This window comes from Hypanus sabinus, chromosome 5 (genome assembly GCF_030144855.1).
Source record: "Hypanus sabinus isolate sHypSab1 chromosome 5, sHypSab1.hap1, whole genome shotgun sequence".
NCBI lineage: Eukaryota > Metazoa > Chordata > Chondrichthyes > Myliobatiformes > Dasyatidae > Hypanus > Hypanus sabinus.
Window position 1 is genome coordinate 25,093,269 of NC_082710.1, and position 243,793 is coordinate 25,337,061.

General features: G+C 40.9%; 4 protein-coding genes across 7 annotated transcripts; 1 reads left to right on the forward strand and 3 right to left on the reverse strand.

Annotated features, from left to right (window-relative positions):
* Nucleotides 1–2,455: 2,455 nt before the first annotated feature.
* On the reverse strand, nt 2,456–12,917 carry fem1c (fem-1 homolog c). The gene is made up of 2 exons (XM_059969595.1): nt 10,270–12,917; nt 2,456–6,122 (listed from the first exon to the last, which is right to left on the reverse strand). The coding sequence occupies exons 1-2, from the start codon at nt 10,811–10,813 to the stop codon at nt 4,813–4,815; spliced, it is 1,854 nt and encodes a 617-aa protein (XP_059825578.1). The 5' UTR covers nt 10,814–12,917; the 3' UTR covers nt 2,456–4,812.
* A 10,617-nt stretch (nt 12,918–23,534) lies between these two features.
* On the reverse strand, nt 23,535–35,286 carry tmed7 (transmembrane p24 trafficking protein 7). The gene is made up of 3 exons (XM_059969596.1): nt 34,935–35,286; nt 28,170–28,415; nt 23,535–25,350 (listed from the first exon to the last, which is right to left on the reverse strand). The coding sequence occupies exons 1-3, from the start codon at nt 35,085–35,087 to the stop codon at nt 25,120–25,122; spliced, it is 630 nt and encodes a 209-aa protein (XP_059825579.1). The 5' UTR covers nt 35,088–35,286; the 3' UTR covers nt 23,535–25,119.
* A 42,472-nt stretch (nt 35,287–77,758) lies between these two features.
* On the reverse strand, nt 77,759–149,353 carry cdo1 (cysteine dioxygenase, type I). 4 transcript variants are annotated; one of them, XM_059969598.1, is made up of 5 exons: nt 149,293–149,353; nt 86,796–86,873; nt 85,577–85,731; nt 80,898–81,067; nt 77,759–78,359 (listed from the first exon to the last, which is right to left on the reverse strand). In XM_059969598.1, exons 1-5 carry the CDS (start codon nt 149,322–149,324, stop codon nt 78,330–78,332), a joined length of 465 nt encoding a protein of 154 aa, XP_059825581.1. In that variant the 5' UTR covers nt 149,325–149,353; the 3' UTR covers nt 77,759–78,329. The 4 variants fall into 4 exon arrangements, with proteins under 4 accessions (XP_059825581.1, XP_059825580.1, XP_059825583.1 ...); XM_059969597.1 differs by lacking the exon at nt 149,293–149,353 and adding an exon at nt 95,387–95,620; XM_059969600.1 differs by lacking the exon at nt 149,293–149,353 and adding an exon at nt 95,281–95,352.
* A 48-nt stretch (nt 149,354–149,401) lies between these two features.
* Nucleotides 149,402–242,518, forward strand: LOC132394007 (AP-3 complex subunit sigma-1). The gene is made up of 6 exons (XM_059969602.1): nt 149,402–149,535; nt 167,783–167,874; nt 184,371–184,482; nt 208,563–208,634; nt 221,149–221,256; nt 241,150–242,518. Exons 1-6 carry the CDS (start codon nt 149,467–149,469, stop codon nt 241,276–241,278), a joined length of 582 nt encoding a protein of 193 aa, XP_059825585.1. The 5' UTR covers nt 149,402–149,466; the 3' UTR covers nt 241,279–242,518.
* Nucleotides 242,519–243,793: the final 1,275 nt, after the last annotated feature.

Here is a 243,793-nt window from a genome sequence, read left to right on the forward strand (position 1 = left end):
TAGCAAAACGTTAGTTGATTAAATCAATTAGCAAATTGATCGACCAATTAGCTGACAGCAGCCAATAAAAGTTAGGGTCAAGCAGAGCAGCTATTGCTGGAGTGAGATGGTGTTATAGTGGATAATGGAGGCATTGGTATCAAGAGACATGCAAATAGCTCAGGTGTAGAAAGTGAGAACAACTCTTCTAAATAAAAGGGCTTCAATGAGAAGGCACAGGTAAGAGGGAATGTTTGGCTTTGTGGCCTGTAAATCTTTAATCCTGATTCAGTGCAGGAAGGATGGTAGATAGGTGGTGGAGTGGCCCTTCTGCAAGATGTGGCATGTCAAGGGAGTCTCATGGTCTCCCTGATGCATGATATGCACCAGGTGCAGCTCCTGACAGACTGGTTCCAGGAACTGGAGCTGGATGTACTCAAGATCATCCAAGAAATGGGCAACTTCACGGATCAGATTTTTACTGAGATGGTCACACCCAAGGTACAGGCTTCAGGCAGATGGGCCAACACCAGGAGAGTTATGGCAAGATAGGTAGTCTTGATGACCAGTGTTCACAAAAATCTTATGCTGTGCAATTTTTCCACCCAGTGACATGTGTACTAAATAATTTCTTCAATAAAAAGTATAAATAAAACCAGTTCTAAAATCTGCAAATAACACAAACTCCACATCATCAACATAGTTTCAGAGATCGGAAAAGGAAATGTGATTGCTTATGATTATGAAATATTCTTCACATGCCAATGAGGTAGAGGGTGACAACCATTTGTATGCAGTTAAGTTCCTTTGTGTGCTAGTACCAAAAGATGAGTGCATGCACACACCTCAGATCTGGGGAACACTGAGTGCAAGCTTCTCCTGTGGTCACTTCCCTCAAACAAGTATATCCATTTGGACACTGTTTGGTTGGTTTGGGGGGGGGGAGGGGGTGAGGTGGAGAAAGCAACTTATCAGACACTGCCAACTCAATAACACTGTGGCAAGCTCTGAGGTGCAGCAGGTAAAAGTCAGACAGAGCAATAGTAATTCAACAGACTGATTAGTCAAGAGACATACATTGTGGCCACAGAAGAGATGCAATGAAGTGTAGTCTCAGAGATGCTAGGAAAGGCCAGGCAACTTTAGGTTGGTGACCTTGACTTCAGTTGTAGGGAAGTTACTGAAGGGAACTGAGGGACAAGATCAAGAATCACTTAGATAGTCAAGGCCTGATCAGGAACAGTCAGCATGGGTTTTTGCATGGGAGGTCATGTCTGACAAATCTTTTGGAGATCTGAACAGGTAAATAAGGGGAGAGATGAAGGTAGGGCGGAGGATAAGATTCAAGATTGCTTTGTCATTCTTTAGTATGTATGTAAAGAAGAATGAAATTATTGTTAAATTCTGATCCAATGTAGCATTAAAAACCTAAGTATAAAAACAAATATAAAAATAAAAGCACATTGACTTGCTTGTTGCTATGACCATCTTTAATAAGATTCACCATGGCTGATTGATATGGAATAGTGGAAGCTAGAAAAGCATTTTCAGAATTGGCTTGATGCTGGAAATGGAGGGCAATAGCTGAAAATTAATTCTGATTAGCATCCTATGACTAACAAGGCACACCTGCATTCACCAACTCTTGATTCCTCTCAGCTCATTTTTGAAGCACACAAGAAACCGCTGTTCCAGCAGAGCACAGAGAAACCACTGTGAAGCTTAAAGCATAGGAAAAGACGAATCAAATTGCAGAGACAATAGTAAAGCAGCATTCCCAATTGTGTTTTAATGTCATGGTCCAATGTCATTAAGCAAGAGGTCAGTGGACCCCTGTACTAAAGGAATTTCATTAGGCACATACAACTGGATAGTTACCAAATAACCAAAAACAGAAAAATGGTGTTCACTTGAACATTTAGACTCTTAAACTTCAACTGATTTGCTCCAGAGAGCAAGTCAACTACTAGGAGTGTCAGCCAAACACAAGTTTCACAATAGTTTTCACTATTGAGAACTACTCAAACATGAGCCTTCATGGCATCTATCAAACAGTAATGACACCATCTTAATTATGGTACGCAACAGTCAACAACTTAACATATTACCTTTCACACCACTGAAGAAAAAATTTTTAAGCATCAGTTTGCACAAAACAGCAAATCAAGTACTGCAGTTACTTGCCATGCTTTGATGAGTTAATTGAGGGGACAGCTGTTGATTAGGATATAATCTGTTTCAAAGCAAAAAAAGATAAAACATCTAGCTGATGACCAAACTCTTGCTGAATCATTTTATCAGAACCAAAAGCGATATTAGGAGAATTAACACTGAAGATGAAAATTACTCTTTCATACTACTATCCAAAGATCAAACTAGTCCCCAAAACCTCCCACCATCAATTGCTTGAAGACAGTTGTGCCAAGATTGCATATAAAGGAAATTTAACACAATGCACATTTGTATGCTCTAAATCTTCACACCAAATTATAGAAATTTTATTTTTATTTAGAGATACAGCACGGTAACAGGCCCTTCCAGCCCAACGAGCCTACTAACCCATATGTCTTTGGAATGTGGGAGGAAAGCAAAGCACCCAGAGGAACCCCACACAGTCAGGGGAAAAACATACAAACTCCTTACACTTACAGGTAGCAGCTTGACAAATATAAATACTAATAATTTAGCATGTACTATGCAGTTTTAGTTATAAATTGAGCAAAAACACTTGGGCGACAGTTTTGTAAATGTGTTTCAATGGAAAAGTATGTCTTTAAGGTGTAAGGTGCAAGTGCATTGTAATAATTACAACCTTGTAGCAAAATTTTCTATCTACTATACTTACAAATTCTGATGTGAAAGCATGCAAGAATTGGTTTCAGAACCAAGACCTTGATATCCCAAGGCACTGCTAAAAACCATGAAGAAAAAAGTGCATAGAAGATGACAGTTAAAACAATGTTGCTTTCAGAGGAATTTTGCAAGTCTGGGAGGAAGTTAACGTGCAAAAATACAGCAAAATTAAACAAGATTAAGACAATATAGATCAGCAAGGTCATACAGAAGCATTACATAAGTGATAAGCTCGAAATTCAACACAACCCACAAACAAGTCCCTTAATGAAAAGGACTCAATACTGGATACCCCATAAAGCCACACAAAACCAATAGTTTTGGCAATGATAGTTGCCAAGACTCTTCTCACAGTCATCTGTTTCAAATAGGAGTTTGATCATTAATAATGTTAGAAGCTAATCTTAAGAATAGTAATCAATGCATCTGTAGAAAATTCAATAAAATGCCAAAGGTGTACCCAACACAGGGCTTGGTTTGAAAAAAAAAAGGGTCGAGATTAATGACCACAGAAAATGATAAAGATAATGCATTCAACCAAAGCAAATTATGGAGAAAAATTATGTAATTCAAACATAACTCATAAATGTTACTTTAAGTTTATTTCAGCACAGAGCTGAGACAAGTGAAGAACTCAAAGCTCCAGAGTGCCAATACCCGTCCTTAGTTTAGGGAAGCTTCAAATAAACTAAAGCGCTGAAATCAACAAATGTACACAATTTTCTCCCACTTGTACTGAATATCTTACTGTTAGTCAATACAAGTAAATGAATTCCAGTTGTGTTCAAGACATCTATAGATTAAATGATGCTACTAGTAAATCAAAACAGCAATACTTTAAATCTCTGCACCCACAGACATCAGCTGGCTGAACAATTTGACACTAGCATAGGCAAGTGCAGAGTTTTGCATTTTATTGTGAACGCTTCTTTTAAGACATACGTGGCCAATGTGCCATTCTTATTTCTATCAGTAAAGTGCAGAAATACAGTGACTATCTGAATCCAACAACTTTCAAAAAAGTAATCCTTTCTGTTTGACAGTAAAGTGGATGCTATTTATCAGACAAATTTCTGATGCAGAGGTGGCAATTATAAATACCCCACAGGAGGCAGGCTGACTTCAAAATAAAGAAAATAAATTTTAAGCTTCCCATAAAAAGCCATCAAAAGAACTGGATCTTAAGATGGGGATGCATTAACTTGAGTTGCAGACTCCTTTGATGGCAGCTTATAACCCCCCTGATAATAGACATTTTAATAAGTCAAATGCAGCAATTTAAGGGTGAAAGCCCTATTTATATACAAAGAGCCCCTAGGTACTTCCAACAGCAAAGTGTCTGAAATGCCTTAAGCAGTTTGATTTAATAAAAAACTTTTTAAACTAAGTGAATACACACTACGAGCATGAGAAATATATCCAACATCCAATCAAGTTCCAGGTTCTGCATAGTGGCGTGTTAACAGAGCAGTCCTTTCTCCAAGTCACTTCACTGGAAACTTAAAAGCACTTAAGGTATTAACAATGTTAAAGCTAGCTGTGACAGTGTGCAGAACAAAATGGTCCACAATATGCAGTATCAAAACAAAATGACATACCTGATTTTGTTTTAAGAAACTGAACATTGCATAACACACCAGTAGAGATACTTATAGACAGGTTGAAAGTACAATTCCACTAGTATAACAAAGTTTAGAGTTTGTTAAAACTGCAAACTAATCAATCCAAAGTATAACCAAAAGCAAAGCAGCATACATTTTTATCTATTAAAATACGTATGAACAGATACAATATACTTTCCATACATGCATTATCACTGTGCATGAACTGGGTGCAAGGTGACCAAGGCAGCAAAAATAACATGCAGCCATAATTCACTAAAAGCTGCTGAATCCATTCAACATCCTTTAGCATACAGATGAACTAAAGCACATGACTAATTTCTTACAAATATTTACAGATTTCCAAATAATGTGTGAATCATCTGTGAAGTAAAATGAAAGCCTCTAGTTTTTCTGGAATCTGACCTTCATAAACTAATCGGTATTTTACAATGGCACGGGCAGCAAGACATTGCAAAGTTGTGTGGTTGATTGGCTGGATCAAGTTTTTCCCCATTTCCTTCTCATTCAGTAAATCACAGGCTGTCTGCTTATGGCAGTTTGTGGTGTCGAAGTGTGCACCTGCTTTAATGAGAAGATTCATTATTTCTGGGTGATTGTTACGTGCTGCAATGTGCAGTGGACTGTTGTTTTCAAAGTCTCTTGCATTGAAATCTGCTCCACACTCCAGCAACATGGCAGTCACCTGCAGAGATGGAAACTTACAAACCGGATAACGACCTACAGAAGTAGTATCTTTATCAACAGCCAGATGAAGGGGTGAAAACCCAGTCTTTCCTCGAGAGTTCAGTTTTAGAAATCTGTAGATAGTTTGCCGCTTGAGATATTCTTGTTCAGAGGTACATTTCACCTTCTCTAACAAACAGATTAGATGCAAGATTATTGACAGGGCTTTGCTCAACTGGGTCAAGTCAGACGGGGCTTGCTCCTGCTTCATGGCTCTGTCTATTTCAAAGACACTTTTGCTCAATATCCCCATCAAATCATTAAAAGATACTGAGGTTCCCAAGACTCCTTTTGTCCGGTCTTGCAGCATAAAAGAAAAAAGCTCAGCGAAAGACAGCAAACTGCTTGCTGTCATTGGACTCAGAGGATCGAGATTATTCTGTTGCATATCCAATGCATACTTCCACAAGTTGATGCACCGCTCAAAATTGCCAGAATCAGCATAAACAGCACCTCTGTATCTTATGTAGTAAGATGTATCTGGATGTGAAGGACCCAGTATCCTTTCTCTGATTAACAATGCCTGCATTCTCATCTCATCTGGATCAGCAATCAATGCTTCCAGTTCTTCTACTGATATCACTTCTTTGGCATAATCATAAGCCATTATCAACTGCTGTGGCTCTGGCTTAGCAAGGATATTAGCCCCATCACTATATCGCATGTCCATGGCTTTCTTCCAGTATTTCATTGCTCCTAACAAATCTCTCTTCTTGTCGACAAATGTGGCTCCTAGTAGCTCCAGGGCATCAATGCGTTCAGTTTTACTTGTTTGCGGGTGCTGGGTTAGAAAGTCCACAATGTTGGTATGACCAGTTACACTAGCAGAAAGCAGCGGAGTCATCCCATAACCATCCTTCTCCATTCTGGCTTCATATTTAAGCAACATCTTCATGATCTCCAGGCTCCCAGACTCAGCACAGTCATGCAAAGCTGTATTCCCTTTTTAAAAAAAAGAAAAATAGAAGTCAAATTCACTGGATTTTGCTGTTAACATGCAAATGTAAAAATGGAGATTGAAAATAACACCTTCTATTTGAAACAGAATTGAAGCATATAGCATTTTAAAATCAGTAAACCTTGCACCTGGATTTCAATAAATGCGAGCAATCAAGTAAATCAACCCAAGGGTTAATATTCACAGAGTTGATGAAAGTCTTGTATACAGAGGAAAAATAAAGACCACAATGCTCCCAAAATGCTGGTGGAATGCAGCAGGCCAGGCAGCATCTATAGGAAGAAGCACTGTCGACGTTTTGGGCCAAGACGCTTTGCCAGGATGAAGGGTCTCGGCCCAAAACGTTGACAGTGCTTCTCCCTATGCTGCCTGGCCTGCTGTGTTCCACCAGCATTTTGTGTGTGTTGCTTGAATTTCCAGCACCTGCAGATATCCTCATGTAAGACCACAATGCTGTTGATTTTATAAAAATTATAGAAACAAACAACGTGGCCTCCAGCAGATTAAGCCTGATTCAAGGCTCTACCTTTCCTACCACTTCCCCCTTATAGCTTTTCCATTCATCTTCTCCTGATTTCTCAACACTTCCATGTTCATTCTTCCAAACATTCCACATGGTAGCAAGTTGCACAATCTCAACAAGGAACCAAGTTTACTTTTTTGGAAGACATGAAAAATATCTAAACAAATTAACTAAATTAATTAGAAAGATTTTATAAAAATGTTGCTAAACATTCATAGGATCCTAAAATTCAATGTCTCTCCACCCGCCCAGTATTAATACAGAATGCTACTTCAGCCACCTAAGTTGTCAATAATGAATTTTTGTTGCATGCCCATGACTGCCAAGAAATGGATAGCAAAACTTGTACACAAATCTCACAGCTGAACCGAAATTCCAAAATATAAATTGTCTTTTCTACTGAATCAGTGAAAAAATGCTTTGATTTTAAGTCAGGGCTTTAGAGTTGCATGCATTTCATTGGTGCTTATGATTATAATCCAATTACCTCAATATATGTCTTGACTATGACATTTTATTTGTTTCTATCGTTATATAGTAAACGTTGGTTCCAAGATTGTCAAGCTGAGGAGTGGTAGTGGGGACAAGCTCCCACTACCTAAAAGTGCTCCTCACGGCATGCACCTCAAATAGCCTCTGACAACCAAGTCCAACTCCTGGCCTTCTCGTGTAGCTTGGCAGAACAGTTTCTACTGAGAGGAGAAGGGGCAAAGGCGGGTCCTAGCACCTTAAAACCAGTGTTTCGGGTAGATGGAGCTCATCAGCCTAGGAAGGCAGTCCGTCTAAGAGAGAGAAAACTCTGATCTCAAACCTCCACTGCCTTGTGGCCATACCCACTTAAGGGAAAGGCTTTGGGAGTAAACCCTGAGGACAAGTCCAGAGCTGGAGTCCCTAAGACAGTCCAACATTGCTTTCAACCTCACTCTGGCAACTCCTGCGACGTCACTGGTGCCAAGCTGCATCGGCCCTTGCCCTTCCCTTGGACATCAGTGGAAAGACTTTCCACACACAGATCAATGGTCTCACGAGACTAACAGATGCCATCCATAGTAAATGCATACCTTTGGCATATTGTCAAATCCCAACATGTCTAACCCACAGAAGGCAGAGGGTGGTAGCTGAGAGTGTATTCTGCCTGGAGATCTGACTAGTGGTGTTCCACAGGGATCTCTTCTGTGCCCCTGCTCTTTACTTTCTTTATAAGTGACTTACAGATGAGGAAGTGAAAAAGTGGGTTATAAGTTTGCAGATGTCTTGGTTGGTGGCGTCGTGGACAGTGTAGAAGACTGTTAGATGTACAGCTGGGCTGAGAAGTGACAGATGGAATCCAATCTGGAAAAATGAAATGCTGCAGCTTGAAAGGTCACACTTGAAGGCAGAGTAAAGTCAGTGGCAGGATTCTTAGCAGTGTGAAAGAACAGGGAGTCTTGGAGTACATGCCCATAGATTCCACAAAGTTTATAAGGTGGTTAAGACATATAGTGTGTTGGGCTTCATTAGTTGGGCAAATGAGTTCAAGAAACACAAGGTTTTACAGCTCTGTAAAACTCTGATTAGACCACACTTGGAACGCTCTGGTCACCTCAGTACAAGGATGTGGAAGCTTTAGGAAATTTATCAGAAATCTGACTGGAACAGAAAGCATGCAAGAGTCATAGATAGGTGGACAGCTAGCTCCTTTTCCCCAGGGTAGCAATGGGACCAGTCTATTTTAAGGAGACTGGCAGAATATACGCATGCCGGAGTTAGAAGACACACACACAAAGTGGTAATTACATGGAACATTCCAGTGATAGTGGTAAAGGCAGATACATTATGGACACTTAAGAGATTTAGATGAATGAAAGAAAAATAGAGGAGTATGTGGGAGGAAAGGGTTAGATTGATCCAAGTAGGTTTAAAGGTCAGTACAACATCATGGGCCAAAAAGGCTTATACAGTGCTGTCATGCTCTACATTCTATGTACTCATTCCACCAAGTTATCCTTTCCTCCATCTTCTAAGCGAAGACTTCACATCTCAAATTAAGTTGCCAACAGAATAAATGGAGTAGTTTTGGCAAGTTTTTGAATTCTAATGCAGAGCCTTTTTTTAAATGTACAACTGCCAAAAGGCAAATTAAACAGATTGATTTAACTGATTAATTCAAATGGCTTTTTAACTACATTAGATTTCAAATCATATTACTGCAATGGCCTCAGTGGGGATATCACATTTGGAGAGAAATATCTGCTACAGTATAAACAACGCTTATAACATACAGAAATCCCTACACCCATTTATACTGCTCATACCAAGTTTAATGCCACAACAGAGAGCAATCAAACCTTGGGTATTCATGGAGCTTAATCACTTTTCATAGAAGAGCAACAGAATTAATAGTTGATACGTTCTCATAAGTGTAACCAACATTACCTGTACCTGTGTAATTAAAAGACTTTGAGACAAGCATTTTCACAGAGGCTTGAACAAATATTTGAATACAACTTTCACAGGAAGTTTCACACAGCTTTCTTAAGCCCTACTCTGAAAGTGGAAGTTGCGTAGATTAAAGTATCTGGAGTTATCTACATTTGGCACTTAGAGGAAAAGACTCACCATTAAAGAAGGTGTGCTACAGATGTTCACTTTGTGATACTCATACCCCAATTCAAAACCTGTGATTTAAAGCCAAATCAAGTGCCTCCCCCCAACAAAGGAACTACATGTGGTAACAGAAACTTTGCCTAGAGTAACTATAAACAACTCTGAAAATTTACACAACGACATTTACAAATCACACTGTTCAAGCACTGGAGGATTTTAATACAAAGTCTATAATGAACCATTGTTTGTCTATAAACTATCATACCAAGCAGAGAAACTACTCCTAGTTAAGTCCAAGCTCCTGCCATGGAAGATGACACAAAACAATAGTGAGGTTTTAAATACAAGAACTTTGACATTCCACTTTCCTGATTCACTGGTATTCCACTTTTTATTGGGGTGGGGTGGGGTATGGAAAACATTTCTTCCATCAGCAATGTAATATCTGTATACACTACAGTGGTTCTTTTAGTCTTCCAAATGTGGGAACTTAAAATAATAGGAAAGATAGCAAACATTCAGCCATAATTATGTTGCCAACCTATGAAGTACCACTCAAGTATTAAAAACTAACTGGAAAATCTCGAGACATTGGAAATTCCTAAATAAAAAGAACTGAAGAACTCAGCAATTTAATATTTTTGAAATCTACTTATGGGAAGGCAACCTAAGCTACAAAAACACAAACCAAATATGGAACTGAAGTGACCTACTACTTTTCAAGACGACAGTTCTATACATTTAAACCTTTAACATTTGCGGTTCCTCGAGTAATCGTTGGAACATTCGATACACGGCGAGACGAGAGAAAAAAAATAAATGTGATTTTTAAAAAAAAATTCGACCACAAGCGGAAAATCCCACTCTACGTAGTTTCGTTACCCCTTTGTGCTTAGAGAAACAGCACGACTCGGCACGAACAGCATTCCTTGTATGGGCGGCAGATGGAGTGAGGGCCGCAGTGGGAGGGGAGAGAAAGGGAGGGGGAGGGTAGGGCTACGGCCCTTCTTTCTCGTCGGTACCTTTGACACTTTTCCTATTGACATCAGCCCCTTTCTCCAGCAGGTACTTGGCGATGTCGCGGTGGCCCTTATAGCAGGAGATCATGAGACAGGTGTGTCCGTGCCGGTTCGCCACCTCCATGTCGGCGTGATGTTCGATCAGGTACTTGACGATGTCCAGGTGGCCATCGAAGCAGGCGGCCCTGAGCGGCGTCGAGTTGGTCAGGGTGGTGTTGTTGACCGACGCGCCGTGCTCCAGCAGCGACTTCACCACCGGCAAGTGGCCGGCGGCCGAGGCGGCCCAGAGCGGCGGCGCCCCTTCGATCGTCTCGCCGTCGAAGTTGACGGAGCCGCCGAGCTCCACGTTGGCGCCGCACTCCTCCAGCAGGTACACCACCACGTCCAGGTGGCCGTAGCGGGCCGCCATCAAGAGCGCGGTGGCGCCGTTGGTCTTCTCGGCCGCCAGCACCGACACCTCGTCGGGGCTCTTGGCCGTCAGCAGCTTCTGCAACAGCCGCAGCTTGCCGTCGCGGGCCGCGTTGAACACCGCCGTCTTGAAGTCCATGGTGACCGCTCCGCTCTGCTGCCGAGCCTCGGCCTGGCCTCCGAGCGAGCGCCCGCCCGCCCGCCTCAACCGCCGCCTTCCTCCGGCTCCGACCGGCGCTTCACTCGCCCAACTTTTTCCTCGAGTTTCACTTCTCACGCTCTCCCCGTCGGCCGGCTCATGGTGGCTCAGAAAAGGCGGGTACGAGCTGATTCGTTTTGTGTAATTGCCCCTCAGCAACCGCCCGGGACACTTTTCACGGAGCAAACTCAGTTCCCAACCGACAGAGGCGAACGCCGAGCCCGTCGCGCGAACTTTATGAGCGGAAGTTGAACCGCTGCCTGATTGAAAGGCTGTGCGGCCAATGACTGAGGGCCCCACCGTAAACCCGGCGAACGTGGCTCATTAATGACGGGGAGAGATCCGGTTTCCATGGTGTTCAGGAGCCAATCAGAAAGGGGGGCGGAGCGCTGGCGGAAAAGTCCTTGAACGCCTTGGGCAGGAAAGTGATGACATTGAGCGCCACCTAGCGTACCGCTCCGCATCGATTCTGACCAAACTTCTCAGAAACTTTGTCCTGAAGAAATCTCGGCCCGCAACCTCGGCTCTTTGTTCTCCATAGACGCTGCCTGACCTGCCGAGTTCCGTCAGCTTTCTTGTGTTGCTCAAGATTCCTACAGAATCGTCTTCCCCTGAAATTGCTTCTCATGACGCCCATCCAAATGTCATTTCCTCGGATTCAGCTGATAACGTGTAAAAGTTTCCGTCTTTTTAACCCCTGTGATGCATTTAAACACATGATCATGATGAATTGTCCCCTGACATCTAAGAGTTTCACATGCCTCTGCCGGGTTTCTATTTACCTAATATGGAATATACATTTTCTGTAACGTAGAGATATTTATAAAATGTGCAGGCAGTGGCCGCTGCAGAGACTCCCCGAGCCCGACACTAATGTACGTGACGTGTACCCACAGCAAATTATCTGGTTCGTGTCTCACTGCCCCATATCAGCAAGACAAAGAGGCCACAAAGATACCGTAAACTCAGACAGCAGCTCTTGAAAAACGAACCAGAGTTAATGTGGCGGTGTTTAGGACTTTCCGTCAGCTGAACTTGTTGCAAGAAACGTTCAGAATATTGACAAGATCAAACTGTTGTCGATTGCTAGTTCCCCCGCCCCCTAGAATCCGATTAAGAATCAGCTTTATTAACAAGTTCAAGTTCAGTTTATTGTCATTCAACTGTTCACGTGTTTACCGCTAAATTAAATATTTCTCCAGGCGACCTGCACCACTCGGTACATATAATTCACACACAAGTAATATTACCACAAATAATTAGGTGAAATTATGATACAGGTTAAAAAAGTATAACAGTAATGGTGTTTCAAACATGATGAGAACTGGGTGGTGGCAGGATACCTGGTGTGAAATTTGAACCAGGGAGGCGAATAGTAGAAGAGGTAAAGGGCTGGAGAAGAAGGGATCTGTTGGGGAGGAGAATGGACCTTGGGAGAAATAGAAGGAGGGGCAGCAGGGGGAGGTAGGTGATAGGCAGGTTGGAAGGGAAGAGGTAAGAGGGGGCCAGAATGGGGAATTGGACCAAGAGTTGAGGGGAAAATTAGCATAAGTTAGAGAAACCGATTTTCATGCCATCAGGTTGAAGGCTACCCAGACAGAATCTGAGGTGTTGCTCATCCAACCTGACACTGGCCTCGTCATGGCAGTAGAGGAAGCCATGAACCATCATGTCAGAGTGGGGGTTGGAATTAAAACAGGAAATCTTGCTTCTTATGGATGGAGCAAAGGAGTCGACAAAGCCGTCCCCCAATTTATGTCGGGTCTCACCAATGTAGAGGAAGCTGCATCAGGGGCACCAGATACAGTAGACGACTTCAACAGATTCACAGCTGAAGTGTTGCCTTGCCTGGAAGGGCTGTCTGGGGTCCTGAGTGGAGGTGAATGGACACTTCTTCCACCTGCTGGAATAAGTGTCAGGAAGATCGGTGGGGAGGGACGAAGGGGCCAGTGAATCATGGATCCCTGTGGAAGGCGGAGAGTGCGGGGGGAGGTAAAGATGTGTTTGGTGGTAGGGCCCCTTTGAAGATGACAGAGGTTGCAGAGAATGATATGCTGGATGGAGAGACTCATAGATGGTAGGCGAGGACAAGAGGGAAACTACCTCTGTTAAGGTGGAGGGAAGATGGGGTGGGGTGCATGTCTGTCTGCAGGGTGGGGTGGACAGGATGTGGGTGAAGGCAGCATCAATGATGGCAGAAGGAAATCCCCATTCTTTGAAGGAGAACATCTCTGATGTCCTGGAAAGGAACAGGAGATGAACAGACTGAGCAAAAGGAATGGCATTGCCTACTGTATCTGGTGCTCCCAATGCAGTTTCCTTTACATTAGTGACCCCTGACATAGGCTTGGGGACCGCTTTGTTGAGCACATTAGCTCCATCTGCAAAATGCAGGATTTCCCAGTGGCAAACCATTTTAATTCCAATATGCCCATCAATGGCCTCCTCTACTGCAGTGTTGAGGCCACTCTCAGGTTGTAAGAACTACATATTCCATCTGGGTAGCCTCCAACCTGATGACATGAATGTCGATTTCTCCATCTTCTGGTAATATTTCCCCCTCCTCCTTCCCTTTTCTTCAATTCTCCATTCTGCTCCACCCCTCTTATTGCTTCTCTTTTCCTCATTTGCATATCACCTCCCCATAGTGCCTCTCCTTCCCTTTCTCCATGGTCCATTCTCCTTCATTGTTAGATTCCTTCTTCTCCAGCACTTTGCCTTTTCAGTCTATCACCTTTTTATTCTGGCTTCTTCCCCCATCCTTTCCTTTCCTGATGAAGGGTCTTGGCCTGACACATTGACCATTTTTTTTCATTTCCAAAGATGTTGCCTGACTTGCTGAATTTCTCCAGCATTTTGTGTGTGTGTGTTGCTCTGGATTTCCAACGTCAGCACAATCTCGTGTTTATATCATGAAATTTGTTGTTTTGCGACATTAAAAATAAATTCATAAAAATTAAAAATAAATAACGCAAAAAACTCAAAGTAGTGAGGTAGTGTTCGTTGACCTTTTTGAAAATTGATGGCAGAGGGGAAGAAGCTGTTTCTAAAATGTTGAGTGTGTCTCTTCAGGCTCCTGTACCTCCTCCTCCATGGTAGTAATGAGAAAAGGGCTTATTAGTCTTTTAGACTGGTCTTAAGTTTCCCTTACACATTTTATAGCACTTGGAACATATAGAATGAAATATGACAATCTGGTACTACTGAACTTGAACAATGATGGGATTTCCCTTTTCTTCAATGGGACACCATTGAAGATTAATATGACTGAATAGGAAATATGAGGGAAACTCTAGGATTCCTTATGGTTCATATATTGATTTCTAAATTGCATTTTAGACACATTAGTTGCACGAGCTAAATGGGTCCAATAAATAAATGTTACGGAGCTCAAATAAAATATCGACATGATTTATAAAGTTACTAGAAAGAGCAACTTTGATTGAGGACAGAAGGCAGAATTGCACAAGCCTTCAGAGCCATGGAAAGTTTGTGAAATTCATTAAATTTAGAGACTTCCACATGATCAGCCCCAATGATAGAGCAAATAGAGTAACTCGGTCATCAGCTCTCGACCATGCATTTTAAGGTTTTAAATATATGAGATACTTTTAATGTGTTTTAATGCATAGTTTGTTGTTTGTAATGACTCCCTATGGATGGGTTGAATACAGTATTACCTTTCATTCTGTTTAAAGGGTCTTGACCCAAAACATCGACTTCCATTTTCCACCGCAGATGCTGCCTGACCCGCTGGGTTCTTCCAGCATGTTGTTTATATTTCTTATCCTGTAATCGTCACTATGTTTGGCTCATATTCATTTGTACTGTTTTCATTTATAAGCACTGTAATGTTCTCCTAATTAACCTCCTGAATGTCTTCTGATGTATTAATCTAGACTATTATAATTGTTATTACTTGCGTGTTGGATCAATAATATTTCCCATCAATAATATGTTTTTCTGCTAATCTAAACTTCGTTCCTGCTTGTTTTAATAATGCATGAAAAAACTTTTTTCTGATCAGTACGCACCTGGAAGATTAACAATGAACTAATTAACAGTATCTATTGCTATAATATCAAAATGAAATTCATTAAATGCTTTCCATTAATTCATCTCGCCTGAGTTGCAGTGTTTGCTTACGTTGTGCCACATATTTTAATATTGTTCTCAAAATAGTGGTGAGCTTAATTGTCCTTACCACTATGTGTAAATTCTCCAGCAAAGTCTATAAGAGGAACACTGTGAGATGCAAACTGCCATCAGTTATTAGTGTTACAAAAACAACAGCTTGCCTTCAGCCTCCTCAGCACAAGATTTGTCAAGTTAGCTTATATAATAATAAATTTCACATTAAACTTGCAACTGAAAATTTGTATCAGTAATTAACAAAAAAAAAGCCTTCTAATGAGATTTATGTACCTCTAAAATTATGAACCTTCCTGGACCATAAATTGTTCATATACAAAGTATATATTTTTAAATGTTTTAAACTTCAATTTAAAAATAAACTTCTCTAGCTGATTTTGCATTCTTATTTAATCCAGTCAAATCCCCCCTCATTTTCTAGTCCTCACTAGACCCTCTTTAATTCAAGCTCTGCCTTGTTCTTCAGGCTAGGTTCTCATTGATGGCCTGCTCACATGACTAGGAAACAACACTGATGTGCACTAATCTGGCTAGAATTAAAACTTCAAATTCACTGACTGAGAGCAAACTGGAGTTGATGGCTGAGGCCCTCATCAGCATTCTGGCCCTGCAAAATGTATTTGTCATGTTGCCTAACCAGAAAAAGGACCAGCCACAAAATTGCTAAGAAAACCTTTCATAACAGTAATGCAGAGCACCTAACTTTACCACAGACAATACCTGATGGAGAATCTCACCTGGTCCCTCAACACCAGCTCCATAGCAAAGAAAGCCCAGCAGTGTCTCTACTTTTTGCAAAGGCTGAGGGAAGTCCATCTCCCACCCCCCATCCTCATCACATTCTACAGGGGTTGTATTCAGAGCATCCTGAGCAGCTGAATCACTGCCTGGTTCGGAAATTGCACCATCTCGGATCACAAGTCCCTGCAGCGGATAGTGAGGTCATCTGAGAAAATCATCTGAGGGGGTCTCTCTTCCCGCCATCATGGACATTTACACTACACGCTGCATCCGCAAAGGAAACAGCATTATGAAGGACGCCATGCACCCCTCATACAATCTCTTCTCCCTCCTGCCATCTGGGAAAAGGCTCCGAAGCATTCGGGCTCTCACGACCAGACTATGTAACAGTTTCTTCCCCCAAGCTATCAGACTCCTCAATACCCGAAGCCTGGAATGACATCTTGCTCTATTGTCCTGTTTATTATTTATTGTAGCGCCTGCACTGTTTTTGTGCACTTTATGCAGTCCTGTGTAGGTCTGTAGTCTAGTGTAGCTTTCTCTGTGTTGTTTTTCCTTACATAGTTCAGTTTAGTTTTTGTACTGTCATGTAACACCATGGTCCTGAAAAACGTTGCCTCATTTTTACTATGTACTGTACCAGCAGTTATGGTCAAAATGACAATAATGTGACTTGACTTGACTGTCAAGCTGTTGGGACACTTACAAATTTTATAACATGTTAAAAATGATTAAAAATAAATTTACCCAATACCACTTATAATACTTTTAAATGGTTAAAAATAGCAAAAAACAAATAATAAAAATGAAAGTAACTTATCTCATCTTATCTTTTTTTTCTATGCATCTATTAAATCTCCACTGAAGTTAATGGGTTTATGGATTTCAAATCAAATGGAACCTTCCACAGCCAATGCGCTATGAAATTTCAGAAAATTATTACTCCAACAGTAGAGAATATCGAAAGATTCACTAGCAAGAATCTGTCAGCAGGTTCAGGCCTTTCAAACTTAGAAGCACAGGGGTGAAGTTTAAAACTTGCTTGCTTGTATATGGGGAAATTCTCTTGGTTCACCATGAATTGTCATTTACCAGAAAGATTCAGCACTGTTTTTTTCTTTAATCTTGTTGGTTATGAAGGTACATTTTTGTTGATACCATTGACAAAAATCGCAGTTGACCAATTACCTTGATTAAATTTTTATAGATTGTACATGTTAGCACTTAAGGAGCAAAATTAATTGAGGTAGAGTGTAACCATCCGGGTAAATAATGACAGAAGATTCCTTGAAAAGATACTGTCTAGGATAAATCATGTAATGATGACTTCTTACATCTTTTTTTATAAATAAAAAGCAAGTAGTTTTCAAAATGTACTGATTGGAAACATGTGAAGAAGCCATTGTTTATTAGTTTGTTCTTAATTCCATGTACACCTATGTTTTTTAAAATCAGTATCTAAACATGGGTCATTGAATGTATTTCCTTGCCGGATTCTGGCATTTTGTGTAGTTTTAATTCTTTACAGCACTGGCAATCAACAGATTGGGATTCCCCCCCACCCCCCGCTGCTGTAAGTAGTTTGTACATTCTGTCTGTGACCATGTAGGTTTCCTCCAGATGTTCTGGTTTCTTCCTACATTCCAAAAAATGAATGAGTTAGGGTTAGTAATTTATGGGTATGTTGGCGCCAGAAGCATGGGTGACACTTGTGGACTGCTCCAAGTGTGTTTCGATGTGCCTGTGACAAATAAAGCTAATCTTTTTATTTAACGAGATGTGTGTGGCACCCTAGAAAATACAAGATGCATCAAGCAACCCATTACCCAGCTTTTTCAGCTGTCTCTACTATATAACTACCCTATCTTTCTATAGCTGATGAAAAGGATCCCTCTATTCACTTTCTATTAGTGTTTCCTTGTTTGGTTTTAAATAGCCTTTCAGACACCTCTTTTGCTTGTTATTATTCGATTCAAATACCCAGGGACCAGACTGTGAAGTTGGAATACCAGTGTTCCACTTAGTACTTCAACAGAACAGCTGGCCTCACAAACCCACACTCTGTTCTGAATGTCAGAGGATGTTCTTGATATAGTTAGACATACAGTACTGTGCAAAAGTCTTACGCACACTTACATATAGCTAGGATACCGAAGACTTTTGCATAGGTATTTTTCCAATGTGGAGCAGAGAATGAGCTTGTAAATCTGGTGAGAGCAAACGATGTTGGGAATGGCCAGGTTAGAGCGCCACAGAAGGGGTGAGGGACAGATGGAAGGAGTGCCAGGAGTGGGGTTGGCGCAGGTGCACTCACTCAGCCCTGAAACACCGGGCAAGGTAATTCAATTCCAAACAATTTGTTTATCGATCAATACGGAACATTTCTCTGGTGCTTCCCACCCTCTCCCTTCCCTTTTCCCAAACATGATTCCCCTCTCCCTGCCCGCTTACCACTCTCAGTCCAGAATAGAGACCCGTATCAGGTTTATCACCACTCAGTGTCATGAATTTTGTTTTGTTTGTTCTTGTGGCAGTAGTGCAATATATAGAATTAAAAAGTACTGTGCAAAAGTCTTAGGCACCCCAGCTGTATCTCAGACCTTTGCACGATGCTGTATAATTCAATGCAATTGGATGAATTTCTGTAATATCACTCCACTAATTACATCATATCTCAGGAATCTTGGTTTCTAAGTTGTTCTATGTGAAATGTTGGGAGAGGATCTTGATTGCATGATTAACAGGGGTGATATAACTAACTTTCACAAGGAATGTGAAACAAACTGCTGATTCACTCTTCCAAAAGTCAAGATCTACACCATCATTTTTATTACATTATTTCTGTGCTTAATTTTCAGTCAGAATTGGTTAATAGTACTGCAGTAGTGTTTATTTGTAAATATAATTTTGTTAGTAAATGACATTTGGCAGTTTGCCTCATAAAATTGGATGCTTTTCAGCTTCAGTGATAGTAGGTCTAAATGAGATTATATCTGCTCATCAGATGGCATAAATAGGGGTTTCAATCTTGGTACCCCTTATCACTTAATCAGATACCAAAGACATGGAACTTAACGTATCTCAAAATAACTCTACAGCTTCTTAGCTGGTTTATTTTATCTCACAGTATCCAAAAAGTGATGAATACCATATGCTTCTCCACTTTATCAAATTACCTCATTTGAATTAATCAGATTTTTAATACTCCTGCTGTTTAATCTTATACCTTCTCACACCTATAATGATCCTATGAAATAACTATCTCTACCTTTTACTCTTCAGATACAGAAAACTAAAGATTCAAAGTTTCCAAATCCTTTCTGATGAAAAATATGGAAATGGTTTCTAAACATCTGCAGTACTTGCAGTTTTCATGGAGGGTCTTGGCCCAAAACATCAACTGTTCATTTCCCTCTGTAGGTGTTGCCTGGAGGTCACCTCCAACATTTTGTGTGTGTATGTGTTTCAGTACTTACCTATCAGCTGCCATTACATTCTCAACCAAGGGTAGTCCACCTTGAGAAATGCAATTGTTTAAAGTGGATGTGAAGGACTGAATCGGAGAGATCGGTGCTTTGGAAGGGAGGACAACTTCCTCCAATCTAAACCAGCTATCCCTGTAAACTCTTCTATCTACACAATAATACACTTCTACAACCAACCAGACATCAGTAGACCCCTGACCATCTAGAGTCAGGGACTTTGAACATCCATTTTCTTTTCTTGATGATGTATCTGCTCTTCATTTGAACCATCTGTTTGAAGGCCTGTTATTCATACAAGGTTCCTTAAAAATATATTGTAAAGTTTTAAATAGAAAGGTTTACATAACATTTCTGAAACAACTGGTGTTTTAATCATTACTGTTCCAAAGCAATATTTCAATGTTATTAAAGCTACAATATGTTACAATTTGAATTTCATATGCATGTCATTTTAGCTCTACCATGTGCCCTCTAACCTCCTACCCTGCTCCAATAATAATATCAAACATAAAACTTGATGCTTAACAGTTCAGCCTCCACTGGGAGCTGATATCAAATTTAACACTTTCAGATAAACAACATTTTCTTCTCTCAACAGATATTGCCAGCTTTTCAAGTTTCAATTTGTTCTCTTGTTGATAATTTTAAAGCAATTGTTATCTTGACAACTGCAACATTAATTCTATCTCATATACTCCCCATTTCTACATGCGTAATTTTCCTACTTTTCAATTTTGATGAAGGGTTGTTGGCCTGAAATGGTGCCGTCATAACTCTGCCCACAGACATTGCCCACCGTCTCCTATTTTGATTATATTATGAATTAAACTGGTGTAGCATGGTCAATAAAATGAAAATTATACTAATTACTGAGAATACTGAAAAGGAGTGTGTTTAATACTTCCAAATGTAAATGTAAAATATGCAAGAATGTAATGCTAAGGCTTTTTAAGGCATTAGCCAGGCAACACTAGGAGTATCGTGAGCAGGTTTGGGCCACTTATCTATGAAAAGATCTTCTGGCACTGGAGAGGGTCCAGAGGAAATTCATGAGAATGATTCCTGGAATGAAAGCATAAACAGGTAGGAGCAAATGATAGCTCCCTGGGCACGTATTTGCAGGAGTTTAGAATGATGAGATGGCGGGGGGGGGGGGGGGGGGGGGGAGTGGATCTCAGAGGCTGATCAGTTCTAGATTAGTCAGGACATCAAAAGTTACAGAAGGCAGGAGAATGAGGTTCAGAAGGGTAATAAATCAGCCATGATGGAATGTCAGAGCAGACTTGATGGGCTGAAGACTTAATTCCACTTCTATATCTTATGGTCTAAATGTAAATATCAGGGCCGGGGGAAAGGGGGGGGGGGGGGGGGGAGGGTGCACAATGACCTGAAACGGCATTAAGTTTGAGATAGGGAGATTACTTGAGTTAAATTACTCATCATTGTATCTGCAAGATATATCAAAACAGAATATTGATTAATCATCACTAATACTAATGAGAAACAATTATCAAAAGTCCTTGGGGATAGAAAACAGGAGTTGAAACATCCAAAGGGTTTCATCATTGGAACAAGGTCATCAGTGACAAATCACAAGACTGGTTATGAGAAGGTCCCAACTCAAGGAGTAGCTTAGTCTGTCAAGAGGAGGAACTGGTCTGAACACATGGTTCAGTTGTACTGTTGACTCAACGGTTAATATAGCATCATATCACCATACAAGATAATCCAAATGTACAAAATATAAATGAGAGCATAACCAGCAGTAAGGGAGGCTGCAGTTAGGCTACACCTGGAATTCTGCACAATTTCATTTCCCTTAATGGAAACATCAGCATTTGAGGCAGTCCAGAAAAAAAATCAATGGGCTAATTTCTGAGACAAGATTGTTATCTTATCATGAATTGAAGTAACTGGACTTGCATTCTTTGAAATCAAGAATGAGGGATGATCTTGTTGAAATATTTCAGGTCCTAGTATGCATTGCAGTACAGATGTTGAAAGTTTGGGCAAATAGTGGGGGAAGTTTCGAAAATGAGGACATATGTAAAAGTGGCTGATCACTTAAAACTGTAGTGCATTGGAATGTCTTCCAGAGGGTGGTATTCTCAGGAATTCCCTCTCAAGAGCTGCAGAGACTAAATCATTAAAATTAAAGATGTAAATCATCTTTAATCCTGAGGCACTGCCCAAAAAGAGACTGCCTTCTGCTAGATAGTTATAGCCACAGGATCCTCTGCTCCTTCTGCTTTACATCTGCACATAACTTTTGAGTATTGGTAAGAACAATTGGCCGCTGACTTTTTCCCTCTCCAGTCTAATCAACCCGCAGTTGTTAAGATTACGGTAAACCTCTTGCTTTGATCTCTGCAAATTCACTACCATCTCAAATTGTTCTTAGTCCTGTTTGACCTGCAAATCCTATCATCCTTTCCATCACAGAGCAAGAAAACCTGCTTTCACAATTAGATCCTCTCTCAGCTTGTGGGCATGCTATGTTGGCACTGGAATGAGCAGCGACACTCGCAGCCTGCCACCAGCACCTCCATGGGTACGTACTGTGTTAACAAACAACATTTCACTATGTTTTGATATACATGTGATTAAGGAATCTGAATCTAATATGCACATATTCATAATACACTGCTCTACTATCTCCATGTGTTTTTTTTTCTGGATAATTTCCTTTCCTACAATTCATTAACCTAGTATCTCCCATTTAAAATGTTTGTTCACAAGTTCATATACTTTTATCATTTTGTCTGATGTCATAATTTTGAATAGACCACATCCTCAACATGTAGGAAGTGTGCCCTCTCACTCCTTGCTCCCTTTGATGCCTATTCAGCTTTCCTTTGACCAAGTCTGAAATCTTCTTTCTAGATCTCAGTACCCCTCTTCCATCAGAGTCCTTTTGAAAATCAACCATGTACCTAGCTTTTGGTAACCTGCTCAACTCTGAGAAGTATAGAGAACTTGAGAAATGCAATTTGTCCAGTCTTGTGTGGAAAGTATTTAAACATTGCCTTGTTCTCTATAGCAGTTAGTCTTTGGTCATATTGTCTCAAATTGATTAACTTTTCATATAGTAGGAACTCTTAACGAAAATCTTGTTGTGGTTTCATATCTTCCAGTGGGGCAACCCATAATTTTCATTGTCTATGAAATCCAGGAAAAGCACTGAGAACCAGACACTTACCTTTTTGAGCTCACTGATTCTAAGTTGTGTGTACAAGTTTTAGATGCAAATGGGACCAAGAGCAGACAACAGGTTTCACATAGCCACAGCAAAAGTACATTCACCATTCAAAAGAAAACCCTGCTCCAAGGAAGCTAGGAACAGACAATAAAGATGAGCCGGGCCATCTTTATCATTTATATCTGTTGAGAACACAGATACAAATGTCAGTATGTGATACAAATAATTTTTATATATTAAAATACTGAATTTAAAATATTCTCATTAACCTACAGGATCTGTTCATACAAGTGCATGAATTAAAATGCAAGGACCATACTGAAGAACACATTTTCAGAGATAGCAATCTATTCCCTTTATTGCTAAATTTCAAATTTTTGCTATGGTTGATATACAAGCACACTTCTTATGAAAGGAAATGTTTCCCCAGCTGACTATATAACTAGTTTTTATGTTGATGCTAATATTTAATCAATGCAAATGATGATTTAGGAAATAACAAAAAGGGGGGAAAGATCAAATAAATTGGTACAGCATGTTACCAATTAGAGGATGAAGAGACAAACATAGAATGAAGTAAATCTCTCTTTTCCAATTAAAATATACACTAGAACGAAGAGATTTAGATGTGTGTTATTCAAAAAGTAGCTTTGACTCCATTCTACATGCTAGAGACTGGATTTTGCATTTCAGCAAGATAATAATCAAAGCAGAAATGTTTCTTATTCAAAGTACAATTCAGGGCTAACCACGTGTTATACATTTCATAGGATATTTATTTGTATTTTAAATTTTAAAATTTTAAACCTAATTGTGTGCAGATTAAGAAAAGTCTGACACTTATCAACTCAATACATGTGAGTTTTCATTTATTTTTGTCTTGCATTACAATTCTAAACAACTTACAATAAATTCACTTGTATGTTTAAATTTTTTTTTAGAACTGGAGTCAGATGCACATATTTTCATTGTCCAAATTCTGAGTCTGTTTCGTACATTTACCAATAAACTTACAATACAGGTTTACATTCTGAGATCTGAAAATTGAGTGAAGAATTTAGTCAGGGGTCCTTTTGGTTAGTGGTTTAAGCTACAAGATTTAATGCAAACAATGGTTATCAATACAATGTCTCGTACTTCAATAATTTATGCATTTGTAACAAATCCTGTGTTTTCATCCATACAAAGTAAAACTAAGTTCTCATTGCTTCAGCATTTACAGTGCAATGTGAACATTTTTTATTAAATTGAACAGACTACGATGTTTAACACAAGAATTTAACCTAAGTATATATTTTAAACAGTTACTATTCAATTAGAAGTACTGATCTGGTTTGTAATTCTGGCAAATGTACTGCCACAATAGGTCAATAGGTGAGCTTGCACAATTTATAGCATACAGATGTCCATAGGTATAGTCAAACTGGATGAATAATGTGCAAGAAAAATTCTATTAAATTAACCAAATGAGGAATCACATAGCTGTCAGGTATTGTGAGATTCCAAAAGACAAAATCAAATCAGTGCACCAAACTTACAAGAAAAAAAAGACAAAACCTAATTAAAGCTCTTGGTTGCCCAATTAAAACAAGGCTATTTATCATAGACCTGCCACCAGTTAGTGAAACCATCAATACTTCTGTAATTGATTTAGTTAATTTTGTTTTCTGGCCTTTATAAGACCTGTGTTTTCTTTTAAAGATGTGACTTAAAGTTTCACTACCACTGAACCAATGTGAAACTTGTCACAAACAATTTACTGTTATCCCCTTTACAAAAAAAAACAAAAAAATTTACACCCTGGTATATGTAATAGTCCCAAATTTCACTTTTAATCCTTACAGCTTTGATTTACTCAACACCTGGCAATTTCATATGAGACATAGACAAAGCAAATGAGTTTTCACAAAGCAAAAGCAGTAACTGGAAAGTTTATTATAAAATAATTTCTTCCCTCAACTTCTTTTTCAAGTCACCAACCTTTTATAGATGGCTGTTCCATTGAAAATATAGTTACATTTGAAAACTTAAAGGGCAGCTTAATAGTTTACATGATGTAACCTGACTAGATTTCAAAATACTGTCATGTCGCATACCCAATGAAAAAAAGTACAAAAAATTGCTTCTCAATGCAAAGAAAAGCAAGTTTAAGAAATGCCATAGTATTTCCACTGTTACATCACAAACCAAATCACATGAAAAATCAATTAAATTGCAGTTGGTAGTTTAAGATCTCAAACAGTTTTTGCCTAACAGATTGCAGCTGTGATAATTGATCCTCTCTAAACTTTATATTAGCTAGGATGTTTTGAAAACTCCACAAATCATAATTTCACAAAATTGATTTCAAGGGGATCTGACACATTACTTCACTACGCTCCAGATGTGTGAACAATGAATCACTAATCCGAACAAAGTTTAATGTCAATGGCTTTGCCATCTAGTGGACACAACCAGTGATGTCTGTAACTGTTAGACATCCGGCTAATTAAGCTGCAGTAGCATTACAATATTTCAGTCAGAATACTTACTCTAGTGAACAGTCCAAAGTGAAGAGAAAATCATTTCAATAAGGAATTAAATCTTAACAGCAATTCTGGACCTAGTAATCAAACAAGTCAGTGAACCAATAACTTTTGGGTACTGCAAATGTGCCTCGTGGCTACCCGTTATGAACGCGAGTAAGTGCTTCTTTTATCTGAGAAGAAGCTCCTGAGGAGAACCACTTGCCCAAGACTCACAACCAACAAGATGAGAGCTTCTCCTATGGACCAAAAAGCAACTCTTGAATTCAGGTCCTCAGCACGACTTCGCCCCTGTGCTTCCCGTAGGCGGAAATGGGTTTGATAATCAATGACCGATTTCATGGCTTCATGCATCGTGACACAAGCAGACTCCATCTGATTTATCATTGAAAGGACAAATATTTTGAAATGTTAATTCCAATGTAATTAACACGCAGCAAATTTTATCAAATACATCATTTCAATCTTCAGATTCCTGAAGTAACGCTCACATGAAAAAGTAGTAAAGGCAATGCACTAAGCTTATCCATTTTCATGGTCACAAACAGTAGCAAAATGTAAATATGATAGATGTGAACAATAGTATTTTTTTCTAATATTTATAATTAGTAATTAAAATGAAAGCATTTTGGTAGGGCAATTAGTGCTACTACCCTCTTCCTCAGAACTCTAGTAACCCCAATCTGATCCTAACATCTAATGATCCTCCCTGGGCCATAGGGGCTTCTATTTCTTCCCAGATCCCATCGATGAACTGATGCGTTAACCTGATGTAGGCAATTGGCATGTAAAACAGAACAAGGTACAAGCGAAAAGACAGAAGAATGGTACTGTTGCGCTGAAAGCTGGTATACTCAATGGGCTGAATGGCCTCCTTGTTCTATGCTGAGTACGTACACGTCAGTTCCATATGATCTCAGCAGTATTTGAAGTTGTTTTCACCAAATTTTATCTCCCCTGCTCAGAGGGCTTTGACTGTATATTATTCAGGAGGTTGCAGGGAATTACTGTTAAGTATAAACAAACTTTTCATTACAGCTGAACCACTGGGCAAGAACATACACTTAGTGGCCACTTCATTCGAGAGCCTGATGCATTAAAACAAATTCTGCCCAATGGGAAACACTTACTTTCCTCAGGCCATTAGACTTCTGAACTCCCTGCCACATTGCATTCGAAGTGTCAACTGTTAATTTGTTCTGTACCTTACAGTATTTATGCACTTCTATAGTTTTGCATAATTCATTTGTAGATTATATTCTTACTTTTCTAAGTTATGGTTTTATGTGTACTTCTGTGCTGAACATTTCTCCGGACCAGAGTGTAGTCTCATTTGGCGGTAAACATGTATATATTTAAAAGACAATAAACTTGGCTTGACTTGGTCCTCTGTACCTAATAAAGCAGCCTCTGAGTATATGTCTGTGGTTTTTATTTACTTATTGAAACACAACACAGAATAAGCCTTTCGGGCCCTTGGAACCGTGCTGCACCCCAATATAACCCAGGCCTAATCACATGACAATTTACAATGACTGAATAACCAATACATCTTTGGACTGTGTGAGGAAACTGGAGCACCCAGAGGAGACCCATGTGGCCATGGGGAGAACGTACGACCTCCTTACAGGCAGTGGTGGGAACTGAACCCCGGTCGCTGCTGGTGTAAAGTGTTGTGCTAACCAAACACTACACTATCATGCCTTCTGCTGCAGCAGCTATCCACTTCAAGGTTTGATGTGTTGTGTGTTCAGAGATGCTCTTCTGCACACCGATGTTGTAACATGTGGTTATTTGAGTTACTGTCACCTTCCTGTCAGCTTGAAATATTCTGGCCATTTTCCTCTGAGCTCTTTCATTAATAAAGTGTTTTTGTCCACCAAACTGCTGCTCACTAGATGCTTTTGTCTTGTTTTTCACCATTCTCTGTAAATTCTAGTGACTGTTATGCATGAAAATTCCAGAAGATCAGCAGTTTGAGATACTCAAACCACCCCATCTGACACTTAATTACTTTTGTTCTCCATTCTGGTGTTCGGTCTGAAAAATAATTGCATCTCTTGACCATATTTGCATGTTTTTATGCATTGAGTTGCTGCCACGATTGGCTGATTAGATATCTGTGTTAACGAGCAGATGTACAAATGGCCACTGAGGGTACACATAACATTCCCAGCAGATAATGCAGAGCATTCCCACAGGTAAAATAAATTGAGAAACGAAGCTTCCAATTTTAACTTTACATGATAACCTTACCAATTCAAAAAGAGTGCAAGTATTACAGCTAACAATTCTAGTATTCCCATTCTAGAATTATTTCTCAGCTAACTTATTTCTTATTTTTGTCCCATTCCCTTTACCTTGTACCACAATTCTTCTAATCATTAACATTCCCTTCCTCTACATCTTAAAAATGTTCTCCATCTCTTTCCCCAATCCAATGAAAAGTCGTTGACCTTAAATCAACATGTCTGCTTCGTGTTCTTTAAATAATGCATTAAACGAATAGATTGCTTCTCACCCTTTTTCTGCTAAACTTTCTGGTATCTAGGAAATCAAGGGAATATGAATTCAAAATAGAAGCTCTGTTAAAGCTAAAACACAAGTCACTTTTCATAAGAGAAAAAGATCTCATTGACCAACGTCACCTGAAAGAGGATTACTCGGCGTCTGGAGGCAGATACGAGTTCCAACTTCTAATTAGTACATTAAAATTTCAACTTAACCAAACTCAACTAGAGGTTGAAAGTTACCCTTAGGATTTTATCAGGGAAGGTAAATTCTTAGAGGAGCAGTATTGGCTTAGATTGAATGCATAAAAACATTCAGATATGGTCAAGAGTTTCAACTATTTTTCAGACCAAACACGAGAATGGAGAACAAAAGTAATTAAGTGCCAGATGGGGTGGTTTGTATCTCAAACTGCTGACTTCCTGGGATTTTCATGCATAACGGTCTCTAGATTTACAGAGAATGGTGAAAAACAAAACAAAAACATCTAGCGTGCAGCAGTTCTGTGGAACAGGTCGAAGTAGATCATTCAATTTGCTGAGTCAAAGTTTCAAAATTTTTATTTCCAAAATTTTAATCTATGAATATTTTTGTATCTAGTAAATCAAGTTGAAAGCACTAAACATCACTGTATTGAACCTAATAAATTGACTAAGTACCCAACAAAAATCCCATTTTCATACCTGAGTCAGTGGTGCCATCTTGTTTTCATTGGGGAACAAGGGAGAGTCATCCCCAACTTGGAAATCAAAGTACACGGTTTTGTGTGTGAAAGTGGAAAATTCATTGCTGAAACAGAACTTATAAGTTCCATTTTTTGAAGCTGTGAATGTGAAACTATCATATTGTTTCTTCATCTCCTTGTACAAAACAGCACCATCAGCATCTTCTAACCGACAGTCTACATCATAATGGCCACCAGTGATGACCTGTTAATTTAGATCAAGATTGGTTAGGCAAGGTCAAAGGTTAGCAACACAAAATAATATATTTCCATAAAAAAAAAAAAATTCAGTGACAGGTTAAATTTCAGCTTCAGTTAACAATTTCTGTTAAGCCAGATTACTATACAACTAAATGCAAAATCAAAACTCTGGAGATACTGGAAGTCTGAAAATAAAAACAAATGCTGGAGAGATTCACTAAGTCAGGTAAACCAGCACAAAGATAAACTGAGTGTTTCGGGTTGAATGCTTTGTCAGAATCGGGAAAGGGACTGCCCAATTATGAGTGATATATATGGTAATGGAAATACCAGAGTCTAAAGATACTGATGTGCTGTCTGATACAAAAATTGGGAAATGTTCCACATCTGTACCAGCTACAAACACAACAAAATGGCCAATTCTAAAGTGTCATGCAAATACACAGGGACTGAAGTAAGCTCATGTCCCACAAAGTGGATCATCTCAATCTTCGTCACATGTAAAACACTTAAAATTTGTGCACTAAATTTCAAAGATGTGACAATAAAGGAATAATAACCTGCATATTAAGCCAAAGAAAAACTTAACGGAAAGTGCCTTATTGCTGCCTGCTGCTTGATAAACAATGAAAAGACCCGAGATGCTTCAAGATCTTTCATATACGTTGACTGGTTAAGAATTCAGTTAGCTAAAAGCCGTAACCAAAACCATCACATTTATGTTGAAGTATGGTCTTATTTCTCAATTCCACTATGGTACAAATCTGGTGAACAAGAGTTGCTTCATTTTCTAAAGGCTGTGATTCAATTATAATAATATTCTTTGTGTCAAATTTCAGCTGACAACATAAAAGGCACAAATGAGAAATTCTGCAGACGCTGGAAATCCAGGCAACACACACAAAATGCTGGAGAAACTCAGCAGGCCAGGCAGCAACCCTGGAAGAGAGTACAGTTGATGTTTTAGGCTGAGATCCTTCAGCAGGACTGAAGAAAAAATTTTTTAAAAAAAATAAAAGGCACCTTGTCTCTTCAGAATGAATTTTGTAAATTTCCCCCGTACACAAGTAGCTAATATTCACAATAAAAAGGATTTGATTAGTAATCTAAATGTGCATTTAATAGCAGAATGTAAATTCTACTGTGAGTAAGGGATAACATCAATACAGTGGCTGGAATGATCTTTGCTCTGCAGAACTGATTGATATTTCCTCCTTAGGTGAGACAACCCAACAAATTTAGATTTACTTTCCAACCAACCCCCTCCCTTGCTTATTCCCTATAACTCTTAACATATCCATCAACCATCCCTAATAATCTTACCAGCCATATACAATAGAGGTCATTTGCAGTCACCTAATCACACATCTTTGGGAAGTGGGAAACAAAAGCATCCAAGAAAAACATGTAGTTACAGAGCAAACACGAGGAAATCTGCAGATGCTGGAAATTCAAACAACACACACAAAATGCTGGTGGAACGCAGTAGGCCAGGCAGCATCTATAGGGAGAAGCGCTGTCGACGTTTTGGGCCGAGACCCTTCGTCAGGACTAACTGAAAGGAGAGATACTAAGAGATTTGAAAGTAGTGGGGGGAGGTGGAAAATGCGAAATGATAGAAGACCAGAGGGGGTGGGATGAAACGAACAGCTGGAAAGCTGATTGCTAAAAGTGATACCGAGCTGAAGAAGGGAAAGGATCATGGGACGGGAGGCCGGAAGAAAGAAAGGGGGAGGGGGGAGCACCAGAGAGAGATGGGGAGGGAGGGGGAGGGGGAGAGGGAGAGAGAAACAAAGAACTAAATATGAGGGATGGGGTAAGAAGGGGAGGAGGGACATCAACAGAAGTTAGAGAAGTCAATGTTCATGCCATCAGGTTGGAGGCTACCCAGCCGGTACATAAGGTATTGTTCCTCCAACCTAAGTATGGATTCAGCTTGACAGTAGAGGAGACCATGGATAGACATATCAGAATGGGAATTACTGAGCAGGAAGACAGCAAAGGTTGGCATCAATCCCAGAGTAGCGCCATGCTGCCATTCAGCCCATCAAGGCCCTGTTGACTCATTGACAAATCCCAAGTAGCTAAAGATCTACATATCAGAGTTTTGAAAGAGGCAGCTTTGAACACAAGCTTTGATTATCACCTTCTGAATTTCTTTACTTTCTGAAATGACTCCTACCAATTAGTCAGCAATTAATTACTAACACATTACCCTAGCATCTGTGGGAAATTGCTCGAATCCTTAAAGAAACAACCAAAAATAGTTAAGATGGCGCAAAGTCAGCAAATGTGATAAGAAAATCACATTTGCTTAATCTATTTGAGCTCTTTCAAGGCATGACAGTTGGAATAAATAGGGTGAAAACCAATGTAGGGAGCTTTTGAGCCCTGCACAGGAAGTTGGCCAACAAACTTGAGAGCATACAGAAATGAGGAAGGTGGTTGTAAAATACTACACATATCAGAAAACAGTGACTTGGGGAAAAAAGGTCTATCTCAGGGGCCAGGCATTACTACTGGGTTAACATAAAACACTTTCTCCAATCTACAACATATCAAATATTACATAGCCATGCTTGGAGTTGATACAAAACTAGGCGGGATTGTGGGGGCGGGGGGAGGGGGAGGATGTAAAGAGACATCCAGGGACACAGAAAGCTCAGAGAGTAGGAAAGGACATGAATACAGAGTGGACAAATGCAAAGTCATCCACTTTGGTGCACAAGACAGAAAAGTAGATTATGTTGCAAATTGTGTTCAATATTACAGGAGAGTGCAGAGCACACAGGAGGCCAGCCTGCAGGATCTTCAACTGAACTTTACTGATAACGTCGTGAGTACGTGAGCTTCCATGTGGGAGTAGCTGAGTGACAGGGATAGCCTTATTTAACTACCACTACATAAATGGAGTCAAACCGGCGACATCCCCATATATACATGTCACTGTGAGAATGTGAAGAGGGTAAAAGGTACGTGTAGAGGGGGTGGGCGAGGGGTAAGTATATGCATGTCACTGGAAGCTAACATACAGGTTCACCAAGTAGTTGGGAATGCAACCGCCATGTCTGCCTTTATTACAAGAAAATGATCTGGATAAAGACATCAAGCTGCAATTTTATAGAGATTGATTACCATGCTAAAATTGAGTTGACAAAAAAATGGGTTCCATTGAGGAACTGCAACAAACATTCACTGGGACTCGATGCCAGATGATGTATTTTCACCTGAAAGCGGTTACAACAACCAGACTATACTCCCAAGTTGAAGAATGAGAGAAAATCCCATTGAAACTTACAAATGTCTTCCGGAGTCTGACAAAATAGGTGCAGAAAAGCTACTTCATCTGGCTGAGGAGTCTAGAACAAGGGCACAGTCTCAGAATTAGGAATGGGCTTTTTAAGACCAAAATTGTTTACTCAAGAGGTGAATCTTTGGAACTTCCCACCAAAAAGAGCTGTAATATCTCAGCTATTGAATTCTATCAAAACAGATGGATAGAGTGGGGATAGTCCAAAAAAATGGCATGGTGGTAGAAGCCAGGATCATGGTGAATACTTGGAGGGCCACATAATCTAACACTCCTTCCACTTCTTGCACGCCTATCTTGCCACAACTCAAACTTAGAGGTGAACAAAAGTGCTGAAAGTCAAACAACAGCTTTTTTTTTTGTTTTACAGTGCTGGACCTATTAGGTTATGTCAGTTTAGCAGTGGCAAAATAAAAATATGTTCACAGTTTGACACTTCATTGGAAGTATCAAAACTAACACTTCCTTTCTATTTTTGCAAGACCACACTAAGTTCCACTGCGCAATGCAGATCCTGTTGAATGTGTGCCTTCAAACACCTGTACCTTCTCCCTGATGATAGTACTGAGATGAGGGCATGGTCCACATGGTGAGAATCCTCAATGACAGGTGCCACCTTTATGAGGCACCACCTTCTGAGGATATCCCCTATGATGGGAAAGCCTGTACCCACGAAGCAGCTGGCTGACTCTATAACCCCCCCCCCCCCCCCCGCATCCTGTGCTTTGGAACCTCCATACTAGCAACACACACAAAATGCTGGAGGAATTCAGCAGGCCAGGCAGCATCAATGGAGAAAAGCAGATACAACGTTTCAGGCCGAGACCTTTTGGCAGGACTGGAGAAAAAAGCTGAGGAGTAGATTTGAAAGGTGGGAGGAGGGAAGAGAGAACCAACCAGGTGATGGGTGAAATTTGCAAGGGGGAGGGATGAAGCAAAGAGCTAGGAAATTGATTACTGAAAGAGACAGAAAGCCATGGAAGAAAGAAAAAAGGGAAGGGGGATGAGCACCAAAGAGAGACAATAGGCGGGCAAGGAGAGGGAAAAAGGGATGGGAAATGGTGAAGTGGGGGGGGGGGGGAGGCAATACTGTAAGTTTAAGAAATCGATGTTCATGCCATCAGGTTGCAGGCTACCCAAATGGAATACAAGTTGTTCCTCCAACTTTAAGTGTGGCCTTTTCATGGCAGTGGAGGAGGCCATGGATGGACATATCAGAATGGGAAAGGGAAATGGAATTAAAATAGGTGGCCACCAGAAGATCCCACTTGTTCTAGCAGAGCATAGATGCTTGGTGAACTGGTCTCCCAGTCTTCCTGGCTCTTTGTGTTATCTGCCCCTCCCCATCAAGTTTCACCCTCCCATCCCCCCACCTTTCAAATCTACTCCACAACTCTTTTTTCCTCCAATCCTGCCGAAGTGCTTCAGCCCGAAACGTCAACTATGCCTTTTTCCATAGAGGCTGCCTGGCCTGCTGAGTTCCTCCAGCATTTTGTAAATGTTGCTTGGATTTCCAGCATCTGCAGATTTTCTCTTGTTTGTGATCTCCATACTAGGCTGTTAAGCAATCAGTTCTACAGTGTTCTTCACTGCAGTCAAGGTAACACATAACATTAACTTGACCACCAAAAAAGTTTCTTCTATGCTGTATTCAATATCCAGGTTGACACACACTAGACACAAAGTTGGGACCACAACCCTCTTCCTCCTAGCAGCAAATTGTTCTTTTGAAAAATAGAAACTTCCCAGGTTACACAGGGTGTCCAAGAATTACCAGTAACCCAAACTTTCAGTAAGACAGAGAAGCCATTGGCTGAATCTACAGAAGCTCAACTAACAGGTTAATTAGCTACAGATTAGATAAAAAATATAAATGTTCACTACTGATTCAAAGCATTCCAGGTGACCGAGTGCCTGACTAGAGTTTCAACTTGCATTTAGCGATGCACATTTAAGCCTTGCACTCTGCAATCTCTCAGTTATTAGAGAACAAGCACCAAACTGAGAAATCCAGGTACCTATGAGAGAATGCCAAATCTCAACTAACACGAATACAGGAAAAAAATACTATTCTCCATTGGAATCTCATGTTTTACACACTATACCCAAAAATGGTGTCACACCTCAGACGTATCACCTTGAACAACCAGCATGCCCCCTTTCCTCTGCTCCAGTTTCTCCTCAAAAATACATCTTTTCTTGCTTACCACTCCCTTCCATTACCCCTGCTTCTCCCCTTCCCCAAGGGAACCATTATCCTCTCTGCAATTTCTCTCTTCATCCTCATCAAACCAATCACTCCACATTCTTCATACTTCACTTCCACCCACCACTCCCCCAGCCTTGCTCTCTGCTGACCCGTTGTATAAACCTTTATGCAGCCCCCCAAAACATCCTGCTGCCTCACTTTCAGTTGACCCCCTCACTGTCTGCAGTCTTCTAAACCCGCTCCCCTCACCAACTTGCTTCAAGCAACCCAGCTGACTCAAAACCCCGAAGACCACCTGCACCCTGGTCGCCTCGCTCCCTGCACCCCAGCTGCCTACTTCCCCCCAGAACCCCAGCTGTTTGTCTCCCCCCAGATTCCCCCCCAACACCCCAGCCATCTGCCTCCTTCCAGATCCCTGTACCCCAGCCGTCTCCCTCCCCCCTCCCATGGCCATCTGCCTCCCTCCAGACCCCCTGCACCCCGGCCGTCTGCCTCCCTCCAGACCCCCTGCACCCCGGCAGTCTTCCTCCCTCCAGACCCCCTACACCCTGGCCGTCTGCCTCCTTCCAGATCCCCGTACCCCAGCTGTCTGCCTCCCTCCCAACCCCACCCACACCCCGGTCGTCTACCTCTCCCCAGACCAATCCCCGCACATCTGCCTCCTTCCAGACCCCCTGCACCCCGGCCGTCTGCCTCCCCCAGACTCCATGTACCCAGGCCGTCTGCCTCTCTAGAGTCCACCCCCCCCCCCCCGCATCCTACTGTCTAGCTCTCCCCAGCCCCCACCATCAACACGTCCATTATCTCAGCCTTGTGGAGTTACTCACTGCAATCCCCCACCCCTGCGACCATCTTACTTTGAAACCCCACTATCCTTCATCGCTCTCTATACCCCAAATCCCTTTTATCACACAGCCCCCCTGCAACTCACTCCCTGCAGTTTCTCTTCCCTTCCCGACAACCTCCATTCATTCCTCAGCCTCCACTCTCCCAGACAACCTCACCTGGAACTCCAGCGTGCACTTGGTGCCCTGTATGATGTCCTCGTAGAAGCACTGCTTGGCGTTGTCCGGGAGCTCGAAGGTGAGCTCGGAGCCTCGGACCAGCGGCCACAGGAGCTGGGCCCACAGCAGCTGCAGCAACAGGCTGGCCCACATACCGGCTCGGATAGGCCTTCGGTATCTCGCGAGCCGGTGCCGTCTGGAAAGGAGAGAGTGGCTGGGGAAACGGGGGCCGCAGGTCGAACAGAAACCGCCCGTTTGCACCGTAACCGGCAGCGGCGGCGGCTCCCGGATGTCAAGGCACAGGAACCAGACGTGGCAGCGCGGCCTCACCCGGATGTGTGACCTCTCACCCCTCGGCCGGAAAGGAACACAACACCTGCGCAGTCGAGTGTGGAGCCGGGAGCCGGCAGGTGGCAGCAAGGCCGGTCTGTGAACGGTCCGGTAACAGTTCACGTGTTCCTGTCAACGGTCCGGTAACAGTTCGTGTGTTCCTGTCAACGGTCCGGTCACGGTTCGTGTGTTCCTGTCAACGGTCCGGTAACAGTTCGTGTGTTCCTGTCAACGGTCCGGTCACGGTTCGTGTGTTCCTGTCAACGGTCCGGTAACAGTTCGTGTGTTCCTGTCAACGGTCCGGTAACAGTTCGTGTGTTCCTGTCAACGGTCCGGTAACAGTTCGTGTGTTCCTGTCAACGGTCCGGTAACAGTTCGTGTGTTCCTGTCAACGGTCCGGTAACAGTTCGTGTGTTCCTGTCAACGGTCCGGTAACAGTTCGTGTGTTCCTGTCAACGGTCCGGTAACAGTTCGTGTGTTCCTGTCAACGGTCCGGTCACGGTTCGTGTGTTCCTGCGAACGGTCCGGTAACGGTTCGTGTGTTCCTGTCAACGGTCCGGTAACGGTTCGTGTGTTCCTGTCAACGGTCCGGTAACGGTTCGTGTGTTCCTGCGAACGGTCCGGTAACGGTTCGTGTGTTCCTGTGAACGGTCCGGTAACAGTTCGTGTGTTCCTGTCAATGGTCCGGTAACGGTTCGTGTGTTCCTGCGAACGGTCCGGTAACGGTTCGTGTGTTCCTGTCAACGGTCCGGTAACGGTTCGTGTGTTCCTGTGAACGGTCCGGTAACAGTTCGTGTGTTCCTGTCAACGGTCCGGTCACGGTTCGTGTGTTCCTGCGAACGGTCCGGTCACGGTTCGTGTGTTCCTGTCAACGGTCCGGTAACGGTTCGTGTGTTCCTGTCAATGGTCCGGTAACGGTTCGTGTGTTCCTGTCAACGGTCCGGTAACAGTTCGTGTGTTCCTGTGAACGGTCCGGTAACAGTTCGTGTGTTCCTGTCAACGGTCCGGTAACGGTTCGTGTGTTCCTGTCAACGGTCCGGTAACGGTTCGTGTGTTCCTGTCAACGGTCCGGTAACAGTTCGTGTGTTCCTGTCAACGGTCCGGTCACGGTTCGTGTGTTCCTGCGAACGGTCCGGTAACGGTTCGTGTGTTCCTGTCAACGGTGCGGTAACGGTTCGTGTGTTCCTGCCAACGGTGCGGTCACGGTTCGTGTGTTCCTGCCAACGGTGCGGTCACGGTTCGTGTGTTCCTGTCAACGGTCCGGTACCGGTTCGTGTGTTCCTGCCAACGGTCCGGTACCGGTTCGTGTGTTCCTGCCAACGGTGCGGTCGCAGTTCGTGTGTTCCTGCCAACGGTGCGGTCGCAGTTGGTGTGTTCCTGCGAACGGTGCGGTCGCAGTTGGTGTGTTCCTGCGAACGGTCGGATAACAGTTGGTGTGTTCCTGCGAACGGTGCGGTCGCAGTTGGTGTGTTCCTGCGAACGGTGCGGTCGCAGTTGGTGTGTTCCTGCGAACGGTGCGGTCGCAGTTCGTGTGTTCCTGCGAACGGTGCGGTCGCGGTTCGTGTGTTCCTGCGAACGGTCCGGTCGTGGTTCGTGTGTTCCTGCCAACGGTCCGGTAGCGGTTCGTGTGTTCCTGCCAACGGTCCGGTCACGGTTCGCGTGTTCCTGCCAACGGTCCGGTAACGGTTCGCGTGTTCCTGCCAACGGTCCGGTAACGGTTCGCGTGTTCCTGTCAACGGTCCGGTCACGGTTCGCGTGTTCCTGTCAACGGTCCGGTCACGGTTCGCGTGTTCCTGTCAACGGTCCGGTCACGGTTCGCGTGTTCCTGTCAACGGTCCGGTCACGGTTCGCGTGTTCCTGTCAACGGTCCGGTCACGGTTCGCGTGTTCCTGCCAACGGTCCGGTCACGGTTCGCGTGTTCCTGCCAACGGTCCGGTAACGGTTCGCGTGTTCCTGCCAACGGTCCGGTCGCAGTTCGTGTGTTCCTGCCAACGGTCCGGTCGCAGTTCGTGTGTTCCTGCCAACGGTCCGGTCGCAGTTCGTGTGTTCCTGCCAACGGTCCGGTCGCAGTTCGTGTGTTCCTGCCAACGGTCCGGTCGCAGTTCGTGTGTTCCTGCCAACGGTCCGGTCGCAGTTCGTGTGTTCCTGCGAACGGTCCGGTAACGGTTCGTGTGTTCCTGCGAACGGTCCGGTAACGGTTCGTGTGTTCCTGCGAACGGTCCGGTAACGGTTCGTGTGTTCCTGCGAACGGTCCGGTAACGGTTCGTGTGTTCCTGCGAACGGTCCGGTAACGGTTCGTGTGTTCCTGCGAACGGTCCGGTAACGGTTCGTGTGTTCCTGTCAACGGTCCGGTAACGGTTCGTGTGTTCCTGTCAACGGTCCGGTCACGGTTCGTGTGTTCCTGTCAACGGTCCGGTAACGGTTGGTGTGTTCCTGCCAACGGTCCGGTACCGGTTGGTGTGTTCCTGCCAACGGTGCGGTCGCAGTTGGTGTGTTCCTGCGAACGGTGCGGTCGCAGTTGGTGTGTTCCTGCGAACGGTCGGATAACAGTTGGTGTGTTCCTGCGAACGGTGCGGTCGCAGTTGGTGTGTTCCTGCGAACGGTGCGGTCGCAGTTCGTGTGTTCCTGCGAACGGTGCGGTCGCAGTTCGTGTGTTCCTGCGAACGGTGCGGTCGCAGTTCGTGTGTTCCTGCGAACGGTGCGGTCGCAGTTCGTGTGTTCCTGAGAACGGTCCGGTAGCAGTTCGTGTGTTCCCGCCAACGGTCCGGTAGCAGTTCGTGTGTTCCCGCCAACGGTCCGGTCACAGTTCGTGTGTTCCCGCCAACGGTCCGGTAACAGTTCGTGTGTTCCCGCCAACGGTCCGGTCACAGTTCGTGTGTTCCCGCCAACGGTCCGGTCACAGTTCGTGTGTTCCCGCGAACGTTCTGGTAACAGTTCGTGTGTTCCCGTGAACGGTGCGGTCGCAGTTCGTGTGTTCCCGTGAACGGTGCGGTCGCAGTTCGTGTGTTCCTGCCAACGGTGCGGTCGCAGTTCGTGTGTTCCTGCCAACGGTCCGGTCGCAGTTCGTGTGTTCCCGCCAACGGTCCGGTCACAGTTCGTGTGTTCCCGCCAACGGTCCGGTCACAGTTCGTGTGTTCCCGCCAACGGTCCGGTCACCAGTTCGTGTGTTCCCGCCAACGGTCCGGTCACAGTTCGTGTGTTCCCGCGAACGTTCTGGTAACAGTTCGTGTGTTCCCGTGAACGGTGCGGTCGCAGTTCGTGTGTTCCCGTGAACGGTGCGGTCGCAGTTCGTGTGTTCCTGTAAACAGTCCGGTCACAGTTCATATGGTCCTGTGAATGGTCAGGTAACCAGTTCATGTGTTCCTGTGAACGGTCCGGTAACCAGTTCTAGATCCCCTTGTGTTCTTATGAATGGCCTAGTAATCAGAGAGAGAGCCCCCCCTACACACACATTGCTTGAGGAACTCAACGGGTCAGGCAGCATGTGTGGAGGGAAATAAGTAGTCGATTTTTTCCGACCAACGCCCTTCATCAGGACTGGAAATTCTCCCTTCTGCTTGACTGTATAGATGCTGCCTACCTTGCTGAGACTTTGTCTGTTACTCAAGGTTTCCAGCATTTGCAGAATATCTAGCGAGTAAGAAGAGCCTTGTACTTATGGGAGTAGAACTGAGACTAGACAGAATCAGGTTTAATATCATTGGCACATGTCATGAAGTTTGTTGCTATGCGGCAGTGGTGTATTGTAATACAAAATAATAATAAACACTATAAATTATAATTATCATAAATGTTCATGTGTTCATTGTCCATTCAGAAATCTGATGGCAGAGGGGAAGAAGCTGTTCCTGAGGCACTTATTGTGTGTCTTCAGGTTCCTGTATCTCTTTGTTGATGGTAACAATGAGAAGAGTTCAAGTCAAGTTTAACTATTATTCAACCGTACATGAATTCAGCCAAACCAGCCGGGTCCAAGGTGCAAAACATACACAGCACATTCAAGATAGGAAGCAAAACATATAGCCACACTATATATATGTGTGTGTGTGTGTGTGTGTGTGTGTAGATATATATAAAACGCCCAAGTCACTGAGTGATTATGTCCCACAAATTGATGGTGCATTTTCATCAGTCCACGGAGTCGCAGATGAACACGCGCTATGCAACTTGTCATTCCACCGATTGAACACTTGAGGGCAGCCCCAACCCAACGTAGGCACTGCACTACACCACCTCCTGGACTGAAGCAGCAGGCAGTTCATAGACATCGTGTAACTTGGAGGAGAACTAGAAATAGAGAAACTGAAATTATGGCCAATCTGTAGTAAAGACTGAAGTCACTTCAAGTTTTTGGCCATTCAACAATTTTACTTTAATTTCAGAGAACATTTGGTATTCAAAGTATATCCATCATTGTTCCTGGTCACATGAAGTGTGCTTTTGGATTGTTATTGAGATTTAAATGATTTGGCACAGACTAGATAGGCCAAAGAACCTGTTTCTGTGTTTTGCTTTTCCATGACTCTTATTTACTTTGGGATATCTAAGTTCAACCTAAATTTATCATTGAAGTATGAATATGTCACCATAAACCTCATTGAGATTCATTTCATTTTCTTGAAGGCATTTACAGGACGATACAATAGAATTTATGAAAAGCTTTACAATAAAGACTGGCAACATCCCAAGTGCAGAAGAGGTCAAATTGAGCAAATTATAAGTAAAAAAGAAGTAAGTAAATGATAGTGAGTTGTTTTGAAGGCGCGTCCATCAGTTGTGGAATCAGTTCAGTGCTGAGGTGAGTGAGGTTATCCACGTTGTTTCAGGAGCTGATTTCATGTGGCATTGCTCCTTGTAAATGTGCTCAGTAATGGGGAGGGATTTTTCTGCGACAGACCGGGCTGAATCCACCAATGGTAAATGTTCTCAGTAATGGGGAGGACTTTTTCTGTGACGGACTGGGCTGAATCCACCAATGGTAAATGTGCTCAGTAATGGGGAGGGCTTTTTCTGTGACGGACTGGGCTGAATCCACCAATGGTAAATGTGCTTAGTAATAGGGAGGGCTTTTTCTTTGACGGACTGGGCTGAATCCACCACTTGTTGACTTTTCCATTCCTGGGTATTGATGTTTCAACACCAGGCCATGAGGCCACCAGTCAAGATACTCTGCACCGTGCAGTTACATTGGGTCTCACCAATGTAGAAAAAGCCGCATTGGAGTCACCGCACGCAATAGACAACACCAACAGACTTGCAGGTGAAATGTTACCACAGTTGGAAGGACTGTCAGGGGCCCTGAATGAGCCGAGGGAATAGTTGGAAGGGCAGGTGTCGCTCTTCTTCCACTTTCAGGGGTTAGTGCCAAGAGGGGAATTAGTGGAGAGCATCAAATAGACAAGGGAATCACAGATCAAGGGAATTCCAGTGGAAAGTGAAGAGTGCGGGGGGGGGGGGGGGTAAAAATTTGTTTGGTGTTAGGACCCAATTGAAGATGGCAGAAGTTGTGGAGGAAAACGAGTTGGGGGTCCACTTTATTGAGCACCTTTGCTCCATCCGCAAAAAGCAGTACTTCCCTATGGCCAACCATTTTAATTTCAATCCCTGATCCCATTCTGGCATGTCAATCCATGGCCTCCTCTACTGTCACTATGAAGCCACTCTCAGGTTGGAGGAGCAACACCTCATATTCCTTCTGGGTAGCCTCCAACCAAATGACATGAACTTCTATTTCCACTTCCCCTTTCCCTCTTCTTCCATTCCCCACTCTAGCTGCCCTTTTACCTCTTCTCTCCTCCTCACCTTCCCCAGGGCCCTTCCTCCCCTTTCTCCCTCGGTCCATTCTATTTCTATCACATTCCTCCTTCTTCAGCCCTTCACCTTTTCCACTTTTCACCTCCCAGCTTCTAACATCATCCTTCCCCTCCCACACCCACCTAGCTTCACCTGTCACCTTCCAGCTTGTACTTCTTCCTCTGCCTGATCTTGTTATTCTGCCTTCTTCCCCCTTCCTTTCCAGTTCTGAAGAAGAGGCTTGGCCTGTAACATCAATTGTTTAATCCTTTCCATAGATGCTGTCTGGCCTGCATTTTGTATGTGCTACTCAAAATTGTCTTTATTGTTATTTGCTCAAGTTCATGTATGCGCAGCTACAGTGAAAAACTGGCTTGCAGCAGCATCACAAGCACACAGTGTCCTATGAGCAGTATTCACAAGAAAAACATAAATTATGCATATTATACACAATTTTTTTACAAAAATACAATGTGAATTCTTAAAAACAACAAAATCCATCTTAGTGCAAAGTGGTCATAGTGTTGCTAAGCTATACTGATTAGTGTTTAGCCCATTGGTTTAAGAACATAATGGTTGGAGGGAAGTAGCTATTCCTGACCCTGGTGGTGTAGGATGTCAGGCTTCCACATCTCCTGCATTAGGGTTTAGCCCATCGGTTTAAGAACTGAATGGTTGGAGGGAAGTAGCTGTTCTGAAACCTGATGATGTGGGACTTCAGGCTTTTTCATCTTCTTGCCCAATGGTAGCTGTGAGAAACTGGCATGGCCCAAATGGTAGGGATCTTGATGGCTATTGGTGAGCTTTGGTGATGAAGTAATCTTCCAGATGATGTTGAACAGGGAACCATCCCCATAGTGCTCACAGAGCCCCTGACCCACAATGTCCAAGATGTTCTGTGCTATCCACTGCCTGATGGACTAGGTTTCCTCCATACAGTGCCAAGATGCTCTCCTGCACACACCTCAAAAGCTCTACCCCATCTGAGCTTTTAACACTGTTAATGTTTTGGAAATATGATACTACATCTCACTAATATCTGCCTGAATATCTGTTCCTCTATCTTCTGTTGACAGTGAGGAGGTCTGTATTTACGTCACCAGCAAAGTGACAACTCCTCACCTGGTCTCACCAGGACTACTTAGCACCAGATTACTTCAGCCATGTTTCAAATATGGTCATGAGGCGGTATGGTAGCACAGCAGTTAGCATAAGACTTGCAGCGTCAGCAACTTGTGCTGCTGTCTGTAAGGAATGTGTACGTTCTCCCCAGGACCATGTTGGTTTCCTCAGTGTGTTCCAGCTTCCTCCCACAGTCCAAAGATGAATGGGTTGGCAGGTTAATTGGTCGCATGAGTGTAATTCGGTGACATGGGCTCATTGAGCCTGAGAGCCTTTATCTCCTATTACAAATAAACAAAATAAGAGCTCATTTCTAGAGGTGAGGTGATGATGATTGGTTTACATGAAGTCATGAAGCTCCAAGCAGTCAGAAAAAAAAATGAAGTCAGAAGATTTACCCTCTGTGGATAGTGGATAGGAAGATAGTTGTGTTGTTGAAAGTCAGCATTTCAGCTCAAAGACATCACTTCAAAAGCTCCATAGTGAATGAACTAGGCCCAACTACCTTCAGCTGTTTCATCAACAGTTTACTCCTGTTTAATAGAGGGGGTGTATATTGTTGGTTATGCAAGAGTTCTGGTCTACTGTTCTTCATGTAATAAGGTATCAACCCCTACATTACTTTTAAGTGGAAAATAACATTCTTCCCACATAAGTGTCAAGAAAGAATCTCCGACAACAGAGTGAATAACTTGCTCACGTTGACTTTATGCAACATTACCTTCATTCAATGTGGCACCAATATCCTGGAGACAGGATGTGACAGTCACCATTTACTGAAACTTAGCTAGACCTGCCAAGGAAATGTTTTGTTGTAATGTCAGATCAAAGGCTACATATGCAAAGTAAATGACCAATAAGATGGCAGCACTCTTGGATGTTTTAGCCTCTCTGGATTCAAACAAAGGTGTAATTGTTCGTCTTTTATGGCTTTCTAAGACACTGCTGGGTGTTAAGAGCATCGGGTACCTCAGATCTACCCCACTAGCGAGTTGGACTATAGTGGTGGAGATGGTCTATAGTGGTGGCCTGCATCAGCAACCTGGGGAAGGAGGTGTCAGGTAGTGGGCAGAGGTAATGTGTGATCCAACACGCAAGAGAAATGATTGGCTTGGATATTGGTAATGTGGAATACTGCAAGTCCGATTCACTGGTTCATCGATGAGACTGATGGCAAAGGAGCTGCTTGGCCTCGGTTATGGCGTGGACCAGGCTCTTGTGCCCTGTGGTCACCTGTTGCGGCTACCGGGGAAGGAGAAGCTGGAGCCAGCTGCGTGTTGCTGGATTCCCTGCTGGGTTGGGATCTGGCCTCTCCTTTCATTGCTGCCCTCCCGTGTTCAATCGATGGAAGAGAAGCTGGATTGCGCTCATCTGCGGCAGCATTTGTGCAAGATGAGGAACTGCTGTGGGCTTGCTCTTGTGGAAATGTGGCTTCAGGGCAATATCTATGCACCATCAACCTTCAAGCCATGATGCTCAGAGACTTGGGCTATATTATTATTACTTTTGAATATTCTTGTATGTTTTCCTGCTATCATAATTAAATGTGCTGTGTGCAGTGTGTGACTGTTGGTAGTGTATTTTCACCTTGACCCTAGAGGAAAGCTCTTCTGTTTGTCTGTATTCAGGTGTATGTTTTAAACTTGAGCTTGACTCACCACTTGATCTCCAAAACCTTTCACCATCTACAGGACTCGCAGTGATTCTCCGCTTGTTTGCATGAATGGAGTTCCAACAGCAACCAAGAAGTTTCAAGGCTAAGCAGCTAGATTTTCACCCCATTCAGAACCCTAGATCACACAAGGACAGTGCAACCTCAGTGGTACTGTCAAAAAGTAGCAACAATTGGTAGTCTTTTGGTTCATTATTGTCACATGTATCGAGATACAATGAAAAGCATTTGCATGTGATCCGGACAGATCATGGCCATACATAATTAAAATGAGGTGGTAAAATGAAATAGAATGCAGAATGAACAGGAGAAAATCTGCAGTTGCTGGCAATCTGATCAATGCACATAAAATGCTGGAGGAACTCAGCAGGCCAGGCAGCATCTAGGAAAAGAGTACAGTCGATATTTCGGGCTGAAAACCTTCGGCAGCACTGGAAGAATATGAGAGTGTGGAATATAATGTTACAGATTGAGGAAGGTGCAGCACAGGGCAAATGAAATCCAAGGGCCACCATGAGATAGAATGGGAGATCAAGAGTTCAAGAGCTCATCCTTTAGCACGGCAAGATTTCTTCGATTGCACCTTCTATTGGCAATCTGGAAGGACTGTGGTAACAAGCGGGCGGGAACAACACAACCCCTCTTCTCCTTCAACTGATGCACCAGCTCAGCTGGAAAATATCTCGTCATTTTTTCCATAAGCCATAGGAGCAGAATTAGGCCATTTGGCCCATCAAGTCTGCTCACCATTCTATCACTGCTGATTTATTATCTCTCAACCCCATTCTCCTGCCTTCTCCCTTTTGACACCCTGATTAACCAAGAACCTTTCAACCTCCGATTTAAATATACTCAATAACTTAGCCTCCACAGTGACAATGAATTCCACAGATTCACCACCCTTTGGCTAAAGAAATTCCTTTTCATCTCTGTTCTAAATGAGCACTCCTCAATTCTGAGGCTGGGCCTAACAATGGACAATTTTCATTGTTGCTGACTGGACATTGTGGACACCCTCCCCTGCAACCCTTATCGGACAGCTCTGTGGGTGAACCTCCACCACATTGCAGAATCTCAAGGAGAGGGCTTACCACCAACCATGCTAGGGTCATAAATGTTGATCTTACCAGTGACGTTCACAGACCGGGAATGAAGTGTGCATTTCATCACCGCAATGGTACATTATGTTACTGCAATTCATTGTGTCCACGATCATTGGCTCAGATTATACCTTTCCAGCATAGACAACAACCTCAATTTTCACTGCTGTTTGATGCCAACTGAAACTAGGATTTTTGCTGTGCTGGAAATTCCCAGGTGCTATCAGCAGTTCACCTCTCCTCCACAGGTGGCAGTGTTTATAGCCTTTTCCACCACAAATCAAATACGTAGTTCATCAAGTTGCGACATAGTCTTACGGTAAAATTCTCTGAATGATGCACTTTATTGCATTAGTTCTAAATGAATTTACAAGGCTGTATACTTAATCATTATCACTATTAGCAAATTCTTTGGCCATAAAAACATCTATTTCGTATAAATAGTTTGTACTTCCTCACGAAAACGTTTTGAAATGTAATGGATTTTAAAATAATAAAAACATGTTCTAATTTACATTTTAAGAACTATGTTTATGATATTTAAGCTTCTCCCTAAATTAATGTATATTTTCTTATCTGTATTAAGTGCACTGCAAAATCTTAAAATAGTTACCTAAATATTATAGTCTTCGAGTGGTACTGCACAGAAACAGGCCCTAAACAGCAGGAATTCTGTTGAGGCTGGAAATCCAGAATAACTCTCTCACACACACACACACACACACACACACACACACACACACACACACACACACACACACACACACACACACACACACACACCCCTTCCCCCCCCCACCCCGAAGGAACTTAGCATGTCAGGCAGCATCTATGGAAAGGAACAAACAGTTGATGTTTTGGTGAGATCTTTCATCAGGACAAACCAGGCCCTTCAGCCCACCACTCCCATGGCAACCCTTTTGCCCATCTACACAAATCTCATTTGCCTTCTCTTTGCCTATTTAAGTGCCTTTCTAACTATCTCAGCATTGTAGCTAATTCCACTACCTCCTCTGGCTGCACGTTCCAAATATCAACCACACTGCAAAAAGACCTTGCGGCTCAAAATGCCTTTGAAACAATTCCCTCTCATCCTAAACCTATGCCCTTTAGTCTTTGATGTCTTTATCATGGAAAAAACTTCTAACAACCCTGTCTTGTATTTTGACAAACCTTTATCAGGTTACCCTTCAGCCTCTCTAGCTTTGGAGAAAACCTAATAAGATCAGCCTGTTCAATCTCTTTCCAAAACTAAATACTTCAAATCCAGGCAAGTTCCCGTTGAATCTTCTCTGCACTCATTCCAAAGTCACTACTTCCTTCCTTTAGGCTTTAGGTTAGGCTGCACACACTGCTCCAATTGCAGCCTAACCAATGTTTTATCAAGTTCCTATATACAGTATATTTATGTTCTAAATGTAAAGGTTTACTGTTTGTAAATGTACTTCATTGTGATTGGCTGCTCAGTCAGCTTGTTGACGTCATAAATGCTGTTATGCTGTTCACCAGTGATCCCCTGAAACTGCAACTTAATAACAGCTCTTGCATTCTGACACAAGCACGTCTTTATCCCATTTTTAACTCCCTGAGGCCTTCATGGACATCAACACTTCACTCAACCAGGCCTTTGTCCCCACCTGCTTCAAATCAGCCACCATCATCCCTGTTCCAAAGAACTCTGCACCTTCAGGACTAAATGGCTACCTTCCAATGGCATTGAAGCCAATCGTCATGAAGCACTTTGAACAACTGATAATGGCACATATCAAAATTCTATTCATACCTCTCTGGACACTCATCAATATGCTTACCAACAAAACTGCTCTGCAGCAGATGCCATAAGATCTGTCATTCATCTGGCCCTGACACACCTGGAAAGCTCGGACACTTATATCAGAATGCTGTTAATGAATTTCAGTTTGGCATTCAACACTATTGTCCCACAGTCCTTTGTCCCACTCCTGCTCCTCAGTCTAAGTAACCATTGTACAAACAAATGTTGGACTTCCTAACCAACAGAGCTCAGATAGTCAAGATGCACAACCACTCCTCCCTCCCCATTATCCTCAACACAGGTGCCCCCCCCATTGAGCCCATTGCTGTACACTCTTGTTTACACATGACAGCACGATCAAGCACCCGAGTAACCTTCGTGTTGAGTTTGCCGATGGCGCAACACTGGTGAGGCTCATCACCAATAATGACCTACAGAGAGGAGATGAAAGAGCTTGAGGCCAGGTGCCAGGAAAATAACCTCTCCCTCAATGTCAAGAAGACCTAAAACATTGAATTTCTATTCATTTCCATTAATGCTGCCTGACTTACTGAGTTCCTCCAGCATTTTGTTAAAGACAAAAGAATTGGCTATCGACTAATGGAAAACCCAACTACTCACACCCCTCTTTACATCAGTGGCATGGCAGTGGAAACTGCAAACTGTTTCAAATTCTTGGGACTGCATGACCTCACGTAGTCAAAGAACACATCCAACACATTCAGGAAAGCTCACCAATGCCTCTACTTTCTGAGGAGGCTGAAGAGAGCTGGACTTTGCACATCAATATTCACTTTGTTCTGCAGACACGCAGCGGACAGCATCCTAACATCCACACTGCACTGTGTGGACAGGAAGGCTCCACACGGGTAGTCAAAACCTTCAAACCATACCCACCATAAAGGACATGTAAACAGAAAAGGGCTAGTCACGTCATGAAGGATCCCACCAACCTTGCTCATAGACTATCCCATTCCCATCAGGGAGGAAACTATGTGGCATCCATGTCAAGACCACAGGACTCAAAAACAATTACTTTCCTCAAGCAGTAAGGCTAATCAACACCTCCATCCACTAACCCACCCCTCGACACCCCCAACCACCACTACTTTTTCATTTCCTGTCAGAGTCACATTGTGTATAGACACTCTTGTGTCTAGCATCACTTTGTACACAATCTGTCTACGTATATAAGCTAGCATGTATTTACGAGGGGTGATTGATAAGTTCGTGGCCTAAGGTAGAAGGAGATCAGTTATACAGTTCTCATTACATGCACATGCAGTTCAACTCTTTGAGTGATAATGCAAAATGTTTGAAGTTAATAACTCATCTCCTTCTACCTTAGTCCACAAACTTATCAATCACCTATGCTGTGGACCACTTCTGGAGGACCAAGACGCTGACTTCTACAAAGAAGGGATCCATATGCTCCACGACTGCTGCACTCATTGTGTAAATGTAGGAAAAATAAATGTGCTAGGTTTTCTAAAATTGACTCCTTCTACCTTTGGCCGTGAACTTATCGATCACCCCTCATATATTTATAGTGTTTTTTAAATTATTGTATTCTTAATCTTATTGTGTCTTTTATGTGCTGCATCGGATCCGGAGGAATGATCATTTTGTTCTTCTTTACACTGGTGTACCAGAAATGACATTAAACAATCCAGGATTTGGAATCCCAATAACACACACAAAATACTGGAGGAACTCAACAGGTCAGGCTGCATTTATGGAAAAGAGTATAGTCGACATTTTGGGCCAAGACCCTTCAGCAGGACTGGAGAAAAATGCTGAGGAGTAGATTTAAAAGGTGGGGGGGGAAAGGGGAGAGGAACACAAGGTTATTTAATTATGCATATATATTTGCATTGAATGCTTAATATCACCTCCTTGAATGCTTCCTCCTATCCTGACAATGAAGACTATCAAGTTGGTCCTCAGATAACATCTGTCTGTTAAAATTTGCTGGGCCTCAAACAATGTGGTAAGTAAGACCTTACATTTACTTTTGCTCTAAAGAACTTATGGAATATAGAAACAGGTTATAGAATATTTGAAAAGAAAAATGCAATATTTTCACATAAGAAGGACTAAATTGCATTTCCAGTAGAAGTTCTAGATATAATGGAATCTCTCTGTGTAAATTGAAGGATATGGATGATTCTGGCTTCTGCCCCCTTCCTTTCCAGTCCCGACGAAGGGTCTCGGCCCGAAACGTCAACAGTGCTTCTCCCTATAGATGCTGCTTGGCCTGCTGTGTTCCACCAGCATTTTGTATATGTTGTCTGATGAAGAGTGTCAGCCTGAAACTCGAGTGTTTATTCCATTGATGCTGCTGCTGTGTTCCTCCAGCACTTTGAGGTAAGTACAAAGTGACCTATGCATAGATAGAGTAGCTGTCACATCTAAATTTTCATCTTTGCATTGCAGTGCCAGTATTACTTAAGAACTTCAACGTTCAAGAAAACTTATGCTTTTCCAATATGAAATTAAGTTTGGAGGATGTGGAGGCAAAGTATTATATGCAAATAAAGACAACTTCAAATGGGCTATTAAGTTTAATGTGATCTTGTCATGCCTTAATTATGTTCTGCCTTCTAATCTTTCTTCTGAACAAAACCTGAAGATAATGTGTGCAGTAGTTCTGTGTATCAGCTAAGTATGTTTAAGTTGTTTCAATTAGTATCTCAACCAATTGAACAAATCTGCTGATGTCATTTCCATCAGAGGTTCCCTCTTAAATATTTGGGGATCTTTTTTGTTTTATTTTGCAATAACCAACATTTATATAGTCTAGTTAGTGTATTAAATTCAAAACTATGGTGCTGTACATATATTATTTAACAAGCTGTTGCTATGAAATCATTATAATTTTTAAACAAATATTAAAACAAATAAGTGATGGCATTTATAACAAGCTGATTTCCTGAAATATATTAGTGGGGGGTTTTTTGTTATGTTTGACACAAAGTTATATGCAAAAATGCTATTTTTTTACCCCTGCTCTGTTCTCCCAATGTTCTAATGGGCAGGGCAGAATAGATAATACAGGAGATGTACAGTACACTCTGTGGTACCCTGCTTGTTTATGCAAGTATCTAATCAGACAGTCATGTGGCAGCAACTCAATGCATAAAAGCATGATAGACATGATCAAGAGGTTCAGTGATTGTTCAAACCAAACATCAGATCTAAGTGACTTTGACCCTGGAATGATTGTTGATGTTAGACGGGGTGGTTTGAGTATCTCAGAAACTGCTGATCTTATGGGATTTTTTACACACAATAGTCTCTAGAATTTGCAGAGAATGGTGCAAAAGTCAATAAGAAATCCAGGAAGTGGCAGTTTTGTGTGAGAATGAGAGAGGTCAGAGGAGAATGGCCAGACACCGGTTCAAGTTGACAGGAAGGCAACAGCAATCCACCGTTACAACAGTATCTGAAGAGCATTGCTGAATGCACACCAAGTCGAACTTTGAAGTGGATGGGCTACATCAGCAGAAGACCAGACCAGGTTCCACTCTTGTGTCCTATAAAGTGGCCTCTGTGTGTAATGTACTTTCAAATTAGTTTCACAATTATTTTTCTTATGAGCAATGATATTTGATTGTGGTGCCAGAGCATTGCACAGAATAGGGAACAGCCTGTTATTCAAAGAGAAACTAGAGAATCGGGATTAAAGGTAATTTCTCAGACTAGAAAATTTTGGGCGTAGAATAATTCTTCACATAAAGAATCTGCACCAATGCTGGTAAGTGGGAAGTGGGATACCAAGGATCAATTTTATACACCAAATACAATTATATGTATTAGAAATTTGTTGTGGTATGTTGTGCTACACACCCAACAACTGTAAGAATAAAGACTTATGTAAATATAAGCTTAGGGGTTAAAGAACTGATAAGGAATAAAATGTACATAATTAACAGTATTAGAATGTAAACATTATCAAAAGTGGTTTAAAGTGCTTACAATGCAGTGCAGTGATAGATGGGTGAGGATGGCTATCAAGAATGACTGATCAGATTAACTGCCTGGGGGAAGAAATATTGGCAGTATAACTCATTAATACATGCATATTTTTTCTTTTCAAATCTTTTTTTTATTATTATTGTCCAAAATAACAAGAGTACATCGAAGCAAGTAACAATTACAATGTCTCAAAAGAGGAAAGAAAAACAATATTTAGGATTGAAAAATATGGTGACTCAAAAAAGAGAAGAGAATTTTAAAAAACCTACTGGAGCAAGAAAAAAATGAGAAAAAAAGAACCCATTAGGTGTTCTGCCCTGGAGCCATGCATCATACAAAAATGCAGGAGTTATATTTACATGTACAGAACCTTGGCAGATCTGAATTCTGCACTGTGATATGAACAGTTCTAGCTACTAAAGAGCAAAGGAGATTTAAACAGATCGGAAAGTTCATAACATAATTAAGATCATAAAGCAGGGACAAAACTAAAAGTGAGATAATCTATTTTCCTTGTTAGACTGAACAGGTTGATGCTTCTTTCTCTAGAACAGAGAAAACCAAATGCTCAGAAACAATATGAAACACTGGATATGACTTAATACAAAGCATACATTTGGGAAACTCGACACAGAAAACATTTACAATTAACAGTAAGGATGTGAAAGTAAAATACTCACCATTAAATTCGGTTAAAAGCTCAGAAGAAAATCCTTTATGGTTATGGAACTCACAGAACAATGCCCACATGAAGAATGGAGACACTAGCAGGCTGCCCCCAGAATTCCTTGGACTGTGTTAGTTGTTGGTGCTGACAACACATTTCACTGTATGTTTGATGCACAGGTGACAAATAAAGGTAATCTTTAAAGGATGGAGCAAGAGTTGTCAAGTGACAGGTGAGGAGGCAGGCTGGGGTGATAGATAGACCATAAAACATAGGATCAGAATTAGGCCATTTGGTCCATGGAGTCTGCTCCAACATTTCGTCATGGCTGATCCACTTTTGCTCTCAGCCCCAATCTCCTTACTTTTCCCTGTATCCCTTCATGCCCTGACTAATCAAGAACCTATCAATCTCCGCCTTAAATACACCCAATGACCTGGCCTCCACAGCCACCTGTGCCAATGAATACAACACATTCGCCACTCTCTGGCTAAAGAAATTCCTCCTCATCTCCGATCTAAAAGGACATCCCTCTATTCTGAGCCTGTGTCATCTGGTCTTAGAAACTCCCACCATAGGAAATATCCTCTACACATTCACTTAGTCAAGGCTTTTCAACACTTGATGGGTTTCAATTAGGTCATCCCTCATATTTCTGAATTCCAGTGAGTAGAAGCCCAGAGCCATCGAACACTCCTCTTATGACAAGCCTATCAATCCTGAAATCATTTTTGTGAACTTGCTTTGAACCCTCTTCAATGTTACCACACCCTTTCTTAGCTAAGGGGTTCAAACCTGCTCACAATACTCGGTGAAACCTCATCAGTGCTTTATAAAGCCTCGATATTACAACCTTGCTTTTATATTCAAGTCCTCTTGAAATGAATGCTAATATTGTATTTGCCTTCCTTACCACCGACACAATTTGCAAATTAACCTTTAGGGAATCTTGTACGAGGACTTCCAGATCCCTTTGCAGCTCAGATTTTTGAATTTTCTCTCCATTTCGAAAATAGTCTGTGCTTTTATTTCTTTTATCAAAGTGCATGACCATATACTTCCCAACACTGCATTCCATCTGCCACATCTTTACCCATTCTCCCAATCTGTCTAAGTCCTTCTGTGGCCTTTCTGCCTCCTCAGAACTACCTGTCCCTCCACCTATCTTTGTATCTTCCCCAAACTTGGTCATCAATTCCATCATCCAGATCATTGATATATGACGTAAAAGAACCAGTCCCAACCACAGACCCCTGTAGAACACCTCTAGTCATTGGCAACCAACCAAAAAAGGCTCCCTTTATTTCCAGTCTTTGCCTCCTGCCAATCAGCCAATGCTCTGTCCATGCTAGTATCTGCCCTGTAATACCATAGGCTCTTAACTTGTTAAGCAGCCTCACGTGCAGCACCTTGTCAAAGGCCTTCTGAAAATCTAAGTACACAACATCAACTGATTCTCCTTTGTTTATTCTGCGTGTTATTTCTTCAAAGGATTCCAACAGATTTCTCAGGCAAGATTTTCCCTTAAGGAAACCATAGCCTATTTTGGCTTATTTTATCATGTGTCTCCAAGACTTCAAAACCACATCCTTTACAATCGACTCCCAACATCTTCCCAACCACTGAAGTCAGACTAACTATCTTCTGCCTCTCTCCATTCGTGAAGAGTGGAGTGACATTTGCAATTTTCCAGTTACCCAAAACTATGCCAGAATCAATTGATTCTTGAAAGATCATTACTATTGCCTCCAAAATCTTGTCAGCCATCTCTTTCAGGTGCTCTTTCTGGTCTGGATGACGTATCTGCCTTCAAACCCTTCAGTTTCCCAAAAACCTTCTTGCTAGTAATGGCAACTTCACACACTTCTGCGCCCTGACACTCTTGACCAGGCATGGGCAAACTACGGCCCGCGGGCCATATGCGGCCCATTAAGCTTTTTAATCCGGCCCGCAGAACTTGATGAAATTATATTAATAAACCTTGTTAACGTTTTTTCCCCGCAATTCTGGCGTTTTCCCAATAGATGACGCACTCTATATACATTGACCTTTGTTGAGGTGCAGCGTATTACTCCACATTTGCGCTTTACTCTTTGTTCGGCTCGACCTATTTGCGTGAACAGGCGTTCAGCGTCATGAACATCAACAAAGCCAGCCACAGATCCAAGTTAACTGACCAACACCTCAGATCCATCCTGAGAATCGCCACAACAAAACTAAATCTAGACTTTGATGCGCTGGCTAAAAAGGGAGACCAACAACACTCTTCCCATTGAAATTAAAAATAAGTTTCTTCATTGTGTTATGTAAAAAATGCATTTGAAAATATTTTTTTCAATAAGCCTTACATGTTGCATGTCATTTCTGTTAAGTGATGGAGATGAGTAGTGCGCAGGTGCACGTACGTTCTCAAAATAAAAACTGCGCTCCAGATCAAATAACGCGCTCCGCATACTGGCGTGCTGTCATTGTTCTGTATTTGTGCTGGTCGTTGTTGAGTTTTGGCACAGGGGACAATTGAATAAGAAGGAGCAGAACAAGTAGACCTGCATCTCCTACCATTTTTGAAATAAAGACAGTCAGGAGGAGAGTGATGATGATAATATCTTGAAGGATAACAGAATTTTCAGTGCTTTAAAATAATAACTGTTACTATTAAAAAAAGCTGTATTTTATTCATTTAATTTTCAGTGTTTTAAAAGTCATTTCAATAAATAGCTAAATACCATGGGACTTCAAAGACAGAGATTTTGTTGTAATGCATTTGTTCATTTTCAATTGAAATTAAAGCACATGTTTTCTACATATCCCATGATATTTTATTTTCTCTTATGAGGTGTATTACCAAAACACTCCGTCCATCTGCTCCTGGTCCGGCCCCCCTGTCAAATTTTAGAACCCTTTGTGGCCCACAAGTCAAAAAGTTTGCCCACCCCTGCTCTTGACTGTCCAGCATACTGCTAGTGTCTTCCACAGTGAAGACCAATGTGAAATATTTATTCAACTCGGCTGTCATTTCCTTGTACTCCATTATTACTTCTCCAGTATCATTTTCCAGTGGTCCAATATCTATTCTCACCTCTTTTACACTTTATATATCAGAAGAAACTTTTGATATCCTCTTTAATATTACTGGCTAGCTTATCTTTGAATTCCATCTTTTTCTTCTTTTTGACATTATTAGTGGCATTCTGTTGGTTTTTAAAAGCTTTCCAATCCTCTAACTTCCTACTAATTTTTACTTTATTATATGCCCTCTGCAAGTTTCAGCTATCGCCTGGTGTTTCTCTCTCCCCTACCCCCACCTTTCTAATCTACTCAGCTTTTATTTCTCCAGTCTTGCCAAAGGGTTTCGGCCCAAAATGTCGACTGTGCTTTTTCCCTTTGAAGCTGTCTGGCCTGCTGAGTTCCTCCAGCATTTTGTGTGTGCGTTGCTCGGATTTCCAGCATCTGCAGATTTTCCCTAGTTTGCCATTTATCACCACTTATCAGCTTGTGCTCCGTGGCCTCTCTTTACCTCTATACATCGGATATCTCTCCCCTATCTTTCACTCCAGACGAAGCGTCTCAACCTGGAACATCAGCTGCCCACTTCTCCCGATAGACGTTATCTGACTTGCTGAATTCCTCCAGTGTTTTCAATGTGGTCCCAGATAAAGAACATTCATAGAAATAAAATGTGACATAACCATTGCATTCAAATAGAAGAGAAGATTAGCTTTATTCATCACACGTATATCAAAACATACAGTGAAATGCGTCGATTACGTCAATAACCAACACGGTCCGAGGATGTTCTGGGGCAGCCCACAAGTGCCACCATGCTTCTGGCAATAATATAGTATAAACACGACTTACTAACCCTAACTGGTACATCTTCGGAGTGTGGAAGGAAATCAGGGCACCCAGAGGAAGCCCATGCTGATACGGGGAAGGCGTACAAACCCCTTACAGACAGCAAATCTGTCATTGAGCTACATCCCAGATGCAAAAGCTCCAGTAAAACAATTAATTAAAACAATTTACACTGCCCTGAGAGAAATGCAGTGAGCCCTGCCCAATTTGAAGGCAATTAGCTGGGCTCAAATGACCAAAAAAAGACATATCCTGGCTGAGAAAATCACAAGACAGAATCTGTTGGAGCCAGATAGCTAATTGTTTACCACATTAACAATGAAAATAAAGTATGGGGAACAACTTGAAGAAGATAAAGGGTAGAATGAAAAAAATTATTTTAACTATCTATGAACAATTTGCTATTAAACAAGATTCAGATTTTAGCTTTCTCTGCATTTTGGCATGGTATTACAGGAAAGGAAATTCACTAATGAAAATAGTACACGCACTACTAAGTGTCAGCATTAGCTTAATCTTCAATTGTTTGAAAATCAGATGGCATTGTCTGCAGGTTCTTGTATAAGGTCTTGCAGACAATACCAATTGATATTCAATAAATTGTGGCAGTTTGAACTAGACTAAACCTTGATCACATTGCTGGGTTATTAATGCACTGTTATCCGAGTGCCTTTATTTTGGCAACAAATTTTGGCCTAATAACTTTTGCCTCAGCACTGGCTAACCTTCAACCCCTAATAAAGAAACAGAGGAAAACAACCACGCACAGCAGACTGAAGTTCAAGTTAGCAAATCAGGAACTTGCATATTAGCAGGAAGTACAGTGAACTTCAAAGTTCAAAGTAAAAAATAAAATTTATTATTAGAATGCAACCCTGAGGTTCTTTCTCCTGTGGACATACTCAACAGATCTATAGAATAGTAACTGTAAATAGAGGCAAGGAAAGAGCAAGAGTATAGAAGAAAACAACCTGTTGAAATGCCACAATAAGGAAATAGCAGTAAATAACGAGAGCATAAAATAACAAGATAAAGAGTCCTTAAAGTGAGATTATTGGTTGTGAGAATGTCTCAATAGTTAGTGAAGTTGTCCTCTTTTGTTCAAGAGCCTGATGGTTGAGGGGTAGTAAACATTCTTCAACCTGGTGGTGCAAATCCAGGGGCCCTTGTACCTTCTGCCTGATGGCAGCAGCAAGAAAAGAGCATGGCCTGGGTGGGGAGGATCTTTGATGATAGATGCTGCTTTCCTATGACAGCGTTTCATGTAGATGTGCTCAATGTTGTAACATTGTCCTTTTCTATCTCTCGTAACTTGTAGACCACATCCTTACTTCTGTTTAGGGGTCTGTATACAACTCCCATCAGGATCTTTTTACCCTTGCAGTTTCTTAGATCTGTCCACAATGACAACGCCTCCAGTCCTATGTCTTCTCTTTTTAATGATTTCATTTCATTTTTTGCCAACAGAGCCACACCACACTCTCTGCCTTCCTGCCTGTCCTTTAGATATGTACAATGTGAATCCTTGGACATTAAATTCCCAGTTATAATCTCCATTCAGCAGTGATTCAGTGTTGCTACAACATAGTATTGCCAATCTAACTGTGCTATAAGTTCATCAACCTTATACCATACACTGTGCACATTCAAATATAAAACCTTTAGTCCTGTGTTCTCCCTTTTTGATTTTGTCCACTTTTTACGTTGCAACTCAACCTGTTGACTGCAATTTTGCCGTACCATCAGCTTCTCCTTGCTAGGAGTCCCACTACACTTCGCCTCTGTTTGTAAACTAACTACCACATCTTCAGCGCAGTCTCTCTGGTTCCCATCCCCCTGCCAAGTTAGTTCAAACCCACCTGAATAACTCTAACCAACTTGCCCACAAGGGTATTGGACCCCCTCTGGTTCAGGTGTGACCCATCCTGTTTGTATAGGTCATACCTTCTCCAGAAGAGATCTCAGTGATCCATAAATCTGACCCCGTTCCTACATTGGCTGTGAATCTTCCCTCCTTCTCCTGATGGTCACCCAGTTACCTGTCTCCTGCAACCTAGGGGTGAGTACCTCCCTGTAGCTCCTGTCTATCACTCCTCATTCTCTCCTGTGAGTCAAATGTCATCAAGTTGCTGCTCCAGTTCCTTAATATGTTGTCTCAGGAGCTGTAGCTCAATGCACCTGGTGCAGATGTGTCTATCTGTGAGACTGGAGGTCTCCCAGACTACCCACATCCCCCACACAGTGCAAAACACTGCCCTGGAGCCGTTCAGAAGGCACAGGATATACATCCCAAAGAGGAAGAAGTATTCTCACTACACTATGCACTAATACATGAGAATGAACAAATAAGAATAGAAAGAGTAACTAACAAGGCAATCTACCTGACCCAAATCTGATCTTGCCAAAGTCAGGAACACTCCAAAAGAATGACTGCTCTGCTTTTGCCTGTGCTATTTTTATTGGCTCTTTCTAATGAATGCCTCTTGCTGATTGTTCACTCCACAACTCAGAGAAGCTGCCACGAAACTCTGCCTTTGATATCTCGTTCACTGCCCTGATTAAGAAGTAACGCTTTTTACACAGCCCTGGTGTGGATTGTCCAACTTAGAGAAAACTGGCTCAAAGTTCTGCTTTTAAAATCTTGAACACTGCATCACCAAGAAGACTAAAGTTACAAGCATATTCAACTCCACCATCTACCAGTTTCTCTATGCCACACACATTCTCCTTTGTCACCAATGTGTCTAAATCCTACAGTCTCTACATGTTTCTCTCTCAAATAAGGGCATTATTGTGGTGAACTACATATACCTGTCTGGACACGCCCCCTGCTGACTGCTCCTGTGGCTCCTCCCACAGACCCCGGTATAAAGGCGATTGAGGCCTGGGCCCGGCCTCTCAGTCTCCGGGATGTAGTATGGTGGTTAACCACTGCTTGTTCATTCTTCCAGTCAATAAAAGCTGATATCTCGCCTTTACATCTCAGAGTGAGTTGTTGATGGTGCATCAATTATATTGGCAGTTTCTGAATCCATTGAGCTTTTTTTAACCAAAGTTAAGCAACCAATGTGCTTTATACCAATAAAGCACATTGATATATGTGCTATATGAATAGCACATATCAAAGTTTACTGATGACCTGAAAATAAGGCATACTTCTGTGAGGATAGATGGAGTATGAAACAGAATGTACAGACGTTGACCGAGAGCAAAACTTAGAAAGCGGAATTTAATGAAGAAAAATGTGAGATTATTAGCATTGCTAAGAGCAAACAAAAGGCAGATGATTATCCAGGTGGAGAGAGATTACAGATGAGTGGAGCACAGAGGGACTGGATGTTCTTATGCATGAGACATAATATATTAGCAGGCAGGTGCAGTAAGTAACTAAGAAGGCAAATTGTGTATTTACTTTTTATCACCAGGAGAATGGAGTTTAACAATAGAGTATTGTGACGCTTGTACAGGATATAATAAAGGCTGCAAGTTACTCTCATGTGTTGGCTCTGACTTTTAATTATAATTGAAATAATTTGTCTTCTACTATGAGAATAAATGAGTAGTCACTTTTTAGAATTCCCATTTTTAAATCTGGTTAATCTGTCTTGTTTCTAGAAGCTCATACTGTGTGCTACTCTGGTAAGTGGCCACTTCATTAGGTACAGTACACCTGCTCATTAATGCAAATACCTAATCAGCCAATCATGTGGCAGCAACTCCGTGCATAAAAGCATGCAGATGTAGTCAAGAGGTTCTGTTGTTGTTCAAAGCAAACATCAGAATGGAGAAGCAATATGATCGAGGTGAGCAAACACGTGGAAATCTGCAGATGCTGGAAATTCAAACAACACACACAAAATGATGGTGGAACACAGCAGGCCAGGCAGCATCTATAGGGAGAAGCACTGTCAACGTTTCGGGCTGAGACCCTTCGTCAGGACTAACTGAAATGCATTTCCCCCCTCCCCTCACTACTTTCAAATCTCTTACTATCTTTCCTTTCAGTTAGTCCTGATTCATAAGTCCATAAGTCCTTTCAGTTAGTCCATAGTCATAATTCCTCAGTGAAATAGTCTCTCATAAGAACAATGAAGAGTCTCTTTAATTGCAGTGGTCCTCCCCAGCTAACAGTTCAGTGTTTACTTAACCCACTGCCTTCATTTCTTTATAACTGTATTTATTTACTTTCAGATATAAATTTTCTCATTTTAAAACTGAAAATAAAGTTTAAACACACACACACACAAAATGCAGGAGGAACTCAGCAAGACAGGCAGCATCAATGGAAAAGAGTAAACAGTCGACGTTTCAGGTTGAGACTCTTCTTCAGGAACTGGAAAGGCCTCAAAATGTCGACTGCTTACTCTTTTCCATAGATGCTGCCTGACCTGCTGAGTTCCTCCAGCATTTTATGTGTGTTGCTTTGGATTTCTAGTATCTGCAAATTTTTTCACGTTAATGAAATTTAATTGTTTTATGATCACTCTTTCTCCCAAAGAATTTATTTCCACAAGATCATTAATTAATCCTACACATGACTGGATCTAAATGAGCCTATTCCCAGTTTGGTTTTTCAATGCATGTTTTCAGAAACTGTCCCAAATGCAATGCATGACTCTCCTTAAAACTGCTTTTCCAGTGTGATTTGTCCATTCCCCATGAACTAATAAACTTGACCAGGATTGTTGTATACCTTTCTTACAGGTTCTCATTATATCTTGACCTTAATGCTGTGGCACTGGGGGGGGGGGGGGGCGGGGGGGGAGGGTGTGTGTGTGTGTGTGTGTGTGTGGTGGTGCAGGGACTGAGAGATTATTCCACTGAATGTTTTCCCTTTCTGTTTCTTCTCTCCATTCAAACCGATTCTACAAACATTTTTCTGAATCAAGGACATTTCTGAAACTATACTAATCTCATCCTTCATTAACAGAATCAGCTCAGCTCTTTGTCCTTTCTGGTCCATGGCTTAAAGAGTCGTGTACCTCAGAATATTCAGCTCCCAACCTTGGACACCTTGCAGCTATATCTCCGTAATGGTTGTGAGATCCGACCTTTCTATTTCCACGTGAGCTATCAATGGGAATCAAGATTGAAGCTTCAAGGTTGTTTATTGTTGTACTTTAGTAAGCAAGAGTAAAGGAGAACAAAATCCTCCAGGATCGAAGGCAGCCAAGAAAAAACATATTAAGTATAAAGAACACAAAGACACAATAAATATTAGTACATAAGATTAGTTTATATACATAGACTGATTGTATGCGCTGTGCATTAAATGGCGCTAAGTGCTGGAGTGTCTGTACATCAGATGACTCTGACAGGAAATTATGAAGTCGTGGTGGTAGGGGGTAAGGTGGGGTGTGCTAATGAGTGGAGGTATTGATCAGCCTACCAGCTTGAAGGAAGTAGCTGATTTTGAGTCTGGTGGTCCTGGTGTGGATGCTACATAGCCTCTTCCCTGATGGGAGTGGGACAGTCCATGAGCAGGGTGTGTGGGATCCTTCAAAGTGTCATAGAACAGCACAGAAACAGGTCCATGCCAAACTATAAATTCTACTAGTCCCATCAACCTGCACCTGAGCCATAGTCCTCCTTATCCACACCATCCATGTGTGTATACAAATTTCTCTTAACTGTTGAAATTGAACCCAGATCCACCATTTCTGCTGGCAGCTCGTTCCAATTTCTTTGAATATTTTTGGTTATCAAATTACTTTATGAGCAGTTGCCTGTGGCTCGTTGTCAAATGATAGCCGGCACTGATCCTGTGAGGCATTGTTCTATGGTTCAGTAGGTAGAGGCTATTGTTGTTTTGAACAATTTGGAGAACAATGGAGGTGATGACACTGAGATTTCAATCTCTGAGGGCAATGTAAGAGCATCCTTCAGGAGGGTGAACCCCAAGAAAGCATCTGGCCAGGGTGGAGTATCTGACCCAGTACTAAAGACCTGTGCTGATTGACTGGCTGGAGTGTTCACCGATATCTTTAACCTAGTAACAAAGCTTTCACCAGCAACCAATCTCACATCAGAAGTTTGAGAGGAGGGGATTTCACTCAGGTCCACTGCCCCAGTAGAAAAGTGAGTAGCAGGTCGCAGCACAGTAATAAAGCTTTGACCAGCGACCAATCTGTGAGATTGATTAAAAGAGCAAATTAAAGGAAGGCAGTGGCTGTCATTGGAGTGGGCAGAGTCAGAGTGGTGATCTTGAAGCTTTAGCTCTTCAAGCCCAGTTAGAGAAAGCAAAGAAAAGAAAAGCTCTAGGTTAAATTGGTTTTTTCCTTCCCTTCTTTATATCTGCTCAGTTAAGATGGTAGAGATGCCAGGCAGGATAGTGGAATGCTCCTCTTTCAGAACAGGGAAACGCAGGGAGACCGCCAGTGTCCCTGACCACTTCAACTGTGAAGTGCATTCTAACCATCTGCATTAAGGAGCTGGATGAACTTCTGATCATTCGGAAGGCAGGTATATGACAAATAGGACATATAGAGAGGTAGTTACACCCATGGTGCAGGACACAGGAAAATAGGTGACAGTCAAGAAGGGAAAAGGGGTGAAGGAGCAGAGTACCCATGTGGCCATCCCCTGAACAACAGGTATATCACTTTGGATAGTTGGTGGGGGGAGAGGTTGACCTAACAGTGGTTGTTCTCTGTCACTGAGTCAGCCTCAGAGACTCAGAAGGGAAAGGGGGAGAGGAGGAATGCAGTGGTGATAGGGGATTCATTACTTAGGGAAACAGACAGGAGGTTCTGCGGGTGAGAATGAGATTCCCAAACGGTATGTTGCCTCCAGAGTGCCAGGGCCTGAGACATCTTTGATCGAACCCTCATTATTCTTAAGTGGGAGGGCAAACAGCCAGACATTGTGCTCCACAATGACATGGGTATGATGGGCGACAAAGTTCTGCAGAGGGAGTTTGTGCATGAATCACAAAAGGTTGGTTTGCAGGTGCAGCAGGCTATCAAGAAGGCAAATAGAATGTTGGCTTGCATTGCCGGAGGATTTGAATTTCAGAGCAGCTGCAACTGTTTAGGGTAATGATGAGGCCGCATTCAGAAGAATGAGAGGGGATCTTCTTGGAACATATAAAATTATGAAAAGAATAAATAAGATAGAGGCAAGAAGGTTGTTTTCACTGGTAGGTGAGAGTAGAACTAGGGCACATAACCTCAAGATTTGGGGGAGTAAATTTGGGATGGAGATAAGGAGGAACTGCTTTTCCCAGGAAGTGGTGAATCTGTGGAATTCTCTGCCCAATGAAACAGTGGAGGCTACCTCAGTAAATATATTTAAGACAAGGTTGGATAGATTTTTGTATAGTAGGGTAATTAAGAGTTATGGAGAAAAGGCAGGTAGGTGGAGATGAGTCCATGGCTACATCAGCCATGAACTTATTGAATGGCGGAGCAGGCTCGACAGGCCAGATGGCCGACTCTTTCTCCTATTTTTTATGTTCTTACTAGTTCAGGGAGTTAACTGCTAAGTTAAAGGGCAGGATCTCCAGGATTGTGATCTCAGGATTGCTACCTGTGCCACATGTTAGTGAGGCCAGAATTAGGAAGATTATACAATTTAATACATGGCTATGGAGTTGATGTATGACAAAGGGCACAAGATTTTTGGATCATTGGGCTTCCTTCCATGGAAGTGCATGGCAGGTATAGGCAAGGAGGAACAAATGAGATGCTAATGGAGTACAAGAAAACACTTAAACAAAGAAATCAGGAAGGGTAAAAGAAGGCATGAAGTTACTCTTGCAGACAAAGTAAAGGAGAATCCTAAGGTATTCGACAGGTATGTTAAGAGCAAAAGGGTTGCTAGGGACAAAATTTGTCCTCTGGAAGACCCGAATGGTAATCCGTGTGTGGAACCAAAACAGATGGGAGAAATCTTAAAAGCATTCTTTGCATCTGTATTTATTTGGGAGATAGAAACAGAGTCTATAGAAGAGAGGCAAAGCAGCAAAAACCTCATAGATCCTGTAAAGGTTACAGAGGAGGAGGTGTTTGCTACCCTGAGGCAAATTATGGTGGTTAAATCCCCAGGGCCTGAGCAGCTGTTCCTTCGGTCGCTATGGGAGGCAAGTGCAGAAATTGTTGGGGTACTAGCAGAGGTATTTAAAACATCCTTACTGACTGGAGAGGTACCAGAGGATTGGAGGATAGCTAATGATGCTCTGCTGTTCAAAAAGGGCTCTAAACAGAAACCAGGAAATTATAGACCGGTGAGTCTGACATCAGTAGTGGGAAAGTTATTGGAAGGTATTATACGGGGCTGGATATATAAGTATTTGGATAGACATGGGATGATTAACGATAGCATTGCTTTGTGTGTAACAGGTCATGTCTAACCAATCTTACAGATTTTTCAAAGAAGTTGTCAGGAAAGTGGATGAAGGCAAGGCAGTAGATGTTGTCTACCTGGACTTTAGTCAGGCATTTGACAAAGTCCTGCATGGGAGGCTGGTCAAGCAGGTTCAGTCATTTGGCATTCAGCATGAGGTAGTAAACTGGATTAGACATTGCCTTTGTGGGAGAAGCCAGAGAGTGGTAGTAGATGGTTGCCTTTCTGAATGGAGACCTGTGACTAGTGGAGTGCCACGAAGATTGGTGTTGGGTCCTTTGTTGTTTGTCATCTATATGAATGATCTGGATGATAATGTGGTTAACTGGATCAGCAAATTTGTGGATGATACCAAGATTGGGGGTGTAGTGGAGAGTGAGGAAGGCTATCATGACTTGCAGAGGGATCTGCATCAGTTGGAAAAACGAGCTGAGAATTGGCAGATGGAAATTAATACAGACAAGTGCAAGGTTTTGCTCTTCGGTAGGACCAGTCAGGGTGAACGTTAGGGCATGGGAAGTGTGGTAGAACAAAGGGATCTGGGAATACATTGAAAGTGGCATCACAGATAGGATCATAAAGAAAACTTTTGGCACATTGACATTCATAAATGAGTACAGAAGATGGGGTGTTATGTTGAAATTGTATAAGGCATTGCTGAGGCCTAATATGGAGTATTGTGTGCAGTTTTGGTCACCCACCTACAGGAAAGATATAAGCAAGGTTGAAAGAGTACAGAGGAAATTTACAAGGATGTTGCTGTGTTTGGAGGACCTGAGTTAAAAGGAAAGATTGAATAGGTTAGGACTGTATTATTTAGAACGTAGAAGATTGAGGGGAGATTTGATCGAGGTGTATAAAATTATGAGGGCTCTAGATAGGGTAAAGTGCAAGCAGGCTTTATCCACTGTGATTGGGTGGGACTACAACCAGAGGTCATGACTTAACTGTGAAAGGTGAGAAGTTTAAAAGTAATACGAGGGAAAACTTCTTTCTTCAGAGGGTTGTGAGAGTGTGGAATGAGCTGCCAGCACAAATGGTGCATGCAAGCTCAATTTCAATGTTTAGGAGAAGTCTGGTTTGGTGGTACATAGATAGTAGAGATATGGAGGGCTATGGTCCTGGTGCAGGTTGTTAGCAGTTGGCAGTTTAAATAGCTTTTGGCATGGACTAGTTAGGCCCAAAGTCCTGTCCTCTGCTATACTTCTCTATGACTCTGTGACCTTTCCCTTCAGCAGTCTGAATTACCCACATGCTTCAAGCAAGCTTCAATCATACCGGTTCCTAAGAAGAACATGGTAACCTGCCTCAATGACTATCGTCCAGTAGCACTTGCATCCAAGATGATGATGTGCTTTGAGAAGTTGGTAATGAAACATATCAACTCCTGCCTGAGACACAACTTGGATCCACTCCAATTTGCCTACTGTCACCGCAGTTCAACAGCAGATGTCGGCTTATTCACTCTTCACTCTACCCTGGACCATCTGGACAGTGAAGGTGCATACATCAGGATGCTTTTCATTGACTACAGTTCGCCATTTGATACCATCATCCCCTCAAACTAATCATTAAGCTTCAACACCTGGACCTCAAAACCTCCATATGCAACTCGATCCTCACTTTCCTCACTTGCAGACCCCAGTCAGTTCGGATTGGCAACAACATCTCCTCCACAGTCCCCATCAGCACAGATGCACCACAAGGCTGTGTGCTTAGTCCTTCTCTACTTACTTTACACTTATGACTGTGAGGCTAAGCAAATTCCAAGTGCCATATTTAAGTCTAACTTAAATAAACAAACGCCACTGAATCAAAGATAGTGACGAATCATCAAGTAGGTAAGAGACTAAAAATTTGTTTTACTCAAAATGTCAGCAAGACCAAGGAGCTGATTATTGACTTCAGAAGAAAGAAACATCCAGGACATCCTGACATCCAGGAGGTACAGGAGCTTCGAGACCCACACCACCAGGTTCCGGAACACTTATTACCCCTCAACCAGTGGGATAACTTCACTCACCCCAACACTGAACGGTTCCCACAATTCAAGGACTCACTTTCAAGGACTCTTCATCTCATGTTCTCGATATTTATTGCTTATTTATTTATTTATTTGTTCATTTATTCATTATTTCATTTCCTTTTCCTTGCTTTTTGTGTTTGCGTAGTTTGTTGTCCTTTGTAAATTAATTGTTTCAGGCCGAAACCCTTCATCAGGAGTTTTGATGAAGAGTTCTGATGAAAACCTCCTGATGAAGGGTTTCGGCCCGAAACGTCGTCACTACCTCCTCCCATAGATGCTGTCTGGCCTGCTGAGTTCTGCCAGCATTTTGTGTTTTTAATGTTTAAATGCTCCATCCTTCCTTCAGCTAATATTACTCGGATGCATAAGCCTTTTGCTTTTTTATTTCTTAATTACCCTCACTTTAACCTTCCTTTACTATTTACTATTTACTTCAAATATTTAGTTGAAAACCCTAATTATAGCTCTGGTTATTCAATTCAGCAAAACACAAATCCCAGCTGGCTTCCAATGATGGCTGCTCCCTTTCCTCAGTACTTGCACCTATAAATTTCCCAATGAATTGAAACATTTCTCCCACTCTATGCTTGGAGCTATATATTCAGCTGTTTTTATCTTTTTTTGAACTATGCTAATTTGCACATGAATCAGGTGCTATAAATGTGGTTTGTACCTATGGGGAGCATGGCCCCTGGATTTTTCTGCCCCCATTCCTGGTTACTCGACAGCCCCATGATGTCCTTAACCTTAGCACTTGACAGGCAACACGACCTTCTAGACTCACACTTGCGATTATGGAAAACAATAACTATTCCTCTTACTATATGTCCCTAGCCACTACTCCATTCCTTTGTATTGTACTTCATATGTACGAAAATTATGTAGTAAATGCCAGGACACAGCAGGACATCGATAGGATGCAGAACTGGGCTGAAAAGTGGCAGATGGAATTCAATCCAGATAAGTGTGAAGTGGTTCATTTCAGTAGATTAAATTTGAAGATGGAATATAATATTAACGGTAAGATTCTTGGCAGTGTGGAAGATTGGAGAGATCTTGGGGTCTGTGTCCATAATACACTCAAAGCTGCTGCGCAGGTTGTTAAGAAGGTGTACAGTGTGATGGCTTTCATCAACCGTGGGACTCATTTCAAGAGCCATGAGGTAATGTTACAGCTATATAAGACCTTGGTCAGACCCTGCTTGGAGTACTGTGTTCAGTTCTGGTCACCTCACTACAGGAAGGATGTGGATACTATAGAGAGGGTGCAGAGGAGATTTACAAGGATATCACCTGGGCATGCCTTATGAGAAAAGATTGAAGTGAAATTGGCCTTTTCTCCTTGGAGCGATGGACGATGAGAGGTGACCTGATATAGCTGTATAAGATTATGAGAGGCATTGATTGTGTGGATAGCCAGAGGCTTTTTCCCAGGGCTGAAATGGCTAACATGAGGGGCATAGTTTTAAGGTTCTTGGAAGTAGGTACAAGGGGGAGGTCAGAAGTAAGTTTTTCACACAGAGAGTGATGGGTATGTGGAATGCACTGTAGCCAGTGGTGGTGGTGGAAGAAGATACAACAGGGTCTTTTAAGAGACTCTTAGATAGGTACATGGAGCTTAGAAAAATAGAGAGCTATGTGCTAGGGAAATTCTAGGTAGTTTCTAGAGTAACCATATAACCATATAACAATCACAGCACGGAAACAGGCCATCTCGGCCCTCCTAGTCCGTGCCGAACTCTTAATCTCACCTAGTCCCACCTACCTGCACTCAGCCCATAACCCTCCACTCCTTTCCTGTCCATATACCTATCCAATTTTACCTTAAATGACACATCTGAACTGGCCTCTACTACTTCTACAGGAAGCTCATTCCACACAGCTATCACTCTCTGAGTAAAGAAATACCCTCTCGTGTTTCCCTTAAACTTCTGCCCCCTAACTCTCAAATCATGTCCTCTCGTTTGAATCTCCCCTACTCTCAATGGAAACAGCCTATTCACGTCAACTCTATCTATCCCTCTCAAAATTTTAATTACCTCGATCAATTCCCCACTCAACCTTCTACGCTCCAATGAATAGAGACCTAACTTGTTCAACCTTTCTCTGTAACTTAAGTGCTGAAACCCAGGTAACATCCTAGTAAATTGTCTCTGCACTCTCTCTAATTTATTGATATCTTTCCTATAATTCGGTGACCAGAACTGTACACAATATTCCAAATATGGCCTTACCAATGCCTTGTACAATTTTAACATTACATAGTTACACAGTAGGTAACATAGTTGGTTTAACATTGTGGGCCAAAGGGCCTGTAATGTGCTGTAGATTTCTATGATTCGATGACACTTAGAAGCATTGGTGAGAGCCAGTATCTCTCTAAAACTGGCAACACATGTACAACAGGTGGTAAGGATGGCATATGGCATGCTTGCCTTACCAGTCAGAGCACTGAGAATAAATACTGGGAAATCAGGTTGCAGCTGGGCCACATTTGGAGTACTGTGTGCATTTCTGGTCGTTACATTATTGGAAGGATTTGGAGGCTTTGGGGAGCATGCAGAAGAGTTTCTGCAAAACATCGTCTGTGTTAGAGAATATTAAATACAGGAGGTGGACAAATCAGAATCGTTTTCTCTGGAGGCTGATGACATGACCTGAACGGAGTCTATAAAATTATGAGGCACAAGTAACATAGATAGTCTTTGAAAATGTCAAATGCTAGTTTCAAGGAGCATATGTGTGTGTTTTTTGGGGGATGTGGGGGTGTGGTGGAGTTTAAAGGAGACTTATGAGGTGATTTTTTAGCATGAAGTGTTGTAGATACAGCTAATTGTCGGGTGAAGGGCCTGTTCTTGTTTTGTACTGTTCCAGGTTCTGTTTGAACTATTCTAGAGTCAGTTTGCTCCTCCTTGCCAATCTGCACAGGCTGCAAAACGTGGGTTTGATGTCCCTCCAAATCTACCTTTGAGAGTCATCCCGGATTATCACTGTCCATCCATTAAATCGGCAGTACCTAAAATAAGCAAGGTGATTGGGTACAGGGGATCATCTTCTTCCTCCTTGATACATCACAGTACAGTATCTGAACGGTGACTCCTGTAAATCAATTCTGAGCCCATTACTGTGAAGTCAAAAGTGCTCAGTCAAGCTCTGCTTCTGTTCTGATGTTGGGTCTTACTTTTATAGATTTCAGCCCTGCTGTCACCAACTAAAAGCTGCACAAATAGTTAAATTCCCATATTAGGCAACAAAATGGTGTAGAAGAATAACATTGTTATAAAAATATAATATTCTTAGACTATGAGATCATCCATCTGTTTTGCCAAGTTGCATTTAGTTTAGTTGTATTACGTTGCAGTTTAAACTGCTAATTTTCATTGTTAAGCAAGTATTGTTACCATTGGGAATTCTAATGCTTTATTTAACAACAAAAATATACAAAAAAAATCTTTACTAACAGCAAATGCCTTTAAGATTACGCACTGCTTTGAAATCATTCCCCTCACTTCAATGCAACACAAAAGACAGCCTCTGCAGTGTTGCTCCTTTCCCATGAAACCACAATGTCTGCTTCAAAGAATCTTTCATAAACAGGGGCTCACATGGGGAGATGATCTTGTGGTGGGGCAGAGTGGAGAGGCTGGAAAACAAAGGGGCTGGTGAGAGAAGGACACCAAGGGCCAGAATACAAGGGAAAGGGTGAGAGTTAAGATTATTGGAAGGGTCAGAGAGTGTGGGGAAGGGACAGAGGTAGAACTGAAACAAGAGATTCAAGAACAGTAATGATGAAGGATGAGAAGGTTAACATGGAGGGTGAGGGAATGACATTTCAGAGTCCTATGCATATATGTGTTTGTGTCTGATAATGTCTAATCGCCATTCACCTTGGATCGTCAGTCAGAAGATTCCACCTGCTTCAAAAGGGCAACAATTATACCAATGCTGGAGAAGAGTAGTGTGAGCTGCCTCAACGACTATCGTCCACTAGCACTCATATCTACAGTGATGAAGTGCTTTGAGAGGTTGGTCATGGCTAGAATCAACTCCTGCCTCAGCAAGGACCTGGACCCACTGCAATTTGCCTATTGCCACAATCAATCTACGGTGGATGCGATCTCGCTGACTCTCCACGTGGCCTTGGATCATCTGGACAATACATATAACTATGTTAGGATGCTGTTTATTGACTACAGCTCAGAGTTTAACACCATCATTCCTACAGTCCTGATCGATAAGCTACAGAACCAGGGCCTCTGTATCTCCCTCTATAATTGGATCCTCACTTCCTCACCAGAAGACCACTATCTGTGCAGATTGGAAATAACATCTCCACCTCACTGACAATCAACAGTGGTACATCTCAGGGATGTATGTGTAGCCAGCCCACTGCTCTGCTCTCTCTACACCTATGACTGTGTGGCTAGGCACTGCTGAAGTGCCATCTATATATTTGCTGATGATACAACCATTGTTGGCAGAATCTCAGATGGAGATGAGAGGGCGTAAAGGAAGATCTATACCAGCTAGTTGAGTTGTGTCACAGCAACAACCTTGCACTCAATACCAGAAAGACTAAAGATCTTCAGAAATGGTAGGATGTGGGAACACACACCAGTCCTCATAGAGGGATCAGAAGTGGAGAGAATGAACAATTTCAAGTTCCTGGGTGTTAATGTCTCCAAGGACTTAATCATCAGATAACATAACGATGGAGCCATAAAGAAGGCAAGACTGACTGTATTTCATGAGGAGTTTGAGAAGATTTGGTGTGTCACCTAAAACACTCACAAATTTCTACAGACTGGCTGTATCACCGTCCGGTTTGGGGGGAGGGGGGTCACAGGATCAAAGTAAGCAGCAGAGAGTCATAAAGTTAGTCTCCATCATGGGCACTAGCCTCCATAATATCCAAAACATCTTCAAGGTGCGGTGCCTTAAGAAAGTGGCACAATCATTAAGGATCTCCACCATCCAGGACATGCCCTCTTCACATTGTTACCATCAGGAGGGAGGTATAGATGCCTGAAGGCACGCACTCAGCGATTCAGGAACAGCTTCTTCCCCTCTGCCATCTGATTTCTGAATGGACATTGAACCCATGAACTCTACCTTGCTACATTTTTTTAAATTTCTGTTTTTGCCCTATTTATTTAATTTAACTATTTATTATATATATACTTTTTAGGTTTTTCCTATATTACCATGTATTGCATTGTACTGCTACCACAAAGTTAACAACTTAACATGCCAGTGAGTGATATTAAATCTGATTCTGATTCTGATCTCCTTCCTACTGGGTAAAGTCCTTCAAGCCCTTGATAACTGGTGTGTTATGTGTAATCTGTGTAATGGACATGCCACGTGCAATTCTCACTCCAAACTTCCTGCTTGCGTTTTGAATATCATGGAGAGCCAGTGCCGGAGCTGGATTTGCCTGGGGACTCTGGCGCTGTGGCATGAACTGGTGATGCCAATAGGTGGAGATGGCCGGATCCGTTGTCAAGGTGGCAGGTACAGTTCCTTCTAGAAGAGTCATAAAGAAGGAAGAGACGGAATACAAAGGTAAGCTATCCAATAACATTAAAGAGGATAGCAAACGTTTCTTCAGATATATAAGGTGTATAAGAGAGGTGAGAGTGGATATTGGACCGCTGGAAAATTATGCTGCAGAGGCAGTAATGGGGCACAAGTAAATGGCGGACAAACTGAATCACTGTGGAAGACACTAGCAGTATGGCGGAAGTTCCAGGTGTTAGGGAGCATGAAGTGTGTGAAGTTCCCATTACTAGGGAGAAGGTTCTTGGGAAACTGAAAGATCTAAAGGTTGACATGTCACCTGGAGCAGATAGTGTACTTGCCAGGGTTCTGAACAAGGTGGCTGAAGAGATCACGGAGGCATTAGTAATGATCATTCAAGAATCACTAGATTCTGGCATGGTTCCAGAGAACTGGAAAATTGCAAATGTCATTCCACTCTTCAAGAAGGGAGAGAGGCAGAAGAAAGGTAATTACAGGCCAGTTAGTCTGATCTCAGTGGTTTGGAAGATGTTGTAAGGTTGTTAAGGATGTGGTTTCGGGGTATTTGGAGGTACATGATAAAATAGGCTGAAATCAGCATGGTTTCATTAAAGGAATGTCTTGCCTGACTAATCTGCTGGAATCCTTTTGGTTTACAGTGGCGCTGCTGAAGTTATCTGACAGCTCACTGGTAGTTCAGAAGGCAAGAAGTACGACCAAAGCATTACTAATAGCACTTTTTCTGAAGTAAATTGTGGTCAACTATCACCGCAAATAATGCAGAAACAAGCAGAGGCGAAGCTGATTCAAAGGATGGGCCATGTTGGTGGATCACAAAGCCGAGGAGCAATGTGTTCAAGATGGGGTTGCAGATGGAGTTTGTGTTGCTGTTGTTGGAGTGATCGAGTTGGAGAAGAATCGATTCGGAAGAATTTCGATGCCCATCCACCTAATTCAGGTGCGAGGCTGCATTGCTCCAAGCGCTCAGCTGATTTGGTGAGATCAAGATCAGCTTTGAGCTTTGCGGCTCAAACATGTCGCGGCACTGGGGTCCAGGTTCTGGAGTGACGCACTACCTGATGCTTTGACAATTTAAACATCGGGCCAGATAGACTGGATAGCCCGAATATCGGGGCTGAGGCAAAGTTTGAGCTGATTTCACTTTCCATCCTGCGACCCTCATTCCTCTTTCCGACAGCTGTCATCTCTGAGTTTTGCGAAGTTTTTGTCTCACTAATATGACGATCTGAGATGACTACTATGAGTCGGCTTTGGTCTACTCTGGCTGCTCCGGGGAGTGGATCTAAGGACTCAGTCTGGTTTGGAATGAACTAAATAAGTATTTTGCATCAGTCTTCATGATGGAAGACACTACCCAGTGTGCCAGATGTTGAAGGGTGTGAGGGAAGAGAAGTGAGTGCAGTTACTATTACAAGGGAGAAGGTGCTCAAAAAGCTGAAAGATCTAAGGGCACATAAGTCACTTGAGCCAGATGAACTGCACCCTAGGGTTCTGAAAGAGGTAGCCGAGCAGATTGTGGAGAATTTAGTAATGATCTTGCAGAAATTTATTGAACTCTGGCATGGTGCCAGAGGGCTGGAAAATTGCAATGTCACTCCACTCTTTAAGAAAGGAAGAAGGCAGCAGACAGGAAATGGGAGACCAGTTAGCCTGACCTCAGTGGGTGGGATAAAGGAGATGCAGAGGATGATGTATATTTGGACTTTCAGAAGGCCTTTGACAAGGTGCCACACATGAGGCTGCAGACCAAGTTAAGAGCCCATGGTATTATGGGAAAGTTACTGGCATGGTTAGAGTACTGGCTGATTGGTAGAAGGCAACAAGTGGAAAGAAAATCCTTTTTTGGTTTGCTGCCAGTGACTAACTGGTGTTCTACAGGGGTTGGTGTTGGGACCACTTCTTTTTATGCTCCGTACCAATGATTTAGATGATGGACTAAATGGTTTTGTTGCCGAGTTTGCAGATGATATGAGGATTGTTGGAGGGACAGGTGGTGCTGAGGAAACAGGTAGGCTACAGAAGGACTTAGACGGATTAGGCCAGAGAGTGGCAAATGAAATACAATGTTGGAAAATGCAAGGTCATGCACTTCGGTAGTAGAAATAAATATGCTGACTATTTTCTAAACAAGGAGAAAATCCAAAAATCTGTGATGCAAAGGGACTTGGGAGTCCTTGTGCCGGATTCCCTATAGTCTAACTTGCAGGTAGAGTGGGTGGTGAGGAAGGCAAATGCAATGTTAGCATTCAATCCAAGAGGCCTAGAATACAAAGGCAGGGATGTGATGGTGAATCTTTGTAAGTTACTGGTGAGGCCTCACCTTGAGCAGTTTTGTGCTCCTCATCTCAGAAAAGATGTTGTGGCAGTGGAGAGGCTTCAGAGGAGGTTCACAAGGATGATTCTGGGTATGAAAGGGTTATCATACAAGGAATGATTGCTGGTCCTGGGCACAGCCTCGGGATAGAGGGGCATCCATTCAAAACAGATGTGGAGAAATTTCTTTAGCCAGAGGGTGGTGTATTTGTGGAATTTGTTAATTTATTACCAAGACAGCTGTGGAGGCCAGGTCGTTGGGTGTATTTAAGGCAGAGCTTGATAGGTTCTTGATTGGACATGGCATTAAAGGTTACAGGGCAGAAGGCCGGGGAGTGGGGCTGAGGAGGGGAAAAAATGGATGAGCCATGATTGAATGGTGAAGCAGACTTGATGGGCCAAATGGCCTAATTTTGCTCCTATACCCTATGGTCTTACGGAACACTGTCACTTGCTTCTATTGTTTGCATGATGTGTGTGTGTTTTTTTCCCTCTTTTATGGTCTTTTTTAAAATTGAGTTCTTTGACACTTATAACTTGTTTTTAACTGACATGTGGCTGTTGTGTTTTACTATTTATTGTTATGTTTATTATTTAGTGTTGCGTTTGTTATGTTATGATTGCACTGCTCCTGGGAAACGCTGTCTCATTCTGCCCTGCAGAGCTGATGTACGGTTAGAATGACAATAAAGTTTTTGAATCTTGAATCTTGAATGAATCTTGGGTTTTGTGATTTGTGGGTGTCTGTAAGCAAGGTGTATAATTTATACATTCTTTGACAATAATGAAATAACAAGCAGGATAGACAAAGGAAAATCAGCAGATGTTGCATACTTGGATTTTCAGAAGGCCTTTGACAAGGTGCCACACATGAAGCTGCTTATCAAGTCAAGAGCCCATGATATCACAGGAAAGATGCCAGCATGGATAAAGCAACAACTGATTGACAGGAAACAAAGAGTGGGAATAAAGGGTGCCTTTTCTGGTTGGCTGCTAGTAACCAATAGTGTTACATAGGGATCTATGTTGGACCAGTTATTTTATATTATCTGTCAATGATTTGGAGAAGGAATAGATGGCTTTGTAGCCAAGTTTGTGGACAATACGAAGATAGGTGGATGGGCAGGTAGTGTTGAGGAAGCAGAGTGAGTACAAAAAGACTTAAAGATTGGGAGAAAGGGCAAAGAAGTGACATATGGAATACAGTGTTGGGAAGAGTATGGTCATGCACTTTGGTAGAAGAAATAAAAGTGTAGACTATTTTCTAATTACAAAAATTCAAAAAATATGAGGTGCAAGGAGACTCGGAAGTCCTTGTACAGGATTCTCTAAAGATTAATTTGCAGATTGAGTCGGTGATCAGGAAGGCAAATGCATTCATTTTGAGAGGATTAGAATATAAAAGCAAGAATGTAAAGGTTTTATGAGGTGCTGGTGAGGCCTCATTTGGAGTATTGTGAGCAGTTGTGGGCTCCTTATTTAAGGAAGGATGTGCTGATTTTGGAGAGGGTTCAAAGGAGGTTTGTGAAAATGATTCCAAGATTGAAAGGCTTATCATATGAGGAGATGGCTCTGGGCCTGTACTCACTGGAATTCAGAAGAATAAAGAGGAATCTCATTGAAACCTATTGAATGTTGTTAAGTCTGAACTTGTAGGTTAGCACCACTATCGTGGAAAATATGCTGGAGGCAAGTTGCAGCATTGCAATTGGAAAAATCACTGGGTTGAAGATGCATCCTTGCTTGGACATTACCCTAGCAGGTGTAAGATGGAAATAATTCTGAGGCCACCTGTGCTAACTAATGGCAGGCACTTCCGCAACTTTTGGAGTTGATGTGTGTGGAAAATCTTGCCCATTAGGCCTTGAAATGAAACCAATCCACAGTGAAATGGAGTTTAACTCCTTAGTCAATCACTCTTCAGTTATCAAGTTGACTCCTAAACACGTGGTCAGAGTCTGAATTTCAAATCATTGTCAACTTGTCACTGAAACAGGAGAGAATGGCCCTTTTTACCTTACATATACAAAGGTCCTCTTAGAACTAATGCCCGATTCTGACAATAACAGGTCTAAGAGAGCCTGGGAAATGTGGAGCTCATAGGGAACGGTCACTTGCTGCTCCGCTCCAAGTCGCTCAACATTCTGGCTTACAGATACGTCATAATCCCTTGATTTTCACTGCATCCAAATCCTGGGACCCTTTCCTGAGCTTCACTAAAAGGATTACAGCAGCTCAAGACACAGCTTCAAGTCCTTGCCAATAATGTTGTGATTAAGAAAAAATAGATGTTTTTATATCTCAGCAGTCAGATCTCAAAAAAGCCAGCTGTTGGATTGTTAGGGAGACAGCATAGCATTCTGCATGGTAGGTCATGTTTTATGTACTTGATTTTTGAGGTGGTGCTGAAGAGGGTAGGCAATGGATGTAGTCTACTGGGACTTTAGTAACATATTAAATGAGATTTCTTCTCCATGGTAGACTAAAATGTGGGATCCATGGTAGCTTGATAGTCCAGATACAAAAAATTTTTTTTGTGATGAATGACTGAGGATGGTGATGGGGGGCATTTCTCTGACTGCAGGTCTGTGATCAGTGGTGTTCCTCAGGGATCAGTATTGGGACCTCTTGTTTGTGATATATGATTTGGGCAAAAGTGTAGATGGGTTGATTATCAAGTATAAAGCGACACAAACATTGGAGGAGCTGTGGATAGTGAAGAATGTAGTCAAAAGATACAGCAGATTAGGGCAGAGAAATGGCAGATAGAGTTTCACCTGGAGAAGTAGAAGATGTGGCACTGTGAAGTTAACTGTAGAGGAAAGATATATAATAAAGGCAGGATCTTTCAGATCACTTAAGTACAGAAGAATGCTGGGGTATGACTCGAGAGCTCCACAAAAGTGGTAACACATATAGATGGGGTAGTCAACAGAATACTTCCCTTCAACCAGTCATAACTTTGAAAATAAAAATCATTAAGGACCCTCACCATCTGGGACCTGCCGTCTTTTTGTTTTACCATCAAGGAGGAATCACAGCAATGTGAACACACACACTCAACATTTTGGAAGCACTTCTGCCATCAGATTTCTGAATGGTCCATGAACACTACCTTGCTATTTTCTCTTTCTCACCATCTATTTATAGTGTAACTTGTACTGTTTTTGTCTTTCACTCTACTGCTGTCACAAGACAAATGTCACAACATACAACAGTAATAATCTGATTCTGAGGATGTAATTTTGTAGCATTGATTGTGTGTAGGTAATGAAGGGATAGAGACCTCATGTAGTTGACATTATTTAATTTGGCACCATGATCTGCACAGATGTCATGAATGGAAGGGCAAGCTCCCATGCTGCCCTGCTCTACATTCGGACATTCTCCAAGGCCTTCAGCAGCACATTCTATAGGTACCTGGAAAAGTGTTGAAAGATTGAGGCCTCAGACCAAGCACGAAGCTCCTCGTCTACCCTGCTTTCCCCTGTGCTGCTGAACCAACATCAGCAGGCACCTCAAAAGAGAGATAACCACCAACACATTACTAAATTCTTCTCCCAGAGAGTTGTGGGGGTCTGGAATGCACTGCCTTGGAAGGTAGTGGAGGCCAATTCTCTGGATGCTTTCAAGAAGGAGCTAGATAGATATCTTATGGATAAGGGAATCAAGGGATATGGGGACAAGGCAGGAACCAGGTATTGATAGTAGATGATCAGCCATCATCTCAAAATGGTGGTGCAGGCTCAAAGGGCCGAATGGTCTACTTCTGCACCTATTGTCTAAAATTATTCAAATCCACTGGATTTCTGTTGAAGGATAACATTCCCAGCATTGTCCCCAATGATACTCAAGTCCACACCAATGGGCAAATCACAAAACTGCCACTGGATTCCAAAACAGTGGTTTTATACTTCACTCAATTACAATAAGCCTTCATGAAAACTAACATTGGACCAACTTGCAGGAATTCTTGGCCCATAGTGATTCAAATGAAGGAGCATCTGTGACGGCATTGAGAACACCATAGTCCTTCCTGAAATGAACACAAAATCCCAGGATAATGGTAGTAGACACAAACCATATCCTTAATTATGCTTCCAATGAAACATCTGCCCTATTTTAACAATGCCTACATCTCCCACATTGGCTTTAGCCACATCAGAATTCACAGAATTGGAGTGGAAGCAGGTCATTCCTTAATCTCGCTCAATGAAGTGTACTGACCTATGTTAATTCTGTTACTCTTTCATAAGTTGCACCAATGAACATTGTATTCATTAGATGTGTAAAAATGAATATACTTTGCATACAGTCATTTCATAAATTCAGTTTATTGAAGCAATATCTAAAAGGAAGTTCTAATACATATGTACAGACATTAAGATCATTTCAGACTAATAAAATCATTAAAATTTACACCTTATCTTGTTACAGGAAAATATATTGTTTACATTTTTTTCATTTCACATTACAATATGCCAGTATCTATACTGTCTTCAAATGCTAAAGAATGATTATGGCAATTTATTTTAAAACTGAAGAATACACTAGTAAATACTGATACTCAGCATCAAGAGCACAATCTTCACATAAAATGCACATTTTGTTACCAGTGAAAAGATTTATTTAAACACTCAAATCATGTTAACTGGAAATTAAAAACCCAAAGTGGAACAATTAACTGCTTTTGTTAAGAATTTATATTTGCATAACCAGCCAATCTAAAAATCTTTAATCTCATAATTAAGTAATTAATTCTGCATTATCAAAATGACATTTATTTTTATTTTCCCCTTGAAAGCACGTGGATATCCAAAGTTTCATGCCAGTATTATTATTGGCATCTCAGAAGTTCCAGTAATCTTGTTATTGAATGAATTAGTTGTTTTCTTGAGAAACAGCATTTTCCTGGAAAGTCAACAATAAAAATCAGAAACTTAAAGCACTAATAAACAAGTTATTCTTTTCATTTACACTAGTGTGAACTGCATTGATTGTCAGTGGTTACAATTGGCCAATAACATGTTAGGGAGCCTTGATGTTATGCAACCCAAGATGTTCCAAATATTGTAACTACTCCATCATTAGAGTCAACAGTGCCACGACTCCGCAAAGAGAGTCCCACTGCATTTTGCCACATGTAAAACTGTAGGGCAAATGTAAAGTGGTAGCCTTATTCAAGTAAATGGGACTTTTGGCCCAGAAGGAAAAGACCAATGCCTTACTTATTTTACTTAATTTTAGAGCACATACATTTTGTATTTTTAATTTAATTTTAGAGTAAACCCATGAGCTTTGATTCCCTCTGAAAAGTCTCCAACAATTATGTTGAAAAACGTCAGCCTTTTGCAGTTGGGACATGAGAATGGTGGACATCTCATCTGACTCTTGTATCTTGAAAGCCAGGTGTTTAAAAACTAGATCACAGTCCAAATTCAGCATAATACAAACCACTTTCAGCTCATTCTCTTATAAAATATATATAGTTTAAATGTGGGAGGAAAGTCCTTTCAGGAAGTTTAGAACTCAAGAGATATCTGATAGGCACACAAGTTACATTATTGATTAATCCAATTTTTAGAGGTTTGGCCAGACCAGAAGGCAGTTTGACATAAGGCAGGATACAAACAATAAACAAAAAAATTCCACAGTCCTAATGTGGCAAATGTAGGCCCCTTAAAATCAATTCACTGTCAGTCTATGTTCAGCCCTGAAGTTTGTAGGAACACCATCTTTGGAAAAGTTAAATCATGTGAACTTATCTGTAGAAACACTTTTTTTAAAAAGATGAACAGCCCTGGTGAAAAAAGCCATAAGGGGCCTTGTGACATTGATGCAGAATAGTTGATTAACCAAATACTAATTAACATGTGCAGACTTTTAAAAGTACTGTGGACCTTTGGTGGGTAAAGATAATTTTCATCTCCCTCTAGCACATTTTCCAATTACTCATTCACAACTGCAGAGAAAAAGTGAGCATAATGTACAGTTGCAGATCTTATAGCAAATAAAGATCTGCTAACCACAGGGACAAATGAAATTCACAGTGAACAATTCACCGCTAGTCATGGATATTGCTTTATTCTATATATAAAAATACAACATCACTCAACTGCCTTTTGAAAAGGCCATACCAAAATACTTATTTGATGAAGTTAGGTTGTCCAAGAGACTTCAGAGAGTGACACATTTTAAGCAGAGCTTAAATACAGCTTTCCTTAGTCCAAGTTGGTAACTAACAAGAACAGATTCAAATGGTAACAGGATTTCAAATTAATAAAAAAAAGATTGTTATAGCTGTGTTTTTTTTATAGTCCCTCACTGTTTGATGAGCAAATAAAACTTCTGGTATAAATACAAGAGATTCTGCAGATGCTGAAATATAGAACAACACACACAAACTGTTGGAGAAACTCAACAGGTCAGGTTGCATTTACAAAACTTAATTCCCCTTGATAATACCTGATTTTCTGCGTTACTCTAGCATTTTGTGAGAGAAAATTCTGGTAGATTACTTCAAACTGAAATAGAGAACTGGCAGTTATTCTTACACAGTTCTACAAAAAAAAAGTAGAACTGTTATTCCCCGTCAATACAATCTCCACAAATTAATGGAAACAAAGTCAGCTCATCCATAGACATCAATGGGCCAAGATTATACAACACTGCCTCTTACAAAAGACTTAAATAACCCCGTTCCTTTTTAATTAAATTACCAGGATCTTGTATTGAAAATTATCATAATTTATGAAGAAAAATGCAACTGGCTGAAGTTACTGCTATATCTTCAAACTCCAGATTACCACTAGATAACAGGGATACTATGAATGGGAGTAGGAGAGGAGGAAGAAATGTTGGATAAAAAGAGATACAATTCACAAAAACAATGCAAATCAACTAACTAAATTTGCAATAAATTAGGTTTTCTTGTTTTTCTGTGAACATCAAATCTATTGTCATCTCTTATCACAATTGTCCTTAACTAGCGAGTATGTTTCCATACAAAACCTTCACACAAAAAAAACTTCAAAGCCAACTCCTTTAGAAAAAAATGCTCAGTAAGGGAACAGATCTCCACAAACTCAAAAGCACTTTTTTTTAAGGATACTGTGCAAATCTCAGTGAGATCTAACACAAAATGTTTTTTTTGTAGAATCCAAAGCTTGGGTCTTAATTTTAAATTTGTATAATGCACACATTTCAATGTAAAACTCATTAGCTCAGGAGACCATTATATATGTGATATGATCAGCATTATCAATATAACTAAAAAATGTAAGGAAATTCCAACAAATAAACATTCATCCAAGCTTTTGTTTTTAAAATAATGTATTGCTTTATGTCAGAGTTGCTTGTTATCACAGTGCAAGAGATTCTATTCAAAATTGCATTTTATACTGGGTACAAGTTTTATTCAATTAAATGAAAAATAATATTTTTACTTACAGGATGAACAATCTTCCCATATTTGCTTGTGAAATTAACTGTCACTTTCTGTTTATGGCCACTTCTTTCATCGAAGGTGTGGCAACTATCAAAGGGAGGAATGTACAAGTGGAGGCTAACAGCCTTCTCCGTGTGACTCACATTTTCAACTCTGTGCACCCCAATTGAATCTATTTTCAAAAAGCAAAGTATTTGGTCAGACACATTCCCAATGGAAATCACGATTTACTTCAGATTCTGAAAACACAGTTTATCTGTTTGTTTCGAGTACATCACAATATTTTCAAATCTTTCCACTTTATAATAAAACTCAAGACATGATTTTCTCCAAGCATCTCATGTTGAGTAAAAAGCCAAAATGGCTAAATTGCACCTTTGTTTATATTATTCTGTGAAAAACACTCAAGATCCCAAACAACTACAGGCAGTCCCCGGGTTACGAACGAGTTCCGTTCCTGAGTCCGTCTTTAAGTCGGATTTGTATACAAGTTGGAACAGATACATCCGGTATTACTTAGAGTCAGTTAGTCAAATGTTTGTCTTAGTATATAGTATATATTTTACCCATATATGCATACAAAACTTAAGAAACGTATATATTTCAATAAGTAAACCACTGTGTTGCTTGGTAATAATTGTAGCTTTCATTGGGGCAGGGCCTTTCACATGCCCCATTATTCTCACTTTATCCTTTACCTGTACCCTTTAAAATTGTTCTGATCGTTGACCAACTTTTCCAATGACTGATGGCATTTCACCTCTGATCGCTTTATTATTTCCACTTTATTTTCAATTATGATCATTTTCCATCAAGGGAACAGAAAACTGCAGATTCAGCAGCAGCCATGAGCCGCAGGTCCTCTGCTCCCCTGGGTCCTAAACTCCACCAGCACTAAGCCAGGTTAAATGGGACAAGTAGAGGCAGTGCTGACTGGAAGTGGGGGGGGGGGGTCAGGGTGGATCTTACCAAGAAATATTTAAGCCACATCCAAAGTTACACACTCAACACAGTGTTAATGGCAACGACTTAAGATGGTGGATGGCATTCTTCTCCCTCCGTTCGTAAGTACGAGTTGTTCATAAGTCGGACGTTTGTAACTTGGGGACTGCCTGTAAATAGGCTCTCATGTGTCTATTTGAGACAGCAACAAAAGATTTCCCAATTTGCTCATCTTGTGTATCTCATATACATTAACCAATTGTTTGAGCTATTTTTAGGTTTAGCACATTTAGCAGATAGCCTCAGGCGCCAATCCTCAGATTCGAATATGCATTGTGGATTTACTTTGAAATGCAGCTCTGAACAATAAGTTCCTAAAGGCCTTGAATTACAGGCCAGTCAACGCTGATTAAAATTCATTTTGATGTCTTTGGTGTGGGTGCGAATTGGGAGGAGTGAAGTTCCTGTGTAGTTTCAAAGAAAGCATTGTGGAAGAATTCTAAATATGGAATTGTCCTTTGATGTTTAGCACACAGAATAATCGGGTAGCATGGGCCAGCCAGGCTTTTCCACTAAAAGCATCTCAATATGATGCCTGCTGTATCATGTTTTGTCAAATAAAGAAACTGCTTCATATCTACTAGTAATTTTCTCTGGTGTCTTCTTTCACGAAATAAACACCCCCCCCCCAAATGTTCCAGTTCCTTCATTTCACAGGTGAATTGGAAGAATTCATACTAAATGCATGCAGCAAGATTATTGGAACTTTTACTCAATGGTGAGCCAAGCCAAAACTAGAAAGACATTGTCATTAATGGTGCTGACTTTACATCAAAGTTGAGAGGGTCGAAAGCTTTAAGTTCCCAACAGTGAACATCACCAACCCCTGTCCTGGTCTAAACACAAATGCCACAGCAAACAAAGCACATCAGTGCTGCTTCTTCAGCAGGCAAAAATAAATAAAATCAGCATATCCCCATGATCCTTACTAATTGTTATTGATGCATGATAACAAGCAGTCTGTCTGGTATAGCAACTTTTCTGCCTGAGATTACAACACATTACAGAGTTATGGACACATCTCAACACATAATGGAATGAGCCTACCCTGTGTAGACTCTGTCTGTATTTCTTCTTGCCTCAGCAGAGCAGCCAAAATAATCAGATACCACCCACCTTCTCTCTTCTTCCCCCTCCCTTCAATGGTCAGAAGACCTGAAAGCATATACCAACCACCACGCTCACCAATTTCTATCTTGCCATTTTAAGACTATTGAACTGTACACAGCATGTACAACAAAATCAATTCAACTCCACTTGAGCACAAAATCCAGGCTGATAATCAGATGTGCCTTGTTAAACAGAGGTCCTCGCTTCAGTGAACAGAAGTTACCCCATCACTACTATTTCACAGGGAAAGGGAATTATCAGTAGTGTCCAGATCAATATTTATCTTAGTAAACATCACTAAAGTAATAGATGTGAAAGCCTGGCCTGCACATTTCTGGCTTTACAATACAGTTGCAAGTGTTTGTGTTCAAAAATAAGTGATTTTTGTCACTGATAGTTGGTGAGAAATAAGCAGTAAGACAATTCTCAACTGCTTACTCACTGTGGATTCAAACATTCAGGCTTAGAGATGCAAGAAATGGCGAGGAGTGAAAATGAAATGATTTGAATTTGAAGGTATCAACAATCATCTTGAATAATACAAAGAAAAATTAAGATTGGAGTATGCAACAGTTTGTAATCATTAGTCACATGGACTTGTGTGGCCATTAGACACGACACCATACCTAAATAGAAGTTTTTTGTGTTATGTTATTCATTTAGGCTGACCTAAGTCAAATTAAAAAGCAGTGATTTTTGGCACTACACCATGCAGGAAGGCAATTAAGGCAGTCTGTTATCTGCTGATTCAGTTCATTTATGAATTCCTCCATCAATGATTAATACCCAGATTTATAGTACTGTAGTAGTACTGATGGTGTTCTAATTTGTTCAGTAATTTACCGTAAATTCTGGTGTGCAAGCTGAGAATTTGGCCCTAAATTTTGGTCCTAAAGTTAGGGGTTGGCTTACACAGAGGGTGGCAACTTTGGAAAAATGAATGCAAGGAAGAAAATCGCGTGCCATTCTTCGGCAGTCACCGTACCATTGTAAGGATTGTCAATTTCTGTTTCGGCATCGTCATTTGCAACTTCATTGTCGACGCATGAATTCTTTGAATGGTTCGTTTAAACTCACATCTCGTGGCTGGATCACGGACGTCAAACCACCGGGGATGACTGCAATGTCGACATTTTCAGCTTTCAATGCTGCTTTTGTCTCGCCTGACAAGTGTGCTTTGAATGTGTCCTAGACAAGTAGCGACTTTTCCCTCTGATTGATACTTTGGTTGCCAGCAATATCAAAGAACATTGGTGTCTTGTCCATGTTACCAATTAGTGAGAGCGGGTAAGAATGTGCCTTTCAATACTTGATTACAAACGATTGGAAGGCCGCAATCTTATTCACAAGGTCGCTCGGCAACTTCTGAGCAATCATTGTTTTTTGTCTCAACACAAGATCACGTCTATTCATAAATCGGGTGCACCAACTTCACATAGCTTTGAAATTTTCGCTGACCTCACAGTGTTTTTCAGCCCATTTCAACACTTGAACTTGAATCATTTCTCTGGTAACAATGTATCCAGACGATTGCTGGCGATTCACCCACTCTAAAACTTTTTCTTCCAGTTCTGGCCACTGGCATGTTTTCCCACGGTTTTCACATTTCACCTTTGGTATTTCTCTCAGTGTGTCCTCTGCCTTTCTCCACTCTCTCATTTGTTTCTCATTTACACTAAACTTCTTAGCAGCTGCAGAATTATTTGTTCCTTTAACAAAATCAATAACCTTCAGCTTGAAGCCAGCATCATACTGTGTTCATTTAAATCTTTTGTACGTGGTGGTCACAAACTCAATACAGAGTACACGTACTGATCCCGCCACCCCATGTTATGTTTCAACAAGATTGTGATGGGCGCTAAATGGTTTCACGGGGGTTACATTTCAGAGGATTCTTTACCATTGGGAACCTAATCCAAAAAGTCCCTCCCTGATTTATTTATTAAGAATTCACTCATAATGCTCTACAATATGTAAGCCTATTTTCTTAGCAGGTACTGGTTCACAAAATTTCCAGGTTCAGGATCCGGCAAAGCTGAGTACTGGCATGTGAGATCTTGTGATCTTTTCTGGTTAAATCAAAAATGTCTACAAAAGGGGTCGGCTTATACAAAGGTAACATGAAAAAGTCACTTTTTTAACCTTGAAAATGAGGGGGTCGGCTTATACGCCGGATCAGCTTATACACTGGAATTTACGGTAAATACATGATTTATTACTCAGTTAAACAGTAGCTTGTCTTTTTTAAAAAATCTATTTCCAGGAAACTTCAGCTAATTGGGACTGCTTATTAATTGAGTCAACATGTTCTGTTGCCAATTAAACAGATTCCACTGTAACAACGAATTCAAAGCACTTTAATGGCTCCAGAACAATTTGGAATGTCCCACACTTAAAGGCACTAAAATTGCATATGCGCCTTTCAAAAAATTAGAATTGCACTGATTAATTTCCATCGGCATACTAAATGAAATTTACCAAGTTTTGTCACAGGAAACTTGGTAAACATGTAATATTAACTGAAAATTAATTCTAAGGAAGCATTGAATTTACAACATCGAAACCTCACCACTCATGTAAGCACACTGGTTGTCTTGAAGAATGGTCTCCTTTTTCTTGGAAAGTTCTTTTACTTCTTCATCAGGCATATTGAAGATTGTTTCCTTTAACTGTCCCTGAAGTATTTTTAAGAAGCAGTGGGAATCAGAATGATCATGGATGCTGCTACATTGTGGAAAAACCAGAAAAAAAGTCAGCAACACGAGTAAAAACACTAGCCAACACCATGAAAGAGTCAGATCATCCACCTAAAATCAAAGACATAACACGTTAAGATCAATGAGAACAGTTTCCTGGAACCATACTTCCTTCATCTTTTGTCTATTTGAAATTATAAAAAGGGTCCACAATTTTGAAATCCGAAAAGCTTCGAAACCCGAAGTTTTTTTCGCCAACGGCTGACGTCGCTCAGGTGTGATGTGGCAGCACTAGCAGAGGCCGCCAGACGTCAGTTGTGGCTCAGCGCTCGTACTGGTTACGGACATTTGCTGTTCACTGGTATTTTGTGTTTAATTTCACTGTGAAAATGTTAAAAAGAGCTGCAGATACCCCTATGGGTAACAGTGAGAAAAAGAGAAGGAAGCATCTATTATCAATAACGCAGAAAGTGGAGTTATTGCAGAAGCTTGATCATGGTGTGTTTGTATGGCATCTTACTGAAGAATATGGTGTCAGATCTACCACTATATATGATTTAAAGAAACAGAAAGACAAGTTACTGAAGTTTTATAGTGACAGTGACATTCTACATTTATTCCAATAAGTTATTTACCATGTGTTTGATTCAGTTCATTTGAAGCTGTATATTTTTATGTTTTATTCAAGGTTTTTGTTGGAAATAAATTTTTTTCTTGTCATTATTCCCTAAACAATACAGTATAACAACTATTTACATAGCATCTACACTGTATTAGGTATTATAAGTAATCTAGAGATGATTTAAAGTATACGGGATGTGCGTAGGTCCGGAGCTCTGACGGGTCCTAAAGTCCACCTGCACTGAGACAGGTTAAATAAGGGACTTGAGCATATGCGTTTTTTGGTATCCACATGGGGTCCCAGAACCAATAAGGAGGGATTCTGAAATCCGAAAAATTCTGAATTCGAAAATGCAACTGGCCCCAAGGATTTTGGATAAGGGATTGTGGACCTGTAGTACCAAAGCCATAACTAATGTAACATTAATACTATTGGTATAGGGAAAGTCTTGGATAAATTAATCATCTTACCTGCCATGGCCTTCACCCCAGCAGAGTATCATCAAATTGAACTTTCCATTTCCTTCATCAACAAGATTTCTCGTGTATCTGCAAAAAGAGGAACCATAAGTCCAATAATGGTGCATGATCCAAAGAATCAAATCAGAAAAATAAATGTACTTACACACCAGAAGCTAAACAGACAACCATAGAAGATTACCATAATCTGTTAAGCACAACAATCATAATTGTATGCATAGTATAAATGATCAAGAAACTAGATTAGACATGATCTTGGCATTAAAATATGAAATCTGAAAATGTAAATGAGACAAATTTCAATTAAAAATAGAAGCATTGAGATGAATTTGAAATACTGGAAAAATATGCTGACATAATTTCTCATAATAGCACTTTAAGGTGCTTCACAAGGGAAAGTGCACTGATCTTCATTTCAATATGGACAATTGATCTGGTATATTTTCAAAAGGAGGAATAAGGAGAAAATAAATCTGCATGAGGCAGACAGAAAAGGGATAAACGACTTACCAAACAAATAGGGGAAATTAAGACTGAATTTTGTAAAGGAACATTCAATTTCACTCCTAAAAGTATTGAATTTAAATTTTGGGATGTTCTACATATTGTTCAATACAAATTATCACAAAAATCAAAAGACACTATGTTAATCTAACGTAATTTACATGGATGACACTGTGAAAGGTTATCATAAAGAAAGCCTAATATATTGTAGAAGCTTGTCTCACCCCTAAAGGGTCTCCACTCAGCAATTCAGGGAATGTTAACAATGTAGAATTTGCTACCACAGCACTAGCAGTGGCAAATCAAGTATGCTGCAATTAAGGGAATCAGGCAATGAAAACAAGAGGCAAAGGTGTTGATAAATGTGAAAATTTGAGTGGAGATAACTATCAAAGATATGTCAGAATAGAATAATTAGCTCTGCCTGCCTCTCTGGGAATACTTATTGCTCTCCATCAGAAGTAGGAAAGCCATGCAACAACTGCAAAAAGCATTAGCAATACCTTGGTAAGACTACATGCATGTTTCATTTTCTTCTGAATTCTGACGTAGATATAAAGAATCACAATAATTATTTCTGGAAATAATTGTCTCATGACCAAGGTTGGGCACTGGATTAGAATTTAAAAGAATGAAAGTTTTATTTGGCTTATTTAATTTGGAACATGGATGTTGTTTGCAAAGCCAACACTTGTTGCGCAACACCAACTACCCTTGAGCCAATGGTTGGACTATTATAATCCTGTGTGTTAAGGTAGCACTGTTGGGTGAGTAGTACCAGGGTTAAGACCCAGCAATTAAGAAATCATGATAGATTTGCCCCAAGTCAGGCTTATGTGCAAGGGGAAACCAAGGGCAGTGCCATTCTCATGCATCTTCTGACTTCAACCTTACTTGAGTCATTATGATTCCACATTTGAAGATGTTGTTGGAGGAGCCAACATTCTATATTGTAAAAAGCACAATCTACAACAACTGTGCACCAGTGGTGGAAGAAATTAATGGGTCCCAATCAAGCTGGCTGCTTTGTCCCAAAGTCTTGAATGCACAGTGTTACTGTTGCTGCACTCATCCAAGTAAGTGGAGTGTATTCCATCATGCCCTTGATTTGTGCCTTACAAATGGTGGAAATGTTTAAGTGATCTTATGGAACCAAAAGATTGAGGGACTTGACATGATCATTGCCATGTGATAATTATCCCTTCAGGAGTAAGTTTAGAGTTAGGGAGAATAGCTTCAAATATGGGTGACCCATTTAAGACATAAACAAGGAATTTCTTCTGAGAAATTCTTTTGAATTTACTAACCCAGAGACTGTCAATAACTATACAGGACCGAGGTAGACATTTTGCTTTTAACAGTTGGGATGGAGGATTATAATGTGAGGAACAGCCAAGTTCAGAGCAGTCATAGCAGAGGCTATATCAACAACTGTTGCTTCCATTCGTTATGTACATAGGTTTCTGGAACCAAGCAAAAAGAATCTTTCACAATAGTTGAAGAACTGAGAGACAACAGAAAATTGCTAGGAGATACCCAGCACATTAGGTAGTATCTGTGGGGAGAGAAGAGTGTAAAAGTTTCACGTCTGATTCTGAGATTAAACAATTATTTGGTCACCAACTTGCATTAGATAACTGATATTTAATAACAATTATTCAGGTATTGCAACACAGGCGGCACTGTGCATTGTAAAATAAGCCACTAGCCTATGACATAACTAACTAAAATGATGTTTCAACTTTTCTAAATATGAAGTATCAGACTAATATTTGCCTTTTTTAAAAAAAAATCACAGAATACAGAAATATTGCAATGACATCCAGTTATCAATATTCAAATTATCATTAATTTGAATTAACATACAATGTATAGTAACCACTTTCAATTATATGCCAAATCCCCATCCAGTGATCTCCTGAATGTATGTATGTACGTATGTGTTTATTTATTTAAATAAATGCAGTGTCAATAGTTTATTTTAAATTCTCTTCGAGGTTATGGCCAAAGAGACTGATTTGCTAACATATTGAGGGGCAGTCCTTCAAAATTATATTTCTATGTTTATTCTTTAGTCAAAGGATAGACCAAGGATTTTCAATGATTAAATCGACATTTTTTAATTTCAAGCTCCAATGGGGAAAAATGCAACGAAAACCATGCCATACAAGTGTAATGCCCTGGTTAGGAATCTTACTGCTAAGGTTGGAGGGGTTTACATTTAGTAGCTTCCTGTAGAGGCAGTGTGTCCTGCTAATAGTGTTTGGGTTTCAGTTAAAGAGAAGGGGCTGTAATGTTCAATTTAGGAATGCTGCTAACTATGCAGGATGGTGGAATTGGGAGAAGGTTCTAGAGAAAGCTGGGCAGAGAAAGATTTGTGATGGACATGGTGGGGTTCGTGGTCTTTTTGGCAGGAGATTGAGAGAGGAGAGATGGCTGTAGGGTTGGATCTGACTGGAAGGCATGATTACAAGGGATGATTTGTGAGTTGAAAGAGTCCAAGATGGGAAGTTCTACCGGTGATTTGTGATGAGATTTCGACGCTGTAACAGTCACACCAAGCTTTTTGAAGATATGAGCTCCGACACTTTGCACATTTAGACTGGTTTAATTGTAGTGGTCCCTTTTAATTTCCCCCCCCTTTTTCTTGTCCTCTTAATAACCCATTGACTAAGCTGAAATTAATAAATGCACTTTCTTTACAATTGTATGCTGTGTACAATCTGTTATTTCTTGCTGATGGATAAGTGTATGGACAGTATTTATACAGCATTCGTTCAAATTGGGGTTCCGTTAATTAAACCATCCCAACTTTTCTGTTTGGTGGGGCCCCAAATCATGCCGACCCTAAGCATACATTGTTGGAGTCTCATCCAAGTCCAGTGGCTGTTAGCAGAGCCAGCTAACAAGCCAAGTGAGGGGGCTTCACAAGGAAAAGTCAAGCTTATTTAACTTTATTGAATTATTTGATACAGTACCAGGAAGGTTAGACAGAGGCAATGCAGCACAGGTTATTCATACATTTTCAAAATGGCTTCATCAGATTAAAATCTTGTGATTAATTGAAAAGCAAATAAACTAAAAATGTTGGATCCGAAATAAAAACAGAAAATGTCAGAAATGCAAGCAGGCAGGAGTGCAAGAGTTAATGTTTCAGATTGATAACCTTTCTGATAACCTATTTTCAGTCTTCTCTGATTTTATTTCAGATTTCCAGCATTCAAATTTATTTGTCAAATATGCATTGAAGCACATAGTGAAATGTATAGTTTGCGTTAACAACCAGCACATTTTCTGATGCCCACAATGTTCCACAGAACACAAGGAGCAACAACAACAAACAAAGCCTCTTTACCATCACTCCCACCGAGACAGGCCTCCAACCTCAGGAGAGCCAACTTCAGGATCGTACCTGGATTCTAGGACTCGCAATGAATCCACCTGAGACTCCTCTGGGCCTTTAGCTTCAGCCTTCAACCTTCTACCTCTGAACTCACCATGTTCTGAACTTGAACCTTTGGCTTTGCCCTCCAGATTTTGCCAGGTTTGGGCTTTGGGCCTCTACTTTCAAACTTGCATGGACCTTGGCTTCTGAATTTGAATGGACCTCTGACCCCAGTGATCTGGGGTGTCACTATCCCTCACGACTCTGATTCATGCCCTGGATTCACTGCCCGTATGATCTTCCAATCGGAGACTGGTCTCTAACCTGAGGATCACTGATCACTTCAGCACCTACAACAACTTTAGGGATTGATGATATTCAACTGTGGTGTGCTTGAAAATTGACTCAAATTCTTCACTCTTGATTTTCTTCCGGTGTCAAATTTTGATTATATACCCATCCTTCACATTGTTCAGTCATACAACTAAGCATAAAACATCTTTATGAATGTTAAAGAAGCCGTTGACCAAATCTGACCAAGAACTCCTAAACAAGGATGTGGACTGTGCTAATATAGTAACAGGAAACTACAGACAGAGCCTAGAAGTAGACACAGAATACAGCAGCAACGATAACCAGGTTTCAAGAAATCCACCAATTGTGTTATAGCATGCGACCACTGTTGTAATGGAAAGTTGGATTTACTGTTTGACCCATGGGTAATCATTTTATTCTGTAATCAGTACCTAGTCTGTTATTTAAGTCTTCCTGCAGCCACCATTCTGTTATCAAAATGCTGTTTTACTGGTAATCTCATCAACTAAGAATGTAAAGACTGTATCAAATTCATGCTCACATAGATCAGTTTATCTGGTCTGTTGAGCACTTCTTTAATAAATCACCCATTACTTTGAATAATAACTCCACGTGGCCTTTCAGTTTGCTCCAACTCTAGTATTTTGCCAATTTGGCAAAAGCGAAACTTTGTTTCTCTGGTAAGTGATGTAGCACAGCATTTACCCACCACAACGTGCAGTAAAGCCCCATTTACCACTCACTGAATAGAAGGCAATCACAGTATTCCAACAGCTTGTTACCACACCCACCATCACCTTGCTGTCAAAATTGACCTCAGCATGTCCTTGATTTTATACCAATCTTGGTGTGCATCTTTTCCATTCTTGTCAAATCTGGCCAGATGCCTTTAGTTAGGTAAGAGAATAGATCATCGGAGCATTATTAAAGCATATAGTTGTGTAGAAAATGATCAACTAATCAGGGTCAGGTCTTGGGTCAAGCTTGAGGGTAGTCATATATAGGTGGGAGAGTGAGGTTTCATTATTTTATCCTAAACAAATAATCACTTAAAACACAAGAGTTTGAGATTCAAAATATCTTATTTTTTCCTAATTCTCCATAACAGAATCAGACAAGACTAGACTTGCACAGAAGCAACTTTATCTGAAGGGAAAGCAAAACAAACTAGGTAAATGTAAAGTAGATACATTGTTATCTGGTTAGCATTTCATGTATGATTTTATCTAAAGTGTAAAAGAAGCCTCTTAATTGGGCTAAAATAATTGAAGAGGGATTAAAGAGAAAATACAGGAAAAAAATATCAAGAATCAGAAATACTGATGCATTCAGCATGCATAGACTGGATTACAAATGTTATAACAACTGTGTCCAAAGATCTCTGCACATTGCTCCAGAGTAAGATTTAATTTTAAACAAAGAACTGGAGAAGTAAAAAAAAAGTTTCACACAATCTTTTGATATTCCCCAACTTCTGAAGGAGGTTAAATGTTCACATATGCTGAGTGCCTGTATTCTGAGGGGTGGGAACAATAATTCTGGTCTTCCTCTGGTAACATTTACTGAAACATTTCTCAAGAAAGGGTATAAATAGTAGTCCTTGCATGATACCTTGCTTAGATCCAAAGACCGGAGAACTGATAACAAAACAAAAAGGGGATCAAAAATTATTAGAATAGTTAAATATACTGAAATTAATCTTCCTGCAGAAGAGCAACTAGTAGACCTTAACATGACAGCTTTCACTTCAAATAGTTTCCACTTCTAGCTACATAACCCCAACAAAAACATACTAATCCAAGCTTTTCTTTATAAAATGGATTATCTCAGGATATTGACGTTCAAATATATTTCAATTCCATTCTTTCTATTACATCATGCTTAGGGTAAGAAAATACTGGGTTTCAGTTTAATAAATCTGACGAGAGTTAATTTGCATTGGGGAATACATAATGGTGTATATACAATTGAAACTCCTCTTAACCAACTACAACATTGACATGACACCTCAATACAAAGTTCTGTATCAGAATTTAAATTGGGATGAGAACATAACTGTTTTGGTTAAAAAGAAAAATGGTTAACTACTGAATATACTTACAACACAATAATAGTTCAAGATATGACCTGGTAAGTTAGCAGCAAGTTTGGTGGAACTTTTGTGAATGCTGTATAAATAGAGAAAACTTAACTTGGGGTGAAACTAAAACTCTGAGCTCTAAACAATTGAATGATCTGGAAGTACAAAGTTTTGAGAATCAAATTCAAACTAGTTCTCAATCATGAGACCTCTGAAAGGTACGAAAAATATCATTTTGCTAGAACTGCATTTGCTCTAACGTCATGACTCCCTCTTGCTCTTCCTCCATATTCAATTGTCCCTCAATTTGTTGTACCATTTTTCTTCTACCATTTTTACCTCATCGACATTCCATGATTTAAAAGACCCAAAAACTTCCTTGTGTAAACCTCTAGATTAATTCACACAAGTTGATGACTTCCATCACCGGAGCAATGAACAGGAACAGTTAGCATACTATGTTTAAAGGACCGAATGTGAAGATATAGACTGGTACTTTGGTGCTACAAGTGTTGTAATGTTGAGATGCCAGTTTTCAGACTTTATCGCTCTTGAGTAGATGAGGCAGACCAATGACATTACAGAACAGCAGAAATCTGTACAGATACAAAGTTAAAATCCAACCTTAACCTGACCTGGCCACAGCTTGAGTGAGCTTGTCTCAACAGCACACACACTGCACTGCAGATTCTAGTCAACCTGGAGTCCTTTGCATAAAAAAGCAGGAAAGAAAGACAGATCATCATGATCCAAAAATTAGCAGAATGCACAATGAGTTGGGTTTACCGTGAATGGAAAGCCCCATTCCCCATTAGCAAGAACTCGAAAGTAGGGTTCTACTGTATTTATTACTCAAACCATATTACATTGCAACGTTTTTTTACTGCTTATTATGGGAGGTTGATGGGCTAGTGTTGGTTGCCATGTTTCTGTATTGCAAATGCCTGCACATGGAAACTGCTTCATTGGCTTCACTTTGAGACTGTCGAGAAAAGCACTGTTACAAGGTTCAAATTCATCAATACAGAAACACCGATCGTTTCTCCAGCAGATTTTTTCCAACTCAAACATTTCCACAATTTCCTGCCTTTAAAAAAAACTTAATGTTTCCAGTTCCTGTAATGGATGGATTTGATTGGAACATCTCCATCAGGTGTGTATCATCAATTTTTAAAACAACACAATTTCTGTCAGTAACAAACCAATTATGGAGAAACTATAGATCAATTATACTACGTATTACTTTCCCTTCCTTCTACCAGTTATCAATGAAGCAAAACACATCAAACTCACTGCAAATATGCAACATTAAATTGGCAGAGCCAACATATAGATAAGTGACAATTTAGAATATCCTTCCCACTAGAAATGTTGCTCGCACTATTTTCGATTCTTAGAATAAGTCAGTACTTCGGGAAAATGGCTGCTAAAGATTGCAGAATGGGATCAAAAGTTACAAAAGGCATGAAGGGCCATAACTTACAACATTTCTGTTTTTGTTTCAAACTGGGCTTGATTTGCTTATCGCCATGTTAAACATTTTCCAAATGTTTTGAACCATTTCCAAAACGTGCCGCTAGGTTGAAGGGAAGGTTCCACCATTGTGAAATTCTATTTTGCAGCCGTCTTCCATAGTCCCGGTCCAAGCTGCAAGTGCGATCAGTTTACTAAGGGCAAGGCAGCAAAGCAACGTTTTTGCAATGCAAAACAGATACGTTCCATAAATACCACAGCCCAAGTTCTTGTTTTAAAGCAGCAGCGCGACATTAACAGATCTGATTTTTAGCGAATTCCATCAATATCAAATCCCTGTTAGAAATTAATGGAACGAAATATTTATGAAATTTAAGAAACGTGAAAGCAGATTTAAAAAGAGGCTCCGATTATAAATTGGATCAGTTACATTCTTTATGAGTGATAATTCAAAACATATTTATTCGGACCGAAACATCGTCACTACCTCCTCCCATAGATGCTGTCTGGTCTGCTGAGTTCTACCAGCATTTTGTGTTTTTTAAAGTTGCAATATTCAGTCACCGGCTCACAAAATTTGCATAACTATACACAGGGGGAAAAATCCCGGTAGTCCCAGTGGCCCGAACAACGTTGCGTACATAACTATAGGCCTAACTAGCAGCTTTACACCCCAGCAGACAGGCACAATCCGGGTTAAATATTTCCTCATTGCCTACCTTTTTCAGTCACTGCATGTATACAACCACTGACCCAGCAATGATCACGGTATTTTATGTACGGCAGAGCATACGGAGTTCGCATCTCACCCGGTCAACCTCTCACCTGCACTGGTCAAATTTAGCGTACTTCCACCACTCCTGGGGGTTGCTTTGGTATGATTGTAACAAAGCTTGCACCTCGTCCACATCGACCTTGTCATCAGAAAAAATGCGGTGCAAATCCTGAATTATATCTGATAGGCTCTGAGGTTTCTGCATTTCTGTCCGCTCCATAATCAGTTCTCCCTACCACAGCACAACACTAAGCAACACCTTCACAGAACCAACTAGCAAGTGGCTAACGCCAGCTATTTATAGACTCGATTAAAGCGCCGGGGGAAGATCCAACTGTCACTCAGGGAGGAATTTCAATCACGTTCCCGGAACACTGTGTTTTTCAGCTTTTCAGCCCAACGTATGGAAATAATGCAGACCGATACATAATAAATATGCGTGCTGTTTATACAAAGAACGGTTATCTTACTTAGCTAAGTTAATCGTTAAAGTGAGCATAATTGTTCCCTTTAGTTTGCGATGAAAGATTTTACCGTGTTCCAGATGTAATAAGATATTTCAGGAATTTGTTACAGGGGAGATAAGGTTTTTTTTGTGGAATGCTGTTGTGACTACTGGGTCGTATTTCTAATCCTTCCGAGCAACTCTACATTCTGCATTCCACTGCAATGCTTGCGGTGAAAGCACTCCGAATATGTGACAAAAATATGCAATGTTATTTCAACGAGCATTTTGGAAACTGAGTCAAGTACAGAAAATTCTGGAAACACTTAGCAGGTCAGGCAGCATCTGTGGAAAGAGAGCTAACGTGAGCTGCTTCTCATTTTAGCATTTTTTGGTTTTGTTTCAGCTTTCCAGCTGTAGTTGATATTTGTCTACGCCATACTTTTTTAAATGATAGGGTCAGGATAATCCTAGATACTGGAGCATGTTCTGCCCAATTTTATGTGCAAATCTGGATGAAAGAAGCTTTACCCAAGGCTTTTTTTTTAAACACAATATACTTTATTCAAAAATAAAATTATACACAATAACCATTCAATGACTTTCAATTCTTTACAGTTGTTACCATTACTGTTTTAATGTTTTCAAAATTCAAAGTTTTTGCCATCCATGTGGCATACTGTTCTTTAATATTTACATTCGGGGGTATACCCCCAACCCCTCTACCCCTCAACTCCTGCAGGAGAAGAACCCTAGATTGGGGTCCTTCCCCACCGGGCCTTTGCGGTGGCTGCACCGAGTTTGAGTGCGTCCCTCAGCATGTACTCCTGCAGCCGAGAATGTGCCAGTTGGCAGCATTCCCCCACGGACATCTCCGTGTGCTGGTAGACCATCAAGTTTCAGGCCGACCAAAGTGCGTCTTTGACCGAGTTGATGATCTGCCAGCAGCTCCGGATGTTGGTCTCAGTGTGCCCGCAGATCCGAGAGTCCTCTGTCACGCAGCTGCTGGGGATGAACCTCGACACTGCCCCTTCCATCCTCCTCCACACCTTCTCCGCGAACCCACAGTGTGCAAAGAGGTGGGTCACTGACTCCTCCTCTCTGCAGTCCTCCCATGGGTAGAGGGGTGTGGAGACAACGCTCCGGGCGTACAGGAGGGATCGGACTGGGAGGGCCCCTCTCACCGCCAGCCAGGCGAGGTCTTGGTGCCTGTTGGTGAGGTCTGGCAATGAGGCATTTTGCCAGATGAACTGGACGGTCTGCTCAGGGAACCACCCCACTGTGTCCATCTCGTCCTTCTCCTGCAGTGCCTGCAGGACCTTACGTGCTGACCACTGCCTGATGGCCCTGTGGTCAAAGGCGTTGACCTGAAAGAACTTCTCTACGAAGAACAGGTATGGCGGTAACGACCAGCTGACAGGGGTGTTGTGTGGGAAAGGGGCCAGACCCATCCTACGTAGCCAGGGCGACAGGTAGGACTTGGGCACATAGTGGTACTTGGTGCCCACGTACCTGGGATCCACACACAACCTGATGCAGCCACGTACAAAGCTGTCCATCAGGGTGAGGGTGACTTTGGGGACGTTTTTGCCCCCGTTGTCCAGGGACTTGTGCATGGTGGTCTGTCTGACCCGCTCCATCTTGGATCCCCAGACGAATCTGAAGACGGCATGGGTGATTTCCGAGCTGAAGGAGCGGGGGACTGGCCACACCTGCGCCAAGTACAGCAGCCCTGAGAGCCCCTCACACCTGATGACCAGGTTCTTGCCCGCTATCGATAGGGAATGTCCTTCCCACAGCCCCAGTTTCTGTTTGACCTTGGCAGTCCGCTCCAGCCAGTTCTTGTTGCGCGCCTCGGCCCCTCTGAACCAGATCCCCAACGCCTGCTCGAACTGTTTGCAGATGCTGATCAGCCTGCGAACAGACCTCGGATCAGAGCAGAAGACGGTGACGTCGTCCATGTACAGGGAGGTTTTGACTTGGGTCCCTCCACTGCCTGGCAGAGTCACCCCTCTTATGCCCTCATCCCTCCTGATGGCTTCGGTAAATGGTTCTATGAAGCACACAAACAAGACAGAGGAGAGAGGGCAGCCCTGCCTGACTCCAGACCTGATGAGGAAGCTGCCTGTTTCCCACCTGTTGACCTGGATTGCGCTACAGATGTCCGTGTAGAGCAGTTTAATCCAATTCCAGATTCCTTCCCCAAATCCCATTTTGGAGAGCACATCCGCCATGTACGTGTGCGATAACCTGTCGAAGGCTTTCTCCTGGTCCAAGCTGACCAGGCAGACGTCCACCCCCTGTCCTGCACATAGGCGATGGTGTCCCTCAGTAGTGCGAGACTATCTGAGATCTTCCTGCCCGGTACAGCACAGGTTTGGTCCGGATGGATCACCTGTTCCAGTGCAGACTTGACCCTGTTGGCAATAGCCTTACCCAAGGCTTGGCACAGAAGTGATCATGCCTTTTGAAAATTCTTCCCATTAGAAATGGGCCAGTGCACATTAGGACTGCTGATGTTTTCCTGCATAAATGACTTGTGATGGTTTCATCAAATACACAGCGTTAATCTCTATCAACGCACTGAAATTGTAGAAATAACAGAATATATAGCATTTTATAGGTACCATAAAAAGAACAAACATCAAGGTAACTTGGGGATGTAAATTAAAGAACACTGACAATGCATGTTTTGTCTTTATGGCCTGCCTAGTATTCCAATGCCCCCCAAATGTTGCATACTGCATCATTGCTGGGTCTCACTATGGCACTGCCTGCACACAATATGATCTGATGTGAAATAATGGTAAGTGAAACCTGGGTCTTAAATTTAGGCAAAGGCAATTATGAAGGTACAATGTGTGACTTGGCTTTATTGGGGCATATCATTAAAATCCAGATGTTGTTCCTTTATTCAAAAAAGGGACAGCCCAGGAAATTATAGACCAATGAGTCTTACCTCAGTGGTTGGTAAGTTGATGGAGAAGATCTTGAGAGGCAGGAATTATGAACATTTGGAGAGGTATGATATGATTAGGAATAGTCAGCATGGCTTTGTCAAGGGCAGGTTGTGCCTTACGAACCTGATTGAATTTTTTGAGGATGTGACAAAACACATTGATGAAGGAAGAGCAGTAGATGTGGTGTATATGGATTTCAGCAAGGCATTTGATAAGGCACCCCATGCAAGGCTCATTGTGAAAGTAAGGAGGAATGGGATCCAATGGGACATTGCTTTGTGGATCCAGTACTGACTTGCCCACAGAAGGCAAAGAGTAGTTGTAGATGGGCCATATTCTGCATGGAGGTCAGTCACCAGTGGGGTGCCTCAGGTATTTGTTCTGGGACTCTTCATGATTTTTATAAATGACCTGGAAGAGGAAGTGGAGGGATGGGTTAGTAAGTTTGCTGATGACACAAAGGTTAGAGGTGTTGTGGATCGTGTGGAGGGCTGTCAGAGGTTACAGTGGTACACTGAGAGGATGCAAATCTGGCCTGAGAAGTGGTAGATGGAGTTCAACCCAGATAAGTGTGAAGTAGTTCATTTTGGTAGGTCAAATATGATGGTAGAATACAGTATAGTATTAATGGTAAGACTCTTGGCAGTGTGGAGGATCAGAGGGATCTTGGGGTTTGAGTCCATAGGGCACTCAAAGCAGCTGTGCAGGTTGACTCGGTGGTTAAGAAGGTGTACGGTGTATTGGTCTTCATCAACTGTGGAATTGAATTTAGGAGCCGAGAGGTAATGTTGCAGCTATATAGGATCCTGGTCCGACCCCACTTGGAGTACTGTGCTCAGTTCTGGTCACCTCACTACAGGAAGGATGTGCAAGCCACAGAAAGGGTGCAGAGGAGATTTACAAGGATGATGCTTGGACTGGGGAGCATGCCTTATGAGAATAGGTTGAGTGGACTCGGCCTTTTCTCCTTGGAGCGATGGAGGATGAGAGGTGACTTGATGGAGGTGTAAAAGATGATGAGAGGCATTGATCGTGTGGATAGTCAGAGGCTTTTTCCCAGGGCTGAAATGGTTTCCAGAAGGGGACACAAGTTTAAGGTGCTGGGGAGTAGGTACAGAGGAGACATCAGGGATAAGTTTTTTATTTAGAGAGTGGTGAGTGCATGGAATGGGCTGCTGGCAACAGTGGTGGAGGCGGGTTGAATAGGGTCTTTTAAAAGACTTTTGGATAGGTACCTGGAGCTTAGAAAAATAGAGGGCTATAGGTAAGCCTGGTAATTTCTAAGGTAGGGACATGTTCGGCACAACTTTGTGGGCTGAAGGGCCTGTATTGTGTTGTGGGCTTTCTATGTTTCTATTAAAAAGAATGATATAGAATACCTAATGGCTGAAACTTAAGGGATCAATGAGGGAAAGACAATAGTTACTTGAAGCAAAAGTACAAAAGGAAATTAAATCAATCAGTACTATGAAAAGTTAAGGACAGTGGTCATAAAAAGTTGCCAGATAAAGCAGTGAACCTGAGGGTTGGGAATTATTTGGAATTCTGCAAAAATAGATCAAAAGATTGATAAAAAATATCATGCAAGAACAAGCCTACAAGGGACGTAACAACAGACAGCAAAATTTCTGCAAGTAAATTAAATGATATAGGTTAGTGAAGACAAATGTAAATCTGACAATGGGAAAACTTCAGGTTTAGTTATTCTAAACAAATACTTTTATTTATCGTTATAGAAGAGGGCACAAACAGTTTGCTCATCAATGCTTCTTAACAAGAATGAAAGGAATTAAAGGTATTTACTGGTGAGGAAAAGAATTTTGAATCAATTCATTGAACTGAAATCTGATAAATCCTTAGGGCCCCTTAATATGCACCCCTGAATACTAAGTGAGGAAGCCATGGAAACTGTGGGTGCATTACTTATAATCTTCCAAAATTCTATAAACAATAGTACAGTTCCTGCATACAGGACTGTAAATGTAATCCTACTATTTAAGTTTGAAGTTCAAAGTATATTTATTATCAAAGTATGTATACATTATAGATCCTTGAGATTGGTCTCCTTACAGGCAGCCACAAAACAAAAAAACCCATAAAAATAATGTCAATTACACAATGTGCAGAGAAAGAAAAAACAAATCATGCAAACATAAAAGTAAGCAAATAGCATTCAGATCAACAGTGAGTCCATAGTCATGAAACCTGGAGCAGACTATAGTTGCAGCCTCAGTCCAGTGCAGAGTCAAGTAAACACTGCAGTTCAGTGAGCGGAACTGGCCCAACCCTCGTCCCTGGTCCCGACACGCTGCCTTTTCAATCCATTTGGTCGGTATTTAAATTATCCAAACATCGGGTCGTGCCTCATACTAGTTTTGTCGCATCAATATGCTCTGGGCCTGGATCCCACTGTCACATTTTGGCCTGTACCCAACCCTTCCAAATCAGCCTGGCACTTAGATTGATCTAAGTTTGCTCTCGGTTTAGGTGGACAGGCTTCAGATCTGCCTCTTCATTGTTCTGTTTGCCCTGACTTTGCCTCGAATATGCCTCAACCTCACCTCAACTTTCCCTTGCACCAGCACGCTTCGACCCTCAACTCATCCGCACATTCGCTCACCTCTCCATTGTTTGCAGTGATTGTTTACGATAAAATTTACATGTAAAAGTGTTATTAATAAAGTGTTATGAACCTCGTAACTGAGTCACTTACCAGCAAAGACAGAGAGGTCCATTGAAGTCTGATGGTGCTATTTTAACAGTATTTATTGATAAAAATACACAAAATAATATCAATGCAAACATACAGATAATATACGTCGTCAATACTAAATCTAAATGCGTGGGTATAATAATAATCAATAAGAAATAGCTCTATCGTTGTCTAGGGGATAATGTATTGTCCGATGGAAATATAAAAGTCACTGCTAGTTCGTTCAAGCTGCAGCGTTTTGGTTTGAGAGAAAGACGGGTTAAACTTGCCCAGTCCTTTTATGATGTCAATCCTTCAAGAGTCGTTGGGAGTTGGTTTCCTCGTTGTTAGCTAAAAGCCGTTTTTCCGTGGTAAAGGGCACCGGTTCCCGGGCAAATGGAACCGAACGCACGTGGCCTCCCCCACCGGCTTCTGCTATTACGGGATCGCTAGCATTTCTTCTGGTGAGTCTGAGGGGCTGTTCCCACAGACCCTCTTTTATCCTGACACAGGGTCTCAGATGTCAATCAGGTTGGGGGTGATGCAATCCCTCCCTCAACCAGCCCACTTTGCCTGAGGGCTTCCACGTAGCACAGTATTGTAATACACAAGTCTGTCTCCAAGAGACAATGGCCGTTTCCCGTAGCTTTATATCGCCGGGGGGGGGGGGGGGGGGTCAAGACATTCCGCAAGTCTCTCTCTCATTTCCTGGGTCTCCTGACCCAAATCAATAGCAATCCTGCGATTCTCACAAAGGAGGGGGCTACTCCGCACCCTTCTGCCCCTCAGAGCTGTGGTACATTCATAACACCCCCTTTCTTCAAAGCATTTTCACCAGCGGTGAAAACAAGGTAGTACAGAGTCTTACAGGATTTTAGAATCTAACACAATACAAAAGCTCTTTCTTTTCACTACAGAGTAATACAGCTATACATTCAATTCAGCATCTAAACAGTTAACGATTACAGTGTCACTTCCTTTAATATCTTAACATCTTGTACCTTACTAAAGTCTTGTAGCATCAGACTTCAATTTAATAACCACCTATTTTAATTTCTTTCCTTCAGCAAACAAAAACTAAGGAGTTGTGATCTTAGCCTACGTGTATACTACAAAAGTTTATGAAAATACTAATCTTTCTGTTGCTTTCAAACTTAACAGGCAGGCTTCCATGGGGTTGTCTTTATTATTCACATGCTTTGTCAAAATCCTGTAAAACCGGCTTTTGCTGTTTAAAAATGGCGTCCCCATTAAACCTCGCCTCTTTTCCGGTTAATCCCCACGTGGGGAGCTTGGGTACTCTGGTGAAATAGGCTTTTGCCCGCTTCTTTCATAGGAGTTATTTTATCAGCACCGTGTCCCAAACTTAGACCATCTTCTGAATTTCCACCCAATTCTTTAATTTTACACAATTTTACACAGCCCTCTCTTCAGGACCCTTCAGGCTATTAGTTTTCCGTTCGAACTCTTTGTTCAAGCAGCATTTCAAATTCTGCCTTTTCACACCACACTCTGGAATAACAATAGCACGGTGGGCCCCGTCATCTTCCAACTCAATCAGTAAGCGATCCGCAGGCTTTAAATTTTCTTCATTCGATTTGGGAACTACATATTTCCCGTTTCCTTCAATAATAATATTCATCTCCCCACTTTTGATTTCCGCGTTAACTTTTAACACACCATCGAGCACAAACACCTGGGAACTCTCACTTCCCACTATTACCAAGGTTAACCCTTTCTTCGCTGAACCAAATCTATCTGACCCACAAGGACGGCCTTCCTTTTCAACTGAATCAAATACCTCAGACTTTTTCTGAGCTCCATTACTAGGTTCAGTACCACGTGCATCCACATCTTGGACACACTCAAACGGGACATTTGCCTCTTTCAGGCTTTCAATACCCGTACCCGGTCCAAATTCTATATTTCCCCGATTCTCCCAGCTACTCTCTGGGCAACTCCCTTCCGGAGTATACTCAACCCCGCAGGCTGAAACAACCTCATCTGCCAACCCAGCAGACTTCTTCAAGGTAAGGGCACCCTTTTCATCTAGGACTGCCCTCATTTCATTATCGGGAACACCTTTAGAATTTTCAACTTCTTCAAACAGTTCTGCCAAACCAGACAGATCATCCATGTCTAACCCTGGACCTTTTAACAGCTCTCTCTGTTTCTCATCTTTATCTTCTGCCTCTAGAACTTTTCTCCTCGCTAAGGGCAGGTCTACCTCCTCTCCCTTACCCTCTTTCACTTTACTACTCTTCGTTTTACCACCCTCTAAACCCTCGTGGTACAGGGTCGGTAAAAACGTCTCGGCCAAATTGAAACTGGCCGGATTTAAACTGCTCCCTTTCTCAGCTGTCTTTCTCGACATGTTGCGAGTGACCGCGCATGCAGGATAGATCTTGGAATCTAGGGGCGGGGCCGCAATGCTCACTGGCCGGGTTGACAGCGTCATGGCTGACCAAACCTTCCCACCGGCTAAATCGTTACCAAGAAGGACGTCTGCATCAGTTCTCGGGGATTCTGATCGCACCCCTATTTCAACTGGTCCAGAGACTAGCTCACAATTCATAATGACCCTATGTAAGGGCACCATTTGCTTATTCCTTTCATAGCTACCATTCCCATCTTGCGACCAAAATCTAGTACCTTACTGCTGATCAACGACAGCTCAGCCCCCGTGTCTCTCCAGATCCGTACTGGAACTGGTGTGTCTCCCTCCCTCACAGACACGGTTCCGTTTGACAGACAAGTCTCAGACCCTTCTCATACTCTGTCTACCCGGGGCTCTCTTGTCGATTTACTGATTACCACAGCACATCCGATAGGGACGGCTGCTTTTCTTTTTCCTGTCTCTTTCCTCAGAGCAAAGCACCTAGATGCAATATGCCCCCCCTTTCCACAATTAAAACAGGACAAGCCCGGAAATCTCTGGCCGTCTGGCCTTTCCCCCTCAACCTTACCACTAGCTCCCGGCGGGACCTCTGCCTCAGCCGGTGGCCTTTCTCTATCGTTCCCACGGTCTCTCTGGGAACTTTTGTTCAAGGAAAACTTTGTCTTGTGGGTTAGGGCATATTCATCTGCGAACCTAGCAAATTCTGAGATGGACTTATTCGGCTTCTCATTCAAATATATCCGGATATCATCCGAAACACAACCTTTAAATTCCTCATTCAGAATTAACTCCCTGAGACGCCAATAATCCTCCTCCACTATCTCTGCTGTGCACCAACAGTCCAAGAGCACACCCTTCTCATGGGCAAACTCGGTATACGTCTGATTCCACCCTTTCTTTAAAGTTCTGAACTTTTGTCTATACGCTTCAGGTACTAGCTCATAACTCCGGAGAACAGCTGCCTTTACTTTGTCATAACTCTCCTCCTCTTCCTCCTCCATGGCCAACACCGTATATGCCCGCTGTGCCTTCCCTTTTAACACACTTTATAACAACGCCACCCACTGATCTCTGGGCCACTTCTGATTCACTGCCACCTTTTCAAAAAGCAAGAAATAACTATCAACATCCGTCTCCTCGAACGGAGGTACTAACCTCAACTCTCGATTAACATTAAACCACTCCTCTCGGTCTGACCCTTCATCTCTTCGCCCTTGCCTTAACTTCTCCATCTCCAAGTCATGTCTCTTTTGTTTCTCTGCCTCCCCATACTCTCTCTCTTTCTCGGCTCTCTCTTTCTCTTTCTCAGCTGCTTCCAGCTGTTTTAACTAAATTTCATGCTCTCTTTGTTTCTCAGCTCTTTCCTGCCCCCGTTTCACCTCTCCTTTAGCTGGAGCGCATGCTCCCTTTCTTTCTCCCTCTCAGCTCTTTCCTGCTGCTTTACCTTAATTGCATGTTCCAACCTTAATTTCTCCAACTCTAACTGAGCCATCCCACCAGCTGGTACCTTTTCAGGGATATTTCCCAGCACCTCAGCGGCAAACACATTCTTCCCAATATAATACTGAGTTATTGCCCTTCGCATCTCCCACTTTTTCATTGACAACCTTACCTCTGCGAGGTTTAACCCCTTCACCAAATTTATCAAGTCTGATTTGGTGGCCGCCTCTAGCACCTCCAGAGTCGGGTTTTCTATAAATTCACCCACGTCCATCTTTGCTGGTTTCCCATCTGGCTACCTGCGTACCAGATCCAAGTTTGGACTTACAAGCCTGATTCACTGGCCCTCCAATTTGGTATCAAATCCTGAGACGAGAATCCCAAGTTGCTACGAACCCCGTAACTGGGTCACTTACCAGCAAAGATAGAGAGGTCCATTGAAATCTGATGGTACTATTTTAACAGTATTTATTGATAAACATACACAAAATAATATCAATGCAAACATACAGATAATATACGTCGTCAATACTAAATCTAAACGCGCGGGTATAATAATAATCAATAAGAAATAGCTCTATCGTTGTCTAGGGGATAATGTATTGTCCGATGGAAATATAAAAGTCGCTGTTAGTTCGTTCAAGCTGCAGCATTTTGGTTTGCGAGAAAGACGGGTTTAAAACTTGCCCAGTCCTTTTATGATGTCAATCCTTTGAGAGTCGTTGGGAGTTGGTTTCCTCGTTGTTAGCTAAAAGCCAATTTTCCATGGTAAAGGGCACCGGTTCCAGGGCAAATGGAACCGAACGCACGTGGCCTCCCCCACCGGCTTCCGCTGTTACAGGATCGCTAGCATTTCTTCTGGTGCGTCTGAGGGGCTGTTCCCACAGACCCTCTTTTATCCTGACTCACAGGGTCTCAGATGTCAATCAGGTTGGGGGCGATGCAATCCCTCCCTCAACCAGCCCACTTTGCCTGAGGGCTTCCACGTAGCACAGTATTGTAATACACAAGTCCGTCCCCAAGAGACAATGGCCGTTTCCCGTAGCTTTATATTGCCGGGGGGCTCAAGACATTCTGCATGTCTCTCTCTCTCATTTCCTGGGTCTCATAACCCAAATCAATAGTGATACTGCGATTCTCACAAAGGAGGGGGGCTACCCCGCAGCCTTCGGCCCCTCAGAGCTGTGGTACATTCATAACAAAAGTATTTAGTTGTGTTCTTTGTTTTGTTTGCCACCAGTAAGTAGTTGCTGGGCTTCACCAGCGCCAGGCTTAAACCAGAAGGAGAGATGGAGAAAACATGAAAATATAAACCGGTTAGCCTGACCTCCATAGCAAGGAGAATGCCAGAATCTATAGTAAGCAAGATGATAATAAGATCTTTAGAAAATATCAATGGAATCAAATGTAGTTAATATGAAATTATGAAAGAGAAATTATGACTGACAAAATTGTTGGAGTTTTTAAAGAGGATATAACAGATTTTTCTTAATGGGGGAGAATACATGGATGTAATGTGTTTGGATATTCAGAAGACTTTTAGTAAAGTCCCACATAAGACATTAATATGCTGAATTCAAACACATGGGATTGGGGTAATATATTAACATATGGAATATAAACAAATAATGCTGAAAATCCTCAGCCTGTTAGACAGCAAGAACAGAAAGAGAACTAAAATATCAGATTTGGGATCTTTCATTGGAACTGGGAAAGTTTCTAATCACCGTGCTTTCTAAGCTGCATGGGTGTGCGGCCGCACAATAACTGAACTGCTCCCGCGCACATAGCCTTTGTTGACACACAGCTGAAATTTTATGTAATGCTCATATAATTTTGTAGATAAAATCAAAAGTTTTTCAACTTTCATTCCAAATATTCAAATATTCATAATACGCATATTACAAAAAAACATTTAAAGTACTGCACAGTTTTCAGGCCATGAAAAAATTTCCTGCTCAGAGCAATGGCTGGTTTGTGCAGTTGTAAAAATAAATTAGAGGGAACGTTGTTTCCAGTTGAACAGAAGGTGCAAGAGGGATAAAAATCTTCAGCATGTTAGGCAGCAAAAACAGAAAGAGAAACAACTAATGTTTCAAGTTGAGGATCTTTCATCAGAACTGGAAATTTTTTCAAATGTTCAGAAGATAGGAGGGAACGTACTCATTTAGAAGTGGGAAAATGTTGGACTTTTTTCCACCAGAGGCTTCAGGAACTTCTGTCAGTCATTGATTTTCTTCAAAAGAAAGACCAAGAAGAATAATTCACAAAGAAAAAGTGATTAACAGATTTCTGGATATTACAGGATTTAAGGGAAATAGGGTCAGGACCTGAAAATGATAGAAGCAGAAGAGGTACAATGTAGAAAAACACCTTTGGTCTACTTGATTGGCAGAGGAGGTATGAGGGAGAAAATAGCTTAATTCTCTTCCTATTAGTTTTGTTCTAACGTAACCCTAGCATTTCAAACCTTACCATGCAGCCAAATTCCCTTCCTTCTGAAACCATTCCAATTAATCTTTTTTGGTATTTTATCTTGAAGTTTTACATCCTTATAGAATGCGGTGACTAAAATTGAATGAAATATTTCAGTTAGATCCTGATGAATATTTTATGAAGATTCAACACAACTCTACTACTTTTGAACTTGATGACTCTATTGAAGATGCCCACAAACCCATGTGTTTTATTAATTATATTCCCAATGTGTCCCACCACTTCCAATGATTTAAACACACAAACATACAGGTTTCCATATACAGTACCTACACAACTTTTATCACTGAGGCATTTAGCTGATATTATTTCTCCTATTTGAAAATGTATCATGTCACATTTCTATATTAAATCTCATCTGCCATTCATCTGCACAATACGACAATTTATCCAAGTCTTCTCACACTCCCTGACTAATCTACTTTATTATTTATAGTACCTCAAAATTTGATGTCATTTACAAATGTTGAAAATTCACCTCTTGTAGCCATATCCAATAAATGTAAAGACAATGTGGTTCTAGTGTTGATCCCGAAGGCTATCATATAAAGTGGTTTCCAATCTAAAACAAACATAATTTTCTATTTTTTGTCACTGTCATTTTTTTCCCACATAGACACACACCTCTTTGTTTCATAATCCTTATTATAGCTACCCAGTCTCTTGTCAGATGACCTCTGAAACCTGTACTGCACTCTCTTAATCAACATTCCCTGTTAGATCATTGAAACATTACAGACTCATCATATTTGGTCAAATATGATGTGCCTTTAATTCATATGTGCTGGCTTTCCTATATGGACTATAAGACCATAAGATTATAAGACATAGGAACACAATTAGGCCACTTGGCCCATCGTGTCTGCTGTGCTATTTTATCATGGCTGATCCATTTCCCTCTCCTGCCCTCTCCCTGTATCCCTCCATGCCATGACTAATCAAGAATCTATCAACTTCTGCCTTAAATATACCCAACGGTTGGTGTTCAAAGCTGCCTGTGGCAATGAATTCCACAAATTTGCCACTCTGCCTGAAGAAATTCCTCCTCATTTCCATTGTAAATGGATGAACCTCTCTTCCAATCTGTCCTTAGAATCTCACACCCTAGGAAACATCTTCTCCACATTCTCTCTATGGAGGCCTTTCAACATTCTATAAGTTTCAATGAGATCCTCCCTCATTCTTCTGAATTCCAGTGCATATGGACCCAGAACTATTAAATGTTCCTTATATGATAAGCCTTTCAATCCCAGAATCATGTTTGTGAACCTCCTTTGAACCTTCTCCAATGTTAGTATATCTTTTCTTAGATAAGGGGCCCAAGCTTGCTCACAACACTCCAAATGAGACCTAACCAACACCTTATAAAACCTTTACATTACATTCTTGCTTTTATATTCTAGTCCTCTTGAAATGATTGCTAACATAGCATTTGTCTTCCTCATCACAAAATCAACCTCCAAATGAACCTTTAGTAAATCCTCAATGAGGCTTTCCGAGTCTGATTGTAGCTCAGATTTTTGAATTTTCTCTTCATTTAGAAAATAGTCTATGCTTGTATTTGTTCTAGCATTTGATCTACATGATCATATATTTCTTCACATTGTATTCCTTTAACCATTTCTTTCTTCATTCTCTTAATCTCTCCAAGTCCTTCTGTAGTCTGTCTACTTCTTTAAATTTACCTCTCCACCTATCTTCAAATTGTCTGCAAACTTTGCAACAAAGCTCTCAATTACATCATTTAAATCACTGACATAAAATGTAAAAACAATCGGTCCCAACATGGACCACTGGGACTTTTCTAAGGAGAAAGTCCCAGTTTCTCTTGTCATTCCTGATAACATTAATATCTCAAAAATTATTTTCAGTAACAGTAGGAGCACTAAACCATGTGTAACACCCTGGGAAAGGTTTCACTGCTCGTGTAAACACAAAGTACACTGCTAGTGTAATGGTCTTTCTGTAGAAGCAGTGTTTGTGTTATGTTTAAAGATAATGGGTGCTTTGGAATGTGAGCTGGGTCCTTTATTCAGCAGGAGATGAAGAGAGAAGCAGTCATAGGATTCAACCCAGTGGAGAACAGTGATTCGATGGAGCAAGGTGCCGAGATCAACTGATCAGTGAATATGAATTTTGGGAAGAGCTGAACTCCAACTTGTGCATATTTAACTGTTTAATTACAATGGGCCATTTTTGTTTTTTCCTTCTTTACTAATTCTTTAGTTAAATTACAATTCATGAATGTAATTCCTTTAATCGTATGCAGTGTGCTGTCTGTTATTTCATGGAACTGATTTGTAACAGGGTAGCAAATTACACAGCATCCACACAAACTGGGGTTTGAGGTGGGAGAGCCATTCCAATCTCACGAGTTTGGCAGGACTGGAGTGTGCATTCACTAGACTCACATAGACAAGAAAACCAGTGCAGTTTCACATGTTTCACAGAGATGACACTTGCTGGTAATCATTAACAAATTTTCTGGGAAAGTTGGCCAAAGAATGGAAAATGGAATTTTCCATTTGAACAAGTACAAAGTGTTACATTTTGTAAAGTTATACCAGGGCAGGACTTGCACAGTAACAGGGCCTTAAAGAGGGTTGTAGACAAACCTAGAAGTACAAGTACCTAATTCCCTGAAAGTGATGACACAGATAGACAGGCTGCTAGAGAAGGTATTTGCATACATGCCTTCATAGGTCAGGCTACTGAATACAAGCATTAGGACATCAAGTTACATCTGTGCAAGACATTGGTGAGATCACACTTAGAGTATTGTGTGCATTTCCAGTTACCTAGCACTGGGAAGGATGTCATTTAACTGGAGCAGGTGCAGAAAAGATTCACAAAGATGTTACTAGGACTGAATTAGGAGAGACTTCTTAGGCTGGGGATTTTTACACTGGAGGATAGAAGGCTGAGGGGTGACCTTATAGAGATTTATAAAATAATCAGGGGTATAAATAAGATGAATAGTCACAATCTTTTACCCAGAGCAGGGAGGTCTAAACCTAAAGGGCATAGCTTTAAGACGAGATTTAAAGGGAAATGTGGGGCAAATTTGAGAATGAGGAAAGATGACCAGAATGAGGAAGAAGACAATTTTACATTCTTTAATGACATCAGTGGACTAATGAAAAATGATCCTTTTCTCCCCCTACAGATTGACTTTGTTATGTAGAATACCTCCTCAGCTGTTATAATTAAATACAAAGTCATGCACCTGGACAGTATTCTAATATCTAGCTACTTAATCAGATTAATTAACCACCATATTGGTGACTAAAGTTACTCTGAGATAATCTTACCTGAAGTCAATAATTTATGCTTTTACAGAGTAGTTGTTTGATCCCCATGTTCACAAGGACAAAGTCCACACAGTCTTAATTCTGTGATGAAATAATTATTTATCAGTTTGGATTTGATAATCCTGCTGACTAAATGCCACAACATTGAAATTTAAATGTCACCGCTCATGATCATTTTGATACTGTTGAGAAATTAATTAAATTAGACCTAAACACTTCACATTGATGGCAATTACTCTAACTGAAAAGTGTATAAAAGCAACTACACAGTGCTCATTGGTAAAACATCAAGTTCAATGTAATTCAATGAAATGAAAACACAACACTTTGTAATTACTCATCAAGTATGACAGAATCCATGGAGAGAGTAACAGAGTTAGCATTTCAGATTGATTATATTTGTTTCATCACACTGCTTATCGCTGTTGATTGTAGTTATAAATTCTTTATCATAATGCAGATATTAATATCTAGGGTCAAACTAGTTTCACTTCCAGAAACAGCCAATCTCCATTGCTTTCCGAAGGTTGTAAATTTTCAGATTTGACAGCTATGTTCTTAGGTTGTCTAGATATTTGTTTGGATAAAACTAGGGCTTTGATTTTGCTTGTTGGAACAGGAAGGAAAGGCTAGGCGGAAGTAAATTTCTCTTTATTAGGTATATTTTGGCTTATGTTTTTAAGTATAATAAATGTATCTTTATTTTTTAAATATAGCAATTCTTATGACATTTACTGTCTTTAATTCAAGCACATTAGTTTTTGAAGCATTCATATGGTATATATTTATCAAAGTACTGACAATTTAAAAATACTGCCAAGGCAGGACTTTGCTGGTTGTTAACATAGTCAAGTGAATTTTGGGATTGTGTTTATTGTTGATCTCCAGAATACTTCAGGCTCTGAATGATTTGAAGATTTGAGGAGGAAATGGAATGTTTGGTTTGATGGTAGAATTTGATTATTTAAATAAGAAATATTAAGGACTACAGAAAACTTTAATCATCTAGGTGCACAGGATTTTGGTAGAACCAGTTCAGCAGATATTCTGGACAATTGGGTATTATTCATATTATATTCTAGCACACTTTTGATTGATTTCTTTTAGGTGTTACACAGTGGATTAATCCATTTTGCAGTAAATTTAAAGAAAACATGGAAATAATACCCCAGTATGTTTAAGAAGATTGTAGGGGAACAGAAGGTGGCAGATTTCAAGGAAGTAGAAGTATCAGAGTTGCAGAAACTGGGGCACTGGTGGGAGAAAGGAAGTACAGCAACCTTTCACTCTCTGAACCTTTCAAACAACTGACTTAGACCTATAAAAACAAATAACACCCTATGAATTAATTATACGGGCTCCATCACCCCTGTTTGTGCACTATATTTTATTGGTTTGATAAGTTCATACTTGAGAGTTTCTTGCAGACCTCTAAACAGCAGTTTCCATTAATGTAACCTTTGATAGAGCAAAAGGTTCAAATGCAAAGAAAATAAAGTTTTCTGAGTTACACAGAACATTAGGGTTAATATCTAAGAGTTTGATTAAATAGATATGCTTTAATATCTATTCTCCAACAGGCTATCCTTGGAAATGGTATATCAAATGCCGGTTGAAACGCAAAGTCTTCGGAGTAACTGCAAGTCTGTGTCTTTGCTATCACTTTGCTCACTCTTGAGTGCTCGGTGGCAGTGCTGATGCTTGTTTTTTTTTGTCAGTGGGGGGATGGAGGATTGTTGCTCGCTGCTGCTTACGCACGGGAGGGGGAAGTTGGGGGGACTTTAGGGTTCTCATATGTAACTGTCATTCATTCTTTGGGGCACTTCTGTTTTTTTCCATGGATGTTTATGAAGAAAAAAGCATTTCAGGATATATATTGTACGTGTGTGTGTGTGTGTGTGTGTGTGTGTGTGTGTGTGTCTGTGTGTGTGTGTCTGTGTGTGTGTGTATGTGTGTGTGTGTGTGTGTGTGTGTGTGTCTGTGTGTGTGTGTGTATGTGTGTGTGTGTGTGTCTGTGTGTGTGTGTGTGTATGTGTGTGTGTGTGTGTATGTGTGTGTGTGTGTGTCTGTGTGTGTGTGTGTGTATGTGTGTGTGTGTGTGTCTGTGTGTGTGTGTGTGTCTGTGTGTGTGTGTGTGTATGTGTGTGTGTGTGTGTCTGTGTGTGTGTATGTGTGTGTGTGTGTGTGTGTGTGTGTGTGTGTGTGTGTATGTGTGTGTGTGTGTGTGTGTGTGTGTGTGTGTGTGTGTGTGTATGTGTGTGTGTGTGTGTGTGTGGTGTGTGTGTGTGTGTGTGTGTGTGTGTGTGTGTGTGTATACATGTATGTACATTTCTCTGACATTAAATTGGACCTTTGAACCTTTGAAATGAAGAGATTTAGAAATCTATTGAGGGAATTATACAGCAAGTCAATGTTAGAGAGTTAAAATTTCAGCTGGTTATGGATAAACTCTGTGGGGGATGCACAATAGGTCAGAGCTGAATGCATACACAGGTTTTGAAGCATTGCAGTTGGCTGGTTAATAAAGAGATTAGAACATTTCAGGTTATGAAGATTTGAACGTGAACATGAGAACCTCAAAATCAGGGAATTGCTAGACTCAGATAAAAATATGTCAGTGAGCAGAAGGGTGATGAGGGAATGAGTCTATGTAAAGTGAAGATTTAAGCAGTAGAATCTTGGATGAGCTGTAAATTATGAACTAGGAGAATGCTTCAGTAGTTGAGGTTGAAGTTAATAAAATTGCAGATGCAGAATTTGGCTGCAGGTAGTGTGAGGCAGGATGGAGTTATGATATATTGTAAAAATTTTGTATTGAGAAGGATGTGATGATTGAAGTTCACTTAATGTCAAAATAAAAACCATTTGCACAGAGAAGGAAAAATACAGATGGTTGAAATTTGAAATAAAAAAGGAAAACACTATGACTATGCAACGAGTCAGGAAGCAACTGTGAAGAGAGGAAGAGAGATCATACTCTGGATTGCTAAGCTTTTCATAAAACTGGTTGACAAACATTCTGGTCAACTTAAGGCAATATCTAGGTAGAGAAATGAGTCAGAGATTTCCAATACAAGCATTATCAAATGCAATTATCACATTAAAGCTACTGGAAATAATTATTTTGAAACACACAAATTATAAAATTACAGTAAAATGCCAACTTTAATTATAAGTTCCAAATGTTTATACTATATAGCTTATTATTTTGAATTTTATAAACTGAAGTTCCATATACTAGACATTAGAAGACATTTGGTTTCTAATTCAGAATCTGGAACCTTGTTGTGAAATTTATTGTTTTACATTATCAGTACAGTGCATTACATAAAAATGATCATAAATCAATGTGAATAGATAAAAAATAAACAAATAGAGCAAACTGGTGAGGTGGTGTTCATGGGTTCATAGATTGTTCAGAAATCTGATAGCTGAGGGAAAGAAGCTGTTTCTAAAATGTTGAGTTTGCATCTTCAAGGTCTTGGTGGCCATAATGGGAAGAAGGGATGTTGTGGATGGTGAGTATGATGGATACAGCCTATTGAGGCATCACTTTTAGAAGATATCCTCAATGGTGGGCAGGCCAGAGGCCAAGTTGGAGTTTGCTGAGTTTACAATTCTCTGCAGCGTTTTCCAATCTTGTGCATTGGCACTTTCATACCAGTGATGCAATCGGTCAGAATGATCTCCACGTTACATCTACAGAAATTTGCTAGAGTATTTGGTGACATGCTAAAGTTTGCTTCATGATGCTTTCTAACTCACATGCCAACTTTGCAGAGGGAAAATAATGGACTTGATATATTTTTCAGTCATCGTCTCATTGACGGTTCAGTGTAGGAATAGGCCTTTAGGCCCACCAGTGTAATGCTGACTATCATGCCTTTATATCCAAATCCCACTTGCCTGAATTAATTCCAAATCACCCAATGCCCTGCTCATTCAAGTAGCTGTCAAATTGTGTCTTAAATTTGTTGCAGTGCAAGCTTCCATGACGCCTTCTGACAATTCATCTCAGATATCATCTACTCCTTGTGTAAAAGATTTTACCTTTCTGATTTCCTTTAACCCTCCTTACTCTCATCTTAAACCAATGCTCTCTGATTTATACATGCCCATTATAGACACAGACATAGGTTTTCTACCTATCTATGCCTCTCAAAATTTAATGTACATCTGTTATGTCATTTCTCAGCTTCCTTCACTTTAAAAAAACAGGCCTAGTCTATGCAATGTCACCTGATGACTCAAGCTCTCCAGTTCAGGTGACATCCTTATGCATCTCTAGCATAATCACATTCTTCCTATTGTGTAGTGACCAGAAATACACAGATACTCCACGTCCAGCTAAACTGATGTCCCATACAATGATGTCCAGCTTTTGTATTTCCCAATTAAGAGCCATGGACGTTTCAGCAACTGATAGTATTGGTGCCAATGAACTACAATAATTTGGATATGATGCATGTTTACTATCATTGGGATGGGATCTAAGCTTTGCTCCTTTTTTAAATGGTGTTTAAAACAAGACACATATTATCAGTAAAGGATTTAATATTTACCAAGCTGAGAAATGGCTGCAGGATCATCTTTGTTAACATCCATTTACAACACTTTAATTAGCATTAGAAGGAAGGTGTTCAGTCTGAAATACCATAGCACACATCTGACAAGCATTGAAACTCCTCGCAAGAACAGAAAAAAATCAAAACAAGGTAATGGAAAAGCCATCTGTTCATTTTCTTATTCCACTAGTTCTCAGAGAAATTCAGGATGATTAACAGTCAATAATAAACAATGACCAAATTCACAAAGACTGAAAACTGAAAATAGTATCTGAAAATAATAGCAGATGCACACAAACAACACATATCAGGACTTCATCAAACTCTTGGCCTGAAATATGGACTATTTATTCCCCTCCATAAATGCTACCTGACTTGCTGAGTTCCTCCAGTATTTTGCATGTGTTGTTCAAGATTTCCAGCATCTGCAGAATCTCGTGTTTAAGATGCATACAAAATCAGCTTTACTTCACATGGAACATGCATACATAGCCAGCAGTTACAGGAAATCTCTAGGTTACGAAATGTTCCTTTTACTGATAACTGTTTATAACCTAAACTGTTTGCAAATTGAAAATAATTAAGAAATATTGTGTGGGAGAACTAGATGGCATAGGAAGATTGGTCACCTGCTAACTCTACTGACTCAGGGAGTGAGTGAATTTGCTCTTCGCTCCAACTTTATCTGTTTTGGCTCAACTCCCAAATATTGCAGGAGGAGGGAGTTGGGATTGGAAAAGAAGGTGCAGGGAATTCCCACCTGGCTGAGGATTGCCTTCTTACTTGCAGCAGCTAATAAATCCATCCACATCCATCTCATTGGGCTCCCAAGTGTTCATTCATGTCTACATGAAGCCATAAATTTGGAATTGCTAATCTAGGTAAGACCTGTAGTTTGAGTTTCTCAGATTAATCAAAGTCAGTTTTGATGTCATTTCATTGAACTTAGAAATGTGTATAAATAAAAGCTGATCTGACTAAAGCTAGTTTAGCCAACACAGTATTGCCACCAGTAGAACTGCAGCCCCATAGCTCCAATGAACCAGGTTCAGCCCTGACCTCCTATGTTCTCTATGCAGTTTGCATTGTCTCCCTGTGATTGCATGGGTTTTACTGATGGCAGGTAACTAAACTGAAAACTTCTACGGATGTACTGTTGAAAATATCCTAAACACAAGAAAGTCTTCATATCCAAAGCAACACACAAAATGCAGGAGGAAATCTCCAGGTCAGGCAATATCTATGGGAATGAATAAACAATCGACCTTTCAGGTTGAGACCCTTATTCAGAACTGAAAAGGAGTTTCTGTCTTGTCATCTTTTCTAGGCAAGCCCAGTGGTTTCCCCCTCATTGACATATTGATAATCTATCCCTTTCCCAGTACCATTCCTAACAATAGCGTGTGCCCAATGTGGGTATTTGTCCACATTGTGAATCCTTTTCAAAGAGCAGGTTAAATTATTTCCTTGTTGAGGTATGTGAAATACTGCACGAACATAAAACCTCCCTTTACCATCATCACAGGTATCCAGTACTCTGTTGGTTAGTGAAGACTTCTAATATGACACAAGGGCATCTTTTAGTCATTCATCTGATAGCTAATTTGGTACTTGACATGCAGTTGTAATAAGTTTGTCCTAATCATGGCAAGCAACCAACTAGTTTACGTAGCACAGATCTCAGCTTTATGCATTCCCTTAGATAAGAGGTCTGTGTGGTCAATTATCAAATGTGTTGTATCTCGAAGGGGCTTCAGAAGTTTAAGTGAATACAGAGTTACCTGTGATGCACTCCTCACAATTTGATTAGTCTGTATTTGATCCAGACCATTTTCTCCAGTAGTAGCCCACAATTTCTGTGGGATAATTCTCCCATATCTAAGATAATAACTGGTACTACCCCTGATGCATAATCTGCTCTCACTAATTCCAATAGTCCTCTCTTCCTATTTTCAACGGGCTTAAATTCACTCTTGCTTAGTTGTCTCCCAAGAAGATGAGTAAATAACTGACTTGGTGTAGCACTATTCAGGCACCATTATTTCACTTAGATTGAAAATTAACTGCACAAGCTGGTACCTATATGACAAATCCCCAAACATCTTCTAACTCTAATTCTACCTCTTTCAAGTGGTGCTGGATCTCACTACATTTAGGCTCTAGTGTAGTTTCAGTTAATTGGGGTTGTGAAGTGGTCAATATTCTGGTAGTTCTGAAATCCCTGAAAGGGCTTGGGTCTTGGCAGAAACTCTTACTCATGTTCTTTAGTACCCTTTCCATTCTGCTCTCCCCATGTACTATATCCTCCTGTGGACAATTTATAATAATTGGAAGCAACCTTTGAGAAACACCTGATGTGGCCACACCAATCGGTATATCTCTTGTGTAGATCACTATCCCACTCAATATTCACATAATGTGATCCTACAAAACTAATTCTACTGTGGCCGTCATCATCTGAAGGCTGCTCAATAATTGGACCTAAAGACTAATTAATGACTATCCCCTCTGGGTTATTAAACAATGTTACCTCTAGAATTTTATTACATAAGAATTGTACCTTTGTGTCCTCTGGAATATTTAAAGTTTTATCCATACTTATCAAACCATTGACTCCAGCATAATACAAATTTGAGTCTTCTGTCTCTTGCATATTAGCCCATATTACCTGTATCTGTTGAGAAAGATTGTTTTTAATCACCAAATGTTAGTCATATAAAACATCACTGTTGACACGTTCATCCACTGTAATGGTTCTGAAGCACAACCAACTATGACTCCAGACATGGTTAATTCAATCACAATAAAATAAATAATTCTCTTTGTATCAAATTAAATCTGTAACACAGAAGGATAATGTCTGTTCTTATTTCCAGTTTCAATCTTAATTTACTTTAAGTCTGTATTTCCTATCTGTTTTCCTAACTCATTCAATCCAAACTCCCAACTGTCTTTGGCCTCTAGCAGTCCATCTTTTTGCACCCAATTTCATTTCAGAACAGGGGAGGCAAGAACCAACATATTTTTTCTTTCTCTACTTTCTTGATGGTGATAATTTTCCAGTTTCTTCCCAACCAATTTCACTTTTATCTGAAAAACTCAGAACCCTGTATACTGATGGACCTGCTTTGTCTATAATTTCACAGGGTGCTGCAAACCCTTGATTTAAAAATGAGGTCAGTTGGTATATTTTAATCATTACTCTGTCCTGGATTTAATTCTTAATTCTTTGAGTCATAGTAGGCTTTACTCTGTTGCTTCTTGTTTCCAACAAGAAGAAACTCTATTGTTTCTTGCCTCTTTCACTGTCTCTATCAATTGTTGTATCCACTTTTCTGACACAATCCCATCTATTCCAGGTTCTGACAAATCTAATCTTAATAACTCCTCAATTGCTCTCATATTCCTTCCAGTCATGAGTTTATAGGGGATGTAACCCATCGATGATGCCACTGTGTTCCTTAGTATTATCTGTACACAAAGCAAAACTACCTGGTATGTGGTTCCATGTTGTTGCACCATTTTGACCATCATAGTTTTTTAACCTTTAGTTCATCATTTCCACAATTCCACTAGACTGTGGTTTATAAGGTATATGAAATATCTGCTAGATCCCAAAAAGTGCCAGGACAGCTTGTATTATCTGGGCTGTAAAATGTGAGCCTTGATCCATTTCTATACTCTGAGGTAATCCCCAGTGGGTAAAAATCCTTTCCAATAAGATTTTTGTAGTGGCTTTGGACATGTTTATCTTAGTCAGGAAAGCTTCCACCCACTTGGGGAAACTATCTACCACTAGAAGAATATATTTGTACCCTCTTGGGGTAGGTGTCAAGGGTCCAACATAATCTATCTGGAAGTTAATCCAAGGCCCTTCCACTGGTCTGGTATGTTGGTGGGCTCCTTTCTTTACATTTCTGTCAGGATTATATTGTACAATCAAGCAATTCTTGACATAGTCCTCCAAGTCATCCTTCATCCTAGGTCACCAACACATCTCCTTTATCTTTTCCAGGTGATTTCAGCTCCCTGGTATCCCTATAGATCATGGTACTAGTGGATCATCTGATTTCTTCCTCCCTCTGGGACCATGAATTTCCATTCATATAGGACAACTCCATCCTTAACATATACACCCTTGTGCTCTTTGTATAAATCTGACCCTGCTCCTTTTAATTTTTAAAATTCTTTATCTTTCTTCTTCTCCTTGGTTAAATCCATAACCTTAAACTATTGTTCTTTCTGCCTTGCCATCCCCCCAATCTGTGGTTGCCATTCCAGCCCATTTAAAGCTTGCTTTGCTTTCCTTCCTTGCTTTGCAAATTCATTGGCTTTCCTATTCCCCTCAGGTGGTAATTTTGAGTGGGCTTTCACCTTTATGACTTCGTATTCTTTCCCCTTTGCTTCTTCAAATATATTCCACAACAGAGCAGCAGATGGGAGGGGCATTCCATCAGCTGAAACAAATGCTCTTGCTTCCCACAGAGGGAAATGTTCTGTAAGGTTATTACAAATGTACATACTATCAGAGTGTATGACTGATCTGGGTGGAAAATGTTCTGGGGGACTAACCACATATGCTACAGCTGCAATTCTGCTGCCTGTGCACTCATGGTGTTGGGTAACTTAAAGGCTATGCTATTACCTTCCCTGGCCATGTTCACCCTCTACATATATGCCGCATCCAGTTTTCCACTCACCCATCTGTTCTGATGAGGAGCTTTAAAATAGGGTATTTCATTCTCCTTTGTGTCTTTGTCTCAGGAATTATTTCATCTGATCTGCTTCTACCCACCCCACTTTTTGTTTTGATACAAATGGTCTTTTAAGATCATTTGCTATGATAACCTGACACTCATGTTCACCTCCTTGGTACACCAGGTTGTCGGCTAACATAGTGATGGTATTTACACGTTTTACTGTTATATTTCTCCTGATGCCCATCTCAAAATTCTGATTTGGCGTACTGAACTATCTTTAATCCTTCCACCCAGCAGTAATTGTGTGGAGGTGTGTTCCATCAGTGTTGTAAGTGGATTAAGTTCCACTAAGTAGGTTAAATGTTGTACCACCTAGAAAACAGTTAACAAGTATTTTTCCAGATACAGTACCCCTGTTTTACTGGTGAGAGAATGTGTGATGCATACGCTACTGGTCTTTACGGCTGAGAGGGTGGTATCAGTTGTGGCCACCTCCAAAGAGAATGGTTCATTTATATTTGGAGTTTTTAGAGCAGGCATAGTGCCTAACATTTGCTTCAGGGCTGTAATGGCCTGAGTGTGCTCTGACTTCCATTCCCACACCACATTCTTTTTCAGTAACTCAATTAAAAGGGCTGCCTTCATGGAAAATGAAACAGTGATCCCTACAGTATCCTACCAGCCCCAAAAAGGACCTTTGCACTTTCATGTCTTGGGGGTTAGGCAGTTTCATAATCAATTCTATTTATCACTTCTCAATTTCTCTTTTTCCTGGTGTCAAGATGATCCCCAAATAACTGTTTCATCAACTGTGCTCTTTTAAGATTTACAGAATTTTTAGTCCTAATGCATACAATAATTGCCACCGTTCTGTCAATAGCTGATAATGTTCCTGCTTGGTTTGTCTGCAAAACTAGATCATTTAAGCACTGTTGAAATATAGATGGGGCATTATAGTCCATGCATACTGCTATTTCTGAAAGGTAAATGTAAGCGTATAGTGGCACTCTCTTTCCTGTAGGATAAACCAAAATCCATTATTTATGTCTAAAACTGTGAACTATTGAGCTCTTTCATTCTGTTTAATCACTGTTTCCGGGTAGGTTGCTAATCTGGGGCTGTTACTTTATTCCATTCTCAATAATCTATTGTCAATCTCCAACTGCCATCTGGTTTCCTTACTGGCCATATGGGCGAGTTAGTGGAGGCTACTGGCCTCAGTACCCATTGTTGTATCAAACTCTGTATTACCTTACCTACACCTTCCTCTGCTTTCCCATCCCCATATTGCTTCTGTGGTTTGGAGTCCCGACCTTGTATGCACACACTGCCAGCCATCTTTCTGCAGTCATGCTTGTACCATGCAAATTCCTGAGTTCTGTGCAATAATTTGCTGCACCTTGTGATCACTGTTCATCTCCTCTGGTTTTATCCACATCTCACCCATTGTGCATATTCTATCCTGATATTATCAGGCTGGGTTCTGCATGTGGTGTATGCTATTCATGCCAGGTGACATCTGCCAAATCACACATTTAACTGGGTCAAAACAAAGCCCCGCTTTGGCCATATAATCACTCCGCAGTATATGCTCTGAATGAACTAGCACTATTGAATATTCTAATGCTATGTCTCCTTTTCTTATTTCCAAGAGTGCACTTGTATTTGCCACATGTGAATGTCCTGTGAATCCACTTAGGATAATTTTACCTTGTATCTCCCAATTTGCATTATTTACGTTGGTGGTGTTGAAGGTGGTTTAGGATCCTCCAGTGTCCCCAAAAATGGTAAGAGGGCAACATCTGACCCTACCATTCACAAGCGGTCTTCCTGTCCATCATTTTGTGGGCTTATTCTATCTGGCCCCTCCAAGGTCAAACCTCCTTGCTCTACTCTCCCACCTCTCAGATTGGACATTCTCTCTTGATGTGTCCCTCTTGATCCACAGTTATAGTTTTTAAATACTCCACCTCCAGTTATCCCCATCCCCAGTACTGTTTCATTTCCTCTGTCCTTTCTCATCACTCAATAGTGTGGCAGGGAGACCCTTGGGGTCAGTCCCTACCCTTATTTCTCCAGGCAGTCGCCTAACCTTTAATAGGCAGCGTCTTGCCGTTAGAAGGTTTAGTTAGCCTTTGTGTCTCCTTTTCCCATGCTCTACTCATTTTTCTCAGTGTCCATGCCTCATTATTTGTAAGTTCAGTGGGATCAATCAAACATTTCCAATGCCCTTTTAGATATATTGGCATAGTGAGACACCAATGACCTTAACTTGAACAGTCAAAGAATAGAAAAGCTGATACCCGGTCAGAGGTTGTCTACGTTGCCCAGGTGTACCTCATAGTCACGATTCACTCTCCACGTGTTCCATGCAGCATCACTCGCTTTTGTATCTGCCGTGGTTATTCTTTGAAGTTATTGCTGACAGTGCACAAGAAGCATCTGTTTTTATATTCATTTCTTACTAATTCAAATATTGCATTCCAATATCATTGGCTATAGGTGATCTGATTGACCTCTAACACCTTTTTACTGGCTCTGCTCCAAGCCAGCAACTATTTATTGCACTCTTTCCAGTAAGTGACAATCGGTATTTTAAGGGTCTTTGTTTTCAATCAGCAACCAGCTTGAATCACACAAGACTAATGCAGACTCCAACAGTTACAAACCTGTATGTTATATCCAACCAAAGTACAGCTTACAAATAACTTCTTATTTAGTAACGATCCTTAGTCCAGCAGGTCACCTGAAGCATCATTGTGTCGACTTTAAAACACTGATCAAGCCAAATGACTTCATCTCACAAAATGAAGAACACAGTGTCTCTTCATAAAACTACAGCCTCCATCTGCTTCAACCTCATGGCAAGAACACTGGCCTCTCTGCCCTTATTCTTTTGAATTCACTGATTTGTAGACTGTAGTTCTTTCTGGCCAACACTCCAGTGACTTCATTCACAATCACATTATGGGGCTCATCTGGGATATGTTCATGGCCCATAATGTGACCAGCAATCTCAGTTGACTAAGTGGGTGAGTATTTTTAAGATTAGCACTGAAACCTGGATCTGTTTGGGTTGGTGACCATTGAATCACAAAGTATCACGAACAGGGTGAGGAGTGGAACTGGTACATGTAGTGTTGCACGTGTATGTGTATACATATGTGGTTATGTAAGACAGGCTACCTACCAGTTGCGAAGGGTGGCCACTGACCACTTGGAATGCCATTGAGGTTTATGTATAATTATTTGAGGAATTTTTTAGTAGTAGACTTGTTTGTGAGTGTGTTTGTGTGTTTTAAGAATAAGTCTGTAACTGTTTTTAAATGCAAATGAATACAACAGGCATTATGAGTTCAGATACACGTAGTGGCAAATCACAGAATACATAATCTGTGTTTTTAAGTATGTACTGTTTAATTTTTATCCATCATTTGTATTTTGTGTAGTGTGGGGATACTTGAGGGAGAGGTTATACCCAGATATATTCGTCGGGACGATACCTGTTGAGGTCAGGCAACATTAGGTCAAGAACCATAATGATTCATGCCAGCCCTTGACATTGATTATGACCATCCATAAGCCCTTCACCATACCCTGCCTTCCCCCAGGGAGAAGCAGAGCATTTTGTTAGACCTCCCTTACTTAAAGTTGCCTGCAGGATTGAAGAATTCTGGTGCAAGCTTGAGAAAATGATTGAAGTTCATCAGATGCACCTGAAAGATATACATGTGTGTGTAAAAGCAAAGTGCCAAGGAATTATGTGGGACAGTATGGCCCAAGGGATATAGGATGGTAAATGGGCAATTACAAGGAATACCAGCAATGAAGAGAGATATTGCTTCCTTAAAGGCAGCGATTGGGGGGAGGTGAGACTAACTGGGGAATAATAATATCAGTAGTTTGGAGAGCTGATGAGCCAGCCATGAATTATGCAGAATGAAAATATCGAGCATATGAGGAATACTTAGGGTTGGATAATCCAGGGAGGGATGACTCAGCCTTCCTAAAAATGTTCCTCACCAGGAAATTCTAGATTTGAAAATAGCAGTGGGATCAACCTCCTCTGCAATAGCATTATGGGCTGGTGAGATAGACCAGAGGAGGGGGGAAGAGAATTCGTAGAGTGCTGTAGTGAATGTAACTACTGTGATGTCACAGAGGACTTGCTTTGTGTGCCAGAAACTGGGGCACCCAGCAAGAAACTGCTGGAATAGATGTGGGAGGATAAAGAGATGATTTGTTACAGCTGTGGCTTCTCAAGCCACGGTTGGAGCTAGTGGCCTGAAAAGAGAGGACACTGTGAGAATCACTCATCAAAGCAGGTAGAATCCACAGCAGTGCCCTACCTTTCTGATTTGACTGTTGACCAGATTATAGAGCTGGTGAGGTTGGACAAATGGCTGATGGCAGCCTCTAGTACCAGTGGTGGTCATCCATGGATGTACACAAGAGTTTCATTAGGGGGCCAGCAATGTGAAATGTCAGTAGACATGGGATTATTAGTATCAGTAACTGATCTACCCTTGCCCCGACTGGAGTGGCGGTTTACACTACCACTGCGGGAGGTCAAACAATGAAGGTGGAGAGAAGTCAGTCCCAGGTTCTTGAGGTTGAGTGATTGCAGCTTCCTATAGATTTTTGGGCATGCCCAAACAATGAAGGTACTATCCTGGGGTTGGACACACTGAGTAAGGCATGTGCTGGCGTTGACTCAGGAAAAGAGAAATAAAATGGACAAGACAGGGAAAGCAAGTGTGTGTGTCTCATAGAACAGCTAACATGGCCAACAAAGAGACAGCAGACCCATATAGGCAAGATGTGTGGGGATCATGTCAGGAGTTCCTAAGGGTTGGGGTGAAGCACAATCAGGAGCTCTTAGAAATAGTGCAGCTGCCTGAGGAGGTAGCAGTGATTAAAGTAAAGGCTCACCAGAAAAGGGATAGTAAGGAGCAGAAAGGGAATGACTGGCAGGCATTAGTGTGAGAAGGACAGTGGAAGAACAAGAAGCAACAGAAATTACAAGTAACACACACAAAATGCTGGTGGAACACAGCAGGCCAGGCAGCATCTATAGGGAGAAGCCTGTCAAGGCTTTTTGATTAGTTTTGAAGTGGTGACAATATAAAATGCTGATCTGTAGTCAATGAAGAGCATGCAATGTCACTGTCCAGATATTCCAGGGTTGAGTGAAGAGCCAATGAAATGTTACGTGCTGTGGACCTGTTGAGACGGTAGGCAAATTGAAGTGGATGCAAGTCACTTCTCAGGCCGGAATTGATATGTTTCATAACCAACCTCTCAAAGCACTTCATCACTGTAAATGTAAGTGCTACTGGATGATAGTCATTGTGACATGTTACCATGTTCTTCTTTGGCACTTGTTTAATTGATGCCTGCTTGAAACAGGTGGGTATCTCAGACTGTCAAAGCGAGAGGTTAAAAGATATTGATGAACACTCCAGTCTGTTGATCAGCACAGGTTTTAAGGATTCGGCCAGGTACTCTGTCTGCGCTGGATGCTTTCCCTGGTTCACCTACCTGAAGATTGCTCTCATGTCAGCTTTAGAGACTGAAATCTCAGGGTTATTGAGGGCTGTGGGAGTTTATGAAGCTGCTTCCATGTTGAAAGGCATTGAGCTCATGGGAGCAAAGCCTTGTTGTCACTTATGTCGCTTGGTTTCACTTAGTATGAGGTAATAGCATTCACGCCCTGCCACAATGTTGAGCATTCTTTAGAGATTCTAGTTTGGTCCATAATTGACACTTTGCACTTGAGATGGCTTTCCAGACATTGTAGCTGGACCTCTTGTATCTTACTTGGTCACCATACCTGAATGCCATAGATATGGCCCCCAGCTGTTTGCAAATCTTTTGGAGAAGACTCAGAAGGATTTTGTGGGGACATGCTCATCTACAATTGCTTTTTAGATGACATGCCAAATCTTTGCAAACTTCTAAGAAAGTAATGGCACTGCCATGCTTTTTTTTGTAATGGAGTGTAAAAGTAATTTTTTATTTTTATTCATCCATCTTCAGAATAGAGACTTTACTGAGACGCCCAACATTTACTACTCATCGATAATTGTCCTAAGCTGAAAAGTCAGTCGTGTTTATAAGAATGGGGAAAGATGACCAGAATGAGGAAGGAGACAATTTCTATATCCTTTAATGACATCGGAGAACTAATAAAAAATGATTTTCATTTTCATCGTCATTATTATAAAGCCACCTGAGCCATTTTTCCCCACAGTTTGATTCAGAAATTTGAATGCAAGTACCTAAGCTGTCATAATGAGATTCAAAATCATGGCTCCAGGACATCTAACTACTTATAGTTTATTTAATCACCAGCAAGAGAAAATCTGAAGATGCTGGAAGTCCAAGAAACACACACAAAATGCTGCAGGAACAGCAGGCCAGGCAGTATCTATGAAAAAGAGTGCAGCCAATGTTTTGAAACATAAACTGTTTACTCTTTTTCATAGATACTACCTGACCTGCTGAGTTCCTCCAGCATTTTGTGTGTGTTATTTAACCACCATATTGGTAACTAAAGTCACTCTGCAGTAATTCCACCTACAATCAATAATTTAAGCTTCTACAGAGTCGAGCTTTGATCCCCATGTTCACAAGCCAAAGTCCACAAAATCATAGTCCTTTGATTAAATAAATATTTATCAGCATGGATCTGATAATCTTGCTGACTAAATGCCAGAACATTGAAATTTAGATGACACCACACATTATTACTTTGAGAGTGTTGAGAAATTAATTTATTTAGTACCTAAATACTTCACATTGATGACAATTACTCCAACCAAAAAGTGAACAAAAGTGCCCATTTGTAAAGTGATGGATGGCACTTTGAATATGGCTGTTGATATGATTACTTTATTCTCTCATCGTCAAGTACAATGTGATTCTAAACAGTGTGTGTAAGATGGAGAGTACTCAGTAAACGCATTCCCTACACTCACGCATTCACACAAACGTTGCCTTGTCATTCTACTGCCATTGTGGTGAGTGTATGCACTTCAGTGTTTTTCTCCAGTATATTCTCATAATTAACCCATGCTCCCGCCACACCAAAGTTTATAGTTTAACTCTGTTCTTTACTTGTACTTAACTCTAAGTGTGCAATTGTGTCAAGCATTCTGCTGTTTCATGCTGTAGCCTCCCGGCAGTTCCACAGCAACCACTGGGTCCTAAACTGAACTGATGCGCCCTGGTTGGCTTTATGGTATTTTTCCCACCATACCCAGTGGAACATTTCTTTTCTTTAGTAATGGGGATATGCAAATGTGTATATATTGTTTATATGCAGTATTTAACATAGATACTCCTGTTTATTTTGTAATATGATTTTAATTACGCTGTGGGATGCAGCATGTTCTAATTCATGTGTAGTCTTAAATTAACTTTGTTGGTAATTAAAGATAGTATGGCCTAGTGTCTTTAAAAAGAGCTCATTGCCCTCAGTATGGGAGAGAGACAAGGGCTGCTAGGAGTTCACACTGAACAAGAATAAGTATGGAGATATTGTGTTTTCTTGTAGATACCTTTTTCTAAATACTGTATTTTTTTTCACTATTTTCACTAATTTTTACTAATTTTTGGAAGTTTTATTTTTGATGCATCTAATAAAGACCCTTGTGCTAAAGTACTAAATGACTGCAGCCATTTTTAACTTGGTGAAGTTAAAGGTCATAATCCACATTTTAACTGTGTATATATAATTATTAGATTAATGCTGCATACAATGAAGCTTCTATATTGGGTAACAATATCCACAAACAAATTATTTCAATACTATTGTACCAAATAATCTCCTCATGTTTCCACACAATCACATACTGTTCCTTCCCTTCATCTCATTGCCCTTCCCTATTTCTTTAAAACATGTTTCATTTCCAACTTTTCACAGTTCTGATGAAACATTATCTCTATTTCTCTCTCTATAGCTGCTGCCTGACTACCTTTAAAATATAATCCCATTGCTAGAATGACCAGTTTATAGTTGTTAAAAGTCAAACTTCTGGTGATTAATACCAATGAACAATGTGACTTATTTTGTCACATTGTTTGCATTTACTCCTTGAATCATTTTGCGATATGTTTGCTATATCAAAGAATGGAAGTTGCTGTTTAGGGGGTCTGCAAGGAATTCTCAGTGAACTGACTGAAATAATCATATATAGTGGTGCAAACAGGGTTGATGGAGCACTTATAAAATTAGTATATAGGATGTTGTCGTACAAATCCTAATTAACTGTCTGAAAGATTCTATTGAATTCTTCATATTTGCTGTGAATGCACACAAGAAAATGATCAAAATTACAGAAAAAAAGACATCAAATTCAAGATAATAAATGGAGAAAATACTGAGAAAAACCAGAAGCAATCCAACAAATTACAGGATCCTGTAGCATTCTAACACAAACTGATTTCTTACACAGGCATAATCAAATGGCAAACATCATTCATCAAAAGCTTGCTTTAACATACAAACTCATAAATGAAATCACACCTTACTATAAATATAAGCCTGATCTAGCTTTTGATTCAGAATACCACAAATTATATTATGACTGATCAGTTACTACAGTTAGAACAGTCCATAATAACTGTATCTGCAGATTTCCTCGTGTTTGCACAGATATAATAGTATAGGATAAACAAGCAAGAACAATTTATTTAAAAGAAGTAGCCATTCTAAACACACATAACCGACAGAGATCAATAAGTGAAAAACACCAGAAAAATGCTGAATTAAAAGAAGGAATTGAAAGACTTTTGAACATGAAAAAGGTATACATTGTCCTGATAGTAATATCTACAAATGTTGTCATCTTAAAGGCACATAACAATGAAAACTATTAGGGCTACACATATGTAAATCTTCAGAAAGTCATAATACCAAACAATACTAGAATAGTCTGAAAGTTCCTAGCAATTGACAAATGAGTACGCTTGGCTACCATACCTCAGATTTTACCAGCTTGAGCAGGAAAAAAATAAATAAATAAAGTAAATTATTGACAACATGAGATGACTTGAAAGTAAGCTCATAGTTTGTGGGAACAGTCCAGTGATGGAGCAAGTAAGCTTGAATAAAGTCATTCCCTTTGGTTCAAGAGACTGATAGTTGAGGAATAATAACTGTTAGTGACCCTGGTGGGAAGAGTCCTGAGGCTACCATACTTTCTTGCTTGTAGTAACAGTGAGAAGACAGCATGACCTGGGTGTGGGGTCCCTGATGACGGATGCTTCTTTCTTGCAACAACACTCCAGGCAGAAGTGCTCAATGGTGGGAAGGGCTTTCCCCATGACGGACTGTTCTGTATCCAAAACGTTTTGTAGGATTTTCTGTTCAAGGATATTGGTGTTTCCATACCAGGTTGTGATGCAGCCATTCAATATACTTGTACGACAGATCGAAAGAAGTTTGTCAAAGTTTTAGATGTCATGCTAAATCTTCACAAACTCCTAAGAAAATAGAGATGCTGCCATGCTTTCTTCATAATTGCAGTTGCATGCTGGGCCCAGGACAGGTCTCATTTTTACTATGCACTGTACCAGCAGTTATGGTCGAAATGACAATAAAAGTTGACTTGACTTGACTTGACTTATTGATTAGTTTTGAGGGGATGTTAGTATTGAATGCAAAGCTGTAGTTGATGAAGAGCATCCTGATGCACGCGTTGTTGCTGTCCAGATGTTCCAGGGTTGAGTGAACTGAGTGAAGAGCCAATGAAATGGCATCTGCTGTGGACCTGTTGTGCTGGGAGGCAAATTGGAATAGATCCAAGTCACTTCTCAGGTAGTAGTTGATATGTTTCATCACCAACCCCTCAAAACTCTTCATCACTGTGGATGTAAGTGTACCTGGACAATATTCATTGAGACAGGTTACCACATTCTCAGGCACCAGTATAAATGAAGTCTGCTTGAAGCAGGTGGGTATCTCAGTCTGTTGAAACAAGAGAGTAAAGATCTCATTGAACATTCCAGCCAGTTCATCAGCACAAGTTTTTAGTATTTGGCCAGGTATCCCATCTGGGCTGAATACTTTTCATGGGTTCATCCTCCTGAAGGATGCTTGCAAGTTGGCCCCAAAGACTGAAATCACAGAATCATTGGGAGCTGTGGGAATTCATGATGGTTCCTCCATGTGTTCATAGTCAAAGCAAGCAAAGGTGAGCATTGAGCTAATCTGGAAGCAAAGCTCTGTTGTCACCTTTGTCACCTGATTTCACTTTGTAAGAGGTGATAACATTCAAACCCTGTCACAGCCGTTGAGCATTCTTTATCGATTCAAGTTTAGTCTGTAATTGTCACTTCACCTAATTGTGAAGGATTCAATATCTTTCACAACTAGGAGCCACATACATTTCAGCAACTGCTGGTACTGGTGTTAGTGAACGACAAAAATTATATGTGTATTTTCCATCCTTGAGACTGGATCTAATCTTTGTTTACTTTTAAATTGTGTTTAAAATTGGATCTGAGTCAATATAAATTGAGTACTGCATTTAATATTTACAAAGTTGAAAATAGTTGCATGGTCATATTTGGTAATGTTTCACTTGCAACATTTTTTTTCATTAGTATTAGATATAAGGTGTTGAATGTAAAAAGGCCATCAACACACATCTGATAGGCATGGAAATTCCTCTCAAAAGCTGAGGAAAATTCAGGACAAGATAATAGAAAAGCCATCTGTTGCTTTTCACATAATCCCATAGGGGAGATGTCATATTTATTTATAACTTCAAAGCAAAAAGATGCAAACACGTTGTTGGTGAATTGCCACCATTTGCAAACCAAGAACAAAGACTGCTGCAGTTATTTGGAAGAATTCCAGCCCCAGTGAGGTATTACCCTCCAGAGTTCATTAATGGTAGTTCGAATTCTGCTGTACAGGGAACCTGCTTGGCTCAGGCATATGATTCCTAAATATATCACAATCACATTATTTTTAAAATGTTTTTTAGAAACATTCTTCTATTAAAATAAACATCATGTCCTTTAGATCATAAGATATAGGAGCAGAATTAGGCCATTCAGCCCATCGAGAACACTTGGCCATTTCATCATAGCTGATCATGAATCCTATTCAGCCCATACACCTATCCTTTCACCATATCCCCTTGATGCCCCAACCAATAAGGAATCTATCAACTTCTGTTTTAAATGTACCGATGGACTTGGCCTCCATGACAGTCTGTGGCAGCACATTCCACAGATTCACCACTCTTTGTCTAAAAAGAAAATTCCTCCTTACTTTTGTTCTAAAAGGTCGCCCTTCAATTTTGGGGCTATGCTGTCTAGTTCTGGATACCCCCACCAGAGGAAACATTCTCTCCACATCCTTTCAACATTCGACAGGTTGCAATGAGATCTCCATGCATTCTTCTAAATTCCAGTGAGTAAATTCCCAAAGCTGCTTAACGGTCCTCATACGTTAACCCCTTCATTCCTGGAATCATCCTTGTGAACTGCTTCTAGACTTCCTGCAATGACAATACATCCTTCTAGAGATAATATTCCAAGTGTGGCCTGACTAGTGTCTTATAAAGCTTCATCATTATCTCCTTGTTTTTATATTCAATTCCCCTTGAAATAAACGCCAAAGTTGCATTAGTCTTCTTTACTACAGACTCAACCTGTGAATTAACTTTTGGGAGTCTTGCACGAGGACTTCCAAGTCCCTTTGCACCTCTGATGTTTGAATTTTCTCCCCATTTAGATAATAGTCCGCACTATTGTTCCTTTTACCAAAATACATCATCATACATTTCCCAACACTGCATTCCGTCTGCCACTTTTTTGCTATTTGTCTAAGACCTGCTTTAATCTCATTGCTTCCTCAGCATTACCCAACCCTCCACCTACCTTTGTTTCATCCGCAAACTTTGCTACAAAGCCATCATTTCCACGAGTGGTCCCAATACTGATCCCTGAGGAAAAATACTAGTCACTGGCAGCCAACCAGAAAAGTCCCCTTTATTTCCACAAGCTGCAACCTGCCTGTCAGCCATTCCTCTATCCATGCAGTATATTTCCTGTAATAACATAGGATTTTTTTCTTGTTAAGCAGCCTCACATGAAGCACTTCATCAAATGCCTTCTGAAAATCTAAGTAAATGACATCCACTGCCTCTCCTTTGTCCATGCTGCTCATTACTTCCTGGAACAATTCTAACAGATTTGTCAGGCAAGATTTCCATTTATGGAAACCATGCTGACTTCGACTTATTTTATCATTAGTCTCCAAGTACCCCGAAACTTAGTCCTTAATAATAGACGCAAATGCTTTCCCAACCAATGAAGTTAGGCTAACTGGCCTATAATTTCCTTTCTTCTGTCTTCCACCTTTCTTAAAGAGTGGAGTGACATTTGCAATTTTCCAGTCCTCTGGGACCATGCCAAAATTAAGTGATTCTTGAAAGATCATGACAAATGCATCCATTATCTTTTCAGCAACCTCTTTTAGAACTGTGGAATATAGTCCATCTGGTCCAGGTGACTTATCAAACTTGAGATTTTTTCAGTTTGCCTAGAACTTTTCCCTTTGTAATAGCAATGGCACTCACTCCTGCTCCTTGACACTTGTAGAGCTCTGGCATACAGCTAGTGTCTTCCACTGTAAAGACAGAAGCAAAGTCCTTATTAAGTTTATCTACAATTTCTTTGTACCCTATTACTACGTCATCAGCATTATTTTCCAGTGGTCCAATATCAACTCTCACCTCCCTTTTTTTCTTTATATAACTGAAAAAAAATTTGTATCCTGCTTTATACTATTGGCTACTTTGCCCTCATATTTCATCTTTTCCTTTCCTATAGCTTTTTTAGTTGCCTTTTGTTGAATTTTAAAAGCTTCTGTATCAATCAACTTATCACTGACTTTTGTTACCTTATATGCCCTTTCCTTGATTTTTATGCAATTCTTAACATCCCTTGTCAGCTATGGTCGCCTAGCCCTGCCGTTTGAGAACAATTTCTTAACCATATAACAATTACAGCACAGTAGTAGGTCATCTTGGCCCTTCTAGTCCATGCTGAACGCTTACTCTCACCTAGTCCCACTGGCCCACACTCAGCCCATAACCCTCCATTCCTTTCCTGTCCATATACCTACCCAATTTTACTTTAAATGACAATATCAAACCTGCCTCTACCACTTCTACTGGAAGTTCGTTCCACACAGCTACCACTCGCTGAGTAAAGAAATTCCCCCTCGTGTTACCCTTAAACTTTTGCCCCCTAACTCTCAACTCATGTCATCTTGTTTGAATCTCCCCTACTCTCAAAGGAAAAAGCCTATCCATGTCAACTCTATCCATCCCCCTCATAATTTTAAATACCTCTATCAAGTCCCCCCTCAACCTTCTATGCTCCAAAGAATAAAGACCTAACTTTTTCAATCATTCCCTGTAACTTAGGTGCTGAAACCCAGGTAACATTCTAGTAAATCTTCTCTGTAGTCTCTATTTTGTTGACATCTTTCCTATAATTTGGTGACCAGAATTGTACACAATACTCCAAATTCGGCTTTACCAATGCCTTGTACAATTTTAACATTACATCCCAACTCCTATACTCAATGCTCTGATTTATAAAGGTCAACATACCAAAAGCTTTCTTTACCACCCTATCCTCATGAGATTCCACCTTCAGGGAACTATGCACCATTATTCCAAGATCACTCTGTTCTATTGCATTCTTCAATGCCCTACCATTTACCATGTATGTCCTATTTGGATCATTCCTACTAAAATGTAGCACCTCACACTTAACAGCATTAAACTCCATCTGCCATTGTTCAGCCCACTCTTCTAACTGGCCTAAATCTCTCTGCAAGCTTTGAAAACCTACTTCATTATCCACAACACCACCTACCTTAGTATTACCTGCATACCTACTAATCAATTTACCACCCCATCATCCAGATCATTAATGTATATGACAAACAACATTGAACCCAGTACAGATCCCTGAGGCACACCACTAATCACTGGCCTCCAACCTGACAAACAGTTATCCACCATTATTCTCTGTCATCTCCCATCCAGCCACTGTTGAATCCATTTTACTGCTTCAATATTAATACCTAATGATTGAACCTTCCTAACTAACCTTCCATGCGGAACCTTGTCAAAGGCCTTACTGAAGTCCATATAGACTACATCCACTACTTTACCCGTGTCAACTTTCCTAGTAACCTCTTCAAAATATTCAATAAGATTTGTCAAGCATGACCTTACACACACAAATCCATGCTGACTGTTCCTAATCAGACCCTGTCTATCCAGATAATTATATGTACCATCTCTAAGAATACTTTCCATTAATTTACCCACGACTGACGTCAAACCGACAGGCCTATAATTGCTAAGTTTACTCTTAGAACACTTTTTAAACAATGGAACCACATGAGCAATATGCCAATCCTCCGGCACCATCCCCCGTTTCTAATGACATTTGAAATATTTTTGTCAGAGCTCCAGCTATTTCTACACTAACTTCCCTCAAGTTCCTAGGGAGTATCCTGCCAGGATCCGAAGATTTATCCACCTTTATATTCCTTAAAAGCACTCATCCTCTTTAATTGTCATAGTTTCCATAACTTCCCTACTTGTTTCCCTTACTTTACACAATTCAATGTCCTTCTCTTTCTTGAATACTGAAGAAAATAAATTGTTCAAAATCTCCCCCATATCTTTCGGCTCCATACATAGCTGTCCACTCTGATTCTCTAAGGGACCAATTTTATCCATCACTATCCTTTTGCTATTAATTTAACTGTAGAAACCCTTCGGATTTATTTTCACCTTACTTGCCAAAGCAACCTCGTATCTTCTTTTAGCTTTTCTAATTTCTTTCTTAAGATTCTTCTTACATTCTTTATATTCCTCGAGCACTTCATTTACTCTATGCTGCCTATATTTATTGTAGATCTCTCTCTTTTTCCTAACCAAGTTTCCAATATCCCTTGAAAACCATGGCTCTCTCAAACTTTTAACCTTTCCTTTCATCCTAACAGGAACATAAAGATTCTGTACCCTCAAAATTTCACCTTTAAATGACCTTCAGTTCTCTATTACATCCTTCCCATGAAACAAATTGTCCCAATCCACTCCTTCTAAATCCTTTCACATCTCCTCAAAGTTAGCCTTTCTCCAATCAAAAATCTCAACCCTGGGTCCAGTCCTATCCTTCTCCATAATTATATTGAAATTAATGGCATTGTGATCACTGGACATGAAGTGCTCCTCATACCTCTGTCACCTGACCTATTTCATTCCCTAACAAAAGATCCAACACTGCCCCTTCTCTAGTCGGTACCTCTATGTATTGCTGCAAAAAACTATCCTGCACACATCTTACAAACTCCAAACCATCCATTCCTTTTACAGCATGGGCTTCCCAGTCTATGTGTGGAAAATTAAAATCTCCCACAATCACAACCCTGTGCTTACTATAAATACTTGCTATCTCCTTGCAAATTTGCTCCTCCAATTCTTGCTCCCTATTAGGTGGTCTATAATACACCCCTATAAGTGTTACTACACCTTTCCCATTCCTCAATTCCACCTTAATAGCCTCCCTAAATGAGTCCTCTAATCTATCCTGCCAGAGCACTGCTGTTATATTTTCTCTGACAAGCAACGCAACACCTCCCCTCTTGTCCCTCTGATTCTATCACACCTGAAGCAGGAATATTTAGTTGCCAATCACACCCCTCCTGCAACGATGTTGCACTAATAGCTACAACATTATATTTCCAGGTATCAATCCATGCTCTAAGCTCATCCACCTTTCTTACAATGCTCCTAGCATTAAAATAAATGCATTTAAGAAATTCTCCGCCTCTTCCTCTCTGTTTATTTCTAACAGTACAAAGAACTTTACTGTCTTCTTTTTCTTCCTTTTCCCATACATCTATTCCTACACTCTGGTTCCCCTCCCCCTCCCCTCGTATCTAGTTTAAATCCACTGGAGCCTCTCTAGCAAACGTACCTGCAAGAATATTTGTCCCCCTCCAGTTCAGATGTAAACCATCCCGCTGGAATAGGTCCCACCTTCCCTGGAAAACTGCCCAATTATCTATAAATCTGAAGCCCTCAGTCCTGCACCATGTCTTCAGCCATCTTCATTATCTTACTATTTCTAAACCCACCTGCACGTGGCACTGGTAGCAATCCTGAGATTGCTTATCCTGGAGGTCCTGTCCTTTAACTTGGCACCTAGCTCCCTAAATTCACCTTTCAGGACCTCCTCACTCTTCCTACCCATGTCATTGGTCCCTACATGGACCACGACATCTGGCCGCTCACTCTCCCTCTTGAGAATACTGGGAACTCGATCCGAGATATCGCGGACCCTGGCACCAGGGAGGCAACAGACCATCTGGGATTCTCGATCTCTTCCACAGAACCTCCTATCTGTTCCCCTAACTATCGAATCCCCTATCACTACTGCTCCCCTCTTTTCCCTCCTTCCCTTCTGAGCTGAGGGTCCAGTCTTGGTGCCAGAGACGCAACCACTGCAATTTGTCCCTGGTAGGTCGTCCCTACCAACAGTATCCAAAACGGTATACTTATTGTTGATGGGAACGGCTACTGGGGTGCTCTGCTCTTCCTGTATATTCCCCTTCCCTCTCCTGACAGTCACCCAGCTACCTGTCTCCTGACTCCTAGGGGTGACTATCTCCCTGAAACTCCTGTCTATTTCTGCCTCTGCTTCCCGAATGATCCGAAGTTCATCCAGCTCCATCTCCAGTTCCCTAACACGGTTTGTCAGGAGCTGCAGCTGGATGCACCTTCCGCAAGTGTAGTCATCAGGGACACCTGTGCTTGCCCTGATTTCCCACATACTGCAAACGGAGCACTCAACTGCCCTAACTGCTGCCCCCATTACCTACTCCTAAGCTAATTAGATTAATTAAAAGAGCTTACCCGACCTTATCTCACCTGGAGTGAAACTCGTACTCAGCCTCTGCTCGCCTTTTAAATTCCCCCAATGATCTCAGAGGCCGACTTTCACGCGCTTGTGCAGTCGTGCCCTGTTCAACTGTGCCTCTGCCTGTTCTCGCCAAAGCCTGATTGAGCCAAAGCCATCGCACTCTGCATCAGTCTACTCCGACAATGGCCACTACGACGATGCCGCTGTATATGGCGGTCTTTCTTTGAAACCTTTGGCGCGTTACGTCACGCACCTGCGCAGTCTAGCCTCTTGCCCCAAACAGTTTAAAAAAACAGCTTCTCTCCGAGCTTCTTTTGCCTCTTCCCTCTCCGCCTCTTGCTTCAATTTAAATGACCGTTGAAAACTTCCACTCCTTCTTAAACCTTGGCGCGCTACATCACGCGCCGGCACAGTCTAGCCTCTTGCACCGAACAGTTAAAAAAACAAACACGAGGAAATCTGCAGATGCTGGAAATTCAAACAACACACACAAAATGCTAGTGGAACACAGCAGGCCAGGCAGCACCTATAAGGAGAAGCACTGTCGATGTTTCGGGCCGTGACCTTTCGTCAGGACTAACTGAAAAGAAAGATAGAAAGATAGTAGGAGATTTGAAAGTAGTGGGGGGAGAGGGGAAATGCGAAATGATAGGAGAAGACCAGATGGGGTGGGATGAAGCTAAGAGCTGGAAAGGTGATTGGCAAAAGTGATACCAAGCTGGAGAAGGGAAAGGATCATGGGACGGGAGGCCTTGGGAGAAAGAAAGGAGGGGAGGGGAAGCACCAGAGGGAGATGGAGAATAGGCAAACAACTAAATATGTCAGGGATGGGTTAAGAAGGGGAAGAGGGGCATTAACAGAAGTTAGAGAAGTCAATGTTCATGCCATCAGGTTGGAGGTTACCCAGCCAGTATATAAGGTGTTGTTCCTCCAACCTGAGTTTGGATTCATTTTGGCAGTAGAGGAGGCCATGGATAGACATATCAGAATGGGAATGGGACATGGAATGTTAAAAAAACACACAGCTTCTTCTGTGGGACATATCTACCCTGTGCCTTGTGAACTCTTTTCAGAATTCTCAGCCACCTCTGTTCTGCTGTCATCCCTGCCATTATCCCCCTCCAATCTACCTGGGCAAGCTCCTCACTCATGCCTCTGCAATTCCCTTTATTCCATTGCGATACAGATACATGTGACTTAGGTTTCTCCCCCTCAAATTGCAGTATGAAATTTCTCTGTGCTAGTTTCTTCCCTCCACACTAGATAACTACTTGCTGCACAATGCATGGTAGCTCTTTATTGACTTGTAGTGCCTCACAATGCAGTTAGGACTCTGCTGGCAGGTCATAAACAATGCATCCCGAGTATCAGAAAACTATAGAAATAACAATGATTCAAGTTAATTGGGCACAACACACAAAAACTACAGTGTTGGTAGTGATAGCAGGAAAAACATTACCGGCTTTTCTATGACTGAGGGATTGAAATTCCCTGTTACTCCTTGTCCTATTCCGGTATAGTTTGACAACAGAAACATCATGCCATCACAAGATGACTGAAATTTATTACTGAGACAAGAATCATCGGATGAAAATGTATGGAAGTTACCCTTCTGAGTGATTTAAGATGTTATATTCAGCCTGAACCACGTTCATCCTATTTTATCTAAAAATATTGTAATAGATGATCTATTTAAAAGTGATTTCCTCTTGTCTAGTGATAGAGTACAACAACATCAGCACTATTTTCTCTTCTTCAACAAATATTGTTTGACTTTCCTACAAGATTTAATTGGGGCCATATCACGTAGCTTCAGATAGTCCACCATTATCTTCCATCCTCTTTTAATAAGTAACTTCTAAGCCCTTTGAACTAGTTCAGTTCAAGCATTATGAACCTCAGCTTTGAAGTCAGCCTCAGAAACAAACTCCCACATGTACAAATCCAAAATATTAATCACATTCAGAGATCAGATTCACAGTAATTTTCTTTGTTGTTACTTTAGATTCCCACACTTGTGGTTGATTTATTTTTGTTTTTATTCCAATATCTCACCCATTATTAAAGTGTTATTTTTCAGTATGTTTTGATTTGTGTTTGTTATAACTTCAATAATAATAGAAATGGAAATGGACAAGTATTGTGTATCTGTATGCAGCAATATTTTGCTTATCCACTCTTTACACACCCTGTTGATTAACTGCTAGTAAGCCAGATCACATCAACTCAGTGAACTGCACACCTCAATGTCATGCTCTTCTCTCCCTTAGTTTAAACATCCCTTAACAAATGGCATGCAAGCCATAGTCAATCATCAACAGAGAACATAACTGTTTTGGATGAAAGTAGATTGTTCAAGCACAGAATAAGTTTAGGGAATTAATCTACTGACTTTTAGAACTCGTAGCTTTTAAAAAAAGCAGTCTGGTGCTTTCCAATGGTGAATGTTCAAGAAAAAAAAATACTGTTGTGGCACATAGAAAAAGTTTTGCTACAATTTCACTAATAGGAGCTTAAATCTGGAAGAACACTTTGCAGTAATGTTAGAACTCAAGATAGAAAGAGGTGATCCACGAACATGTCTATTTTCCACTTGCAATGTGTAGCTCAAAGGGGTCTCATCCTTGTCAACCTCTCCAGAAATGCCCTTTTGACATCTGAAATCCCAGCCCCTCACCCTCTTCCTCTCCCTCAGAAAGAACACCCAAACAGACATACAGAAGGGATAAATGCTATGAAAATTAGCTTTTTGTTTGCTGCAGTGCAGTACATTTTAAGACAAGATCAATCATAAGTTAATATTAATTTAAAGTTAATATTAATTTAAATTTATATAAATTATGCATAACTTACACATGTGCAAAATAAACATATTGACACAAAAAATTGTTGTAACATTCATATAGATCATCTGAAAATCATATTGTGATTTTGGAACCTCACGATGTACTCATTTTTTTCATAGTGTTTTTTGACATCAAAGGAGATCATTCAGGTGACTAGTTCCATGCCAGCTGTTAGTGCATGGCCTTGTAGTTGTACAGTGCAGAATTGGAAGTTTCAGTCTAAGCTGACCTTTTTACTCATTTACACTGATCCCATTGATCGGTTAAGGACTGTATCCTCTGTTCTTTGCCTGTTTAATTTCTGTCTAAGTGCCTCTTAGATGTAGTAACAGCACTGATTCCACCTGGCAGCGCAATCCAAATATCAAAGTTCAAAGTAAATTTATTATGAAAGTATGTTCTATATACTGTATGTCACCATATGCTTCCTTGAGATTCAGGCATTCGCAGTGGAACAAAATTACAATAGAATCAATGAAAAACTAACACAAATAAAGACTGACAATTAATGGTCAAAATAAATAAATATATACTGTAAATAATACCAAGAACATGAGTTGCAGAGTCCTTGAAAATGAGTTCATAGGTTGTGGAGTCAGTTCAGAGTTGAGGTGAGTGAAGTTAACCTCACTGCTTCAGGAGCCTGATGGCTGAAGGGTAACCTAGTGGTATGGTCCTCTACCTTTTTCATGATGGCAGCAGGAGAAGAGAGTAGGGCTACTCTATTTAAGAAACAGAACAGAGCAGAGACCACCAGGATCACTCATCATAAAAACATTCTGTCTTATTTTTTATACTCTAACAACATGATAAAGATATTGACTATCTCCCCTGTCTATGTCCCTTTCATATACTTCTATCAAGTCAGCTCTTGGCTTCCTTTGGTTCATTGGAAACAAGCCCAACCTATACAATCTCACTCAGAACAAACAGGCTAGTCTAATATCACAGATGGATGACAGATAGAAACATATAAAATAAGTTTCATTAGGGTATAGATTTAATATCAATTCCAGAAATCTGTTTTTTACTCCACTGGGAATGGAGGACACACTTCACCTGACTTGTCAGGCATCTTCCTGCTTTGCATCTCACAACACCCATGTTCTTTTGTCTATGTTCTAAGTCTCTAACATCTCCTATTCACTCATTGTTTACAGCTTATCCCCCATTTATCCTATCAGAGACATCTCCCTTCCCCCCAGTTTCCCTGCAGAGACTGTGAGCCCACTGGAGGCTAGAGATTTAGATGCAGCCTGTCTTGGGGTTGGAGGACTGTCTGTGTGTGCAAGTGGGTGGGTGGGTGGATGGATGGGAGGATAGAAAGGCTCTTGTTTTTCTTTTTTTTTGCTGTTGTTCAGTTGTTATTGCTTATGTTCTGATTGTGGTCACTTAAGAATTTTTATTGAGATCCAGCACAGAATAGCCATGACCTATGAGCCATGTCACCCAGCAATTCCCCAATTTATTACTAGCCAAATCACAGGACAATGTAAAATGACCAATTATCCTACTAACGGTTACATTTTTGGATGTGGGAGGAAACCCATGCAGTCACGAGGAGAATGTACAAACTCCTTACAGGCAGGAATGTGAACTGAACCCAGGTTGCCTGTACTGTAAAATGTTGTGCTAACCACTACATTACCATGCTATCTATGCTATGGTGGCACTGGAATGTGTGTGGACATATGCAGGCTGCCTCCAGCACATCCTTAGGTTGTGTTGCTTGTTAACACAAATAACACATTTCATTGCAAGTTTCAATGTTTGTGTGATAAGTAGATGAATCAGAATCTGAAACTCGGCTTTTTTTGCCTCCTTCCCAGATCTGACCAAAGATCTTCAACTTGAAAAGTTAACTCTGTTTTACTTCCATAGTTTGACATGATGAGTACTTCCTGCAAATCTTGTGTTTTAATTCTATATTCCCAGCATCAGCATCACATGTTCATAGCTTTGCAGCAGGCACCAAGTTTTTGCCTTGTCTTTGAAAACAATTTCATGCAGAATTGGATGATAACCACTACAGCACTTCACTGTCCATCTACAATTGAACCCTGAGCAAACTTTCAATACTTAATAAGCATCGGCACAATTAGCTTCTTTCAATACTATTATTTATTGTAGATCTATGAATGTGATAAGAGACTGCAGATCAATAGATAGATACCTTATTGGTCGCAAAGGAAATTACAGTGTCATAGTAGCATTACAAATGCGCTGACATACTAAGATTAGAAGAGAAGAAAGAATAAAAAAAAAGGTTACCTCAAGCAGTCTTACGGGGGGGGGGGGGGGGGGTCATCACTTCCCTGGCTTTAGGTTGACTCATTATAGAGCCTAGTAGTGGAAGGCAAGAATAACTTTATATAGCTCTCTTTGAAGCAGTACAGTTGTCTTAGCCTATGACTAAAAGTGTTCCTTTGTTCGGTCAAGGTGGCATACTGAGGGTGAGAAACATTGTCCAGAATTGCCAGGATTTTCTCTGTAGGGTCATTTGTTCTACCATGGCCTCCAGTGTGTCCAGTTTGCCTGCTATAACAGAGCCAGCTTTTCTAATTGGTTTATTGAGCCTGATGGTATTACCCGTGTTGATGCTATTGCCCCAGCACACCACCGCATAGAAAATTGAACTGGTGACAACAGACTGGTTGAACTGGTACTTGTAGGGCCTAGCCACACCAATGTCCTCACCATCAATAGTAACAGGGAGCAGTGCAGGTTTAATCTTCCTAAAGACCATCACCGTTCCCCTTATCTTCCCCTTATTCAGCTACAGATATTCAGTCCTCCACCAGGATGTTGTATTCATCCTCCCGTCCTCCCTTTATACACCCAACTATGACTGAGTCATCACAGAATTTCTGCAGATGATATGACTCAGTGTTGTATCTAAAGTCTGAGATATACAGGGTAAACAGGAAGGGAGCCAATACAGTCCCCTCTGGGACCCCAGTGCTGCTTAAAGCCATGTCTGACACACAGCTCTGAAGCTGCACAAACTGTGGTCTGCCAATTATGTAGTCCATTTTCCAGGCTACAATGGAAGTGCCAGCCTGCATTGAATGGAGCTTCCCCTCGCCACCCTACAGCAGAGGGGCTGAATGGTATTGAAGGCACTTGAGAAATGGGTCTGGGTCTATACTTGCTGGAATTTAGAAAGATGAGGAGGAAATCTCATTGAAACCTTTCGAATGTTGAAAGGTCTGGATAGAGTAGATGCAAAAAGGACGTGGGGCAGTCTAGGTCAAGAGAGCACAAGACAGAAGGCCGTTCATTTAAAACAGAGATGCAGAGAAATTTCTTCAGTCAGAGGGTGGTGAATTTGTGGAATTTGTTACCAGAGGCAGCTGTGAAGGCCAGGACATCGGGTGTATTTAAGGCAGAGATTGATAGGTTCTTGATTCGACATGGCATCAAAGGTTATGGGGAGAGGGCTGGCATGTGTGGCTGAGGAGTGGCAGAGCAGACTCGATGGGACAAATGGCCAAATTGTCTCCTATGTCATAGAGTCTTAGGGTCTAACGGAAATCAAAAATCATGATCCTCTGCTCTGTGCTGCCCAGTGCTACCAATCAGGTACTTAATGAATACTTTGCTTCAGTATTCACTACGGAAAAGGATCTTGGCGATTGTAGGGATGACTTACAGTGGATTGAACATATAGACATTAAGAAAGAGGTTGTGCTGGAGCAATTGGAAAGCATCAAGTTGGATAAGTCTCCAGGACTGGATGAGATGTACCCCCAGAGCCCTCGAATAGGCTCTGTTCAGCAGGTAGATGATAGCAGCGTCAACTCCAATGGGCTCCTTGGGGGCAAACTGCAGGGGATCAAGGGCTGATCAGACCAGGGATTGCAGGTGAGCCAGGACCAGCCTTTCTAGGGTCCTGATGATGTGTTAGGACCACTGGATGGTAGCCATTCAAGACTACTGGTTGGCCTATCTTGGGTACTGGGACCATACAAGATGTTTTCCACATACTCGGGGCCCTTTCCAGGCTGAGACTTAGATTAAAAATGCACTGAGAAATCCACTCAGCTGCTCAGCACACTCCTTCAGGACTTTTGGATTCACAAGAATGCTCAACCAGAGGTTCAAGTGTCTAGCCATCAGGAAATCACTGAAGTATCTCACAGACCCTTGAAGTATCATGAATTGTTACAAATACCAGTTAATTGAAAGAGGAAAAGGAAAAACATCGCACAAGGACAGCCTGAGAGAAATACAGGAGGCCCAGGAAAGCATAACTTTGTAATAATTATTTTACAATATAAAGAACATACCTGACATCTACTGGCAGAAACCTTCAAGACAGTCTCTTTAGAAAACAATTACACACATATTGCCATCTCTCATTTAAAAACTGCACTTGCTGGAAATATTTGACAAGTCAGGCAGAGTTTTAAAAGACAAAATCAGGGTGAATATTTCAGCCTGATGACCTTTTGTTGTATATGAAGGACATTGATAAAGATATAATCATCCATGTTATCAAGCAGCATTGGGTCACTGATGCATGGCAGCAGTTGTGAACACAATCAGAAGCAGAATCAGGTTTACTATCACTGTCTTATGTCATGTGGAATTTGTTGTTTTGCCACAGCAGTACAGTGCAAAGTCATAACATGACTAAAAATTACAAAATAAATAAATAGTGCAAAACAAAAGTAATAACGAGGTAGAGTTGAAGGCTCATGGACTGTTCAGTAATCTGATGATAGAGGGGAAGATGATGTTCCTGAATCAATGAGTATGGGTCTTCAGGTTCTTGTATCTCCTTTGTGATGGTCATAATGAGAAGAGGGTGTGTCCTGGATGGTGAGGTTTTTTAAATATGATACCACCTTCTTGAGGCTGTCTACAAGAAGGGTCAGAGCCGTCTCTATTTCCTGAGGAGACTGAGGTCCTTTAACATCTGCCGGATGATGCTGAGGATGTTCTACGAGGCTGTGGTGGCCAGTGCTATCATGTTTGCTGTTGTGTGCTGGGGCAGCAGGCTGAGGGTAGCAGACACCAACAGAATCAACAAACTTATTTGTAAGGCCAGTGATGTTGTGGGGGTGGAACTGGACCCTCTGACGGTGGTGTCTGAAAAGAGGATGCTGTCCAAGTTGCATGCCATCTTGGACAATGACTCCCATCCACTCCATAATGTACTGGTTAGGCACAGGAGTACATTCAGCCAGAGACTCATTCCACCGAGATGTAACACTGAGCGTCATAGGAAGTCATTCCTACCTGTCGCCATCAAACTTTACAACTCCTCCCTCGGAGTGTCAGACACCCTGTGCCAATAGGCTGGTCCTGGACTTATTTCCACTTGACATGATTAACTTATTATTTAATTATTTATGGTTTTATATTGCTATATTTCTTCACTATTCTTGGTTGGTACTCTGTAATGAAACCCAATTTCCCTCGGGATCAATAAAGTATGTCTGTCTGTTTGAGGCACAGCTTCTTCAAGAGGTCTTCGATGGTGGGGTGGGTTGTGCCATGATGGAATTAGTTGAGTCTGCAGTTCTAGGAATCCTGTGCATTGGAACCTCCATGCCAGGCTATGATACACCCAGTCAGATTGCTCTCCGTCGTGCATCTGTAGAAGTCCGCACAATTCTTTGGTGACACACCAGATCTCAAATCCCGAATGAAATCTAGCCACTGGCTAAATCTTCTCCAACACCTAATGAAAAGTAAAGCTGCTAGAGTGCCTTCTTCATGATTGCATCAATGTATTAGGTGCCTTGAAGATGTTGACAGCCAGTAATTTAAAATTGTTTACCTTTTCCAAAAAAAAGACAATACAACAGTATGTAGGCCAGTTGGAGATATGTACAGAGATCCGGCAGATGGAGGCTAATCTGAAAGTGACAACAGAAGAGAACAGGGTGATAAAGAAGGTGTACGGCATGCTTGTCTTCATCAGTTGAGGAAATGAATATAAAAATTAACGTCATGTTACAGATCTCTTAAACTTTGTTGAGGCCATATTTAGAGCATTGCTTGGTCACTGCATTACAGAGAGCATGTAGAGTTTTGGAGAGGTTACAGAAGAAGTTCACTGGGATATTGACGAGATTAGAAAGCATTAGCTATAAAGAGAGTTAGATTTTGTGCTCTGAGATTGGATTGATTGGGGAAGAGTTATAGATGGAGCTGTCTAGAGTTCCTATGTTGACAGGGAGCAATGAAAATCTAGCACTTTGAGGAAGCATGCATTAGAGTTTCTGCCATGGAAATAATGCTTAAAAATGTGATGCTATTTCATGTGGGATTCATTTCTGGAGTCTGGATATTGGCCATGAAAGGTAACGCTTTTGTTGGTCCACAGCATCATGTCATATCACAAAAAAACATCTTTAGCTGGAACAAGAACACACACAAAATGCCGGTGGAACACAGCAGGCCAGGCAGCATCAATAAGAAGAAGCACTGTCGACGTTTCGGGCCTTATCGATGTTGCTTCTCCCTATAGATGCTGCCTGGCCTGCTATGTTCCACCAGCATTTTGTGTGTGCTGTTGTTTGAATTTCCAGCATCTGCAGATTTCCTTGTGTTTGATCTTTAGCTGGAGTTGTTTTGGTCACAAAGGCTTGAAAAGTGGACAAGACTGGAACAACTCTGGTGACAGTAGCCACAGAAGTTCTTGTAGAGCCATATATTTTGTGTTGTGCATTTAATATGTTTATTACAGTAACTAGTCACATTAGTGGAGAAATGGATGGTAAAAGCAAAGGGAATAAGTTATGCATTCTTGCTTATTATGTGGCAGTTTGTGGCTTGGGAAAGTCGGAGGTCATATCTTTACTGACCACTTAATATTGCTCAACAATGTTTCTAATTGCTAATAAAGGATTGAAATCACAACATTTTTTCTTTGGAATACTCTTTTCATTGGAGATGTTCATGCAGGTATAACAATCTGACCATCATGGCTGTTGAGGTTAATGGCAATTGTTTTTTTGGATTTTGTATTAGATTTTGCCACGACATTTTGTTGGCAAAATTTCAATGGTTACAGCACTCGGATGTGTCCAAGAAACTTGAAAAACCAGCCTGAAACAGATTTTGGCAAGTAATGTCATTTTTTGTTGTTTTATGCTGTGTGTTTGGATTTGAAACACAGTTTTGAAGTGGTCAACTTTACTGTGCCCATCTGGGTTGGACTGGAAAGTTCTACAATAGTGTTTGCCTAAAGTGTTTGACCCCTGCTGAAAAATTGAAATAATTGCTTTCATTGTTGACAAAGTGAATTGAAATTGCTATTGTTTTGTCCCACGTGCACAATTGGAAGACAAAATGAGTTCAGCTAGAAGCAGTGACTTGAAGCTTAGACAGAAATTATATGAACATGCAATATTGAAGGTCAGTTCCCTGGGGGATAGGAAAATATTTACAAAGACAAAGAACAAGCTGCAACTGTATAAAGTTGAAGATAGTATGTCTAATGTACTGGAAATATGTTCTGCAGCCACTAGCAAGATGTCCTGTGCATCTCATATCACATCGGTATGCATGAGAATGGAATTGATTTGGCTGAGTTATACACAAGACAACAGATAATGTGTGAGGGGGATCTAGGGGTCATTGTGCTTGATCTGTTTTGCTCAGGTTTTGTGTGAGGGGGGATTTGGGGTTGATGTACCTGTTCTATTTGTGTTCTTTTTTTTGTGGGGAAGTGGGATTTGGGGGTTGATGATTATGCTGCCTTTCTTTTATTTTCTTTCTTGGTTTCATGGCTACCCAGAGAACTGAAGAATTTCAGAATTGTATACTTTGGTAATAAATAATCTTTTGAACCTTGGTGGAAAAGGCAAAACAGATTCAAAGACAGATGGAGCAGCTTAAGCTGCAGGAAGAAATTGTAACCAAGATGGCCAGAGTTAAAATGCTAAGGGCTTCAAGTGCCATGGGTGATTAATGCGCTCTGGCGAGAGTCCCTATCGTGACATGGAGCAGTGAAAACCCAGCATACTCGATGTCAAGGTGGACACATTTAAGAATCAAAAGTCTATGAGCCATGAGTTTAAACCCCAAGGGTTGGTTCATTCACAGCCTACACTGAGTAAGTACTCTGAACCTACGCCATATCCAATAGCACGAGGTGCTTCTGAGAGCATTGATTTATGGCAGGATGACACTCATGTTTCAGATGATCAAGGTCTGAATGCCACATTGGAGACCATAAGGACATGAAAGGAAATAACAGGCATAGTGATACAACACCTCTGCCTAAAAGAGATATACAAATCTTCGAAAGTGATCCATTGAAGTACCATTCATTTATAAGGGCTTTCAAGAGTAGCATTGAAGGCAAGACTGAAGATTATGATGACCATCTCTATTTTCTCAAACAGTTCACTGAAGGTTGCCCTAAAGAGCTTGTCATAAGTTGTTGTCCAGAGGAAGGACATCTGAGGGCCAAACAGTTACTGCATGCTCATTCACTTAACCTATCTATACTCCACCCAAGGCTCCCTCAATCCGTTTCAGAATCTCAACTTTGCATCATTTGCAAATGTGGACATTATCCTTTGTGCCATAATTCACATTATAGATTATGCACCACCATCAAATCCTGTACTACTCCACTAGTTACAGCCTCCTGACTTGAAAATGAACTGTTGCCTCTGTTGTTAATCCATTAACCAATTCTCAATTCACATCAGTATATTACCAATATAGAGTTAGTAACACAAATGAAGTCTGGACCTAAACTTTTATTGAAGGCAAACAACACTCAATAGAAGTATCTCATACCATGGTACATTAAAGATCCATAAAAGGTGTAAATCATTATGAAATCATTTTTGTGAATGCTTCATTTCTCAATGAAGCCAAGTATGAAGTGATTTAATATGCGTTGTATTTTATAAGATTCCGATTTACAATTTAGAAAAAAATCAGTCCACATTTACGTGAGAAGCAAAACAAAATGCAGATTTTGGAAATTCGAAGATAATCGCTGGAAATATTCAGTGACCAGGGAACACTGGATTTCAACATGATAGTCATGTTTCTTTCTGCATGGAGTGCATTGACCAGCTGAAGATTTCCAACGTCATTTTAATTTTATACGCCGACTCGTTGCGATTTCGAAATAGCGCAGTTACTTCCCGCTACCTTTCTTGAGCTGCTGCGGTTGCCATCGCCATTCAAAGCCTTGCCGAAGGAGGAGTTTGTTTGGAATTCAGTTCCGTACTTCCACCCCTCTTCCTCTTCGTTCATGTTGTGGAGAAATTCCGCCTCAGTCGCTGCTGTCAGTCGGTGTCTCAGGACCACAGCCGTTCAGTCATCATGATTAAAGCCATCCTGATATTTAACAACCACGGCAAGCCGCGCCTCTCCAAGTTCTACGAGCGCTATGTGAGTACGAGGGGCGGCTGGCCGGTGAGGCGGCCGTTGGCTGGCAGCCGCCGCGCGCCGCTCGCCGCTCGCCGGGACGCTGACCGGGGGCTCGCGCTCCGGGCGGGGGCACGCGCGCTCCCGACGCACGCCGCCGGCCGTGGCGGCCCAAGCTGCTCCACTTCAAACCAGCAAATTCGTACAGAGAGCTCGCCGTGAATCCCAAAATAAAAACTCTATAGTTATTTTTATGTGATTCTGAGGACTTGGAGTATATGGGAAGGAAGTTAACCGACAGCGGTAAAAACGATTGGTTTGACCACACGTGGGATGCTGTAGTGCTTTGGCTTTGCACCTGATGTCTGTGCATTCCCTGGATTTTGGGTTTTAAAAAAATAAAGCCCCATCTTTGCCCGTGGCAATCCAAAGCCTCCCCCCCCCCACCCCACCCCACCGATTTGTAAAAATAAACTTAATTGATTTGTCAATTAAATAATGCAGAATTCGTAAAGTAACTTATGTGTGAAGCTAATGTGTTTTTTTTCAAAAGCTAAACAACCCCCACCCCCCAAAAAAAGTAATTACTTCTTTATATGGTGCTTGCAGTAGAATATATCTAAATGTTTTGGATAGATGACGAAATGGTTTCCAAAGCACTAGAGATTCTCATGTTGCAACTACTGAATTAGTAATGTATACAGGTGCATGACATTGTAGGTCACCTGCGCACAGAGGCATTTGAAAAGACAGGGCCCATTTAGATAAAAGTCAATTGTATATCATTCACACTTCTGATCAGCAACAGCTCTAAACTTATCTTTACAAGTACTATATTTAGGGAAGGCAGTTTCTCTTTAAATACCAGAGTTAATCTGTGGTTAGTTTTAGTTGCGTAAATAAAGGTGTGATATGCCATATAAGGAACATTAGATGCCTAACTGTTCAGTGGCTTTATTTTGTTATATGGTGTATGTCAAGTTAGATTTTGTGCCTGAATTCCTAATGCCTTTTGAGTGCAGATATCTGAATTAGTTGAATATTTTTTTTCTGCAGCAGTCTTGTTTTGAAACTAATCAGCTTTTCCAACATCTGTAAGAGTGCCTGGTCCACCATTCAGTAAAATCGTGGTTGATCTTTTAAGCATCACTTACACTGACCACCTATCCAAAGTTCAAAGGAAATTTATTATTCAAGTACTATACTTCAAAAAGGTTTTTTTGCTGGCATTCACAGTAGAACAAAGAAATGCATTAGAATCATGAGAAACTACACACAAAGATTGACAAGCAATCAATGTGCATAAGAAGACAAAGTGTGCAAATACAAAAACAAATAATAATAAGTAAATAAAAAATAATCAGACATGAGTTGTAGATTCTTTGAAAGTGAGCCCATAAGCTGTGAAATCAGTTCATTGTTGAGGTGACTGAAATTATCCACGATGATTCAGGAATCTGATGGTTGAAGAGTAATAAGTGTTCCTGAACAAGGTGGTGGGGGACATAAGACTCCTATACCTATTTCCTCAATGACAGCAGTGAGAAGAGAGCATGGCTTGGATGGTGGGGTGGGGGGGGGAGCGTGAGATGTGATGGAGTGGGTTATATCCACTACTTTTTATAGGCTTTTCCTTTCTTTGATATTGGAAATAGCATGCCAGGCTGTGATGCAACCAGTTAGGATACTCTCGACTGTACACCTATAGAAGTTTATCAAAGCTTTAGGTGACATGCTCAAACTTCTAAGAAAGTAGAGGTGCTGCTGTGCCTTCTTTGTAACAGAACTTACATGATGGTCCCAGTTCAGATCCTCTGATATGATAACGCCAAGTTATTTAATATTACTCCTCTCTGCCTCTGATCCCCTAATGTGGCCTGGCTCATTGTTCCTCAGTTTCTTCCTTCTATGGTTAATAATCAGCTCTTTGGTTTTGCTGATGTTGAGAGATTGTTGTTATGGCACCATTCAACCAGATTTTCAATCTCTCTCCTATAGGCCGATTTGTCCACGTTTGATTCGGCCAACAACAGTGTTGTTGTTAGCTTAGATTTCTTTAATATTTGATTAATTGATCTCTATTATAGGATATAGAACAGTACAGCACTACTCTTCAGGCCATAATGATGCTTCATAGCTAACCCCGTCTGCCTGCATGTGGTCCGTATCCCTCTACTCTGTCCTGAAAACTCACTGCATGTTCTAGCACTGCTGCCTAGCTTTGTGTCATTCACTAATCTCATTCCCTTCTTTAAAATAAATTATCAGCAGGTGAGGCTCCAGGACTGCTCTCTGAGACCCTCTATTCGTTACGTCCTCTCAGTCTGAAAGCAACATGACCATCCCTACACTTTTTGTCTGTTAAATATCCTTTATCCATGTCTTTAATATTACCCTTAATTCCGTGTGCTCCAGTTATTTTTAATAACTTGTATGACTTCTTATCAAGGGTTTTCTGAATGATTAAATGCATCATGTGTGCTGGCTCTTCTGTAACAATTCTGGTCATTACAACTTTAAAAAGGACTAACAGTTTTATTGAACATAGAACATCTAAGACAATGCTTCCCAGCCTTTTTTTTCAGCCTACTGACCCCCCCCTCCCGTCCCGTCCCGTCCCGAAAGCACCTTCGTACTTGCCAGCACCCCTCTTATGCACAATATACTTTTCGGTACCCTTATATTGTAAAAACATGTCAACCATGTGCTAACATGAGAAAAAATGATTTTGCTTTAAATTTTTATCTGTCTTTAAACCTAGCTTACACATTACCTGTGCACTGCACAGCAGCTTCCATATCAATGTGATCATTGAGCTTAATGGTTTTTTGCAAAAGTTGAAATATCTGGTTCAATTTGTGACAGCAAATGCCTTAAGTCTCCACGCGTAACAATGTCCAAGTGGTTTCTGTTTTTTGTGAGTATGTGGTTCACTGCTACAAAGCCTCTTTTAGGAGGATGGAAATGCAATGAAGAACAGTGGCTTTTCTCCAAAGACCAGGAAACTTCATATGGCAATGTAGCTACATACAGTACCACAAAAGCTTACAATTTTGAAAAGCGTTTTTGCTTCTTCATCATTCTGAATTTTGATAAATTCTTGCAAGCTTTCATTTTGTTCATCCACCTTGCATTGAAATGGGTTAATTATCGAGTCTGGAATTTCCAGATCACTCAAATACTTAAATTGATTCTGAAAATCCTTCAGTAACTGCAGGTGTATTCAGTGCTCTTGCAGATTACCATCTGTGAAAGACAGTGCCATCCTTTCCATGCAGGGAAACTGTGAGAACATTCTTCTCCCAAGTCCTGCTTGTATATTTCCAATTTTCTGACACTGCACATTTTGCTGTGATTAAATTGAAATTCTCACCTGCAGTTTCATATTTAGGATATTCATTTTGTCGTACAGATTAGGTATGCCACATCTCTATGTAGGAGTTCAATCTTGTTTCCCAAGCTCTTGTTGACTTTGAGCAAAATTCAACCATGGTGTCAGAAGGATCAAAGAAACATTTTAAGCATTTGAATCTTTTGACAGCTGATGCACTTCAGTGTGAAGAAGCAAGTGTTCAAGCTCTTCATCAGTGAAACTGGTGAAATATTCTGCTATTGAATAGATGAGCTTTAATTTTGTTGATAGATATTACAGGAGTCATGCTTGAAAAAAATCACTGGCTGAGGTTTTTGGCTGCGAGACCTTGACAATGAATTACACAATGGATTGCAAATGGACTTGGAATTTCTTTTTTCATAAATGCCTCTAAACCAGCATGGCAGTGTGTCATATATGGTGCTCCATCTGTTGCACAAGAAATCATGTTCCTAATCGGAATACTTTTATCCTCAATGTTCATTTTGAGCTTGTCGTAGATTGATTCTCTGTTGATAATTGCTTTTAACTTTTTACAAAAGCGAGTCTCTTCATAAACTTCCATATTTGATAACCCATATGTATGCTGTTAGTAATGCCTTATTGTCTCACACAGTTGTCTTATCCAGTTGTATCCCAAATTTTGTTTTTTGTAGCTCTGTGCATAGTTGGTACTCATAACTTAACTCATTTTGTCAATACGACAAACTACAGATTTATTTCTCAGAGGAATTGATTTTAAAATACTGGAATCCATTTTGAGAACAGTGGTGAACACTTCTGATAGAACAGGCATTATTAATCTTTCACCAATTATGAGACCACAATCAAGGTCATTTTTAGGTTTCTTGGCAAATGATTCAAGTGTGCAATGCATTTCAAATGCTTCTTTCCTCTTCTGGAACTGAGTAATACCATAAATAACCTTTTCATGGTTTCCTTCACGGAAGAGTTCCTGCAGTCTTGATGGTTTCATGGCTTCATTAGACAGTACAGTATCAGTAATAAGACACATGGGGCATTGCTGATCTGACGGAAATGGAATAAAACCATACTCCAGGTGTGTGACATTGCATTGATGCACTTTCTGTAGTTTCTGTTTCTTATCAGGATTAGAATTCAAGGTTTCACCACTTTCAGACTCATAGAGATCACACCATACGTTTTATCCATCATTAATGGGGCTAAGTTAAAATTAAAGATTAACGCAAACTGGGAACGCCCAGTTTGTTAGCGTTGGCAGGTTCACTGATTAGCTATTTCAGTGTTTGGTTTCGACTAGCTCTGTATCGTTTCATGACCCGTTTTCCATAAATCTGTAGAAAAAGTTGAGAGGGTGTACTTGTTTTGTGCCACGAGTCAAGGGGAACTGTTGGATACCCTGGTTGCTAATTTATGCACCTCTGATAATGTCTGTTTGGTTGGTAAGGTCAGATGAGATTGCCAAGTTTCAGACACATTGTGACGACGATTGCTCAGCACCTGCAGAGCTATGGTTCTTCTTGTGTTCTAGTGCCTCATCCTTTTTTTTTCCAGAAGTGCCTGCTCTATTAATGGTCGGTCAGGTTGTGCCTCAAATTAGGGTGCTGCTTACCACCCCCCAAGAATCTTGAATGACCCCTGATGACTTCTCTTTCCCCAAGTGTCTCCTTAGGACATGTAACTGCCCCCATTTCGGAATTACAATTCTAACAGTACAGCACAGGAACAGGCCCTTTAGCGCAGAATGTCTGATGACCACAATGCCAAATTAAACTAAACCTCTCTCTTTGTATGTTCACATGCCCGACTAAATGCCTCTTAAGCACCACTATCAAGTCTTTTTCTACCACCATAGGAAAAAACTTGTCCCTTACTTTTTTCAACCTATCCCTTCATCTTAAGTTACTTCCCTTTGGTATCTGATATTTATACCCTGGAGAATATAGACGCTGACTGTGCACCTTATCTCTGTTTCTCATAATTGTACATATCAGGTCGATTGACCTTATATATCATATTTATCAGATTCCCCCCTCCACTAGCCTCTGATGCTCCATAGAAAACAGTCTTTTGTCTCTCCAGTTTCTCCCTATAGATAATGATCCAGACAGCACCCATCTGTACTCTTGACAGCCTCCACATCCCTGCTGTAATGTGGTAATCAGAGCAGCACATGATATAGCTGCATCATGATTTGCTGATTCTTATGCTCAGTGCCCCAACTGATAAAGGCAATTGTATCATAAACCACGTTTATTATACAAGTTGCTTGTGTTGCCACTTTTAGAGAGTTACTGAATTGGATCCCAGGATCTCCCTGTACCTCAGTGCTCCTAAGGGTACAGCCATTTATTCTATACTTTCCCTTGTGCAACTTGTCTCCCTAAGTACAACACTTCCCAGATTAAACTCTTATCTGCAGCTGATCTAATATTGTTGTGTATCATTTGATCACAATGCAATTTTTTCGTATTGCAAACAACAGAAATTCCAGCACTGATCCCTGTGGAACATTGCTGGTCGCAGACCTCCAATCAAAATAACACCCCTCTGTCTGATTATGACAAAGCCAACTTTGAGTCCAAGCCAACAATTGACAAATGGATCGCTATTTGGGATCTGCCTATCATGAGGGACCTTGTCAAGTGTTTTACTGAAGTCAATGTTTGTAAAGCATAGGCAGCCAAGCATTTACAAATTTGAGTAGATCCTATCAGTAAGAATCTTCTCCATTTGTTTCCCTATCACACCTATTGCCTTAATCTTGTTTATCAAAGATCTTTCAGAAGGCCCCTTAGGTCGCTCCTCATCCCCTGCTTGAGTTTTTTTCCTGCTTCCTTGTGTTCATAAATGGCTCTGTTTGATTTCAGCTTCTTAAACCCTACATATACTTCATTTTCATTTGACTAAATTTATAACCTCTCTCGTTACCCAAAGTTCCCGAATCTTGTCACCCGCAGTTCTCCTCCTTATTGCAACATGCCAATCCTGATTTCTGATCGAGCCTTCGTGAACTTGACCATTAACAGGTGACCCAATCTCCTCTCCTAACTTCTGCTTAATAATGTTGTAATTTTCCATCCCATAATTTAGTACTTTCTCCAAGGTCTAGGTTTACCCTTAATCATAGCTATCTTAAAACGTAGTCACTATTCACAAATTGATCTCTTGCTGAAACTCTAATCATCTAACCAGCCTCATTTCCCAGTCTAAGCTCTAGTATGGCCTCTCCTCCAGTTGAACTATTAGCAAATTATTGATACACTTAACACTTAAGGGGGCCAATTCTCGGCGGTTATAGTCTCCCACCTTGTTGATTTTAAATCTTTTCATGATTTGCTTACCTATATGTTCCGCTATTGGAATGACTATGGTATAACACATCAGCATGATTGCAGTTTCCTTTCTATAGCTGTCTAGTAGATGAGTCCTCAGTAGTGTTCTCTCTGTGTGCAGCTGCGATATGATTGTCTTTTCATTGGTCCTTGTTGCTTTTGCTTGATGAATAATAACACTATTAAGTCCTTTACTGGCACTTCTAACAGTATATTCCGTAATCCATAGTTCCCTCTTTCTCTTTCTCCCTCTTTCCTATTTAAAATATTGGGATTGCGTTTGTTAATTGTCATTCTGTGTGAACAGATTCTGAATCTATGAATGTTGAATGTATCCACTATTTTCGAAGTGATCTTTTCCAAAGCCTTGGTACACACACATAGTTTCTGGGAATTAGATTGCTTTCATTCCAATTAATTTGTCCATCATTATTTTCTTACCCTAGTTAATTTGTTTGAACTGGTGGTTTTCTAATGCTTCATTCCCCACCCCACCCCCATTTCTGAAGTTTTTCTTGTCTTTCATGAAAACTACTGAAAGTATCTGTTTTAATGCTGTACACACAGTGTGCTGGAGGAGCTCAGCAGGTTAGTCAGCATCTATGGATAGGAATAAACATCTATATTGCTTTACTATTTTCCAGTATAATATTTGTACTCTATAAGGAATGCAAATTAACTTTTTTCTTTTTTTTTACATACCAATAGTGGTTTTTGTGGACTGTTTTTACGTAACTTGCTTGATTACTGCTCAGAATCAGAATTGGGTGTTATTAGTACTGATGTACTGTATACACTGTATCATGAAATTTGTTGTTTTGTGGCAGCAATACAGTGCAAGACATTAAAAATACTATGTTACAATATAAAAAGTAAATACTGCAAAAGATGAGTAGCAACATAGTGTCAATGGGTTCATGGACTGTTCAGAAATCTGATGGCAGAAGGAAGGATTGGTTCCTAAAATGTTGAGCATGGTTCTTCAGGCTCCTGTACCTCCTCCTTAATGGCAAAAATGAGTAGGAGACATATCCCAGATATTGGGGGGGGGGGGTCCTTAGTTATGGATATCACCTTCTTGAAGCACTGCCTTTTGAAGATGTCCTAAACAGTTGGGGGAGGGATGTGCTAGTGATGGAGCTGGCTGAGTCTACAACTTTTTGCTATCTTGTGTATTGGGAGTCTCCACAGCAAGCAGTGATACAAGTAGTCAGAACACTTTTCACAGTACGTCTTAGAAATATGCTGGAATCTTTGGTGACATATCAAATCTCTTTAAATTTCTAATGGAAGTATAGCTGCTAGCGTGCCTTCTTCATGATTGCGTCAATGTGTTGGGATTGAGATAAATCCTCTGGGATGTTGACACTGCTCACCCATTCCGTCGCTGACCCCCCAGTGAGGACTGGGATGACTTTCCCTTTCTGAACTCCTTGGCCTTGGTGATGTTGAGGGCAAGGTAGTAGCTGCGACACCACTCAACCAGCTGATCTATCTTGCTGCTGTCGCCAAATGAGATTCTGCCATCAGCAGTGGTATTATTAGTGAATTTGTAGATGGTGTTTGAGCTGTGCCCTGTTGCACAGTCACGAGTGAGAGAGAGTTGAGCAGTGGGCTAAGCACACATCTTTGAGGTGCATTTGTATTGATCGTCAGCGAGGAGGAGATGTTATTACCAATCTGCACTGACTGGTTTTCTGATGAGGCTGCGGAGGGTGGTACAGGGGTCCATGTTTTGAAACCTGTTGATTAGTAATGAGGGGAATGGTGTTGGATATTGAGCTGTAATTAATAAACAGCAGCCTGGCAAATGTATTACTGTTGTTCAGGTGGTCCAAAGCCAAGTGGAGAACCTGTTGTGATCTTATGCTATTTACCAGTTACTAGGTGGTCCTAAACTGGGTTGACAATTGATCTCCACAAGCAGAGCTATCTTGGAGCAGAAACCATCAGTGTTTACTCATTGCAGCTGGCCGTCTTCTGCTTGCCCATGGCTCCTTAATCCACCATATGTGAATGAGGCAATGTAAGGTTGGAATTCATGTTTGAATTTTTGTTTAATTGAGGTCTGCAGGCAAGTGGACCTGACAAAACCCAATGGAGGCATCGCTATACAGTTATTGCTAACTTGAGTTTTATTTGATAGTGGTAACTTGTGTCACTTCGTTGGTAATCATGAGGACACTGACTGGGAGGTAATTAGCTGAATTGGGTTTCTCATACTTTTTGTATATAGAATATACAATTGTGTAAGAGGATGTAACTTTTTCATGTATATTGTTTCAAATATACTGACACAGCTTGGCTAAAAACCTATTTAGTTCTGGAGTGTAGTCTGTTCCACTGCCAGAACAAAGGTTACATTGCTTTTTGTACCATTCAGCTTTTATACCACATTTTATATTTAATCTGTCACTTATTTCTTGATGTTACATGGAATGGATGTAATTAGGTGGATACTTGCATCTGTAATGATGGGAATTTCAGAAGAAAGGTGAGACTGATTTGATATTTTTGGCAGATATAGTTGAAAAATTTTCACTTGCTTGCTGGCCTTGCCATTATTAGGATAATGATATTTTTGATTTTTGCCTTGAACATAATGTTAGAAAAGAGATGGCAGCAGTACTATGACACAAAAGAAAATGATGGAAAAACTCAGCAGGTCAGGTAGCTGTTTTGGAAGTAGAACCAGTCAATGTTTTGCATCTTCGACCCTTTATCAAAACTCATTTTGATAGACTGTCATCTTGCCAGAGGGCATTGAGGAGCTCTTCAAAAGTTGTTTATTATGCTTTTGCTGGTGAATTGTAACTTTTACACAGCACCTCCTGTTTTTACTTCTGTTCACTATAAAAAGTGTGAAACTGTGGAAGAACTCTTGGAAGAAATTCTGGAAGTTATTTTCAAATTGCAATACACTGATTTGAAGACAGAGCTGCTTTGGATTAATCTAAACTAAGTAAGTTGTGTATCATTACATGTGTCCCTAAAAGAGGCTGTAACTTTATGAAATATCTATGTTTATCTTTGGTTCTCTTAGCAATAAGAATTTTTAATATTAAAAAATATTCATTGGATCAGGTAGTATCTGAAGTAAAAACTGATGAGATTTGAAGATCAGAGACAACAGATGAGTTTAGAATTCTAAACAGAAATAGCAGGGCCATAACTTGTTACCTTAGGGGGGCTGGGAATTGTTGAACTGGCATTCAGTCTCAGAGATTGGAATATGTTATTAAGGAACTAGATGAAGGACTTATTAAAGGTCACATAGTAATCAAGCAGAGTCATTATGATTCTAAAATTGGGAAACGTTCAACAAATTTGGCGATGTGACAAGCAAGGTGGTTGTAAAGAAGCAACTAGTTGTAGCATTTTTGGATTTCCAGAAGATATTCAATAATGTTCAACATTTTGATGGGGCGGGATTAGCTAATGTAAAGAAAAACAAGTTTTGATAAATCATTTTCATGTTACCAAATAGTAACATATGGATTGTTACATGGGCCAGTACCGGAGCCTTAATCATTATCAGTCGGTTTTAAAGACTGGAATGAAAGGATGGAGTTGTTGCGTTACTAAATTTCTTGGCAAAACACAAACAGGTGGGAAAACCAGTTGTGAGAAGATGGCAAGAGTCTTCGAAGGTATATTTAGCTAAGAGAGTGGGTGAATGTTTGGTGAATAAAATTAAGTGAAGTTATCCATTAAGGGAGGCAAAGAAGAGTAGTATTTAAATGGATAGAGACTCTAGAAAGCCCCAACACAAGATTCTCTGTGTCTCTGTAGGTGAAATAAGATTAGACTGAATATACAGTAAATAGGAAGGCAAATGGAATGTGTAGAATTCTTAGTATAGCTTGCCATATAACTTAAAGGATGTTAATAGCACCAAATTTGGATTTTGTGTATGAAATTGCTCTTTTCATTTCCGAGAATATGGTATAAGATGAGTCCTGGGATAAAGAGGTTGTCTTGAAAGCTGGGCTTATTTGTGATGCAATTTGAAAGAATGAAAGATTGAAGCAGATTATAAGGGACTTGGCAAGATAGGTGCTAAATGGAGAATTACTTAGCCCCAGATGGAAATATGAAATTGGGAATTATTGCTACCAGTTTAAAACTGAAGAAATTCATCGAGAGTCTTTGCAGTTCATCACTTTCAGCCATGAATGTGTCCATTCAAAGCTGAGATGGGGGGAATTTTGATCAATAATGGAATCCAGATTTAACAAGAAGAATACAGGGTGTTATATCTAAAGACAAGATAGGATCAGTCATGAACTTACTGAATGGCAGAGCAAGCTCAACGGGCTTTGAGTGCTCCTACTTTGCTTTTGTGCATTAATATATTAAAGTGCTTAAATAACAGATCACATATTGAAGTTCCTCCTGAGGCTCCCATAGGTCAGACACCTGGGATTTTAAACACCAATCAATCAAGGTCCAGTTTATGTTTGCATGTAGAATGGAGGTATGGTGCTAAGTTCATTTGCTCCCCATCTTAAATTTGCCTTTTCAAAAAAATAATGAGCAGCAAGTGCAGTCAATTGAAAGTGTTACAACTAAATTGTGATTCTTCACTAATTGTGAAGAACCTCCTGGAATGCTAGACTGTATGGCATTGACTGTCATCATTAATTTAGAATTCTATTTTTTTCCATCAATTTTTTAAAACTTTAAAACTCAGAATTATCCTACTTTGCAATATAACTTATTAATACACTGTTCTATATATTGTTTTCATCATAAAAGTGTAATTGTAGTTTACAGGATTTTTTTAAATTTTAGGTTTTGTAGGAATTGTGTGCATAGTTTAGACTAATGCTTCAGTACTTGTCTGAGAAAGTGCTGCATTGCCTGAAATGTCCTTTAGCACATGGTTTGTAAGAAAAAAGGCTTTAATGATGTATAAATTTATTTTTTTTGTTATTTGTACAGAATGGTTCTACATTCGACTATAACATGCTTCTAATTTTTGAAAACCTTTGAGCTATTTCAGTACTTTTTAGACACTGAAAGTATACTAACAAATATCCACAGTCATGCATTCGAAAAAGAAAGCGTTTTCCGAGCGGTATTTCAGAAAAATACATTAACTCTTGAGTGATTAATCTAGGCTTTGTAATGGATAAATGATGTGGAATTAGCTCCATTGTTATAGATAGTATCACTGATGATTATGGTGATTGTTCTTCTGGTTTAAGGCTACATCCACATCACACTGGATAAATCTGTAACTGAAGCTTTTTCTCTTAATTTTTACCCTCCGTCCACACTAAAATGGCGTTTTCGTCCCCCGAAACCGGGAGCTTTTCACAAACATTGTCCAGGGTGTGTAATTTTGAAAATGCCACTTGGACAGATCAGTGTGGATGGGGTAACTGGAGAAATCTGAAAACGCTGTCAGATGGCAGCACGCTATTTCATTGTTTTCCTGAATGCAACCCCCCCACACAATCTAACAACTTCAGAACAGACGGCAACGAGACTGAAGCCAGAAGAGTTAGAAATGTACTCACCAAATACTTTGACCCATAACTTACTGACTAAATAAGTATACTCACTTTGCCCTGTTTTCTGTCCTTGCTTGTATGAAGGTGGTTTACCTATTTATGCAAGTACTTCTCTGACAATAGATGTGCAACAGCCTAATGTAACATTATGTGGAAATACAAGATAATACTGATGCAGACATGCTTTACACATTTAACAAGGTGCTTTATTAATGCAACAGAGTTAGTTTCTCAATGTTCATCATCAGCCTGTTCATACTGTCTGTGAACTCCCTGTCGGTTGCCTCCATACGCTCCATTATTTTTTTTTACTTTTAAGTCCTCCTGCGCGAGAGCCAATAGCTGTCCGTTGTTTAAGTTTTTCTAGTCTGTAACTGACCAAACGCGCACTTTCACAGCGAGATTCGACACCAAACATGTCGCTTGTTTTCGGTAGATGTGTCCTGCGCATGCGCAGTAGGAGGAGATTCACCGAAATATCTGTTTCAATGTGGACAGAGATATTTTTTTAAATGCCTGGTGTGGACACCTATCGTTCTTACGCGAAACCAGCATTTTCAAAATTATCTGGTCTAGTGTGGATGTAGCCTAAGGTGGTGCTGGTGAAGGTCAGCGATCACTTACTGGTGACAAACAAAATGACGAAAACAACTAAATACTTTATTAATCACTGTTTTTCTGGTAAATAGTCACTGCAAGGCACTTAACTGCACATTGCTGTGCGAGGACACTGGTGCCCTTCCCTTGGACAACATTGGTGATGTGGAGAGGGGAGACTTGCAGCATGGGCAACTGCCATTCTTCCATACAACCTTGCCCAGGCCTGTGCCCTGGAAACCTTCCAAGGCACAAATCTATGGTCTCACGAGACTAACAGATGCCTATTAATCAATGCAAGCAATCGTGTCCTCATGAAGGGTCTCGGCCCAAAACATCGACTGTACTCTTTTCCAGTGCCTGACCTGCTGAGTACTTCCAGCATTTTTTGTGTGTTGACTGCAAACAATAGACTGTAATTTCCCTGTTGGGGCTGAGCATTTGAGCAGCCTGTACAGCCTGGCATTTTTGTGGTGAGAACTGAAATCTCAAAGGTGCAGAATGGTTGCGCCATGGTGTGTGTGGGCTGAGTCAAGGCGACAGAGTCTGGGCCAGAGAGTAGGGGAATGGCTGCCGTGGACTTAGAGGTAATTCGATTTGGTAGACTGAAGTGAGGAGAGCAGAGGTAATCTAGAGTCTGCATCTGAGAGGGAGGAAAGACCCAAGGTTTGATCGATATAAGTGCTGAGCTGAATTGGAGAAGTAGGGTACAGGCTGAACTGAGGTGGCAGGCACCAACCTGAGAGCGTATTGAAGTGGCAGGGCCCAGGTCTGAGAGCAAGGAATGACCTGAGGTTTGAGATTTAGGTGCCAGGCCAGATTGGAAAAGGTCAGGGTGTTTGGGCTGGAGGCGAAGGAGGGGCTTGTTCAATTGCCGCTCTGTGAGTTTTACTCGACTTTGCACTGAACTTCAGCTTGCTGCTTCATGATGTTTACTCATCTCTGCACTGAACTATCAAAGTGTGGACTCACTTTTATGACCTTCAGTTCTGAATGCTATTTGCTTGCTTTTATTGTTTGCTCATTTTTTCCTGCACATTGGTGTTTGAGGGTCTTCTTTTTATGTATGAGTTCTACTGGGTTTCTTTGTTTTGTCACAGCCTGTAAAAATGAACCTTAAGATTGTATAAAGTATACATACTTTGATAATAAATGTACTTTGAACTTGAGACTTTGACAGGAATTCACGATGATGAATTTGAGGCAAAATTCAAGAAGTTTTATGTATGATATTAAAGTTCATTGGCTAGTCTCAGGAATACTACTGATAAGAATCTACTAAAGCCTATTGATAATACTTGAACAACAGAAATAATCTAATAATTATTTATATGGATTTTACTTTTCTAAACTTTCAGTCAGGCATTTATAATTGTTTATTAATGGATAACAGCATTTTATCAAAGTTACTATATTGAATGCCAGCCACACCTTGTTTCATGCCTATACTAAAGAAATCATAGTGACCTTGTCCTGCTGTTACCTAATACAAGTACATTCAACCCTTGTTAATGCTGATGATATAAATAGCAAATTTATGTTTATGCAGCAATCTAATCCCCAGTAGTGAAGAATACTTGATTGCCTCTAGAATTGTAATATCCTTTTGACAGTATGCCCTCTCAGCTATCGAAGGTTGAGAGTAGCAGGAATATTGTAAGAATTTAGGAAAGTTTATTGGAAGTGCATTTATTGGAAGATGGGTAGATTTAATGTCAAATGGTACCGATTTTTGCATTGTTATCCATGCCAGGTAGATTTGGGTAGAGAAAGCCATTTGGGAAGGCAAAGAACTTTTTCCTGTTTCTGCAGGATAGTCCTGAAACACTTCTCAAGGCAACAGTGGAGGAAGAGAGGCCAAGGAAACATTTTCTCCCTCACTGAAACTGGTGTCAGTTTCCTCTGTTCCTTCTGATCTGATGATTGAAGAGTAAGTCCAATAAATTGGTGTAAGTGCAGGGAAAAGGTATCCTGCTTTTTAAATCTAAAAACTTGATCGGGTGCAATATTTGTACCTGCTCTCGTCCTGTCAGCTTTAAGGATCATTAAAGTACAGTTAGTCACAGAAAAGTACAGCATTGAAACGGGTTCTTTGGCCCATCTAGTCCATGCCAAACTATTTAAACTGCTTACTCCCATTGATCTACACTAAATTCATAACCCTCCATACCCCTACCATTCATGTACCTAATAGAGTTTCAGAGCTGGGAGAGAAGAAATTGCAAAAAAATAAATGTTCATCTTCTGGAAATTGCAGCCTCAACCACAAGCAATTAAGTTGGCAGGATCATGCACTTTTGAAAATGGTGGTCACCAAATCCAGAAAATGCAGAAGATATGAAATAAATTGGAGATTGAACTCACTGCAGATGGGAAGACATAGTACAGAGGCTGATGAAGAAAAGTTGTGAAACTATTTTGCTGGGAGTTTGTATGGCACATGGCTGGACCACAGAGGAGGAAGATTTTAAAGAGTGAAGCAGCAAATTAGTTTTAAAAAATAATTGCAAGAACTGCTTAAAATTATGTCCAAAACAGATGAAAAGGAACACAGGTCCCTTTCTAATTGATGCTTTGGTAAAAGCAAAATCAGTTTTTCAAGCTGGAGGCTTTCTTCAGAATTGAAAAAGAGACAGAAATTTGTGTAAGTGAAGGAAGGTTGGGGTGGGCCTGTCCCTGGTAGGGTGAAACTTGGGTTATCATGGTCATAAGTTGTAAACTAAGTTATTTGGTTAATGAATGAATGTGAGCAGTTGGAGAATGAGAACATAGACAGAAAAAGAGGATGAGTGTTACAATTTGCAGAGCAGGTGGTCTTGATGAATGGTCTCTGATCTGTAACTTTGATTCTTACTCTTCCCACAGGTGCAGCCCACACCTGTTGATTGTTTCCTATTTTTTGTTTAAGATTTTTGGTACATGCAGTTTTATTTATATTATCCTTTAGTTGGATGTTAGTTGGGATGAGGGAATTAGCCAATTATCAAGTTCTTAATTAACACAAGGCAAGAAATCATGAAATATTCAAGAAAAAAAATAAATGGGCTATTTTGTAGGAACCATATTTATGAGTTTTTCTTCTGAGAGAAACAAGGCAGACAAAAATTGACATAATATGTGTTATAATTTATTTTATTGAGATTGGGAATTACAGTCAAGCATTGATAAATCTCTTGATCAGAGAGAAAATTCAGGATTTTTTATTTGCAGCACATTTGTAATTTGGAGGCATTAACGATGATCTTTCAGGAATCGATAGATTCTGGCATTGCACTGGATGAGTGGAAAAGGGGCAGCAGAAAGGAAACTTTAGACCTGTTAGCCTGATGTCAGTGGTTGGGAAGTTGTTGGAATTGATTGTTAAGCAATGAGATTATGGAGTATCTGGAGGCACATGACAAGATAGGCCAAAACCAGCATGGTTTCTTGAAAGGAAAGTCCTGCCTGAAAAATCTACTGCAATTCTTTGAGGAAATTACAAGTAGGGTAGACAAAAGAGATGCAGTAGATGTGGTGTGCTTGGAATTTCAGAAGGCCTTTGACAAGGTGCCACACATGAGGTTGCTTAGCAAGATAAGAGCCCATGGAATTACTGGGAAGTTACTAGCATGGATGGAGCATTAGCTGATTGGCAGAAAACAGAGAGTGGGAATAAAGGGATCCTTTTCCGGCTGGCTGCCGGTTACCAGTGGAGTTCCACAGGGGTTGGTGTTGGGACCACTGCTTTTTACAATGCGTGTCAGTGAGTTGGACGATGGGATTAATGGATTTGTGGCTAAATTTGATACAATGATACAAAGATAGTTGTAGGAGCAGGTAGTGTTGAGGAAACAGAGAGCCTGCAGAGAGACTTAGATAGTTTAGGGGAATGGGCAAAGAAATGGCAAATGAAATACAATGTTGGAAAGTGTATGGTCATGCACTTTGGTGGAAAAAATAAATGGGCAGACTGTTATTTAGATGGGGAGAGGATTCGAAATGCAGTGATGCAAAGGGACTTGGGAGTCCTTGTGCAAGATATCCTAAAAGTTAACCTCCAGGTTGAGTCTGTTGTGAAGAAGGTGAATGCAATGTTGGCATTCATTTCTAGAGGTATAGAATATAAAAGCAAGGATGTGATGTTGAGGCTCTGTAAGGCACTCCTGAGACCACACTAGGAGTATTGTGTGCAGTTTTGGGCTCCTTATTTTAGAAAGGATATACTGACATTGGAGAGGTTTTGCGAGAATGATTCCAGGAATGAAAGGATTACTGTATGAGGAACGTCTGGCAGCTCTTGGGCTGTATTCCCTGGAGTTCAGGAGAATGAGGGATCTCATAGAAACATTCTGAATGTTAAAAGTCCTGAACAGATTAGATATGGCAAAGTTATTTCCCATGGTAGGGGATTCTAGGACAAGAGGGCACAACTTCAGGATTGAAGGATGTCCATTTAGAACTGAGATGCTGAGAAATTACTTTAGTCAGAGTGTGGTAAATCTGTGGAATTTGTTGCCTCGAGCGGCTGTGGAGGCCAAGTCATTGGGTACATTTAAGGCAAAGACGATAGATTCTTGTTTAGCCAGGGCATCAAAGGGTATGGGGTGGAAACGGGAGTGGGGATGACCGGAAGAATTGGATCAGCCCATGAATGAATGGTGGAGCAGACTTGATGGACCAAATGGCCTACTTATGCTCCTATATCTTATGGTCTTATTTAAACTAGTACAAGCTGATGTTTGGGTCCAGACAGAATTAGTGTATTTAAGTCTATTTAAAACATGAAAAAAATCTCTTTTTTGATCTTTTTGAGCCTATTCTCTGTCCTTTAGATTAGCTGTTTTTGTCACATGTATAACGAAACATTGAATCATATAGTGATATGTGTTGTTTGCATTGAGGATGCAATATAGGCAGCCCACATGTGTTTACTGTGCTTCCGGCATGAGTACTGCATGCCCACAACTTACTAACTCTAGCTTGTACTGTGAAATGTGAGAGGAAACAGGAGCACCCGGAGAAAACCCTCACGGTCAGGAGGAGAACATATAAATTCCTAGCAGACAGCGGCGGGCATTGAACCCTGATCTCCAGCTGGTGCTGTAACGAATTAAACTAACTGCTTCGCTACCTTATTGACCCCTCTATACTTATAAAATATGGATATATGCATCCAATTCACTTACTTTGTCATAAAACAGAGCAAAATTGCTGACTGAAAAATGGTTTTGTTTAGAGTTTGGCACACAAATTACAGTTTCACTTTCAGTGTAATTTGTATTCTACACACCCCAGATTATTTTACTACTTCCCCCAAATCTATCACACAAATGCTGTTTTGGTACATATAAGGAGGTGTTGCTTTTGTTTAGCACTGCAGCTTGCACTTCTAAGTGTCAATTAAAGATCTTATTTTAAAAGTTGCCAACTTTTTAATGCAGTGACAGCTGCTTTTAAATTATAAATGAATCTGTACTCCGTTACAGAGTGAAGATACACAACAACAAATTATAAGGGAGACATTTCACTTGGTGTCAAAAAGAGATGAAAACGTCTGTAATTTCCTGGAAGGTGGCATGTAAGTATTTTTTAAATGGTTCTGTCAAAAGAACAGTTTGTGATTAAGAATTTTACTGGAAATCAAAAACCAACAAATAATATGTGTATAGAATAGCAGTGAAAACTGATACAGTGTTACAGCTCCAAGTTTAAAGCAGTCTAGATATTGTGTTGCATTGTGTTAATTTAATTTTTCACAATAGGTAAGATGACCAGCTGGATGTTTCTTCCCCACTAAAAATATCAAAGTTTAATTTTATCATGGACATTTGCCAAGTCACAAGTTCTTAATTTTATGCTTCCATTTTGTTTTATAATGGTGGATGTTTAAACATTTTATAGCAGATGTATGATGCAAAGATCTTATCCAGCAATCTTACCAAGGAAGATTCATGTTCAGATCTGCTTATCTGAAGTGTGTTGTCCTTTAGTAGTGTAAAATCATGAGTGCTACGCATTTTCTGTTTGTTTATAAAAGAATATACACTGCAGAAATGGAGATCCAGAATGTGGCCTTGTAAATTGTGCAGATACAGAATATTATGCCACTTTTCACTTTGCATCAGATTTGGTGAGCTGAAATTAGTGCAAGAGGTCGTTCATTGGTGACGCAGTGCCAGGTTTAAAAAGAGCTTGCAGTTCTTTTCAGCAGACTACAATTCATGGGGCCAATAAAAAGAAGGGAGGTGTAAGCAGAGTGGACCAATGTTGGAGTGGTCAGGCTTGGGCAAGCATAGGCAGAGGTTCTAGGTAAGTAAGTTTCTGTTGATACATAGCTAGTGCACTGGTAATGAGTTCAGAGGTAGTAGTAAGTACTTTGTGTGAGATGTGGGAACTCTGGGAAACCTCCAGTCTCCCTGATAACTACATCTGAATGAAGTGCACCAAGCTGCAGGTCCTTAGAGACTGAAAAAGAAGTGGATCTAGAGCTGGATGACCTTTGGCTCATATAGGAAAATGAGGAGGTGATAGATGGGAGGTACAGGGATGTAGTCACTCCTGAGTTGCAGGAGGCAGGTACTTGGGTGACCATCAGGTGAGGGAAAGAAATAGGCAACCAGTGCAGAGTACCCCTGTGGCTGTACCCCTCAATAATAAGCATACTGCTTTGGATACTGTTGGGGGGGGCACGATCTACTAGAAGAGAGGGCAGGTCTCTTGCATTGAATCTGGCTCTGTGGCTCAGAGGGGAGTGGGGAGAAGAGGGGTGCAGTAGAGATCGGGGATGTCATAGTTAGAGGAGGGGAAAGCACATTCTGTGGACGTGAAAGGGACACTTGGGTGGTATGATGCTTCCCAGGTGGCGGGGTCAGGGATGTCTGTGATTGGTTCCATGGCATTCTAAAGGGGGAGGATAAACAGCTGGAAGTTGTGGTACATATTGATACCAATACCATAGGTAGAAAAGGGAGGAGGTCCTGAAAAAAGAATATAGAGAGTTAGGCAGAAAGCTGGAAAGCAGAACCTCCAGGGTTGTAATCTCTGGATTGCTGCCTGTTCACGTGCCAGTGAGGGTAAGAATAAGATGTTTGGCAGATGATTACAAGGCTGAAGGATTGGTACAGGTGGCAGGCTTTCAAATTTCTGGTTCATTAGGATCTCTTCTGGGGAAGCTATAAACTGTAGAAAAAGGAAGGGTTACACCGAAACCTGAAGGGGACCGATATCATTGTGGGCAGGCTTGCTGGAGCTGTGGAGGGTGGTTTAAGAAATTTGGCAGGAGATGGAAACCAGAGTGGTAGGGCTGAGGATGTGGTAGTTGGTATAGGACTAGATGCAGTACATGGTGAGATAGGCAGATGATAGGCCACAGTTACGATCAGTGAGAATGACTTGAAGTGTGATGGAGGCAAGAATCAAAAAGGGTGATGAATAAAGGATTGAAGGTGTTACATATATTTGAATACATGCAGTACATAGAATAAGGTAGATGATCTTGTATCACAGTTAGAGATTGGTAGGTCTGGTGTTGTGGGCATTTCTGAGTCGTGACGGAAGAAGGTCATAGTTGGGAGCTTAACATCCAAGGATACAATGAATAAATTCTTCTTGGGCTTCCAGCCGGGTGCAGGCATTGATTTTAACTGACATTTTGATGACAAACTCTTCAGCCTTTATCAGGGATGATGTCTGGTCATGTCTACTCCAATGGTGTATATATACCCCTGTTGTCTGTCCCTCCTGATTGGTTAGTCCTCATCCAATCAGGTTTCCGCACTCCCACCTTGTTTACAACCAAATTCCAGTTCTTACTTAGAGCGAGACCTTTGTCTGTGTTAAAAATTCTTTTTCTCTAGTTTTATTTTGATAGCTTCCTTCACCTGCCAGTCCCAAAAGCCTTTAGTGATGCATAGTAGCTTTGTGTCGTTGAAGTCAATTGTGAAGGCTTAAGAGTGCCGCCAGAAAAACAAGGAAATCTAATGATGAGGAGGAACCCATCACTGCTGCCTGTCTTCCCTATATTTTCATGACTTCTGGAAGGATTGCCAGGATCCTGAAGAAATACCAGATTAATACCATCCACAAACCTGTAAGGAAGCTCAAATCACAGCTCAGGCGGGTCAAAGCTGATCTAGGACTTGGAACGGCTGGTGTTTACAGGATTCATTGTGAATGCGGAGCAATGCATATCGGCCAGACGGAACACGGTGGAAACCCGGATCAAAGAGCACAGGTGGTGGATCTGTTTGGGTTACCTGGAGAAATTGGCAGCAGCAGAACATTGCATTCGCAATGGCCATAAGATTGACTTCGACAGCATAAAGATACTGTGCTGCTGTAATGGCTTTTGGGGCAGCCTGCTGAAGAAAGCCATTGAAATGAAACTGGAGAAATACTTTTTAACAAAGACAAAGGTGTCGCTCAAAGTAAGAACTGGAATTCGATTACAAACAAGGTGCAACAGCAGAAACCTGATTGGATGTAGACTAACCAATAGGGAGGGAGGGGTGACAGTGGTATAAATACCACTGGACTAAACATGCCCAGGCAGCATCCCTGATGAAGACGGTAGAGTTTATCATCGAAACGTCGGTTAAAATCAATACCTGTACCCGTCTGGAAACCCAAGAAGAGATTATTCGTCAGATACGCCGGGAAAGCACTAGATTCTTTATACAAGGTTACGCATTGTATTGAAAGGACAGGCAGGTAGACAGAGGGGATGGGGTGCCTCTGTTGGTAAAAACTGAAACCAGATACTTAGAAAGAGGTGACCTAGGATCGGAAGATGTAGTATCCTTGTGGGTAGAGTTAAGAAACTGCAGCAATAAAAAGACTCTGATGGAAGTTGTATACAGGCTTCTAAACAGTAGCCAGGATACGAGCTACCAAGTACAATTGGAGATGGAAAAGGCTTGTAAGTAGGCCAATGCTGTGATAATAATCGGGGATTTCAATATGTAAATATGTAGATTGGTAAAATTAGGTTGGTACTGAATCCCAATAGAGGAAATTTGTAGAATGCCTTTTATTTGAAGAGGTATTTGAACCAACTAGGAGAACATTTCTGGATTGGGTGTTATGGAATGCCCTAGATTTGATTAGTGTGCAAGGTAAAGGAACCCTGGGGAGGCAGTGATTGTAATATGATAGAATACACTCTGCAGTTTGAGAAGGAGAAGCTAAAATCAGATGTATTAGTATTATAATGGAATTACAGAGGCATGAGAGAGGAGTTAGCCAAAGTTGATTGGATGGGGACACTAGCAGGGATGACAGTAGAACAGCAGTGGCTAGTGTTTCTGGGGGAAGCTCAGAAGGTGTGGGAAAGATATATCCCTAAGATGAATAAGTATTCTAAAGGGAGGATGACGCAACTTTGGCTAACATGGGAAATCAAAGACAACATTAAAGCAAAAGAGAGGGCATATAATATTGCAAAAGTTCGTGGAAAGGCAGAGGATTAGGAAGCTTTTAAAAGCCACAAAGGTTCATTTTATTTTCAAATTGTACAGCTCTGAAATTCTTCATCTCTCCAGGTAGCCATGAAACTAAGAAAGAATAGAAAGGCAGCATGATCATCAAGCCCCAAATCCCACTTCCTGCACAAAAAATGAGCAAGACGGATCAGGCACATCAACCCCAAATCCTTTCCGCACAAAAACTGAGCAAAGTAGACCAGGCACATTGATTTCCTCCAAATCCCTCCTCCCGTACTTTTCAAAAAGAAAGCAACTAAAAAAAGCAATAAAGAGAGAAAAGATCAGGAATGAAAGTAAACTAGACAATAATATAAAAGAGGATACAAAATCAGTTTTTTTCAGGATATAAAGAACAAAAGAGAGATGATAGTGGATATTGGACTGCTGGGAAATGACGCTGGAGAGGTAGTAATGGAGGATAAAGAAATGGCGGACAAATTTATTTAAGTATTTTGTGTCACTCTTCATTGTGAAAGTCTTTAGCAGAAGGCCAGAAATGTGAGCGTGTCAGGAGGCAGGAGTGAGTGTTGTTAGTAGTAAGGAGAAAGTGATTTGGAAGCTGAGAAGTCTGAAGGTAGGTAAGTCACCTGGACCAGATGGACTACACCGCAGGGTTCTCAAAGAAGTGGCTGAAGAGATGGCGGAGGCATTAGTAATGATCTATCATGAATCATTAGATTCTGGAATGGTTCCTGAAGACTGGGAAATTACAAATGTCACTCCACTCTTTAAGAAAGGAATGGAGGCAGAAAAAAAGGAAATAATAGGCCAGTTAGCCTGACATAAGTGGTTGGAATGCTGCTGGAGCCTATCATTAAAGGTGAGGTTTCAGGGCTGCTTGGAGGCACATGATGAAGTAGGGCCAAGTCAGTATGGTTTCCTTAAGGAAAAATCTTGCCTGACAAATCTATTGGAATTCTTTGAGGAAATAACAGGAAGGATAGACAAAGGAGGGTCAGTGGATGTTATTTATTTAGATTTTCAGAGGGCCTTTCACAAGGTGCTACACATAAGGGTGCTTAATAAGATAAGAGCACACGATATTACAGGAAAGATACTTGAATGGATAGAAGATTGGCTGACTACCTGGAGGCAAAGAATGGGACTAAAGTGGACCGACTGACACAAGACCTTGATACAACTTGTAATTTGATAGGGAGAAAGTAAAGTCTGACAGAACAATATTTCAGTCGAGTAAAGCAATTTACAGTGGTATGAGAGAGGAGTTGGTCAAAGTAAATTTGAAGAAATACTCAAATGAAAAAATAGTACAACTGTGGCTGACAAGGGAAGTCAAACCAAATGTAAAAGCAAAAGAGAGGATGTACAATAAAGCAAAAATTAGTGGGAAAACAGAGGATTGGGAAGCTTTTAAAAACCTACAGACAGCAACTAAAACAATCATTTGGAGGGAAAAGATGAAATATGAAAGCAAGCTAACAAACAATATTAAAATGCATAGTGAAAGCTTTCTCAATTAGATAAAAAAAACCAGACAGATGAGAGTGAGTGGATATAAGACCACTAGAAATAATAACAGGGATCAAGGAAATGGCAGATGAACTAAATGAGTATTTTGCATCAGTGTGGAAGACATTAGCAGTGTGCGAAATGTTGAAAGAAGAGAAGTGAGTGCAGTTATAAGGGAGAAGGTGCTCAAAAAGCTGAAAGGTGTAAGGGTGCATAAGTCACCCGGAGATTGTGGAGGCATTCTTGATTGGACATTGCATCAAAAGTTACAGGGAGAAGCCAGAAAGTGGGCCTGAGTAGGGTAAAATAACAAAGGATTAGCCATGATTGAATGGTGGAGCAGACTCAATGGGATAATTGGCCTAATTCTGCTCCTATGTATTATGGTCTTATGGTCCAAAATGACACCAGTGAACCACAGTGACATTCTGAGGGTTGTGTATAATACTTATGTGTATACCTCTTCAATTACTCTCACTGCAATCTGCAACATGTAATTTCCCCTGTTTGTATCAGCAATGTACTTTTAAATTAACTTAATGATCTACAGATTTCATAATCTTCTGAAGGACTCGGTGGACCAAGCATGTACTACATCTTTAAGCGATGGTTCATCACCATTGTGGAAGTGAGGCGGGGGGCGGGGAGGACTCCAAGCCAGGCTGAAATGCAGAGGGATGTGGCCTCCTCTACCTAGCATCTTGTTAGCAAGTGTGCAGTCATGGGAGAACAAAACTGAGGACCTGAAGGCAAGTTCGCTGTATTGGAGAGAAATGAGAGATTGGTATATTCTATACCTGAGCAAGATGTGGCTTTCTCCATATACAGCAGTGAGACCCGAAGGTTTTTTAATTTACCGCTTGGTCTGAACTGCTGATTTGGAAAAGGCAAACGGTGGAGCTGTGTGTTTCACGATAAACTCTATGGTGCTCTGATGTGGCAGTTTTGTTGACCACATGTTTCCCCGACCTTGAACGTCTAACGGTCAAATGCTCTCAGTTCTATTTACCTGATGAGTTTTCCTCCATAATCCTGACTGTAGTTTATATACCACTGCCGTTGGATTATAATCAAGTGCTTGAGATACTGCATGATGCCATCTCCAAACAAGTAGCTGTCCATCCCAAGGCATTTCAAACCATAGTCTGAGACTTCAACCAGGATTGTTTAAAGAAATCCCTGCCCAATTATCATCCGCATATAACCTGTAGCACCTGAGGTCCCAGCACACTAGACCACTGTTATACTAAGATGAGGAATGCCCACCATTCCATGCCCAGATCGCATTTTGGTAAATCAAATCAGTTGGCTGTCCTTCTCCTACCTACATACAGGCAGAGGTTAAAGAGCAAAGCTCCAGAGATTAGGGCAATAAAGAGGTGGTTGCGGGAGGCAGAGGAGCGGTGACAGGATTGCTTAAGTTCAGTGGTATAATCCATGTTCAAGGACTCAACTGTGGATCTGATTGAGTACACCATAGTTGTCATGGGCTTGGTTAAAACAGTTGTGGGTGAGTGTGTCCCCACAAAATCATTCAGTCTTCCCCAACCAGAAGCCCTGGATGAACAATGAGATCCACAATCTGCTGAGGGCCAGATCAGAGGCATTTAAATCTAGTGACCAAGGAAGTTACAGAGGTCCTGGTATGATCTCCAGAATGCCATCTTACAGGCAAAAGGCTAAACATACTTCACTCCCCTGGACTAAACTTGTATCAAAGAACAATGCTCGACAGTTGTGGCAGAGCTTGAATGCTATCACCTCTTATAAAGTAAAATCAAATGACATAGGCGACAAAGGGGATTGCTTCCAGATGAGCTCAATGCCTTCTATGCTTGTTTTGACTGCCAAAACATGGAGGTGTAGCGGTGTGCTACACGCAGCGCTGAAATAACGATACGTAGTCGGGCGGGAATGCTGTAGGGGGCGCGTATTAACAGTCCTGTCCTGTGCGCAGGCTTTTCCCCTTGCTGGTGAAGCAGGCTTGGCGCCCCCTTTGGTACCGGCCTCAATGCCGGTGTGCACCACTTTGTGAGCTGGTTCGAGTGTGCTGGGAAGTGGGTCGCCACATAACCCCCCCCCCCCCCCAGAACCAGCGATACATCCCCCAATGTCCTTAGTCTGGGTCGGACTCTGTTTGGGAGGTCTGCCTCTGCGCCGCGGTGCCTGAATCTCGACCGGCTGCGCCAAGTCCACATGGGCCGGTTTGAGTCGGTCCACTGTGAAAACCTCCTGTTTCCCCTCAATGTCCGACACGAATGTGGACCCGTTGTTTCTGATCACTGTAAACGGCCCCTCGTAGGGCCGCTGTAGCAGTGCCTGATGTCCACCCTGTCCACCCCGTCGTACAAAAACAAACTTACAGTTTTGCAGGTCTTTGGGTACGCAGGTCCGGTTCTGCCCATGCTGTGAAGTGCGTATGGGGGCCAGGTTACCGAGCCTCTCACGTAGTCTGCCCAGGACTGCTGCGGGTTCTTCCTCTTGACCCCTTGGGGCTGGTATGAACTCTCCTGGAATGACCAGGGGTGCGCCGTACACCAACTTGGCCGACGAGGTGTGCAGATCCTCTTTGGACGCTGTGCGGATTCCGAGCAGGACCCAGGGAAGCTCGTCCACCCAGTTAGGCCCTTTGAGGCGGGCCATGAGAGCTGACTTCAGGTGACGGTGGAAACGCTCCACTAGTCTGTTCGACTGTGGGTGGTAGGCAGTTGTGTGGTGAAGCTGTGTCCCCAAAAGGCTGGCCATAGCTGACCACAGGCTGGAGGTGAACTGGGCACCTTTGTTGTCAGAGGTAATGTGGGCCGGTACACCAAAGCGAGATACCCAGGTTGCAATCAGTGCTTGGGCGCAAAATTCGGAGGTGGTGTCGGTGAGCGGGACCACCTCTGGCCACCTTGTGAACCGGTCCACGATAGTCAGGAGGTGTGTGCTCCTTGCGACACTGACAGGGGGCCCACAATGTCCACACGAATGTGGTCGAAACGCCAGCGGGTGGGGTGGAACTGCTGCGGCAGGGCTTTGGTGTGCCGCTGCACCTTGGCTGTTTGGCAGTGCATGCACGTTTTGGCCCATTCACTGACCTGCTTGTGGAGTCCGTGCCAAATGAACCTGTTGGCTACCATCCAGACGGTTGACCTGATGGAGGGGTGCGCTAAGTTGTGAATGGAGTCGAAAACACATTGCCGCCAGCCTGCTGGGACGACGGGGTGGGGTTGGCAGGTGGTGACGTCACAGAGTAGGGTCCTCTCACCTGGGCCTATGGGGAGGTCGTGGAGCTGCAAACTGGAGACTGCAGTCCTAGGGATCTCCTCGTCTGCCTGCGTGGCCTCCACTCGTGCTTCATAGTCTACCCCCTGGGACAGGGCTTGGATGTTAGGGCGGGAGACGGCGTCTGCCACGACATTGTTCTCTCCCGAGACATGCTGGACATCCGTCGTGTATTTGGAGATGTAGGACAGATGTTGCTGCTGGTGGGACGACCAGGGGTCGGATGCTTTCGTGAATGCAAAGGTAAGAGGTTTGTGGTCTGTGAATGCAGTGAAGGGCCGACCTTCTAAGAAGTACCTGAACTGCCGGATTGCCAAGTATAGCGCCAACAGTTCCCAGTCGAAAGCACTGTATTTGAGCTCGGGTGGTCGTAGGTGTTTGCTGAAAAACGCCAGGGGTTGCCAGCGACCCTCGATGAGTTGTTCCAGCACTCCACTGACTGCCGTGTTAGATGCATCCACTGTGAGGGTGGTAGGGATGTCCGTTCTGGGGTGCACTAGCATCGCGGCGTTTGTCAAGGCTTCTTCGCTTTTAATGAAAACGGCAGCAGACTCCTTGTCCCAGGTAATGTACTTGCCCTTACCCGACATCAGGGTGAACAGGGGCCGCATGATTTGGGCAGCTGAAGGGAGGAAGCGGTGGTAGAAATTCACCATACCCACGTATTCCTGAAGGCCTTTGATTGTGTTGGGTCAGGGGAAATGGCAGACTGCGTCTACCTTGGCGGGCAGAGGGTTTGACCTGTCTTTAGAAATCCTGTGGCCCAGGAAGTCGATGGTGTCGAGCCCGAACTGACATTTGGCCGGGTTGATTGTCAGGTCATATTCACTCAGTCGGGCGTAGAGTTGACGGAGGTGGGACAGATGTTCCTGACGACTGCTGCTGGCTATGAGGATGTCGTCCAAAAAGATGAAAGCGGAGTCCAGGTTGCGTCCCACCACATCCATTAACCGCTGAAACATCTGTGCGGCATTCTTTAGGCCGAATGGCATGCGGAGGAACTGGAAAAGACCGAATGGGGTGATGAGTGCCGTTTTGGGGACGTCGTCCGGATGCATCGGGATTTGATAGTATCCCCGGACGAAGTCCACCTTGGAGAAGGTCCGTGCGCTGTGCAGGTTTGCTGCAAAGTCCTGAATGTGCGGTACAGGGTAACGGTCCGGTGTTGTAGCCTCGTTCAGCCTGCGGTAGTCGCTGCATGGTCTCCAGCCCCCTGTTTCTTTGGGCACCATGTGCAGGGGGGAGGCCCATGGGCTGTCGGACCGCCGTATGATCCCCAATTTCCTGGGGAAGCCTTCGAGCACGGGTGTGGAGGGGTGGTCCTTGTGTCGGGATGTGGTACTGTACGCCATGTCTGGGCATGGCTGCCGTGAACTGCGGTGCCAGAACCGATGAGAAATCCGCCAGGACTCTGGTGAAGTCGTTATCAGACAGCATGATGGAGTCTAGGTATGGGGCTGGCAACTGGGCTTCACCTAGGGAGAATGTTTGAAAGGTCTCAGCGTGGACCAGTCTCTTTCTTGGCAGGTCGACCAGTAGGCTGTGAGCTTGCAAAAAATCCGCTCCCAGGAGCAGTTGGGCTACGGTGGCCAGTGTGAAATCCCATGTGAACTGGCTGGAACCGAACTGTAGCCGCACCGTACGGGTGCCGTAGGTCCTTACTGTGCTGCCGTTCGCGGCCCTCAGGGTGGGACCCGATTCTCTGTTGCGGGTGTCATAATTCGTCGGAGGTAAGACGCTGATCTCGGCTCCGGTGTCAACCAAAAAGCGGCGTCCCGACTGCTTGTCCCAGACATACAGGAGGCTGTCCCGATGGCCAGCTGACGTAGCCATCAGCAGTGGCTGGCCCTGGCGTTTCCCGGGAACTTGCAGGGCGGGCTACAGCGGCGGGCTTCTGCGCTCCACCGCTGGTGGTAGAAGCACCATTGTTCATTGGTCTCCTCATCTCTGCCTCTGGGGTTAGTGGGCTCTGCAGCCGGGCCTGGACTGGTTTGCTGCTGGGAGCGTGGCCCAGTGATCTGTGCGACGGACACCCCACTCTCCTTCTTGGCTTTCCACAGCAAGTCCGCCCGGGCTGCCACCTTCCGGGGGTCACTGAAATCCACATCAGACAGCAGCATGCGTATGTCCTCGGGCAGCTGCTCCAGGAACGCCTGCTCAAACATGAGGCAGGGCTTGTGACCTCCGGCCAGGGACAGCATCTTGTTCATCAAAGCCGATGATGGCCTGCCCCCCAAACCATCCAGGTGCAGTAAGCGGGCAGCCCGCTCGTGCCGTGAGAGTCCGAATGTGCTTATGAGCAAGGCTTTGAATTCTGTGTATTTGCTGTCCTCCGGGGGCGACAGTATGAACCCCTCAACCTGGGCGGCTGTCTCCTGGTCGAGGGAGCTCACCACGTAGTAGTAACGTGTGTCCTCCGAGGTTATCTGCCGAATGTGGAATTGGGCTTCTGCTTGCTGGAACCATAGGTGAGGTTGCAGCGTCCAGAATCTTGGCAGTTTTAACGAAACTGCATGAACAGATGCGGCGTTGTTCATCTCTGGTCCAAATATCGTTTGGGCCGTTGGGGTCACCAATTGTAGCCGTGTGCTACACATAGCGCTGAAATAACGACACGTAGTCGGTGAGCTGCAGTTGCAAAAGAGGTTTATTCAAACTTTGCGGCCTCGCTTTAAAGCCTTCCTGTTCCCACCCTCCCCGGGTGGGAATGCTGTAGGGGGCGCGTATTCACAGTCCCGTCCCGTGCACGGGCTTTTCCCCTTGCTGGTGAAGCAGGCTTGGCGCCCTCTTTGGGACCAGCCTCGTTGCCAGCACGCACCACTTTGCGAGCCAGTTCGAGTGCGCTGGGAAGTGGGTCGCCACAGAGGAACCATCACAACCCCCCACAGCTCCCGATGATCCTGTGATTTCATTCTCTGGTAAACCCACAAAAAGCATCCGGCCCAGATGGGCTGCCTGGTCAAGCGTTAAATGCCTGTGCTGATCAACTAGCTATAGTGTTCACTGAGATCTTTAACCTCTCACTCAGCCGTCTGAGGTTCGGCCTGCTTCAATTATACTGGTGCCTAAGAAGTAACCTGCCTCAATGGCTGTCATCCAGTAGCACTTGCATCCACGGTGATGAAGTGTTTTGAGAGGTTGGTGATGAAACATTGCAACTCCTACTTGGATCCATTCCAATTTGCCTACTGGAGCAATAGGTCCACACCAGATAACAGACAGACAGACATACTTACTTTATTGATCCCGAGGGAAATCGGGTTTCGTTACATCTCACTCAATCCTGAAACATCTGAACAGCAAACATGCATACATTAGGATGTTCTTTATCGATTACAGCTCAGCATTTGATACTATCATCCCCTCAAAACTAATCAATAAGGTCCAAAACCTGGCTTCAATAACTCCTTGTGCAATTGGATCCTTGATTTCCTCACTTGCAGACCTCAGTCAGTTCGGATTGGCAACATTTCCTCCACTATTTCCGTTGGTACAGGTGCACCACAAAGGTGTGTGCTTTCGCCCCCTTATCTACTCATTTTATACTTAAGACTGGGTGGCTAAGCATAACTGTAATGCTATTATCAAGTTTGCTGACAGCACCTCTGTCATAGGCAGAATCAAAGATGGTGATGAATCAGTATATAGGAGGGAGATTGAAAATTTGGCTGAGTGGTTCCATGACAACAACTTCTTGCTCAGTGGCAGCAAGAACAAGGAGCTGATTACTCACTTCAGGAGAAGGAAATCCGAGGTCTAAGAGCCGGTCCTCATCGGAGGATCAGAGGTTGAGAGGGTCAGCAACTTCACATTCCTCAGTTTTATTATTTTGGAGGACTTGTCTTGAGCCCAGCATGTAAGTGCAATTATGAGGAAAGCACGACTGCATCTCTACTTACATAGAAGTTTGTGAAGATTTAGCATGACATCTGAAACATCTACAAACTAATATTGATGTGTAGTGGGCAGTGTATTGACAGGTTGCATCACAGCCTATTATGGAAACACCAATGCTCCTGAATGGAAAATCATACAGATGGCTCAGTCGATCACGAGTAAAGCCCTCCCCACCATTGAGTATATGTACATGAAATGTTGTCACAGGAAGGCAGCACCCATGACGAGGGACCCCCACAACCCAGGTCATGCTCTCCTGCTGCTGCCATCAAAAAGAAGGTACAGGGGTCTCGGGACTCGCACCACCAGGTTCAGAAACAGTTACTATCCCTCAATGATTAGGCTTTTGAACCTAAGGGGATAACTTCACTCAACTTCACTTGCCCTATCACTGAAATGTTCCCACAACCTATGGACAATGTTTCCTTTTTTGTTACTAGCACACAAAGGAATTTAGACTGGGCACAAAAGGTTGTCACCCTCTACTTCGTTGGCATGTTAGGTATATCTCATTATTGCACACAATCGTATTTTCTTTTCCAGTTTCCAATGCGGATAGTGTTGACAATGCGGAGTGTGTGATGATTTGTTTGCAGATTTTAGAACTGGATTATATGTTATTGTTTTTATTGAAGAAATGATTGACTCATTATGTCAAATTCCAAAGAAGCAAATATCATGATGTGCACTGAAAGCAGAGTGGCTTAATGAAACAGTAAAAACTGCTATACCCAAAGCTCACGAGGTCAGGAGCATGTAGCTACGAAAAATGTTTATGTAAAGTACAGAAACTGGTATCACCTATGTGTATTGTTGCAATGCAGAAGTTGCTAGAGAAGTTTGCAAGTGGGAAGGAGCGGAGTGATATTTGGAAACTTGACTTTTTAGAATGTCATTTAACAAGCAAATCACATATGGAAGGTGTGCTAAAGCTCCGGCAAGAAAATCCTTCATTATCTGCTACATATTGTATACTTTTTTATATATATATAAAATACAGTTCACACATGTTGTTGTCACTGGGTAAAAAATTGCAAGATTTTTGTGCACACTGGAACTGAATGCATATTTTGTATCAGTCTTCACAGTGGAAGAGATCTGCAGTATACCGGAGATTCAAGAGTGTTAGGGGAGTGAAGTATGTGCAGTGAAAATTATGACTGAGGTGGTGCTTAGGAAGCTTAATGGTCTGAGGGTGGATACATCTCCTGGACCTGATGGAATGCACCCTTGGGTTCTGAAGGAAGTAGCTGGAGAGATTGTGGAGGCATTAACAATGATCTTTCAAGAATCAATAGATTATGGCATTGTACTGGATGACTGGAAAATTGCAAATGTTACTCTGCTATTTAAGAAGGGTGGGAGGCAGCAGAAAGGAAACTATAAGCCTGACATCAGTGGTTGGGAAGTTTTTGGAATCTGTTGTTAGGGATGAGATTACGGAATACCTGCAGGCACCTGACAAGATAGGCCAAAACCAGCATGGTTTCCTGAAAGGAAAATCCTGCTTGACTAACCGACTACAATTTTTTGAGGAAATTTCAAGCAGAGTAGACAAAGGAGATGCAGTAGGTGTGTACTTGGATTTTCAGAAAGCCTTTGACAAGGTGCCACACATGAGAGCCCATGGAATTACAGGGAAGTTACTTGCATGTGTGAAGCATTGGCTGATCAGCAGAAAACAGAGAGTGGGAATAAAGGGATCCTTTTCTGGTTGGCTGCTGGTTACCAGTGGAGTTCCACAGGGGTTGGTGTTGGGACCACTGTTTTTTACGATGCATGTCAATGATTTGGACTATGGGATTAATGGATTTGTGGCTAAATTTGCCAATGATACAAAGATAGGTGGAGGAGCGGGCAGTGTTGAGGAAACTGAAAGCCTGCAGAGAGACTTAGGTAGTTTACAGGAATGGGCAAAGAAGTGGCAAATAAAATACAATGTTGGAAAGTGTACGGTCATGCACTTAGGTGGAAGAAATAAACGGGCAGATGGGGAGAGAATTCAAAATGCAGAGATGCAAAGGGACTTGGGAGTCCTTGTGCAAGATATCCTGAAGATTAACCTCCAGTTTGAGCTGGTTGTGAAGAAGGCGAATGCAATGTTACCATTCATTTCTAGAGGTACAGAATATAAGAGCAGGGATGTGATGTTGAGGTTCTATAAGACATTTGTGAGACCACACTTGGAGTATTGTGTACAGTTTTGGGCTCCTTAATTTAGAAAGTATATACTGACATTGGAGAGGGTTCAGAGAAGACTCACGAGAATAATTCCAGGAAAGGAAGGGTTACTGTATGAGGAACATTTGGCAGCTCTTGGTCTGTATTCCCTGGAGTTCTGGAGAATATGGGGGGATATTGTAGAAACACTTCAAATGCTAAAAGGCCTGAACAGATTAGATATGGCACAGTAGGGGAGTCTAGGACAAGAGGGCACGACTTCAGGATTGAAGGACATCCATTTAGAAAAGAGATACGGAGAAATTACTTTAGTCAGGTGGTAAATCTAGAGCGGTTGTGGAGGCTAAGTCATTGGGTGCATTTATGCCAAAGATAGATAGGTTCTTGATTGGCCAGGGCATCAAAGGGTATAGGGAGAAGGCAGGGGAGTGGGGATGACTGGAAGAATTGGATCAGCCCATGATTGAATGGTGGAGCAGATTCGATGGGCCGAATGGTGTCCCGATGAAGGGTTTCAGCCCGAAACGTCGTCACTACCTCCTCCCATAGATGCTGTCTGGCCTGCTGAGTTCTGCCAGCATTTTGCGTTTTTATTTATTTTCAGCATCTGCAGAATCACTAATGATGTAATAAGGCTTTGTAAGGCATTGGTCAGATGATACTTGGAGTATTATGAGCAGTTTTGAGCCCCTTACCTAAGAAAACCTGTGTGTGTGTGAGTGTGTGTTGGTTTCTGTGCAAACAATGTTTATACTTTTGCAAGGACACTGTCAGTTTCTGAATTCTTACAGAGAGAGAAGGGAGGAGCTGCTTGATGGACAGCTGGTGTTCAGCATGGTGAGATAAATAGGTCACATGGTTTTGGACACTGAATGAGCTTTGTTGTGCCCACAGAAAAGGTGGGCTTTGGTGGATCGATCAGGTGGATTGATCAGTAGCTCTCGCAGTGTGAAAGGGTGTGAAAGGGGAGTTATTCGTGTGTCCAACCTTCGCCGGATTGATAATTCTACCATGAAAGAACGATCCCCTTTGCTGTTTATGGTGGAGTAGTTTAGGACCAGAGAAAACATCCTTAGAATTGAGGGTTGACCGTTTAGAACAGAGAAGAGGAAAAATTTCTTTAGCCAGAGGATGGTGAATCTGTGGAATCAGTTGTCATAGACAGTTGTGCAGGCCAGTTCATTGGGTACATTTAAGGGAAAGGTTGATAGGTTTTTCATTAATCAAGGCATCGAAGTTTAAGGGGAGAAGGTGGAGAAAGGAGTTGAAAAGGATAATAAATCAGCCATGATTAAATGGTGGAGCAGACTTGATGGGTCAACTGGCCTAATTCTGCTCCTATGTTTATAGTCTTATTTCAAAAGCTTGAGGCATAGAAAAAGTTGGAGCACAGAAACAGGCTCTTCAACCCACTGACCAGCATCCATGAATTGACACTCAAACTGCATTAATGATATTTTTGTATCATTAATCCATACGCCAGGGACAATTACCCTATCAATTTTTATGTCTTTGGGAGGTGGGAGGTTGGAGGAAATTTAATCACCCTGAGGAAATCCACATGGTTGAACGGAGTATGTGCTAACTCCATATAGACTGCACCAGTCGTTAGGATTGAATCCCAGGTGACCGGCACTGTGAGGCAGTGACGACCAGCTATACCTTTATGCCTGCATTTAAAGAATGCATAAATGCTGCATTTAGTAAAATTAAGTGGCTGGTGATGTGTTAATTTTTGATGTAATTTGCAATTGTGTTTGGTTATTTTGTTTTTCAGGTTAATTGGTGGAGCAGACAATAAACTTATTTACAGACATTATGCAACTTTATATTTTGTCTTTTGTGTGGATTCCTCAGAGAGTGAACTAGGAATTTTGGATCTAATTCAGGTATGCAAGCAACCTATTATTTCAGTTTTTTTCACTATATCACCTTTGAGTTATGTGGAAAATGCACTTTGTAAATATTTGCAATATTTACTTTCGATTCTGATAATTCATGTACAAGTGCAAGTGGATTGACCTTTGCAATGTAATTTCCCATTATGTCAGACAAAACTAAAATTGTGAAATTGTGATATGGTTGGTATGTGATTGGATTGAGGGCATCAATCTGAGCTCGTGCACTATATCAGAATCTATAAAATCAACAACTAGATCAAAGTTGAGCTTATTGTCATATGCATGAGTACATGTATGTGGTGAAACACTTGCACCAACATCATAGACATTGACAGGAGTACAAGATAAGTATTCACAAGAACAAACATGAATTAAACATAAATTATGCACAATTTTTTCAAAAGAAATAAAACTAAGTCCATTTTAGTGCAGAGTAATCAAAGGGGTCATATTGTTGCTACGCTGCAGTGATTCATTGTGTCAGTAGATTCAGGAACCAAACAGTTGAAGGGAAGTAGCTGGTAGTGTGGGGCTTAAGGCTTTTGTACCTTCTGCCCATTAGTAACTGTGAAAAGATAGTGTTGGGGATCTTTGATAGATGTTGTCTTCTTGAGGCATCACCTTGTATAGATAATGCCAATGGTTACTATTGGTTATATCTACACAAGATGAGTGCATTCCATCCAACACCTTTTTCAACTTGAGCTGCTACCTTTAGTGAGCTATGGACTTAAACCCAAAGATCCCTCTGTGCATCAACACTGTTAAGGGTCTTGCCATTTTAAGCTTGTTCCTATGTAGTTCACAGGAATATACTACATTTTGCACCAAGTCACATGAGCTATTAGAAGTATGCAAAGATTTGGGTTTCACCAAGTGGTTCATCAGTTTCATTTTCTTGCGAGTGTTCTTTCTGTCTTGAAGATAAGTGGCTAAAAGAGCTTGTGGTTTAAAAACTTGCTAGTTTCAGCTAAGCACAATTGCTAATTCAAGTTTTGCAATGTTTTAATAATTTAACAATATAATTTTCAGCAAAACTGATAATCAGTGATACAATTTTCAAGAATGACTTTATTTATCTCTTAAATTATAAGTAATTTTTTCTAATGGAATACAACCATAGATTTCTTTCTTCCAAGAATCTATACTTAAATGTGAATCCAATTTCCAAGTAACTGCAATAGCTTTTTTGGCTACTGCCAGTGCAATTTTTATAAATTCTTTCTGATACTTATTTAGTTTGAGTTTCGGTTTTATCCCTTCAATATCACCTAGTAAAAATAATATTGGATTGTGAGGAAATTGTGTTCCTGTAATTTGTTCCAGTAAAAGTCTTAAATTTGTCCAAAAAGGTTGAATTTTAGAGCAAGACCATGTCGAATGTAAAAAAGTACCAGTTGAAAATATGAATATGAAAAAATGAATATGAATATGAAAATGAAAAATATGAAAATATGAAACATTTTTGAAAATTTGGAGCCCTTATTTACAAAAGACAGGATTAAATATATAGATGCTTTTAAGATGAAACAATTGGTTACTAGGGGAAAGAAATAAATATACATATTAAAATTATTACGAACTCCATGGAGCATGTGGAGATCTTCCAACCACCAGGCATTCTTTCTTTCTTTCTTTCTTTCTTTCTTTCTTTTTTTTTTCTCTAAGGGGTAGTTAGGGGGGAGGGGTTAAGGGGAGGGGGTATGGGTTATATACATTGTTTTTTTCATACTTTGTAATCATTTAAAAATGCAATAAAAAATTATTTAAAAAAAAAAAAAAAAAAGAATGACTTTATTTCACTTGTGGATTTTGAACTTGATAGGAAGTCCACACGTATTATGTAGAAAAAGCTGGAGGAACTCAGCAGGTCGGGCAGCATCCGTGGAAACAAGCAGTCAACGTTTCGGGCCGAGACCCTTTGTTAGGACAGTATTGGCAGTGTAGTTTGTGTTTACTATTCGTATTATGTAGTATGCTTGGATTTCCAAATGCCATTTTAGCAAATTGCACAATGAAGTGCGGTTCAAACATTTGTAGTGGGGTAGGAGGAGGTTTGAACAGCTGCTGTCAAGGTCAATTCCATTTTGTGTGTTGTTCTTGGCATCATGTTGGCTTTGCAAAGAAGGTGTTGGATATTTTGTGTGTAGCAGCAAGTATACTGGACACAAAAAGAGTATTATTTACAGAGATATATTACTGACTGTTTCTATTTTGGAAACCTGGTGTGAATTCCTGCCCTCTCTGCTGTTAATCTGAGTGCCTGCTGTGAATCTATGCCCTTCCTGTTGCTATTCACTGCAGTGTTGGAAACTTGGCATGAATCCAGCAACAAATCTCCCCCCTGCTTAATTTGAAGAGGCTATCTATAGAAGCAGTTGTTTGGCAGGCACGGTGAGCAGTGTGGTCACACAGAACGGCGGTAAGGGCTCAGGGCTGCACCCTGGCCAGCCCAGTTCTTGCAAGCCATTGCTGGAGACTGATACACTTTCTGCATGTGCTGGTCGGCTGCATTGATCATACAGTCTCTTGTCACCTTCTTTAATTGTGGTGGAATTCGTAATGTCTCCCTTGTTGTTTGATTACATAACTGAACAGGCAAGCTGGATTGTCTCTGGCTGACCCAGGACAAGACGATTTGCTTTCATCTGCTGAATCATCACGAGATGAGGAATTGGTCTGTACTTGTTTTTACAGAAAAATGGCTCCAGGACAACATCCCATGCACCATCAGTCTTCAGGCCATGCCACTCAGGGACTAGTGCTAATATTTTTTGTGACTATATGTACTGCTGTAACTTAATGTGCTGTGTGCTCTGTGTGACTGCATGTTTCGTGTTTTGCACTTTGACCTTGGGGAATGCTGTTTCATTTAGCTAGGATGAGAGTGATATCCCCTGTCATCTTGGTTTTAGGTAAAAATATAGCAGCAGGTTTTGAATGAGTTGAAGTTTGTCACTAGATTGCTTTGGAAGGCCAGTAAAAAGTACATTGCAATAATCTAGTCTATTTGATTATAAAGGCTTGAATTAGATTTTCAGCATCATTGCATACTAGAAATAGACATATCTTTACAATATTTAAGTTTAGAAATACTGGTCTGGTCACTTTCTTTATATGGATTTTAAAATTCAAATTTGAACGCCCACGCTTGTTACTTTTGATCTTACAAGGCGAGGCAAGTTTTCAAATTTATCAAGAAGTTTACCTTTTTTGGCTTTCAGACCAACCAAAAGCACTCCAGTTTTATCTTAATTTAGTTTTAAGAAATTATTGTTCATATATTTGTTTATTGCAGCCATACCAGAAGTCAGTGAAGATGGGGTGCTATTCTTATCAGGCTTAATCGAGACGTGTATTTGTGAAAGTGAATCTGTTACGTACCCTTGACACGTGACAGTGGTGTACTTGTCACATGACAGGGTTTGAAGCTATACTGGACTTGAGGTAATGGTCTTGTGATGGTGGAGTGATGTCATTTTCCCGCCAGTAGAGGTCATGTGACAGGTTTTTTTTACAGGGTATAAAAAGAGGACCCCTCCCTGTGAGGAGGGGCAGTTCATGGCTGGATTTGCCATGTTGACTTCATGCCACTGCGTGATTTAATGTTATGACGCAGTTTAGTTGAAAGATGAAGTTTTATCTAATGCCTAAGGTTTAAAAGGTCATTGCCAGCAGTTTCTTTATAATACTGCTAGTTGAGAATCAGTGGAGAGTGAAGATTGGAGTTCGGGAGTTAAAAGATTGAGGAGAGTCGATTTCGACAGTGAAACAGGTTCAACCTTGTTTGATCCTCATTCGGAAGGAATTCGTTGACTGTACTTGTGTTAATCCCTGTGAAATAGCAGAAAGGATTAAGTACAGTGTTGTAAAGGAAAGGTCAGTGCCTTTAAGCCGTTACATTTCATCTTCGTAAAATTCCTCGTGGGAAAAGTAGTTCAACTGGGAATTGCAACAACACGACATGAAAGAGAATTTAAATCGTCTTAAAAAGTCTCTCCCTTTAATGGAGAGTAAGAATTTTGAACTTTTGCAATACTACTTTGAAGAACTGTTTTTGCAACATTGCTTTAAGAACTGTTTAAGCTTCATTGCTTTAAGAACTGTTTAAGCTGCCGCACAGCAGCTGATTTCTGGTTACGTTAGTGATTTGTTTACTTTTGGGGGTTTGTTTTTCAGTGTTTAATAAATGTTTTATTTGTTATAAGAACCCCTGCCTCACTCATATATTTATTGTTGCTTGAATCCGTAACAAATCCCACTATAGTCATCGTCATTATGTGCCATGTCATATGATATATGTAATCATGACCTCATGACCATTATTGTTCTTGGCAAATTTTCTATAGAAGTGGTATACCATTGTCATTTTCTGATCAGTATCTTTACAAGATGGGTGACCCCAGCCATTATCAATATTCTTCAGAGACTGTGTGCCTGGCATAACAAAGACTTGTGATATGCACCATCATACGCCCATCTACCACCTGCTGCTATTGCTTCATGTGACTCTAGTTGAGGGGAGTGGGGTGAAATAGGTATTACACTGTGCCCAAGGGTGACCTGCAGTCTAGCAGAGGGAAGGAGCACCTTACACCTCCATTAGTAGAGCTGTATCTCCACCCTGCCACCCATTCATGGAACCATAGAACATCACAGCACAGAAACAGGCCTTTTGGCCCTTCTTGGCTATGCCGAACCATTTTTCTGCCTAGTCCCACTGACCTACACCTGGACCATATCCCTCCATACACCTCTCATCCATGTACCTGTCCAAGTTTTTCTTAAATGTTAAAAGTGAGCCCACATGTACCACTTCATCTGGCAGCTCATTCCACACTCCCACCACTCTCTGTGTGAAGAAGCCCCCCCAATGTTCCCTTTAAACACATCCGGGTGATTGATAAGTTCGTGGCCTCGGGTAGAAGATGTGTTATTAACTTCAAACTTTCTGATAATCACTCAGAGTTGAACTGCATGTACATGTAACAAGAGCTGTATAACTCATCTCCGTCTGCCTTAGGCCATGAACTTACCAATCACCCATCTGTGGACACTTTCTGGAGGATCAAGATCCATATGCTCCAGGACCGCTGGACTAAGTGTGTAAATGTATAGGAGGGGACTATGTTGAAAAATAAATGTGCTAGGTTTTCTAAAATTGACTCCTTCTATCTTAGGCCACAAACTTATCAATCACACCTTGTACTTTGTTAATAAATTTACTTTGAACTTTGAGTGGGGTTCAAGTTCTCCAATAGAAAGGAATGAAATCTGAAAAGTATTCTGAGGTGCCCTTGTACTTGACATGTAGCTATTTATATAAAGTTATTATCGTAAATTCATCTGGAAAGTTAAGAAAATAATTTTGATATCCTTCAAAGGAAAGATGCTGACATTTTGCATTTTGTACATTTTCAGGCTCTGTGATGGGCCTCTGTAGCAAGCTGCTCAGGCACCAGCAGTTTTTGTACTAATTATATTCAAGCTCAGCAGTAAAATGCTGTAAAAATGCAGCTTTAAACTTTTCAGATATTGTATTTCCAAAATATTTATTTGTGAAGCAGCTGGAGGTTCTTTTGTTCTTGGTATAGCTGTAAGAATTTTCTCCATGTCCATCAATTTTACTAAGGCTTTGTTGCCACACATGAATAAATGTTGACTCAAGTAAAGTCCTTTTCACCTGGCTGAGCATTCATCCATTTTGACCATATTTGGAACAGGCTGAAATGGAAGCAGTAGCCCAAGGTTCTCGAAAGAATGATAAATATGTACTTTTAGTAAGTAAGTGTTGCTTGATAGCAATATTGTTGATATCTTCTCTAATACATTATTTGACAATAGACTTGTGAATAGTAATTAACTAAATTAACTTCTGTATGTTGGCAGGGATCACTTGAACAATTTTGTCAGTTAAATGAGAGTTTTGTAGCAATCATGGAACAATATGTCTTTTCTTTGTAAGCAAAGCCTGTTATGGACAAGGCAATTGTTTTGCAGAGCACTCCTGTTCTGTCTGCAATGTCTCTCCATGAGCCTCTAGTCGCATGTCATTTTAACACTGAATTTAACAGTTTCAGGTAACCCATTCCTCTGTGCTTGTTTCTTCCTCTCACAGTCCTCTGGGATCTCTCTCTCCCTTTGTTTACTTTATCCATGCACCCCCCTACTGTTATCTGAACTCCCATCTACCCATCATTCTCGTTTTTGTTTTTTTTCCTGTATACAAGGGAGGGGAATAGAAACATAGCAAATAGGTGCAGGAGTAGGCCATTCGGCCCTTCGAGCCTGCACCGCCATTCAGTATGATCATGGCTGATCATCCAACTCAGAACCCTGTACCTGGTTTCTCTCCATACCCCCTGATCCCTTTAGCCACAAGGGCCATATCTAACGAGGAATTTGAGGGTTGATGTGCCTGTTCCATTTTTGCTTGTGTTTTTTTTTGTTCAGGGATTAATTGGGGGTTGATGATCCTACTTCCATTCTTTTCTTTCTTGGTTTCATGACTGTCTGGAGAAGAAGAATTTCAGAGTTGTATACTTCGATAATAAATGAACCTTTGACCTTTGATTCTCCACTTAGCCTTTGAAATTTACCTTTGTTGAACATCCTGTCTCTCATTTCTATATACTGATTATCCTTCTTTCACACTTCATTCTGATTCAGGTTTTGATCTGAAACATTGGCCATCCTTTTGTCTTGAGGGATACTGCCTTAGTTCCTGAGTCCCTTCAGTAGTTTATTCACTCCAGATTCCAGAACCTGTAATTGCTGTATCACCCAGAGTGCATTCAGTGTTCTTACAACCTTTGGTGCTTCTTCCAAGGGTAGTTTAATCTGGAGAACTAATATTTTTTCAGATTAGGAAGGTTTAGATGGTAATCAGCAAGAGGATTCCTTTTCTATTTTTGACCTGATGTCGTGAAATTTACCATGAAGCTCATTAATGGAAAGGATTCTTAGAACATTTTCCCCAGCTTTTTGTATCACTCTGGATATATATTTTCATTTTCATAGTTGCTTTCATTGTCATGTTCCTTTCTTTTACAAGCAATCATGTTAATATTTTCAGGTTTGCTAATTATCAGTGGCAGAGAATTCCACAATCTCAATTCTCCCTGTATTTATTTAATATCACTTCTTTTTGTATATCATCTTAATCTGATTAACTAATAGAGCCAATAGTTCCCTTACTAATCTTAATTAGACTATTTCTCACCACTGAGTAAATCCTCAATTCAAGTCTCTTTGTAGTGGTAAAGATCTTTTCCACATCCTTTGAAATTCTAAGGTACTTTTTAAGTTGACTTTGTGTTCCTTCTGTGATATTACTAGGTAAACAAAATGGTATTTATGATGCAAATTTTTGTTAGCATAATTCATTAATTTTGTTTGGAATGTGGACATTGCTGGCAAGGCTGGTGTTTATTGATTAATCTCTTAATTGCTTTGAGAAGCTGGTGATGAGCCACCTTAAAACATAGCAGTGTTTCTGATTAATGTATCCCACTTCAGTTAGATAGCGAGTTTGAGGATTCAAACTAATGACAGTGAAGAAATTACAATATATTTTCAAGTCAGGATTTGGAGGGGAATGTGCTGATGACTGTGGTTCCATGCATGTGCTGCCCTTCTCCTTGATGCTACAGATCGTGGGTTTGTGAGATGCTGGAGTAGCCTAGGCGAATGACTGCTGCTATTGTGTACTAGTAAAATACAGAGTGACTGTCTGGACAGCACATACAAAATGCTGGAGGAACTCAGCCAACCAGGCAGCATCTGTCGAAAAGAGTAAATAGTCAGCATTTTGGGCCGAGACCCTTTAGACTAGTGCTCACCAACCTTTTTAAGCCCAAGATCCCCTACCTCGGCCTTAGTGAAAGGCAAGATAGACTAGTTACACACATGCGCACGGGGGCAGAAAAGACCGGAAGTAAAACCCCACAACCCGGAAGTGGAAATAATGCATAAACACCAGGGGTGTCCACCCTCTTTTTGCACCGCGGACTGGCCTATGCGGGCCAGTAGCATCGGCGGTTCTCACCGTCCGCGCTCCAGGCTAGTAGCATCAGCACTTCCCGCCGGTTATGCTCCGGGCTAGTAGCATCGGCACTTCCCGCCAGCTGCACTCCAGGCCAGTAGCATCAGCACTTCCCGCTGGTCGTGCTCAGGGCCAGTAGCATCAGCACTTCCCACCGGTCGTGCTCCGAGCCAGTAGCATTGGCACTTCCCGCCAGCTGCACTCCAGGCCAGTAGCATCGGCGGTTCTTGCCGGCCACACAAGGCTAACAGTGGCATGAGAGTATCACGGCATTTGGGCGACTGATGACCTCACGTGGATTCAAGTTCAACAGTGGGTGTGACAGGGAATGAGGAAAGGTGCAACTGACTTGCATCGTTTCCTCGCGGCCCGGTGGTTGGGGACCACTGAAGTACACTGTGTAGTACGGGGGAACTATGTGCGTGCACACTGGGCAGAAAGAACGGAACTAAAACCCCGCAGCCCAGAAACAATCTCTCAACAATATTTGTGTATTTATTTTTCATTTTTTTCAGGATCTACTGGGAAAGTCTCAACGATCGACCAGTCGATCGCGATTGACGGGTTGGCAACCACTACTTTATACAGACAGACAGACGTACTTTATTGATCCTGAGAGAAATTGGGTTTTGTTACAGTCGCATCAACCAAGAATAGTGTAGAAATATAGCAATATAAAACCATAAATAATTAAATAATAAGTAAATAATGCCAAGTGGAAATAAGTCCAGGACCAGCCTATTGGCTCAGGGTGTCTGACACTCCGAGGGAGGAGTTGTAAAGTTTGATGGCCACAGGCAAGAATGACTTCCTATGACACTCAGTGTTGCATCTCGGTGGAATGAGTCTCTGGCTGAATGTACTCCTGTGCTTAACCAGTACATTATGGAGTGGATGGGAGACATTGTCTAAGATGGCATGTAACTTGGACAGCATCCTCTTTTCAGACACCACCGTCTGAGAGTATCAGACCTGATGAAGGGTCTTGGCATGAAACATCGACTGTTTTTTCTTCCATGGATGCTAACTAGCTGTCTGAGTTTCTCCAGCATTTTGTGTGTGTTGCTTGCATTTCTAGCATCTGCAGATTTTCTCATGTCTGTACCTCTGGGGTTGTCTAAGGTAAAGCGTTAAAAGTTGTAATGGTCAGTACATGATATGACATTGTCAATTTAAATGTAATTGGTTGAAGATTAGGAAAGGTAAAATTTCAGTTGTTTCTCGCTTAAAAGAACTGCAGCTGTTTGGCTAGCTTCTTAAAAATCATTTTTCAAAAGCTAGAATGATTTAGTCACCACTTACACTGTAGAGGAGACATTTTTGAAAAGGGGTCTACTTTGTAGCAATAAAACAAAGATGTGCTATAACTAAACAAGAATGAAATTAGTGTCATATTGATGATTGTACCACTATTTCTGTTGTATTACTTAAAGAACAGGGAGTGTTGGTGAAACCAAAGCATTTTGTGGAAATTTCTGCTCCAATTCTGAACTAGATGCTCTCTGTGAGCCTGACGTAGCTTGCAGAATGTTAATGTTTTTAAGTGCTGCAGCCCAGGATCAGAGATCGACTTTATCCTAAGATTGTGGGATATGCCATGTTGATGCTGCTGTGAAAAAGATCTTTAAAGGTGATACACCCTGTAACGCACCGATTACAAGTACTGTATGTAATATCTGCTGAATGTTTGCTGTTGCTTTTGTTTAAACCATTGATGTTGAACAGCTGAATTATTTAGGAGGGCAGAAATAGATTTAGCTGCTGATGATGAGTGTTGTGATTAGAATTCTGTTCTTTTTCAGGTCTAGTTTCCAATGGCATGTTGAAAAGTTAATTGAATCTCAATCTTGGTTTCAATAACTTGAAACTTGGCAATTTGATCTGCTAGTCATTAAGAATATTTACAGCCTACAATTTTATATACATGGGCTCCCTAGGTTATAGAAGACCTGTGTTGCTGAAATATAACTTTACACAAAATCCCCTTTAAATTTTTTAAGACTTTTCAAGATAGGAAAGTTAGTTAAAAAAATGTAAAATAGTGTTCATCAATGACTGAATACAGCATATTTTCCATTAGCTTAATTAGATGACAACATTTTATTTTTCAAAAGTGTTGCTTCCTCAGAATTTTTCTTTATTTATGATAGACTGCTTGAAGCTGAACATTAATATAATTTCAGATTGCTTGTGAAGTGGGGAGATCAGGGAAAGGGATAGGATTCAAGGATTAGGGTCCGTGGCTTAAAGATAGTGTAAGAAGGAAATTAGGGGTTATTGGGTTAAAGCATTGTGAGAATAGAGGAGGAATGAAGATTTAGGGATTATTTTAAGGAGTTGGCCATGGCTACTATAGCTCCCCACAATGCAGCCCATCAGAGGAAATGCCCTTCTACAAACAACTGTTCTCATGTCCTCAGACTGGAGAGGATGTGCAAAGGAACGATTCATCAATGACTGCTAACGCAATTGATTCTCTTACAGTGCTGAGTGACTAACAGTTTGTTTTTGTTTCCACAGGTTTTCTTTATTTCCCCCCAGATAAATTCCATAAGAGCTAATTTGATACTGTAAGGTTGAATTTCCTTCACAATGCAGGGATCGCCTGTATACACCCAAGGACATTTTGCTTTATTAAGTATGTTATAAAATACAGTGTTGCTGTAGGACTGAGAAAAATCAAAAGCCTGCCATCTACATCCCAACTCGTATCAAATTTTCTCTTTCCAATCACTTCTGACCTGCACTGATATATGGAAAAATTGGTTTCAGAGACTTCCTAGTATTGGAATCAGTGCATAACACAGAGACCGGCTGGCTGTATTGTACAAATGACAAAAATCTTCTCACATTTTCTTATGAGAATAATCAAATGACCATCAAAATTAGATGTCAATGAGCAAACCTGGAATTTTAATAATAAACAATTTCTTGATAAAGTTCAAAGTACATTTATTATCAAACTGTGTAAACAGAGTACAACTCTGAGATTTGTTCTCCAGCAGGCAGCCACAAAACAAAGTAACAGCATGGAACCTGTTCAAGAAAACATCAAAAAACCCAGTGCATGGGTGGAAAAAAAGAACAAATTGTGTAAGTGGCAAAAAGTAAGTGAACAGCACATAGAATAGTGAGCACCAAACCAGGAGTCCAGTAGTAGTCAGTTTAGTTCAGTTCAGCTCCGTACCACTGGCCAACGTAGGCTGCGGGGCCATCTTTTTGCTGTAGTGCTCTGGTCCGCATCAATCAAATTGCTCAAAAACAGCAAAAAAAACCAACAGATTCCAGGAACACATGTAACATGAACCTCAGAGTCCACAGCTTCGCTGATCAATCCTGGCAATGTGGATCCCAAGATTCCTGCACTGTCCTTTGACAGCAGCCAGCAAGAGGGAGAGGAAGACCGATCAAATTCAGGGAGATGGCACTGAACACCCACCTATCCTCTGCTCTTGTTCTCATGAACTTCAACCTTGCTTGACACCTCAATCGGAGAAAAACAATGGAGTCGACCATGGGCTCACGCCCGTCCCCAGGCTTTCAGGCCTCCAGGACGTACACTGCACTAAACCTCTCTAAGCTCCCTCAAAGATAGCAAAGCCGCAGATTGCTCAATCAGCCCCAAAACACACCATCAAAATGTAAGTCACCGGTTCCAGTGGCACTCAGCTTAGTAGCAGAATCGTATTTGAAAAAAGTAGTTTCATGGACTATCAGCAGGGCATCGCTATTGGTCTCATTGTTCGCTGGCACCATCTTGCAAACCAGTTTAATTTCCATTTTTAAAGTGGCTATAGAAAGCAAAATTTGCAACAATGTTTCAGAACAAAAATCAGCATAGTAGAAGATACTCAGACAAATAACCAAAAGTCTGGATAAAGAGGTAAGTTTCAAGCAGTGTCTTGAAGAAGGGAATTGCAAAGAGGAATATTTTAGAGCAGGGGTCGGCAACGTTTACCACTGAAAGAGCCAATATGGACCCATTTCCCACAGAAAAGAAAACACTGGGAGCCACAAAACCCGTTTGACATTTAAAGTGAAATAACACTGCATACAACGTTTTTTTTTTGCCTTTATACTATGTATAAACAAACTATAATATGTTGCATTTATGAAATTGATGAACTCCTGCAGAGAAAACGAAATTACATTTCTGCATGCAACAAAAACATTTTGAACTCAAAAAAAAAGATGTTGGGTTGAAGGTTACTCCATAGGTAGCCTACCTTGGATCGAAGAATTAAAAGAAAGCGCGCACTGGCGGGTGTCAGGCATTGGCAGTGGTGATGTATATTAATAGCGATAAACACGTTGTAGCGGTGTAGCGCTACACGCAGCGCTAAAATAAAGACACTGCAGTCAAAGGTAACTTTATTCAAACTAAGCAGCCTTGATTTAAAGCCTCCCTCAACCCGTCCCCGTGGGCGCGGATGCTCCAAAAGACATGTACTCACAAACCCCTGTAGGCTATCTCCCTTAGCCGGAACGGTGGCTAATTGTGAGACGGTTCGGATGTGCCAGGAAATGGGGTCTCCACAACGTTTTTAGATTGTACAAGATCATCATAATCTTCAAATTTTGAATTACATTTCAAAAACTAACAAACTACGGGGAGCCGCAGCACAGAGATCAAAGAGTCGCATGCGGCTCTGGAGCCGCGGGTTGCCGACCCTTATTCTAGAGCTTCCACCTGAATGCAGAGCCATTGTTCATTAAGTGATTAAACTGAAGATGAGCTGATGGGTATGAGAGAAATGCTGATATCACTAAGGGTTATAGGACTAGAGACAATTAAGGAGATGGAAAGGTGAAGCTATTGATGGGTTTGAAAATTAAATGGAAATTTAAACTTTACATCCTGGATGAATTGGGAACTCATAAGGGTCAGCAAACACAGATGATGGGTGAAAGAACTTTGTATGAATAAGCATATGGACTCAAATGTTTTGAATTACATCAGATTGACACAAAAGAATGCTGGAGACCACTTAGGTGTGTCTTAGAATAATTGAGATAAAAGGTGCAAAAGTTGAATAGAGATGAATCTAGACTGATATATATATAGCCCAGCCTTGTGGGCAGCCTTGGGTGAGATAAAGGCTACAGGACTAAAGACAGACAGAAAATCTGGAGTGGAGCCCTAAGGCACCTGGACGTTACTGAACATCTTTCCTGTAGCTCCTGCAGCCAAGCTGGTGCTAAACATATTGCTTTGCTTTCCTTTGGACTACACCAGTGAGGCCAAGAGGTGGACCTTGACTAGTGTTTTCCCAGTATCTCAATACCTTCCACCCAGGCTTGTCCTTCAAGACAAGGGTGGTATGCCATCATCATCATCAGATTGATATAGATAACAAGGCTTCCTGTCCCCATTCCAACAACTTCTTACAGGAGCACCATTGAGGGAGTTCTGTCTGACTGCATCATGTGTGGTATTTCAAGGGTGGAAGCTGTAAGGCATCAGACTGCAAGATCCTACAGAGGATATTAAACACCGCAGAGAGGGTCACCATTTCTCCCCCTTCCCCCCATTTGTAACATTTATCTGGCATGTTGTATATGAAAGGCCAAGACATTGTTGAGGATTTCTACCAGCCATCTCACAAAGTCTTTGACCCACTACCATCAGGAAGGAGGTAAAGGAACATCAGGCCTAGGACTCCCAGAATGGGTAACATCTTTTCCCCAAACTATGAGACTAATAAATACCCTGCCAGCACCAAGGTCTTGTCACTTGGACAATGAGGTGTTTACTGCATATCTGTGCTGCTCTCTACATGTATTTTGAGTTATATTCTATTAACTTATTTGAGGTAATATTTTGCATTTATGTACTGCGTGTGATATATGTATTGTGGGTGCAGCATGGTCTGGAGGAACACTGTTGGTTGTGTGTATGTACAGTCAGATGACAATGAATTTGTACTTACTAATGATTTGTAGATTAGATTATGGCAGTGTACAAGCGGAGTCGAGTGATTCTAATGATGTAGAAATAGGCCATCAGATCCACACATCAGAAGTGATTCAAAAATGACATAAAGATTGTGATTTTTCTAATTTGGTATCCAATTGTAGCTAACAAGGGGGATAGAATCATAGAAGCCTGCTTTGCAGAAGAGACAGATCGACCTGTCTTGTCTAATTTTGCCAATAAAAGCTGTTTGGGTTGATCAAACTTCCTAGGTCATGGTCCATAACCATGTGGGTTATTGTTCTTCAGTTGCTTAACTAAGTACTTTTTAAATGTTAAGAGAGTTTTAGCCTCGTTAGCTTTTCAGCTAATGAGTTCCAAATTCTTCTTGAGTGATTCTCTTTTCTAATTATCAAATCCATTATCAATTAACTTAATTGTACATCCTCAAGCTGTTGATCTCCTTGAAATAGATCCTTCCTCCCTGTGCATCTTGCCTTGGTGTTTCATATATGCAGCAATATTCATTCCAAAAAAAGTAACCCCAGTGTAATCAGCCCTTAAGAGCTCAAATTCTCCAACTCTGCTAACTTCTTTGGAAGTCAACTCCTTATAAGATGATACAGAGTACTCTAGGGTGGCCTACCTAATGTTTGCTATTGAGGTGAACAGGAAGTAGAAGTTTAGTTCATTGATTTGACATTAAACTTTTTCCAGGGATTGGCAGAATAAGGGAGAGAGCGAAATGGGAGATGTGTTGGAGAATGATGAAGGTTATTAATGATTCCCCAATTTTTGCTTAAAAGAATAGGAATATTAAAACTAATTTAGGGATGGCAAACTCAGTGGAATATCTTGAATATCTGATAGAAAATCTACATAAAGGGGGATAGTCAAAAGCATGTCTTTGATTTAAATTCTATTTAAAAAATTATTATTCTATGTGAAACCAAACCTCACAATTCAGATTTGTGCAAGTAAAATTTCAACATGAGCATCTGTAAAGTTGCCATCGGTTTTGGCTTCTGTTGTTGCTCCCATATGTATTGAAAATATTGCAATTTTTATAGATCAATAATAATAATTTATTTTATATGCACTGTTATTGCAGGTGGATTTACTGCAAATTAAAGCATCTCTGGTAGTTCAACAATGAGTCCAGTAAGAGACACTAGAAACAGCTATAGCAAATGCTGATTTATTATCAGTCTTTTAAAAACTCATTTATGTTTATATGGCATTATTTTAATGCGAAGTGATTGTCAGCCATGCTGGAAGTGGTGGGTTATCATAATACCCTCTCCAGTGCTTTGATTAAATTTTTAGAGCAACTTAATGAAAGCTGAACACACTTCTATCCAAAAGAGGGTGAAAAACTGATAAATTGCCTGTGGCTTTTATGAATGTCATCAAAACAAGCTCTCAGAGGAATTTGCTAGGTAATTAACGAGCCTGTCGAGATGGGCCCAACCCAATGAAAGTGGTGAGGCCATGGTTTTCCGTCTGTGCTTTTTTATTTTTGGTGATTAATTTTTACTGAATAATATTTGTCACAATTAATCGTTTAATTCGCACTATCACAAATGTTTTAATTTAATGAAAAGCTGTATGTGCAGTGTGTTGTAAGATTTTGTAATTATTTTACCTCTCAATTACTCAGTACCTTAGCTGTGGATTCTTCTGATAGTACATTTGGAGTGACAGCTTGTTTGTTGTTTTTTGTTGTAACCTGTCACCGACTGCCAAATACAATCTCCCAATACTGTACAACGTGTTGGACAATACTTTTGCATGTTCTGGTCCTAACCTTCAGAACTGAGAAACTATATTGAAAATGTTTTGAAAGCACTAGCACACTTATATAGAACAAAGTATTCCAAATCATACTTAAATAGCAAGATGTAATCTGCATTCATTTGTAGTACTTGGTGTACTGCCATATGAATCCCCTATGTGATTTACCCCCATTTAAAAGATCTTTTAACCTTACTTTGTTATTAAGCAGTGGGAAGGTTACTTCTAAATAATGTGAAATGGTCATATACTTAGAATGATAAATGTTCGGATTGTACAGTCACAGAAACTTACTGTTATGAAGTTGCCTTTTGTGTAACTGCCAACGATTAATAACGCACACAGTGTGGTGTGTTATGTCAGATGTCCAGCATTGTTTCAAATTTACTCCCTGTTAAATGACCTTTGTGAAATGCACACTGGTAGGTTTTATTACTATTAACCTTACTGTGCTTTATTTCCCATTCATCTCAAATTACAAACCCCATTTCCAGAAAAGTTGGGATATTTTCCAAAATGCAATAAAAACAAAAATCTGTGATATGTTAATTTACGTAAACCTTTATTTAACTGACAAAAGTACAAAGAAAAGATTTGCAATAGTTTTACTGACCAACTTAATTGTATTTTGTAAATATACACAAATTTAGAATTTGATGGCTGCAACACACTCAACAAAAGTTGGGAAAGAAGCATGTTTACCATTGTGTTACATCACCTTTCCTTTTAATAACACTTTTTAATCGTTTTGGAACTGAGGATACTAATTGTAGTAGATTTGCAATTGGAAATTTTGTCCATTCTTGCTTGATATAAGACTTCAGCCGCTCAACAGTCCATGGTCTCCGTTGTCTGATTCTCCTCTTCATGATGAGCCATACATTTTCATTAGGAGATAGATCTGGACTGGCAGCAGGCCAGTCAAGCACACGCACTCTATGTCTACAAAGCCACGCTGTTGTAGCCTGTGCAGAATGTGGTCTGGCATTGTCCTGCTGAAATAAGCATGGACGTCCCAGGAAGAGACGTCGCCTTGATGGCAACTATGTCTCTCGAAAATCCTAATATATGCCTCAGAGTCAATGGTACCTTCACATACATGAAACTCACCCATGCTGTGGGCACTGATGCACCCCCATACCATCACAGATTCTGGCTTTTGCACCTTTCACTGATAACAATCAGAATAGTCATTTTCATCTTTGGCATGGAGAACTTGACCCCCTGTCCTTTCTGAAAACTAGCTGAAATGTGGACTCATCTGACCACAGCACACGGTTCCCCAGTCTTTCGGTCCATCTGAGATGAGCTCGGGCCCAGAGAACTCGCCGGCATTTCTGCATAGAGTTGATGTATGGCTTCCTCCTTGCGTAATACAGTTTCAAGTTGCATTTCTGGATGCAGCAACGGACTGTGTTAAGTGACAATGGTTTTCCGAAGCACTCCCAAGCCCAGGTGGCTATAATTGTCACAGTAGCCTGACGGTTTCTTAGGCAGTGCTGCCTGAGGGCTCGAAAATCACGCGCATTCAACAGTGGTTTCCGACCTTGCCCTTTATGCACTGGGATGTTGCTGAATTCTCTGAATCTTTTCACAGTATTATGTACTGCAGATGATGAAAGACCTAAATTCTCTGCAATCTTGCATTGGGAAATGTTCCTCTTGAACTGACTAACAATACTCTCACAAATTTTGGCACAAAGGGGTGAGCCACGACCCATCCTTGCTTGCGAAGACTGAGCCTTTGATGGATGCTACTTTTATACCCAGTCATGATACCTCACCTGCTACCAATTAGCCTGCTTAATGTGGAGTCTTCCAAACCGGTGTTACTTGAATATTCTGTGCACTTTTCAATCTTATTTTAACTCTGAAACAACTTTTGTTGAGTGTGTTACAGCCATCAAATTCTAAATTTGTGTATATTTACAAAATACAATTAAGTTGGTCAGTAAAACTATTGAAAATCTTTTCGTTGTACTTTTGTCAGTTAAATAAAGGTTCACATGAATTAACATATCACAGATTTTTGTTTTTATTGCATTGTGGAAAATATCCCAACTTTTCTGGAAATGGGGTTTGTATAAACAGGTTGTGTATCATTGGACAGCTTCTAACCCAATGTTATAAGACTATTGAATGGTTCCTTAGTATGATAAAATGGCTCTTAACCTCACAATTGATCTTATTGTGATTGTGCATCTTCCTGTCTATCTGCACTGCTCTCTGTACTTAGTTGAAATTAATTGAACTGTATGGATATTATGCAAGAGATGTTTTCCACTATACCTCAGTACATGTGACAATAATAAATTAATTTACATGATCACACAACCTTAATTTAAGAAAAAAAAAGTTGATTATTTTCCGGAACAATTGTATGCTATTGTGTGTATTGGACGTCTGTAGCAGGAGTGTACCAGTGACTGATTTTTGACATTGGCACTCTGCTGAAAACTTAAGGTTGCAACAATGTGCTGCATGCTTTCCGCACAGAATTTTTTTCTTTCAATCATTCCTTTCAGAACAGGCATTGGGTGCATCAACACCTATAGTTTGGTTGGGTTATTTTGGCAGCTAGTTTGGGGGACTAGTATTTCAGCAGTTGAGGTTAGTGTGGGCACTTTAAAAGAAATGGGTATGTATTGCAGATGTAACAATTTTGGGGTTTAATGGGAAGTTAAGGCCTGAGACTGGAAGTCATTTTGTGGGAGATGGGTGGGGTAGCGGAGAGGTTAAGGGTGAGATGCTAAAGATAATGGTAATTGGCAGGTATCATATTCTAGCATGGTGTTGCTGCAATTACAATCACATTGTTCTGAAGGTATATAACAAAGGGGCAAAGCAGACACTGTTCATAAGGGGCATTGATCAATGTCTGACCTTATCCAGTGTGTGCCTGAAGCAAAAATCGCATTAAGGTCATAATGGTGATTAGTACTGGAAGTTCCAAGATGCATTTCCAGGGATGATTGTTATTGTATTTCACTCCCAAAAGTTTTCAATTCCGGCTGATGAATCTTTTTTTTTGATAAAGGTATAAGGCGACTATGAAAGAATGGAAATATCAGGTTAGAGTCATAAAGCCATGGAACTCTGCAGCATAGAAACAGGCCCTTCAGCCCATCTAGTAGGTGCCAAAGTATTATTCTGCCTAGTCCCATCAATCTGCAACCAAACCAAAGCCCTCCATAACCCTCCCATCCACATACCTATCCAAATTTCTCCTAAGTGTTGAAATCAAACCAATATTCACCATTTATGCTGACAGCGCATTCCACCTTCTCACCACCCTCTGAGTGAAGATGTTCTCCCTTGTGTTCTCCTTAAACATTTCACATTCCACCCTTAACGCATGACCTTCAGTTCTAATGTTACCTAACCTCAGCAGAAAAAGCCTGCTTGCAATTGGGGATGCGAGGATACCAGGATGAGAAAGACTGTACATTCAAAACTGTGGAAAACGGATAAGCAATTGTTACAAGGATTTAATAAAAATATTTCAAAATAGAAGTATTGTACTGTGCAAAAGTCTTGGGCACATATATATAGCTAGAGTGCCTTAGACTTGCAGAGTACTGTATTGTCAGCGTGGAGTGGAGAGTGAGTTTGTGAAGTTGGTGGGAGCAAAAGATGTTGGGAATGGCGAGGGTGGAGCACCGCAAGAGGGGTGTGGGACGGTTGGCAGTGAAGGAGTACAGAGGGCAGGGGGGTAGGACTGGTGCAGGCATACCCAGCCCTGAGTCATCAGGTAAGGTTATTTGATTCCAAACAGTTGGTTTGCTGAACACTACAGAATGTCTCTCTGGTGCTTCCGGCTCCCTCCCCTCTCCCTTCTCCTTTTCCCATCCATAATTCCCCTGTCCCTGTCCCCCTTCCCACTCTCAGTCCACAATGGAGACCCATATTAGAATCAGGTTTATCATCACTCACACGTGTCATAAATTTTTTTTGTGGCAATAGTACAGTGCAATACATAAAATTACTATAGTACTGTGCAGAAGTCTCAGGCATCCTAGCTATATAGTTGGCCCTCCTTATCCACGAGTTCTGCACGCGCGAATTCAACCAACCACATATCGAGAAAACCTGGAAGTGCTCTTCCAGCACTTGTTCGATCGTTCAATGGAACGAAGTCTCTGTGTCACCCGAGGGATAACAACATGCCTATAACCACTGCAAGATTTGTTTATTGATGCAAAGAAAAAGACGAGATAGCTTCCTTTAACAATGTTTCTAACTGAAGCATCTGCAATTCTGAAGTCTCAATGTTCAACGCTTGAAGATCCTCAACCCTCAACCTCCACAGTTCCTGACTTTAGTATGATTGAGCCTCCTCCAAAGCATCCTTATTCCCTAAACAATACAGTGTAACAACTACTGTACAGATATTACAAGTTTTACTCGTTGTTTGATCATTGTTTGCCTCACATCTTTTTCGTTCACTGCTTGTATTGTGAGCGAGAGCAACATGTACAGTTTTTTTTCTTGTCAATATTCCCTAAACAAGACAGTGTAACAACTATTTACATAGCAGTTCCATTGTATTAGGTGTTATAAGTTCTGGGATCTAGAGATGATTAAAAGTTTTACTCGTTGTTTGATCATTGTTCGCCTCACGTCTTGTTCGTTCGCTGCTTGTGTTGAGCAAAGAGGAACATGTACAGTTTTTTTCTTGTCAATATTCCCTGAACGTTACATTGCATTTACATTGTATTAGGTATTAAAAGTAATTTAGAGATAATTAAAATATGCAAGACGATGTGCTTAGGTTATATGCAAATACTACGCCATTTTAAATAAGGGACTTGAACATCGGTGTTTTTTGGTATCCACGGAGGGGGTGGAGGGGGGGAGGCCCTGGAACCAATCCCTCGTGGATAAGGAGGGCCGACTGTATATGTGCCTAAGGCTTTTGCACAGTAACTGAAATTTGCTGCAAGTAAAAACTTTTGTCTGTGTATTTGTTGTGTGGTTAAAAAAGAGTGAAACTGTTGCCTTCAAATCTTAATGCTGACTGGTTTATGAAGGATAATCGTGTTTTCACTTCTCTTCCTTGATGGCACAGTAGCGATGAATAGAATTGTGATTCCAGAGCTTTGTTGTTTGTTGTGTACTGCCCCCAGCACATCATTGGATGTATTGGTTGTTAATACAAACCACATATTTCACTGTATGTTTGATATACATGTGATAAATAAATCTGTATCTGGTCTGATTCCACAGTTGGCTTAATATATCATTGTGTGCAAATCAATAAACTGAAGTCCTGTTGATACACATGAAATACGATTGCTAAGACAAGTCAGGTATGTATCTCTACTAAAAAATGAGTCAAAATTGGACATGGACAGATTAGGAGAATAGGCATAGAAGTGGCAGATGGAATACAGTGTAGGGAAGTGTATGGTCATGCACTTTGGTAGAAGCAATAAAAGTGTAGACTATTTTCTAAATGGGGAGAAAATTGAAAAATCAGAGGTGCGAAGAGACTTGTGCAGTATTTCCTGAAGGTGAACTTGCAGGTTGAATCAGTGGTAAGGAAGGCAAATGGAATGTTAGCATTCATTTTGAGAGGAGGACTAAAATATAAGAACAAGGATGTGATGCTGAGGTATTACTGGGATCGCTGTTAGAGTATTTTGAGCAGTTTTGAGCCCCTTATCTGAGGAAATACGTGCTGGCATTGAAGAGGGTTCAGAAGAGGTTCATGAGAATGATGCCAGGAATGAAAGGGTTAATGTACAAGAAGTATTTGATGGCTCTGGGCCTGTACTCTCTGGGGTTTAGAAGAATGGTGGGGGTGGGTGTGGAATCTTATTGAAACCTGTTGACTCTTGAAAGGCTTAGTCAGAGTGGACCTGAAGAAGGTGTTTCCTATATATGACCAGGGAGCACAGCCTCAGAATAGAGGGCCATCCATTTTGAACAGAGATGAGAAGGTATTAGCCAGAGAGTGGTGAATCTGTGAAATTTTTTGCCATGGATGGCTAGGGAGTTCAAGTCATTGAGTATATTTAAAGTGGAGGTTGATAGATTCTTGATTAGTCAGGACATCAAAGGTTATGGGGAGAAGCCAGGAGAATGGGTTGCGAGAGTTAATAAATCAGCCATGATGGAACGGCGGAGCTGACTCGATGGACAGAGTGGTTTAATTCTATTCCTATACCTTTATGGTCTAAAATAATTTTCTGCTGCCTCCCTGAATGAAAATCAAGCCCAGATTTGATGTCTGCATTACAGTACTGTTTTCCCCATATTATTGTATTGAAGAAAAGAAATACAGATAGCTATATATTAAAAAATCATCTCACAGTTTGATTACAAAGGAGGGTTGTGGAGCTGCAGCAAATACTGCAGGAACATTGCCAACTTGAAGCTCAACAGGGCCGTTGCCCTATCTGAATTGATGTTTCAAAGTGGCTGTGTGGTAGCAGTGACATGTTAAGCTCTGTTTACAATATTCTTTTCCAAAATTTGTGGATGATTTTTTCTGTATTGTTTCCCATCATAAATCTGGGTGACAGGGATAAACCAACAGGGTACTATACATCGCAGTTAATGCGTTGCACAACAATAGTGTTTCCATGCAGCTTGGTCTGTTAACTGTCAACCATTGTGAAAGGAGGTAGCTACTTGAAATGATACTGAATGTGGCATCCTGTGCCATCATCCCTTTTCAGTTTCCAAAGTCGTTTCCTACCATAACATCTCCATAAAAGGTATGCTGCTTTGTGTTTTTGGTTTGATGTAATCTAAGCCTCTACAGTCCACACTAGTTATTTTGAGATCCAAGGATTTATTATTTGCAGTTGCTGCCATAGTCTGTTTGTGTAATGTTGCCTGCAAATTACAAATCCGCACTAACCTCTGATACTCTAACCAATGATAAAAGCCCATTCAAAAATAAATACTTGTGTAACGTTAACTTAAGCTCCCTTCTCCCCATCCACACACAAATACAAACACAAGCCCTCAAAATACCTTTTATTGATTAAAAATTTTAAACATTTCCAAAAATAGAAGTATCTAAAAAAAAGGAATAGGAAAATAAACCATTTGACTCTTCAAGCCTATTTTGCCATTTGATAAGATCAGCTTCTATTTCAACTCAATCCCTGGATTTTTCTGATTATTTTCCTTAATTCCTTCAGTTGCCAGAAAAATTGCCAAGCTCCCTTTTAAACGAAATACTCAGCTTTTGGGTAACCACATCCTATTAGCAAGAGACTTTGAAAGAGTTACAGTATATTTTAGTAAAGAAAGGTTTTGTTGCCTGTGTCTTAAATCTGAATATTCTTATTTAGCCTGTGATTAGCTCTAACTTCTCCTGTCAGGGGAAACATCCTTTCAGCATCTCCAAAAGTCTTGATTGCTTCAATATGGTTGTTTGTTATTCTTTTGAATGCAAGGACATGGAAGATTTTTGTAAGTTTTTCCATGTAGAATAATTTCTTCATCTGAGGAATCTGTTCCTAGATAAGGAGACCACCAGTAAACAGTATATTGGTGTGATCTCATTAAGACTCCATGTCACTGCAGTAAGTCATCTTTACTCCTTCAATCCTTTTGCATCAGTGTAGCTTATTTTCATAAGTGCAAGTACAATTAATATATTAAAATAAATTACATATTAAGACTAGCATATTGTGTGCTTTTCTAATTGTTTACTGTAATGATTCATTCATGTACAAGACTACCCTGGCCCTTCTGATTGTCATTATTTCTTGCTCTCTCCATATTAAGTACCAAAAAAACAATCTTACTTCGCTTTTTTTATTTTCCTATCAAAATGATATTGCTACCATATTTCTTCCTGGTGTTTTCTATCTGCAGTGTCATGCCCATTCATTTGCCTTTAGTATCATTGCAATCTTTTCATATTCTCATTTTACTTTCTCTCCTGGTGTTGCAACATAATCAAATTTTGTTTTATTATAATTGGTTCCATCCTCCAAAGCATTGATGTTTTCTCAAACAGGTGAGACCCAAGCGGATATTTTTTGTCAGATGTCATTCATGACTTGATAAATCTGAACATAACTAACTTATTTCTACTCTCACTTAGGATAACTTACTTCGACTTTATAAAATCCCACACATTTTTTATTGTGTTTTTTGCTAGATTGTTTTTGCCACAACTTATCTACAAAGTTCTTCCTCTTCCCGTGGCTGTTGCTTATATATTTAATTTTATCAAATACATTCTTTGAATTCTTACAAATAGAAATCTAATTTATCTGTTAACTTTACAAATAAAGAAAAGTTTTTGAAATTAATGAAGACTTTAAAATTGTTCTCTTCTTCTTTTAACAGGTGTTTGTGGAAACATTGGACAAATGTTTTGAGAATGTCTGTGAATTGGATTTAATTTTCCACGTAGACAAGGTATTATATGATTCAAGCTGATTTATAATGGGTTGTGCAGTAATCTGAGTAAGTTTGTTAAATGATTGTATTTCATTTATACTTTTCTTTTTAAACTTGGAATTGTGATTCAGTTTCACCTGCACAACTTGCTAGTTGAAAAAAGAATAATTTACTATTTTACTTCAATTCTGCAAGAGTGCATTTTACACCATCTCTTTTTTGATACTAATTTGTAAATTCTATCTGGATGAGTATTTGTTACCCATATGGTTCTAACACATGGGCTACCTGTGGTGTATTTTCATGGCATTACCCCTAGTCTAAGACTGTAATACCAAGTCAAATAAAAATCCACTATTCTTAGTTTTGAACTTTCCATCAGATTTTTGGAAAAGTTCCTGATTACTGATGTTCTTTTAGGTAATTTTCCTGAATGCCCCATTGTAAAAGTCAAGGTGGAATTCGAGAGAAGAATTAGTGGTTTGTCATGGCTAGAATTAACTCCTGCCTGAGCAAGGTCCTGGCAATTTGACTACCAGCAACACAGGTCTACAGCTTCTACAATTTCACTGGCTCTCCATTCAGCTGTGGACCACCTGGACCAACAACAATACCTACATCAAGCAGCTGTTTATTGATTACAGCCGAATGTTCAACACCATGGTTCCCTCTGTAATAATCAATGAACTTCAAAACCTGGGGCTTTGTACCTCTGTCTGCAGCTGGATCCTTGACTTTCTCAGTGCAGATCAGAAATAATATCTCCTCTGCTAACAATCAATTTGAGGTGCACCTCATAGGTGTGTGTTTAGCTTGTTGCTCAACTCTCTCTACACCCATGACTGTGCAGCTAGGCACTGCTCAAATATAACCATATAACAATTACAGCACGGAAACAGGCCATCTCAGCCCTTCTAGTCCGTTCCAAATGCTTATTCTCACCTAGTCCCACTGACCCGCACTCAGCCCATAACCCTCCATTCTTTTCCTGTCCGTATACCTATCCAATTTTACTTTAAATGACAATACTGAACCTGCCTCTACCACTTATACTGGAAGCTTGTTCCACACAGCTACCACTGTGAGTAAAGAAATTCCCCCTCGTGTTACCCTTAAACTTTTGCCCCTTAACTTTCAACTCATATCCTCTTGTTTGAATCTCCCCTACTCTCAATGGAAAAAGCTTATCCACATCAACTCTATCTATCCCCCTCATAATTTTAAATACCTCTATCAAATCCCCCCTCAACCTTCTATGCTCCAAAGAATAAAGACCTAACTTTTTCAATCTTTCCCTGTAACTTAGGTGCTGAAACCCAGGTAACATTCTAGTAAATCTTCTCTGTACTCACTCTATTTTGTTGACATCTTTCCTATAATTTGGTGACCAGAACTGTACACAATACTCCAAATTCGGCCTTACCAATGCCTTGTACAATTTTAACATTACATCCCAACTCCTATACTCAATGCTCTGATTTATAAAGGCCAACATACCAAAAGCTTTCTTCACCACCCTATCCACATGAGATTCCACCTTCAGGGAATTATGCACCATTATTCCTAGATCACTTTGTTCTACTGCATTCTTCAATGCCCTACCATTTACCATGTATACCCTATTTGGATCATTCCTACCAAAATGTAGCACCTCACACTTATCAGCATTCAACTCCATCTGCCATCGTTCAGCCCACTCTTCTAACTGGCCTAAATCTCTCTGCAAACTTTGAAAACCTACTTCATTATCCACAACGTCACCTACCTTAGTATCATCTGCATACTTACTAATCCAATTTGCCACCCCATCATCCAGATCATTAATGTATATGACAAACAATATTGGACCCAGTACATATTCCTGAGGCACACCACTAGTCACCAGCCTCCAACCTGACAAACAGTTACCCACCAGTATTCTCTGGCATCTCCTATCCAGCCACTGTTGAATCCATTTTACTACTTCAATATTAATACCTAATGATTGAACCTTCTTAACTAACCTTCCGTGGGGAACCTTGTCAAAGGCCTTACTGAAGTCCATATAGACTACATTCACTGCTTTACCTGCGTCAACTTTCCTAGTAACTTCTTCAAAAAATTCAATAAGATTTGTCAAGCATGACCTTCCACGCACAAATCCATGCTGACTATTCCTAATCAGACCCTGTCTATCCAGGTAATGATTACACTCTGGCATCTCCCATGCAGCCACTGTTGAATCCATTTTACTACTGCCATCTATAAATTTGCTGATGACACAACTGTTGTTGGCAGTATCTCAGATGATGAAAAGGAGTTATGCAGGATTGAGATAGATCATCTGGTTGAGTAGTATTGCAACAACAACTTCAGTCAACATCAATAAAACCAAGAAATTGATTGTGGACTTCAGGAAGGGGAATTGGGAGAACGCACACTTAGCCTCATGGAGGGGTCAACAGTGGAAAGGGTGAGTAGCTTCAAGTACTTGGGTGTCAATCTCTTAGAGGTTCTGCACTACTCCTGACATCTTGATATGAAGAAGATATGCCAATGGCTGTATTTCATTAGTAATTTGGTATGTCACCAAAGACTGGCAGATTTTAAGAGATGTACCATGTAGAGCATTCTGACTGGTTGCATTACTGCCTGGTATGGATGCTCCAACGCAAAGCACAAAAAAAAGTGCAGAGGAAGGAAAGACTCAGCCATCTCCATCATGGGCACTAGCCTTTTCACCATTGAAGATGTCTTCAAAAAGCAATGCCTCAAGAATGTGGCATCCATTATTAAGGACCTTCACCAATCAGAACATGCTCTCTTCACATTACTACCATCAGGGAGGAGGTACTGGAACCTGAAGATGCACACTCAACATTTTAGGAACAGTTTTTTCCCCACCACCATTAGATTTCTGATGGGCGATTGACCGATGAACACCACTTCACTATTTTGCTTCTTTTCTTCTGCATTATTTATATTTTTTAGCATTTCTTATGTAACATGAGAGGGGAACTGGCCGAAGTTGACTGGAAAGGGATGTTTGCAGGAAAGACAGCAGAACAGCAGTGGCTGGCGTTTCTGCGAGAAAATGGAGGAAAGTGCAAGACAGATAAATTCCAAATAAGAAGAAATTTTCAAAGGGAAGAAGGACACTGCCATGGCTGACAAATGAAGTCAAAGTCAAAGAGAGGGCATACAAGGAGGCTAGAGCTAGTGGGAATATAGAGGATTCAGGAGCTCTTAAAAACTGGCAGGAGGAAACTAAGAAGGTCATTCGGAAAGAAAAGATGAATTATGAGACGAAGCTGGTGACTAATATCAAGATACTTAAAGCTTTTTTAAGAATATAAAGGGTAAAAGAGAGTCAAGGGTAGATATAAGACCTATACAAGATGACGCTGGAAATATTGTGATGAGAGATGCAGAGATGGCAGAACTGAATGCGTACTTTTCACAGTGGAAGACATCTGCAGTATATCAGACATTTAAGAGTGTCAGGGAAGTGAAGTTTGTGCGGTTAAAATTATGACTGAGAAGGTGCTCAGGAAGCTTAATGGTCTGAGGGTGAATAAACCTCCTGGACCTGATGGAATGCACCCTCGGGTTCTGAAGGAAGTAGCTGGAGAGATTGCGGAGGCATTAACAATGATCTTTCAAGAATCGATAGACTCTGGCATTGTACTAGATGACTGGAAAATTGCAAATATTACTCCACTATTTAAGAAGGGTGGGAGGCAGCAGAAAGGAAACTATGGATCTGTTAGCCTGACATCAGTGCTTGGGAATTTGTTGGAATGGATTGATAGGGATGAGATTACGGAATACCCTGGAGACACATGACAAGATAGGCCAAAGTCAGCATGGTTTCCTGAAAGGAAAATCCTGCCTGACAAACCTACTGCAATTCTTTGAGGAAATTACAAGTAGAGTAGACAAAGGAGATGCAGTAGACGTGGTGTACTTGGATTTTCAGAAGGCGTTTGACAAGGTGCCGCAAATGAAGTTGCTTAGCAAGATAAGAGCCCATGGAATTACAGGGTAGTTACTAGCATGGGTGGAGCATTGGTTGGCCGGCAGAAAACAGAGAGTGGGAATAAAGGGATCCTATTCTGGCTGGTTGCCGTTTACCAGTGGAATTCCACGGGGGTCGGTGTTGGGACCACTGCTTTTACTGATGTATGTCAATGATTTGGACTGTGGGATTAATGGATTTGTGGTTAAATTTGCCAGTGATACACAGATAGGTGGAGGAGCGGGTAGTGTTAAGGAAACAGAGAGCCTGCAGAGTGATTTAGCTAGTTTAGGGGAATGGGCAAAGAAGTGATAAATGAAATACAATGTTGGAAAGTGTACGGTCATGCACTTAGGTGGAAGAAATAAACGGGCAGATGGGGAGAGAATTCAAAATGCAGAGATGCAAAGGGACTTGGGAGTCCTTGTGCAAGATATCCTGAAGATTAACCTCCAGTTTGAGCTGGTTGTGAAGAAGGCGAATGCAATGTTACCATTCATTTCTAGAGGTACAGAATATAAGAGCAGGGATGTGATGTTGAGGCTCTATAAGACATTTGTGAGACCACACTTGGAGTATTGTGTGCAGTTTTGGGCTCCTTATTTTAGAAAGGATATACTGACAATGGAGAGGGTTCAGAGAAGATTCACGAGAATGATTCCAGGAATGGAAGGGTTACCGTATGAGGAACATCTGGCAGCTCTTGGGCTGTATTCCCTGAAGTTCAGGAGAATGAGGGGGGATCTCATAGAAACATTCCAAATGTTAAAAGGCCTGAACAGATTAGACATGGTAAAGTTATTTCCCATGGTAGGGGATTCTAGGACAAGAAGGCACGACTTCAGGATTGAAGGATGTCCATTTAGAACTTTAATGTGGAGAAGTTACTGTAATCAGAGGGTGGTAAATCTGTGGAATTTGTTGCCTCGAGCGGCTGTGGAGGCCAAGTCATTGGGTGTATTTAAGGCAGAGATAGATAGGTTCTTGATTAGCCAGGGCATTAATGAGTATGGGATGAAAGCAGGTGTGTGGGATGACTGAAAGAATTGGATCAGCCCATGACTGAATGGCAGAGCAGACTTGATAGGCCAAATGGCTCCTATATCATATGGTCTAACATAATTTTTATGTATTGCTCTGTACTTCCGCAAAACAATAAACTTCACAAAATATGTCAGTGGTAAGTCCGATTCTAATTTTGAAAGAAGTGACGTGTTGGCCTTTATTGCAAAAACTTTCATTTTTCATGTATGCAAATCTATGGATGGTTTCCTTAACATACTGATTGAGAAAACCACTCACTTGTCGTTCACTCTATTAATACCAGTTTAGTTCGGAAGGCGTTATTATATGTTAAAGTTCTCTATGATTACTTTTTCTTGCTGTGTTATTTTTGCAGATTTATGCTGTGCTGTTGATCCTAAACAATAATGGCTAACTTTCACTAATTGTTCTGCCTCTTGCAGTTACCACATACTCTTCTTCCCCGACATGGGAAGGAAGGTTTGTATTTGTCTCTGAAGTATCTCTCTGCCAAGGTTTAGAACTTCACTAGGGATATCACCTGCTGGTGAGGACTTGTTGCTTCATGGTTGATAAAGCTTTGGAGTTAAAGTCATCTGTCATAAAAATGGACACCATGTGACTGCTTACATGAATTCCATTTTCCTGCATTATCCCTGTATTCTGCTATGCCTTGGCATTTTCAAGAACTTGTGTAGATACTTCTTAAATATTGCAAGATAGCTACCTCAATGTCCTCCATGTGGAAGAACTGTGTTCCATGTGGAAAGAATTTCCCCCGCAGATCCTCTCCAAGAGACAAAGATTCTTATGATGCGTGCATTTCAGAAGTTTTATACATTTCCTATCAGGTCATCTCCAACCTCCTCCACTTTAGAGAAAACAAACCTAAGCCATCTAGTCTCTCTTTATAGTTGAAATAAATACGTCAATCCAGGTAACATCTTGAAGAGCCTCCTTTGCACTGTCCCTCACGAAGTTACATCTTCTTACAGTATTGTGATCAGAATTGCACACAGTGCCCTAAGTGTGGTCTAACCATCGTTTTATAAAGTTGGTTGTACATCACATCCCTGATATTATGCTGTATGCCGTTCTAAGATGAGCATTTTTATGCCTCTTACATCGTTTTATCCACTCATGGTGCCAGTTTTAGAGATCTGCGAATTTGTCCCTCAAGCTCCTCTGTATACAATTACTCCTTCGGTTCCTACCATTTACTGTGTAAACTCTTGTTGTTCTCCCAGAATGTAACACTTCATTCTTGCCATTGTTGTGCCTGGTCTTCCAGCTGGTATGTATCATGCTGTAGCCTAGAACAGCCTTCCTCACTTGTGACATCACAACTTTTTATATCAGCTGCAAACACCACTGATTGTTGTATCATCTTTCATGACATGTTGTTTACAACAACCAGAATTTAGCTTGCGGTAGAGTTGCTGGCATTTGTTGTCAAGGTTAGAGTCAGATGAAAGAGTTCTTAAAAGTTTAATCAAACAGGCACAGTTCATCTCTCTTCTTCATTGTCACCAGGATAGGCCTTCGGGTGTTTGGATCCTAAATGCCTTTGATGGGGCTATTGATTGTTGTGGATGTCAGGGAATTACTGAATTTCTTAGTTTTTCTGCCCACTATCTTTTACTTGGGTCATAGAATTTTATTGGATATCGGATTTCAGATGCCTCTATACCTGTTCCATTTCCTTTCAAGCTCAGTGGTTTTTCAGTGTTAATTTGTAAATAATTAACTGCTTGGTTTTCTGTCATTCTCATCAAATCAATCCTGAAGACAAGTAAATCTTCATAGATATTAATAACAGTGGAGATAAGGACATTACAAGCACTGGCTTTCATTGGTTTGGAGTTGTTGGGTTGTCTGTGAGGTTTTATGTGAGGAGAGTTATCTTTCAATGCCCTTTAAGCCTGATTTTCTTACTTACAGCAGTGTTTCTGAGATTGTTGTTACTTGTGGGTCAGACTGATAGAAATAAGAGAGAGAATAATGGTGGTTAATTCAACAGTCATTGGTACTTATCATGGACTGGGTAACGGCTATGGCAGATCTTCCCATTCCTTGCTTGGATGATCACGTAATCTAACCTGCTGCACAGGTTGACAGTGTTGTTAAGAAGGCATATGGTGTGTTGGCATTCATCAACAGTTCAAGAGCTATGAGGTAATGCTACAGGTATTTAAGACCTTGGCCAGACCCCACTTGAAGTACAGTGTTCAGATCTGGTCACCTCATTACACGAAGGATGTAGATACTATAGAGAGAATGCAGAGGAGATTTACAAGGATAATAAACGCAAAGTACACTACAGACACTGTGGTCAAATCAACACGTACAAACAAGCTGGATGAACTCAGCAGGTTGGGCAGCATCCGTTGAAAGGAGCAGTCAGCGTTTCGGGCCAAGACCCTTTGTCAGGGCTAAAGAAGGAGGGGGCAGGGGTCCTATAAAGAAGGTGGGGAAGGTGTAGGTGAAAAACCAATCAGAGGAAAGATCAAGGGGTGGCGGAGGGGAAGCAGGGAGGTGATAGGCAGGAGAGGTGAAGAAGCAATATAAAGGGAAAGCACCATGGGTATTAGAAGAAGGCAGAATCATGAGAGAGGTGATAGGCAGCTAGAAGAGGAGGCAGAGTGAAAGTGTGATGGGGAAGAGAGACGGAGGGAATTACCAGAAGTTGGAGAATTTGATGTTCATACCAAGGGGCTGAAGACTACCCAGACGGTATATGAGGAGTTGCTCCTCCAACCTGAGTTTGGCCTCATCATGGCAGTAGAGGAGGCCATGTATGGACATATCCAAGTGGAAATGTGAAGGAGAGTTGAAGTGGGTGGCAACCGGGAGATCCTGTCTGTTGTGGCAGACAAAGGTGCTCGACGAAGCGGTCCCCCAGTCTGCGTCAGGTCTCACCGATGTAGAGGAGGCCGCACCGGATGCAACAGATTACCCCAACAGACTCACAAGTAAAGTGTTGCCTCACCTGGAAGGACTGTTTGGGGCCCTGAATGGTGGTAAGGGAGGAGGTGTAGCACTTACGCTTGCAGGGATAAGTACCAGGTGGGAGATCTGTTGGGAGGGACGTGTGGACCAGACAGTCGCGGAGGGAACGATCCCTGAGAAAAGCAGAGAGGGGTAGAGAGGGAAAGATGTGCTTAGTGGTGGGGTCCTGTTGAAGGTGGCGGAAGTTGCGGAGGATAATATGCTTGATCCGGAGGCTTGGTGGGGTGGCAGGTGAGGACAAGGGGACCACAGTCCATGTTGTGACGGGAGGATGGGGTGAGGGCCAAAGTGCAGGAAATGGAGGAGGTGTGGGTGAGAGCATCATTGATGACAGCAGAAGGGAAACTATTCTCCCCTCCATTCCTCTGATCCCTCATCCTCTCCTCAGCCCGCTCTCCCTGAACATCCCAACACCCCCTCTCCCTCCTGAGACCTCCCACTCTTTACCCTCCTCTGACCCCAGCCCCAACCCTTGCCATATCTTCACCATCCCCTCTCTGAGGCAGAGTGTTCTGTGCTTAGCAAGGGCCTCAATTTTGTCCCCCTCTGTCCACATCTTAGTGAGTTCCGTGCCCGGTATGACGCTGAACTCTTTTTCCGTCGCCTATGTCTCCGAGCCTACTACTTTAACAAGGATTCCCCTCCCCCTATTGATGACCCCTTCTCCGGTCTTCAACCCTCCTCCGGTCTTCAACCCTCCTCCTCCTGGACACCCCACCGGGCCTTCTACCTGCACTCGATCTTTTCATCCCCAACTGTCGCTGAGACATCAACCGTCTCAACTTCACCACTCCTCTCTGCTGTTCCAACCTCACTCCCTCTGAACGTACTGCCCTCCACTCTCTCCGCGCTAATCCTAACCTCACCATCAAACCCACAGACAAAGGTGGTGCTGTAGTAGTCTGGCGGACGGACCTCTACCTCACTGAGGCCAAACGGCAGCTCTCTGACACCTCCTCTTACTTACCCCGGAACAGGACCCCACCAAAAAAATCAAACCATTGTCTTCCATACCATCACTGCCCTTATCTTCCATCCTCAGCCAAAAAACTCATAATTCCCACACCCTGCACTGCTTGGTTTTACCTCCTCCCCAAGATCCACAAGCCTGACTATAGGTCACTGTAGGAAACTATAGGTAGGCCTATAGTTTCAGCCTGCTCCTGCCCCACTGAACATTAATCTGCCTACCTGGACTCCATTTTGTCACCCATAGTTCAGTCCCTCCCCACCCACATCCAGGATACATCCCATGCCCTCCACTTCTTCAGTATCTTCCAGTTCCCGGGTCCCAACCACTTCATTTTCACCATGGATGTCCAATCCTTATACACTTCAATTCCCCATCAAAAAGGCCTCAAAGCCCTCCACTACTTCCTTGACAATAGACCTCAACAGTTCCCCAACACCACCACACTCCTCCGGGTGGCCGAACTGGTACTCACACTTAATAACTTCTCTTTTGGCTCTTCCCATTTTCTTCAGACCAAGGGTGTAGCTATGGGCACTCGCATGGACCCCAGCTATGCCTGCCTCTTCGTGAGTAATGTGGAACAGTCTATGCTCCAAATCTATACTGGTACTGCTCCCCAACTTTTCCTTCGCTACATTGATGACTACATTGGTGCTGCTGCCTGCACCCATGCTGAGGTTGTCAATTTCATCGACTTTGCCTCTAACTTTCACCTCAAATTCACTTGGCCAATCTCGGACACTTCTTACCCCTTTCTCGATCTCTCGGTCTCCATCTCTGGAGACAGACTGTCCACTGACATCTTCTATAAACCCACTGACTCCCATAACTACCTTGATTATACCTCTTCCCACTCTGCCAAATGTAAAAATGCTATTTCCTATTCCCAGTTTCTCACCTGGAAGGACTGTTTGAGGCCATGAACGGTGGTAAGAGTGGAGGTGTAGGAACAGGTGTAGCTCTTACGCTTGCAGGGATAAGTACCAGGTGGGAGATTTTTCACCTGCACCTTCCCCCTCCCCCACCTTCTTTAAAGGGCCCCTGCTCCCTCCTCCTTCAGTCCTGAAGAAGGATCTCGGCCTGAAGCGTTGACTGCTCCTTCCAACGGATGCTGCCCAACCTGCTGATTTACTAGGATTTTGCCTGGATTGAGAGCATGCCTATGAGAATAGGTTGCGTGAACTTGGCCTTTTCTCCTTGGAGCGATGGAGGATATAGAGTTATATAAGATGAGGAGGTGTATTGATTATGTAGCTTTTTCCTGGTGCTGAAATGGCTAACACGAGGTGACCTAGTTTTAAGGTGCATAGAGAGTGATGGGTGTGTGGAATGCACTGCCAGCTAAGGTGGTAAGGGTGGATACAATGAGGTCTTTTTAAGAGGCGCTTGGATAGGTGCATGGAGCTTAGAAAAGCAGAGGGCTATGCAGTAGGGAAATTCTAGGCAGCTTCTAGTCTAGGTTACACGGTTGGCACAACATTGTGGGCCGAAGGGCCTGTAGCTTTTTATACATTTATGTAGATTTATGTGTTTCTAACTGGTACCAGTGGCTGGACTGGGGTTGTTTCTATCAGGTCTTACGCTCTTCACTTAGGTGAAACAGAGTGTAAAGAATTACAAGATTGTACTGCAAATATTTTATCAGGAGTACTTCTCTGGAAGTAATTTTCTAATAATGCCATACATCTTTTCCAACCCTGGCATTGAAGTTGACCACAAAGATCAGTTCATCGCCCTCTGGATTCAGGCTGGGTTTTATTCCAAATAAGAGTGGTATTTGTCCTTGTCTTTATCTATTACTTCTATGGTTTAATTAAATGCAGTTCTGAAAGTCATTGTAGGTTGTTCATTGGAGTGAGCCTTCAGTGCTTAATAGACCTCTTATTTTACTTCTATATTTGAAGTTCAGAATTTTCTGTTTCATGACTCTAGGGTTCACCTAATTATAGTGTTATAGGGAGAGGCTAGTCTGGTTAGGTCTTTATTCCCTGAAACGTAGAAGAATGAGGAGTGACCTTATAGAAATTTTAGAGAGGCAGAGACAGAGTGGTTGGTAACAGTCTTTTCTCCATATTTATTTATGAAGATGCAGCATGGAATAGGCCTTCTGGCCTTTTGAGCCTCACTGTACAGCAATCCCCCAGTTTAATCCTAGCTTCATCATTGGACAATTTTCAATGACCCATTAACCTACTAACCGGTATGCCTTTGGAGTGTGAGAGGAACCTGGAGCACCTGGTGGAAATTCATGGGGAGAATGTACAAACTCCATACAGGAGCAGAGGGAATTGAACCTAGGTCACCTCTACTGTAGAGTGCTGTGCTAACCACTACGCTACTGTGCTTTGGAGTCCAAAACTATGGGAGGTAGATCTAGGGTGAGAGGGAAAAATTTAAAAGGAACCTGAGGGGCAACTTTTTAACACAGGGAACATGTGGAAGAGCTGCCGGTAGATGTGGTTGAGGCAGCTACATTAGTATTATTTAAGATGCACTTGGATATTTTCATTGAGAGGTGGGTTTTAGAGGGATATGGGCCAAATGCAGGACAAAGGGACTAGCTGGGTGGGCACTATGGATGCATAGGGTCTTTGGGACAAAGGCCTTGTATTTGTGTTGTATTACTCTATGATTCTAAATTTACACCACCTAGCCATGATCAATACTGTTCAGAGATTGTCTGCCTGGCATCAGTGGGGGCATAACCAGGACATGATATATACCAACTGCTCATAGGACCATCCACCACTTGCTCCCATGGCTTCATGTGACCCTGATTGGAAGGACCAGGCAGGTGCTACACCTTTGATAAAGATGTATTTCCACCCTGCCACCCATTATCAAAAGATGCTCTTTACAATACTGATTTTGAGTAAAGGGATCAGTTTCTTTCATTTTATACAGAACTAATAAAATAAAGTTTATTCACTTTATGTTATTTAATTGGAGGAGCCGTGCTTCGTCTTGCTGAATACCAAAAAACGCTTGTAAACTTGGCTATTTGGAACTTGCTGAGAGGAGACATCAGTATGGATGAGTATTTTCATTAGATTTTCTTCCAATGCTTTCCTCTCTTGATGTGATACTATCTTCTTGGCCCTATTTTGGTAGAGTTCTCTATGGCTTAATTATGCATAATGTGGAATAATGTTTGTGCAAGTTCCACAAACATCTGTATTATGCTAGTTTGTTAGGAAGATTAGATTGTTTAGGCAGAAATGCAAATGACCTGTAGATGAAATAATGCCAAATGATGGTTCATATTAAATAACCATTGGTTTCTAAAAGAGAAATAAACTACCAATTCATAGTGGTGCAAACCTTTGGGCCACATCTCACAAAGCTTCATATCTTATTAGAAAAATTAAAATTGATGTATTTTTGGTTAGGGTTTATGCATTGTGCTTTTCGTTACAATATTTCTTGGAAGCAATAAGCTGAAATACTACCTTGCAATATGTAGTTCTTGAATTTGCCAATGGGTTTCTTTAAAAGTTATCTGTATTCAGTGATATTTCTTTATTTTTAAGGTTCACAATATTTTGGCTGAAATGGTAATGGGAGGAATGGTTTTGGAGACCAATATGAATGAAATTGTTACTCAGATTGATGCTCAGACCAAAATGGAAAAATCTGAGGTAGGAATTATACTATACACCTTATAGGAAATACCATTTTAACTTGCATGATTATGGATTCTGCATGCTTACTGTGCCTTCTATCATATTTTATTCTTTAATAGCAGCAGCTAACTTGCTTGCAATGCTAAGGAAAGCTATTAGCAAATAATCTGGGTAGCTTGATGCTTTATAACAGCCTTTGATAAGCTTGAACATCATTCTGCCATGTCCACAACTATCAGTGATGGAATTTTAGATGAGCAAGTTTTGCTGAGATTTGCATGAAAGAATTTGCATGTGCATTAACCTGAAATATTTAAACTCTTCCAAATGAACATTTATAAATCCACAGATTTAATGTGATGCTTTCTTAAAAACTAAGTGTATAATACTTAATGCTCTCACATTAAAAACATCTCATTTGACCTGCATATTGTGCCTATTATTTGGTGTCAAGCAGTGTAAAAATTTAAAAATCAGCTATGTCATTAGTCTGAACCATCATTCAGCAACCCTTGCCGAAAGTCTGTGTGTGTGTATATATTTTAATATCTCCACTCGTGTAATTGCACTTTTATGCGTACTGTAATCTAGTAGCCTCTTAACGTTCATTGCCAAATCTCTTACATACTTATACTCCATCGTGAAGATTTTGTAGTAACTCATTTTTACTATAGGTATATATACTTCTTCGCACAAATAATTCCGTTTCTTAAATTTCAAAATGGGTTGCTTGAATTTTGATGGAGACATGTGATGTTGATAGTACAGTATATTGCTAACTAGTTCCAGTATTTATTTCAAAATGCATTTTTCCTATTTCCCTGCTAACTCAAAATTAGAGGGTTGAGTGAAATATGGCATTCGTTTTCCAATTTCCAAGCCATTTTCCCCCATATAAATGTAACTAAATTGCAATACAAAAAAAATTGGATTTGAAATTGTTGAACCTGGGCTTACTCTCTTCAGAATAAAGGGGGTTGATGGGGAAATTTGATAGAGGTGTAAAAGATTAAGGTAACAAAGAAAACCTATTTGACATTAGCTGATTACACATAGAAGCCCAGGGAACACAGATTTAAAGTATGAAGTGGAGGGTAGACCACAAGAGGAACTTTGTTATTCAGTGAAGCTAATATGGAATTTGTTACCCACGAGGTTGGTCAAAATGGGAATGGTCAGTGATTTCAAAAGGAATATTCATCTTTCCTCGTGAAATTAGATAGCTTGCAGAGGAATTTCTCTCTGTGGAGTTTAAATCTTTGGATTCTTTACAGCAGTGAATTGCTAAGGTATTAGCTGGAGATTCTTGGATTATAAGAAAATAGAGGGTTATACAGTTCAAGCCAGGAAATAATGTTGTGGGTGGTTGTGCTCTAAGAGTTCAGATAGGTCATGATAAAGCATCCTTTTGTCATGTTGCTTTGAAGCAACTATGCCAGACACTCCAAAAAAACAATTACAGTTAAACTAATAGTCTTTCAAACTCTCCACTTTTATAGTCAATTTATACTATTCAAATATTGCTGGTATTCCTGTCTAACCCTGTGGTTTTACAAATTCCTCACAGTACAGATGGGGTAGATTTTAACTTTCTGTTGTTTGAACAATTAAAAACTGCTGGAAAAAAATGTATGGTTTTGTAAGCAATGCAAAGTCACACTTGCCAGATTACCAACCAAGGTGTTGATGATAAAATCTACATGCTTAAATTCCTTGTGATTTTTACTACGACCTTTAGCTCCCAAAATAACGTGAGCATCCTTGGATGAGGTTTGACATTAATTTCATATCCAGTTATAGTTTTTCTGCTGCTTTGATTGGTGAATTGGAGCTTCAATACTGTCTGATTTGGTTGACAGGAGGCATCTACGGTGGCCTATCATTTAACCATTGATGGTGCCAGGTTGTGAAAGAATGTCTGATTGCCAGAGCTAAAACTGTTCATTATTTCCTAGGATATCTATGTTGTAAATTTATTTGCTTTAGTTAATGATGGGCAAGTTATTCTACACCAGAATAAAATCTCTGTTTTAATAACATGACTGTTCACGGATCAGTATTCCTATAGCACCATCTGAGGCTTTTTTCTAAAGAGAAGTTGAGAGGTGATCTGAATAAAATTCTCAGTGCACTATAGATCATTTGAAGCAAATCTAAAACAAGGTGTCTAGCTACTGGTAAATCCAATAAAGAAATTAGAAGAACATATCTTGACACAATAACTAATTAAAATGTGGAGCAGTTGAAATGATTTACTGTATGTGTTTCCTCTTAAATGGAAGCTAGATAAACATGAGGGAGAAAGACATCCACACCTTTCCACTTGATAATCAGCATTGACTTCCTTTTAAAATTCATATCCTTTTCAAAATAGTCTGGAACCTTGCCCATCAATAATCTTAGACTCCCATCCTTTTTTTAAAAAAAGTGTGCTCCTCCAATTAATTCCTTTGATCATCCTGCAATTTAATTGCTTCAATATTGCCAGTTGCATTTTCAGTAATGAAGGATTGTGTGTCTGAAATACTCATCATAAGCCTTTCTACCCTGCTTGTGTTTCTTGCTTTAAGATGTTCCCTAAAACCTATCACTTTGACAAAGCTTCTAGTCAACGACCCTAATAGTCACAAATTAGTTTGAAATGTTTGTTGCAAAACATTCTAGTCAGGTCCCTTGGACATCTGAAATGCTAAAGTTGTTGAGCAGATAAGGTAGGTGGTGTTTGATGGCTAAAGACCAGTATGACCATTATCTTGGGAAAGAATAAAGAGTTGACGTTTCGGGCTGAGAGCTTTGATCAAGACTGCGCCCAAAATGTTGACTCTTTATTCCTTTCCATAGTTGCTACCTGACACCTGCTGAGGTCCTCCTCCATTTTGTGTGTTACTCTGGATTTCCAGCCATGGGCACTTGCATGGGTCCTGGCTATGCCTGCCTGTTTGTCAGCTATGTGGAACGGTCTACATTCCAAGCCTACACTGGTGACCAACCCGCACGTTTCCTACCCTACATCAAAAACTGCATTGGTGCTACTTCCTGCACTTGTGCTGAACTCGTCAACTTCATCCACTTTGCCTCATCTTCCATTCTGCCCTTAAATTCACCTGGTCCATATCTGACAACTCCATTCCTTTTCTCAATCTCACTATCCCTATCTCCAGAGACAGCTTATCCACTGATATGTGTTACAAACCCACGGACTCTCACAGCTAGCTTGACTACACCTCATTCCACCCTGCTACTTGTAAAAACACCACTCCCTTTTCACAATTACTCCATCTCCACTGCATCTGTTCTCAGGATAAGGCTTTTCATTCTAGGATGAAGGAGATGTCTTCCTTTTTCAAAGAAAGGGGTTACCCTTCCTCCACCATCAACACTGTCCTCAACTGCTCCTCTTCCATTTCATGCACATCTGCTCTTACCCATCCTCCTGCCACCCTACCAGGAAGAGGTTTCTCTTGTCCTCACCCACCACCCCACCACATAATTTCTACAAAACTTTCGCTACGTCCAATGGGATCCCATCACCAAGCACATCTTTCCCTCCACCCCTCTCACTTTCTGCAGGGACTCCCTTGTTTATTTGTCCCTCCCTGCTGATCTCCCTCTTGGCAGCTATCCTTGCAAATGGAACAAGTGCTACACCTGCCCTTACACAACCTCCCTCACTAACATTCAGGGACCTAAACAGTAATGAGACCCCAACGTAGATTGGCAATCTGCTTCGCCGAGCATCTACACTCCCTCTGCCAGAACTAGCATTTTAATTCCATTTCCCGTTCCATTTCACTGCCGTGATGAGGCCACACTTAGGTTGGAGGAACAACACCTTATATTCTGTTTGAGTAGCCTGCAACTTACTCCTGCATTTTGTCGTGTTGCTCCGATTTCCAGCATCTGCAGATTTTCTCTTGTCTGTACTAGAAATGGAACTCCTGTGCTTGAGCACTGAGTACTCAGCATGAAGCCTTTAAGTATAGAGTTTTCATGAAGAAATGTGGCAGGCAATAATTGGCAGTCTTTTTCAGTCCCTTCAATCTGAAATTATAACTTCAGAATTCTTTGCTATCTTGTGATCAAAGAGCTATTATGTTTTGCACAGTGCTAACAGGATGAAAAAGTCTGCCAATGATGTAGATCGAGTACTGAGGATGAAATCCATCTTCTGGCACTAGTTGGAGTCATAGAAAACTATAGCATTGAAACAGGTTCTTTGGTACATCTGTTCCGTGCAGAACCATTGAAACTGCCTAGTCCCAATAACTTGTTTCCAGACATGGCCCTCCCATCCATGTATCTATCCAAACTTCTCTTAAATGTTGGAATCAAAATCACATCCACCACTTGCACTGACACTTCGTTCCATGCGCAACACCCTCTGATTGAGGTGCTTCCCCTCATGTTTCCTGTAAACATTTCACCTTTCACCCTTAACCATGACCTGTAGTTGTAGCCTCACTGAACCTCAGTGGAAAAAGCCTGCTTGCATTTACCCTGTCTCTACCCTCGATTCTTTTTTTGGGTTCTAGGCATTGTTGACAAGAGCAGTAATTATTTTCCATTTACCTTGCAATTACTAGGCTATTTTAAAGAGCACCTAAGAGTCAACCACTTTGAAATCAATAGAACAAAATTTAAGATAATTACACAATATGCAGGTGCAAATAGAAACCATATGTTTAGTAATACTGAGGGAAAACTAATTTCCATGTGCATGTTTAGTTATTTCTTTCAGGACGGTGAGAAATAAATTTTTGGTTTGTGTGGTGTGGTACTACAGTGCATTTTGCAATGTTCCAGATGACAATCTGAACTTCTTTAGAACCTTTATAATGCTGAAGGGGAACTTTTAGGCCCTTGTGTGTATGGTTCTTTCTTAGAGCAACTGGAATAATTGCACCACCCTGGCTTTTTTCCTATGGTTTCTAACTGTGTGGTTTTCCATCCTCTTTGAATAATGTCTGTCTCCTGTTGCTTATTCATCAAACAGTAGAAATAGTTCAATGTCATTCACTGAAATTTTCAGGTATTAGATCTGTATTCTTGTTTTGGTTCAGTGCATATAGTTTGTGTTTTTTGTGTTCCCTGCAAGTTTTGGTTTTCCATGTCTGATATCATTTCACTGAATACAGTGGATCTGGTTAATTGGACCATCAGTTAATTGGGGCGGCCACTTATTTGGGACAAAACATGAAGAACAAAAGCTAATTGAGAAAATATTTGGGATTACCTTGGTTTATTTGGGGCAGGAGACTTGCCAAGTAGTTTCTAACTGGTGTCAGTTGGTGCAGTTGTGTTACTGTTAGATACTACACCATGCTTAGACTGAACTGTTTTTAGATAGTACGGTTGTGTGTGCTTGTTATCCATTTGAGCTAATAGACACGATTCAAAAAGCAATACAGGCCCTAGAGTTTGTCATTGATAGTTAGTAAGGAGTATGCAGTCAGACAATTTGGAACTGTTTTGCTCACTGTGGTTTTAAGCATTCAGTCTTGGAGGTGCCGGAAATGGCCAGGAGTGTAAATAAAACGATTTCAACAAGTTAGGATCTACAAAGAAGTTGAAGGTATTGACAATCATCCTGAATGTCACCATAAAATGAAGATTATCCTTTATTGCAATTGGTGTCTGTGCTGATTTTGTTCACTTACAGTTAATTAAAAGAATACAGCAGGGTACACTGGATGAATTCCTCAGCCAATAACTATTAGAAACTAATACAATTTGTTCTGTGTTTCATTTAAATGCATAATTTATCACATAATTAAACAGTAGTTTGACTTTTTTTTTAATGCCTTTTATTTATTTCCATGAAACTTTGGCTAATTGGGGCAGCTGCTTAAATGGACCAAAATGTAATGATTCCAATATGCCCCAATTATATGCAATGAGGCTCATGTCAGTGTCCTTAATGTAGAATAGCACACCACTCCTTGTACAGCTCTGTACTGTGACCACTCTAAAATGTTTACTACTTATTACTATCTTTTTAAAGTGTAAAACCAAAATCTGAAGGAACAGTGTCAATCTACTTGTAGATCTGTATAGTTATTAGACTCAACCTCCAGTAATCTAGTATTTGATTTGTTTTCTAACATTGATGTTTGAGCATCTGGCTCACTGGGGCCCTGTTTCCCACACTCCCTTTATATGGTTCATGGGAACACTTTATTATACTATAGTGTAACACCATATTTTTAACAGATAAAGGTGAAATAAATGTGTTTTAATGGGAATAATATCCAATTGTCTAGAAAATCTGCAAACCCAGCACCACTGAAATCCTGATAGTACTAAATTATCAGAGCTTTTCGCTGTTTATAATTGAGTATAGCAAACTGTCCTTGGTTATAAGAACTGGGAAAAGATGGGACATTTTGAAGTTGGAATTGAACTATGTCATTGGAATGAAGTGTGAATGAAATCTTCTTTTTCCTATGCAATTCATATTATAGTGAGCTGGTTTTTGATTCTGGCACTTGGTGTCAGTAGTGGCCAACCTATTCGGAAGTATATTGGACCCTGCATATTTAAACCAGTATTGACTTTTTGCAGATTGGGATATTGAGTAAGAAACCTTTGGCTACGGAAAATATATTGCATTCAAAACATTAGAGAAGTGATGTGCTTATACATTTATAAACTGTTAATCCTGCATTTCAATATAATTAAATTATATGGATTACCAAGTAGAAATTTTAATTGAGCCTTTGAGTTAATTGTTTCAATATCTGTTTTTCATATGGTTGAACAATATGTTCATTTCCCCATCACATCTGACAAAATTTTGTCAGTCTATCAAAGTTGTATCAAATATATGCAAACTTTTAAAAGAAAATTGTGCTTAACTCCTGCTGTAAAATGAATGCATCGTCTTTTGAATAATATTTTTATTTCTTAAATATAACTTTTATAAAAGTAATTATTCTCTATTTATTCAGGAAAAGGAGTTTAGTAGTTGGATTGTAACTCTTTAATGTTTGTGAGTAACTGGGACTGAGCCTGAATGTAGTTTGTTGAGGATGCTCATTAACAGAAACCTTGACTGAGTTTTCTTAGAATTTTATTATTGTGTTACTGAGAAATGACCATACATTTGTTTTGACCATTATCCATTGATAACAACCAAAGATTTCAAGAGAAATCAAAAATCAACTGATACATCAGCAAAGTCCAAAGTCCATTGTGTATTCCTTAAACAAATGGGAGGTATGCACAGTAATTTTCTGGAATTTTATCTTCTGATTTAGTCAAATTTGCTGTATCAAGGGGTATACAACCCATTATTTAAAACATAGATCAATGCAGCATGGGGACATGCCTTTTCACCCTCAATGTTGTGCTGACTAAATAATCTTATAATTAAGTGCCTAATTCATAAGCCTATCTAAGATTCTCTTAAACAACTCTATTGTATTTACTAACACTACCACGACTGGCAGTGTATCCTGTGTCCCCGCCAAAATTTATGTGGGATGTAAACTTGCTCCACACATCTCCTTTGAATTTACCACCTATCATCTGAAATGCATGCCGTCTAGTATTAGACATTTTGATCTTGGTAAAAAGATGCCAGCTATCTGCTCTAATCTATGCTACTTATAACCTTATAAACTTCTGTCAGGTGTCCCATTGTCCTTCCACCACTCCAGAGTAAACAACCCAAGTTAGAACATGCCCTCTAAGGCAGGGAACATGCTGGTAAAACTCTTCTGCATCCTCTCCAAAGCCCAAATATCCTTCCTATGATGGGAAACAGAAAAGAATGTAATGCTCCAGATGTGGCCTAACCAGAGATTTTTTTAATATAAAGATATAATGTAATTTCCTGACTTTTGAACTCTGTGCCTCAGTAAAGGCAATAATGCCGCTGTTTCTTTACTGCCCTATTAACATGTGCAGCCACTTTCAGAAAGTTACAAACCTGGAATTCAAAATCCATTTGTATAACAACACTGTTCTTGTAGAGTATGTTCCTTTTTTTTTAAAAAAAAGTGCTAAATGAGGAATGTTACGTATACATAGCAAGAACAATGACGGAGTATTAGGATGAAACATTTTTACTGAGTCATGTTAGCCATGGTATATGTGGGGCAACTTACAGTGCAGGGGCAACAAACCGGGCCTACCAAGATGAAAAACATGAAAATGCACACCAAAGGAGAAAGCCTTCCACTCATAGGAGGCCCAACTGATGCATGTGCGATCAGTCAGCCATATGCGTGCTTGCTACATTCTCACATTAAATCTGATGCAGTACATTTCAAGGAGCTACCAGCAACATCTCCACAAAATCTTCCAGCAGTATAAATGAATGATGTCTCTCAGCTCCACCCCCCTCAGCATCAATTATATTCAATTGCCCTCATGAACAGGTAATGCTGTTTCTATACCCTACACCAAACACCTGAAATAGATATTTGGAGTTCCCCCACGGTAAGTGATTATCAACAAGAGAGAAATGATTCACAGTAGTTCTGAACACCATGTTGAAAAGGTGCAGCAATCCCATGGGAAAACCCTAGCTTCTGTGTACTCAGAGTGGAGGAAGATTATCTACCTTGCTGTCAGGGCATCTATCCCAGAAGAACTGCAGTGATTACAGCACACCACTATCTTCTCAATGAGGGTTGGACAATAAGTGTTGGCCTTGCTAACAGCATTCACTTAACACTTAACTAAATTAAAAAGAATCATTATTGCCTATGCTTCTGTCCATTGGGGCTCCATTATCAGTGCTATTGCTGTCTGTTAGTATATTACAGCTTCTTTTGACAATTAGTCCATTAAGCTGCACCACGTCTAGCAATGAATAGAAAGAAAATTCAGTCGTCTTCATTTCAAAAGTAGTAGGCAATTATGCAGGAGGTTAAACTCCACAAAGCAAGTGTTCCAATACAACTGTACATGTTACTCTGCGGGCATGTCAATGCAAACCATCTGAGGTAAACTTGGCAAAAAATAGGCTGGAACAATAGAGAGTGGCTGCCTAGAAGCTGGAGTGAATCTCAGTTTAAAAATGGGCCTCTGAATATAGATGGCAAGTCTGGACAAGACAAACCTACTTGGTACAGAAATGGTTGAGAGAGGATTTGATAGAGGTGTACAAGATTATGACTGGTTTGGATAAGGTAGAGGCGGGGTGCTGTTCCTGTTAATGAGTGCTTCAAGGATCAGGGGTCACTGATTGAAAATCCTGGGCTAAAAGTATCAGGGTAATGTGGAGATATGTATACTTTGATGATTACCTTGAACTTTGGAAAAACCTTTTGACTCAGGTAGCAATTATGATCAGGAACTCAATACTGGCAGGGGTGGAAGGGATGGAATCAACCAGAGCTTCTGAGAGGGGATTGGAAATACTTTGTTGGGCTTTAGGAAAATGGAACTTGTAAGATTCCTGTAGCTGGCAGTTAACTCATCTTTGATGAACTAAGTAGCTTTCTTCTGTCCCTCAATAACACCATGATATTTTGAAGCCCACCAAATAGGTGAATTTTTGGACATTTCGCACCAGTGCATCCTACCCCCTCACAGAAGATATGGAGCTACACCTCCTGAAATTCATCTTACTTTTTATTGGTGACAATATTTTGCAGCTTTAACAGTGGACTGGGACTGGGGAGCAAAAGTTATAAGAGATTGGAGAGGCTGGGACTGCTTTCCTTGGAGTAAAGTAGAATGGAGAGGGGTGATCTTGTAGAGACACGGTAGCATAGTGGTTAGCACAGGCTTTACAGTGCAGGCGACCTGGATTCAATTCCCGCTGCTGCCTGTAAGGAGTCAATACATTCTCGCTGTGACTGCTTGGATTCCTCTGCATGCTCTGTTTCCTCCCACAGTCCATAGACGCGCTGGTTTGTAGGTTAACTGGTCATTGTAAATTGTCGTGTGATTAGGCCAAGATTAAATTGGGGAATTGCTGGGCAATGTTGATTGATGAGCTGGAATGGCCTATTCTATATTTTATCTCAATAAATTAAAAAAATATAATTTGGAATGGTGTTAAGAACTACAAGTTCATGCACACAGAATCCAGCAGAAAGGAGCCAGAACCATCTCCCAAATTGGCCACCCACCTATCCAGCGAATATTTCCTGCCCCATCCTTTCCCACAGCATTCTCAACCCCACTTTGTGTTTGCCCTGCTGCATTATGAATTAAATATAACAGTTTATGGTGAATCATAGCATCCTAATTCCAATCCTTTCAACCCAGAAGAGTACTTGGGCAGGTAAGAGGTAGACGATTTAGAGGAGGTTTAAGTAAGTCTTTACCCCACCCAAAGAACAAGCTGAAATCTTGCTTGATGGGGTAATAGAGGCAGATACTCTCACAGCACTTTAACTATTCAGACAAGTAGTGGTTAATGAGATCAGTTTAGATGCATACTTAATACTTGATGGTGAGCACAAACACAATGGGCATAAGAGCTTGTTTCCATGTTGTATGACTCTATAATATCCAATAATATTGAGTCTTAGAAAGTAACATTACATTTTGACTTAATAATAGTGAAAACAATTACACATTGTTCCAGTACACATAATTAAGCTTGGCTTTAAGCTCAATTTTCGAAGCCAAGTACAAGACCTTAAGAATCTTATTTTTATTAATAATTTTTTTCAGTCTATCAGCAGCACCGGTAAAGCCAGAATTTATTGCCAATCTCTAATTGCCCTGAAGAAGATCATGTTGTGCTGTTGACTTAAAACATTGCATTTCTTCTGTTGAAATTACTCCCACAGTGCTTGTTGGTTAGAGATCTCCAGCATTCAGAATTAGTGATGGTGAAAGCATGGTGATTATATTCCCAAATCTTGTTGGTCCAGTTTTCATGTGCCTGCCTTTGACATTCAATGGGCATTATCCTATTATCCATGCCATAGACAATTATACCATTGATAATAAATTCAACTGGACTAGTCAGATAAACGTGACAGCTACAAGGGCAGGTCAGAGGCTGGCTACCCTGTTGAAAGTGACCTGGCTCCTAATGTCCAGTATCTGAGGCACAAGTCAGAAGAATGATGGAATTATTCTTCACTTGTCTGAATGGTTGAAACTCTAAAACCATATTCAATAAATTCAACACCATTCAGGATATAGCTGCCTGTTGGTTGACTTCCCATCTACAATTCAAAACATTAATTCCCTCTAACACTAAAACATAGTAACTGTGCATCTGGACTACTTGAATATATCACTCAGACACATGAACTACACCATTAAGAAGATTGAATGATGAAAACTGTGACACAGGTTACTTGGGAGAATGATGGGTAGTTCTCCTCACTAGAGATGGTCTTTGAGTGGCTCTTTTATGGTACAAATGCTACTTATCACTTAACAGGTCAAAATGGAACCTCTTACTGGATGCAGGCAAAGACTGTTTCATTTGATACGGAGTTGTGAATAGAATTGAATAAAGTGCAATAATCAACAAAATATTCTCACTTTCTACCTTGTGATGAAAGGCAGGCCATTGATGACATAGCTGATGGTGTCTGAGCCTAAGACTCTGCAGAGGAAGCCCGAGGTCTGGGATGAATGAGTTCCAACAAGCACAATCATACTCCAGCAATTTGCTGTTTGCTCCAAATTTCAGAATCAGCCGTCTTCAGTCACAACCATCTTCTTTGCACAATATACAGTTCAAGCCATGTATGAAAACTCAGTTTTTGTACTGATTTCCATTGGTTTTAATTGTGCCAAAGTTCCTTGATGCCACACATAATCATAGCTGCCTTGGTGTCAAGTTCACTTCCATCTCTCCTCTGGAATTCCTGCTTGTTGGTCCAATTTTGAACCAAAGCTGTGAGAAGGTTTGGAGTTTAGCAAACCTGACAAAATGCAAACTAGGCATTGGTGGCTGGTTATTGGTGAGTAAGTGCCACTTGACAGCATTGCATACAATGCCTTCATTCACTTTAACATTGATTGAGAGTTGCTGGTTGGGTAGTGTTAGCAACAATGGATTTATCCTGCTTAGTCTTAGTAATGCTCTGTGTAAATTGATCATTTTAATTTTATTCATGTGACTTTTGTGGAAGTTGTTTATATGTGTACTTGCAACAATTTAGGATTTGCATACAGATGTATGTGAATGACTTAAAGCCCTGTGCTTTATAAGCGACATGATCAAAATGTTTTTAAGACTGTTAGCTTGACAGCAGTGCTTTGTAAGGTTCATTTTAGTGGCACTTGGCCTTCAACTCAGAGGGGAGTTCCTGTCTTAATGGTCAGAAATATACCACAGGTATGAATTATTATCATTCAATCAGTTTTTTTCATGGATTATACTATGTCATATCATCTTGTCTTGCAATCAATTATTTATTATGTCTAGGAGTTCATGATTTCCACTTGGTTGGTGACATTTACTGTTGAAATTATTACCTTTTGTTTTGTTTACTTTGACATTCACACAGCAAGTTTACCATTAGAAAAAAACATGAGATTATAAAAATGAGTAGAAGTAGGTCCTCATACTCCTCGATCCTGCTTCGCCAGATAGCTGAACTACTGTCTTGATTCTGTTTTCTTGCATTATCCCTATTTGTAATACACACATCCTGCTTTTGGGGAGTTGCAAGGTTGAGGAATGTCCTTTTGATGCTTACCATAGAGTTGAAATCACCTGTCAGTTCAAATTGATTGGAACACTTGGACAGTTTGTCCCTGTAGGAATATTGCTGTTCTTCCTATAAGCCAACTGTAAGTGGTGGGCTATGTAAATTACGTATCAGTGTAATTGATTTGGGGTGGAAATCAACCATTTTAAATTATCAAGGTTTAACTATTAAAGAGAATTACAAAATTGTAATTTGAAATCTGGCATGTTACCACTGCTATACTTACTTGCATTCTCATACAAATCATCTTGTGTTCTGTATGCATGTTAGGATATTCCTAGGTGACTTGTTCAACTACTGCATACTGATGAGCATTCAAAATGTAAAATTTCTTATCAGATGTTAATGGGAGATCAATTGTAAGAGATTTCAGGTTCTCTCTGCTGAATGGGGTTAGTAGATATTCCTGAGCAATCACCAATGATTATTGTTAATGTGTCATACAGACCAGAAACATTCCAGGTTTGATCAGGGATTGGTTCTATTATTTGACTTGTTTCCTTCTCTTGCAATTGACTTTGTTTTTCCTGAGTTGAATGAGAAAGAATATGGAATTTTGCATTCCTGGTTGCAGTTTAGTGACTCAGCTCAAATGTTCGTGTGAACATCAGGAAAACAAAATTGAACTTTGCTGTAATTTGTTTCATAATGTATGGCCAACTGTTGCTTTCTGTTTCACATAAAATATAAATGTTTTGTGGGTCAAGTCCTGGGGCAACTGGCTATGAAACCATGGCCAAGCACGTGTCAATGCTTTTTTTGAATGATTGGGAGGGGGGAAATGGTCTTGTATTGTACTGACACAATTCATGCTCCATTATTTGTGTATAACATTAAAAAGTACATTTCTTTTCCCATAATGGTCTTGAAATGATTTTCCACTTTCCAAGACTGATGACTTTTCTAGCAATTTCCATTCTTCTCTCTTACAGACTTTTATCTTTCAATCTCCCAGACAGGACAGATAGATACTGTTACTATAATCTCTCAGGTACTGCTGCCTTTAAATGGCCCACCATAATTCCTCTTGTTGTTCACAAATGGAAAGCAAAATGATGTCATCGTAGTTGTGGGTCATGTATGGGAACCATGGGAAACTTGTTATTCTACACCTCCTGGTAGGGATTTTATGAGGTTTAGATATCAAATTGTTAACTTAATGCTTCCTATAAGTTTCTCTTCATTTTGTTCTCCGACTTGTAGACTTCATTTTGTTTTCTCTTTCTAGTAATTGCATGCATGTAGAGTGTAACGTCAGACGGGAAACGTGAATCATGACCATTATAATTTTCATCCATATTTAAAGGTTGTCCTATGAAAAGATTTAAAGAAGGGGCTTGGTTTAACTTACCAAGCACGTCTACAGTGCTTATCTACTCATCTGTAATTTTGACTAAACCAAATTATAAAACAAAATGCTGCATTCATGAGTTCTCATGCAAGGATGTTTATCTGAAACCTTGATTGTTAATCCTTCATGTTGCTTTATTTTTCAAGTTGTATGTAGAAGTTCCTTTGGAATCCATTAAAATTTCTCTGCACTTTATGTGCAACTCTTCTGTAGTAATTTGTAATAAAATTGTATCATTTTTATTTGGTTTCTCAAATTCTTTGAGTTTAACATTTTTTGTCACTTTTCCACCTGTGTCGTTGTTACTAATCATTAATGAAATTTTTATTTTGGAACATTAATATACATATATATATATAAAGACTAACAAAATAATTTCATTCCTCTACATTCTCAAATTTCTCTAATGCTCAGCCTGCCATTTTTCTACATGCTTTAATATTTTTAAATTTGCTATATCCAAAATACTAATTCTGTGTTTTACTTATTAAAATGTTAGCTGATCTCTTACAGATGAATTTCTAGTTTGTGTTAAAGCCATTAATAATTCCTTTGCTTGAACTGCATGAGCTTGACCAGTAATTATTCTTTATTAAAGATGCATGACCTGATAATATTGTTGGATGGGTATATGTGCAAAATCTTTTATACTTCCTGTATGCATTGTGATTAAATAATACTATATTTGCCTTTAATATAGGATGTGTATCACTTTGCTTTGCTTTCCTCAATTTCTGTTGAATAATGGGATGTTTTCCCAAGGTGGACATGAATGCTTTAATATAAATCCTCAATTGTTTTAAGCTAAAAGCACAGCAATGCTGAGCGTATACAAAACATCTGAGAAAGTAGATTAATGTTCAGAATTGAGTGACTTATCAATAAATTCTGTCCGATAAATTGATGTTTTCCTATTGCTGGCTGATTATTTGTCATTTTCAAAGGCATTTTAGAAGTATTGAGCCTAAACATTATGTAAAAATAACTGACTTGGGTCGTAATTGTTGTGGTGAAAATGAATGATCTGTCCACTTCTGGAATCACCTAAATGTTGCAAGTGAAACAGTAATTGGAGGTTACAGTCATTCTCTAGATTACAAAATTTAGTGAAGTTGATTTTGTTTGAGACTGTAATGAAATGGAGGAAAGTACAGCAAAATTGACTTTGAGATAATTAAAGATCCTCCTCCCCCGTGTAAAATAATGTATATCCTGCTAATAATTTCTGTTTTTTTTTAATCTATTGGGCTTTTATTGGTTAAGCGAGTTATGGCCATCTCCAGTTGCATTGATCCAAATGAGTTTAATCTTTGATAAACTAATGGTTGGACTGATTGCCTGAAATGACCAAGCTTATTGAAAAACTGGTTTATTACTGAACAACATAAATGGATAGAATGGTCCCTGAAAAACCTAATGGAAACCATGAAGGAACAATAAAGATCTACATGCATTGTTTCCATAAATCATGATTATGCTGAGAGATTGGGTTAGCCCTGACAGAAGTTGCTACCAAGGTTAGCATTAACAGGTTCCAAAATGTACCAGAAATTTTTAATAAAACCACCGGCATTTGCCTAGTGCTGAGGAAAAGTACATCCATTTTTGTTTAATTGTTAGAAATCTTGCCTAATGTATTTTGAAAACTTTTAATTCCCATTCCAGAGCACTGATAAGTTGATAGATCTGTGTAATTCTAAAGGAGTGCTGCGTTCTTGGTTGGCACCTTTTGAATAAAGCATTAAACCAAGATCTCATCTGAACAGGTCTAGTAGCACCAGTGGGGACAAAACATGTATGCCAACATATCAGGTCCAGACCCTGTAACAAGGCCAAAGGAGAAGATTGCATAGCAGTACAAGGGAGGGGTGTAAGAAAAGCTGATAGATAATAGTGAAAGCAGACAGGGAGAGGGTGAAGGGCAGATTGAACAAAATGCACAAAGCGAGAATAAAACTCAGTGAACAGATTTGTTTGCACCTCTAACTATAGAATGCCCTATCACTACTCCTCTTCTCCCCCTTGCATTATGAACCACAGGGGCACACTCAGTGCCCGAGATTCAGTCACTGTGGCTTCCACTGGTCCCTGCCACTTCCACAGTAACCATGTTGAGTGGAACGACCACAGGGGTACTCTTCACTGGCTGCCTGTTCCTTTTCCCTGTCCTGACAATCACCCAGCTGCCTGTCCCCTACACCTTAGGGGTAACTACCTCCCTATCTGTCACTCATTCTCCTGTATCAGCTGGAGGTCATTGCCTGCAGCTCCAGTTCTTTAATACGATCTCTTAAGGGGCTGCAGCTGGATGCTCTTTGTGCAGAGGTAGTTATCAGGGAGGCTGGGGATCTCGCAGAGTTCCCACAACCCACTCAAAGAACATTCCACTAACCCTGGATCCATTCTCGCAGCACTAGCTATGTATTAGTAGACAAAAAAAAAGGGAAAACACAGTTGCTAGAAACTTAATTCGAGCTTCTGCTTGTTCTCACCCAAGCCTTGTGCCAAAGCCTAGTCACTGTAACACTACCTATTCTAACACTGCTCCCTCCAACAATAGCCAATTCTGCTTACCCCTTGCTTTTTTTTGGTTGGCCTTTGCCAAGTGCCTAAGAGATCTTTATGGTTGTAACCCGCGGAATAGTCTTGAAAGGCCCCAAACTCTTTTTAAACCTCTTGTTGCCTCAGCCAAACAGTGACTGCTTGCATTGAATTCAGTCCACCAAAAAGAGAAACTATTTTGTCTCTTGCTGTTCTTTTGCTTTTAATATATCTATGCCCTTGGAATTCTCTTTCATCTGGTCTGCTAGAACGACCTCATGCCTTCTGATTTCCCTCTTAAGTGTACTCTTGCATTTCTTATACTCCTCAAGTATTTTATTTGTTCCTTGCTGCCTATGCCTGTTAGGCAGCTCCTCCTTAACCAGGTCTTCAATATCTCTCTAAAGCCAAAAATGCCCAAGCCTGTTAGTCTTGCCTTTTATTCTGGCAGGAACATACAAACACCATACTCTCAAAATTTTACTTTTGAAGTCTCTCACTTACCAAGAATGCCTTTTCCAGAAAACAACCTGTCTCAATCCAGATCCTTTCTGAAACAATCAAAATTGGCCTCTATCCAATTTAGAATCTCAAAATTTCAGCCCTATCCTTCTCCATAATTATCTTGAAACCGATGAAATTATGATCACTAGATCCAGAGTGATCCTCTGCTCACACTTCAGTCACCTGCCTGTTCCATTCCCTAATTAGGGATCCAGTATTGCAGTCTCTATAGTTGGGATATACATATTGATTAAGGAAGCATTGCTGAACACATTAGACAATCTCTAACCCAATCAGCCCTTTCACTGTCGCAATTTGTATGTGGGTGTTCAAAGTACATTTATTATCAAAGTATGTATACATTAATGCAACCTTGAGATTCGTCTCCTAACAGGCATGCACAAACTAAGAAACATTTTTTTAAAAAAGAGGACAGTCAAACACCTAATGTGCAGAGATAGAAAACAAATCAGGCAAATAATAAACACAAGCTCATAGCATTCTGAACTGAAGTCCACAAAGAGTCTGTCCGTAGACCCTTATTTCAGTACAGAGCTGGGTAAGTTTCATGGAGCTGTGAGCTGAACCATCTCAACCCTCCTCACATGTCTTGATACCCTGACCTTTTCAATTTGGCTTGTCACCTAAAAGTTGTCCAGACATTGACTTCAGTAATCTCAATATGTTCTGGGGCCTGGACCCCACCACCTCGATTCAGCCTGTACCCGTTCTTTCCAATTCAGTGCCAAAGTTTATGGGGGGGAAAACACAGGAGATTGGGGTTGGGGGGATAATAATGATGAAATGGGGAAACAGACATGGTGGGCCAAATAGCTTTATCCTAGTTTTAAGACTTTTCATCACAAGTTAAAATCACTTACTTTCACAACCTTATGTTTCTTGCAACAGTCTGCAACCTCTCTACAAACTCGCTCTTCTAAATCTCACAGAATGTCGGATAATCTGTAATGTAATTTCGTTAGTGTGGTCACCCCTTTCTTATTCCTCAATTCTACTCATATAGCCTCAGTAAATGAGTTCTCTATTCTGTCATGTCTGAGTGCTGCTGTGACATTTTCCCTGATTAGCAATGCCACTCCTTCCCCCTATAATCTGTCCCACTCTATCACGTGACTAGGCTAGAGTTAAACTGGGGAATGCTGCATGGTATGGTGCGGCTCTAAGGGCCTAAAGGGCCTGTTCCACACAGTATCTCAATAAATATAAAAAATGTCTAAAACAACAATACCCCAGAACATTGAGTTGTCAGTCCTGTCCCTCGTCTCACTGATGGCTACAATGTTATATTTCCACATTGTAATCATTGCTCTGATCTAATCTACCTAACCCACAATTCTCTTTGTATTGAAATAGACACAGCACAGAACATGTATTATTCCCACCATGCTCAGTCTTTATAAATAGGTTTAACAACATCTTTCCCCATAGGCATTCCATTAGCTCCCCATCCCTCTCTAACTCTAAATCCCAGAGCAGCACTAGTAAATCTTCCTCTAAGGATATTAATTCCCTTGCCGTTCAGATGCAAACCATCCTGTCTGTACAGCTCCCACTTTCCCTGGAAAGGAGCCCAATGATCCAAAAATCTAAAGCCCTCCATCTTTTTACCATGTGTTAAACTGTATTATCTACCTATTTCTGTATGTGGCACAGGTAGCAATCCCGAGGTCACAACCTATGAGGTCCTGTCCTTTAACTTAGCACCTACTCCCTAACCTCAGTATTTCGTCACCCCTTCTGTTTTTGTCATTGGTACTGACATGGAACATAGCCTCTGGTTGCTCACCCTCCCACTAAAGAATACTATAGACAGTCCGAGAGGTCACTAACCCTAGCAGTTGGGAGGTAACATACCATCTGGGAATCTTGTTATTGTCCACAGAACCTCTTCTCTATTCCCTAATGGTACAGCTCGCCTCTTTTACTCCCTTCCCTTCCAAGTTACAGAACCCTACTCGGTGCCAGATATCTGACTGTTGAGGCTTTCCACTGCAAGGTCATTCCACCCCTTCTCCCACCCACCACAGTATCCAAAGTTGTTATTGAGGGGAATGACCCCACAGGGCTATCCTGCACTTGCTGCCTATCCCCTTTTCCCTTTCTGACGCTGACCCAGTTACCTCTGTCTTGCACCTTGGGTGTAACTGCCTGGCTGTTTTGCTTGACAGTCAACCCCTCAGCCTCCTGAATAATCCAGAGTTCATCCAGCTCCAGTTCCCTACTATGATCTGTAGGAAGTTGCAGCTGGATGCACTTCTTATAGGTATAGTCAAGGACACTGGAGGTCTCCCTGTGTTCACACATCCCGCACAAGTGCATTCCTTTTTCATGCTTGGCATTCCCACTGCTCCAACTGTGTAATAAAAAAGGAATGAAGGAAAGCTACCTGAAGAATCTACCTAGAACATCTGCACCTCTTCTCTGAAACCTCTGAGCCAAAACCTCAGGATCCCCAACCCTAACTCTGGTCCACTCACACAGTAGCCACTCTGCTTAAACCCAATTACCGTTTCTTGGTCCTTGCAGAGTGCCTAATTAACCTGTGATCTGTAGTGTGCAGAATGTCCCGATGGGCAGTGCTCAACTTTTCATTTCTCACTGCCTCCATGCACAGTCAAATGGCTGCTGGTGGTCTGTGGTGCACAGAATATTCTATAAATGCTGAGGGAAATATTTGTTACCAACAATAAAATAGTGTTAAAAGCATGCACTTATTTGTTACACATAATGAACAATGAAAAATAGCTTAACTTTTCAACACCTTTCATGAATGTATTTCTGAATACCAGTTTTGTACTGTTGAGTATTTTTCTACTAATTGTGTTTTTATATATATTGCATCTTGTTTAGGCTGGTTTTGCAGGAGCTCCAGCCAGGGCTGTATCAGCAGTAAAGAATATGAACCTTCCTGAAATTCCTCGAAATATTAACATTGGAGACATCAGCATTAAAGTGCCAAACCTGCCGTCGTTTAAATGAGAAAATATCCTCAGCTTCCAGTTTGGAATATTTTCTAATAAAGGTTTACCATGCAACTGTCTACCAAATAAAGTGTCTAAGTAGTATCAGAAACATTGGGATATTGTATTCTAAGTTGCGCCAGTAAAATATAAGCATTTTGTTGTGCTTGATTTATGTTTAAGTCTAGTTTCCTGTGTATTGTTTCATTTACATTGACATTCCAGTGCTCTATGAAGTGACTTTTAATTGTGTGCTGGCTGCTATTTAAGATTATTTAAGTAACAGTGATTTAGTACGATCTGTGCTATCAAACTATTCTTTGTATATCTGATGATTTCCATATAAATGTAAAAGAACATTCTGACTATTTTGGGAATATTTGTATTTATTCAGATCTGTTGTACAGTGGAGCTGATGAAAATTTTCATTAGGTTCCCACTTGCAGTATTATAGTTTAAAAAAAGTTATAACAGATCTTCAAATGTGAAGGTTTTGCCATCCTTTCCATTCAGGGCCAGCTTCAGCAAACATGTTATTTGCAGTTTTTTGTTGTCTGCATATTCCTGATAACTTTACATGAATTTATATTCAATGCAGACATTGTTAGACAACGTTAAGGACAAAGTCAACATGGAGTTTGAATTTTAAAATGCAAGTCCAATTAGGGCTTTTTCAGCTTGGCGTGCCTGGGATTGAAGGGATAAATCTTATCTTAATACAAATGCATACTGGTTTACGAACAATATTTGCGCCCTTTAGACTTGTAGGTCTTACCTATAGTTTCTAAAAGTTGTTTAAATTTTATAATAAAAATGCTAGACCATTAAGCACAATGTTAACCCTATGCATTACTTATATAAATACTTAAAGAACAATTGTGAAATATTCATTAGTTATAATAGCATCTATGACCGAAGTTTACTTGAAGTTATTGACAGACATTCAAAAAAAAACTTCCAGTGGTGAAGGAGAGAAATAAGGTATCTGTTGAGCCAAAAAGGAGTTAGTCAAGGGAAGTCTACCTGGGTGGAATTTAAAGATTGGTGAGTGGCTATGGTGCCTATATACTACAACTTGAAATGTTTTGAAAAATAACATATTTACAACCTGAAAAGAATGTTAATTTTGTTTTAAGTTTCATTGCAGGAGAATACTTACAAAGTCGTGAATGCATTGACATTGCACAACATAAATAGCTTATAACTGTATCACCTTATTTGTTACATTGTTAATAAAGTTATGTTTACTTTTGCTTTGATGCTTTGCAATCGAAATCATTCATACTCTTCACACTCTATGGGTGCGTCTGCATTTTAGTGAAATGCCTAAACCTTACAAGCAAAAAGGAACTCGTAGACATGGGTTATAAGTCTGAAATATGTAGCTGGTTAAATAATGCAGCATAGGAGTTGACCCTTTTAATTTGCCTCATTCCAGGTACACAAAGCTTTAAATACTACACTAACAATTCATTTGTGTTGTACTTGCTTCAGTGTTTATGTGCTCAGTTAAAGCAGAGTAGTTAGGAACTTAGTGTTCTTTACAGCCCAGAAGGCAAAGTTTTATCAGAAACTGGTTTTATCACATGGTATGGCAGGCAACACATGAAGAAGAGGAGGCCATTAATTTATTTGCATTATGCAGTCCTGAATCTCAAAGGTAATTAAATAGCCAGGTAAAAAAGCCATCATAAACAGGCACACAGCCTGCACTTGTGCACTTCGAGGATTGTCAAACACTTGTAAATTTGTTGGAGACTCAGTTGGAGCTGACCCAACATATAATCTAACTCAAGTGTGAGACAAAGGCCAGGTGGATATTTTCACCACTAGAGCCTTCCCAGCATTTCCATTCCATTTACCACAGAACACCTGAAGCATGTCTGGATAGGTTGGATTGGCAAGAATGTGTGCTCCATCAATTTCTGATATCTCTCTGTGAATAACAACAGCCAAAGGGCAACCTTATTATAATAGTTCAACAAGATATCCCTAGTTTTGTATCCTGTGCCTAAATTTATAAAACCCAGAATTCCTCTGCTTGCCTAGTTACAGAACACCTCAGAATCAGGTTTATTTTCACCAACATGTGTTGTGACATTTGTTAACTTAGCAGCAGCAGTTTAATGCAATACATGATATAGAAGAAAATCTATTACAGTATATGTATTTTGAATAGACTAAAAATTGTGCAAAAAAACAAATTGTATTTAAAAAAGCGAGGTAGTGTCCAAGGGTTCAATGTCCATTTAGGAATCGGATGGCAGAGGGGAAGAAGCTGTTCCTGAATCGCTGAGTGTGTGCCTTCAGGTTTCTGTAGTTCCTGCCTGATGGTAAAAGTGAGAAAAGGACATGTCCTGGGTGCTGGAGATCCTTGATCATAGATGCTACCTTTCTGAGACACTGCTCCTTGAAGATGGCCTGGGTACTTTGTGGGCTAGTGTCCAAGATGGAGCTGACTAAACTTACAACCCTCCACAGCTTCTTTCAGTCCTGTGCAGTAGCCCCCCCCCCCCACCCCCATACCAGACAGT

Coding starts and splice junctions, on each gene's coding strand:
- tmed7 (XM_059969596.1), bottom strand. CDS start 35,087: ATGTGGGCCAGCCTGTTGCTGCAGCTGCTGTGGGCCCAGCTCCTGTGG. Junction 28,416..34,934: donor AGTGCACGCTGGAGTTCCAG/GTGAGGTTGTCT, acceptor CTAAATTAACAG/GTCATCACTGGTGGCCATTA. Junction 25,351..28,169: donor AGATGGCACCACTGACTCAG/GTATGAAAATGG, acceptor ATGATAAATCAG/ATGGAGTCTGCTTGTGTCAC.
- fem1c (XM_059969595.1), bottom strand. CDS start 10,813: ATGGACTTCAAGACGGCGGTGTTCAACGCGGCCCGCGACGGCAAGCTG. Junction 6,123..10,269: donor CAATAGGAAAAGTGTCAAAG/GTACCGACGAGA, acceptor TTTTTTAAAAAG/GGAATACAGCTTTGCATGAC.
- cdo1 (XM_059969597.1), bottom strand. CDS start 95,556: ATGGAGCGGACAGAAATGCAGAAACCTCAGAGCCTATCAGATATAATT. Junction 85,732..86,795: donor TGGGGTGAAGGCCATGGCAG/GTAAGATGATTA, acceptor TCCACAATGTAG/CAGCATCCATGATCATTCTG. Junction 81,068..85,576: donor CCAGTGTGCTTACATGAGTG/GTGAGGTTTCGA, acceptor TTTTGAAAATAG/ATTCAATTGGGGTGCACAGA.
- LOC132394007 (XM_059969602.1), top strand. CDS start 149,467: ATGATTAAAGCCATCCTGATATTTAACAACCACGGCAAGCCGCGCCTC. Junction 149,536..167,782: donor CCAAGTTCTACGAGCGCTAT/GTGAGTACGAGG, acceptor ACTCCGTTACAG/AGTGAAGATACACAACAACA. Junction 184,483..208,562: donor GAATTTTGGATCTAATTCAG/GTATGCAAGCAA, acceptor TTCTTTTAACAG/GTGTTTGTGGAAACATTGGA.